The 218,070-nt window shown below is 40.1% G+C and overlaps 4 protein-coding genes across 8 annotated transcripts; all 4 read right to left on the bottom strand.

The window, feature by feature from the left end:
- Window positions 1-3,085: 3,085 nt before the first annotated feature.
- Window positions 3,086-10,225, bottom strand: GPHB5 (glycoprotein hormone subunit beta 5). The gene is made up of 3 exons (XM_039319445.1): window positions 10,194-10,225; window positions 6,854-7,060; window positions 3,086-3,274 (listed from the first exon to the last, which is right to left on the bottom strand). Exons 2-3 carry the CDS (start codon window positions 7,055-7,057, stop codon window positions 3,086-3,088), a joined length of 393 nt encoding a protein of 130 aa, XP_039175379.1. The 5' UTR covers window positions 7,058-7,060; window positions 10,194-10,225.
- A 16,989-nt stretch (window positions 10,226-27,214) lies between these two features.
- On the bottom strand, window positions 27,215-128,158 carry PPP2R5E (protein phosphatase 2 regulatory subunit B'epsilon). Of its 3 annotated transcripts, none has more exons than XM_039319448.1 (15): window positions 127,425-128,158; window positions 123,816-123,976; window positions 49,899-50,095; window positions 44,149-44,250; window positions 42,884-42,976; window positions 42,268-42,398; window positions 42,106-42,165; window positions 40,826-40,934; window positions 34,984-35,037; window positions 34,836-34,886; window positions 34,058-34,177; window positions 32,700-32,827; window positions 31,422-31,523; window positions 30,541-30,684; window positions 27,215-29,463 (listed from the first exon to the last, which is right to left on the bottom strand). In XM_039319448.1, the coding sequence occupies exons 2-15, from the start codon at window positions 123,970-123,972 to the stop codon at window positions 29,364-29,366; spliced, it is 1,548 nt and encodes a 515-aa protein (XP_039175382.1). In that variant the 5' UTR covers window positions 123,973-123,976; window positions 127,425-128,158; the 3' UTR covers window positions 27,215-29,363. The 3 variants fall into 3 exon arrangements, with proteins under 3 accessions (XP_039175382.1, XP_039175381.1, XP_039175383.1); XM_039319447.1 differs by having other exon boundaries at window positions 123,816-123,979; window positions 127,425-128,157; XM_039319449.1 differs by lacking the exon at window positions 30,541-30,684 and having other exon boundaries at window positions 123,816-123,979; window positions 127,425-128,155.
- Window positions 128,159-144,362: 16,204 nt separating this feature from the next.
- Window positions 144,363-157,228, bottom strand: WDR89 (WD repeat domain 89). Of its 3 annotated transcripts, none has more exons than XM_039319533.1 (2): window positions 153,529-153,550; window positions 144,363-147,670 (listed from the first exon to the last, which is right to left on the bottom strand). In XM_039319533.1, the coding sequence occupies exon 2, from the start codon at window positions 147,640-147,642 to the stop codon at window positions 146,479-146,481; it is 1,164 nt and encodes a 387-aa protein (XP_039175467.1). In that variant the 5' UTR covers window positions 147,643-147,670; window positions 153,529-153,550; the 3' UTR covers window positions 144,363-146,478. The 3 variants fall into 3 exon arrangements, with proteins under 3 accessions (XP_039175467.1, XP_039175466.1, XP_039175465.1); XM_039319532.1 differs by lacking the exon at window positions 153,529-153,550 and adding an exon at window positions 149,219-149,648; XM_039319531.1 differs by lacking the exon at window positions 153,529-153,550 and adding an exon at window positions 157,095-157,228 and having other exon boundaries at window positions 144,364-147,670.
- A 38,880-nt stretch (window positions 157,229-196,108) lies between these two features.
- Window positions 196,109-211,766, bottom strand: SGPP1 (sphingosine-1-phosphate phosphatase 1). Its single transcript, XM_039319519.1, has 3 exons — window positions 210,376-211,766; window positions 202,392-202,481; window positions 196,109-196,910 (listed from the first exon to the last, which is right to left on the bottom strand). The coding sequence occupies exons 1-3, from the start codon at window positions 211,084-211,086 to the stop codon at window positions 196,356-196,358; spliced, it is 1,356 nt and encodes a 451-aa protein (XP_039175453.1). The 5' UTR covers window positions 211,087-211,766; the 3' UTR covers window positions 196,109-196,355.
- Window positions 211,767-218,070: the final 6,304 nt, after the last annotated feature.

Genomic DNA, 218,070 nt, shown 5'->3' with positions numbered 1-218,070 from the left:
AAATTTAACTTAAAAAGCAAAGGCTGAACAGCTGGATGGAATGCACAAGGACTCTACTTGCCAATTTGTGATTACACTCTGACAGCTCACTTTCCTGAGAGAGGATCTTCTGGTAAAAACAACAGGTGTAAAAGGAACAGCAAACTTGTTTCAACAGACATCAGACAAGATGGCTTTTAAGAGATGTAACTCAAAAGATCTCCAGTTTCTCTGCTGACACAACGTCTCAGCACTGTATTCTACAAAATGATGATGGAATTAAATTATGATGATGTCTTTACCAAAGAAATGTTCAAGTTAATCAGATGTAGTATCTGCTCAGTTGAGCGGACTGAAGCCAGTGTGGTTAGAGTCCACGATAGTTCTTGTAAATACTCTACTGATTTTAAATATTGGCTTTGAGCAATCCCCCCATAAATGTAACTAATCAAGGAAAATCACCATTTAGACAGGCAGCTTATGGAGGATGAGAATTCTAATTAATTATACAACATTACCTGAATGTGGTGAAGGAAGAAAAAGAAAATGCTTTACAACCTGTTTAAAAATGAGAAACAGTCTGGTAGCACCTTTTCAGACTAACATATTTTATGAAAAGGAAAACGCTTTCATCAGCTGTATGCCTTTAATAAATTGCCTTTATTATTTTTGTGTCTGTCTAGAAAGGTGCTACCTGACTCCTTCTGGAACTAACACTGCTTTTCTCCTACCAAGGCTTCTCAAACTATAGCAAAATATTTTTTAAAAAAATGGAAAGCAACTTATCCTCATTTCAAGCAAGCCAGTTACTAGAGTTAAGGGTAAAGATATTCCAGCCATCAGAGTAATGGAATATCTAAGCCACTTGGCCTTTGAGTATATGGTTATGTTGTCCCAACAAGTCCTGGGTTGAGAGCTCATGTTTTACCAAGCCAAAACTGTCCCAATTTCTATAGACTTTAGTCACATCCATCCTACTACCTTCTCTTCCACCAACAGGAGTTCTGAGAGAGATTCATTATTACTAGCATTGTTATTGTTGTTACACCAGCAGTGTGCAAGGCACTTTAGAAACTAGCAGTTTAGGCATGCACTATGGACTGCAGTACAGATCATCCTTGATTTACAACCATTCATTTAGCAATCTTTCAAACTTACAAAGGCACTGAAAATGTGACTTTCAATTTACAACCATTGCAGCATCCCCACAGTCATGTGATCATAGTTTGGATGCTTGGCAACCAGCATGCATTTACAATGGTTACAGCATCCCAGGATCATGTGATCACTATTTGTAACTCTTCCCAGCCAGCTTCTGGCAAGCAAAATCAATGAAGTCAAATTTGCTTAATGACTACCTAATAACTTCAGTGTTTGCTTAACAACTATGAAAAAAAGATCATAGAATTGGGCATGACTCACTTAACAACCACCTTGCTTAGGATCTGAAATTCTGGACACAATTGTGATCATAAGTCAAGGACTGCCTTCATTGCATGGTTACTTTGCAGCTAGTCTATGTGCGGAAAGATATCTGAAGATATCAAAAAGGCTCAGCAGATGCAAACTGGTACATGAGTGCAGAAACACAGTAGGGTCATGATAAAAGACCTCCACTAGTTGACAACTACTATCCGTTGCAATTTAATAATTTGATTTTAATCTTTAAATCTATGAACAACTTAGAAACTAAGGGCTGTATGTCTCAGTGTAAACCTGTCTGGGATCAAAGATCAGCAGAAGAAGGCTGCTTAAGGACATCTATATTAACAGAGGTCTGATTGCTGAGAATGCAGGAGAGGTTACCTTCAACATTATTCTCAAGCTGTAGAATTCATTGCCTCCATTACTTCACCCCCATTGCTTCATCCCCATTGCTTCACCCCCAAATCGCCCACTTTCTGCAAACTTAAAAAAAAATGATGATATTAACATAGATTCATATTTTGTTCTTTTTTATCTTTATCTGTATTGAGGTCCTATGGTTTAAGAGGCAAGGAAGAATTACCATGTTGCACGATTGTATGTGCCCAAGGGTTTAACACACTTACAGATTATTATTTTTTAACTCCGTTCTGCATTTCTTTTTAACCTGTTTTAAATCGTATATTATCTTAATTGTTCTTATTGCATTATATTCTCTCTTCCATTACTGAATAAATTCTTCGCAATTAAACCCCTTGAGTTTTTATTTAGTTTTCAGAAGTAAGGTTTTTAGTTGATAAATTATATATATCCAATTACCTTCCCCTTTAATGAATACGTTTCAGAGTCACAATTTTATTAATCCAAGCCTAAATGAACAAAAAGAGCTGCAGTATTTTGATGAGCCTGAATTCTTCCCCCCTCACCCACTTGTTAATTAAGGATAATGACTAATGGTTCAGCATTGTAGAGGATTCAATGTCCTGTGCAGGTGCTTTCAGTGAAAAAACTTTTTTGGGTAGGAAAAAAAGATATTTCATCCTTTGTATTTGATCTATAGTCAGTACATATATATGTGTGTGTGTGTGTGTGTGTGTGTGTGTGTGTGTGTGTGTGTGTGTTTAGCTTATAATTCATATATTGCACAAATCCCCAAAATGAATTACTTCAGCTGTCAAATTAAGAATGTTGGACAAATTTAGCTGTTGATAGGATAAATATATACTGCCCATGCATCAAATGTAGTATGTGAACATCCCTTTGGTATATATTTAAAGCTTTCTAACTGATCCTCTGAAAATGTTAAAGTGCAAATGCAAACTTGGGTCATATTTATACTGCTTTTAGAACATACTGGGGATAATATCAGGAAGCTAATAGAAAATACAGTTTGGGATTTATGCAAGTTCTGATGAAATGATCCCAGATAAATTCTAATCTGTATAAAATTGACAACAATTGAAAAGATGTTGACTGTACAAGTATACTGAAAAGACTATGAAAATTGCAGGTTACTCAGATCTATTCAAAGTTGGCAAACAGAAAAAAAGCTTCAGAACTAGGTAGCTACATCTTCCTGATGTGCATCACTATGATCTACTACACTATTATCATTGCCGTATTGTAGTCTTCACCCGGAGAGGATTTGACCCCAGAAAGTGTTCTTGATAATTTGAAGTATTCAGATGGTCTCACATTCTGTGGTTGTGGTAAGGCACACACTGCAGTCACAGCGGATGGCTTTCGGATATGTGAAGAGAGGATCAACACTGGCAGCACAGTTTGGCAGGTTCACTGTCATCAGTTTGGTCTCATTGTATGTACAGACTCGATGGTGGGCTTCAATATAAGGGGGATCCAGGACTGGTTTCTATTTATAAAGAAGGAAAACAAAAAAAATAGCATTCTGCTGGATTATTTAATCTAAATTAGTAAATCTCCAATGTGTCAGGCAGGAATATTATTACTTGTTACTCAATCATTTAACTGGAGATGACAAAGGCTGAACTTAGGAGCTTCTCCTTGAAAAGCAGGTGTTCATCCATGGTGCTCAGTGTCATACATGATAAGATGCTGGGCTGCCTTAAATAGTTTTTTTAAAACTTTTAAATAACTTAATCTATTGGCTGAAATGTTATGATTTCAAATACCAGGCTTTGAGTTTGTAACACATCTGGCTAACTATATTTAGCCTTTGCTGGAAGCAATTTTTTTTTGTTTGCTTCTTGATTGTTGATCTAGTATTAATCTATACCTGTTGAATGATTACTTGATCCAGCTTTTAAAGGCTGAAAAGCTAAATGTTATGTTTTAATATAATCCAAAATAATCCAACAATCTAGTAAACAATACCCCAAACCACTATCTCAGACAAACAAGCTAACAGCAAATAACAGCCTAATCAAGGAACCTCAAAGACTGGCCCCACCAACATTGACAGGGAAAACCACTAGTACATAAAATGGGAGCAAACCCTACACCCTAGTAACTCTGGGGATGCTGTTTAGTTTGTTAACATCTGCAAGAAAACAATCAAACTCTGAGAGTACCGAGGACTCCCAGTTCAACTCTGAACTACTAATATTCTCTTCTAAAGTTATCAGTATTTTAACCTAAACCAGGAGTAGCTTTTAACATAACATTTGGCTTTTCAGCTTTTAACAGTTGGATCAAATAATTATTCAACAGGATAATTTTCCAGCCTGGAGTTGTAGCAAGATGATCTATATGCTGAATTTGCATGCCTCAAACTGAACTGTCCCCCACCTGTCAGTTATTCTCTGTGGGGTGGGGGTGGGGGTTGGATTACAGTACAATTCCCATCATTGAGATCTAACAAAATCCCTTTTCAAGAAAGTCTCTGTAAATGTTTAGATACCAAGGTTGATTCAATCGCACATATTCTATGCCAGGGGTCCCCAATCTGTGGGTCACGGCCCACTTCTGGGCCATGGCCTATTCGTAACCAGGCCACATGAGTGATGGGCCAGTGCACGCACACAACCCAACTCACACAAGTGGCGGGCACCAGGGCTCGCAACCACACTTGTGCAAGCAGCAGGCGCATGTGCCCCACTACTCACATAAATGAAGCTGGTTTTGTGCATGCATGTGTGGCTGCCCCTCACAGAAAACCATCCCCTTTTTTCCCCACATTCTTCCCCCTCCCTGTTCTGGGCCTCCATATTTGGTGGCTGCTGCTAATGTCTTCTGCAATCAGTAAATGCTCAGACAAATTCAATACATAAATATGGAGCGTGATGACTCAGCAATTAAAGACACTGAGCTTGTCAGGTGGAGAGCTGACAGCCTGGGTTTGGGATCTATACTCTGCACAACAGGGTGAACTTCTGTTACTTGCCCCACCTAGCAGTCCGAAAGCATGCAAATGCAAGAAGATTAATAGGTACCACTTCGGTGGGAAGGTAACAGCATTCTGTGGCATATAGCCATGCTGGCCACATGAGCACACTAGTTCCCTTGGTTCCCTTAGAAACTAAGATGAGCAACGTGCCCTAGAATCGGATATGACCGTACAGGGAAACTTTTACCCTTTTTTTTTTGCTAATGTCTCCTGGATGTTCAGACTGATTCAATCCATAATTGTGTTTTTCCTATTAAGTGGCCAGTCTTGCTTTTAATAAAATCACTGTACTGTCAAAAACAAAGTTTGGGCTTACCTGCCTTTGAAAAAGAAGGCTAAATTTAGTCATTAATTTTTCTCCACTCATGCGTGTGTGTGGACTTCCTTGCCTCTCCTTCATAACTCCCTAACAGTATAATTACAATACTTCTGAGGCAACTTAAAATTAGAAATAGACATATTATTAGGATATGGAATAAAATATATCATTTGTAAATCAGGGGCTCTATTTTAATCTCCAGGGAATTTTCTGTCAATGGCACAATAAAGGACAGTTTCCCGTTAAATTCTTAAGTCAAGAAGCTTTCTGAATTATGTAATTAAAGCATTACATAAACTCTGCAGAAATGCTTTGCCATACAACACTAAAGCTTAAAAAATGAGGTGGGGGTGGGGAAGGAGCCTGCCATATGAAATTCTCAAGCAATTGATTCTCATTTAGGATACCACAACCTCACTTCAGCACTCTAAATATATGTAAGGTCATTGAATTGTGCACCAAAAAAGCCACAAAGAGCACCTGCAGCAGTACTATAAGTCTTGCTTATATGGTGGATCAAGCTCATTTTCTTTCAGCCATAGCTTTGCAGCACCAGTTGAATCATAGAATTTCAATGAGACATGCTGGCTACAGCTATCCATCAGCCCCTGAACACTCAGCAAAAATATTTGGTGTTGATTTGACTTTTCCCTTTTAATTTACAATAGTTGTAATCTTATATGCATTTACCTTGTAAATGGACTTAGTACTAGCAGATACTTACTGTAGGATTGCCAATATCTCATAACTGCAGTAGAAGGCCTATTTGGGAATTATCAAAACAGACTACTGCGGCATGTGAGCTGAGAATCAACCACTCCCATTCCTCATTACTGTATCATATGTATGACACAGACAGTCCTTGAGTCTTCCTCAGAAGGAAAGGGCCATTTTTGTGTAGGGCTGAATAACTATAGACTTCCAAGCAATTTGTAAGTGTGATCAGGATTTTGAATCAGGTTTGTGCTTTATTTCTGCCTTCTGACATTTACTTGTTTATATATTTACAATTTATATGTCTCTCTAATCCACCTAAAGTTCTAAGCAGCACCCATGTATTTATAGAACATTGGGGTGAAGATATCTGTCTCATCTCTTGATTGTAATCCTGTATTTATACTAATATGGACATGATACAATTCGATGGAAGTGCAGAAAGAACCAAAGAGAAAGTGTAATGCTGAATACATAGTCTTTAAAAACCACAAAGGGAAAGTTGCAAGCAGATTTTCAGTATCCTAGCTTTCTCACATAATTAGCAGATAGAACAAATTATGCAAAATAGAAAAATAAGTTTTCCTTAATTTGCATAATGTAGTCATCATCTAGGGTGAAGGGTATTATACATTTACTTATCCTACTATGATATATAAAAGGTATTTGATTATGGGTATGTTAGAAATATACAATAGATTCAATGAAATGAATGAACTCTTTGGACATTTCCCAATATCAGGTCAGGAAAATATTTATTTAAATGTCAAAAAAGATCAAGGAACAGGTAAATACCTGTACCTGAAATGCTGGAGATCTGCTACACATCAGTAGAGGCAGCACAGAATGGATCACCATGCATTTCAAACAGATATCTCCTGGAACTTGCTCCTTGCTCCTTTTACCATAGATATGCTGGACTGGGATCTCCTGCACCGAAAACATCTCCTCTGCCATTAAACTGTACCCTCCCTTCCCTTTAAAGCATGGCCATTAGTAACCTGGACAAGAGAGCAAAATCCATACAATGAGCCATGGGCCACTGGTCTTACCTCCCATGTCTCACAGCGGCCCCAGCAGGCATCGGTGGTGATGCGCAGCCCCTTGCATCCAGGCTTCTTGGCCAGGAAAGTGAACTCTCGCACAGCACAGCCAATGAATGTCTGCAGGTTTGTGTGGGAAGGCTTGAATGCAGTGATGCAGCTGGCCAAGATCAAGAGAGAGAAAATGGTTTGGATCATCCTTTGGCATTTCATGCTCTAAGAGAAGCAGCAAAAGAAAAAAGACCGTATGAAGAACTGGACTCGGATTTGTTCATAGGCATTAAGTCATAGTTTTTGAGTAAACATTGCAGCTACATCCTATTGCTGACGTCGTAGGGAATTTGTTGGTCAGCTGCATGCAATTGCATGGATTTAGCAGTTGTTTGCAGACCGCTGAGAAAGGGAGGAAGGAGGAGTTTGATGAGCATCTAAAGCAGGGGTGTCAAGCTGCCGGCCCACGGGCCAGTTTCATCATACGGAAGCTGCGCCCACCCCATTGCCAGCAAAGGAAAAAAAGTTGTGATATGTCGCAACACGTCACGTGACATGGCGAGTTTGACACCCCTGGTCTAAAGATTTTTATTTCTTAGATTCTTATTTTTCTGGACACGTATCTTTTTGTTCTTTTTATTGTCCTGGCTTTTTTAAGACATAAAACTCCCAGAATTTTTTGGGTCAAGCATTATTAAATCTATATCACTTAATTAGTCACCTTTTATTGCTTTCATTTACCCTTAGTGATAACAAACATAGAACCATCTCAAACTTCCTTAGGGATTATTTAAAGGGTATACAGTACTCAAAATAAACTATGAATCAACTACATGGACCGATCTCATTGATTAGTCAATATAATTGATTTATTAATTATTTTTATTACAAGTACTGCAGCAAGTACTGCACAGCAAGAGCCATGGGGGTGCAGTGATTACAATGCAATGTTGCAGGCTGACTCTGCCCACTGCCAGGAGTTCAATCCTGACTGGCTGAAGGTTGACTCATCCTTCCATCCTTCTGAGGTCAGTAAAATGAGGACCCAGATTGTTGGGAGCAATATGCTGACTTTGTAAACCTCTTAAGAGAGTACTGTAAAGCACTATGAAGTGGCATATAAGTCTAAGTGCTAGTGCTATTGCTAAGATGGATGGAGTTAGTGACAGCAATGTGAAGGCACCCTTGGGAGTCGTGAAAGAACAGGTTAGGAATAGATTATCATGGAGATCTCTGTAGTCAAATTCTATGGATTTTTTTTCTATGGAGTCAAAAGGACTTGATGACACACAATCAATCTTCCTGATTCACCTGTGATTGTAGCAGTCTGGCATCAACCTGTTAATCAACTGAGATGAAACCATCAGTGGGGTTAATTTAGAAAGGTAGAAAAAGCAGCAGCCATGGTAAACATAATAGAAAATTATCACAGGACTAGAATGAAACCTGAATGAGACAGTGTAAAATAGGATTTCAGAAAATAATATTTGCATTATCCACAGGTTTTCTGTTTTCTTGAAATTCTTTCATCTTGAAAATTGGAACAATAAAGTAGTCAATTAATCCTTATTTTTATATCCATTCAGTTTTTACTTATTTCAAAGAGTTTCCAGTGTGACACAATTCAAAACCTATGTTCAACTCTCTTTACCCTTGCTATGAGACTTATACTGTATACCAAAGAGAGAAGCAACCTAGAACTAAGGAGAAATTTTCTGACAGTTGAAACAATTAATCAGCGGAACAACCTGCCTCCAGAAGCTGTGAATGCTCCAACACTGGAAGATTATAAGAAGAGACTGGACAACCATTTGTCTGAAATGGTATAGGGTTTTCTGCCTGAGCAGGGAGTTGGACTAGATGACCTCCAAGGTCCCTTCCAACTTTTTATTATTATTATTATTCCAGATCCTTAACATCTGTAAGCTTCGGTGATGGTGGTGGTGGTGGTGGTGGTGGTGGTGATGGTGTTCTTTAGCATTTTAGCTATTTGGTTGCAGGATCCATTTGTTTTTGCACAGCATTTCCCTAATTCTGAACAGTGAATCAATGGGGAGTCTTGTCACAGAGCCTGACTCTCATTTGTGTTGACTGGTCCAAAGTCACCAGCTAGCTTCTGTGCCTGAGGGAGAGAGATAGCGCATGGATCTCCCTACTCCTAATCCATCACCTCAATCACTATGTCACAAAGCTCTCTGTGAATAGTGTACATATCTTATATCTAGAAACTGAGTCACTGGTTCACAAATATAATTTTTGAATAAAGCAATATATTATTAATATCTTGGGTCTTTAATTGACTTGCTCTTTGTCTTCTCTTTAAAAAGCTGAAGGAGTGACTTGCATCCAGCAAAAGGTAGCAAAATCTCTTACCTAGCTTGATGGTCAGCACTGTTTCCTCCCTCTGTTGTACTTATGCTTGAAGATATTTGTTTGCAAAAGTCAGGAGACCTGAAACTGTAACTTCTTGCAGGGTTTTTCTCTCTGCACCTCTCCTTACCAGCTGCCACCTAGCCTGCTTAATTGCTCACATTTATAGCCAAGAGCCATGTCAGTCAAATCACAATGGAGGCAGATCCTTACATGAACAAGCAGCATCAAAGGCACTGGGCTAGAAAATGAGGTGCTCATTTTCAATGCTTATTAAGTTCAGGAGTATTGTTTGTTCTCTAGCATCAACTGATTGAAACAAAAGGAGCACCTTGGTGGGGCTGCAGAATTCTACTAAGGAAAGAATGAGCAGCCCACTGGATTCCCTCCCCCTTCTTGGCATTTTCAAAGTCTTGCAATTCTGAACTGTGGGAAGTCAGTCTCTCAGTTATCCATTATGTGTGGGGGGGAAGCCAAGTCCGTTAGACAAAAAAAAAAAAAAAATACACAAAGAAAATCCTAGGTTAACTTGAATGCTTTTGATATTTTTTTTACTTTGCATATATGGTTTTTAGATTGCTTTGTTGTTTTGACTTTTGTGCAGTGTTTGTTCAAAGGCATTACCTCTACGTATTTTTGTATATGTGTGCAGCTCTAGAAATGATCACCAATGCATTTATTTGTTCATGCATTATTTAAAAGTTTTGTTTTTTTAACACAGCCCAATCCAAAGATTCTGGGTAGTATAACAACCGAATAAACATGTAAAAACAGCATATAAGATTAATCAACCCACCCAATAGGGATGCTGAGAAACAATCAGAGTTAAAACTTTAAACTCGTGGAATAGAGTTGGTTTAATCAATGTATGGAATGGCATGAGAAAGGAATCAATGTCCCTTAGGGAATGTGTGAAATTCCAGGAGTGTATATGTTTTGATCACTCTTTTTATGTAAAATATGCCAGAAATCTCATTTGAAAGATTACCTATCCATCATCTCACTTGCTGTACTGTCAATGGAGAAGGGAGAAGCACCATCTGAAATATAAGAGAAAGAGGAAGGTAATAGGATGTATTTCTAGAATCCTGATTCAACTATGTCTCCCAATGCTAAGGTGGGAATGAGCAACCAGGAGCCCCAGAGCTGCAAGCTCAACTTCCCTTTTTACAACCCCAAGAATTCCTTCCACCCACAATTATCAAGACTCCTACCTTTTTATGATGAAAATTCATAAAATCAATGTCCTAAAATGGGTTTAAAATACTTTTAATAAGAAAAACATCAGAATTCCCATTGCCCAAAAAACCAGAAGACAAAGAAATCCTTTCCCATGCCATCGTGCCCATGTGCTTTACACAGCAAATCCTGCTTTACAGAATTTCAGCCCCAATCCTGACCAAGAATGTTAAGCACAATTTCCAGCTAGCAAAGGGTGGTCTGTCCCTGCACTAAGGAAATAGCAATAAAAAAAAATGCTTACTATACAGAACTATGGGTCTCCCCAAAATCAAGACTCAAATAAGGCAAGCTCTCTACTGTTCTCTCCCATAGTTGCATATCCCAAACTTCCCATAATATTGGGCAGAATAAGTAATACTGCCAAACGGTTTATCTGGCTTATCATGAAAAGAAATGATTTAATGTATTACACACACACATACTTGCTTGATCCTCCTCCCCCTTTTTAATTCTGTTGTATATAAACGTTGCCCTGGAAACTGCTATGCTAAATGGAAATAGTGATACTTGTGAGAATTAATGTGTCTCATTCAAGAAAAATTTGTTCCCAATTTTCTTATCCTCCTAAGCTTCTGATAATGACCTCCCAAGATAGGAAAGCTACAATTTTCCTAATCATCTTACTCCTTTGCACACATAACATCAGATTAGCCTATTACTGAGATGCATATCCCATTTTTTTATTTGAAAAAAAATCAATACAGCTTACAATTAAAACTGAAAGACAGTAAACAAGCTAAAATCTAAAGGTCGGGATACTTTCTACCACATCCATTAATTTGTGGAACATTACTGTCAACAATTTTCTTCCCAAAAAACAAATAAGAAAATATAAGTTGGTGAAGAATTGAATCAGAGACGTAGCTGCCTTTGGGAACTCAGGATCATCCAATTAAAATAAAAGCAAAGAATCAAAATTAACTATATAATTCATTATTTAGAATATATTGCCATGATATGACATAAGATTAGTAGCTTACATGGTTTTAAAGGGGAAAATATACACATTAATGGAGGAGGAGCTATTGATGGTTATTAGCTATGATGGTTCCATAGACCCTCCAACTTCCAAGACAGAATGCCACTGAATCACAGCCTATCAAACAATGACAGAGGAAAGTGCCATGTTTGAGAGTTTTGTGGCAGCACAGTTGGAAAGTGGACATACACAGAACTCTTTTTTATCTACCGCTTGTTTATGTATTAATGGGTACCTTAATGGAGATCACCTCAGATGGGGACTGAAGCCAAGAAATTAAAAGACGCTTGCTCCTGGGGAGGAAAGCTATGGCAAATCTAGACAGCATACTAAAAAGCAGAGACATCACCCTGCCAAGAAAAGTGCGTATAGTCCAGGCCATGGTTTTCCCAGTTGCAATGTATGGCCGTGAAAGTTGGACCATAAGAAAGGCTGAGCGCCAAAGAATTGAGGCCTTTGAACTATGGTGCTGGAGAAGACTCTTGCGAGTCCCTTGGACTGCAAGGCGTTCAAACCGGTCAGTCCTAGAAGAGATCAACCCTGACTGCTCTTTAGAAGGCCAGATCCTGAAGTTGAAACTCAAATACTTTGGCCACCTAATGAGAAGGAAGGACTCACTGGAGAAAGGCCTAATGCTGGGAAAGATTGAGGGCAATAGAAGAAGGGGACGACAGAGAATGAGATGGCTGGATGGAGTCACTGAAGCAGTAGGTGTGAACTTAAATGGACTCCAGAAAATGGTAGAGGACAGGAAGACCTGGAGGAACATTGTCCATGGGGTCGCGATGGGTCAGACATGACTTTGCAATTAACAACAACAACAACAAAATGGACTTACAATGATAGTACTATAAACAAGAGATAAATCCAACAGATAAACTTAAAACAAGCCATAACCTACATTGTCTGTTTACCATTAACTGGACTGAAGGTAATTCTGTTAATTATGTGATATAAAATAACAAAATGGGAAAAGGAGCCCAGCCCCTAAACTGGTCAAATGCATTTCTAAAAATCCACATTCTGACTGCTTTAACATAGATGTGTTACATGTGTATTGTTCCAGGTTGGCTTCAGAAGTTGTGGGTGCTCCATCACTGGAGGCTTTTAAGAAGAGACTGAAGCATTTGTCTAAAATCGTAGTGGGTTTCCTGTTTGACCAGGGGATTGGACTAGATGACCTCCAAAGTCCCTTCCAACTCTGATGTTCTACATTCTATGTTCCTTTTAATCATAGCTAAAACAGTTTAGTCACACAGTGACTATTTTAAAAAATATCTTACAGGAGTTGGACTACTCCTGTAGTCTTACTACTCCCTTTCCAAACAAGAGGATAAACAAATTCATTTCTGCTGTGCAATTAAATCAAAAGGTACCACATGACAACTTTTTATGTCAGTAAAAATAAGTCAAAAATATTGCTTTGGATAATACCATTACATTTTCTATAAATACACACAAGACTTCTTCAATTCAGAACTGATTAATTGAAAGAGGAAAACAATTTCAATTACACAATGGGTTCATTGTGTATTTTCATTTCCCATTTTGTCTTTTTGTTGGTGAACTTTTTATGTTTGAATTAATTGCAGATCAAGGTCTGATAAGAACAATTTTGGCACATTTCAAGAGTTTTCAGAAAGACAGTAATTTACGCGAGGGGGGGGCAGTAACTGACTACAGGAAGCAGTTCATGCTTTAAAGATTTTTGCAAGATAATTTCATTTGGTTTAAGTTTACGGTAAATTAAATTACAGTACATCAGGTTTAATTTTTGTTCTGAAACCATTCACATCTTTATCCTGACCTTAGCTAGTTTGTAGAAGATAACTCTTGGCTCCCCAAAACTGCACTCCTCTTTGCTTAAGGCAAAACTGAGGCCCATCCATATGAAAATGAATTGTTTTTCTGTTGAACAATGCTTACTTTAGATCAGTGTTTCTCAACCTTGACAATTTTAAGGCATGTGGACTTCAATTCCCAGAATTCCACTGGGCTGTGGAATTCTGGGAGTTGAAGTCCACATGCCTTAAAATTGTCAAGGTTGAGAAACACTGCTTTAGATCCTTCAAAAAGGGGAAAAAATGGATCCAGGAAACTACAGACCTATCAGCCTGACCTCAATACCTGAGAAGATTCTGGAAAAGACAATCAAGCAACAAATCAGCAAACACCTAGAGGCAAACAAAGTCATTACCAAAAGCCAACATGGGTTTGGCAAAAACAGATCATGCCAGACAAATCTTATTGCATTTTTTGACAAAGTGACAAAATTAGTGGAACAGAGGAATGCTGTGGATTCAGTAAGGCATTTGATAAAGTAGATCACAACCTACTGCTTGATAAAATAGAAAAAAACTGAAAAAAGAGAGAAGCAAGTTAGAACTAAGGAGAAATTTCCTGACAGTGGGAACAATTAACTAGTGGAACAATTTGTTTTCAGAAGTTGTGGATGCTCCATCAATGGAGGTTTTTAAGAAGAGGTTGGACAGCCATTTGTCCAGAATGGTACAGGGTCTTCTGCTTCTGCAGGGGTTGGATTAGAAGACCTCCAAGGTCCCTTCCAACTTTGTTGTCTTCTGTTCTGTTCTGTTCTAATAAAAATATACCAATATATTATTTGTCATTGATACTTTGCAGCATGCTAGTTTCATATCTCTCTGTGTGTGTGTGTCATTTATCACCTATCATGCAGTGAATTAGCCTGCAAAACTACATTTTAATCTATCTATCTATCTATCTATCTATCTATCTATCTATCTATCTATCTATCTATCTATCTATCATTTTTCAAAGGCTGATTCCACTAGTCTCAATTCTGGGATGTACTCTCAGCAAAGTTGGCTCTATATTTGCTATAAAACTATTTCAACTCATTTCAGAAACAGTTAAAAAGAATTATCACTTGAAATCATGGGAGGGGCAAGGGTTGACTTTAAAATACAGCTTTTCTTTAAATGAAAATAACCACCTCCCTTCCAGCTCACCCACACCCTGCCTAGGTTTTCCAGGCATGATGCAACTGACATTGGATTTCTTGCCGTAGTAACTAATTCAGTTCCCATCACAAGAGAATCCTTTTAATGGCTTACCTAGGAATTTCTGTTTTCCCTGGCAATTAAGCCAAACACATATATTTTCCTTTCCATTTACAATAGCAATTAGAATAGTGCTCCATCAAGTGCCGAAATGAATACATCTGGTTCATTGCTGATTTTTTTGAATCTATCAGATTTTCCTACCAACTGAAGGTGATCTATCACAAAGATAGTGACATAATTACTCTCCAGCTATCTTGTAAGATAGCCTCATTCTCCACCTGTGAGAGGTTGAGCAAAATGTTCTTATTTAGGAGAAATTTATGTACTTGAATAAGAATGGTTTAAAAAATCGGAGACTAATTTTTAAATAGGACTACAGATGGTCCTTGCTTAACACCATTCAGTGACTTTTCAAATTTACAATTGCACTAAACAAATAGTATTTATGACAGGACCTCATAGCTGTGGCCATTGCAGCATCCTCACAGTCAGTTGATCATGACAACTGGTTTGCAATTACATCACAGCATCCCATGGTCACATGAGCAGTGTGATCATATAACATTGTGTTTAATACTGTGTGGCTAAGTGGTGGAAATTCTGCTCTCAAATGCCACCATTATCAGCTTCAAGCATTTGACAATGAAGTGGGAGTATGTTTTAAAATCCTTTAAACTACCCAAGGATGCCAAAACAAAAGGTAACAGTAAAAGCAAAAAGGGACTCCAAAAGAAAGTTTAAAAGAAGGCATAACTTGGATATACAATCAGGAGGAAATCTTAATGACAACAGGGTGGCAACAACACCCAGACAACCAAAGATAAAGGACTTATTTCAGATAATGGACACTGCAAGTAAGTCTCCTTTTCTCTTCCCCCCTTGTAACCTCTGTAAATAAGACCTGCTCCTTACTGGACTGGGAGGAGGATGACTGCCTTTCTATAGAAAATGAGACTCCATTAGGAGACAGAGGGGAGAACAAGAGTAATATTAAGAGCAATCTTAAGGGAGACTTGGACTTGGTTGCCAAGAATTGCCTCTTGATAGCACAAACAGTTATTGCTATATTTGATCAGCTCTTGGAAGCAAATAAAAAGATTGAAGAATTAATGTATCTAATGGGAAACTATATCTCTAAATTAGAAGAGAAAGTAAATAGCAAAGCCCATGCTCCAACACTTACTTCTAATTCATGGACAGTTCACCTGGATCAGAGGCCTCAAGATGGAGAAGACATGGAGGAGAGACTGGTTCTACAGACATAGGATTCTACTCCAAGTTGGTGATACTCCTTTGAGCAGGGGCAGGTGGCATAACAGATTAGTATTATAATTAAACTTGTATGCCACCTGATTCTCACTATAATAAAAGAAGTTACTATAAAATCAGTAAAAGATAAAATATAAAGATAAAAGGTGACAAGTACGACAGACCAGATGGAATGAAGTGAGTAGGCTCATTGCTCTAGATGTAGCCTGTACTTTTGTAACCCTATGAAATAACAAGGGAACTTTGGAAGTGACCCAATTAATACATAAAGTTTTATAAAGACCCTGGAAGTTTCCCCAGCAATACATTTATTGTAAACATTATGTCATACAAAGAGCAATTAAAAAGCAGAAATATGGACACAATATTCAATCACCTTCCATTTGCCCCAAAAACTGGGGTAAAGTAGCTCTCCTTTTTCATTGTGCAGAAAATTTGCTTGTGATCTCATCCTGAAGCATTCAAATCCTATTAAGTTGGCTGCTTGGTGAGCTAAGGTGAAGGGCTTAATCCTGATTTCTGAGAATTCCAAATAAATGTCCAAGTTTGTTTGAGCAAGGAAATATGGAACTCAGATGCCCAAATCAATTATTAGTTCACGGATTACCACAGAAATACAAAGAACGTATTATGTATAATAGTCTTGAGAAAAGGGCATATCTGTCCTTAAATAACTGATTTGCACAACTCAGCCATATCTGCACGTTTAACTAAGTAATACATTCATAATATCAATGAACTGACGGCACCTCATGATAAAAGAACATTTTTTCCTGTAATTCTGGCTCTACTTTAATAATGCACAAACTGCATTCAGCTTCATCACATCCGATTTCATTAGATTTCTTCAGCACAGAGACAAAACAATTCAGTAATATACATGCAATTTCCAGCAGCCAAGGGCAGGAAATCAGATATTTGGCAGGTGTTGAACAACACTTTTCTTCAAAGGCTATGCTGAGGACAATGATGTCTTTATGGGGTCATCCCTCCAGCTAACATTATTTGTTTGGATGGTTCTTGAAAATCAAAAGTTATGACTAGATTTCAGTTTTAGGGCTACCACATCTAGGTCACAGAAATTCAGGTATGGAAATGGCAGCAGGGGAATATATAAAATGATGTCATCTGGTAATAGTGCAGATTTTTGCAATTCAGACATGATATCCTGAGCTACATCCAGTAGGAAAGGGGAAATTATTTGTGCATATTGCCCATTTATTAATACTATTTACATAAAGCATGACACCCTTTATATGAGAATGTCCAATATTCTGATCAATAGCAGTATTACAGGATCTTCCACATCATCTGCTGTTTGAGATTAATTTCATTGGGGATGTTCTGCAGGCAAAGCTCCATCCCTAAGCCCTCAATTCTGAGAAAGGTCAATTCTAGTGAAAGATCAACTGTCCTCAGCAAGCAATTGAGAAGAAGTAGGGAAAATATTTAAATATTGGATACTCTTTATTGAATACACAAATTTAATTTCCAATTACAAAATCATTCGAAGTTTATCATACTCCATCATACTTCAATTCAATCTCAACAAGAGTCACCTATTGAGATGGGTGGCTATGTAAATATGATAAATAAATGAAATAAACATGATGAAACCTAGAACCCTCTCTCTTTCCATTCAAACCCTGCTGATATTTTCTCCTGCCTGTGCACTAGAAGCAGTGTTAGATGCCTTGTTTCTATCTTCCTAGATTATTTGCTATTGTTGTTATTGTTGTTAGTTGCAAAGTCATGTCCAATCCATTGCAACCCCATGGTCAACATTCCTCCAGGCCTTCCTGTCCTCTGCCATCTTCTGGAGTCCATTTAAGCTCATGCCTACTGCTTTAGTGACTCCATCCAGCCACTCATTCTCTGTCGTCCCCTTCTTCTATTGCCCTCAATTTTTCCCAGCATTAGGCCCTTCTCCAGTGAATCCTTCCTTCTCCTTAGGTGGCCAAAGTATTTGAGCTTCAACTTCAGGATCTGGCCTTCCAAAGAGCAGTCGGGGTTGATCTCTTCTAGGACCGACCAGTTTGAACACCTTGGGACTTGCAGGAGTCTTCTCCAGCACCACAGTTCAAAGGCTTCAATTTTTGTCACTCAGCCTTTCTTATGGTCCAACTTTCACAGCCATACATTGCAACTGGGAAAATTTGCTATACTCCCGGCTAAATTATTTCCACAGCATTCATAGCATAAACCCAGGGCATCAGGAACTATCGGGGGGGGGGGGGAGAAGGGAAATAGATTTTATAGAATCTTACATTTGGAATGTTGTCAACTATTCTTGTGAGGCTGCTAGGAACCACAGCACTGTAATTAAATCTTCTGTGGCCCCAGATTGATGAACATAGCTAGAAAAACAGTATTATTAACCTCTCCCACTAGAACAGGGAAAACAAAGGCTAGCAATAATAATAAAAAACATCAAACTTAAATAATGGTGGTTCAATTGTGAAAAAGGCCTGAACCCAAAAGGAAATCTGTTTTTAATTACAATGAGTTTGGTTTGCTCTTTTTTAAACTATTAATATACACCTTATGAGCAAATGAGGGCCAGGATTTTTATAGTAATAAGTACAATAAAAGCATTACAATAGAAAATGCAGGAAAAAAACAGGATAAAAAGAAAAATAGAGGAAAAAAACAAAATAAAGAATAAAGAAAAAGAAATTACTTTCCCATTCATCACAAGTATAAATAATTTAGTAAATTGTTTTAGTAAATGATCTCTTCTTCCCATAAATCAGCTCTTATCTATAAATAAATCTTTAAAGTGTTGTCATTCAGACCTGGTCAGCAAAAGTTCATTACCAGGAAAAACAATCTATTTTAACCATGATCAAATAAATCAGAATTATTTTCCTATTACTTTTAACTTGACCTTGAATCCCTTCAAATGTCCTAGAACTTGGGTTTCTTTTCATTTTTTGTCACTTCTTACAAAATTCTTCAAACTTTAACAAGTCTCTCTTGTAAATTCAGTATAAGAAAGTTATTCAGGTCATTCTTTTGGTATGTTATTAATTATTAATATATCAACTGATTTCATTTGTATATCCAGTGTAGTATTCTTTTTCCATATCATTCTTGTATCCTATTATTTTTAAATCCACCTTCAGATCAATCTGTGACTTGTCTGATAAAACTTGTTCCTCGCATAACATTTTTAAACACAATCTATTTTGAGCCACTCTCAAAATTAACTTTTGAGTCCATTGTTTACAAATCAATACAGCCAATGTTAAAGCATTTCATTCCATTTTCTATTAGTAAGTCAATTTTAAGTGTTATTTTCTTAATTGTAGTCTTTAATTTCTTCTAATTTCCTCTAGACTCCAACCTTCAAAATTCCATTTTTTTCTTTTTTTAAAAAAAAATTCAAAACAGCTTTTTCCAATAGGAAGGATTTTTATAATCAATTTCAAAATCTTAGTTCAAATCCATCTGGATCCTTAGACTGCCTGTAATTTTCCAAAATCAATGTTCTAGTTGCACATTCACTGTTTATTCAACTGGATATTTTTTTAAGTCCTTAAAGTTGTGTTTAAAATTACTTTCAATAAAGATTGAAGGAAACTCACCAGGTATTTTCAGATATGTCAGTCCAAAGGTTCCTTGATTTACAGCCACAGATGAGACAAAAATTTATGTTGCTAAGTGAGACAGTAGTTAAGTGAATTCTGCCCCATTTTACGACATTTCTTGCTCCATTTGTTAAGTGAATCACTGCAGTTGTTAAATTAATGGCATGGTTCTTAAGTGAATCTGGCTGCCCCGTTGACTTTGCTTGTCAGGTCATAAAAAGTGATCCCATGATCCCAGGACATTGTAATTATCATAAATATGAACCAGTTGCCAAACATCTGAATTTTGATCATGTGCCCATGGAGCTGCAGCAATGGTCGTAAGTGAAAAACTGTCATAAGTCCCTTTTTCAGTGCCGTTGTAACTTCAAATGGTCACCAAATGAACTATTGTAAGACAAGGATTACATGTAGCTGAAAAGCTGTTAACAATTCATAAAACAATTCATAGAAAATAGAATTATGAAAACCCTTTGTCCATAAAGATGCCAACTGTGGTTTGAGTGAAGATGACATTCCCTGACCTCTTCTGCAGTATCCTCATAAGGTGTAACAGTCGGGAGCAATTGTGGGTGATCGCAAGTCCTTTCCTTTTCTGGATAATTACAAAGAGTTGCTCTACTTAATGGCTCTTCATTCTGCTGCGGTAGTTAGCTCTGCTTTCAGTGGAGCAATCTTCACTATTTCTTCCCCAGAAGTCCAGCAAATGTGGGTTAAGATTGAGAATTTGTGCCATAGCAACATCCAAGGAAGAGACTTAGAACTTAGCTCATAACTAGTAAACATTACCAGTCCCCTTGCAGAAATACTCAAGTTCATATTGATTCCAGGTAACTTTTCTTTTATTTAAATAATGATAATCATTCATTCATTCATTCATTCCTATGCACCAGTTCCACTAGCTTCCAAATATTTTCATGGATTTCTATTTTTAAAAAGTGCAATGGACCTCAACAGTTTTACAGAGTAGAAATTAAGCTTCTGCTGCCCTCTTGTGCTGAAGCCATCAACCACAATACAACTCAAAAATTAATAAGTCACTAAAATCAAAGATCTGATCTAGTGGTTAAGGAATTGGACTCAGAATGGGAATCTTGAATTCTTGCTTTAAGTACCAAAGCTAATCGCCCCAATGACTTTCCCTCAGCACTAGGAAGAAGGCAGCCATGGCAAATCATTTCTGAAAATTGCCTGAAATTGTCTGTGTACCAATACAGAAGCACAGGGTTGAAATGAGGGGTCCTTGGTGCTCTCTGAGCTTGTTTTCTTGCAGATGTTTCATTACCCAAACTAGGCAACATCATCGTTAGCAAATAGTCTCCTTTATTCATATCACATATGGGCATCAAATGCTTCAGAATCAGTAGATGATGTTACCTAGTTTAGGTAATGAAACATCTGCAAGAAAACAAGCAAGCTCAGAGAGCACCAAGGACCCTTTACTTGTCCATGGGATTGCCAGGAATCAAGACTGACTATCAATCTTTATTACGGTCACAGACCAGCATTAATCAAGGTACACATATATCAGCCTTCACTCATCCCCTTTCTCTCAGTTTGCATCTTATACTTTTAAGAATATTATCAACTGTTTCAAGTATTATTTATTATTTAGCATGTAGCATACAATGTCAGGGAAAACTACAAATGCTAGACACACAATGTAGTCCTGACAGCCTAGAGCACGGGTCGGCAACCCGCGGCTCCGGAGCCGAATGCGGCTCTTTGAGCCACCTCCTGCGGCTCCGGAGCCTTCTCCGCCATTTTCATAGAGAGAGAGACAGACAGAGACAGAGAGGCACTTGTGCTTCCCTTCTCTCTATCTCTCTCTCTCACACACATGCAGATTTGCCCCTTGCTCCCGATTGGCCCTGCAGCCGGATGCCCTGCCCCCTGGTGGCCAGGAAGGGCCTTTCCGGGGCTGGCCCAGTCCGAGGTGCATGTGGCCAGAGAGCCGCGCGGGGAAGCCCCAGGATCGATGCTGGGAGCGGCCCAGCAGAGCCTCCGTTGAAAGGGCCAGCCCTCCCGCAAGCTGCGGCCCTAGTGGGCCAAGCAGGAGCAGACCCGGAGATGGAGGGTGAGTGGGGAGGAGGGAGGGGGCTTACCTGCACCAGGCGGAGGGGCAGCCGAGCCGGCCTCGTGTCTCCCCGGGCTGGGCAGCAGGCCTGGCGGGGCCAGCGGCCGGCAGGGGCATTGGTTCCTGCCCTTCCCCGGGCCAGGCGGTAGGCCCAGCGGGGGCAGCAGCCGGCGGGGGCATCGGTTCCTGCCCCTCCCCGGGCCGCTGAGCCAGCCTCGCGTCTTCCCGGGCTGGGCGGCAGTGGCGGCCGGCAGAGGCATTGGTTTTTGGCCGTCCCCGGGCCGCTGAGCTGACCTCGCATCTTCCCGAGCTGGGCGGCAGGGGCATTGGTTTGTAGCCGTCCCCGGGCCGCTGAGCCGGCCTCGTGTCTCCCCGGGCGGCAGATGGCGGGGATATTGGTTTCTGGCCGTCCCCGGGGCGCTGAGCCTGCCTCGCGCCTCCCCGGGCTGGGCGGCAGTGGCGGCCGGCAGGGGCATTGGTTTTTGGCCGTCCCCGGGGCGCTGAGCCAGCCTCGCATCTTCCCGGGCCGTGCGGCAGGCGGCGGGGGCATTGGTTTGTAGCCGTCCCCGGGGCGCTGAGCCGGCCTCGTGTCTCCCCGGGCGGCAGATGGCGGGGATATTGGTTTTTGGCCGTCCCCAGGGCGCTGAGCCAGCCTCGCATCTTCCCCGGCCGTGCGGCAGGCGGCGGGGGCATTGGTTTGTAGCCATCCCCAGGCCGCTGAGCAAGCCTCGCATCTTCCCGGGCTGGGCGGCAGTGGCGGCCGGCAGGGGCATTGGGTTTTGGCCGTCCCCGGGCCACTGAGCCAGCCTTGCATCTTCCCGGGCCGTGCGGCAGGCGGCGGGGGCATTGGTTTGTAGCCGTCCCCGGGCCGCTGAGCCAGCCTTGTTTTTTCCCGGGCCAGGCAGCAAGTGGCGGGGACATTTGTTTGTAGCCGTCCCCGGGGCGCTGAGCCTGCCTCGCGTCTCCCCGGGCTGGGCGGCAGTGGCGGCCGGCAGGGGCATTGGGTTTTGGCCGTCCCCGGGCCACTGAGCCAGCCTTGCATCTTCCCGGGCCGTGCGGCAGGCGGCAGGGGCATTGGTTTGTAGCCGTCCCCGGGCTGCTGAGCCAGCCTTGTTTTTTCCCGGGCCAGGCAGCAAGTGGCGGGGACATTTGTTTGTAGCCGTCCCCGGGGCGCTGAGCCTGCCTCGCGTCTCCCCGGGCTGGGCGGCAGTGGCGGCTGGCAGGGGCATTGGATTTTGGCCGTCCCCGGGGCGCTGAGCCTGCCTCGCGTCTCCCCGGGCTGAGCGGCAGTGCGGCCGACAGGGGCATTGGGTTTTGGCCGTCCCCAGGGCGCTGAGCCTGCCTTGTGTTTCCCCAGGCCAGGCAGCAAGCCCGGCGGGCAGTGGGGGCATCGGTTCCTGCTCGTCCCCGGGCCGCTGAGCCGGTCAAATCAACGGACGTGGAGGTACTGCAGCTGGCTTTTTGATTCGCCGCAGACCTCCATTGACTTCCATGGGGATTCTTGGCAATGAATGGGGCTGATTGAAATCGCTTCAAGAAGCAAGCTGCAGAGACACAGAGAGCTGCAAATGATCTCCACAGGAGATGCAGCAAGGGCAGGAGACGAGAAAGAGTCCGCTATGTCTGTGCACAAGCCCCGAAAGCTTTCTTCCTCTCCCTGCCTTTCTTGCTGGCCCTCTGATGTAAGCATCTGCTGGGTTTCCTCAATCTCCCCCCCCCCGTTTTATTTTAATCCCACCATTGCCTCCCTCTTTCGCAAAGTTGACATTCCTAGGACTCGTAGCTCGCTTCGCTCCTGGAGTCACTTGGCAAAGTTTGAAGGAGAGGCTGCCTGCTCCCACCTCCCACGGAGCAGAACTGCTGCTTCCTCACCTCCCAGCGAAAGAACCCCAGAGAGCTGGAAGGCGTCCTTTCTCCCACTTTCCGCTTCCCATCCTCCCTTTTCCAAGCACCCCTCCCAGAGCAAACCAGAAGCCTCAACTCCAGCCTCCTGCAGCAGGCTGAGATAGGCGAGCCCGAGCGACCGTCTTCTGCTGCCTCAGAACATTCACTGCAGCAGCTCTTTCTCCCCGTCGGCTTCCTCCTCCGCTCCCTGGGAACCTTCGTGCCAAAAGGCAGCAAGAAGAAAGTCCCAGAGAGGGAGAGCGCGGGGTGAGGGGAGAGCAGTCTTTTCCGAAGGGAAGAGAAGCCAGGACTGCAGAGCCGTTCATACCAGAGCTGGATGGGGGGCAGGGCAGGCGCACGTTTCGCCTTAAGCTCCTCTCTTCAATCAAGCCCTGTGTTCTGTGCGCATGCGCGTGCACGCGCGTGTGCGCGCGCACATTTTGCGGCTCCCAGGATTTTTTTTTTGTGAGGGAAATGGATCCAAGTGGCTCTTTCACTGTTGCAGGTTGCTGACCCCTGGCCTAGAGTGATAGTTGATTCTGTTTAGCGTTTACATGCCTAACCTTGGAGGGGGGCGAATTAGCTTTACACCAGACTATTTCATGTACTTACTAAAAAAAAAGTATATAATGCGAATAAACATGTAAGAGAAATTTTCCATAATTTTCAGCCATCACAGAATAAACAAAGCTGAATACATCTATGTATTCAAGTTAGAGAAATATATGGCTCCAAAAAATCTTTAAACACGAAGATTTAGTGATTAAATACAGGCATGTTGCAAGCTTTTGAAATGAGGAATGATTTGGAGACAAAGAGAAGAGGTATATTTTTAACCTTCTCAGGATGCTAGAATTTTGAAGTCATCTAACAATATTTGCTGTGGAGATCTTTATTTACTCAATTTGGACTGATTGAATAAATTATCTATAAATATAATAAATAAATAGATCTAGAGGAGGGAGGCATTAGTAACTGAGGCTAAATCAGTATTTACTTTAAGCCCAACCAAAAACATGTATCCAAATGTGTGTTTGTGGCATTGAGATCAAAACCTGCAAGATGTTAGGCACAGCATCACAACTGAAGTCCCTCACCTGTGCAACATTGCTATGTGTATAAAAAGGATGGAGTTTGGCTGCAATACTTCATCCAATATCTTGCAGATTTTAATACATCTACCCCTGCAGATACCCACGTTAGGATGGATGATTTTAAATTAATTTATTGCACCTTTCCTGTTATCTATGCAGTCCTTTTTGTCACAAATTGCAAAGGAACTGTTTCATTAAAAACACATATGCGTTTTTTCTGTGACTATGGCTGCTCTCAGCAGTGTGTGTAAGAACTTTATGTTTTCTTAGATTTCCTTTTAGGCATAACAAAATACAACAATTAAGATTTTTGAAACATCATTCTAAATCAGAAAATCCTTGGACTGGAGTGAAAAGTTGTATTTGCTTCACTGTTAAGAATCCAGCGACATGCTTTTAGATTGAGGCTTTGTGCACCATGAATGAAATTTGGGAGGTTTTTTTTGAAAACAAACAAGAGTTTAGGGCAATTGTCTTTTTGCACCTGTGGCCACAATATTGATTTTATTGGATTGAATAAACAGCAGGATTAGAGGAAGAAATGGAGAAATGATGAAGAGTTTGGAAAAAGATATTATCTGATAGTGGGAAATAATGGTGAATTTATACTGGCATCTGATAGAAATCTACCTCAGTTGGAATTACTTCTTTAGGTTTCATCTTGTGTAAATTAAAAATATTTAAAAATGGGCAGGATTGTGATGGATCCCAAGAACGATGTCTATGGCCATATTGGTCCAAGACTCCCACATTAGGGATTTCAGGTCTAAAGCATTTAATTAAGTTTAAAATATAAATAACAATATATGCAATGAAATGTTTACAAAGGTGTTAAAGTCAAAATAGACTATCTTGATTCCTGAATATTTTAAAAAAGATTGAGGTCAATTAATTTGGTTTTAATCTAGATTTTATTTATTTATTAAATTTATTGGCAGCCAAACTTACCACAGGTTAACTCTGGGCAGCTTACAAGTATTATTTTGAAATTTCATATCTCAAAGCATTATGCTTAAATGCTATTTCTTTATCTTCAGCTTGGGTTAATTTAGATAATTTAACAACTGGAGAAAAACTTTTTCCATTGAAAAAGGGAATAATTTTGTCCTTGAAAAATTCAGAATTTGTGGCTTATAGAGTTCTGCTTCAACTATCTATCAATCATCTATCTATCTATCTATCTATCTATCTATCTATCTATCTATCTATCTATCTATCTATTGGGCAAGTGTTAACCTGGGCATTTTATGGCCTATGGGTCACATTCGACCCATAAGCAGTCCCAGTCCTGCCTGTGTCCGTGGTGTCACATGGGAAGGGGGAAGGGGGGGCAGCATCAGGGGGCTGGGGTGGCAAAAAGTCAGGGTGGTAGTCTTCCACAACAGTCCCAGTTTCTCATGTGGTCCCTTGGGAAAATTAAGTGCCCACCCCTGGGCAGGTGGGTTGCCTTTGAATGAAAACACAGTTTTAGTAGTGGACTCTATCACTACAACTCTCTCCAGAGCAATCTGTGCCCCTGGCATCTTTTTTACTGCACTTCAACAAAAGCAAATTCTTTTCAAATAAGTCCTTTAAAAAAATAAAAGAATTTTAAATATTAAGTGCCCTGAGCACCTGGTCCGATATTTGAATAGACAAATGGTCCTCATTTTAAACTGTTCTTGGCTATAATCTGAAGCTGTTCCATGAACATGTTGGTAGTGTCCTTGATCCATCTATTCGTCTGACTCATGGTCTGTTTTTCTTCCTTTCCTCAAACTTGCTGAAGATAGCCATTTTTTCTGGTTTATCATCTACTCATTTCACATGATCAAAGTATGTGAATTACTGCTTGCCTATCATCACCTCAACATAAATGTTGTCCAAGACTGTCTGATTCTTCAAGAAGTCCTTATTACTTTCAGTAAGTAGCTCCAAATTCATTATTTGAAGATGTCTTTATTTCTCTTTTTCAGTGTACAGACTTTACAATGCATTATAACTGTTTTGGTCTATTTCCTCTATAGAAATCGTCTTTTCCTTCATTATCTTGTTTAGATTTGGCACTGCCTTCCTCATCAATATCTGCTCTTTACTTCTATATTTATCTTTTTTTGAGCCTAAAAAGATGTTGCATTTAGCATTTTTTCCAAATTGCTATAAAATTGTTACATGTGTCCCACCATTATGAATGTAATAGAGGCTTAGACTTGTACAACAAGTTAATTAGATTTGTGTAAATTTGTTATAATATTGTCATCAGGCGGGGGGGGGGCAGTTTAACAACCTAGCACTTACATAATAATAACCTTGTCTGTCATGTCTTGCTAGCATTCATTTAATATTTTATTCATTTTACCAATGTGAAAATATGTGGTTGGGATGAACTCATTTTTTATGGATAACCTTTTTTACTCTAATTTCCACCAATATGGCATCTGGAAATCTTTCCAAGTTCCCCTCTCCAAGGGAGATGGGTGGTTAAGAAATATGAAAAAGAAACAAACCTAATGTCTGGGAAGGAAATGCAATAGAATCAGGTTTGAGTAATCAGAGCCATCTTTGTTCTTTACTCAGAAGAAAGCCACTTAATAGAAGGCATCTCATATTAAATATTTATATCTCTTCATATAGAAACCTGCCTGTAGAATAATATATTTTTTCTCCCTAAAGAAAAAATGATCTGAAAACTGTCCCTAAGGTAATACTGCTGAAAACAACTGGGAGTCAATGCACTAATTCTAAAACATGGATTTTTTTTTAAAAAAAAAATGCTACTCTAAAATATTTTAGTTAGAGAGAAACAGATTAAACCCAAAACCTACAATAAAAAGGACCATCAAAATCAAGAAGGTCTAAGGGATATGATTTGTTATAAATTTATTTCATCTTCAGAATTTCAGGTTGCACCTTTGCTCCAGCACTTTTTAAAATAGAACATTTCGCTTATGGCAACATCTGCCAAGTTTACATTGAGTCCCAGTCAATGTTCTTAAAAGAGGCTTAGATTAATACCATTAAACCATGTTGTGTTCAGTGTTATATATGACTAGTTTAATTCCGAATCCCCCAACCCACCCTGATTTAGCAGTGTCAAATTTTTACAAAGCTCTTCAATTCACAACATCAGTATGAAAGACCCATATGTACAAACTGTGACCTGATAATCCCAAAATAGTCAGATAGGATTGGTTTTTTTTTTCTCTCCCAGTTGTCTTGGGGGCTGAAGCTGGGGCTAGGGATGAAAACAATAAATCCATGAAGTCTACCAAATATTTATATGGCAGGAAGAAAAATATATAAGCTTATAATACCACATTTTTGTCAATGCCAACAAGTTGTAAATTCATGTTTGCAAATTTCACAAAAGAATCATGAACAACAACTCAGTTTTATACTGTAAGTAATGCTGGATCAATGGTTTAGGATTATCAATCACTGTTGTCATATGCTGTCTGTAACAGTTCAAAAGCATCCTGGAGAAAAATCCTGAAAAACACATACCTTACGGTATATAATAATGCACCTGCATTAACTAAATATATACTGTACACAAGTCTTATCAGCATTTTATCTACCAAAGATGTGAGATTCCACTTTTAAATACAAAGCAGATAGCCAGTAATGTATACTTATAATACAGCCCTCTTTTTTTAAAACCTTGAACAATTTGGTCACAATGCACCTTTCATATAAAATCATTTTAAATTTTATTATTAATATTCAGGACATTAGGGTTGTCAGAACTGGGCTATTCTTCTTTCAATAGCATCTTGAGAACCACTTTTGATAACAAATAAAACTGGGAATGGCATCCAACTTTAGGATGCTGAAACATTTTATCCATAATCCATTCCAGCTCAAAGCAAAAAAAGATGTTACTGTGATGAGAAATACCATTAGGGTACAAATTCAAAACTAAATCTTTCCTCCCCAAAGATTACATCTTTTCTTTTTTCTTTTTGGCTGGAATGTTTAATAAATATATATCTAGAGAGAGAAGGCAACAACTTCAAATAATTCAAACTCTTTACTCAACTCATCCCTCACCTGTTAACACATATTCGATCCATCATGACAGTCATAGACCCATTTCATTGGTATATTTTTAAAAATTATTTTCAAATGGCCTAAAGAAAAATATAACAATACAATAATTTAGCCTCAGTATTACTAACACAAATCTGGTCTCATATGATCAACGGTGTACATTTAATACTGATCATATATTGAAGTCTGTGTTGTTGCCACTGCACACTTAGTTAAGGATTGGTGAGATGAGCTTTGATTCACTGTCAAGTGATACATTGACAAATTCAGAGCATACTTCCCAATCCTGATTATAACCACCTCATACTTATTTATAATGTTCACACTGAAGGAGCACCAAAGCAAATCTGGTACTCAAAAGTTGCTTACACCAGGAAAAAAAAAACTTCTTAGCATTAAGGACCTCTATTTTCATGGCCCTATTCTGTATAAACATTCAACTCAAGAAGATGTGCAAAAAGGAGAAAAAAAATAAAGTCAAATTACATCATAGTTATCCGAGGAGAAAGATGTTACACAAACTCATAAGAAAATGACAATCTTTTTTCTCTTTTACTATAAATACATTTAACAGTTTAGCAGAAACACAAGCTAAATTTAAGATTGTTCACATTTGAAATTGTATCACTCTCTGCTAATGATAAATAAGGAACAGGTCCTGACAATGGAATTTGGACATAGCAATTTTCATCAACAGATCTTTTGAAGACTGCTTTAAAGGGTTAAAACAATGATTTTTTTTAAAGTTCTGAAAAGTCCATCTGTTGTCCAAACTTTGGATTGAAGTCCTTATTTTTTTTTACTTAGAGACAGATATATACAGTGCTGTTGTAATAATGAAACAAATGTGAAATCTACTGTAAAGTTGCACAATACAGAAAACTGTTGCTCCATCTTCTACTACATACATGTGTGACTCCACAGGTTAATTAATGCTGCTTTGTTTCTTTTTGTTAAGTTGGAATTATTCCATCACGTCTAAGACCTCTTTTCAGTTCCAAATCTTCCAGTTTCTTCCATAGTTCTTCACGTTCTTTCTCTTTTTTCTTCTCACTAGCAAAATTAAAAAAATAACGGCAATATTTTAACACCTACAAAGCCACTACAAAAACAAAACAGTATTAGAGTAAATTATGCACCAAGTATCCAATGTTCTCTGAAGAATTCTAAAACTGAATATAAAAAAGAGAAACATCATAGTAACATCATGGATTTAAATAACAATACAAGCAAATGGTGCCTTGTAATATCCAATTATTTCAAATCCAAAAGTTGCATCATTGGCAACTTTACTCTCATAATGTATCTGAATTTCTTCACTATTGAATGATCCAATTAATCTGCCATTTAAATGTATATATTTTTATAATGCCCTAGAATGAAAATTAATACAAACACATATCAAAACTATAGTATTGTACATTCATCTGAAATCTCAGAACTTTATTTTAATAAAAACCAAAGCAAAAAAAAGTTTGCATCTTATAGCTCATCAATGTTCTGTATTTATAATTACCACATAGCTGTTAAAACCTGGTTCAAAAAAATATTGTGGTTGGATTTGTAATAATTGAAATGTTGACTTTATTTAAAAAAATAATAATAAAATAACAAACCAACCAAACAAGCGAAAAATCATTCTTAAATTATAAAATAATTTCTTTGATTCTTATGTAAAAAGGATATATAGTTTTAAAATATATTTGATGGAAAATCAGTGAAAATTAATTTTAACAATCTGAGTTTATCTAATATAAGATTCCAGCAAAGATGCCAAAAACATGCTTGACATCCAAGGTTATACAATTTCTCTATAAATATAAATCAAGTTTACAAAATGATTAATATTACATTAATAGCATCTTTTTTATGAGTTTTCCTAGAATTTTCTGCACATTAAATATTCTGTCTAGTTGAAAGAAAAAGTTAATAAGCAAGCATAATACGGAATAAATTGGTCTAAAGTATAAAGGTATAAGGTATAAAGCGCACATAATATTAACAGCATCTATTACCCCACTAATTACATTTCATATTTCTAAATTTTAAAAAAGCAGTGAGCTATGAGAGCCTGGTAATCGAATTAAACAACATTGTGGCCTCCAAAAATATGTGAGAGGCTATACTAACCTAACAAGGCTTGATGACATACAGTACCCTTCGCTTTGCTTGTGGGAACCCCGAGTCTCACAAAAGAAACGACTTTCACCAAGTCGCAAACTGCCCAGAGTTCCCGAAGTTTCCTCATTAGTTTCACCTGCTGCTTTGGATAAGCTGAAATTTCAGACAAAAGATGAACTATAATTGGAGAAGGATTATTAAGGAAAAGACAGAGAAACATTTTATCTAAGGTGCAACTAATGATTGTATGAATGGCACTTCTTCTAGATCCTGCAGTGTCAAAGCCTTGGATGTATCAAGATAACAGAAGCCGAAAAGCAGGACTGAAAATGTGTCACTTTGCTCAGAGATTTCAGTAAATGATCAGGTAGAAATCACAAGAGTTAGTGTCAAATATTTTCTCCCCTTACCAAAAAGTCTACTATATTCTGAACACTATCTTCAAGCAAAGTGATGATTAAATTGTTGAGGGATATATATATTTTTTGGTAACTGTATGATTTTTATTAGGCCTAAATTCTTGATACATGTAAGTCTTTAATAACATAGAGCCAAAAGAAGTTCTGTGAGGAATGCAAGTTCACAAGCTACGCAATGGGTACTGTATCTCATAAAGGGAGAAAAAAAATAACCATTTATGTCTTGCAAGGGCCAGGCTAATGAGCATGCAGGGAGAAAAAATGAGGCATTGCAATCAATTGTGTGTGAAAATTATGCAATTACTGCAGGGAGGGAAGGAGGGAGGGAGGGAGGGAGGAAGGAAGGAAGGAAGGAAGGAAGGAAGGAAGGAAGGAAGGAAGGAAGGAAGGAAGGAAGGAAGGAAGGAAGGAAGGAAGGAAGGAAAAACTGCAGGTTTTATGCAAAGCTGACAAAAAGCTTTAAAAAGTTACCGCTGGCGATCTGACTTGTAAGTTGCTGTGAGCTCATCAAACATGGCACTATTCATTTCCATAAATGCCTTTAGCACATTGTATACTAATGCCACAATAGCCCTGTAAAATATGAAAGAAACTCATCAAACCGCTCAAAAAGGTTAGAAAACATTTTGTAGTAATTTGTTCTGTGTTCATGTTTGCAATATTCAAATTCCTTTCATTTCACTCGGAAAAGGTAAAGTATTCTAATCTAATCTCAAAGAGTTTACTATTATAGAACCTTTGAGACACCATTATTTCTCATTTGAATGACTCATGTCAGCTCCCATACCTACAATGTTTTGTGCAGGGCTTTTTTTGTCATAGAACACCTTTTTGGGATGGAACCTTGTAGGATAGGCAAGGCGGGTTGTATTACGTGTATGAGTTCCGGCACCTTTTTTAAAAAACAAAACAAAAAAACAAAAAAAGCACTGGTTTTGTGCATCTACATGTTCATTATTAAAAATGATTAAACAAATTTTCCAGATGTACTGGCCATAAAAGACAATAATTTTCTTTTGAAATGACTTTTCACTTCCTTAAATCTATCAGGATTCTATGCTAATTTTCTGCAATCATGGCCCAATACTGGAAAAGGAAATTTATTTTATTTTATTTTAATAAAATAAATACCTGTCAATATTTTAATAATACTGACAGGTACAAATTAGAAAAACAGAAAGAAGATAAAACAATTATTTGAAGACAAAAAAGAAAAAAGTCTTACATATAAAATTGTATTTCCCACACTATATTCTTTTATAATGTGATGCCTCAGGAGAAAAAAACTTTATTATAAAAATAAAAATACTGATCGCACCTAAATGTAGTTGGGCACTATTCTGAAACTTTAGTTTCACATTCTTCTTCACAAGTTTTCTTTCACAGACATTTCTTATTCAGTTCCTCAAAGTCATTTTTTACTGCAGAGCACACTGACTAAAACAACACCTTATGAAAAGCATTGTGAAGATTTTTGTAAAAATAAACCCAATCAGGTTCCATCCCAAAAAAATACGCATTTTCAAGTAGCAAAGGGGCACTTTATTCTTTGTCAGATGATTAAAATAATATTATGATCTACATATTCCCTAGTTGGTGCTGGTCTGCAAACTACTGAATAAGTATAGTAAACTACTGATAACATTACCACCATTCATATGTAGTTCTCCATGTTACAATACAAAAGAAAGCACTGAATTCAAAAGAATAAACAAATGTACTGAAAAATCAACAGCAACCACAACTTACGGATTCCAGTGTTCTTTGGAAATCCTGTATAGACTGGAAAACATGATAGGAAGTATTACATTGGAATTCTCCTCTATCAAACTCATTATGTATTCATTATTCCAATAGTAAAGTGCTCTTTCAGCCACCTTGAAATAAAAACATAGTATTATTTTCAAAACTGTTTATGTTTAATTGCAAACAAAAGCAAGTAAAAAACCTGCCCAAGAAAAAAAATTATAAAGGTAACACCAACTGATAAAAGCAGGAATTTGCTTATGTATAGAGTAGTTTTCTTAGTTCTCTCCCCCAGAAATCTGATAAAGAAGTTTTCTCAACCCGGGCAGAAATTTTTGGTGTGCAAGCATGCATGCTGTGAGTGTATACTGGGCCATAATTGTCTGGCCCTTCAGCTTGCATTACAATACTGCATCCGCCATCTTGCCAGTGTTGACCCCACTCCCCTATGTTGGCAGGGAGAGAGAAGAAAGAAAATTAAGTAAGGCAATTTCCAGTCAAAATTATTAGCTCAAACTTAGAAGGGGGTAAGAGGCAAGGACCAAATTCTTTAGAACCACAACTGAAACATCATAAATTATTTCCTATTCCAGATTATTGACTTCCAGGAAACTATCAAACTACCCCTCCCTCAGAATGGTTGGACTGGAATATACCAGAAGAAAAATGGAATGTTCCACAGAAATCAAAACATTACATCCTGCTAATTTTGTACATTTCTAATTAAATGCTCTTAATTATTTCTCTCTTTGGGGACCTGAAATATTAAATTATATCTGATGGAGTCTACTGACATAGAGAGACGAAGAGTTTACTGTACTTGGCAAATGACGCATTTTTCACAAACTTATATGAATTTTGCATCTATCACTCTTCCCTATCCTATTAATTTTCCATGCTAACTGAGCAATCAAAAACAAACATTTTTACATCTATCTCCGTTTATTTTTCAGTAATCTGTAAGGATGTTATTAGAACCGATCCAATACTGTTTCTTTCATAACAATTTCCTACTAGAAAGATATGAGTGAGAGATGAATATGTAGAAAATTAACATTATTGTCCTTGAAAAAATAATAGCAGCTATTATACTAGTAATATCAGCAACTATTAGTATAATAATTGTATCACACAAAGCCATTTATATCTATCTGACTGAAATCTGTCCTGTCCATCTCCTCATATTTAATTTGTAGTAAGAGAAATGATAGAAATGGGCTTCTGAAGAAGAATTAGATCTAATGAGGATATCAATTCCAATTAAACTTCACATTAAACTGAAGCAATTTAAACCATTCCCCAAGCTCAAATCTGACATAACAGATTTATAATAATTAGTCTCATCTAGTTGCAATACTGACCTGAAAATGAGGGCTGGAGACACACTTAGCTAATTGTTTAAACAAGGGCTCCTGAATTTTGACAAACTGTGAAGGTTCAATCACATCCAATATTTCTTCCAGCTCTCCAAGGAACATGACCTAAAATAAAATGTTAAAAAAATATTAAATATGAAGATTTTTTTCCTTACAACCTATCTATTAAGTTTCCAAAGAAGCATCAATTCAACTGAACTTTTTTGAACAAAAGGAATACTCATTTGCTAAGCTAGCTGTAATTATTGGGCTGTTTCTTAAGAAATAAGTGCATTTTAATTGACAATATCATGTAAAGCATGTTTCAATTTGTTTTATTGTTTTGTATTTCAGATTGGCAACTAATATTAAAAATAAGAGTTTAAAAACCTTTTTTAAGAACATATTTTTACATTTCCAGATGGCATTAAGAAGGTATTATTTTATTCCTACCCCAAATGGGGCCTAATCGTATTGTTTATGTCAAAATCTACACTGGAGTGAGGATGGAAATAAATGAGAAAACATTTGTCATGACATTACAATACAAAATATATTCCTTTGGCATTAGTGGTCAGGAAATTGCATGCAAGTAAATAAGGGGCAATGCAGATTTTGTTACTTCGATAAAAGATCCATTTGTTATGGACAACCATGTCTTTATGTTCCTTTTAGGAATTATATTCTTTGTTGTATTATGAAATACAATTTATTTCTGTCCCAAGATTCCTTTTCTTAGTAATCTATTTTAAATAGGAAAACAGTCTAAGCTCATCAAATATACCTCTTTTTGACTGCAAGTTTTCGGCCAGAATTTCATTAAACCTCTAATGACCTAAATTAAAGCAGAAAAAGTAAACAGACCAATTAGAAATCTGCAAAATCTTTATTCAATATTTTAAAATGTTTATCTATGTATTTCTTATATTTACAGGTTCTGTGAGTGAAGGGTCTTTCTCTAGAAACTGCACAATGCAATACGCCAACTGCAGAAACAAAAGAAAACATGAACATTAAAATCTTTAATTGAAAAAACAAACAAATATAGTTGTAAGTGATTAAACTTGATGCATAGTTTGAATAATAACTAGTGAGGGCAGAAGTATTTCTTGGTTCTTTCATTCTACTTTTTGCCACAGTGTCTTCCACCTTTCATTAACTGCAAATATAGTCTGGGGGATTCCTTTAAAACAGAACAAGGAGCAATGCACAGAGCTGTAATACCAAAGGACAGATTAGGGATTCCTAAGATTCTACACTTAGGCAAGAAAAACCAAATGTACAGATATAGTATAGGGGGTACCTTGCTCAATAGTAGTAACTGTGAGAGGGACCTCGGAGTCCTAGTGGACAATCATTTAAATATGAGCCAGCAGTGTGCTGCAGCTGCCAAAAAAGCCAACACAGTGCTAGGCTGCATTAACAGAGGGATAGAATCAAGATCACGTGAAGTATTAATATCACTCTTCAATGCCTTGGTAAGGCCACACTTGGAATACTGCATCCAGTTTGGTCACCACGATGTAAAAAAGATGTTGAGACTCTAGAAAGAGTACAGAGAAGAGCAACAAAGATGATTAGGGGACTGGAGGCTAAAACATATAAGGAACGGTTGCTAGAATTGGGTATGTCTAGTTTAACGAAGAGAAGGACAAGGGGGGACATGATAGCAGTGTTCCAATATCTCAGGGGCTGCCATAAAGAAGAGGGAATAAAGCTATTCTCCAAAGCACCTGAAGGCAGGACAAGAAGCAACGGGTGGAAACTAATCAAGGAGAGAAGCAACCTAGAACTAAGGAGAAACTTCCTGACAGTTAGAACAATTAACTAGTGGAACAACCTGCCTCCAGAAGTGGTGAATGCTCCAACACTGGAAGTTTTTAAGAAGAGACTGGACAGCCATTTGTCTGAAATGGTATAGGGTTTCCTGCCTGAGCAGGGGGTTGGACTAGATGACCTCCAAGGTCCCTTCCAACTTTATTACTACTACTACTACTACTACTACTACTACTACTACTACTACTACTATTATTATTATTATTATTATTATTATTATTATTATTATTATCTTCCTGCATTGCCTTGTCTGTCTATAAGTGGGCTGTTTAGGATATAGGTCCTATTTCACTACAAGTCATACTCTGCTGCTAGAAGCAAGACTACTACACATTTGGTCTAGATCACATTCCACAGTTCAGGTAGTTCAGATAAATACCAATCACGATGACTGATGTACCATTTAAACCAGAGGTGGGGAACGATGGCCCTTTTATGACTTGTGGACTTCAACTCCCAGAATTCCTGAGCCAGCCGCAAGTCATAAAGGGGCCATCATTCCCCACCTCTGACTTAGACAATAACAAAAAGACATTTCTAAGTATATGCAAGTAGATTTTGACTTACAACCATTCATTTAGTAACCGCCCAAAGTTACAATGGCACTGAAAAAAGTGACTCATATCCATGGCAACGTGATCAAACTTCAAATGCTTGGCAAGGGGCATATTTTTATAAAGGTTGCAGTGTCCAGGGGTCATATGATCATTTTTTGCAACCTTCTGACAATGGAGAAGCCAGATTCACTTAACAACTGTGTGGATAATTTAGTAACTGCAGGATCACTTGGCAAGAAAGGTAGTAAAATGGAGCAAAATTCACTTAACAATTGTCTTGCTTAGCAATGGAAATTTTGGGCTCAATTGTGATCATACATCGAGGAGTACCTGTGTACCAGAGCAACTATGTAAATGTGAATTTAATAACATTTATAATTCATCACTAAATAATTTGCCTTTAAGGTATTTTTCCTTTACATTTTTGGCAGCATTAAGCACATTCTGAGATCTATTAGTGGCTTTGTAGAAAACAGATATATGAAAAGCTAGCAAAGCTACATCTGCAGGAATATTAGAAGAAAAGTTTACCAAACAATGCTTTCAATGACTGAGGAAAAATTAGGCATTTAATAATAACAATTATTATCAGCTTAAGAAAAGAATATTATATAACCTAAAGCAGGGCTTTTCAACCAGTGGTACGGGTACCACCTGTGGTACATTGGCACCTGACAGGTGGTACGCGAGCATCCTAGAAAAGTGATAGTGGGGGAGGGGAATAAGCTGAACTGATGGCAGCACCGCACAAACCTGAACGAGAGATGGCTGGAGCTGCAGGGCTGTCAGGGCTCAGAGGAAGCGCCAGGATCAGTGCTTCTTCGGGGCTGTCAGGGCTCAGAGGAAGCGCCAGGATCAGCGCTTCTTCGGGGCTGTCAGGGCTCCGTGGAAGCGCCAGGATCAGCGTCAGGCTCCAGCTGGAGCTCAGCACTGATCCTGGTGCTTCTGCTGAGCCCAGAAGAAGCGCCGATCAGCTGGAATGTTGCAACATCTCCAGGGTCTTGTGATTTACATTCAGATGCTTGGCAACTGATTCATATTTATGACGGTCTCAGTGTCTCCAGGGTCATGTGAAGTGACCAAAACCTGCTGCATCCATCCAGCAGACAGGGGGAATAAAAACCAAACACCACCCCACACCACCCCCACTGCCAATCCTCAACAGAAATGCTCACAACAATGGAAACCTCGGACAGGAGGAAGAGCGCCGCTGGGTTGGCAGGCAGGTGTCTTGCTCGGCTGTGGCTTGGGGGGCACTTTTTTCAGTGCCACTGTAATTTCAAACAGTCACTAAGCGAACTGTTGTAAATCGAGGACTACCTGTACTTTATCACTTTTTTTGTCATCAAATTTTTGACACCTTGCTAGGCGACTGGTGGTACTCGGATATTGCCATATCCTAAAAGTGGTAAAATGGGTGAAAAGGTTGAAAAGCCCTGACCTAAAGTACAAGAACCAATCAGAATTCATGCTGGATATTTCACCCTCCAGGGTCACATCTGACACAAGTACTTAATTTTATAACATCAGAAACAAGTTTATTTTTAGTTCTATCCATTCTCCTTACTGGATAGAAGGAGTTGTTTTTAAAACATAAAGTACTCCTCTTATTTTCTATAGTTCCTCCCATTTCAGATACAACTTTCAACTGACATAGAATTCACCAAGAAATAAATGAAGAAAGAGGAAAAAAAATATAAGTAGAGTATTATGACCCTAATCAAATATTCAACCGCACTCAGCGTGTGGTCCTCAATGGAACTGCATCTACATGGAGGAAAGTAAGTAGTGGGGTGCCCCAAGGCTCTGTTCTGCGTCCAGTGCTCTTCAACATCTTCATCAATGATTTGGATGAGGGGTTAGATGGGGAACTCATCAAATTTGCAGATGACACCAAGCCGGCAGGAATAGCCAACACTCCAGAAGATAGGCTTAAGATATAGGAGGATCTTGACAGACTTGAGCATTAGGCGCTATCTAACAAAATGATTCAGTGGTGAAAAAAGTAAGGTTCTACATTTAGTCAAGAAAAACCAAATGGACAGGTATAGTATAGGTGGTACTACACTCAATAATAGTAACTGTGAGAGGGATCTTGGTATCCTAGTGGACAATCACTTAAATATGAGCCAGCAGTATGCTGCAGTTGCCAAAAAGCCAACAAGTTCTAGGCTGCATTAACAGAGGGATAGAATCAAATTCACATGAAGTGTTAATAACACTTTACAATGCCCTGGTAAGGCCACACTTGGAATACTGCATCCAGTATGTAAAAAAAATGTTGAGACTCTAGAAAGAGTGCAGAGAAGAGCAACAAAGATGATTAGGGGACTGCAAGCTAAAACATATAAAGAACAGTTGTATGTCTAGTTTAATGAAGAGAAGGATGAGAGGGGACATGATAGCAGTGTTCTAATATCTCAGGGGCTGCCACAAAGAAGAGGAAGTCAAGCTATTCTCCAAAGCGCCTGAAGGCAGGACAAGAAGCAACGGATGGAAACTAATCAAGGAGAGAAGCAACCTAGAACTAAGGAGAAACTTCCTGACAGTTAGAACAATTAACCAGTGGAACAACCTGCCTCCAGAAGCAGTGAATGTTCCAACACTGGAAGTTTTTAAGAAGAGACTGGACAGCCATTTGTCCGAAATGGTATAGGGTTTCCTGCCTGAGCAGGGGGTTGGACTAGAAGACCTCCAATGTCTCTTCCAACTCTGTTATGGGGACATATAAACTCTGAATTTCCTACTTTGAAAGGAAATAGCTACAAACAAATAAACAAACAAGTAAATTGCTGTGCTTGATCTATTCTATTTTTGATGACAGAACCCATTCCATTTTTGTTCTTATTCAAATGTGCTAATTTGTAGGGGCAAGAGAGGGCTTGTGACTCCCCAAGCTATATAAAGATTCAAAGTCTTTCTTTTGTAACCTCAGAGCATCTTTCAAACAAGAATGTTACCTATATGATTGCTGTAAATCAGTGACAGTTTTCTATGACTTTAAATAACGCATCAGAAGCATAAAATAGTTTAACTCTTAAAAAATTATGGGAACCTTCTCATCTCTGAATCATACTGATATGGCTTAAATCTATGCAATATCATTCATTGTAGCACAGCTATCAAAACATCATCAATCTTTCTGCTAGGTATATATTTCAGTGCAACATTAAACAACGTTTAAAAAAAAATTAGTACGATCTAGTCAGACCACAATCTTTTTCTACCATGTTCTTAGCACTTATCAATGCAGGTGCAAACTCTGGCACAATTTATTCACTTTAGTTGGCTCTAAACCACATCAGTTTGTTTTCTACGAAATGGATACTGAGCACGCAATACTAGGTAAAAAGATGAGCTTTAAAAGTTGAAGTAACCTGACTTTTAGCTTTGTAAAAATTTTACTTTGAGTTTAAATGCTACCAATTTGCTCTGCGCTTTATACCTTTGCAAGACTTTCAAAGACTTGGAGGTGAAAAAAGATTCAGTTTTAAGAAAAAAAAATACCTTCAAAATAAAGTTGACTCCTACTGGCTGCACGGACCTATCTATGCTGTTTTCTTGGCAATAGTACTTAAGCAGCTTACCACTGGCTTTGCCCAGGATGTCTTTTGACTTCCCAGTCTAGCCTGTAAGTTCGGTGTTTCATCAGGGCTTCTCATCCAAGAAGTAACCAGACTCAATCAAGACCTGACAATGTATGACAGGTGGTTGCTACTGATATTCTGTATTAGGGGATTTAAACTATTTTTATTGTAAAATGTATTATTAAAATTTGTTGTTTCAATTATTCTTTTTTTTCTTCCATTTTAAAGAAAAGGTTACAAGTATTAAAAATAACATTTAAAAATGCTTGGTATGATCTTGAAAGTTTAAGAATCACAACTCTAGGACACATAGGGGGCATTTTTAAATATCAGGATATGTTACCTTTTGAAGATTGAAGGCTTCATTTATCCTTTAAGTAATGTAATGGGAGGCTCACTCCAAACAAGTTGAGAACTGAGGACTAAAGAATGGATGACTAGAAATTTAGTTCCATTAATAATTCACATCTTAGATCAGTTTCACCCTCTGATTTATTATATAACTAGATTCCCAGAAGCAGTGATTTCTTTGATTTGGGCTTAGCAAATTTTGAAAATCCAGTTACTGTGACATGTTTTATGGCTTAAAGTACTGTAAGAATTGAGCCAAATGTCGCCTATTCAATAAACCTAGTTTACAACATTGAACATTTTAAAACAATTTGTGGACCCAGTCTGTTATGTATGATAGTAAGTTTATTTTAACTTAGTGATTTTGTACATTGTGTATAAAACAGAATGTGACACTGTTCTTACAAAAATGTAATACATTTCATTGTACTTAAGTTTCTTACCTGTGCATGAAACAGCGATAGACTTCTAACGGTATGTAGAGGGATCAGTACTTTCACCAAAAACTGTTTATGTTCTGCTTTAAGAGGTAAAGCAAAGCCATTGATAATACTAGAAATAAGAAAAGAAGAAACATTTTATTTATTTCTTTGTTATATCACATATAACTTGCTTTTCCTCCAAACTTATTGAACTCCATCTTCATTTTATTCCCACCACCAAAACCCAGTGAGGTAGGTTGGGTGCGACTGGTCCAAACCCAGTCAGTGTCCATGGTGAAGAGTGGACTTGAACCTAGACCTCCCTAGAGGTATCATAGCAAGATATAAACTGTTCCAAGCAAAGCTGCCTTTTGCAATTGTTCAATGTTGATTTTGTCAATGCTGATCTTGGTCCAGTTGTTTGGGGATTGCACCCAAGGCACCTAATACTATTGATACTGATATTGCTTTCTTTTGCCATGGTCATTCTATTTCTATTTGCAGATCTTTGTATTTTGTGACTTTCTTCCATTCTTTCTCTTCTATTGCTGTCTCCTGGGGCTACCATGTCCAGTATTCAACATTTTTGTCATTCTTATTGACGATTGTTTAGTCTGGATACTGGACTGGTAGTTCCAGTAGTTATGTAACAGATGATGATGATGATGATTATCATCATCATCATCATCACTGATTATTCATATTTATATTCCACTTTTTCTTTGTGAACTCAAAAAGACTATACATGGAAGTTATAAGTAAAACTAATTTTATTAGCTTTTTAAAAGGCCCTGAAAACATCTTTTGATGATACTTCCTAGTTTGGTAATAAAACATCTGCAAGAAAACAACCAAACTCAGAGAGCACCAAGGACTCCATATATTTTTGTAAAGGCTTTGATTGATTTTAATTATTTTACTTCGTTTGTTTTAATTGCCATTTTAACTGTTATTAATGCATCGATGTTGTTTTGCATTTCTTGTAAAATACTAAGGGACTTTGGTACTAGGCAGTATACCAAGTTAAGTAAATCAAATTAGGTTAAACAAGCTTTGGTCATTTGTTTTCTTGTCTTTTGAATAAATGAATAAACGAGGATCGGGATATAATATAAATGTAATTGTGTGATCTGGCATCTAAATTTAGTTTTTATATTACTTTTAATGAAGCAAGCTTTTGCATATGTGTGTGTGTGTGTGCACGTGCGCACACTTTAAAATATAAACTCGGATGAAAAAGCAGCATATTTACATAATATTACTATATTTACATCTTACTTATAAGAAAGGGACTTCATTACCTTCCTAATATTTCCAGCAGTTCAGCCACACCATTAAAATGTTCAGTTTCATAAACAAACCTACAAAGCAAATTGCATTCATTAAATGTTCATATTTATTCAGTGATAAAATCATGTAACACCAAAAGAAGTCTCTTGTGCCCCTCTTCTCTTAAAACTTACCGTAAAAAAATATTATTAATCTGTTTTCTGATAAATGCTCTAAGACCAAGGAACTTGCCATAAATTCTGTGTAAGACTGTTTTTAAATAATCCCGTTCCCGAGGATCTTCACTGTCAAATAGCTCCAAAAGCTAATAAAATAAAGCAAAACACAACAGGTCACAGATGTTACTTGACTTTCAGCTTTTAATATTTCTGAAATACTTTATTCTATCCAAAACCTGCAGTTTTTTTTGTTTACTACGTTCCAAAAATCACATTGCATATCATTAGTTTTTATCTTTCTGCCTAATTCTTGCCATCTGTTTCTTTAGTAACAAGTGATAACAGAGGAGATCAATTCAGATTTCCTGCACGACTTAGGGTATATTCATATGAGGCAAGAAATGTTTCAATTAGTGGATTCTGGCAAACACTTGTATAAAATTCTTAGTCATGGCATTTACTATTTCTTGAAGCTTATATCCAGTAAACTTAATTATAATTCTCCAATATTCGTACAAAATATCCCCTGAACTGAATGAGCACAAGTAACTAACCATTACTATTCATCTTGATTAACAAAGGCTGGTATATTTATTAATAACATAAGATTAAATAAAATAGAACTCTGTACCTGTAATACAAATTTTTGATCTATATACTTTTTGGCAATGCTGGGCTGAAATTCTTGGCTTTCCAAAAACCGTATGAAAAATTCATATACAAGCTGCAAAAAATAATAACATAGGTTAGTCCTGACTAAATGCATGCTGTAATTCTACTACACATATATTATTGTTTTGTAATTTTTGCTAAGAGAAGGTAATTGTTCCCCACATAGTTTCTGTTGATGTCACTACTGTTCATTTAAAAATAAAAAATAAAGATAAATCCAGACAAAGAATGTCTTATTTCCATGTGTTCACATGAATCTTTGTGACTCAAATCTAGTGCTCATTAATTCTTCTTATTTAATTATCATCAGAAGAACTCATACTGAGAGCAGACACTTTCCACCTCTATACTTGTTCACTGAATTGTCACATTTCTCTGGAGTAATCAACAGCATATACTTTTTGCCCTCCAGACTTTTGAGATCACATAAAATAAAGTAATTACAACATGTAAGAGAGTTAATTAAACTGTTTAGATTCATGTAATAGTAATCAGAAAATGTTCAAGAGTATTCTACACTACAGCAAGAGAGATGTCTGATTAATCAGATTTAATCAGAAGTCTCTAGCATACTACAAAAACTTGGCTTCTTTCCACCTGAAGATCATTCATATCTATATTCTCTTTCTTTAAAGCCTGAAGAATAAAAAAATGAGACCAGACTATTTGAGGGTCCTGCCCTACCTGTTTAATTAGACCATTCCATTAGATCTGCCAGAGAAGGCATGCTCTGGGTGCCATCAGCTAAGGGCCAACATCTGATGGGTCCCAGGAAATGTGCATTCTCTGACCTGATGCCTATCTCATGGAACATTCCCCCCCCCCCAAAAAAAATTAGATGTTCTTTTGGTATTCTGGAAGGCTCTCAAGACCTGGTTATGTTATCAGGCCTGGCATTCCCAGGGACCCGGAGACATGTTTAGATGGCTCCAATGCTGACTATTTTTACTCTCTCTTTACTTAAGGTTTGTATCTCTGTTCTTATAATATTTACTGTAAATGTGGGGGTTTTTTGTATCTGTGATTTTTATATATGATTTTACTCATTTGTTGTGCACCATCCACTGTTGCCTTGGGCTTGTTTCAAACTTCCCACTGATACTCCCTCACCTTTGCAATAGCCTAAGCCTCCCTATTATAGTTTTGAGAGCTATGAAAGCATGACTCTTTGGGGTTATTTGAAGACTGTGCTTTCCAAATGACATAATGTAATAGTAAAATCACCTGTAAATGTGGCCATGATGCTTCAAGAGTGGGTTCATCTTCTTCTGGATCAAACTCATTGCTATCACTTGGAGGAAGTGTTCGGAATATATTGCAAGAAACCTTGAAATGGTAAAGAAGGAACATTCAAATTCCTACTACAAAAATCAGCCAATTATAAGAGATGAGCTGCAGCGATTAAAATAGAATACTTTTTGGATAATTTACAGATTATAAGAATTCTTCTACAAAAGATTCTGGAAAATTATTCTTAGATAATAACAATTTATATAGCACCATATGATTAAGAAGTGCATTAATGATTCTTGTCAGATTTTTTTACTCTTGTAATAAAAGCTGGTAACAGCTTCTGACAGCACTAAAGAGGCTACATTTTTATTACTACTCTAAAGTGATTAGCACTTTTAATATCAGCCTGAAGGAGCTACACTATTGAACAGAACAGGAGAATATTATCCTTGAATACTGTATCTTCCTAAAATCATGGAATGAATTCCATAGGAAAGGAGGAATCTATACCATATATTCTTAATCCAATAAAGGAGAATATTTGTAGCTCAGGGTTGAAATGAAAGGACCCCTAATTTTTAATCCAAGTCAAGTAAGAGTACAGATTCTTGCCAATTTATGTCCACAATTGAGACCAGAATTTCCATTGTTAATTAAGCAAGGCAGATGTTAAGTGACTCACACCTGATTTTACTACCTTTTAATCACAGATGTTCAGTGAATCAAAGCACTTGTTAAGGGAATCCCAAGGTCATTAAGCAAATCTGGCTTCCCCCATTGACTTTGCAGATCAGAAGCTGGTTGGGAAGGTTGTAAATAGCGATCACATGACCTGGGACACTCCAACTGTCATAAATACATGCTGATTGCCAAGTGCCCTATTTTGATCACTTGACCATGAGGATGCTGCAGACATTGTAAGCGTCTCTGTCTCTCTCTTTCTCTCTCTCTCCCCTCCCCTCCCCTCCTCCTATAACTAATGCTATGAGTTTGAAAACAACATATATTCATTTACATTTTAATATATTAAAGCTGAAGGCTGGATTTCCCCTTTCCTAGCTTTGGCTCTCTTGTTTCTAGCTTTTAATTGTATTATAAAAAGTACATATAGAGGTTTCAAATTTTAATGCCATTTTATTCTACGTGTATTTTATTTTGTTCTTCATTTTAGTGATATTTATTTTTCCCATGGTTTTACTGTGACTTAAATCAAGCATTCATTATATAGCGGGACAATTTTATGCACCCCCTCTAATAACAGCATAAAAGTAAATGTGCCCTCAATTTGCACTTGACTCTCGACTACAATCTTGCAATTTTGTTGTTACGTATCTGGTCTGTCACTGCCTTTTTCTAGGATATTTTTTCCAATTTACCAGTATTGCCAATGACATTGGAATTCCCTGTCTAGCTTATAGTATTAGCCACTTATTGAAGTACAGCATTAATATAGAATATTTAAAAGTTTATTATTAATTTAAAGTAACAAATAATATACACTTTTGTATATGTAAATAAAAGAAATATAGCTGCAGGATTTGATAGGCATTTCAGATTTTATCAAATACAATAAACAGCAACCATTTCCAATTAAAACATAGGTACCGAGAAACAGTGACTAAGAATAAATTGTTCTACATCTTCTCACCACAAGAGGGTGCATTCTAATATACTGCTAGTAAAAACAAGACTCTCACACAGCATGTTATTTGCAGAAGAAGCCTTATTTATTAGTTAATAAATACCATAATATATTTAATCTTTCTTTGGGACATATCTGTTAACAGAATCTAGGTTCTGTTTTCTATAAATTAAGACCCATCTCATAGGATCTATGTAGGCTATTCATATTATTTGACCAGGCATGCATAACAGAGCCAATCAAATTAGGCACACTGAAAGAAATGAAGGATTTCCTACAAAGACTGTTTCCAACAGTTTTATATACAAATATAACTTAATGCTGGCCCTTATCATAATAATCAAGACAACTCTAATTTGTAAAAACATAATTAAAAAATTAAGAAAACTATTGAAGCTGAGAAAAACGACCGTTATAAACCACTTGAAACAAACCAGAATATATTATCCTTTGTGTTATAGAAAGAATTCCACTTTCTACAGAAGAAGTCATATATCCAATCTGAATTGTATGTCCTTAAATTTCCCTCTCCACCTCCAAATAAAGAATGAACAATGGCATGCTTCTGAGCAGCAGAGATAACCTCTATTTTAAACTAACAGAAAGCAACTTTAGATATATAATGCAAGAAAAAAGGAAAAATAAATGGCTGGGGAAAATACTTTCTACTTTTCTACTTAATATTGCCAATCTCTGACAAAAAAGATAACAATTAAGATTTCTAAATATAATTTCAAATAAAGGGAGAAATATCTTAATTACGTGTTGCATGACCAATAATCAAAGCTTTTTGCTTATGAAAATAACATTTTAAACATTCTGTAAAAATTACATTCTTTAAACTGATATAGACCCTTATTCAAAATGAAATATTTATGGAGTTTTTTAGAGTAAATACATATCACTGGATGGTTTTCTTGCAATTCTTGAACTAGACTGTTATTTCCCTCATAGGAACGTTTGTCAATTGACACACCAGAAATCAAATGACAAGTATACTGTTTATAGGATTAATATTTATAAGATGCTAACATTAAAACTAACTGTCAAGCTTCAAAGAAACTTTATTCTGCTTCAGCCATGGTTGTTTCTTAGCTTGCCAACAGACCCGGAGTGGTGGGGGAGAGGGGATGATTGGAATGCTCTTCGCAGGTGTGAATGGTCCATCGTGGGAACCAAGATTATCGGAGAACCACTGGTTGGGAGCTGAAGATTTTTCTCATAACAAATGTCTGACAATTAAGGAATGTAACCGGCACTATCAGTGGGGAAGGAAGGGTCTATACTTTTAATTTATTGTTCTCGCACCAATTTAACTAGAGCTAGTTTCTTATTCATCAGTGCCAATGTGCTGTATTCAATAAAGTTTTGCATTAGAGATTTGAATGTCTCAACTATGTTCACTTCGTTGGGATCATCAGTCGGAACCTTGACACTACATTTTGACACGCAGATTGAATGGTTGATGGTTCAGATTTATGACGGTGATGGAAAAAGTTATTAGTTACTATAAAGCAAAATGGAGTCTGTGGTTGCAAGCATGCAAGTAGCCACCAAAAGTTTTCAACCTGAGCCCCAAGCCCACAAAAGGTCTTACCAAATCAGAATCCTTAAAAGAAGAGAAATTATTAACTGGGAAGAAACTATATTAATTGAATTGTTTTAACTAAACTGTTAACGAGTTTAGATTCAATTTATCCTGGTCCGACTTGCCATTTTTTAAAATATAGATATTCCTTGACTTACAACCATTTGTTTAACAGTTCAGAGTTACAACAGTGCTGGAAAAAGTAACTTATGACCTATTCTCGAAATTACGACTGTTACACCATCCCCCATAGTCATGCAATCGTAATTTGAGTGCTTGGCAACCAGCTTGTATTTACCATAGCTGCAGAGTTCTGCAGACATGTAATTACAATTTTTGACTTTCCCAACCAGCTTCTGAAAAGCGAAGTTTATGAGGGAAGCCAGATTTACTACCATGGTAATTCACTTAACAATCATAGTAAAAATGGTTGTAAAATTAGGCCAAGTCTCAATTGTGGTTGTAAGTGGAGAACTATCTGTACAGTGTTCAAAGACCAAATATACCCCATTGGTATAAAAATATGCTGACCCTCTACCAGAAAATTCCATAAAAGTCAAAGCATTCTTTATGTACAGACATTACATACAAAGTATAATCACTAAATTAAAATTTCAAGTATAATGCCTCCTGCATTATATGCAATCTCAAAGATTTCATACTGCTGAAACTGTAAGATAATAGCCAATTTTCATTAGTGTAATTTTCAGTCAATCTTGAAGTTCTGGTTTTAGGTTTTAAGGGTACTAATGTGTACACAAGTTTTACATTAAGCAAAAATCCCTGCATTCCCATCTGAAAATTAAAACCTAAAACCAGTAAAAGAGTTAACATTTGGAGCACCTTTCCAGTGACAATACACATTAACAAAAGATCTTGTGGGCCATGGGCAGATATTGTGGTTTCTGACCACAAAACTGCTACTCTGGTCTATATAATAAGCATTTAGCTATATAAATGGAACAGATGTATATAGATACAAGTATATTCTTGTTGAAACAAGTATTTATTGGGTGTGACGTCTTTTACTATTTGCTTATCCTTTAGATCTTTTTCCCTATTCAGATAAATCATATTAACAAGAAGAGAAGTCTAATGCTGTAACAAGAAAACATTTATTTATTTATTAGCAATTATGTGATAAAAATCAGGTAAGAAGAATATTTCTTTATTTCAACAAGTCGAACATAATATCACCAAAACAGTATCAAAATATGGCCAAAGAAACTAAGCTAATATCTTGATTGTCCACATTCTTGTAGATAATACCTGTACCTGCCAGATTCACTTTCCCATCATTTTAATGTACTTTATATTTTTATTTAAAAAAAAATAAAGATATTCAACTTCATCTTATTTCAAGTATTTCTGGATTAGACATATTTTTTTTATAGAATTCTATTTTAAAATTCTTCCTTTCTATGAAAAACACAAAGATCTTATAGTATATGCTCAAAATATATACAGAGTACTTGTTAAAAATCTGCTACATGGAACATAACTTTTTTGGGGGGGAATCATGTAACGGAGATGGGACTCTGAGTTACGCAGACACTTTTGTTCTTCTAATGTAAGTTTTCTGAAGAACATCTGCAGTTATAGAGGTGACTTAGCAGTTTCCAATAACAGCACTATATTGCTACTGGCCAGGCACCAAAACAACTATTCATCATTATAATCAGGAAAGATATAACAACTAATATGTGCCAGTCCATATAGAAAATAACCTGTGCTGTTATTTTTCCAGGTAATCCTTTTCTTGTAGAGAACAGGTGGATTGCATTCCACAAAATAATTCTCCAGATATGTTTTAAAGTTAATCCCACATACAGTTCACTAAAGACAAACTCCACAAATTACTATTATATGCATATTTCTGGGCTAGAGATGTCATTTTTCAGAAAAATGAATGGCTTTTGCACCAGCTAAAACTGGTGTAAGGCACTTGTTAGTAGGCTTTTAAGTATCCAGAAATGATTTCAGACCTCAAACTGTTACCTACAGTACTGTACAGCAATCAAGATTATTTTTGGTTACCCTGGGAACAGTCTAATGGAATCCCACTATTTTGCAAATTAAAATAATAATACAAGATGCAATTCAAACAACACTTTAAAAACACTGATTTATAATTATAACTGCTGGCACAAAAAATTTCTTTACCTCTCAGACGAACATTATTTTTTTCTAAAATATCAAAATACTATGCAGTGTTTAAATAAAGCATAACATTTTTCTGAACTATAGCAAATTAACATAAAAGTCTTGGATATAAATAAGCTAAGAATAAAAGATGCCTTTATATTCCCCCACTTCTTCTACTAGGCATATTATTTACCTGAAATTAAGAATAACTGCAATTTAAATACTAAAGTGAAAAATGCCTTTCCTATGTTGCATTTGAAAAGACTAATGTGGAATACTAACACAGAGATGTAATATCTTTATTAAACCTGCTTAGCAAATAATAGTATCAATAAAGCATTTATGATTTTCTAAAAAAAAACTTACCATTCTAACTACTTCAGGGTAGGTCTGCTCAGTCAAACACCCTCTGCTTATTGTAATGTAATCCACAAGTTCATTAAGAGTTGAACGTTTGTATTCTTTCATTTTAAGATCTGAAAGTGTGTCCATGAAGTCAAAAATTACACAGCACTGCTGAAGTTTCTTTAGAAACAATTCAGGTTGATCTGAAGATGGAACGTCTGCAGGATGAAAAAAAAGAATTTTAAAACTATTGCATAAAACAAATTGTGATTTAGAAGACAGTAGCAGAATTAATAACATATTTTTGGCAAAATAAGGACAATTGGTGATTTTTGATACTTAACTTTTTGGGCTGAGAAGTATTTATTTAGCCATTAATTTGTAATACTTGTATTATTTCAGTAATATAGCTATGGCGGCTTAAATAGCCTAAGTCCTGGAAAAGACAATAACATTCTAAATTCCCACCTAACAGAAGTGGAATATGCTGAACCATCCATATACTTAAAAGAGAAAACAACTGAAGAACAGTTTTATAATATTACTAAAGATATAATAGCAAAAGAAAGGGAAAGTATTACATAAACTTTCACATCCCTCGGTTTTGCTACTTGTAATAATTTTAAGACAGAATATAAAAGATTTTATGCATATAATTGTGGCATGTAATAACTTCTTCTATAACATTTAGTAGTTTTTACATTACTTGTGAAAAAAGTAAAGAAAAAAGAGAAACACGTTATATTAATTTTTTATTTATTGCTTTAATAGAACAAAACAAAAATCCCCAAATGTAACATATGAGAAAAAGAACTCACGAAAAATGTAAGTTCACACATTTTGCCAAGCGAGCTTTTGGTATCTGGTACACTGGCGTATTTCCAAACTTTTTAAAAACCAAAGAGCAATAGATTTGGTGAATAGCAGCAATTCTCCATTCCAAACTTCTTGTTAATTATTAAATATGTTCTTTAATAAAATTATTTAACTGTTAACAAAACTGATTTGCTAGCTTAGTTTTAAGAAAACTTTATATATCATAGGAATGTCTGAAGATGCAATACATCTGCTACAAAATGAGAACACAGCAAGGATTTATTTGAATATGTTGATGAAGATTCTTAGTCATCCAGGTAGTTTTCTGGATATACTGGCATTCAATGGGTTTAGGCAGGCTATATTCTTCTTGTGACTCTCAAAGTTTTTGAAGTATCATTAAAAATGAAACAAATTTGTGTGAAATTCCAAATTCCTTTCTCAATTTCATCCAAATATATCTAACAGCCTTCAGCCCTGGAAATACAATAGATTTTTGCCTATAATTTGTTAGAGAGTAACCATCCCAGTTGGGAGGAGGGCTCCAGCAGGGAATTAGCCCGGACTTATTATGGCAACACAAGAGGGTAAGTTCTGACACTCCCCCCCCCCCATGCCTCTGAGCCTTATCTTGTCTTTCCCTGGAGAAAGCTGCCAGTCTGAGGAGATTCCTGTAAATTAGGCATAAAACAATAAAGTAGCTAGATTGAATTCAACAGTACAGGTGTAGGTTTGGTTGTTCATGCCTAACAAATTTAGAAACAAAAGGTTGTAAGATTCCAAAAGGGTAAAAATAATTCATAATTGGAAAATATCATTTATATTCCAATGAAAAACAAAAGTCAATAAATACAGGTGGTCCTCGACTTACAAGCATAATTGGGACTGGAATTTTGGTTGCTAAGTGATGCACCAATTAAAAGTCACCACGTAATTGGACCTGATTTTATGACCATTTTTATCACAGTCATTGAGCAAATCATTAGTTAAGTGAATCATAAGGTCATTAAGACAAGTGGGCTTCCCCAATTGACTTTGCTTTCCAGAAGTGGGCCAGAAAGCTCACAAATCACAATCACATGACCTGAAGATGCTATAACCATCACAAATACATCCCAGTTGCCAAGCACTCAATTTGTAATCACGCGACCATGTAGTTGGTGCAATAATCATAAACTTCAAGAACAAGTTGCAAGTCACTTTTTCTAGGCTGTTGTACTTTTCAGCCATCTTTAAATGAATGGCCGTAAGTTGAGGACTATCTATATGCCCAACATATAACTAAAAATCAAGAAAATTAAAAACTCAGGCAACTTCAGTTTTGAGAAAAACAAAACCTTGGGTGCCAAGTATTCCATATAAAAGTAATAATTAGTCATTTGTCTAAAATATATGCAAAATTACCATAAATATCCCTCTTTAAATATGTACCAATCAAGAGATTATATTCAGTAGCGCCTGCATTTCCCGCGTCGCATGAGAAAAGCACATCTTCCTTCCCCTGTCCTGACCACTTTCTACAGGGGGACGATCAAAAGCATCCTGTCATACAGTATCACAATCTGGTTTGGAAGCATCACTGCTTCAGACAGGAAGGCGGTGCAGAGAGTGGTGAGAATGGCCAAAAAGATCATTGGCAGTTCCCTCCCTCCCATCCAGGACATAGCACAGAAGCATTGCTTGAGCAGGGTCCATAAGATTATCTGGGACACTACACATCCTCTTCACGACCTGTTTTCCTTGTTACCTTCTGGGAGGAGGCTTTGTGTTATCCGTAGCAGAATATCCAGATTCAGCCATAGTTTCATTCCATTCAGCATTAACCTTGTGAACTCTCAAGCTTCCTCCTTCTGTTATATATTCAAGATAGACAGTATTTAATATTTATTTGCTACGTATATGTAGGGGTGTGGGTCTATACATATGTTGTTCATAGTATGTTTAGGTGTGTGTCATGTATGTGTTTCACTTTGAGAGCGGGCAACTAAATTTCATTTTTAATGTGTGCCATTGTGCCCACAGTAAAAAAAATGACAATAAAGGTTATTTTATCTTATGTTAACAGCTTTTTTTCTCATAACCTCCAGGCTATCCTTTGTTTTAGGTTCTTTTATTAAGCATTACAGTTATACAGATAAAAACTAATACAAATTACAGAAGATAAAGGAATAAAAAGAAAAAATAGTGTGCAGAAAAAATAAAAATAGCAAAGAAAAAGAAAAGTATACTTTGTCTCAACATGTATAGACAATTTTAATAACTTTTAAAATTGTTTAACAACAATTTTATCACCTTCTCTTAAAATAAAGCAGTTTCTTCATCCCATATCTCATCACTTATCTATAAACAAATCTTTAAAACTCTGTCATTCAGTCCTGGTCAGCAAAAGTCCAGGAAAGGTTATCAGAAATAACAACATCTACTTTCACCTTGATCAAACAAGCCAACTTCACATTCTTCTCCTTTACTTTTCAAAACCTCAGTCTTTAATCCCTTCAAATAATGCCCTAGAACTTGATTCTATTTTTTTTTTGTCTCTTCTCACCAGTTTTCAAAACTTCAACAGGTCTCCTTTGTAAATCCAATCAAGTCACTCTTCTTGTTTGTTATCTGTATGTCCCTTTTAATTATTAAGACGTCAGCTAGTTTCATTTGTATATCCAGTACATCATCTTTTTTCAGATCATTCTTGTAGCCTTTCATTTTAAAATCCACATTAAAATCCACATTAAAATCAGCCTTGTCCAGTAGAACTCGTTCCTCATCCATATTATTTACACACAGTCTATTTTGGCAAAGATTATAAAAATTAATTTCTGAGTCCATTGTTCACAAATATTCAATACATCCAATATTAAACTATTTTACTCCAATCTGTGTTAACTAGTCAAATTTAAATCTTCCTCTTTAATTGCCTTAATAGATTTTAAAATGGCACGCAAAATTTGGTTGTAAATGCATGCATTGGTCAGAAAATGATCTATTTAAAAAATTACCATCATATTTGTGAACAGTCACTAAACGATTGGCTGTAATTGTTTACACTGAATACTGCTAGATTGCCTAATATGACAAATAAAATGTCTAAAGTAAGATAGCAAACATCACTGACAGATTCCATGTTACATACTGGTTGGACGGAAAGGAATAATTCCAGCTGTAATAACTTAAGAAGAAAAGACAAACAACTCTGGTTGCTGCGACTAAATGCCAAGTCACACTGTGGCGAAGCCTCCCTTATCCATTTGATCATAACATGTATTGCCCAGACAGAAAGGGGAGGATGCCTTTTCTGAAATTTGCCTAGCCAAGTTTCAAGTGTGTCAGCTGAGATTATAGGACAGGGATGGGGAATCTGACGATTTTTATCAGAGAATCTCTTACAAATTTCAGATTTCCAATTGTGAGATGCTGTTCATCAAGCTGGATTTTAGGGATCAATTGGGATTGCTGTTCTACTAACTTCCCTGCTGCATAGCAATATCCCTGCCTGAACTCATTGAGTTCATTTTTGCATTGGTGATAAGAGTTCCTAAGACTTATGGTTCTGGAAGACTTTAATCTGCTTTTCCTAAGAATGGGGTCTGAGGCAGCTCTGGAGTTCATGGCTCCCATGTGAGCCATAAGCCTATGCCAAGTCATTCACAGCCTGACTCAGGACAAAGGTTACACTCCAGATTTGGTCTTCCTGTTGGACCAGCAGCAATGTGATTTGTCAGTATGGGCTGAAGTATCATTAGCATGATGATGACTCAGTTCTGTATCTCTACTCCAGGCCAACCAGGTGATGCTGACAAGATCTTTTCCCAGTATTAGAAAATTGGGGATGCATGATGGAGAAGAACAGGCTTCAACTCAATCGTAGTGAAACCTAGTGGCTATAGGCTTGAGGGCCTCTGAATTATGAGCTCAGAAGTGTTATATAATTTGAGTCCTCCTAGTTTCCCAGTTCCTGCTGGAGGAGGTGAGAGCTATGGCCATTCCATTTTGGATAGTACCTGTTCCTGAATTAGAAGGACCTGCCAATAGTCACTCACACTTTGGTCTCCTATTTGGACAACTGCAACTTACTCTACATGAGGCTGCTCCAGAAAGCCATTCAGAAACTGCAATTGGTCCAGAAATCAGCAACTTGGATAATTAGAGACACATCACACTACACCCATGTAGTACTGTCCTGGGTCCCAACAGGCTTCGGAGTGCAGTTCAAGATATTATCATTTGCAAAGTCTTACAATACACAATTTGATTATGTTATTTGTGGGACCATCTGCCTCTGGTTATTTCTGCCTCTCACAAGATCAGCATGCTCCAGTGCCCTCCCTGAGCAAAAGTCAACTAATGGGAATTAGGAATCATGTTTTAATGTTGCAGCATTTGCTTTTTGCAATGATTCCCATCAATTTCCCCCCACACACACACACACAAACACAAACAAAAAAATTTGGGGGTCCCAGATCACAATAGACTTTAGTAATATTTTTTAAAAAATTGGCTTTGAGACTGAATCATAGATGAGCCCATCTATGTTGTTCGCAGGTGCCTAAGCAAACAATTCAGGCAGAATGGGCACCCACAAGTATTTGTTACACGATGTCTACACAACAGAGCAGGGAGAGAAAGGAAGAAACAAGGTACAAGACCAACCACATGACCCATCCTGCCATACATACATCAAAAACATTTCAGAAGCAGTAGAATGCAGCTTCCGAGATCTGCAAGTGAGCACTGCACACCACCCAGAGGCTACTATACAAGGAAAAATTATGCATTGTAAAGATTGCTTGGAGGTGGGAGATGCTTCCAATGTAATCTACCGGATTACCCCTGTGAGTATGTAGGATAGATGGGGAGTAAGCTAATCGCCAGATTGCAAGAACACTATCAAGCCTTCAGACAAGGAGATGCAAACTCATTGTAGCCTCACGCTGCAACAAACGAAGACATATATTCAGTTATGCAGCTACTAAGGTTGTTGGATGAGCAGATACAAAAACAGCAAGGGAAATGATGGAAGCCTGGGAAATAGACCCCCATCAGTCAACAAGAGTACTGATTTACTACCAGCTTATCAAGTAGTTAGGAGGCAGGGGCTTGACAGCACAAGGAAACAACAGTGAACAACTTAATAGCTGGTCATCAATACCCCAATCTACAACTAAAAAGCCACACACAATCAGGCACCATATAAATAACACAGAGAGAATAGTCCAAAGCACTCTCTCTGCTACAGAGAAATTCCCTGAGGATGGGCTCCAGAATGAGTCTGAATGTCAGAGGTCCTTGCCATACCCCTGACTCCAACAAGAAACAAGCTGTTGGGTTCACAGGTGGTTGGTTTATTTACGGAATGCTCTGGCATGCAGTAGTCGAACAAACAGCAAATAAGTCAGCGCTAGGAGCAACCGCCTCCCAGCGCTCTAAATAGGTGCCTCCCGGCCGGCCCCACCTAGCCAGCATCCAGCAAGGAAGCAAGACAGGATTTCATCCCCGCCATTGCCCCCCACCAATCAGTTGCTCGATGGGACGGCCTCACAGCTGCATTCCGCAAGGTCCCCCTTCCAGCATACAGGTACGAGGAGGGAAGGGGCGTTGTCTTACCTGAATGCCTTTTCTCAGCATGAAGATGGAGAATCCACTAATGGGTTGACTCTGTCTTCCTGCCCAATTAGACTAAGTCAGTCAAACTTGCACGCCCGTCCTGGACAAGGACATTCCCCGGTCTCAACGAGGGCGAAGCTATTGACGACAGTCCAACATGTTGGCTCCCAGACCCTGACACTGAACCTGTTGGACCCTAAGGGGTGGGTGTGGGTTCTCTATCTTCATGCTGAGAAAAGGCGTTCAGGTAAGACAACACCCCTTCTCCAGCATGAGAGATGGAGAATCCACGAATGGGACATACCAAAGCCACACGGTCCCTATGGGAGAGAATCAGTCTGGGCCAGTGTCCCGCCCTTTGGCACTACTTGCTGTAGCACTCTCCGGCAAAAGGTGGTGTCTTCAGTGGCAAACTTGTCCAGTTTATAATGCCTCACAAAGGGGGAAGGCGACGACCATGTCGCCGCCCTACAAATATCCTCGATGGACGCCTGTGTTACCCATGCTGCTGAGGTCGCAGCACTGCAAGTGGAATGAGCAGTAACATGACTTGGAACTGATAGGGAATGCGACTGATATGCCCCTGCAATGCAAGCCCTGATCCACCTGCCTATGGTAGAGGCAGAAACCTTTTGCCCGATAGAAGAAGGGCAAAGAGGGCTTCTGACTTGCGAAAGGCTGCCGTCCGCTTGATGTAACAGCATAATGCCCTGCGGACGTCCAGTGCGTGCCATTGACGTTCCAAGTCATGATACGGATTAGGGCAAAATTCTGGCAGTACAATTTCCTGCGTCCTGTGAAACAAGGTATTGACCTTGGGAATAAAGGCAGGATCCAAGCGAAGGACGACTCAGTCCTGATGAAAGATGCATAGGTCATCTCTGATAGAGAGAGCTGCCAGTTCAGAAATCCGCCTAGCTGACGTAACAGCTATCAGGAAGGCGACCTTGAGAGACAAGGATCGCAGGGTACAGGTTCTGATAGGCTTGAATGGCAGTGTAGTGAGGGCTTGTAAGACCGGCAGCAACTCACAAGAGGGATACCTATGAACCACGGGCAGTTTTGTTTTGGTGGTCCCTTGATAAAGGTGCATACCATGGAATGCTGAGCCAATGGCTCCGAATTATCACAGATAAGCACTGTGGATACAGCCGCCACCTGTCTGTGGATGGTATTGGGTGCCAAGCCCTTGTTGAGGCCTTCCAATAAATAATCCAAGATAATTGGAATAGTCACATTCGAGATAGCCAGGTGGAATTTTTCACACCAATGGCAGAAATTCCTCCATGTGGAGTCATAAATGCGATTCGTCGCTGGCCTTCGGGAGGCCTGAATCATAGAAATTACTCCCGACGAGTAGGATATCCTGTGTCAGGATCCGGCGTTCAAGTGCCAGGCGGTTAACTGAAGCCACTGGGGTTCTGGATGCTGCAGAGCTCCCTGGCTGAGTGCGATGCAACCTGCAGGGATCCTGGAAAGGTTCATGAGGTTGGCAAACCACAGCCGTCTTGGCCAGTGTGGAGCAATGAATATCACTTCCACCTGCTCCTGCAGTATCTTTCGGATAGCTGCCAGAATCAGAGGGAGAGGAACGCATAAAGCAGGGCCCCTGGCCATGGACTGCAGAGGGCATCCACTCTCTCCACCCCCGAAGAGGGAAACCGGGAGAAAAATCTCGGGAGGTGGGAGTTCGCCGGAGAAGTGAACAAATCCAGAACCAGTTGACCGAACCTCTCCGATATCTGTGTGAAGAGATCTGGGTGCAGGCGCCATTCGGAATAATCCAGTGTCGACCTGCTCAAGAAGTCCGCCTGTCGATTTGCCTCTCCCAAGATGTGCTCGGCTCTGAGGGAGGAGAGGTTGGTCTCTGCCCAGGATCCCAGCAACTGGGCCTCGGCCATAAGGGACCTGGAAAGGGTACCCCCTTGCCAGTTCACGTGGGTGTTCGCCACCATATATCCGTAAGGACCAGCACGTGTTGCCTCACAATCCTGTTGCAGAAGTGGCGGAGAGCCAGGTGTATGGCTCTGAGCTTCAACCAGTTGATGTTGTGCGTCAGGTCTAACCGGGACCACCGGCCCTGAGCCAACTGTGACTGAAGGTGCGCTCCCTAGCCGAACAGACTGGTGGCAGTAGTCAGAGTGAGCCGAACGGGTTCCTTGAATAATGACCCTCTGGCTACAGCTGGGGAGGACCACCACTGAAGGGATTTTAGGGTCTGAGGAGGAACCCTTACCCTTTTGGTTGGAGGAGCTGGTGCCCAATCTCTGAAATGGGAGCAAGAACCATTGAAGGTTTCTGGAGTGTAGTCTGGCCCAAGGCACTATTGCTATGCATGAAATCATCTTTCCCAACAATTGGGAGAGCATAGCCAGTGTCACTACACACTCCCTGCGGACCCTGAGGATCAGAGCTCGGATGCTGTCCTGACGTTCCCGAGACAGACCTGGCAACGGTCGGTGTCTATCACTGCGCCCAGGTGCAGTAGGCGGGTGGAGAGAAGCGTCTGGCTCTTTTGAAAGTTCATCGAGAACCCGTGGTCTTGAAGGGTCTTGATCGACAAGGCCAGGTCCAACTGGGCGGCCAGAATAGAGGGCGACTGGATGAGAATGTCATCCAGATAGCACTGAACACATACCGGCACCAGCCTTAAATGCGTGGCAAGCACCGCATTGACTTTGGTAAACACTCTTGGAGCCGACGAAAGGCTGAACGGCAGGGCTCTGTATTGGTAATGATGGTTCATGTTACAGAACCTGAGGAACTGCCGATGATCGGGAAGGATGGGGATATGGAGGTATGCTTCCGTGAGGTCTATGGACGTCAGGAAGTCTCCCTTTCTTACGCTGGCCAGGATGGACTGGAGCATTTGCATTTTGAATTTTTTGTATGCAATATGGGACTTCAGACCTTTCAGGTCGAGTATCACCCTCCATCCACCCGAGGCCTTGGGAGCCACAAAGAGAATGGAATAGAATCCTCGTCCCAGTTGACCAGCCGGAACTGGTTCTATGGCTCTTATCTCCAAGAGATGTCGAATGGCCTCATGCATGAGGTCCTTCTTGACCAGATTTTTTAACAGCGGGCAAGAAATGAAGAGCCCTGGCGGGTTGGACACATATTTCAGGGACAGACCGTACCTGATTTATTTATTTATAAAATTTATATGCCGCCCAATCCTTAGGGACTCAGGGCGGCGTACAAAATTAAAACAATAAATATAACAATAAAAATAAATACATTCATACAACATGTCCCAATCGTGTCCCAGCCCCCCCCCCGGGGACATCAACCCCAGGCCTGCCGGAACAGGAAAGTTTTAATGGCTTTCTTGAAGGCCGGCAAGGTGGGAGTAGTTCGAATCTCGAGGGCACGTCGGAGCCACCACAGAAAAGGCCCTTCCCCGAGGGCCCGCCAGCCGACATTGTCTGGCTGATGGGACCTGAAGGAGGCCCAATCTGTGGGACCTCACCGGTCTCTGGGAACTATACGGCAGTATGCAGTCCTGTAAGTAACCTGGTCCTAAGCCATGAAGGGCTTTAAAGGTGATAACCAACACCTTGAATTGCGTCCAGAGACCCACAGGAAGCCAGTGCAGCTCACGGAGGATAGGTGACACATGGGTGTACCTTGGTGCACCCACAATCGCTCTCACGGCTGCATTCTGAACCAACTGCAGCCTCCGAACGCTCTTCAAGGGTAGCCCCTTGTAGAGCGCATTACAGTAATCCAGTCTTGAGGTGACAAGGGCATGAGTAACCGTGAGTAGAGCCTCCCGGTCCAAATAAGGCCGCAACTGGTGCACCAGGCGAACCTGGGCAAAGGTCCCCCTGGCCACAGCCGATAGATGTTGTTCCAAATTTAGCTGTGAGTCCAGGAGGACACCCAAGTTGCGTGCCTGCACTGAGGGCCCCCCCAGGACCAATGATGGACCATCAGGATGACCCTTGGGGGGCAAGACCCAGAGCCACTAGGTCTTGTCAGGGTTGAGTCTAAGCCTGTTCACCCCCATCCAGACCCTCACATCTTCCAGCCACCGGCACATCACGTCGACTACTTCACTGAAAGGACACGGGGTGGAGATATACAATTGGGTATCATCCGCATACTGATGATACCTCACTGATGGTGTTGAGGACCCAGGAATCTGTGGTGGTGGCTTCCTACTGGTGGGCAAAAAGAGCCAGTCTGCCACCTGTCAAAACTGCTAACATCGGATGTTCTTGCTTGCCATATATGAAGAAGCAAACCTGTTTTATTTAGCCTGTGTAGCGCTTCTAGAGTTAAAGCAGATAATACTAGCCTAGTGAATGGGAAAATATGCTAGCTAACCATAACAATATCTGAGCACAGTATTACCAAGGTCAGCTGTAATGGGAGGGGCAGTTCACACTTCACATTAATTGGAGAATGTGATTGATGACTGTAAAATGAAGGAATGAGTTATGCTTTGTCACAGGTGATTGGGGGAGGGAGGATTCAGTTTTTGGCTTACCTTTGTATGTGCCGATGCTATGCAGAAATAAAAGGATTCTTTAAGGTAAATAAGCCTCAAAGTTCTTTGAAACGCTGCTTCTTTTCAGAACCATGACACCACCTATGGGAGGAGCCTCCCAGGAGTCACTTGGATCTTCTGATGGGGCGACCTCCTGTGCCCCGAAAGGGCCGTTTGCCCTGGTACTGCTGCCTGGGCCTGTCCCAGGTGCCCAATCTCTCAGATGGGCAGTTCTGCCTGGCAGTGAAAGAATGGGAGGGCTGCGCAGGACCTGAGCCTGTGGGCATACGGATTGGAACATCTGCCCACCCTTCTGCTGAAGTAAGCCATTACCTTCCTCTTATCCTTATTGTCAACCAAATAAGGTGCCAGGGCCTCGCCAAACAGCTGGCCACTGCCAAACGCCACTTAGATTTGGCGTCAGCTTGCCAAAGTTTGAGCCACAATAGCCGTTGTGTGGTGACGTTGGAGGGTAGGGCTCTATGGCAGTGTGTAATGACGAATCAGCCATATACTCCAAGGCTGCAACCAATATACTCGGGTCTTAGTGCGTGCGTACCTCCTCCGGAGGAACTCTAGCCTGGAGCTGGCGAAACCAGAGGAGAGAGATTCTGGCGAAGAAGGATGTGCAAGTAGCTGCTCTTACCGCCCATGCCGCCACTTGGTGTGTCCTGCGAAACATCAATTCCGACCTCCTGTCCTCAGCCTTCAAAATTTCGGCCATATTCGCTGACACCGTAGATGAGGAAAACAGAGGGGTCAAGGATTCATCCACCACTGGCACCTCAAGAGCGTCAACCAAAGCTGGTGCTGCGCTAAACAGCTTTCTGTCCGTTCCCCCCAGGGAGGGAAAGATGCCAGGCATAGCCCATTGCCTCCGAACAGTGTTCAAGAATAAAGGGGGACAGGGAACATGGTGCTGAGTCACAACAGGCTCAGAAAATACCACATTTGGATCCAAGCTGGTTGAAGGACTTGTTTGAGGAATTTGGTCAGGACCTATGTTGGCCGCACAGCGCAAGTTGATGCTTGGGCGACCCCCACTTGTTCAAGGCCTGTAATTACTGACAATCAGGAGAGGTGTCTGTTGGCCTTAAGGCTGGCAATCCAGCTAGTGAGGAGATAGACTGATTGTCAGTCTGTTATCCTGCCGACTGAAACTGTGGGCGGCCCGAATTTGTTCCAATTGTCCTAAGATAGGGCAGATTCAGCTGTCTGGCCGCTGGTGTTTCTCCCCTGTCCTCCCTCCATCTGGAGGGATCTGCCCCTAACTGCTGAAGCAGTTCAAAATGGCGGCCGCGGTTGTCGCTGCCTCCGCAAGGCCAAATGCAGGGGAAAACTGGACAGATCGACCTGTGTTTCAGCTGAAATGGTTGTCCGCCGATTGCCAGCTGATGCAGATGAACTAAAAAACCAAATACAAGGTGAAATAGTCAGGCGACAGCCACGAAGCGGTTCGCCACGCAGCGTCCAAAATGGCGGCCGTGACGATCGGCTGAACTAATTATGAGGCGAAGACTTCCGCAATGAATGAAATGCCTTGGGGAAGTCCTAAGCCTCCAACAATGCAATCTAGGACAGTGCTGATCCCAGCACTGTCAAGATGGCAGCAGAGATCAAAAATCCACAAATGGGAATAAACTTCAATACAACCTGCTGCTAATAAGCTGGGAACCAAATTTGTCACGTCCGTCTGGGCTGCAGACTAAGTCGAGACTGGGGAATGTCCTTGTCCAGGACAGGCATGGCAAGTTTGACTGACTTAGTCCAATTGGGCAGGAAGATAGAGTTAACCCATTCGTGGATTCTCCATCTCTTATGCTGGAGAAAGGGCTGTTACTGCCATCTCTGTTGCTGGTCCCATCCGCTGCCTCCGGATGCCTCCTACCGATGTTCCCCCCTCTCCCCTCCTATTAGTGGCAAGCCCACAGGGAAGCTTGGAAAACAAAACCTCTGGTCCCGGGACTGACCCAGATTGTATTCTGCAAGTAAAGACAATTGGAAAGAATGGTCTTAATACTAACCATATCAACACTGACTGAAACCAATCCCAGAGCAGAACGTTAACTATTGCAGCTCTGTGCCTCAACTCCCAACTCCTGGAATCAGTCCAGGATACCATGACAGATGGTATCAAATATCACTGAGGGGTCAAAAGAACAACAAGGATGGACACACTACTACTATCCCACTGTTGCTAGAAGTTACTAACATGCAATCAATGTTGTTTGGGTTCCACCTCTGAGCCTGAAGCCAATAGAAAGAGGGTTAAGATATACATACCCTGGAGTCACACTTTAGTGAATTGGGCAGCAGTATAAATCTTTTAAGTAAATCAAATAAATGTTGTTGCTCCACCTTGGAAAGATTAAAGAAAAACTGCAGAATAAGGAAATAAATCTTTGCTGTCTAACTCCTGTTTTCTTGTTGTCATAGTTCAATTATTTATACTTTTTAGCAAGCTCTGAAGCCAAATTGAGAAGGATGCCTATTTTCTTTCAACTTCTAAAACATTTCTTCATAAGAACAACTAGAAGCTGCTCATCCCCCATTTACTGAAACTGTTAACACTCTATACCTCTTGTCCTTGAATTGTACCACTTTCTCCTTCTTCCTTTCCAACCGCTATGTCTTTCATTTCAGTGCTTCACTTCTTGTGCATTCAAACATTTTCTGAAGCTTTTTAATTTTTTTATGCATAGAATCAATCACCCATTCTTTCTAGGGTAACAACTTTATTCAGATTTTGACATCCTTCTAGTTATAGATATCATAATTAATGACTACCGGCTCAATTTCAGATGGCAGCTCTTAAGTTAATACTGCTTGATACACATCTCCATTCTGTTATTCAAAAATGTTATCAGCCAAAACAATTGCCTCTTCTGTTGGAGCCAAGCTCTTATATACAGGAATAATTGGATCAGCAGCTGGTAGGGATTGTTCTATTTCCATCCAAGACAATACTATCCCAATGGGTGAAATGGAAGCAGGAAGAGTCTGTTTCATGTGTTTACAAGACATTCAATCTTCCCCAATTCAAAACTTAGTAGAAAATAGTTTAATTAATATGTCTGCTTACCAATTATTTTTAACAAGCAGTCCAGATACAGTTTTCAAGCAGCTCACAGGGGGAAAGAAGAACAAACTGCAGTTCAACATGACTCCAGTTTGGCCAGGAGTCAATTTTTTTTTTTTTTTTTTTGTTCTTCATCTTGTTTTTATCTAACAACTGAGATCCACGGAGCATCAGTAAGCTACACACTGACATCCTTAACCATCAGCAGCCAGAAATATATAATGAAATAAGAGAAGCTGAAATAAAGTAGAAAATTAAAACACAAATGAACCATGAGAACCTCTCTAGTTGTGCCTCTAGATTACTACAATTACAGCCTTCTAAATAATCAAAGCTAAAGCCTTGGACACTCAGAACTTTTAATAATTTGTATCTACAATATAAACCAATATATTGTTATCTATATTCCACTAACTTAAAAGTGTACACAATGTACTTACATATACAATATTTAAGATCACTTACATATATTAAGGCATCTTAAAAGCAGAGGGCAAGAAAGATCAATCGGACTAAAATATTATCTGAGGCAAATTATCTGAGGCAACTCAGAATAATGTTTCCCATCTTCAGATTAAGTGTCAACTGCTCTTGAGCAGCCTAATTGTATGCACTGGAGTCTCAGTTACCTAGCCCAAATTCATGTGTGTCATGGAGATAATTAATTGCTAAGACTTCCCATAACCACTCCCAAATTATAGAAATTGAAATCCCCAAATACCAATAGGATAATCTCACATGAGTTCCTATAGTTCCGGAAGCAATTAGTCAGGTCACAGGATGGTAAATGAACAAGTTCCCCAACCTGTCATTATAGTTTAAATTGCACACTCTATTACCTCAAGATTTGGTGTTTACCAACATCAGATGCTGTCAGTGATAGTGACTCCTGAACTGAGGAATGAGTCTGTAGGGCGAAATCTTGGATCAGCGTTAAATCAATGGTCTTCCTTGCTCTATGGTAGGGTTCTCCCCGTCATTCACTACATTATCTCCATCCCATCACTATCAAAATTTGCTTTCTTTTTTTATCCCCCTCATCTTTATGCCACCCTAAAACCTTCTGACATGTAGCTACTGCCAAAGCACCTAAGAAACTACACTCATCCTGAGCCATCTCAATCATAACACATACCATCAATCACATCCAGATATACTTTAGCAAACAAATAGCATGAAGACCATTCTGACTTACCCAACCAGCTTATAACCAAATGTACTGCAACAGCTACCCCTCAATAAGAGCTCCATCAACAGAGATGTCACCTTCCCAACCTCTTAACAGTGGGGTGAGCCCTCTCACCTCACACCTTGTTTCTTATTCAAGGAGAATGCGAGTGCAAGTACTTGACCCAGTTGTAATTATAGCAAAAGGGAGATTGTCAAAGATGCCAGATCCTAAATAGAGAGCAATCCCTCCACATTACCACAACCCCCGCCATGGTCTTTGAAAGCTGTGTCAGCATATTACCAGCAAATCCCTAACTAAGCAATAAGCGATGTACCTCTTTGCACCTAATCTGATTCACCATCACTGGTGTAGTGCATCTGCTGTAATTACACCAGCAAGGGAACCAATGTCATGCTCCATCCTCACATCACCCTTTTTGTCTATTACTTTAGAGAATCATATGTTAGCCTTGGCTTTTGTCTTCCATTCTCTGCCAGATAATTCCTTTCCAGTTCCAAATTCAAAAGGTCCACATGGCCATCATATTTCATTACTAGACCATCAAATGCATTCAACCTTCTAAAACTTATCTAAATTCACATATAACTTCTCATTTTGCCTGGAAAAACACAATATTGTCTTTGAAGATGACTTGAAAACCTCAAGTAGTAAGAATGTTGCCTAAGGATTATACCTGGTAATAGTTCAATACTGGGAGTTATATTTACTATTCTAAGCGCTGGTCCTTGAAGTTGCTTTGGACCTAAACATTTGGAAAAGAATGACTGCACCCTAATAAAGTAATTATTTTCTTGGTTTTGTTTTAAAGTAATTTACTATGAGAAAATTAGAAGAGGACCTTGTCTTTGTTGGCATCCAATTTTAAGAAAATATATCAACAAGCTCATGACATTTGATTTATTGTCTGTAATCTTATAGGATTCTTGGTTATTTTTACTGCAATATATTGACAAGTCTACTTCCTTAGAATTTATTTATAATAACTACATAATTATATTCCTGTCCCTAACCTCTCTTCTCACCATTTCACCTTTTCCCTCTCTCCCTGCTAAGCAAGTGTGTATTTATAAAATATTTTCTCTCAGTTCTAAAAATCTGATGCATCTATTGAAATTAATTATGTTTTTTAAAAATAATATTGGTTAATCTTTAAGGTAACATATAAGACCTATTGCTTTTATACAAAAATATGAAAGCTTTTTTATAGAAATCTTGGATTTATCTCTTAAGCAGCACTCTAGAATTTCAAGTAGTTTTACTAGCCCTACTAGGAATGGTAAGCATGTGTTCTATGATGATGATGATGATGATGATGATGATGATGATGATGATGATGACGACAATGATGATGATGATGATGATAATGTTGGAAGGGACCTTGGAGGTCATCTAGTCCAACCCCCTGCTCAGCCAGGAAACCCTATACCATTTCGGACAAATGGCTGTCCAGTCTCCTCTTAAAAACTTCCAGTGTTGGAGCATTCACTGCTTCTGGAGGCAGGTTGTTCCACTGGTTAATTGTTCTAACTGTTAGGAAGTTTCTCCTTAGTTCTAGGTTGCTTTGATATATTCTACCCATTCAAATTTACGTCCTATTAATGCTACTATCATTTTAATATCCAATTTAAAATTATATGCAGCCTGTGTGTGTGTATGTTTTAAGGTTTTATTTATTATACTCATTTAATTTATTATTTTATATATTTAATATATTATCCTATTCACTATCCTGACATCCTAGGAAAAAGGTAGACAGCCTGTTTGGTCTAGTTGTTAAGGGTAGAAACCAGGAGACTATGAGTTCTAGTCCCACCTTAGGCACGAAAGCTGGCAGAGTGACTTTGAGCCAGTCACTATCTCTCAGTCTGCAATGGCAGGCTCAGTGACAAAATCCTAGGAAGAAGGCATGATTTTAAAAAAACCATTTCTATTCTGAACATTAATAACAACAGCTTTCTCAAATGCCAGAGAAGCTCTAACTCTCCTTATCCATTTTGCAAAAGACAGCTGTGTTTATCTGTTGATATTCATCCTATATAATTTTTAAAACAACTCATTGAAATCAATTGTAAAACAGTGTTTTATTTATTTATTTAGTCACTATGTATGATTGGTGGCTATATAAATGTGATAAATAATTTATTTTATTTTATTTGTATAGTTACCCATCTCACTAGTGTGACTCTGGGCGATTACAATTAAAACAATAGAAACGATAAAATATAAATGCAATAGCATTTATCCTAAAACTACAAAAATTTAATACAATATAATCATAATCAAATGTAAATAATACATCCCTTAATATAGCTATTGCCAAGGCTCACCACTATTGCCAGACCCCCAGGCATAAGGCAAGGGAACTAACCTCTTTAGAGAAAAAACAAGAGGATAATCTATAGGCCATGTACAACTCCCAAATAATCTGCAGTCCTAGTTTCCTCAAGGTTATGATGCTAAAATTTATAAACTATGAAAAGGGTTGCCACACTTTTCTTGAACAGTTTTTGTTCCATCCCATATTGAAAGCCAGCTGGGTGACTTTGAGCACCTCTTTCTCAGCCCAACCCACCTCACAACCTTGTTGTTGTGAAGAAAATAGTAGGAGGAAGGTGTGTTGGGTATGTTCGTCACCTTGAATTATTTGTAAAAATAATAAAGGTGGGAAAGAAAGAAAGAAAGAAAGAAAGAAAGAAAGAAAGAAAGAAAGAAAGATAGATAGATAGATAGATAGATAGATAGATAGATAGATAGATAGATAGATAGATAGATTTGGAAAAAGAAATATATTTATTCTACATAAATTAGAGAGATGTACAGAAAAGCACTTTAAAGCCAGGGCATACATGTTATTTTGCTGCATTAGTTTATGCTACTAATAAATGGTTAAAGATATCACTGTTTAATATTTGGGGTTCTTTTTTCAGAAGAAATAAATACATTGTTGTTCTTATAAGATATGATAATTTCTTTGTTGAGCAAGCATTTTTAAAAGGCAGTTTCTATCAAAGGTGCAAAACGCAGTTTCTATCAAAGGTGAAATGCCTTTTTATTTCATCAGTTAGATTGATGACTTCCTTCTCTCCTAAATGTATAAATACACACCCTTGAAATAGCTATGTCTGGAATGTAGATTTTCCATCAAGCTACAACTTACTTCCTCCATAGCTAAACAGAATGCCAACTACTCCTCAAGCAGTTCAAGCAGAGGTTTGCTATCTTGAAGAAATAGTACTGGAATAACTAGATTTAGAATTAACTCAGTTGCAAAATAGAGACCTTTTGTACCTAGACTTCTTTTCTGAAGCAACCAACACAAACATGAGAGCTTAACAAAACACTAGATTTGAGGGTATTTTATGATTGTGTGTGTTTCTACAAACATGTATTTTGTAGAAATTATATCTTTTTCAGCCCTTGACCTTAGATCAAGGATGGCAAACTGCTGACCCGCGGGCCGGATGCATTATGCCGATATCACACCCACCCCATTGCCGGCAATGGAGAAAAAGTTGCAATATGTCGCGACACGTCACATAACATTGCGAGTTTGACACCCCTGCCTTAGATGATATTGAACTTGATTCTAAAATTTACATTATGCAAAAATTGTAACTTTTTTCCTCAAAGATATTAGTAGGGGCATTGTCTTACCTGAACGCCTTTTCTCAGCACGGAGATGGAGAATCCACCAATGGGTTTGCTCTGTCTTCCTGCTCTTGCGACCAAATCAGCCAAACTTGCCACACCCCCTGTTGCTAGGAGAACCCAGTCTTGACAAGGGCGAAAGCGGCTGACGACAGTCCGAAGTGTTGGCTCTCAGACCCTAACCCTGGCCTAAGTGACCATAAGGGGTGGAGTGGATACTCCATCTCCATGCTGAGAAAAAGTGTTCAGGTAAGACAACGCCCCTTCTTCAGCACAGGAGATGGAGAGTCCACCAATGGAACATACCAAAGTCTCACTGTCCCAATGGGGGGGAAATAGACAAGGCCAGATCCGCATCCCCAGACACCACCTGCTGAAGGACCCTCCGACTGAAGGAGGCGTCCATGGAAGCAAAGCGGTCAATTTTGTAATGACGAACAAATGAGGAAGGCGGAGACCATGTCTCAGCCCTACAAATCTCCTTGATGGACACCTGAGTGGTCCATGCTGCAGATGCCGCAATGCTGCGAGTGGAATCAGCCTTGATACGACTTGGAGCTGGCAGGGAAAAGGACTGGTACGCCTCCGCAATACAAGCCCTGATCCACCTGCGTATAGTGGAGGCAGAGAGGTAGGGCGGAAGGAAACAAAGAGGGCCTCGGATTTCCAAAAGGACACCGTTCACTTGATGTAATGGCGTAATGCCCTAGGGACGTCCAGTGTGTGCCACTGCCGCTCCAAGTCATGGGAAGGATTAGGACAAAAATCCAGCAAATCTATCTCCTGGACCCTATGAAAAAATGAGTTGACCTTGGGCACGAATGTGGGGTCCAAGCAAAGGACCACCCAGTCCCGGTGGAAGATTACAGAGATCGTCCCTGACCAACACCACTGCAAGCTCAGAAATGCGTCTGGCTGACGTGATAGCGATCAGGAAGGCGACCTTGTGGGACAAGGATCGTAGAGCACAAGTTGTGAGAGATTCAAACGGCGGTCTGGCGAGTGCCTGGAGGACCCGAGGTAATTCCCAAGAGGGGTACCTATGTACCACGGGCGGTTTTGTGTTGGTGGCGCCCTTGAGAAAGGTGCGTATCCTGGGATGCTGGGCCAAGGGGACCAAATTGGTACAGGTAAGTAAGGTAGATAGTGCCGCAACTTGCCTATGGGTGGTATTAGGTGCTAAACCCTTATCAAGGCCCTCAAGCAAGTATTCTAGAACCTGTGGGATTGTCAAGTCCAAGAAGTCCAGTTGCCGCCTTCCGCACCAATGGCAAAAATTCCTCCACATGGAGTCATAGATGCGATTGGTCGCCGGCCTTCGAGAGGCCTGGATCATGGAAATCGCTCTTGCCGAGAACGACTCCTGGGTCATGATTCGGCGCTCAAATGCCAGGCGGCTAACTGTAGCCACTGGGGTTCTGGGTGTCGCAGAACACCCTCGTGGAGAGACACGATCTGGTGGAATTTTCCATGGGGGAGAGTGGGAGAGGTTTACAAGGTCGGCGAACCAGGGTCTGTAAGGCCAGTACGGGGCCACAAAGATTACCCCTGCTCATTCCTGTAGCAGTTTGCAGATGGCTGCCAGGATCAGTGGGAGAGGGGAAAATGCGTAGAGTAGGCCATGGGGTTCGAAGGGCATCAATTCCCTCCGCCCCTGGAGAAGGAAACCAGGAAAAGAATTTCGGGAGCTGTGAGTTCGTTAGAGAAGCAAACAAATCTACGACAGGCTGTCCGAACCGTTGCGCTATCACTGCAAAGAGGCCCGGTTGCAAGCGCCATTGATCTACGGTCAACCTGCTTAGGAAGTCCACTTGCCGGTTCGCCTCCCCTGAAATGTGTTCGGCCCTGAGGAAGGAAAGATTGGACTCTGCCCAGGAGCCCAGGAACAGGGCCTCGGCCATGAGGGACCTGGATGGGGTACCCCCTTGCTGGTTCACGTGGGCTTTTGCCGCCACGTTGTCCGTAAGGACCAGCACGTGTCGTCTCACAACTTTGTTGTGGAAGTGGCAGAGAGCCAGGTGTATGGCTCTGAGCTCCAACCAATTGATGTTGTATCGCAGGTCTGCTTTGGACCATCGGCCCTGAGAGAACTGAGACCGAAGGTGCGCTCCTCAACTGAACAGACTGGCGTCTGTCGTAAGTGTGAGACAGACGGGTTCCTTGAAGGGTGACCCTCTGGCTACCGCTGATAAGAACCACCAACGGAGGGATCTCAGGGTTTGGGCAGGAAACCTTATCTGTTGGTTAGATGAACTGGTTCCAACCTCTGGAAGGGGAGCAGAAACCATTGGAGACTCCTGGAATGGAGTCTGGCCCAAGGGACTATGGCGATGCAAGAGACCATCTTTCCTAGGAGTTGGGAAAGAAGGGCCAGCGACACTACACGTTCCCTGCATACCTTGAGTGCTAGTTCCTGGATACTGTCCTGATACTCTTATAAAAGATAGACCAGGCAACCGACTGTGTCTATGACGGCGCCCAGGTGCAGGATTCGGGTTGAGGGAAACGTGTGACTCTTTTAGAACTTCACCGAGAATCCGTGCTGCTGGAGGACCTGGACTGACAACTCCAGGTCCGACTGGGCCGCCTGAAGAGAGGACAATTGGATGAGAATGTCATCCAGGTAGCACTGAATGCAAACTGGCACCAGTCTTAGGTATGCTGCGAGCACTGCCAGGATCTTGGTGAACATTCTGGGAGCCGAGGAGAGTCTGAAGGGCAGGGCCCTGTACTGGTAGTGGTGGCTCATATAACAGAACCTGAGGAACCGGCGGTGATCAGGGAGGATGGGGATGTGGAGATACGCTTCCGTGAGGTCTATGGACGTCAGGAAGTCTCCTTTTCTGACACTGCCTAGGATGGACTGGAGCGGTATACAATGTGGGAATTCAGACACTTGAGGTCTAGAATCGCCCTCCATCCTCCAGAGGCCTTGGGAACCACGAAGAGGATGGAATAGAATCCCTCTCCTTTCTGACCAGCCGGTACCAGTTCTATGGCTCTTATGTCAAGAAGATGACGAATGGCCTCTTCCATAAGGCCCCGTTTGATTGAGTTCCGTGACTGGGGGCAAGAGATGAAGTGTCTTGATGGGCTGGACACAAATTCCAGGGACAGACCGAATTGGACGGTTTGGAGGACTGAGGAGTCTGTGGTGGTGAGCTCTCACTGGTGGAAAAAGAGGGAGAGCCTGCCACCTATTGGGGAGAGCCCGGGAGTCACCTCCTGAAGGGGTGACCTCCCCCACGAATGGGCCGCTTGCCCTGATATTGTTGCCTGGGTCTGAAACTGGTTCTGTCGGATGGACGGTCCTGTGTGGCCATGAAGGGGCGGGGAGGCTGTGAGGTTCCCAAGCCTGTTCCAGGCCGAAAGGACTGCCTGTGAGAGTACGGATTAGTGCGCCTATCAGTCCGCCTATTGAGATGTATCATGACCTTCTGCTTATCATTTTCTATCAAATAAGGATTTAGACCTCTCCAAACAAATGCCCTCCTTGATAAGCAGCAGCCGTCAGACGCCACTTGGATTTGGCGTCAGCTTGCCAATGCTTAAGCCATAACATCCGACGTGCTGAGACAATGGATGCAATGGACTTGGAGGAAAATCTGGCCACCTGCAAAGTAGCATCAGAGGCATACTCTGTCGCTACGACCAGCTTACTCAGATCCTGGTGAGTGTGTATCTCCTCTGGAGGGATCCTAGCCTGGAGTTGACGAACCAAGAGGAGAGAGGTTCTGGTAAAGAAAGAAGCACAAGTGGCTGTTTTTACCGCCCATGCCGCTGCCTTGTGGGTCCTTCGGAAGGCTAATTCCCATCTCCAGTCCTCCGTCTTCAGTGCCTCAGCCAATCTCCTGACACTATGGACGAGGACACAAGAGGGACCAAAGGGTCATCCACCTTTGCCACCTCTAGGGCGTCAGTCAAATCTGGCGCCGAGCCAAACAGTTTTTTTGTCTTTTCCTCCCAGAGGGGGAAAGGTGCCTGGTGAGACCCATTGCTTCCAAATAGCACTCAGGAAAAGGGATGGACAAGGGACATGGTGTTGAGTCGTAACCGTCTCAAAGAACATCAGATTTGAGTTCGAAATGGGCAGAGGGTCCGGTTGAGGGCAACCTATGTTGGCCGTTGTGCTGGTCTTGCGCAGCAGTGGCAGAAAGAGGGCGGGATTGAAGAGACCTCCAGGTGGAGGAGGTTCTGGAGGGCCCTCCGACCATGGGATGTCTGGCTGGTCTGCTGGATAACAGGCCCCGCTATACGAAGAACGGGAAGGTGAGGGGGGACCATAGTACACAGAGGCCCTGACTAGGGAAAATAAGATGGAGTTCCAGATGCCATTGACTCCGTCCCGGGTAAGTGGTAGGACCCTGAGGCAAGTGCCCAGTCCACCACCCGAGAGATCATAGCTTCAAGGTAATCATCAGGAGGGGTGCCTGTGGGATTAACCCCCCTAAGCCTGGCCGCCGTAGGGGTAAAGGTGGCCTCTGGTCGCTGACCCATCCCGTGGGAAGGGGTGTGTGTAATGGGATGGTCTTGCAAGGGCCATATCTCCTGAGTAGAGGTCGAAGGCCCCAGCGGAAGGTCAAAATCCAGAGCCCCTGTCTGTTCCACTTCTGCCCTGGCCTACCTCTGCGCTCTGGAGAATTCCTTTACCAGGACCTGGTGCCTCCTGCTCGCCTGTTTCTCCACCAATTTTGAGGGTTTTCTGGAAATGGTCTTTGCCTTTGCCTTGATCCTACCTGCCGCCTCCTGTTTGGAGGATTTGTGCCTGTCCTGGCCGAAGGATGGGGAAGCGATGGTCATAAGTTCTGGCATCGTGGAGTCCTCCATCCTGAAGGGAGCTATCTCAGGAGGTACTGAGAGGGAGCTCTGGCAGGGGATCAAATGGCGGATTGGCTAGAGCAGCTGGAGCAGGGAACGTGCGCTGCTCCCTGGGCCACCTGACCGGTAACCAACTTGGAGGCGACGAGGAGGATGTCAGTACGCTCGCCGGTCGGGTCAATCTGCGGCAACTGGAACGCAGCTCTCTGAAATTCTTTGGTGGCCAGGTGAAGGAAATTATTTGCACCAGAGAGGCCTGAGTTGTTTCAGCGCAGGATGGCCCACTGCCCGAAATGTTAAAGTCACCACTGGGTAGGACACCTTCGTTTAAGCAGCTCGCCATGTTCAAAATGGTGGCCGCACGGTCTGTGGACGACCGCTAAAATGGCGGCCGTGAGGTTATGCTTATGTGACTCCCGAGCGGCCTGCCTGGAATGTCAAAGTTTCAGGAGGAAGAAGCCAGTCAGGCTGAGCTAGTGGTGATTAATTGCGGCCACGACTGAGGGGTGGGCTCTCGAATCGCCGAAAAACAACAGGCCTGAAATTCCCCTCAGGCGAGGAGAGCGGGCACGCCAAAATGAAGTCCGCCCAGGCTGGAATGCTATCTTCGCAATTGATCATAATTGCAGTAAGGGGGAAAGAGCTGTTGCCCTCCAATGTGAGAGTTATTCCCTGTGTTGTCTGGTAAAAAACGCCTGATAAGGAACCTCCGACCCCCTCAGATCTAGCGATGTAGCGGCCGTTCACAGAAGCCAAACTGGCGGCCGTGCCGAGTAAGGCGAGGAAAAATGAACTGGAGGCCAAGGGCCTTGTGTATCTTTCCTGCTGTAGTACTGAGCCTAGTCCTGAATTCACTCAAAGAAGGAGGTTGAGAAAACAAATTGAATCCTCAGCAGTAGTAGCAGCAGCGCTGATCTGTAGCACTGACAAGAGAAAGTGCAGAGGACGGAGGCTGAAGCCTCAGCGACAATCCCAGAGGCGAGGAGAGGGAGAAAGGAAAACCACCACCCCCTTCAGATATTCAACACTGAATCCTCAGTAATAGTAGCTGCAGCGCTGATCCCAGCGCTGAAGCACTGACTGGAGAAGGTGGAAAGAACAGAGGCTGAAGCCTCAGCAACAGTCCCCAGAGCCCTGAGGTGAAGAGAGGTGGGAAAGGAAAACCACCACCCCCCTCAGATTTTTAACAAACGATCTAAAGCAGTGCTGTTCGCAGCGCTGCTGAGATAGTTTGGGAGACGATGAAATGAAGAACCCACTAATGGGATAGACTCACTGCCTGTAAGACTTTTGAGAGCCAAACCTGACATGTCTTGTAGAGCTGGAGACCAAGTCAAGACTGGGTTCTCCTAGCAACAGGGGGCGTGGCAAGTTTGGCTGACTTGATCTCAAGAGCAGGAAGACAGAGCAAACCCATTGGTGGATTCTCCATCTCCTGTGCTGGAGAATAATGAGTTCTAAAGAATAGACTTGCAGTGGTTCTCAACCTTTCTAATGCCGCGACCCCATAATACAGTTCCCCATGTTGTGGTGACCCCCAACCACTTATACATCAACAGGTGCCAGGGGCATGGCCAAAGAAAAGGGGGAAAAAATGGCGGACAGCCTTGCTTGGCGACCCCCGTGAAATGGTCATTCGACCCCAAATGGGGTCCCGACCCACAGGTTGAGAACCACTGGAATAGAGCAAAAGTCATGCATAATTTTGGGATTGTGAATGCTGAACAATTGATCTTTTATATTTATGCAATTATTTGTTTGTTGAATAAATCAAACATTTAATAAATAACAGAAGCTGTCTTATACCAAATAGATCCAATAATTCATCTAATTCTGTACTATATGCACTTTGTGGCAGTGACTCTTGAGGATTATTATTTATTATTTATTAAATGTATTGGCCACCCATCTTACCATAGGGTAACACTGGGCGGCTTACAATAATAAAAAAGATAAAATTATACAAAGCCTATATATAATACAAATTATATACTATAAAAAATACAAATTATTAACCTTAACTAAAAGATGAAAGGGGGGGAGGGAGTAGGATGAGTATGGAGGGGAAGATGGGATCTGTTATTAATTTATCAACCACCAGATCTGTAAGCTCTTGTGGAAGGTCAGGAGGGTTGGAGCAGACTTCATTCTGGAGGACAAGATGTTCCAAAGGGCAGGAGCAACAGCAGAGAAAGCTCTTCTCCTGGATTCTGGCAGCCAGAGTACACTGGCCAATGGGGCCCACAGCAGGCCTCCTCCATCAGCACAGGTAGAGTGGGTTAATCTCATAGGGATGAGATGGGCGCTCAAGTAACTAAATGAAATCATCAAATAGCACTCCTGCTAGAAAAGCTGTGCCCCATCCTGATGAGCAAGTGCCAAGCTTTGATGTCACCTCTGTCCAAAAAACACTGCAGACACTTAACATTCGGAAAGCAGCAGGCCCAGTTAACATCCCTGGACGTGTCCTCAGGGAATGCGCAGAGGAGCTGGCTTGTGTTCTCACAGATATTTTCAACCTCTCATTGCAGCAGGCAGTGGTCCCATCGTGTTTTAAGATGGCCATCATCTTGCCAGTGCCAAAAAAGTCCACAATTACAGGCCTCAATGATTACCGTCCGGTTGCACTGACATCCACCATCATGAAATGCTTTGTAGCTTCCGGTACGGGGCGACGGCGATGGCGGCTAATTCTTAGCCGTCCAGCTGGGAAGGTGTCAGAATCGCGGAGCCCAGCGCGTATCAGCTGGCCAGCGGTTCGCAATTCCCTTCCCGGGCAAAGGGAAGGGATAGAGAACGCAGGAGTAGAGGTAGAACCCCTGAACCCCCTCTGGATTTATTCCTAGAGGGGGTGAAAGGAGTATTCCCTCGGAGCTCCTGCTGATCTCCGCCTCCCAGCTGTTTTTGCTTCCTTTGAAGCAAAAGAAACCGCCGCCTCTATCTCCGTGAATATAGCGTCTTGGTGAGTAACTTTTAAAACGGACAGAGCGGATTAAAGGATTTTCTTTTTACAGTTTAGGGTTTTATTTCTTTTTTTTTTAGTTAGTTTTGGCTAGTTTTGGTTATTTCTCCTTTGTTCTTTTTTTTTGGTACGGAGAGAGGAATTAAGATGGCGTTTTGAAAGTGTCGGAGTTTTTTTTTCCCTCTTTAGTTTTTCTTTATTTTTAAAGGACTGGATTTTAATGATTTTGCTTTTGATATTTTTGCTCTTGGTACTGGATTTTTCCTTTGGCTTTTTTCTCTTTTGCTTTTTTGGATTTTTTAAGGACTATGTTGGTGCTGTTTTTTTGAAAAAAAAAATCTTTTCCTCCTCCCCCCTCCTTGGGGAGAAGGGAAGTGAGAACGGTGTCATATAAAATGGCTTCAAAGAGACAGCTGCCTTCGACAACACCTAAGGTGGTTTCTTACAACTCTTACTGCACAACCACAACAACAACTTAAACATGTACCACCGGCTCAGCCACCACCCTCCCCTCCTCTGCCAGGCCTGTCAGCACAAGAGGTTAAAGGTATAATGGGGGATGCTATGTCTCAAATGAGAGATGAAATGAAGCAATTTGTTATACAGATTAAATCTGATATTAAATCTGACATTAAAGAAGAGATAAGTGGGATAAAGGGCTTATTAGAAGCTAATAATACCATCTTGCGACAAGATATAGTTGCAGCAGTATCAGGTTTGGCTACGGTGGTGGTGAAGCTGGATGCAAGACTGGAGGAAGTGGAAGATAAAGTTGACTCTTTTGATGATAAAATTCAAGATGTGGAAAGGAAGGTGGAGACTTCACAAGAAGATATTCTTATGTTTCAATACAGACAGATGGAGTATGCCTTGAGGATTAGAGGCCTTAAGGAAGATATGAATCAAGATTTTATGGAGATGGTGCTTACTGACTTAGCTGTTGCTCTGAATATGGATAAAGGAGAATTACGCAGAGAAGTGGAAAAAATTTATAGAGTCAATTCTTGGATTGCGAAGCAGAAGAATTTGCCCAGAGATGTGGTGATTTATTTTACAAAGAAGTCTCTGCGTAATGAAATTGTACAAATCTTCTATAATAAGAGATTCCAGATTGCTTCTCAAGATATTATTATTTTAAAGGAAATCCCATCAAAGTTTTTAAGAAACAGGAAAGATTTTTCTTTTCTAGCCAATGAGCTTAAAGCTAGATTGATGCCATTCAGATGGGAAATCCCGATGGGTATTGTTCTGAGCCATGCGGGGACACGTTACAGATTGAATACGGTTGACAAAGCCAGAGAGTTTTACAGCACGGTCCTGGGTGCAGACTCAGCTCCACCTGTTCAGAAATCTTTGAGTGGCAAAGAGTCGGAGCAGCAATCTGAGGCATTAGGTTTGGTCTCCGCTGGGATGCTGCAAGCTGAATGGCAACGTCAAACGGATGTTAAAGAGCAGAGAATGACCCGTGCAGCTCACAGACGTAAAGAGAAGGAGCAACGCAAGAAAGAGGCTAAAGAAGCTTCTTCTGAAAGTGCATCATTGCCGGTGGGAGGAGCAAGACCCAAGAGTTATGCAACACATGCAGCAATGGCAGATCTTGCAAGTGTCTTCTCCGGGCTCCTGGCCAAGGGTGATGGCAAAGTTTGTGACCTGGAATGTTAACGGATTGAATTCTCCTCAGAAAAGGAAAAAAATTTTTTACTATTTGAAGCAACATAACAATGTTATTTGTTTACAGGAAACTCACATTTTACATAAGGATCAGAAATATTTAGTTAATGCTCGTCTGGGATCCCATTTTGTATCTTCTGCTCCTGGGAAAAAGGGGGGAGTTGTTATCTATGTGAAGCAAAATTTACCAGCTTGTCTGGTAGAATCAGATCCCCAAGGAAGATATGTGATGATTGAACTTGGCTTATATGGTAAGAAAGTACTCATAGTGGGACTCTATGCACCAAATCAGCAACAGGAACAATTTTATAGGTTGTTACATCAAAAAATAACTTTGCTGGACTATAGATCCGTGGTACTAATGGGTGATTGGAACGGTGTCTTAGATATACAAAGGGATAAGAAAGGTTCTTCTCCTCTTTGTAAACAAGCAAAATTACCTAAAGCTTTTTTTGACATGAAAGAGGACTGGGAACTAAGGGATCATTGGCGGGAATGTAATCAAGAGGAGAGAGATTTCACCTATTTTTCAGATAGACACCAATCCTTCTCAAGAATTGACTTCTTTTTGATTACAACGGACTTATATAATAGAGTAAAGAATGTAAAGATTTTTCCTAGGTCACTGACGGATCATAGTCCAGTTTGGATGGAGCTGACTCAAGAAAAAGAGGAGAGAAGATCCTGGAGAGTGAATGAAAATCTATTCAGACAAGAAAAGAATGTTCAAAAGTTAAAGGAGTGTTTAAAGGATTATTTTGCTTTAAATATGTATAAGGGGACTTCAATGTCAATGGTATGGGATGCAGGCAAAGCATTTATGCGTGGCATCTTGATAAAAATGAATAATTGTCATAAGCGAAAGCAGACTCAGAAACGTAAAGAATTGGAAGATGAAATTAAATTAAAAGAAAAGTCTTTGATTTTAAATCCTTCTGATCAAAGTATTAAAGAATCTGTAAAGTTATTAAGGACACAATTTAATATGTTGTTAGCGGATCAAGCTGCAACCAACCTATTGTTTATGAAACAAAATACATTTTGTAACGCTAATAAGCCAGGGAGATGATTGGCTTACCAGTTAAGAAAGAAACAGAGACAGAGAATAATAGATAAAATAAATTATCAGGGTAAATTAGTTTCTCAGAAGGAATTGATTAAGAAATCTTTTTTGGACTATTATCAAAAATTATATAAATCTACCAATGTCCAAATTTTAGATATAAATAAATACTTAAATGAGGCTAGTTTTCCCAAATTGACAGAGGATCAGAAACAGGAAATTAATGGTTTAATCACTAAGGAGGAAATTGCGTTAGCAACTCAACAATTGAAACCAGGGAAAGCACCGGGTACGGATGGGTTAACAGCTGTTTATTATAAAGCTTTAATGGAGGAGATGATTCAGCCATTAGGTGATCTTTTTAATGATATTTTACAGGGTCTAGAGATTCCTCCTTCATGGCGTAGTGCTTTTATATCATTGATTCCAAAGGAGGATCAAGATCCTACTTTACCAAAGAATTATAGGCCTATATCTCTTTTAAATGTGGATTATAAGATATTTGTAAAAATTTTAGTAAATAGGCTTATGAGGGTTGTGCATCATCTTGTGCATAAAGATCAATCTGGGTTTATAACTGGAAGGTATATGAAAAATAATGTTAGACAAATTATCAATTTATTAGAATATTTAGATAAGAACAACCAAGTTCCTGCAGGGCTGATATTTTTAGATGCTGAAAAAGCTTTTGATCAACTGAATTGGCATTTTATGTTAAGAGTAATGGAAGAGATGAATTTTGGTGAAAAGATAGTACAAGCCCTTACGGTAATATATCAAAAACAAACGGCACAACTTATTGTTAATGGAGGTTTGTCAGAGGTTTTTACAATAGAGAAAGGTACTAGGCAGGGATGTCCATTATCACCGTTATTGTTTGTTTTAACATTGGAAATATTGTTGATCAAAATTCGAGAGTCGCAGGAAATTAAAGGAATAGAAGTTAATAAAAAAGAATACAAATTAAGAGCTTTTGCGGATGACTTGGTGGTTACTTTGTCGCAACCTACTCACTCTGTAGAAAAGTTATTACAACTGATTCATTATTATGGTGTGGTTTCGGGTTTTAAGATTAATGTTAATAAGACTAAAATTTTATCTAAAAATATGACTAGTCAGGAGAAGCAGACTTTGGTTAATTTGACGGGTTTTGAAATTGTTAATAAGGTAAAATATTTGGGGGTGATGCTATCTGTTTCTAATGCAAAACTATTTAAAAATAATTATGAAAGGTTGTGGGTTAGGGTACAGAAAGACTTGAAGAATTGGGAGAAGTTGCAATTATCCCTCATGGGAAGAATTGCAGTGATAAAAATGAATATTCTACCCAAGTTTCTCTTTTTGTTTCAAATGTTACCGATTTTGAAGAATGAGATTAACTTAAGTGAATGGCAGAAAGGCCTTAATAAATTCATTTGGGCAGGGAAAAAGCCAAGGGTTAAGTTTAAAATTATGCAAGACTTCCGTGAGAGGGGTGGACTCAAGGTACCGAATTTGAAATTATACTATGATGCGGTGGTTCTAACACTAATTAGTGATTGGGTAAATTTGACAAATTCTGAGATATTACATTTAGAGGGATGGGATTTACTTTTTGGGTGGCATGCCTATTTAATTTTTAATAAAAAAATGGATTGGGTCTTTAAAGCTCATATTCTAAGAATTTCTTTACTTAGAACCTGGAGAAAATATTATAAAAGTGATTTTAAAGTACCATTATGGGCTATACCTTGGCATGCGATAGAAGGAATAAAAAGAGGTGCTAAAATGGATATGGTATCTTATAGACAGTTACTTAGATGGGATGGACAAAACTGGCAGTTAAAATCACGGGAAGAGTTAGCACAAGAAAATATTATTTATTCTTGGTTCCAATATAGGCAACTAGTAGATAGATGGAAGGTGGATTGTAAGGTGGGTCTTCTTAGAGAAGATGAAAATCTTATTAAGCAAGTGAAGGATCAAAGACAAACCCACATTAAGAGGATTTATGGGGTTTTAGTTGAATTGGATTCAGAAACGGAACTAATTAAAGATTGTATGATCAGATGGGCGCAGAATTTTGGTGAGCCAGTTCCATTGGACACTTGGGAAACCATTTGGGTGAGAAATGTCAAATTTACACAAGCACAGAACTTAAGGGAGAATTTTTATAAAATGTTTTATAGATGGCACCTTGATCCACAAAAAATGTCTCTTATGTACCCTGACTTACAACCTAAATGTTGGAGATGTGGTTGTATGGATGCTACCTATTATCATATTTGGTGGTCGTGTAGAGAGATAAAAGCATTTTGGATTAAGATATGGTGGAATATCCAGAGAATTTTTAGAAGGAGGGTAAAATTTACTCCGCAATTATTTTTGTTGGGTATAGTTACTGATTGTGATACAAAGGAGGTTATATTGATGTTAAATTTGATTACAGCCGCGAGGCTGTTAGTAGGACAATATTGGAAGAAGGAATCTTTGCCTACATTGCAGGAATGGTTTCTTAAAGTGTCTTATTTGGCGGAAATGGCAAAGATTTCGGCTTTTTTAAAGGAACAAACGCAAGAGAAATTTCTTGCTGTTTGGGATAAATGGATAAAATTTATACAATTTAAATTGGATATAAAAAAATATCATATAGCTTTTTTATAATTTTTATTCTTATATATATACATATATATGTTAATGTTATATTTTTTTTTCTTTTTCTTTCTTTCTTTCTATAAATATAATTTTTAACTGTTTTTTAATTAAGCCTATATCCTGCTCTGGGAAGCTCAGGGGGGGAAGGGGGGGTGTTTGGGTGGGGGTGGGGGGAGGGGGGTTTTGTAGTGTAATGTTTAGTTTTTTTTTCTCTTTGTATATGTGGTTTTTTGTTATTGTATTGTTTTGCTCTTTTTGTAAAATTTATAAAACTTTTTAATAAAAAAAAAAAAAGAAATGCTTTGAGAAGCTGGTAAAGGACACTATTGTATCTAGTCTCCCGCCAGCATTTGACCCGCTTCAGTTTGCCTACCGACCAAATTGCTCTACAGAGGATGCTATTTCTTTCGTTCTCCATCTGAGCCTGAAGCACTTAGAGGAAAGAAATACTCATGTGTTTGCTGTTTGTCGACTTCAGTTCGGCGTTTAACACAATCACTCCCCAGCATCTAGTAGACAAACTGGGCCTTTTAGACTTAAACACTCCTTTGTGCAACTGGATTCTTGATTTTCTTACCAACAGGCCCCAATATGTGCGAGTTGGAACAAATACCTCTAATACCATTTTCTTGAGCACAGGTTCTCCTCAGGGCTGCATCTTAACCCCGCTGCTGTTCACCCTGTTGGCCTATGACTGTTGTGCCAGGTTTGCCACCAACCATATTGTGAAGTTCGCAAATGATACAACAGTAGTGGGCCTTATTCAGGATGACAAGGTGGAAGCTTACCGCAAGGAGGTTCAGGGGTGGTGAACTGGTGTAAGGAAAACAGCCTAGTTTTAAATACCGGAAAAACCAAAGAGATCATTGTTGATTTCAGAAAAGGCAGGCACAGCCACACTTCTCTGTGCATAAATGATTCACCTGTGGAGATGGTTACCAGCATCAAATCCTTGGGTGTGCAGCTGACTTGGTCGCTCAACAGTGAGACACTGCTGAAGCGGGCACAGCAGCGCCTGCATTTTCTGCATCGCTTGACAAAAGCACATCTTCCTTCCCCTGTCCTGACCACTTTCTACAGGGGGGCAATCGAGAGCATCCTGTCATATATCATCACAGAGTGGTTTGGAGACATCATTGCTTCAGACAGGAAGGTGGTGCAGAGAGTGATGAGAATGGCCAAAAAGATCATTGGCAGTTCCCTCCCTCCCATCCAGGACATAGCACAGAAGCGTTGTTTGAGCAGGATCCGTAAGATTGTCTGGGACACTACACATCCTCTTCACAACCTGTTTTCTCTTCATGACCTGTTTTCCTTGCTCTGGGAGGTGGCTTCGTGGTATCCGTAGCAGAACATCCAGATTCAGCCATAGTTTCATTCCATACAGCATTAATCTTGTGAACTCTCAACTCTTCTTCCGTTATATATTCAAGATGGACAGTATTTAATATTTTTTGCTACATATATGTAGGGATGTGGGTCTATACATATGTTGTTCATAGTATGTCTAGGTGTGTGTCATATATGTGTTTCACTTTGAGAGTGGGCGACTAAATTTCATTTTTGATGTGTGCCGTTGTGTCCATAGTAAAAAAATGACAATAAAGGTTATCTTATCTTATCTGAAGAGCTTTAAAGGTGATTACCAACACCCTGAATTGTACCCAGAAGCAAACTGGCTGCCAGTGCAGCTTGCAGAGCAGTGATATTACATGGCCACTCTTGAAGCCCCAAAAACTACCCCGCCACCACACTCTGCACCAGCTGTAGCTTCTGAATGCTATTCAAGGGTGGCCCTATGAACAGCATGTTACAATAATCCAAAGGTGAGATGAGTAGGGTGTGATAAGGAAAGACTGCAACTGGCACACAACCCAATGTTGTGCAAGGGCTCTCTTAGTTGCAACTGCCACCTGCTCTTCAAGCAGGAGTTGCGAATCCAAGAGAATCCCCAAGTTGTAGAGTCACCCCATCCAGAACTAAAGATGTCAAAGTCCCGAATCTTGAGGCCCCAGGCCCCCAAAGCCATTTGGTCTTGCCAGGTTTCAGTCGAAGCCTATTGTCCCCCATGCAGGCCCTTACAGTTTCCAGGCAATGCAAAAAGGCAGCAACAGCATCACTTGGGTCACCAGGATTACACAAAGAAGAAGCAAAACATTTTTTTTTTCAATTACAACTCTATATCTATAGTAAGTATATTTTTTTAAAAAAAGTTCCTTGCAAAAACTGAGTTAAGTGTCATCAAGTCAGTATCAACTCTTTAAAGTCACAAAGATGATGATCTGTCTTCAACTTGGCCTTTTAGGTTACCTTAGCAAGCTTTGTCCACCTTGCTGCTGGTTGAAAAATATTTTATAAATTACTGATTTAAATATTTTGTTTAACAGACATGTTTTATCTTTTTAAAATTATTTGAAAGAAAATACTGTGTATATGCAAAAGCACGAAGATGCTTTTTACTACAGAAAAAGAGGTAGAAATTGGTTTTTCACACACTTTCTGTGCAGCTCAAAAACCTTTTTCCATTTGTTTCAAAAGAGTCTCTTACCTCTATTGAAATTTTTCAGAGAAAGGAAAAGGGAAGTTGAAATCACTTCTATCCTTCTCCAGTAGGATGTTTCCCATTAGCAAAGAATGAGTGGATAGCTCATAACTCTAATACAGATTATTAAATCCTTATGAATATAAGTATGCTTTAATTCACCTAAAACAATGTAAATTATTACTACTGTGTTTTTAGGAATTGACCACATTCTCATGTTCTCTTCCCCACATCTGAAATATGAGATGCACTTATAATAACTGATCTGAACACAGTCCTAAAAAAGTGAGGAGAATAAAAGCAGAAACAAACTAGACATTCATACAGGTAGGACTGGATAAAGATTTTTTTTTTCTTCCCAGCTTTTTCCCACAAGTGCAAGGTCTGCCTTTTTTCCTCTGGATCAACCAAGTTGATCCGTTGCTTACAACAGGAATTGACCAACCAGCTTATCACCTGAGACTGATTTTGTGGGCTGAGAAAGAGCAACTGGCCCAAAATCATCCTGCCTTATTGATAAGAGCCAACTGTGTGATTTTGGGTCACGCATTGTCTCTCAACCCATGATGTCAGACTCAGGCGACAAGCTGGCCAGTCAATTCTTGCTGCAACCAATGTACCAACATTCAGTTGATCCTTCCTCCCCAAAAAACTGGTCCCTGCACTTGCTGGAAAATGCTAGGAGAAAAGAAATCTCTATGCCAGTCCTTGTATGAACGTTTATTTTGTTTCTGCTTTTATTCTCCCTTTTAAAATGAATGCTATTTTTATATTATTTTAATGTATTTTCATATTATTGTATTTTAACTGTTCAAATTTAAACAGATTGAGCTTTCTAATTACTAAACAAAGGATAACGCTCCCTTTTCACTAAATGGACATGACTATATTGCTGTGGTAGAACCACCAGCTGAAGGGAAAGGGGCCTCTCTAGAGGGACTAAAGAGACATTCCAATTTAGAGTCTGTTCAGGAGAGGAAACATCTGAGGTCAAACCCTCAGATCTATATCTGCTGTTTCCTAAGGGAAGGCAGACAACTTAGCCAGATTCTTATAATATAGAGATCAACAATAAAATATCTACTTGTGCCTATCCAGTAATGGTTCTAGTTCAGTGGTTCTCAACCTGTGGGTCGGGACCCCATTTGGGGTCGAATGACCATTTCACGGGGGTCACCAAACCATGCTGTCCGCCATTTTTTCCCTTTTCCCTCGCTGTCCTACTCCCTCTTATTGGTGGCCACACCCACTTGGGGGTCACCACAACATGGGGAACTGTATTATGGGGTCACGGCATTAGAAAGGTTGAGAATCACTGTTCTAGTTGCTTGCACCTGATAGTTCTTTTCTTCACAACATGAAGAAAGTTCAATGCCTTCTTGAATTTTTTTCAACTTTCCAGTCTCATGCAACAGGATTTCCTAGTGGCCTGACACGCCTTAGCTTTTTTGAGATAACAAAGGCTGGCTAGATGCTGTCATTTGCAATAATACAATAAAGTAACAAAAATCCAACTTGAATGAAAATTGTATATGACTTAATCAATCAATGCAAGTATTGTAGCACATTTCCACCAGACATTCCTACTGTCTCTTACACCTCCAAAAGAGCTGTTTTGGAAAAATCAAGGACTGAACAGAACAAGCTCTGTGCATCATTAAATACAGCCAGAAAAGAGTGCAGGTAAACCTCGACTTACAACAGTCACATAATGACTGTTCAAAGGTATACCAGACTCAAAGCAAGTTATTTATAACCTGTCCTCAAAGTTGCGACTGCCACACTACCCCTGTAATCATGTAGTTACATTTTGGGTGTTTGGCAACTGGACCAATTACAATCAGTTGCAGTCCCAGTTAATTGCATTTGGGACATTTTTTTGCCACTTTCTGGCAAGAAGTGTCAAAAAACTCCATTTGATAGACTGGATTAGGACTTACGAGCACATGATAAGAGAACATCTATCTGACCTTGACAAATATAAATCACCAGGACCTGACAAATTACATCCCAGAGTTCTGAAATAGCTGGCAGGTGTTATCTCAGAACCATTGCACCATATCTTTCAAAAATCCTGGAGCACCAGGGAAGTACCTGAGGATTGGAAAAGGGCTGATGTGGTTCCCATCTTCAAGAAAGGAAAAAAAAAAACGGACCCAGGAAACTACAGACCAATCAGTTTAACATCAATACCCGGGAAGATCCTAGAAAAGATAATCAAAAAACAGATTTGCGAACAACTAGAAGCAAACAAAGTTATAACTGGTAGTCAGCACGGATTTGTTAAAAACAGATCATGCCAAACCAATCTTATTTCATTCTTTGATAAAGTAACCAAATTAGTAGACCAGTGAAACGCTGTGGTCATAGTATACTTAGATTTCAGTAAGGCATTCAACGGGACGCGGAGCGGCACGATGCCATGGAAGGTGGCAGGACGGGGCGGAGGGGTTACTTGCATCTTGCTAGCCAAACTCTGGAAGCCTGCCTGAATGAAGAATTTTAGAGGGAGTTGAAAGCGAGACAGACTTAGGGCTGTATTAAGATGATAGATGGCTGCATAAGGAGAATGGAAGGGAGGCGAATTCGGGGTGGAGGAGAAAACACGGGGGAAGGCATTAGGAAATAAGCACCAAGGTACATGGTGCCTTGCAAGGGATTCCCGAGTGTTCCGCAATTGTTTTTCCTCTCTGCGCAAGAAAAACTTTTGCGGCGTAAATCTGAAAACAGTTGTTCCTGTGAGGTGGCGCAGGTGGTCCTTGGGAGAGGCGAGGACAAGCTTGGCATTTCTTCTCTCCCAATCCCCTTCCCCTTCTTCACCCCCTTTCCCGGCCTCCCTGCGATCTGAGCTCGCGGATCCGTGGCTTTTCTTTGCCTAGCCTAGCCAAGCGGGCTCGACATGAACGGGCTGGGGGAGTGGTCGAGGAAGACGTGCGGGGTGGCAAAGGAGACCAGTGGCCGGCGGAGTTCTACCGGGCAGCGTGGGTGCCAAGTAAAACTATTACAGAACAGTCCCTACATCAATCTCAGTTAACTCAGCAGAATCAAGTACTCCATTTGCCTAACTTATTGGCAATTAATAGAATAATGGCATACTGGAATGTCCTATTTGGAAACAAGCCAGGAAAGTTTCAACCTGGTTAGTTGTCTGTCCATCGATTTCAATGAAGACCTTGACATCTTGTGGATTATGGGCCATCAACGATGTGTTCGTAGGTGGCTGATAAGACCGATGTTAGCACGGAATGTTCTACCACAAAGAACAAACAAATGTAGACACTGTTACTTCAGCATTTACAGCTCTGGCTTTGCGGAGTGCTCGCTTCTCTTGTGCCAAGATTGTCCTTCTGTGTTCATATGTCTGGCAACCCTGGTACACCAAGGTGAGCCATGTCGGTCGATCATGCGCCAGAAGTTCCCAAGAGATGGTGTTAATATCCAGGGACTTGAGAGAGGCTTTCAGCGTGTCTTTGTATCACTTCTTTTGTCCCCTGTGCGATTGTTTTCCTTGAGACAGCTCACCATAGAAGAGCTGTTTAGGGATGTGATGATCTGGCATCCTTACAACATGGCCTGCCCAGCGCATCTGGGCTTTCATCAACAGAGTGTAAACTGATGATAGGCCTGCTCTGGAGAAGACATCTGTGTCTGGTATCTTATTCTGCCAATGGATCCTCAGAATTCTACGAAGGCAAGTCATGTGGAAGTAGCTCAGTTGCCTAATGTGCCTCCTGTACACTGTCCAGGTCTCAGTAGCATACATCAGGGTAGTTAGCACTACTGCCTGGTAAACTTTAAGTTTAGTAGCAAGGCTTATTCCACGGCAGTCCCACACGTTAGTCCGCAATCTGCCAAATGCAGAACTTGCCTTGGCAATTCTACAGTTGACCTCCTTGTCAATTGTCACTGCACAGGAGAGGGTATTACCAAGATACATAAATTGGTCCACTGCTTGCAGCTTTTGTCCCTTTACTGTGATGGTAGGCTCTTGATATTGGGCTTTTGGAACTGGCTGGTACATCACTTCAGTTTTCTTCGTGTTGATGAGGCCAAAGTTGTCACAACCTGCAAATTTGTCCATGCTAGCTTGCATTTCTTACTCCAATCCTGCATTAAGGGCGCAATCATCAGCAAAAAGGAGATCTCGTAGCATAGTCTCCTTTACCTTGGTGACAGCCTGAAGTCTTCGCAGGTTGAACAATTTCCCATTGGTTCTGTACCTCAGATTAACTCCCACTGAGCTGTTCTGAAAGGCATCTGACAGCATGGCTGAAAACATCATGCTGAACAAGTCGGAATTAGGGAAAGTCAAGGTGTCAAGACTTGCATGTGGATTGGATTTAAGTGAGGGAGAGGTGCGTATAGTCAGCCTCACTCTCTCTTCCCAGATTCCATCTTATTCCAATGGCAGGACAAAAGTCGAGACAGTTGGAGATGGGCTGGGTGCAGTGGTTGACCAGGACATCTTTTGTGTCTTGCCGTGCTCTCAGCGTACCATGTCGCTTGCAGAAACTGCCTTCATGACCGTAGGTTCTATTTTAATAGATCTCATCCGCTCAATCCACGAGAGTCTGTCTTCACATGCTCGGGATATTCAACCTGGTAGGTCAGTGATGGCGAACCTAAGAACATGTGAAATATGACATGTCACATTTCGGTGACACGCCAACATTCACAAAAATCCAGCTATTCTCAAAAGTATGCTCCATTCTGGTGCAGAGTTTAGAGACTGTGAAAGACTGGGATGTGCTCTTGCAAGGCCTCCAAAAATTGCACAAGAAAGCCATACTCTTATGTGGCCTTTGGAGCATCTAAAAATTATGTGAGAATCTCGTATGATTTCATATGGTATTTGGAGGCTGTGGAAGCCATGGAAAAACATTCTCCAAAGCTGCTTCAAGAACGAAGGCTTTGTATGACCCAGAGCAGCCTCAGGTAGGCCACAGGGGCCTGTCAATGGAAAGAGAACACTGCTTGAAGGTAAAAAATGTGTGCAGCTGATCCTGGGAATGCTGGGTTGTGGGGATCAATTGCGCCATTCCCCAATGGGGGAAGAAGACTTTTTAAGTGACAGCAGTGGTGCTACAACTGAAGTCAAGACCTCCGGCCCAGTCACAGTGCTGCCACTGAGAGCCATTATTCAGAGTGGCCTAGATGGGGGCAGGGGGAAGTAGAGAATTGTTTCTCTTTTATCACAGGGTGTGTGTGTATGTGTGCAACATGCCAGCAAGGTGAAGTTAGGCATTTTCTGAATTTTTGACACACTGAACCCGAAAGTTTAACCATCACTATAATAAGTAATGACTGAAAAATAATTAAAGGATTTTTGGTCTAATTCTCGATTATAACCTAAATCACAGAAAGGGCAAATAGGACAGGGTTGGATGACTGATGTAAGCAAACAATGATAGAGGCAGAAAGACTTGAACATCCAGAATTTTCTAAGCAAACACCCAATGCTACACCCTTCTACATCCCATAAACTATACCAAGCTTTTTCTAAGACTCCACCAAACCTCTACCTCCTTCAGAAGCAAAAAGAAAAAAAAAATAGAAAACTCTAAAACAGTCATACAATAAAATATTGAAATAACCTGCTCCCCAAACATGAAGTTTTTAAGAAGAGACTGGACAGCCATTTGTCCGAAATGGTGTAGGGTTTCCTGCCCGAGCAAGGGGTTGGACTAGATGACCTCCAAGGTCCCTTCCAACTTTACTACTATTATTATTATTAAGATGAGATTGAGTCCTATATATTCTCAAAACTATACTTTATCATTTTTCCTGCAACTCATCCCTACTGCCATATTTTTCCCATGAGGAGAAAAATTACCATAACTGAACACACATTTTCTAGACTTCTAAATCTCTAAAACAGAAGTCCCCAACATTCTGGGCACCAGGGACCGGTTCCATGGAGAGGTTTTTCCGCGGACCGCAGGGTGTGTGGTTTTATATGCTGCCTGCATCCTGTGGATGGGGCTTTGCTTGTTTGTACAGACCAGTTGCTGGCATGCCGCAGCCCAGTACTGGTCCACGGACCGGGGGTTGGTGACCCCTGCTCTAAAACATTAGCAAATTTTAGTCTCTCAGAGGAATCTTGCTTTAATTCAGGTTGCTAGTGAATCTGTTCCAATTGGCCTATTAGTACAGGATTTTACCAAATCCAATGTACAAATAATCAAGTTTATAAAATACTACAGCTGCAATTCTATATAATTACATTTAAATATCCTTCCTCCTTATGCCATTATCTCATCCATGTTAAGTCGTCTCTGTTTCATCTATTGGTGCTAGCCATCCACAAAAACATTTCAGAGAAAACTATCTTGGTAGATCTGATTTTCAAACAGTGGCGTCCACAGGAGGAGGAGGAATCCAAATGGAAAAGATGGCAGACAGAGGATTGCAATGCAAGCTGTTCCTCTTTTGAAACTGCAGTGAAATGTTAAAACATGTACAAAAGAGGCAGAGCTTGCTCCACCCATCATTTTACTGATTTTGACATACACAAACCCCGTGGATGCCACTGTTTTCAAAAATCCCAAACAGCTACTAAATTTGTTTCTTTGGAAATCATGATTATAGATCTTCATGTCACCAATAACAGCATACCCTTTAATACCAAAAATATCTAAGCAAAATCTAGAGCCTGTGTGTATATGATATTCACAGCCTTCATTACATGGATACAAACCATTATGTGGTTACAAGTAATTATTTCCTGTAATTAGAAACTGGGATTCCCTATGGTTTTCTGGAAACATATTTTGTTGTTTCTAGCTGTGTGAAAAAGACTTTGATCAAATGCCTCAACAGAATTATGACAACTAAAGATTGATGAACCCACAGCCTCCAAATATAACCATACTTCACTGTAATTGGCCATATATATTATATACCGTATCTATAAGCAACACTGGTAAGCAATTCATTAGCAAGTTGTGAATAATAAGGAAATATGATTATCCTTTGTTGAAATTGCATAAAATTTATACACACATACACACATTCAATGTATGAACATACATACACATACATTTTTTTATTTTTACATTGCTTCCCCTCCCCTTTGCTGTTGCTGTTTTATTCTATCCTTCTCTTTTCAGTTTTATAAAATAAGAGTAAAAAATATTCTCCTTTAATGTAGATCTCAACAGGGCATAGAAGCAGCTATTTTAATTTTGTATTCCCACAAATACTAACCAAGGCCCAGTTCTCAAAGGGATTCTGAAGTTTTTGAAATGAGGCAAATATTCTATATGTTAGAAAAATGAAATGGCATAAATAACAAAATTCTGTCAACTGAAAAGCACCAATACAAATACTTGCTTATTCATCCCTACATTTTTCAATATTCATTTAAATTATGGAGTCCCTACCATCAGAAGACATTTAATTGGTAAAAGAAGGTACTTATTACATACAACATTCTGTAAAAATTAATAAACTTTTATAATATACACAACCATTTAAAATGTATTTCCACTCAAAATAACAATTAAATTGTTAAAACTTAGCATATTTAAAAGCAAGCATATTATACAACATTTCATTATCTTAACACTAAGAAGATATTGTATGTTTGCTGAACACACAAAATGTTTGATTTGAAATACTCACTTCATAAAATAGGGTTTTAAGGCAGCAAAACATCACCACAAGTGTTATCTGTCCCTCTCTAGTGGCTACTGCTAATCACTGCAGCTGACAGTAGAACATCAAAAATGATAAAGCTTATGAGAAACTTCTTTTTGAGTAATGAGCAAGAAAACTGGTGAAAGGTATTGATGGATAGTAAACAAAATAAAATGGAAGAGAGCTATCACTTGAAAGTAATATAGTCAAGTACTACCTTCCTACTGTTGACTGAATAGTTTGCCAGGCCGTAACAATTATTCAGCACACTAAAACAAAGAAACAGGAAACAAAAGGAGCGTTGCTTTACCTGAACGCTTTTTCTCAGCATGATGGAGACTCCATGAATGGGTTAAATGTGCTCTCCTGCCCAATTAGACCAAATCAGCCAAGTTGCCACACCCAGTTTCGAAAAGGGCGAAGCAAATGACTGCATGACATGTTAGCTCCCAGATCCCTGACACTGGACCTACTGCGGATAAGGGATGGGGGTGGATTCTCCATTTATCATGCTGAGAAAAGGCGTTCAGGTAAGACAACACCCTTTCACCAGCATGAAGAATGGAGAATCCACGAATGGGACTTACCAAAGCCCTCTAGTCCCTATGGGTGGGAAGCAGACTGGGCCTGTGTCGTTGCCATCGGCACTACCTGCTGTAACACCCTCCGGCCAAAAGAGGCCTCTGCAGAAGCAAACTTATCGAGCTTGTAATGCCGCACAAAAGGGGAAGGCAAGGACCACGTCGCCGCCCTGCAAATATCCTGTATGGACGCTTGTGTAGCCCATGCAGCAGATATAGCGGCACTACAGGTGGAGTGTGCTGTCAGATGACTTGGAACTGGCAAGGAACGTGTCTGATACATCTCTGCTATACAGGCCTTGATTCACCTGCTGATGGTGGCAGAATAAACCTTCTGACCCTTAGAGGCGGGTTGGAATGAAACAAAAAGGGCTTCCGACCTGCGAAAGATAGCTGTCCATTTGACGTAATAACGCGATGCCCTGCGGACGTCCAGAGTATGCCATTGCCGTTCCAAGTCATGAGACGGGTTAGGACAAAAATCTCGTAACACGATTTCCTGTGACCTGTGAAACATGGTATTAATTTTAGGAATGAAAGATGGGTCCAATCACAGGACCACTCTGTCTTGGTGAAAGACGCATAAGTCGTTCCTGACAGAAAGGAATGCCAGCTCCGAGATGCACCTAGCCGAGGTCACCACAACCAAAAAAGCCACCTTGAGAGACAAGGAGTGTAGGTTGCAGGTTCTGATGGGTTCGAAGGGTGACCCGGTAACAGCCTGTAGGATTCGTATGACTCCCAAGTGGGATACCGATGGACTACGGGCGGTTTGCTGTTCGTCACCCCTTTAATAAAGGAGCGGACCCTGGGATGCTGGGCCAATGGCATCGAGCTGTCACAAGTGAAGACCATGGAGAGAGCCGCCTCCTGTCTGCGGATAGTGTTGGGTGCTAGGCCCTTGTCCACGCCCTCCAACAGATATTCTAGGAGCCGTGGAATAGTCACCTCCGAGATGGTTAAGTGTTGACGTTCACACCAGTGGCAAAAAATTTTCCATGTGGCATCATAAATGCGATTCATCGCCGGCCTCTGGCACCCTGAATCATTGAAATCACCCTTTGTTGAGTATGATCCCAGTGTTAAGAACCAGCGTTCAGACGCCAGACAGCTAACTGGAGCCACTATGGATCTGGATGTTGTATGACTCCCTGTAGTAGTGCTATCTGACTCAGAGGGATCCTCCACAGAGGAGCTACGGCGAGGCTCACAAGATCTGCGAACCATGGGTGCCTTGGCCAGTGTGGGGCCACAAATGTCACCTCCGTTTGCTCTTGTAGCACTTTCCTGATGACTGCCGGAATCAGCGGGAGAGGGGGAAACGCATACAGTAGTCCCCCCTGGCCATGGGCTGCAAAGGGCATCCGTCCTCTCTACCCGCGGAGAGGGGAACCAAGAAAAAAACCGTGGAAGCTGTGAGTTTGTCGGAGAGGCGAACAGGTCTAGAATTGGTTGACCAAACCTCTGCGCGATCTCCCTGAAGAGATCCGGATGCAGATGCCATTCGGAATGGTCTGTCAATCAGCTCAAGTAGTCCACCTGCCAATTCGCCTCGCCCGAAATGTGCTCGGCTCTCAAGGAGAGGAGGTTCTGTTCCGCCCAGGATCCCAACAATTGGGCCTCAGCCATGAGAGACTGAGATCGATGCAATCTCCTGGAGAGCCAAACGGAAGCTTCTCCAGTACAGGAGATGGATAATCCACGGATGGGTTTTCTCTGTCTGCCTGCTCTTGAGACCAAGTAGCCAAAGCTTGACACGCCCCCACTTCCTGTGGAGTCCATTCTTAACTTGGTCTCTGCTCGGAGAAGACTCGTTTTGGCGTGGCTCTCAGCTTATCAGGTTAGACAAGAAATCCATTGATTGATTATCCCTTGATAATTGGCTTCCCCTTCCCAAAAAATTTCCACCTATAGGAATTTAACCACAAAATTTTCTGGGGATCAGTCCTGATCTCAAACCTAAAATTAAAAAGGGGATTGGTGGGGAGGGAAATTTCCCCACAGATATCAGCCAGCCCCAGGGCTCTGGGGGGTGAAAAGGGGGGGAAGAAGGCATCAGCAGAGACTACTTGCTGAACCTTTTCCCCAACCACTAAGTTTTCCTTGGGATCATCCCTGATCCTATATTAAAATTGAAAAAGGGGGTGTGGGGGGGGAAAACTCCCCACGGATCCCAGTCAGCCCCAGGGCTCTGGAGGTGAAAAAGGGGGGGAACAAAGGCATCAGCAGAGACCACTTGCTGAGCTTTTCTCCCCAACCTTCCAAGGGATTTTTTCCTCAAATTGGGGGAAAAAATAACAATCTCCAGGTCCGGATTCAAACTTGAATTCGGATCATCGGAGATTCCCTAGCAGCCCAGGGCAACCACGGGCGCCATTTTAGTTGCCGTTTTCAGACAACAAAGGCAATCCCTGCCTGGGATTCCCTTAAAACGTCACAGCGCGCCAAATTTAAATCCCCGGGCACAAGCAGCTTCTGGGAGGCTGCGGAGCTTATCTTCAGAGGGAAACGAAGCACAGGAAGGGAGTAAGCCCCAACCAAGAAACGGAGGCTAGAGAACCCTCCTGGGATCTGCAAAGCCCTTTTTCAGGGAGAAACGAGCTGTGGCTGCCATCTCTTGCCAGAGAAAGGCAAACCGAGCTTAAGGAAGCTCTACATCATATCTGGAATCACTGATAGAGGCGGAATAGGAGCACACAACCAGCGCTCCACCCCCGATACACACATATAATAATAGGACAAAATATAATAATAATAAAAATAGATACATAAATTTTAAAAATAATAATAATAATAATTTAAAAAAAAATTTTTTTTTAAAGCTAAAAATTAAGCGACTGCAGGGCCAACAGGCCTAAAGACAGAACACACAATATTATCATCATCACCATTATTGTTGTTGTTGTTATTATTATTATTATTTTATTATTATTGTTGTTCCTATTATTAGTATAATAGTAATAGTATTAATAAGAATAAATTCCGCTCTAGGTGACCGCCATTTGATACCTGCTGTGTATTAAGTTAGGCCTACAGACCCTTTTGAGGTCGCCACTGATATTTTTTGCCTCCCTTTTCCTTTTTCTACTGGTGCACGTTGCCTGGTCACCTAAGGCCTCCGGGCGGAACCCAAAGAGTGGTTCCAAACGTGCCTTCGGTACCTCCCTCAGCTACCGTGACCTTAGCCCAGAGAGAATATTTTTGTTGTGGTCGGGTGATCAGGGGAACAGTCCTGGTACTTGTTCCAATTTCGCTCCCGCCAATACTTGCCTGCCTGAGCGTCTTCTCAGTTTTTCTGGGACTGCTCAAGCGGAATGGAGGGACCCTCGTTGCCTCAATCCATGAGCACGACCCCTCCACCTCCCAATTACGGCTGCAACACACCTTCTGACCAGAAGGCGGCAGGCAAGTGCAAAGCGAAGACAAAACACTCGCTCAAGAGGCCCTCCAAGTTGGCGGAAAAGCAAGCCAGCCGTAGGCACCAGGCCCTGGAGAAGGAGTTCTCCAGAGCGCAGAGGCAGGCCCAATTGGAATTGGTTCAAATAGCGGCCACCGAGATGGAATTACCATTGGGTCCATCCACATCAACCCAGAGCGCGTGGTCCATTCCAGGAACACCGCAACCACTGGATCCGCCATCTACATCAGCCCAACAAACAACCACGGCGGCAGGCACAACCACTGAGTCCAACTCTCCACCTGCGGTCACCACACCCAAAGGTAATGACATAGGGGACATCTGGGCAGATGGACGGCTAGAGGCCCTATTAACCAAAGTGGTGGACCGAGCCCTAGCACAGCGCTCCGCCCACCACGACCAGGGGCCCTCCATCTCAGCCATGCCACACTCGGAACTCCCCTCAGAGTCCTCAGGCATTCAGGAACCCGTCTCCCCGGCCCAGTCCTCCATGAGTGGTTATTCTTCACCACAAGAGGAGGATCAACCTGGGATCTCTATGTCAGAGGATGAGGAACTTCCCCCTGAGCCCCCCTCAGGGGGATTATTTAATCCCAACCGCTTCCTCACGATACTACGCAAGGCCACAGCCATTGCGGACATGGGGACGGATCAGTTTTCTCAGCCGCAAGCGACACCGGCCACCACATCCAGACCCGTATTCGTAGAAAAGGTGACAACGCAACACCATATACCTTGCCCCGCCATTTTCCTGAAAGGGATCAAGAAGCCATGGGACTCTCCCGCTTCCTTCCCATCAGTGAGTGGTACGGACAAAAAATTATACAGCACTGCCACAGACCTCAATGAGGCCTTAGAAATTCCTAAAGTAGATGAAGCCTGGACCCCCTTGGTCTCCCAGACAGCCATGGCTGGGGACCTAGTGGAGGCCCTTAAGGCAGATGACAAAAAGTGGGAACAAGCCTTTCGCAAAACCCACCAGACAGCGGCATGGGCCATCAAAGCAGCCACCTCGGCCTCCTTTTTTGTCCGGGCCACCCTCATCTGGTTGCAACAACTACAAACCATAGTTCCTATGGAGGACATACGAACACACCAGGACCTGGCTAAGATGGTAGCAGCCACGGAATACGCTGCAGACGCAACGTTCCAATCGGCCATTTTTTCATCCAGATCCATAGCATCCAACATAATTGCCAGGAGAATGCTATGGCTAAAACACTGGCAAGCTGACACCAAGGCTAAGTGGCGGCTAGCGACCGCCCCTTACTCAAGCAACGGTCTGTTTGGGGAGGCCTTGGACCCCTATCTTGTAGAGAACAAAGACAAGCGGAAGGTCATGGCACACTTGAACAAAAGGTCAGACAAACGTACCACACCTTACTTTCGTAGGCAGTCCTTTCGCCAACCGACAACCACGCCTATCAGTCAGGCACCCAAGCCATTCACTCCCAGGCAGAACAAACCGTACGGCCGCCCCTACGACAGACCGGGGTTCCAGCCCAGACAACAAAACCAGTCGAGACGACCCTTTCGTGGAACGGGTCGTCCGTACCGGAAGACAAAATGACTCCTACATAGACCTACCCATTGGAGGAAGACTAGCTCACTTCTTCCACCAGTGGGAGCAGACCTCCACGGACAACTGGGTACTACAAACCATCCAGTCCGGGCTGTCCCTGGAGTTCCTGGTCACACCCCCAGACCGACTCATCAACTGCTCGGTCTCCAGGAACCCCACCAAACGCAAACTCATGCAGGAGGCCATCCAACACCTGTTGGACATTCAAGCAATAGAACCGGTCCCAGCGGAATACAGAGGCAGAGGATTTTACTCCATCCTCTTCGTGGTTCCAAAGACTTCAGGAGGATGGAGGGCAATCCTGGACCTAAAAAACCTCAACCGCTACATCACATACAAAAAATTCAAGATGCAATCCCTTCAGTCCATCCTGGGAAGCATCAGAGAAGGAGACTTCCTGGCATCGATAGACCTCACGGAAGCCTACCTTCACATCCCCATCCACCCAAACCACCGCCGGTTCCTACGTTTCTGTTACGGGGGAAAACACTTCCAATACAGAGCTCTCCCCTTCGGTCTATCTTCGGCACCCAGGGTATTTACCAAGATACTAGCAGCGGTAGCCGCCAAACTGAGAAAAATCCCAATACGCGTCCAATGTTACCTAGACGACATACTAATCCAAGCAACATCCCTACAGACAGCTCAGGCGGACGTAAGGACCGTCATTCGCGTCCTCCAATTACACGGATTCTCAGTAAACTTTCAGAAGAGCCAGACAGTTCCCTCGTCCAGGCTGCTGCATCTGGGGGCCATGATAGACACAACCAACTGTATGGTCTATCTCTCCCAAGACCGGGTGGCCGGCATCAGGGAACTGGCTCGCTGGGTTCACAGGCAACGTTCAGTTCCGATACTAACACTTTCCCAATTATTGGGCAAGATGGTATCGGCCATAGCCATTGTACCCTGGGCCAGGCTCCACCTACGGGAACTACAGTGGTTTCTGCTCCCGTACCAACGGCAGAACACCAGCGCATCCAACCACCTAGTCAGGGTCACGGCACAAATCCGCAGGGCGCTACGCTGGTGGTGCTCTCGGGCCGTGACCAAGGGGTCACCCTTCAAGGAACCAGTCAGAGTTACCATCACTACAGACGCCAGTCTGTATGGTTGGGGAGCCCATCTGGACTCCCAGTTTGTACAGGGACGTTGGTCCGCCACGGATCTGAGAAACAACATCAACTGGCTAGAACTCAGGGCTATCCACCTAGCCTTGCAACAATTCAAAGACAGAATCAGAGGCCACCACGTTCTAGTCCTAACAGACAACGTAGCAGCCAAGGCGCACATCAATCGGCAGGGGGGGACCAGATCAAAAACCCTGATGACAGAGTCACGACTCCTATTCAGCTGGGTAGAGCCCAATCTGAAGTCACTAAAAGCGGAACACATATCGGGGGTCAACAACCAGCAAGCGGACTTCCTAAGCCGCACCACAGTGGACCCTTCGGAGTGGGGGCTACACCCGAACTTGTTCCTAGACATCTCCCGCAAGTTCGGGTACCCGATCCTCGATCTGTTCGCATCATCAGACAATGCCCAGCTCCCCAGATTTTACTCTCGTTACTTCAACCCGCGAGCAGAGGGGACGGACGCTCTGAGAACTCAGTGGCCTCAGGGTCTGCTTTATGCCTTTCCCCCACTACCACTCATACCGGCGGTCATCCGAAAGCTGATTCAGGAGCGGGCAGAAGTGATCCTAGTAGCACCATATTGGCCACAGAGACCGTGGTTCGCCGACCTGATGAACCTGTCTCAGTCGCCCCCATGGAACATTCCCCCTCATCAAGTGTCCCTACACCAGAGAAACATCAGTCACCCGGAACCCCAATGGTTACAACTGACCACCTGGCACTTGAGCGCCAGATAATGGCACAGGAACTATTCTCTCCCGGGGCCATTACCATAATTCAAGCTTCACGCCGTCCGGCAACAAACCGCATTTATGACTCCACTTGGAAAAATTTTTGCCTTTGGTGCAGGGAACGGCAGTTTGACTTACACAAACTCTACATCCCTCAGATAGTAGATTACCTCTTGGAGGGACTAGACAGAGGCCTCGCCCCCGCGACCATCCGCAGGCAAGTGGCGGCCTTGTCCACCCTCCTCACCTGCACGGATTCGGTTCCCTTAGCTCACCACCCCAGGATCCGCGCCTTTATCAAGGGCGCCTATAACACCAGACCTCCAGTAATTCACAGGTACCCGTCCTGGGAACTACCGCGAGTCCTTCACGCACTCACTCGGTCACCATTTGAACCATTGGCGACCGTTTCCTTGCGACACCTGTCGCTAAAGGTGGCGTTCCTGATTGCCATCACATCGGCCAGACGAATTTCGGAACTGGCCGCACTGTCAGTCAGAAACGACCTATGCATTTTCCACAAGGACAGGGTGGTCCTTAGGTTAGATCCTGCCTTCATACCGAAGGTGAATTCACTCTTTCACAGGACACAGGAAGTAATTCTCCCAAACTTCTGTCCAAATCCAACACATGACCGGGAGCGGCAGTGGCATACATTGGACGTCCGCAGAGCCTTGCGGCGTTATATAAAGCGTACAGAACCCTTCCGCAAATCGGAGGCCCTATTTGTGTCCTTCCAAGCGGGCACCTTGGGGCGGAAAGTTTCCGCGGGCACCATTGGAAGGTGGATCCGAAGCTGTATCGCAGAAGCTTACAATGTATCATCCCTGCCGCCCCCAAGTCATCTCACAGCCCATTCCACCCGAAGCGCTGCAACTTCGGCGGCATGGGCTACCCAGGCGTCAATCGAGGAAGTTTGCAGGGCCGCGACATGGTCCTCGCCTTCCCCGTTTATACGACACTACAAGATAGACCGCTTTGCATCGGCGGACGCCTCCTTTGGTAGGAGGGTCCTCCAGCAAGTTGTCTCAGAGATCAATCTACCGGCCTTATCTGTTTCCCACCCCTTGGGACAGTGAGGCTTTGGTACGTCCCATCCGTGGATTATCCATCTCCTGTACTGGAGAAGGGGCGTTGGTCTTACCTGAACGCCTTTTCTCAGTACGGAGATGGATAATCCACACCCACCCCAAGGCCAGCAGGCCGCTAGTAGGGAGCTGAGAGCCAATACCTCGTCAATCATCAGCCAATTCGCCCTCGTTAAGAATGGACTCCACAGGAAGTGGGGGCGTGTCAAGCTTTGGCTACTTGGTCTCAAGAGCAGGCAGACAGAGAAAACCCATCCGTGGATTATCCATCTCCGTACTGAGAAAAGGCGTTCAGGTAAGACCAACGCCCCTTCCCAGACTAGCAGCTGTCAGACAGCCATTGCGAGCTGTCACAAGCTGGGCATTTGCTTCCAAGAATCAGAAAGAAAATTGGAGAATCGCCTGGGTGAGCTGATCAAGAGATTGTTAAAAGGAGGAAAACTTTCTCTCTTAAATGCTAGGAATGCTGAGGGGTGGAATAAGAAAAATTTGAAGCCGTGGAAAAAAAGGGGGGGAAGCGGACCCTTAAGCTGCTCCTGTTCCTCCTCTGGAATTTCAGCGGCGAAAAAAGCGGAAGGCAATAAATCAATGTAAAGACTATGAAATTTAAAAAGCCTATTGAAAACAATTGGACTAATAGAACTGATCTGAGAGTAAATAACTGCAAAAGTAAATTGTTTGCTTTTTCCTTTAAGTGGGTTGCTTCTTTTTCTTCAGCTTCCTTCTTCTAAAGCAGAAGACTAAGTGATCTTGAACAACATCTGCTGGGCTCACTGATAAGAAATGAGACATTAATTGCATTTAACACAGAAACTATTTCTTGTTTTGGAGAATGGTGGATTGCCTTATGGAGGTTTTGTTTTCGATCTCCTTTTTTTCGGATTAAGGCACGAAGAGCCTGAAATAAAGAAGTGTAAATTGTACTTTTTCCTGCCCTTGGACTTTTGAGGTGGGATTTTTCTCCTATTTTTGGGAGAATCCCAATATGTTCTTCTTGGAACATATTGGGATTATAATAGCACACTGACATTTGGATTATAAATCATTGGATAAAATGAAGAAGATCACAACATATCTAACAACAGCTCCCTCAACACTACAGAGTCCGGTGGTGCAGAAAACACTGGACTCTACAATACAACAAGATAAATTTAATATGGAACTGAAAAATATGATACAGGCATTACATACAGACTTCAAGGAAGGGTTAGGTAAATTAGAAGAGGAATTAAAAGAGGTCAAAGAATTGATGGGGAAAAGTGAACAAAGACTGCAACAAGTGGAAGGGAAAATTGAATTAATGGATAAGAGAGTAGAGGAGATGGACAATCAACTGACATTAACAGATAGAAATCAGGAAAAAACGATTATCTCTCTAGAGATAGATAGAGCCACAGGTGAGGACTGTGGAAAGAGTAGCAACCTGTCTGTGCAGCGTGTTTGTGGCCAGGCCCTTCTCTAGGCCCTGTAACAGATAGTCCAGAATACGCGGAACCATCAGTTCCGAGAGTAATAAGTGACAGCCGGAGCACCATGATTGGAAATTCTTCCACGTGGCCTCGTATATCCGGTTTGTGGAAGGACGACGGGAGGCCTGGATGACAGTAATGACCCCTGGCGAGCAGAGCTCCTGCGTTAAGAGCGAACACTCAAGTGCCAGACAGCTAACTGGAGCCATTGGGGGTCCAGATGAAGGATGGTCCCTTGACTGAGAGGGAGGCCAGATTGTGTTCTGCCCAAGAACCCAGTAAGAGCGACTCGGTCAGTTCACATGAGCCTTGGCGGCCACGTTGTCCACGAGGACCAGTACACGATGCCCTTTCACCAGACTGTGGAAGTGACGCAGGGCTAGATGTATAGCTCTTAGTTCTAGCCAATTTATGTTGTGGCGCAGGTCTGAGCAAGACCAGCGGCCCTGAGCCCACTGCGAATGCAGGTGTGCTCCCCAGCCGAATAGACTGGCATCTGTAGTTATCACTATCCAATCTGGTTCCCTGAAACATAACCCTTTGAGAATAGCGGTTGATCGCCACCACCTGAGAGAACGCACCACCTGTGGTGGGAGATTTGTCCGTCGTTGGGAGGAACTGAGGTTCTGTCTCTGAAATGGGAGCATGAACCACTGTAGTTCCCTGGAGTGAAGCCTAGACCAGGGGACGATTGCTATGGCCGAGATCATTTTGCCTAACAGTTGGGAAAGACTTACCAATGTTACTGACCGCCCCCCATATAATTTCAGGATGGAGTCTCTTCTGCTGTTCTGGCGTTTCTGAGACAAGTACATCCGACACTCCACTGTGTCTATAATGGCCCTCAGATGCAACCGTCTGTTTGTGGGGACCATGTGACTTTTTGGAAAATTTATGGAGAACCTATGGTCTTGGAGTAGTGTTACCACCAGTTTGAGGTCCACCTTTGCGGACTGGATGGACGATGACTGGATTAATATGTCGTCCAAGTATCATTGGACTCTGACTAGTATCATTCGTAAATGAGCTGCTAGTACCACCAGGATTTTGGTAAAGACTCTGGGAGCCAAAGAGAGGCCAAATGGGAGCGCCCTGTATTGGAAATGGCACCCCTTGTATGCCAACTTTAGAAACCGGCTGTGGGTGAGAGAGATGGGGACATGACGATAGGCTTCCATAAGGTCAATAGATGTGAGGAAGTCCCCTTTTCTCACGCTTCCCAAGATGGAGCTGAGTGTTTGCATTTTGAATTTGCAGTAAGCCAGATTAAAATTCAGACCTTTGAGATCTAAAATGGCTCTTCATCCCCCTGACGCCTTTGGAACGACAAAGAGGATAGAATAAAATCCCCGACCTCTCTGGTCCACCAGTACCAGTTCTATGGCCCGTATGTTTAACAGATGTTGAACGGCCTACCTCATTAGTTTCTTTTTTTGTTCGGTTTCGCTGGTAGGGGCTAGAGAGAAAACAAGCTGGAGGGTTGGAAATGAATTCTAGCAACAGACCGTGACGTACGGTGTTTAGTACCCACGTCCTCCTCTGTGTCTGTGGTGATGGCCTCCCACTGGTGGGCGAAGAGGGAGAATCTGCCCCCTATGGGAGGACTCGCCAGAGAGTCACCTGGATCAGTGGAAAAGTCGGCTGTTCCCGCGAAAGGGCCGCTTGCCCTGAGATTGCTGTCTAGGCCTGGTTGTCTGTCTGTCAGGTTGTCTCTCCTGTCTGTCCTGTCTGGGTGGAAAGGAATGCATAGGTTGGGAGTAACTATACCTAGCTCCTGCACGAAATGACTGTCGCCTTTGGTAATAATTTTGCTGCTTGTCTGGTCTCTTAATGAGGTGATTAAGGACCTTGCGCTTATCCTTGTTCTCAGTTAAGTAAGGATTTAACCCATCCCCAAACAACTTACCCCCTTAATATGGAGCAGCCGAGAGGTGCCATTTAGACTTGGCATCTGCCTGTCAGTGCTTCAGCCACAGCATCCGGCAACCAGTCATGTTAGATGCCATAGCTCTGGACGAAAACCTGGCAGCCTGGAGGGTGGCATCTGACGCGTACTCTGTGGCAGCCACCAGTTTGCTGAGATCCTGATGTGTATGGATATCCTCCGCTGGTACGCGGGCCTGAAGTTGCCTGAGTCAGCGGAGAGCAGATCTATTGAAAAAAGATGCTGAGGTGGCCGCCCTAACAGCCCATGCAGCAGCCTGATGCGTTCTACGATAAGTGAGTTCGCATTTACGGTCCTCCACTTTGAGGGCTTCAGAGACATCCCCGAGAATTGCAGTGGGAGATACAAGGGGCCCGAATGGATAGTCCACCACAGGCACTTCCAGTGCCTCCTCCAATTCCTTAGCCACATTATATAACTTTTTATCAGTATTTCCTGGAAGAGGGAAGGAGGCGGGAGATGTCCACTGTTTCTTTATTGCAGTCAAGAACATGGAGGGACAAGGGATACAGTACTGAGCAGCCACCAGTTCGATGAAATTTGGATCCGCCTCCAATTCTGGGGAAACTGTGGTAGTAGATGTGGAAGGCTCAGGGCTTAGGTGGGCTGTGGATGTGACCTTGCGGAGCAAGGTGACAAAGAAGGAAGGATTGAAGAGATCACTGAACGAAGGGGCTTCTGAGCAGGATCCTCCTCCTCAGACATTGGAATCCCCTGTTTGGTGTCGTGTGCTTGAAGGGAAGACATCTCAGAGCAGGTGGACCCAGACGGGGAAGATGGGGCATAATAGGTCTGAGGGAACGAGTGGTGTGTAGTAGGAGGAGGGACAGTCCCTGAACCAGAAGCTTGCGCCCTGGTCTACCGCTTGTGCTATCAATACGGCGAGACGGTCCTCTGTAGGGAGGAGAACGGGCTCGTTTGGTCGGAGACCAGCCGCAGTAGGAGTGAATGTCGCCTCTGGGATTCTGTGAGGAGCCCATGAAGCCGTGGTTTGGGAAACCGGCAGAATTCTTCCACTTCCACTCTGCGCTGGGGAATGGAATGAATCCCCCGTTGACCATATGCCCAGGGGGGAAGTTGGGGGACCTAAAGGTAGGTCCAAGGCTAACTCCTTGACTTGGCAGGCCTGTGTCCTGGCCCTCTTCTGTACCTTGGAAAACTTTTTCCAGAGCTTGGTGTCTCCGGCTAGCCTGCTTTTCTGAGCTCTTTGAAGCCTTGGTGGTAGTTTTGTCCTTGCTTTTAACCGCAGGCTTATCAGCGCTCACCAGGCCAGTAGGATTAGGATTCAAAGGAGTCACTGAGGATGGTAGAGTGCCCTTTGTGGTTGACATAGACTCCTCCATTCTCTGATTCTGCAGGGACATGATAGGGGGCCCCTGAGATGCAGAGAGAATTAAACACTGGATAAGGACAGGCGCACTAATGGGGATGCCTGGAATCCAGGTAAGTCAGCAGCGTGGATAAGAACAGGCGCACGATAGGGGACGCCTGGAACCCAGCTATATCTGTGCACGGATAAGAACAGATGTACGATGGGGGATGCCTGGAATCCAGGAAGGGCTGTTATGGGTAAGAACAGACGCATGATGGGGTACGCCTGGAACCCAAGGAAAACTTGTTAGTGAATTAGAGATTTCAAATCCAATGGGTCAGTGCTAACAGAACAGAGCCAGGAGACACCAAGTATGCAAAAAGCTAATAGAGGTAATGAACCAAGGAATGACTCTGGGTTGCTGTGGATTCTCTATAACAACAACCTATTAGATCTTAATATCAAACAATTGTAGTTGAAACCAATTAGAGCTCAACAACGAGCAGCAAGAATTGTCAGGACTTAATGTAAAGGGAAACTGACTGCATAAACAAGATGGTGGCCGTTCCCCTAAATGACTGCCTGCGTAGTGACGGTGGATCTGCAGTATGTCCTAGAAGACTGCCCACCCAATTTCGCCTGTCCTGAGATAGTTCCCTTCTTGAGAAATGGACAACATGTTGAGGAGGAAGGAGCCCCTTCCTCCAAACACAATAAATGGAACTTTTCAAAATCCGGGACCATGTGGTCCAAGATGGCAGCCGCCACGAAAATAATGGCTGCATCTGCCTTGTTTCAGGGGGCTCCGAGAGAGAAGACTGCTGAGAGAGCTCCCTTTTGCTTTAAATCTGTCTCCCGAACTAGAAAAAAAAACTCAGCCAATTGTTTTAAACTTCCCCCCTCCTATGCCACCTATCAGCTGATCGGCGGTAGCGATTTAGCACACAAGCGCGCCTACCACCTGGGAACCGGTGGAGCAAGCCCGAACTACAGGGGCAACAGAGGTAAAAAAACGGCAGAAGGAATCTTCGGAGTTGCAACCGCAACCTCCAAATATTTGTAAAGGTTCCCAACCGCGTCGGAAGAAACAAGAAGTCTCCCCCCACCTACTGCTTGACGAATCACCGGAGCTGCAGCCGCAAGCTCCGAAACAGAGGAATACCGAGCTGAGACCGGTTGGGAAAATAGCAGCCGCTATTTTACCTGTGTCTCAATTAATCTAGGGACTCTGGTAAGGGAAACTGAACAGGGTTGGAAGCAGAGGGGAAAGAAAATATGGAGATCCCTCCTATACTTTCAGTTTCTCTCCCCCCCCCTTTAAGTAATTTGTTGAAAATTTGGAATTTTATGATGATCCTGAATGGATTAGTTTATAATAGGGAAGCCAAATTCTATTACTGATCAAAGCACAGTTCAGCAACTGAGAAAAAAATCCACCAATGGAGACTGTACCTGCCTAAGAGCCAAACTTGCACGTCTGTCCTAGGCGAGATCAAGTCAAAGACTGGGATCTCTATGGTCCAGGACGGGCATGGCAACTTTGGCTGGCTTGATCTGATTGGGCAGGAATACAGTCTAAACCCATTGGTGGATTCTCCATCTCCAGTGCTGGAGAAACGATCCGTTCATCACGAGGCGCTCAAAATGGCGGCTGCAACGAACAGCTGAGCTTTCCTTATGAGTTAGCCTTACCTGAAGTAAAGGGAATGAAAGAAAGAGCCACCTGAGGCAGCATTGATCCCAGCGCTGACCGGATGGCTGCAGAAGAAGAAAAATCCACGAATGGAAGAAATATGTCTACAACCTGCCTGTTTTCAAATTTGCAGGGAGCCAAGTTAACACATCCGTCATGGGCTGAGACCAAATTGAAACTGGGGCATGACCCAGCCAGCTGAGCATGGCAACGTGGCTGATTTGGTCTAACTGGGCAGGAGAGCACATTTAACCCATTCGTGGATTCTCCATTCTTCATGCTGGAGAAGGGGCGTTGTCTTACCTGAACGCCTTTTCTCAGCAGGATGATGTAGAGTCCAATGGATGGGTTCTATGACAGCCTTCCTGCCCGGCAGACTGGGTAAAAACTTTGGCCACACCCCTTCCTTTGGGCGTGACCCCAGTTTTGACTTAGGCGAGAAACATTTTTGGAATTAATACTGTAGCTCCTTATCTTATACCTGCCTAGACCTAATACCTGGGTGGGCTTGGACTCTACATCATCCTGCTGAGAAAAGGCGTTCAGGTAAGACAACGCCCCTTCTCCAGCAGCATGGCTGTAGAGTCCAATGGATGGGACATACCAAAGCCCTCATGTCCCCCTGGGAGGGAATGTCTAGGCCACCGAATCCTGAGCCGATACGACTTGCTGTAGCACTCTTCTACCAAAGGCAGCATCTGCTGCAGCAAAGGAGTCTAAACGGTAATGCCGAATGAAGACGGAAGGCGAGGACCAAGTTGCGGCCTTGCAGATCTTCTCCACCGACGCTTGTGTCGACCACGCCGCAGATGTAGCTACGCTTCGTGTTGAATGGGCCGTCACGTGTGTGGGTACTGGAAGTTCCTGCGAGACGTAGGCTTGGGCTATGCATGCTCTGATCCACCTTCCTATGGTAGAAGATGACACCTTCTTTCCCATAGCTGATGGTTGAAAGGAAACAAATAATGCTTCCGTCTTGCGGAAGGACGAAGTGCATTTCACGTAGAAACACAGCGCTCTACGCACGTCCAGTTTATGCCATCTATGCTCTAGCCTATGCTTGGGTTTTGGGCAGAAATCAGGAAGAGTCAGTTCCTGAGATCTGTGGAAGATGCTGTTTACCTTCGGAATGAAGGCCGGGTCCGGTCTAAGAACGACCTTATCCTTAAAGAAGGTGCAAAGATCCTTCCTTACCGACAGTGCCGCTAGTTCTGAAATTCTCCTTGCTGAGGTTATTGCTACAAGAAAGGCTACCTTCAGCGATAAGTGATGAAGAGAACATGATTCAAGAGGCTCAAAGGGTGTTGATGTCAAGGCTAGAAGAACTTTAGGCAAGCTCCAAGACGGGTACCTGTGTATAACAGGAGGTTTAGTGTTGGCCGCCCCTCTTAAAAAAGCGCTAATCGCTGGATGTTGCGCTAGGGAGGTTAAGTTGTCACAGGAAAGGACGGTTGAGAGGGCCGATACCTGTCTGCGAATAGTGTTGACTGATAGGCCTTTATTAAGACCAAGAGATAATCCAAGATGTTGGGAATGGATACTGCGACTGGATCTAGGTGAAGATGGACGCACCACCTGCAAAAACCTTTCCATGTAGCGTCGTAAATCCTGTTTGTGGAAGATCGTCTTGATGCTTGTATGAGCGATATCACCCCTGCGGAGTAGGATTGCTTGACTAGACTTTGCCGCTCAAATGCCAAACGGCTAGTTGTAGCCACTGGGGATCTGGGTGCAAAAACTTGCCCTGGCTGAGACTTACTCTGTCCGGTGGAATCTTCCATGGGGGTGATATTGAAAGATCCACGAGGTCGGCAAACCACGGGCGCCGTGGCCAATGTGGGGCAATGAAGATTACCTCTGCACCTTCGCGGATCAACTTGCATATGGTTGCCGGTATTAAGGGCAGTGGTGGGAAGGCATACAGGAGTTGCGCCGGCCACCGACACCTGAAAGCATCTGTTCCCTCCGACCCCGGAGACGGGAATCTGGAGAAGAACCTGGGGAGTTGTGTGTTCCTTTGAGTGGCAAATAGGTCCAGATGCGTCCGTCCGAACCTCTGACAGATCTCCTCAAACAGAGCCGTGTCCAGTCGCCATTCCGATTGGTCCACCTTGGCTCTGCTCAGGAAGTCTGCCTGGAGATTCGTCTCCCCTGAGATGTGTTCCGCCCTGATGGAACTCACGTTGTTTTCTGCCCACCGAACCAGAGCTAATGCCTCCTTCATTAGCTCCGCTGATCGCGTTCCCCCCTCCTTGTTGACATGTGCCTTGGCTGCTACATTGTCTGTTAATACGAGAATGTGTCTTCTTGTTACTAGGTGGGAGAAATGCCATAGAGCCAGGTGGATGGCCCGAAGCTCTAGCCAGTTGATGCTGTGTGAAAGGTCCTTCTGGTCCCACTGGCCCTGTGCTATCTGGGTTCCCAGATGGGCTCCCCATCCGAATAGGCTCGCGTCTGTCGTGAGCGTAACCCTGTTCGGCTCCCTGAATATGCTCCCCTTGAGTATCATGGGAGATATCCACCATTTCAGTGATCTCGTCACCTGTACTGGAACCAAGACCTTCCTGTTGGAGGTACTGAGGTTCCTCCTCTGGTAGGGTAGGAGGAACCACTGTAACTCCCTCGAGTGGAGCCTTGCCCATGGGACAATGCCCATGCAAGATATCATCTTTCCCAGGAGTTTCGAGAGCTGTATCAAGGGCACTCTCCTGATTCTCTGAATTTGGTGGACTAGTTTGGAAATGCTGGTCTGCCGCTCCTGGGAAAGATATACCCTGCACTGCGATGAGTCTATCACTGCGCCTAGGTGCTGCAGTCTCCTTGAGGGAGTGAGATGGCTCTTGCCTATGTTGACCGAGAATCCATGCCCTGTAGGGTTCGGATTGTGGTCTGGAGGTCTGCCTTTGCTTGCTCCTGCGAGCTGGACTGAGTCAAGATGTCGTCCAGATAAAACTGTACACATACCGGCATCAGCCTGAGATGGGCCGCTATTACCGCTAGGATTTTGGTAAATACCCTTGGGGCTGAGGATAGCCCGAAGGGTAGGGCCCTGTATTGGTAATGCCGGCCCGCGTAGGTAAATCTGAGGAATTTCCGGTAACTGGGATGAATGGGGATGTGCAAGTACGCCTCTGTGAGGTCTATTGAGGATAGGAGGTCGCCTTTCCTGACGCTGGCTAGGATGGATTTCAAGGACTGCATCTTGAACCTCCTGTATTTTACGTAATAATTCAGGCCCTTCAGGTCCAATATTGCTCTCCACCCTCCGGATGTCTTTGGGATCACGAAGAGGATGGAATAAAATCCTCTTCCTTCCTCTCCCTTTGGTACTTTCTCTATGGCCTGAATTGCCAGAAGGTGAGCTATGGCCGAAGTTACCAACCTTGCCTTGTGTGCCTTTCTGGAGATGGGACATCTGATGAACCGGTTTGGTGGGGGAGAGCAGAAGTCTAAGGTCAGGCCATGTCTGATCGTCTCCAGGACCCAGGCGTCGGTAGTGGTCTGCTCCCAGACCTCGATGAAATTTCCTAACCGACCTCCGATGGGAGTGTCCTGTCTGGCGTCACTTGGTGCGTTTAAAGGATCTACCTCCCGATCCCCTATAGGGGCGTCTGGACTGGAACTGGCCTCTGGCTCCCGTGCTTTGGCGATCCTGGGGCCGATCCTGCCTCGGGTAGAAGGATCGTGAGCCTCTGGGCCAGTCCCAGGATTGCCCTGATCAAAAGGGCTGCCTCCAGTCCCAGGGGCTTCCTGGACGGAAACCCTGCCTCCGAAACTCCTGATTTCCTCTCCTGTCTAACTTCTTTGATGGGTGTACTAGGATCTTTCTCTTATCTCTACCCTCGCTGACATGTGGATCCAGTATGGATCCAAATAGTAATGCTCCAGTGTATTTGGACGTCGAAAGACGCCATTTGGACCTCAGGTCTGTCTTCCAATTTTTGAGCCATAGTAGCCTACGCGAGGCCACTGTGGCCGCGATGGATCTTGCCGCATACTTTGTTGCGTACAACGAAGCGTCAGCCATAAATTGAGAGGCCGCAAGGATCTTGGCCAAAGTTTGGTGTACTCTGACCTGATCTGGAGGCACAGTGTTTTGCAGCTCCCTCAGCCACATGATACAGGCCCTCGCGAAGAATGACGATGAAGTTGCTGCTTTGGCCGCCCAGGCAGCAGCCATGTGGGAACGGCGGAGGGAGTGCTCAAATTTCTTTTCCTCAGGTTTCAAGGCCTCCGCCATGTCTCCTGGAATCGCAGAAGTAGAAAACAATGTGATCAGGGGGTTATCTATCGTGGGCACCTCTAACATATCCGAGAAGGAAGGAGAGACATTGAACAGCTTCCTTTCCACGCTATTAGGTGCCGATGGGCTTGCAAGGGAAGACCATTGTTCCTCTACCGTAGTCAGGAAGACCTCCGGACAGGGAATGTATTTGTCCTGTGGAACTTTTTTGGCAAATAGAGGGTTGGCCTCCTTGCTTGTAGAAGGATTCTCCTCCTGTACTGATGTCAAGTTGACCGTAGAGACTGCCTTTATCAAAAGTGATTTGAGTAGCACTGGATCAAAGAGGCCAGAGCTCGTCGTCTGCTCAGGTGCGGTGCCTTCGTCCTCCGAAAGGAGCATGTCTGACATGTCAAGGTCTAATGAGTCTCCCTCTCCTATCTGAGAGGAAGTTTCGGAAATGTTAGTAGGGGGTGGTCTAATCCGTCCCTTTTTGGGTGTGTGGAAGGCCACCTGTCCCCTAGAAGCCATGAACTGGGAAAAGGCATCCTGCATGAATGCCTGAAATTGTGCCGACCATATGTCCTCCTGCACTCTGTCACTGGACATGGTTGCAGTGGGAGTATGGTCAGATGCTGGTGAGGAGGGATTGGAGGAATCCAACTGTTCAGTTTCCCCAGGAGGAGACCAAGTTTTGAGAACTTCCTGGGCAGAAGGTTCTACCGTGGGTGCCGCCAATGGGACAGGGGAAACCATACTTGTCACATTGGAGTTGGACCTCTGTGCCCTGGCAAATTGTCGTTCTAGAGCCAAATGTCTCCTCGAGGCCTCTCACTCAGCCGTTTTAGATTGTCCCTTTTGAGTAAGGTGTTTTGTTTTAGCCTTCTTTTTTCCCCCCACCTCCGGCTCAGAGGATCTGCGTTTTTGTTGTTGTTGTGGAGGGGATAATTGAGGGACCTGCATAGCTGAATACGAGACATTGTCTGCCATTGTGCCAGGTACCCCGAGTAGGCAATACCTGGAGTGGGGGAATAAGGTACGCAGATCAGTTGCAGATAATTGGGACTAAAGTCCTCTTCTGCATATACAAACAATGGCCGGACAGACAGGATTCTTTGGACAGGAGATCCTGCAAGGCAGTGACTAAAGGTCACTATAGGAACAGTTAGAGAGAAATTATTCCTCCTCACCTCCTCACCTAAGCTGAGGACGGTCCAGTCCTGATATAAACCCGATATAACTGGTGACTTTATCTCCCCCAATCTGTGACTGTGAAAACAGACCACACTCAAATTGATGGCAGCTCGTCTATTTCCCCCTCTTCCCTCTTTGAGATCTCCGTCAGGCAATTACTACGATCTTTTTCTCTTCGTATTAAGGGAAAACTCCTCCGGATGGTAACCCCACCCCCAAGGGAACGGCGGGTTAATCCGCTCGTTTAAAATGGCGAATTAGGGGAAGCCACGCCCCCCAGCTGCAGCCGATGGAAGCCACGAGGCTCAAAATGGCGAATCTTAGCTGCTGGCTCTGTGATCTTTCCTGTCCTCCCTGTAGCGCCGGTAGGAGGAAAGAGGAAAAAAATTTTTCCGATTAAACGCCCTTCCGGGCTTTAAACAGGGCAGAGACTCTCCTCCGAAGCGGCGAACGGCGCCGTGGCTCCCTCGGCCGATCCGGCCGCAAATTGCTCGCGCCGATCAGCTGCTGTAACTTTTTTGCGCCGATCAGCTGTTTGGCACCGAGCCTTGCCCCAGCTCTATCGCTGATTGGGCTGTGATCCCCGCGCCGCTCAGCTGGTTAGCGTGGTGGAGAACGGTGAGCGATCCGGTGAGCAACCCGAACCCCTTGGCTAGCCGCCCTAGACCCTGGGGATACGCTCACCGCTCCGACGATCCTCCGGTGGGTGGAGATCCGGCAATGGCTCGTACCCGAGCCAGCTGCTAAGGAGATTTTCTATCTGCCAATTTGTTCCAGGAATTTAGTCTAGGAAGAGGGAGAGTTTTTTTTTTTATTGGAATCTTTTAAGAGCTGATTCTCGCACTGCTACGGGGCTTTGAAACTGAGTCAAAACTGGGGTCACGCCCAAAGGAAGGGGTGTGCCAAAGATTTTACCCAGTCTGCCGGGCAGGAAGGCTGTCATAGAACCCATCCATTGGACTCTACAGCCATCCTGCTGGAGAATACCAGTTTCTTGTCAGTACATCAGGTAGCAGATACACCAGTCAATTGTCTTATTCACTCGACCCTAAGGGGAAACCAGATTCTGTTTCTGCTTGTTTTTCATGTACAACTATAAAAAGAAGTATAGCCTTCTCATATGTGGCTTTATGACATGTCTACAATTTGTGAGATGGCTACTTAAAAGAAGCCTGAGAGTCATACTGGCAATGTTTAATGCTGAACTAAGCCATTCTTTTTCTTCAACTATTTTCTTCAAATAATTTTTATGAGCTTTTATTTTAGGTGACCATACTATACTGAGATATATGCTTTTATATAATTGTACTATATTCTTCCATTGGTACTTATTAGTATATTGCATTATTTCTAATATTTTAAGAAACTTACATTTGCCTTTGTCGGCAAATTAGAAATGAAACACAGTAAAATAATCAAGTTATTTATAGCTTTATACACAGAGGTCTGAAAGCTAACCTGGGTGTCTCTAAAAATGAATAGACTTTTGGCTAGCTAAGAACCTTTAGGTGTTTATAAAAACATAGTGATATCCTCTTCCAAAGAGGAATAGGAAGTGGGAGAGAAAGTGAGAAAGCAAACAGTTTCTTTATTCCTGAGCATTACTCCTGGGAGATTGAACCATTAAGAAATAGATTTTATTTAATTGGGCTTAGGAATTTGTGCTCAGTGCCTCAAACTGCAATGAGAGAACTGGAACCAGTATAGTTGGCAGGGAATATACTGATAGGCCCATGAGGAACCTTCACTGTGAAGTTGGTAATACAGACCTCACTGTTAATTATTAATTGACAGTATAAAATAATGATCTTGAAAAAACAAAGCATGGAAGTTTTATTTATTTTGAAAGGGCTGTTATCCTCCTTTTAAAGTTTACATTTGCAACCATATTTTTAAAAGTGGATGACAAAGATTTTAACCCAAGGGTGTCAAATTTGCAACGTCACGTGATGTGTCGCGATATATCATGACTTTTTTTCCATTGCCAGCAATGGGGTGGACACGGTTTCACCATGACGCATCTGGTCCGCGGGCCGGCAGTTTAACACCTCTGTTTTAACAGGGCATTTGGCAACAAAGAATTTGTTAGGCACAGAGGCAATAGAGTAGACTATTAAAGGATCACACCCTGCTGGTTCTTTACAGTGAAATATCAAAAGTGATTGGTGAATTAAAAAAAAATAACCAGGTGAATCTAGGAAAGCTATCCTGTCAAGTGCTTGTCCTTTTTAAATAGTTGATCATTTAACATTACAGCACAGCATCTTCAGACATCAAGAAACAGCACATCTTCAGACTTCCCTATCAACGTATTAAAATTGGATTTTAGAATATATTACATTATATATTTAGATTTTCAAATGGATTTTCATAAAACTCCTTAACAAAAGCCTCTAAACTATTAACATTCATAGAGGACAATAGGCTTACGTACCAATTAAAAAACAAAAAGCAAGTTTGGGAGTTTTAATGATAATATGGAAGGTGAAAGATTTAATGACCAAATTTTTTTTCCATACTTTGAAGAGAGCCTTCTGTGTTTGACATTAAGAGTCTTGTACAATACTGAAGGTATTCCTTTGATATAAAATGATGTTGAAGCATATAATTAATAGGTCAAGTAAGATCACATGAACCTAAAAATATATGATTATGTGTATCATATTTGAAATCAGCCTGTAATTTGTAACTAATTCGTCTGAAAGATAAGTTCAGAGACATAGGTTTCCCATTAATATTTAAGTCTGATTCTATACAGATAGTCCTCATTTACCAATCACTAAGTCATTAACTGCAATGTCATGTGACCACGCCAACTTATGGCATTGATTCTGGCTGTATTCATGAAGCTAATCACTGTGGGTTGTTAAGCACAATTTCACAGACTATGATTTGCAGCTTCCCCTTTGACTTTGCTTGTCAGAAGCCAGTTGTGAAGATCACAAATGATCATGTGACTGCAGAATGCTGCAACTGTTCTAAACATACGCCAGAACACCTGAATCACAATCATGTGACTACAGGGAGGCTGCAACAGCTGCAATTTTGAGATCAGACATAAATCTCATTTTTCAATTCCATTATAATTTGAATGGTCACTAAACAAGGACTACCTGTAAAGACATTTTTCCCATTCATTGTTCATATTAAATCACATGTTTAAAACTTGGGTAATCAAGAAGTGGGAACCAAAGGGAAGATTCAAGGCTCATAATTGTTTTCATTTCTTCCTAAAGTTTTAAATTTGAATTTATGATAATAGTTATTGATGTCTTAATACTAGAGAAGAATTATAGCCATTTATTTTTTTAAAATTTCTGAGTAGCATAAATTACTTTAACTGAAAAGCAACGACTTGGTACATTAAACTTATATCATGTTTTTGCTTATTGTATGTGTGCTCCTTTTTAAAAATTATACATAAATGAAGTTTTCACAATAAACAAAATTAAGTTACAAGCAAGTTTCTGAAATCAGGAATAGAATTTTAAGAAAAAAATTATTAAGTTTGTTTATTTTTGATGAAGCACTACTTAAGCTCTACATGGGTTACATATAAAGGCTACGGAACAGCATAACTCCAGTTTGCAAAAGATGTTTTAGTGTATCACTATCTGCAAGAACATAATCCAGCTGTTTTTTTCTTTGAATTATATATGGGTTCTATATTTGTTCTCCTGTGCACTCTGAAGCAGCTTTCAGAAACTGAAGCCAAAGCCCTGCGCAGTTCTAGTGATATCTGTATCTGAGGCAATTCACTAATCACCAACTAGATATTATGACCAACATGGTCCCACTTTCTTCGTGTCTTATTAGTTTTAGATAGATCTTTGGCTGGCCACTGCAAGAAAATGCAAGACTAGGCAGACCTTTAATCTGGTCTGGTTCAACTATTCTTATACTGGCAAATCATTATTGCTTTTATAGCTGAAGTTCAGGTTAGTTTCTTCAGGTCAGATTAAAGTGTCCCTCTCTTAAATAATAAAAATGTATTCCTCATGGATTAAATTAAGCTAAGAGATACAAAGGGCAAACATTCAATGGATTTCTGAATATGAACAAGCGTATTTCAGTAAATAAAACATATCCAATACAAATAATCAATCAGATATTCTATTTCAACATAAAGGAATAACATCATGCCCTGAATTTCAACTCCTTCAATGATAACCAATATAATTAACAGCAAGCATTAATTTATTAATTTGCAATGTTTATGACCTGCCTCAATCCTGGAGGACAATAAAACAAATATAGCATCACCAAATCCAGAAATTAAATACAGAGGATGAATACTCCCTCTCAGGACTAGTAAGAACTAAATGTTTGCTAAATCAAGTTACAATTCAGCCATGTATTGCTTACAAAATATTAACAAGGTTAGGATTACTTGCACCTCTAAGTAGAAGGAGTTTCATTTATTTATCTGTCTATCTGATTTATGTGGCAGTCCAACTCAGGTTTTCAGCTTTGGAAGTTAATCTCAATCTATTTGCATGTGAACAATTTTTACATTCTTTTATGGACGTCAAAATGGGTTTTTCTCCCCTTCCCTCTCCCCTTACAATTCCTGTTACTGGAGTTGGTTTGTAGAACTCTGTACAACGGGGCTGCTGCACACAGTGGGCTTGGTTTGTTTGCAAGCTTGCTTGGGTTTGAAGATTCTGGTCAGACTCTTTTACTCCCCTGTGTCTCAGCAATGCCTCTCAGTCAGTTTTTCAGTTCCATTGATGGAAGTTTTCTTTTGCTGTCTGAAGACTACTGCTGAGGAGCTTGCCTTTGGGATGGAGGTTTCTCTTTCCTGTGTCTCTGCTACCTTCCTGGCTTAACTCCTTTCATGGCACACCTATGCACATGCTTGCTTTCAGTTCCCTTTTTATAAAACAAACCCTCCAATTAAGGAGAGGGTGAGGCTGTTTTAATCCTGCTTCCCACGTAGCACCAACATCCTGAATCGCAAGAGGGAAAAATGCCTTCTCAAGTTCACAAACATACTATAAAACCACAGGTGGGAAAAATGGAGGAATGAACCTGATGTTGAATTCATAATGTCTGCATGACCACAGCCTTAGCATGATGAAACTAGGCTCTGCTTGTGTTTTGACAGTTTCATGTGACAACCAGGAAACTGCTCTTGGACTGCTGGAAAAAGAAATAATGATGGATTCCTAATTTTCAAAATTACAAATAAGTTAACTTACAAATTTATCAAAGTGTACTCCCTTAAGATGCAATCAAATATTGATTTGAACCATGCTGCAACAGACTCCTTACCAAAGTAACAGAATGTCGGCCTAACCAGGTAGATCAGAGAGGAAACACAGCTTAAGTTAATTCTACTTTAATGTAAAACCACATTATCAGAATCTTGCAAGTCTGAAAGTACAATTCTCCTCCCATCATGTTTATAACCCAGTAACTTAAAGAGGGTCGTTTCTTGCACCTCTTGCTTGGCCTACTATACAGCTGTGAACTATGCTTCCTCTTATCTGACCATTCCCTAAGCAGCATTTCTTCCTCAGGACAGTCCCATACACCATTACATAGAATAATTTTGCAAAAGAGAAAAGACGACTTTCTTCACCACTCTCAGTTCAACAAACTGAGAACTGACCACAATGGCAACCATAGCAATAGATACATCCCATAAAGCCCTTTCAGGTAGGTGATACGATCTATTCACGCCTAGACAATAAATCAAACTTTTAGGATTTCAATCCTAGTAAAGGGAAAAATGCTGGAAGATGAAACCTCAACAGAAAATAACCAATCCATGGAAACAGTTAAATCATGATATTGAAGGTTCTCAATTACCTTGACATCTAATGAAAGTTAGAAGTCAAACAAATTCCTGTTCTCTCTTCCTATCAACTTCATTTATCAGGGGATAGAAAGAACTAGGTCTGTTATCCTGGACATGTACCTTACCAACAGGGAAGAACTGATTGAAGAACTGAATGACTGAAATTTAGAAGAAAGCACAGGCAGTCCTCACTTACTGACAGTAATTGGGACCAGCAACTCCATTGCTAAGTAACAAAGTCGTAAGATATAACATCATATAAATGTGCTTATGACAGCAGTTCCAACAATCCCAGTTGTTATTAGGTAAATCCCATACGGTCATAGTATCCCATGGGCACATGGGCATAATTTGTGACCTCCTGCCAGTTTCCCATTTATGATGCTTGTCGGCTGCTGGCAATGAAGCCTGCACATGGTGATCACCTGACCACAGGATGCTACAACATAATTGTGATCGAGTTGTCAAGCACTCAGATGATAAATCACATGACATGCTGTGTCTGCCACAATTATGAGGACTGGAGTAAGTACCCCTTGTTCAACACCCTAGTAACTTTGAACAGTTACTGAGCAAGAGGATGTTAAGAAGGGCTGTCTGTAACCATGCTTTCACTGAGTTCATTATATTAAGAGATGTACTAGAGAAAAGTAAAAATGTGTACATTTGACTATACTGAGTTTGATGAATTCAGATAATAAATAGGCTGTACCCAATGGCCCAAAGAATAGAAGGCAATTATCTTACATGTTTAATAATTATATCAAAAAGGTTAAAGTGCTAAATGAGATAAGGCTTGCAAAAAATGTCCAGAACAAAAAAAAAAACCTGGCTTTTTCAACTATGTCAAACCTTCCAAAAAGCAAAGAGGCCACAGATCTGTTGAGATGAGAAAGAGCTGCATTAGTAACAGTTGATAGTAAGAAAGCAGGATATCTTAACTCAAGTTTTATATCCTCTCAGAAGAAAAATGAAGCCCTAGTTGGTCATCACTGCACCATTAGTAGAAGGAAAGAACTGTAACTCATGACTGAAAAAGAGAGGGTAAAAAAGTACTAGGCTAATTTAAATGAATTCAAGTATCCAGAACCAGATGAATTACATCCTCAGGTGCTGAAGAAAATGACTGAAGTGACTGCATGTCAGCTCTCTGCGGCAGGCCAAGTCAAGAAACCACATGAAATAGTAGGACCGTTATAGACCTAAACAGAATTGAAGGCCTGGCAGCATTTTCCCTCCATCCCGCTTATGCCGAAAAAAATAAGGTCAGAGTCATTCTCTAATATGTTTGTGTTTTCCCAGGTTTAAATCATATTTTGCTAACTTGTAAAGTCCTGCATCTGGGGAGAAAAACAAAAGTCATAATTAGAGATAGTCCTTGATGTATGACCGGTTCTTTACTTGTAAAGCACTTCTAGCTGTTGTAAAATGTCACACATATCCCGTGATCACATGTCATAATTTGCAATGTTTTTTTCCAGTTTCCAGCAAAAAACACCCATTCAGGAGAATATATTAGGACTTAAAACTTATTATGATTATGATTCACTTAATGACCACTGTAAAAATTATTGTAAAAAGGAGTTGGTCATGTGGGTACCTCGACATACAACTTATGACCAAACATCCAGTCCTATTGTGGTCATAAGTTGAAGGCTACCTTATAAGGATAAGAGGAATTTGCCTGGGCAGTAGTGGTAACAATCTTGAAAAGTATCAGAAACTGAACTTCACCCAATAGTATGATGCTAAAAAGCCAAATTTTGTTTTGAATACATCAACAGGAACTTGAACCATTCAATTTTATTTCTGTTAGGCCACATTTAGGATACTGTGTCCAGTTCTCCTCTGGCTTTCTCATACCATTCTTACCAGGCGGAAATATTCAACATTAACATCAAAACAATCTATAAATGAAATGTGGCTTCTTTAGAAAATCTTTCTTTCCAACTCTCATATGGAATAAACCTTTTCTACAATGTGCATAATATATTCCTACCATTTCAATCTGTAATCGTTTCAATTAAAAAACCAAACATCATAATACGTCCTTATACAAGTTTATTCTGTATCATATATTTGCTTGAGACTCACAATAAAGATAGCATAAAACGGGCTTATATCAGTATTATGATACTGATATCTACAATTACTCTATTCCTAATATAGAATTTGCCTTTTTCACAGTAGCCAGATACTGGATAAACATATTCAAGCCATCCTGCAGAAATCCAATATCCTTCCCTTAGACAATCAATCTTAGATCAAATCCCATCAACATCTATGTTAAGTTACTTTGCTAGAATAAATTCACTTAAGACAATTTGTAAAACCTAAATCCCTTTAGTACTTCTTTCAACAGCACCAACTAAAGATGTGGAGAGTCACAAAAGGTTCTGAAAAAAAATGAGGAAAATGTGAATAATATACATTCATATGCTTCCACTCCCCAAGTCCAGATATGTTGATTTATTTTAATAACTTTCTATCAAAATGTTCTGATAGAAAGTGTTAAAATCAGCATAATTAGATATTCTGAGTTTACCTGAAAGATTTCATCACCCAATAAAATTCTGATAAGACCAGTAATTCAATCAAACTACTTATTCTTTCTGCCCATTTTCTATCATGGGTCTTTCATTTGAGCAATTAATACTACTCTGATATCATAAAAGAAATATTTCATGATAATGAGAAATGAATGTAATATAAGTTCAAGAATATCAAACATAATTTCTATGAGAGGGAATCCTGAAGTAAACTTATTTTTACAATACAGAGTTAATATACGATTCAACAGTCTGCATAAGTTCAATAGTCTTCATTTGATAGATGAATTCTTAACTGACATACCTGCTGCTAACACAATTATTAGCTCTTTAAATATATAACGTTCTACCTAAATCAATGAAGTTCTGGCAGGTAGTCAATAATTCAGATTAACATTCTAGAATTAAAAGGTAACATGCTCTATCAAACCTACATATCTGAACAAGTTACTCACTGAGTAAATCATAGTCATAGTGTAAACAGTCTTCAAGTACTTTTGATATGTACTTGGTTTATTAGTAAATGAATTTTTTTACATATTTGTGCCAAAGAACTGAACATTTTTGATGCCCTAAATCTGCAAATCTCAATTAGTAAATGATTTCGCAGACATTAAAAAAATAAACCAAATTAATGTAGTAATACGTAGACTGAATTATAAATGAGTATATGATTTCATTTTTAATCAAGAATACAGAGTCCCCATCATATGAAGTAATATAGAACTACACTATCTCAGCAACTGTTACCAACTGTTAGGTAGGTTGTATGTTTTGAACACTGAAGAAATGATCACCAGTATTACTAAATATTTATTCACCCTTGTGCAATGTAATGGTGGTATTGAGAAATAAGGAACATTCTCTTTTCTCAACAATTTAATAATGAGATTTGAGAAATTATAAGAAGTATGTAACGCAGAACATATATTATCTATCTATAACGTACAATTATATATTAAGTATGCAATTAGCACTATTTCACAAATTTAGTTTTAAGGCTAGCACTCAAGGTTTTTCAAGCTCATTTTTGTCCATGATCAAATATCCCATTTAATTATAAAATACAGTTTTGTATTTTAATTTGTTAGAAAGGAATCTAAGGTACTCAAACATCTTATAGAATTGGAGAGGAAAACAAGCCCTTGTAAATAAATAAATATTCTATGAAGTAAAGAATACTTCATGAAAAATGTGGCATGCTTTTCTAACAATTACAAAACAAATCAATGTTCCACCCAATTGCACAAGGACTGGACACATGATAATCATAAGAAATTTCCTGATCACTGCTACTTCCACATTAAAAACGATTCTGTTTATGGGATGGTTAGTTTGTTTTAGTTCAAATTTAAATTAATAATTTTAATTAATATTTTTAGAATTAATAAAAATAACCCACTTTCTCAAAAACTTGAAAATGTACTCAGTTAAAAAATATCTTGCATACAGAAGGTTCCATATTAAATTCCTGATATCTGTAACAATCCATAAATTATTTCTAATAATTAGTTTATAATATTGCTTAGCCATTATAAATCTGTGAAGCAAAACTTTTCTAATTACTACCACCCTCTCTTCTCTTATATAATTTCTCTAGTCTCAATCACCATTTGATCAGTCAAATTGCAATTTTTTGACCCAACATAAGGAAAGTCAGCTCCATTACTTTCTAAGCATTTTAGTTTTGATATTTATGTAAAATTCAACTGTCACGTGAATTTTATACGGAAAACTTAAACAATACTTAATGTTCAAATACAATATTCATCTAAAACAAAGCATAAAAACCTATCAAAACTGATGGAAATCAGATATTTTAAAGCAAGAATGTTGACTGCAATGTTTTAGTACAGCTATGCATAGTACACTTCACAAATGATTCTGTGCAAGCGAAGCACCGTCCTCAAAATTAATGAGTTGGTCCTAACGGAAGCGTTTTCTGAATATACGTGTGCACATAGAGAAAACTGGAGAAAGCCTAAAAAGCCTAACTGCAATAGGATTTTCAGGGGGTCTGGCTACTCTGTCTTAGAACATACTGCTGTGTTTTCCCGAAAATAAGACCCGGGTCCTTTATATTAATTTTTCCTCCAAAAGACGCATTAGGGCTAATTTTCTGGTTAGGTCTTATTTTCGGGGAAATGTGGTACTAAATGCATCCACCTGGCTGACGATCTTAACTGGGGCTTATTCTGGGGGCAGGGAAACACGGTATACAGAACTAGGAAAGGACAATATATCCTTTTTATCCCTCTTCTCTGATATCTGAAGTTTGTTTAAAAGTAGACAAGTTGATTAAATTTGAGCTTGAGTAAAGATCCATTCTCTCTCTATCAACAAAATATGTTCATAAATCCAACACAAACCAATTCTATCATACAAAGTCACGATTATCAGGCTACTTGCACTACTTTGGGATACATATAAACTTTTTCTGTTTAACTCTAGCAAAATGATGATGCATCATCCTTGTTCAATTACAGTCTATACCTTGCTCTTGATAAATGAACTAAATAACCAGATGGAAGAGACAATGTGAGCAGCTGTTGAACAAAACGAAGACAGGTTCAAATAACTGAAACAGAATGTTCTAATATCTATTTGCCATATTTACAAAATATAACATGTAGTGAGAACTATACTTTTCCATAGGCTGAAATGGTTGACAGTAAAATCGTGCCCAGAATAGAAAATAAACAAACATTTTCCATAGTTTTATATTTTTCACACATTTTCCTCTCTCTTCAAGTTACAAATTTATTAAAGATTAAATGTTTCAAAAATAGTTGTATATTATGATCAAGCAGTAATTTACAAACCTGCACTTATTGATAAAATAGCAGCTATTTTACAAGCAGAGGTGAGCCTGCAATATTCCAACAATATAATTATATGCCTGTCAGGCTTAAAGAACAGCATATCTGTATATAGGATGTTGAACTTTTTTTCAGTGAACAAATATTCAAATTTATTAACACAAATCAAAATTTGTATACAAATAAACTTTGTATAACCATTGTTACTCAATATTTAAAAGGGCTACAAAGCCTTACCTTTTAGCAGAGGCAGTGGAGTTAACTCAATAGGCTTGCCCTGAGACCGAAATTGGGAGGAGCTCTGCGACCTCTTCTGCCTAGCTTTTCTGACGGACTTCCGAGAAAATCCGTCTACTTTATCCACTGATGGAGGAGTGGTTGGTGCTGAGGACATATCCCTACTGAAAAGAACAGACATTATTTCCAAGTAAATATGAAGGGGAAAAAAGTCCTAATCCATGTTTTACTCTCTCATTCAGATAAAGTACCAAGTGATAATCAACTATTGTGTATAGTTTAGTTTATCCTTCCTCAAACTGCATACCTTCCAGTTGTGTGGACCTTTATCAAGAATTCTTCAGCCAATTTGACCAATGCTGACAGTTCAAAATGGTGACCTCAATATACCGTATATGCCGGCATATAAGGCGACTTCCGCAAGCGTTAAAATCGGCGCCGAAGTCAGGGGTCGTCTTATACGCCAAGTCGTCTTATACGCCGAAAATACTGGTAGTTTCCGGCGTATAAGACAACGTTCTAGGAAGGCAACTCGGCGCCAAAGACGGGGGTCGTCTTATACGCCGGGTCGCCTTATACGCCGGCATATACGGTAGTTGAGGAAGAGTGTCTTTAATACATGGGCATATGCAGTAACCCTTTTTAAAGCCCCATTATCCTAATCCAGTTCTGATTACACTATCTTGAAAGCAACTAGTCAGATCTATCGATCTACAGTAGGGACTACCTGAACTTTTCCAGTTTCCTGTGCCATGAATTTATTTTATTAAAACTGTGTTCTCCTTCTTCTGAGATATACTTCAAAATTTTCCTGCATGTATTACATTCATCTACCATTAACAGTGCAGAGAAAACAAGTCTGTAATATCTTAACAGCAATAGCATTTAAGACTTATAAATATACATCACACACATATACCCACACATGTACTTGTGTGTGTAATATATTTTTTTCTATAATTATTATACTTTGGCAAGAGTATAATGTGCCTTCCAGTCACAATTGAAAAATTTCACATTCAAGTACACCTACCCAATAGCAAAAGTTAGACAGTTAATATATCTATTATTATGCTACTTTTATCTATTGCTTCATAGAAAATGGGGGAAACAGTAGATGATACATAACATAATTGTTTATTTAAACTTAAAATTAAAGTTTTTCCATCATTATGTAGTCTTCCCATCAGATAGTGATTTTTCAATCAGATGTATGCTGTTGGAACATAGAAGCTGTTTAAGTTAGTTCTAGGTCAAGTCCCTAAACCCACTGCACCCATTACTTGTGCTCCCTTCGTATCACACGGACTGTCCCTCTCATAGCTAATTCAGATCTGGGAGGAGCTGGTGGACCCTTTTGCTTTTTACATCTTATTTCTATGAGCATTATCAGTCAACTAGCTGCTTCCTTTCTAAACCTAGTATGTGGCATCTGGTCACCTTTCTCAGTGAGTCAAAGATACCACTCTGCATTGGTTAAGCAAAATATAGAGAATAGCCTGGGAAAGACTGGAAAGATAAATGCAGTAGTAGCATCCTGTTAAGCACAAGATTATTTTTTTTCAAATTCATAACTTCGTAGCATTTCTATGCTATGATCTTTTTCTCACCTGGCATGTTTTAGGGGCTTTCTCCTCTACTAGTTTCAGTCCATTCAAACCAAAGCATCTATTTATATAGCAAATACATGGAGCCTGAGAAGATTCTTAGAGTATCTTGGCATTCAGACAAGTTTAGATCAACTTTGCTTATGTTGTAAGAAAAAGTCTTTATGTGCTACCACCTTATCATGATGACAATAATGCTAAAGATGGAAAAGTAAATATAGTAACAGAATAAAATAAACATGTTTTATTATCTTTAAAAATATATAAATGTCCTCCTAGAAAGAAGTGTTTTTTTGTTTTTTTGTTTTTGTTTTTGTTTTGATGGAGATGTAGGTCTGAGACAATATATTAAATATATAATATCAAGCTTTTGGAACGTTGTCGATGGGGTCGCGATGGGTCCGACACGACTTTGCAATTAACAACAACAAACAATCAAGCTTTTAAAACAAGGCTTGTTCCCAAAGCAGATTTTCAAGTGCTACTAAGCACAATAGTAAAATTACATATTATAGAAAACTCACTAAAGTCACTACAAGATTCATTTATTTTTAGTAAATTTAATCAGGTCAATAAGACCACACAAGAAGACATCTACACAATATTTTTTAAAACAAAGGATATTATTGCCATGATGAAATACTTCTGAATGCTGATTTGAATTTATCTCATCAAATTGGAAATTTGATATCTGGGTATTATAAACTTTTAGCATGATAATATAGCTATCAAAATTTAAGTTGGACAAACCACAATTGTGTGCATAAGAGATATTCTACAAAGATCACATCAACTGATGTTCAGTGGGAAGAGCAGATTTATCAAAATCAACTGCTACTTTATAAAGTAATTATTCTCATGGTCACCATGCATTGTTATATAGCCTAGTTTGAAAGTACAGTGATACTTGATTAGTATAATAGTTGTAAATTTTAATATAACATAAATAATTTCTATGTAAGACTGTCTGCAAGACTAACATTGCTATCAGTATTTTAGTTGCATGAAACCAGCACCTTATGCATACTGAAAAATGTTCTTCAAAGAATAACAAAAGTTATTACTTTAATTCCGCCTCCCAAATACTGTAACACTGACAGCACAATTCCAGCCACTAAATCCAAAGGCTCTACAAACCTTCGCCCCCAACTTTACTTAGACTAGAATCTTAGGTTCTGAATATATTAAGAATGGATTATATTTGCACTGCCCATAACCCTTAGAATACATTATCTCCATCCCTCCAGAAATATTTCCACAGTCTCAAAACAGAACCACTCACTACATTAACTGACAAGTCCTACAGCAGATCAGTTCAGTTGCAGGATTATTATATCAATAAGAAGCAACACTTCTCAGCTATAAATTTAGTAACAGTTCTTCTCTCCTGCTTTATAAATTATTAAACCTCATTCTAACTTAGCCATCCTCGGCAACAAGGATAAACAAGATCATGGAAGGCTTTCCCCCTTCATATCTTCTAAAATAGGCCTTATTCTTTAAAAATAATAACAAATTATTCTTGAAATAACTGCCATTTCTTAAGGCGAACCGCAGCATTTGTCCCCCACCCCCACCCACCCCCCATCACCACCGAGGTAGTGCAGAGATGAGAAAGATTATTTTTTATAGGAAGTGATGTAAATATGATTACTATAAAGCAACTGATTTATCACAGACGTCAGAGATTGGAAGAAGGGAAAATTAGGAAACGATATTGAAAAAATGAATACCAAGGACATTAAAAGGAAAAATACCCTTTGCTAGCAGAGGAGACACTAATCCCAATGTGGGATCGGCTGCTCGCTATTGCCTATGCCAAATGACCCCCAAGAAGGAAGAGACCAAATCGTAAAAGATCTCGCGTGCTGGGTTTGTACAAAAAAGCCTAAGCCGCTCTCCCTCCACCGGCTCCCTTTTCTCCGCCCCCTCTCTAATGTTCCCCCATTTCTCCCAATCGGCAGGCGGGTCGTCGGCTTCCCTGGCCTGGTATGCAAGTTACCTTGATCCCTCCTGGTAGAGAATCCGGAGACAAGAAGGAGAAAAAAGGACGATGTCGGTCCCTGGCTGAAGCGAAGGCGGCAAGCCTAGTCGGCGCGTGTATTTCCCTCCCTCTCTCTTTCTGCGGTGCGCTCCCTGCCGCAGAAGCAGCAGCCGCAGCCTGGTAGGCCTCGTCGGCCTCCCCAGCGCAAAACTGCGTTAGCGGCGGAGTCAGGATCGGCGGCGGCGGCGGCTTCCACTTGGTCCCATGCAACGCTCCGGGCTGGGGCCTCTCCCGCCTTTCTTCTGCTAACGAGCCGGCCGCCGCTTGCCAGGCCTCCTCCTCCTCCTTCTTCTCCGCGGCTGCTTCTCTCACATTCCCGGCGAGTCGGCCTGGGGAAAGGAGGGGCGCCAAGCGAGCGCGGCCCGAGCTGCCTGCGGGGTGCGAGGAGGAGGAGGAGGAGGAGGAGAGGAAGAAGGCTCGGCGAAAGCTAATGAGAGGCGTTCTGTTGGCGGCTGCGGCCTTCCTCTTCTGTTCCTGGGACTGCGGGCGTTTCTGCAGCTCTCGCTGGTTTCTATTGTCTGTCAGTCAGTCAGTCACTGAGCTCCGGCCATGGCCCGCTCACTCGCGCCCTCTCCCGCTCTCTCGTTCTCTCTGTGGAGCGCGCTCCTTCGCTCGCTCACGCCGTCACCCAAACCAGCCGTTCACTCACAGCCGAACATGCTACCCTCACCGCTCCGCCTCGCGCACACGCCCACGGGCCAGAGAAGGAGGAGGAGGCGGAGCCGTTAGGCTGCGCGCGACGCTTCTGTCAGTGAACCGCGACGCGCGGCCTCATTGGGCAAGAAAATCACTCAATCAAGCCTTCTTCCCACCTCTCCCGCAGTTGTTGGATAGGCCCGCATGGGTAGTGGTACTGACGGCGAGGATCACGCTGAGAGGAGGAAGGGGTCCCTGTGGCAAAGGGTATGAGGCGATGAAAGAACCCTCACTTTTCTTCTTAAAAAAATTTGAACGACTTTACTGCTGACGGGCTTGCTGGGAAAGATCCGATTTTCCCTGGAATTGCTGTGGGAATTTCTTTACCCGGATGCGGACAATACTTTGAGGCAAAGAAGAGCTTCGAGAACAGAGTTCTTCCGCGCGCCGCCCGCCTCAATGAATGGTCAGTTTCCACAGGTCTTCAAATTAAACGGCTGTCTTGTCAGAAAAAATAATAATTTTTACAAATGAAATTACTTTTCTTTCTGGATCTGGAGCAAAAAGGTGTGCTGTTTGGATTCCCCCCCCCTAAATGTTGTAGGAAAATTAACTGAAGCGTACTGGGCACTTCATGCGGGTTACGCGTTTCCTAAAATAAAAGGTTTGCTTTGTAGAGTACCACATAACTTCTCTGCGCTAAGAACCTGCTTCGTTTCTGTATGGTTCTTTTCAAACGGGAAATGTGTTGCTCCCTGTCGTCTATTATCTGTTGAAAGTTGAAGATTTAAAACAAGTAATGTTACCTTGAAATTCAGAAACCCTGAATTTAGCAGGGAGTTGATAAGAACTTGATCCCTGAATTTGCGTAGGGGCTTCTTCACCCAACCAAAAATTCGAATTGCCAAATAATTCAGGCAAATCAAAAAGCACTTATTAAAGGGAATTAAAGTTTTTTACTGGGTACATATAGAAACAAATGTATGTGATACCTCAGAAAGCAAGTGATCAAACTGATTACTTGTGAGAATTGAACAATAGAAAACATTGATTCCAGATAAACATTCCACTAGTGCTAAATTGTTGAGTTACGTTATTTTCTTCCCAGCTGTATGTGTATCTTCCTTAAAACGTGCAAATAAGTAGTCCTTCAACTTAGGACTGTTTTCTTAATGATGGTTCGAATTAACAAAAAGGGTGCTTTATGGCCTGTAAGTTGCAAAACAGCACACCACCCCTTGGGCTTGGCATCCTATTCACACTTACAAAATCCAAGCAGGGACACAGCTGAAATCCTTTAGTAGGAAGCATTTTCAGCCAGTCTCCAGAGATGAATGAGACAGAAATCCAAGCAAATTTTTCAATTCCCGAGCAGAGAAGCAGTACAATAAGGTAAGAAGTGCAGGGTGCATTGGGGGTGGAAGACTTGAGCATGGCCTGTGCCAAGCCTCCTAAGGTCTTTTCCACCTCCCTCAGGCACTCAGTATGCCTTACCTAATACTCCATATGCTTAATAACCTGCAAGAACCCTTAATGACCATAACCAGGAGCACCTGGATTGCAGTCATTGAATGAAGCAGTCACATGACATCTTGTATGAATGACCACTTCACTCAATGATGAAGATTCCAAATCCAATTGTGGTCATAAGTTGAGGGCTATCTATATTGTTTAGTTGCTGAAAAGATAAACTCTCACATAGCAAAAGACGGTCTTGGCGAAAAAGAAAAACTTGTTTTTCTGGAATTAGAAAAGGGACCTAGACTGTAAGGCTAAAATGTTAATATAACCTTTAATGAAAGCTAATAACGAAGCCTAAAATTCCAGGCAACAGTAGTATATTGCTTTTATTTACCCAGCTAGCAATTTTTAATTGATGGAACATTTTCAGTTTGAAGGTTTTATGTATGGTTTATGAAGCAGCATTGAATTTTAGCTATGTGTACATTAACAAAATGCCTTTGTCACATTAACCTTGATAATACAAAGCATGATGAAACCAATTGAAAAGGTGAGAAAATTAAGAACCAGTTGTAATTAGGCTGGTTCTATACAGTTCGTTATGTTACTCTTTTTTTGGTTCTCTTTCATTTGAATAATCCATGAAACAGGTAACATGGATTGGAAGATTCATATATTGGCTGTTTAGAATTTTTTTATATGGTAGTGATTCCAGTCTGCTGCTTAGAAATTGAACTGGGCAAGCTGTGTTTAAAGATATATAGTTAATCTGGGGGCACAAATGCTGCATATTAGAATGGTAAGATGCTAGATGTTAAGAAAGATAGACCAATAAAACTTAATTCACTGAGTAAAAATATAAAACCTCACTTTCCTGCAACACATTCTAGCATTAATCATTACAATACATCATTTTGGCCTCTCATTAACATAGATATCTTCTCTTGTTTTTTTTTTTGCCAGCCAAAACATTTTTCTGTACCAGTCATTTCACTCACCCATCAGGCCCTGACCTTACTGGTCTTCCAGAAGGGACCTGAAGGCATAATTTTGCTATAACGTGGCTGGAGTATTAGTGAGATTGATTGCACTGTCCCACAGATTATATTTTTGGGGGATTGTAATAGTTTTGATTGTTTTAATGGATTTTTGTTATTATGATTTTGATTATATTTTTCTCTGTAAGTCAACCAGAGTTACATATAGAAGATGCGCAACTATATAAATCAAATAAATATATAAATTACATCTGCTCATTTGAGCTGTTTTGTGCTTTTTTTTTCTTTCCAAAGGGTAGGTTATCAATCAGTGGTTGATAGTTAACCTCTGCAAATTTATGTACACTGCCATAGTATATCACACCAATTAGTCATCTCTATAGTGGGCAAAAACCTTTGGACATGAGAATTTATCATGCAAAAAAGGAACAATGTTTCTTTCTTAAGACAAATTGGTAATTTATGTTTTAATTCATTAATATTAGAACTGGGTTGGAAAAAGAAAAAATGTTTATATAACTAACTTTTTTAAAATGTTTATATAACATACAAAGCTTATAATTTATAAAATATTTAGGGCTACCATTTGATACTATTGAAGCTGAACCTTGTATAAAGTAGCAAAGAAAATGAAAAACAGACTTCAACCCTGTTTGGAAAATAGAGGGGTAAAGGCAGTGACTATTCCTACAGTATGTAAAGATATTGTTCAAACAGAGCCAGTATTAAGCTTGATCTCAAGCCTGATGTAGTTACCCTGTTGACTTTGACAATCATTGTCAATGGCAGAAGCCAAAGATATGAAGTAGTATCTCACTGAGACTGCTATGCATTAATTTTTTTATTATCTATCTATATTTTGTATCCATTCAGTAAAAAATAAATAAATTCTGAAGTCTGACATGTATTAAAACTTTTCTTAGAGACCATATTTATAAATATCTACTTTGAACCTAAAGAAGAGCGAGCTTTGCTATATATCTTTGTTAAATCAACTTTAGTATAGGTGTGGTTATCAGTAAACATGATTTTGGATCATAGAATACTCATTTGAAAATGCTCATTCTACACACGTAAGCAAATCTTATTCACACTGAGATAGTAATCTTATATTTGTGTTCAGTTCTGATTACATGTATTGTTTATGTGATGTAAATTAGTTATATTAGCAGAACTTGTTTTACATAAATGATTTTGTTCTTGTTTTCATTAACCAGGGGTAAATGAAATTACTACTTACAACAGGTAGCCATCGACTTACAACCACTATTGAGCCAAAATTTTCTGTTGCTAAGCAAAACAATTAAGTTTTTGCCGCATTTTACAACCTTTCTTATCACCGTTGTTAAGTGAATCTCTGCAGTTTTTAAGTTAGTAACATGGTTTTTAAGTGAATCTGGCTTCCCCATTGACTTTGCTTGTCAGAAGATTGCAAAAAGGTGCCACATGACTCCAGGATACTGCATCCATCATAAATACTTTCCAGTTGCCAAGCATCCAGATTTTAATCACATGAAGTCGGGTGCTGCAACAGTCATAAATGTGAAAAACAGTCATAAGTCACTTTTTTCAGGGCCATTGTAACTTCAAACAGTCACTAAATGAATAGTTGTAAGCCAAGGACTACATTACAGTACAGCAATTTTACCCAGAATGGTACAGAACTGTTCTTTCATTTGAAAGGATTGGGCCTCAAAACGGAGAATCAATTAAATCATTTGGGGGAAGCAATCATGTTTCTTTGATCACAAAGTTATCCTGTATAAAAAATGGAGGAAGCAGTTCAGGTTTTACAAGACTTGATACGCAAAAATGTAACTTTATTCCTTTATTATAATCTATCTATTATTTCATGCAGTTTTCTCACCTGCCTTGGTCATCTGCAGTACTGAAATTAAATTGGTTTGTGAAGTGAAAGAACAGTGGAACATGACAAAGTTTTCTTTGTCATTCATAAAAACTAACAATAAATTTATACTTGAGGACAACAGATATAATAAGTCTATATGCCTTTGCATTATATCTTGCTCTGCTTTCTATCTCTGAAAGCAACATAGTTTTAATAGGTCTGGCAAGGTACTATAATCCATCATATAACATGTAGATATCTGTCTTTGATTTAAATGAACAAAAAATGCCTGGTAAGCAAAAAGTATTGGTTATATCATTATATTTATAAGGCTTTTTAAATATTGTGAAATAAGATGTTTTTGAGCACCTTTAATTATAATCATGTTCAAAACAAACTATGGGGGGGAGTCTTAGAAGCAACTTTCTAGAACTTAGCAGTGCACCTCAAATTACTTTTCTAAATTGTACCATTTAATTGTATATATCTCATTTATATACAGCCAGAATCCAAAGATGGTCATGTTTTCTCATTAATTTTAAATTTGTCGTTTTAATAATCCCTAAATATAATGATCCTCAAATCTAAAATTTTAGAACATTGTACAATATTTAAAGTAGAAGTACAACTTAAAGAAGTTAAGCTAATTGAAATGTGACTTGATTATTTGAAATTATTTAATATCTAGGACTTGCAAATAAAAACCTTAGGAATGTGGAATTTCATTTCATAACATTTATTCATATTTTGACACTGCATTTTTTTTCCAAAATAGAAATTTAACATTTAAGTTATAACCCAGTAGATGAAACATGCACCTTTTGCTAGGAAACTGATTAGTCACACTGTATGGATTTCAGTTGACTATGTACACTGAATAAAATTGCAAATGAAATTTTCAGAGAATCAGATAGATTCTAGAAAACTAGACATAGCAGTTATTCTCAACTGTCATAGCCAAAGATTCTGAGATAATTTGCATAAATCCTGCCTGTTGGAGTCATTGGAATGAGTAACCTCTACTTTTAAAAACATTTTATCTATTCTTGATTTGAGAACAGCTCTTAAATCAACTTGCAAGGATCAGAAACATTACCCCAATTCAAATCCTCTAAGGGTACTATTCTCTGATGATGGAAAAATATTAATATTTACTAATGATTTTTATAGAGGTACTGTCATACAAATATACATACATTAATTTTCTAAAGTAGTAAATTTAAGAAAATCTTTGCTTCAGTCATTTTTTCAGAGTTGAGAAAACTTCAAGGATTAAAATCACATCTACATTGGCAAAGTCTGAACAAAGTAAATGTTTTTGTAGCATGGGAATTCAGTTAAAATATTAATTCTGCGCATTGTGCAGTAAGATACATTTAACGTCTTACAATATGTAAAGCATAGCTTAAAAATATGATGCAGTTGCCTGCTCTATATGATTAGACTTGCTCTGAATGAAAGAGGAATCATATAACTGCAGTTTTGAATTCTTTGATGAAATATGAAATATAAATTAATGACTTAAACAATAAAAAGTTGAATTTGAAATAACCAATTCCTTCCTGAACAATCACTGGGTCTGATTTTGGATGCTATTTCTTAAGAAATCATTTTTATGAACTTCATTTGCAGATGCATTTCAGATGCATTTCAGAATGAAATTTCTGTTGTATTTTTAGTTGCTAGTCTGAAACAATCTTTGTTAAAAACAGTTTTGAGGAAATAAGCCACAGCTCATTTATTTTCACCATTTTGGTTCGCTCACTGGTTAACTGGATTCCTATGCCGATGTCAAACCAAGAGGTGAAGATACACATTTCATCCTCTATTTTTCCCTTGCACCTAGTAGTTGGAATCATGCTGCTCCAGCAAGTATGTAATAGAGTAGCAAGACTGATAACGCATGATGAAACATGTCCTCCGTGCAACCACTTTTAAAGCCATACCAATTTGAAACTAATACCACATCATCTTTTAACAAATGCCACAAGATATTATGTGTTGTGAGGAGGGATATTTTTTTTGCCTATTCTAAATCTCTTTAAAATTAGCTTAACTGGATGACCTCTGGTGAGGAACAAATTATGGCTGCTTTCTACGTGCCAGGTGTGACTTTATGCATGTCTATCATGTCCTTCCTCAGCTCACATTTTGCTTATTTTCCACCTCTATTATATCCTTTCTCAAAGGAGTATTTTAATATGTTTATACCAAAACTTTATATAAAAGCATTGGCCATTTTATTTTAAATCCTTTTCTTAATGATCCCTAATTTGGATTTTTTTTTTCATTGCCACTGCATACCAAGTCAATATCATTATCTACTAACAGTCCAAGACCCAGCTTAGATGACATCAGCACTCATGTGAAATTAGGTGTTTTGCCTCAGCATGCATCATTTTATTGTTACTTAAAATAAATCCGTGTTTGCCATTTAAATAAGCATCCATTTTAAAAAGATGGCTTCTGACTTTTTTCTCATTGATTTTGGTTTTTACCACTTGTAATAATTCAGCACCAGCTGCAGTGTTCTCCTACTCATTACTTACTCAAATCAAGATCCTTTGCGAATAAGTCTAAAAGTAGAATTCCCAACAGAAGCGTTTTTTAATTACCATTCATTACCATTTCAACATTTTTTGATATTTTCTACATCTTTTTTTTTAAAAAAATTGTGTCACACTGGCAACTGTGTAAGATATGAGGAACAAATCGCACATATCCTCTAATAAGGTACTCTTATTGCTAGAGAATCCCTCAATATTTATTAAGATCATTGTTAAAATTAGTCTTGACAAAGACCTTTTTAGTGAATTCATTCCTTGGTTTTCCTCAAGGAATTTGATCTAGTGTGAGAAGGATTAGCTGGTAAACAGGGTATGCCCGATTGTGATTTGAAGCATTGATCCACAATCTTCGAGGAGCTCCGTCTGTGTACTCTCCCTTATACTACTTGGAAGACCCTGGTTAGGGTGAGAGTTGGAGTGCCTAAATGTAAAACCAATATGCTGAAGTGGAAGCTCTTGTTATTTGCTAAGAGCCTCCACTTCAGCATATTGGTTTTACTCTTAGGCACTCCACCTCTCAACCTATTCAAGGTTCTCACGCTATTTGAATGGGAGAGACACAGAACCCATCTGCTGGTATGTCAACTACTACTGGAAACATGTATTGATAATGACTTATTTTGGCCAACGACAAAGCCAAGAAGGTGGCTTCATTCTGATAATTTAAAGTTTAAAGACAGCTACTAAATCCCTATAAATACTTTTTTTTAATTAATTGTGCTACTATTCTCAAATTTATACCAGAATGCACATTTGTTTTCTTGTGATCTTCTTTTTTACATAGTTTCTTGTATAAGAAAAACCTAAGCACAGCACTCTACACACTCTACAGCACTCTACACACTCTCTGTAGTCCATTTGTGTGATGGACTACAAAATACTTTATCCACTATGTTGTATTCATAATCGGGTAGCATCAGCCCCACATCACAGGACTGTAGTGGGGAAAATAGGTGGAGGAAGGAATGTGTATTTTTATTGTCCTGAGTTACTTACAAAGTAATAAAGATGGGATAAACATCCAATAAATAAATAATAAATACATGAAAACTAAATATACCTTATATATTATTCAAAATAACAATGAGTCCCGCCTTAGCCATGAAAGCAGCTGGGTGACCTTAAGCCAATCATTCTCAGCCCAACCCATCTCACATCTCCCTATTGTTGGGAAAATAGAAGGTGTGTTGGATATATTCACTGCTTTATTTGTAAAAACGAAAGCAGTCTGCAAATAAATATGCTTTTTGTTTTAATAATACAGTTTATATAATGTGAATCAATTCACCATATTTTAGTAATCATGAACACTGTTCCAGGGTTATTTCAGGTGATGCATGAAACATGTTTTCCACATGATTAATTCAGTTGACATGAGAATGATGTTGACTAGGTGAAACTGTAGGGGTGGGGGAATTGGAATTCTTTTGCTCTAGCTTACAAGATTTTTCATATTGAATGAAAGAGACAGAAAAACAGCCCTCTTTAATGTTACCTGTATCCAAGCAGTTAACTTCAACCCTATAAAAATGTGGAATGACCTTTCGTAAAAGAGAAACTGAGAAAATTCTCTTCTTGTTCAGTAGTTATTTCATATTAAGGATGACAAAACTTGTCCAAAATCAGCCTGTCTTTATTTTCTATCTCTGGGACCATGTTGGATTTTTTTTTTCTCAAGGAAGGCAGCTGCTGCTCTTTCACAGAAGCTGTTATTATGTGAACTTTTAAACAAAAATGACAACCTCTTAGCCTCAGCTAACTGTATCGGTATTACAATCTAGAACAGGCAAATTTGGATGTATATATTACTGTCAATCTCATTAAATATGCATTGTTGGGCTTTTGGAGTTGGAGTACAATATAGTAGGTATACCAGAAATGGCCCTCGTTATGTCTTTTTTTACTTATCAAAGAAAAGACACTAGAATTAAGAGTATATTTTTGTGGTGCTTCCAGTTCTAGAACAGCCACTTGCGAGAATTGCAACATATGTAAGCAGGAGTGAGTAACTCAGTTACAATACGAGATCATAGGCATGCTTGATCAATCAGTGATAAAAATCCGGTATGTTATATTTCTTCCCTCTAAGATATAGATTCTATATTATATTTACAAATCTGAGTCCTATGGAGGCTTTCATATGCAAATGGGAATGTCACTACAAATGGGCATATTCAGTGTCATACTTTAGCAACTTTGGAGTAGCCACTAGATCTGTATCTATTTCAGAGCTAGATGCTATTGGTGATAATTCAGGAGTTACAATTGAGTCCCCAACCATGTCACCCAATACTTCTGCCCTTGCTGGATATCAGAATGTCTCATTTCAGTATGGGATTGCTCAACTTGTTTCAGCTGCTTGTCTTGAACATTTTTCAAATTAGAGAAGCTCTCACCATGATTATAAGGTACCACCTTAAAATATCACTGATGTTTTGCATTTTGTGCCCTACACTGAACTATGCAAATAGAAAACTTGCAAGCTTTTGCTTCAGGTTGATATTTTCTGCAGTACTTGCTCATAAAACACTTGAAACTCTGCCGATCAGCTTGTGTATAGTTGATACAGGGTTGATATCTTTATGTCTGAGTCCAGGGGGGGGGGGAGTGATGTCTGAAACTGTTTATTTACAAATTGTGGCCCATTATCATTTCCTACGTATTCTGGAACACCTATTTTATGCCATAGTAAGGTAGGCCATGCCCATGAATAAAGTATTATTATTTAGGCATCTTTTGGGAGTTGTTTCAATTTATATGATGACCCAACTCACAAATTGCAACTCTGAGCAGCTAACAAATTCAAAAACCAAACAAAATAAAACTTAAAACGTAATTGAGGCTGGCCCACCTTAATTGATTACCTACCCACTTTCCAAAAGCTTGTCTATGTACCCTCCTGGCAGCCAGCAAGAAGCTATTCCAGAGGGCAGGCATCCCAGCAAAGGAGATGCACCTCCGACTGCCACCAGATGATACCGTTATACAAAGGGAACCTAGAGCATCTGTCAGATATGGACCTATCAGATATCATGAGATGGGCACATTCAAAGGGTTAGAGAATCCTACAAGTATTTAGTCCTGTGTCATGAAGGGCTACATAGGTGTCAAACCAGCATCTTGAATTGCATCTGAATCCTACTAGGAACTAATACGGATCACAGATTATGATTTTATATGGGCATACCAAGGTATGCATATAACTTCTAACGCACGCATTATGAATATCAGCTTCTTTAGGTAGACCAGATCAGAACAGCACATACAAAGGAACAAAGTTACCCCAAAAAATCTTACAGAAGATAGAAAGCTACCAGAGGGCATGATGGAATGTGATACAAAGGACCAAAACCTGTTAAAAAGAGTTTTTATTCTCTTGAGCTTCAGAATTTTCTAGACTCTTGTTGATCATGTTTCTGGACTCCTGGGTGAAGAACAACAGCTACAGCTCTCAAAAACAAAGGAAGTGGAGTCTCCAGGCTCTGTAAAAGAAAAAATTTCCTGAAGAGAAAGAAGCAACAGATTGTGATGAATAGATATCCTCTACTGGAAAGAATCAAATCATCAATCTATTGGCTTGACAGTCTACCAGTAGATGCATTTCATTTAGAGAATGTAACAAATACTACCAAATCTTTAATCCCAGTGAGAAATCTCTTTCAATCAAGAGGAGCCTTTGATGATAGGAGCCCTGATGTCACATCAGTTACAGTGCAGTATTGCAGGCTAACAGCCCACAGCCTGGAGTTCAGTCCTGATGGGGCTTGAGGTTGGCTCAGCCTTCCATCCTTCTAAAGTTAGTAAAATGAGGAACCAGATTGTTTTGGGGACAATATGCTGACATTATAAACCACCCAGAGAGTGATGTAAAGCACTATGGAGTGATATATACGTCTAAGTGCTGTAGCCATCAGTGCATATGGGAACAAATATATAAGCAAATTTATTTTAAACACTGCAAGACATTATGAAGGACTGAGCAAAAAAGTGAAGCAACTTTAGGAACTTGCAAAACTGGTGTGGAAGGTTTTCAACCCCTATGGAAAAGAGAGCCAAGGAACAATGCAATGACAAGGGCTAAACCGAAAAAAATGGTGATTGTAAATATCTTCTGTTTTCTGTATCTGTCTCTTTGAATTCTTACCTCATTTAATAGCTCTCTGAGCCAAGAGTGTAACACACTTGCAAAAAAAGAAAAGCAATCTCCAATAAGTTCTTGTATAATATCAGAAAAAAAGAAGTTACTAACTCTTGCTATACTTCACTGGTCACATCACATCTTGAGCAGTGTATACAGTTCTAGGTACTGCATTTTAGGAAGGACATTGACAGTATAGTCACAAGAGAATAACCAAGATAGTAAGGAAGAAGCTTGGGAAAAAAAACTTATAAGGAGCAGTTAGAGGCACTGAGTAAGTTTAGCATGGAGAAAAGAGTCATGGTGCTAATAAAGTTTATCATATAGAAGACAGTGAAAATTGCTCAGTGTTGTTCTAGAAGACAGGACAAAGATCAATGATTTTAAACTACAAAGGAGTAGATTTTTGGTTGCCCATTAGGAAAAAATTCTTAACAATTGAACATTCTTATTTTTTAATTAACATGTAGATGCAGCCTTGCTTTGAAAGATAATGTACTCTTCTTTTCTGGATGCTAACTTCTTGAACCTGAATGGCTATCTGTCAGGGATGTTGTAATAGTAGATTCCTACACTGGGTAGAAAGTTGGACTAGGTAACTTCCAAAATCCTTTTAAATACTTAGATTCTATTATTTCTATATTTTGTTGTAGTCTACTGGACTTACAAAACCTGATATGTTTACAAAAGGAAAGATGACATTTTCATTCTATTCTCCAACTTCCTTTCCCTCTTCTTTTCCCTTCCTCTTTATTTCAGCAAAGCATACAATGCTTCCCAGGCACTCCTAATAGAGAAATGCCAAAACATGAAATGGATACCAAGCTGAGTGAATACCCAATGAACATATATCAGTGATTCCACATCAAGCTGAAAGGAATTGAATTTTTTTTCCTCAGATATATGCCCAGGCTTGTTTCTTGAAAACCCAGCCTTCTAATGCTTGAACTGCTCAATTCCCACATTAAATGCAGACTCCTAGCCTTGAGAAAGTGCAGAATATTATTTTTATCATCATTCAGAAACCAGAAAGCTGAAGGAGAGTGGAGACAGCTACCCACTAGGAGGTCTTTCAGGACTTAAGATAATCTGCATTAGGACGTATTTTCTCATATGATTTTCTGTTGGGAAATAGTTTTGATACAAATACTAACATCCACAGGTTACTTGTTTTTATTAATGGTGACATTTCTGAAATAGCAATGGAGTCTGGTTGATTGGTTAACTTTATTTATTTATTCAATTTGTATGGCCACCAATCTCAACATGTGATTCTGAGCAGCAAACAATCATAAAGTAAATTAAAAATAAATTAATACATAATTTAAAATACATAGTCCCCACTGACTTTACTTGTCAGAAGCTGGCTGTGAAGTTGCAAATATGATCATGACCCCAGGATACCGTGACTGTCATAAATGCACACTGGTTGCCAAGTGTCCAAATTGTGGTCTCATGACTGCGGATATGGTACAATAGACTGCAAATTCAACAACCGGTTGTAAAGCTCTTTCTTAGTGCTGTTGTGACTTCAAGTGGTCATTGAACAAGTGATCAGTAAATGAAGACTCTGATGAAAAATGTGAAATATAAATATTACAAATCAATTAACTTTATGTCTAGCGTAGTCAGATTTTCTAGTGTATTGATTTTTAATTTGAATTGAATAATCCTTATGGTAGGTACAATAAGCTAAATGGATCAAGCTCCTTTTCTTGGAGTGGCATTTTTACCTTTCAATCCAATATAAGTAATTGAACAAGAATCTCAGCATACTGAGACAGTATCTTCATGACTAGCCAATCCATTCTTCTGTGAATGGATGAAAAATTAAATGAACAACTTGAAATATTTTTCATTTTCTATTTGTATTGGGCACTGCTTGTAAAGATTTGATTGGACTTATTGTGAATGACTTATTGCTAAACAAGCTCCGGAAAAGAAATATCTGCAGATACAGCCTCATAATATTATAGGTAGCTCCCTTCCAGCTATATTCTATTGGTGGTTCTGCAACAGTAAGATAGTTTTACAACTACATAAGAGTTTTCAGAATCAGTTTCCTATAGCTGCTTGTAGCTGAACTTTTTATATTAGAAACTTCTATATAATAAGGCTTATATTAGAAACTTCTATATAATAAGGCTTTTTGTGATGAGGGAAGTTAGCCCAGAAAAGGAAATATTAAAAAGGGCAGAAAAATATATTTTTCCTCAAAAGGATTTTTTTAAAAACCAAACCTGGCCCCAAATCTATCTCTCTGCCCCAAGCAAGAGCTAGCCCCATACAAATGCAGATGTAAACCCATCAGAAAGCTGAAGCCAGAGCAATCAAGAAGACAAAGAGAAAATCTGCATGCCCCACCCAAACTCTAGGAGTCATTAGCCCCATCACCTGGGAAGCAGGATATGATAATAGGATTAAACCACAGATATCAAGGCCTAGACAAACGCTCAGAAATAGCCTCAAGGTTCATGCCACAGGAACAGGAAACTATTCCAAACAAGACTAGAGGGTATAAAAACCTACTGCCCATGTGCTCAATTCCTCTTTCCTCTCCTCTGCTCTTTCTTGCAAGGACCATCTTCCTGCTTCTTCAATAAACTGTAACCTTCTTCCCAAAGCAGTCGCCATGTTGCTTATTTATCCCCGGCTTGGATGAACCAGGATGAAGACTTACTTCAAACAGTGGCTACAGCTATCACCCTTCATGAACAATAGACAACTGCCATTTAGAATTATTATTCTTTTTGTGCCATATCCGTTATCGGACATTGGCGATCATGTTGGTGATCCTGTTTTTATCAGCAGCCGCACAAAAAAGTGCTGCTGAGTTTTGTCCAAACCAGTCCCTTAGATTTTGAAGCCACGATGTTCTTCTGCCTGGACCTTGTTTGCCTTCAATCTTTCTCTGGAGGATTAAATGGAATATTCCATATTTTTCTGGGTGTCGCATCACATGTCCGAAATATTCTAATTTTTGTTTTTTAATTGTTTTGATGATTTCCCTTGGCTTTCCCAGGTGGCTTATCACCTCCTCATTTCTGATCTTGTCAACCCAGCTTATACATAACAACCGCCTGTAAATCCACATTTCAAATGCTTCTAGTTTCTTCAGGTGGCCTTCTGTCAGAGACCAACTCTATACTCCATAGAGCAGGATAGAAAAAATATAGCATCTGACAGGCCTGATTTTCAGTCTTAGGCTTATGTCGTGACTACAGAAGACCTTTTTCATTTTGAAGAATGCTGTTTGAGCTTTCTCTATCCTAGTCTTTACTTCAGTGGTCATGTCCCAGCTTTCATGTAAATTAGAACCGAGATGCATGATCCTTTCAACTTTTTCTAATGGCATTCCTTCTGAATTTATTGGTGGTAAATTAAAGGGTTGTTTGCTGACGACCATGATCTTGGTTTTTGAGGTGTTAAGCTTCAAGCCATGTTTTTCAGATATTTCTGTGACTCTGTTGATGAGGAGCTGAAGGTCTTCATGCTTACTGGCAAGCAGAACTGTATCGTTAGCATATCTTAAATTGTTGATCCAAACACTGTTTACTTTGATGCCAGCATTGATGTTCTCCAGTGCCTCGTTGAAGATTGACTCAGAGTAGATATTGAACAACAGTGGAGACAGAATACATCCCTGTCTGACCCCTCTTCTTATTTCTGCATCAGCTGAGTATTTTTGGCCTAGTCTCACATTTGCTACCTGATGCCAATACAGATTCTTTACGATTTGGATGTCTTTGTCATCTAGTCTCCCTTGTTTCAGGATTTCTAATAATTTGCTGTGTCTTATTTTATCAAATGCTTTTTCAAAATCAATGAAGCACATGTAAAAACACTGTGATTGACATCTCTGCAACGCTGTACAAGAACTTGAATGCTGAATAGTGTATCTCGTGTACCAAGATTGTTTCTGAAACCAAATTGTGTGTTACCTAGACACTCTTCAATTTTGTGGTATATTCTTGTGTGAATTATTCTCAGGAATATTTTCAGGGCATGACTCATTTAGAATAGGAGCACTGAAAATTATGGGTGGACTCAGAGTGATAGTTACAATAACCACTAAATGTAGAAAGAAAGAGTTGTCTGAAATAAAGCGCAGCGAGGCAGGAGAGGACTTCCTCTGCAAAAGGAAACATTTCTTAACTGTCAGCAACATTTAAGAAACTTGCTTCAGTGCAATGTTCTCTTATCAGCTTTGATCTAACCATGGCTCTTGTATTACCAAGCATAGACAGCATTTTCTCAAATCTATTTTCACCATAGAAATGAGGTAATATTTACATATGATTTTAAAATTACTTTGTGATTATAACATGTGCATGCTGTCCAGTATTTCATTTTTTTATCCCTTTCCAATTTGAGAGAATATTTTCCACATTCAATTGCAAAAGAAAGTGAACAATCAGCTACACATTTATTTATTTAGACATTAAATCAGATATTTTCTTGTTGAAAAAGTAGACACGGATATCTCCTTGTTTTTGACAAGCATTTGCAAAGTACATCAGGCAGTAGTACATCAGGCATTCCATATGCCCAGTTCTATGAAGGTATACACCATAATCTTAAGGAAATAAATCCTTATCAACTGATTCCCCTCACAATTATGCTGAAGCACATTCCTTGAAATAGATAACAAATAATTTCAAATCCTTTAAAACTCCTTTACAATCAGGACAACTAGCCATAAGGTTAAACTCTTTTATTCTTTCTGTCCTCAAGTAGGGAAATAATTCTTTTATTCTTTCTGTCCTCAAGTAAGGCAGTTTCAAAGGAGACCAAAGTTAAATTCAAACCTAAACTAGAGGAATGCCAATACATGGTCACCAGGGGACAGTAGTCAGTACTGGATCATATCTAGTTCAAGATGTTTGACTACTAGACTACTTGATTTTGGCTGCTCAAGAGTAAGTTATTCAAACTGATGCAATCAAGACCAGGAATGAAAAATCATGAAATGATTCAAAGTGCAGATTGTGTAAAGAAGCAGAAGAAACAGTAAATCATATACTCAGCTTGATTATAAATAACGACATAACACAGTTGCCAAAATGATTCACTGGAACATCTGTAAAAATTATCACATACCAATAATGAAAAATTGGTAGGAACATATACTTAAAAAGTAGTCAAACATGAGTAGATTAAAATCCCACAAAGATTTCAAACTACATACGAATAAATTCTTGACCCTTTACACACTAAATATATGTGGTTGAAAAAAAAGAAGATATGAATAATTGTGGCAATACCAGGGGATATTACAGAATATCAAGATCTGAAAATCGAAATGGAAAGATTATGGCATAAAATGGCCATAGTGATCCCTGTGTTTATCAGCTCACCAATTACCATTCCAAAAAATCTTGGATGGCACTTAGAAAAACTGCATATTGACAAAATTTTCACCTATCAGTTACAAATATGAATCCGCACATATACTACACCAATACATTTTGATATGCAAGGATCTTGGAAAGAACTTGAACACCAGCTAAAGAACTGGCAGCTGTGATTTCACATCTTTTTATATATAGTAATAATTTGTGAATCTTGTATGTTCCCTCCAAGTCTCAATAATTCTGTTTATAACAAACAAAATAATTAATATGAAATGTAAAGTCAACATTCTGGTAAATTAGGGCTTTCCCTCCTCCCTCTACCAAAAACTATTCTTCCTCTCAAAATAAACATTTTCTAGATTGTTCCTGACATCTCAGGTTAAAGCGAAGAGTTCCAAATAAGTGAATCCTAATGTAATGTTAGTGCCTTTCAAAAGATATACAAAACAGAATAGCCTCCCCAAAATATTTGTGGTTCAGTATAAATTAAGGTTCAATAACCTTATCAGATAGCAAGCAGGTTTTCAATCTTAAAAACTCAACTTTGGAAATAGAAAAAAAATGAACAAAATTTCATAAGAGTTGACATAACAACACTGAATAAATAGTCTTGCAAAACTTGGCTATCTCTTGAGATTTAAAAAAATATAGAATAGTGGGTGCCATCTAGTGGTGATATGGGCCCTGGTGCTGTGGGCACCAATTTGCCAACCTCCACCATATAGATGACTGCATAACAAAGAAAAACACTCTTAATACTAAATAGATAACTCTAAATTCTTTTTCAGAAAGAGACATGAAATTCTTTACCATCTTGAATCAAAATTTATTTCAAATCAGAATAAAGGTAAAATTTTATAGAACCTGGGAATGGACATTGTAATATAAACTAATTCCATGTCTCATTTTCGGTGTCCTCAGGTACCATGGTTGTTCTCTAATTTGATCTCTTTTGATAGGTAATGTGGGTAGTTTGCTTTTTCAGGTTATTTAAGCAGATTTTTCCTTCTCTTTCTCCTCAGTATTGACATCCATTTTTTAAGAATATTGAATATAATTTTTAAGTTCATTTTCCCAAATATGGCCTGCAGACTCTGCTGCAATTTCTTCACAATCACAGATCAAGACTGCTTAAGTCCCACCTCCCTGCATGTATCAATATACTAATGATTTGCAAAAATACAGTTCAATGAAACATACAAGTGAAACTACAAGTAGCAATATTTATTTATTTACGTATCAAACTTCTTAACCATGTCCCCCACAGAGGGGCTCTGTACAATTTAATCAGTGTAATAAAATATTAAAAACCATGAAATTTAAGATTAAAATATTTAACAATGTAAAATATTATAAAATTACAAAAGATGGAGAGTTCCAAGATGGGGAGATTAAAAGTTGTTAATATAGGCAGGGCGGTTCTCGTAGAGCCGACTAGCCCCATAGCTCTGTGGGCCTGTGTCCCTCACAAGACTACACAGCCAGGTTTTGACTCTTTGTGAAAGGGCAAGAGATTGAGGGCAAGATATTCCACAAAGCGGGGCAGCAGCAAAACAGGCCCTCTTCCTTGACTGACGGGGTCTGTGGCATGCCTTCCCTGCCTGAATGAGTGGGAATGATGTGATGAGTTGAAGCCGGTTTCATAGGTAGCCAGGCCCTATGCCATATATGAATAATAAATAATAAAGTAAAAGATTTTTGTATACATTTCTTATACTGGAAGATCATGTTCAGGATGAAAGTATAAACTGTGTCCAAATTTTGAAAACTCATCCTTTTAAAACTACTACAACTTTTTTGAAAATTCAACTCATACAAGCAGGAATATTATTGTTGCACCATAGAAACAAATTTATTTCAGCATATAATTTTTGTGTACAATGAAGTAGATTCTAGTCTACGCAACAGTTATCACATTCAATTGCCTAAAAGATTTCATTTTTTTTGTTTCTGCTGCAACACCAGACACACAGCCATCTCTTAGAAGTATTAAAAATGGAAGTCCCTCTTCATTTCTTTACTTTTTTCTTGTTTTTCAAAGAACGTTGATGAGCTTTTGTTCGCTGATAGACAGAGGATGCCACTTTCATAGAAGTCTTCTTATTCAAAGCGCTTTCCATGGCTCCCGGTTTCCATAGCAACAACTCTGCATCCTCTCCTCCCGTAAATAGAGAATCATCAACCATATCCCAGCAGAAGGAACGAACAGTAGCAGAGTGTCCACCTTGAAGTATTCCCCTGGAATTCAGCTCATGAGCACAACACTCTATGAGACAAATGCTTCCTGTTGACATCCCTCCAACCACAAACAATTTGTCCACTTTTTCATGATAAACACCACCAATTAAGTAATCCAGTTTGATATTTTCTACTTCTCTGACATCTGGAATATGCAATAATGTAGTTGACTTTTCAGAATCCAGCTGAGTAAGATCCCAATAACAAAATCCTTCATCATGTGTCATGCAGTAAATCTGCCAATAATCTTTTCCAGCCCATCCAATAAAACTTACAGAAGAATCAGAGTTACAAGTAGAAATCAGAGCATTTTCTTCATTGTCTTTGTTAATATCAAACACATTTACCAATCCATCAATTGAGCCTGAAGCAAGCAAATGTGGTTTGTTGGGATGAAAACATACTTTAGTAACATCATCGTTGTGAGATTCTGAATAGACACCTAGTGGCTGTTTGCTGGAAGGGACACTATTTGTACAGCCTCTTGCATCCCAGAATGTTATGAATGCATCTTCTTCCACTTTTTCTGTGCCAGCACATACTATGAGGTCATTGCAGTTTATATCACAGCTAATGAAAACATTTGAAGGATAGCCACAAAACAGCTGTACAGGCTTCACAACAGATGAACGAGTATCCCAACACTTCAATGATCCATCACTGCAAGCTGAAAATAATATATTTTCATTTGTATGTGCAAATCTGACACCACTTAGCAATGCAGGATGGCTATTATATTCTTGTAGCAAGGACAGTGTCTCCCTGTTGTAAACTTTGATTGATTTATTGGAGCAGGAAACAGCCACTAAATGGCTCCCTTCTCCTCTTGAAATATCTATGTCCAATAAATAAGATGGGTCTTCTGTTAGTGAACACCGTTTTGATATTTGAAGCCTAGAAAACTGTTCCTTGATCTTCTCCATGGCAACTGGCATTTATAGCTGCATCCAGGAAAGTAAAGGTCTGCAATAAATAAATATACTAAAATAAATCAACTTTATATTGTTAATCATTTCTATAATATTTTTCAGCACAGAGAAAAGACTTGCACCTCTAACCTCATTTATCCTTCCTTTAATATTTTATACATGAATAGACAATTTCTCTAAATCTGAGAGCCGTTCATTACTGAATGCATAAGGAATCAGAGAACTATCAGTGTTCCATAAAAGTTTGGCATTATAAAGCAAAGCATGGCATGGTCTTCCATAGCCCAGCACCAGTTAGATATGCTACCCATCTCATTCAGATAGCACCGGGTTATAAATGACTATTATAACAAACAGATAGACAGATATTGATATATATGCACATTCACACAAGGGGAGAGAGGGGAAATTCAGATTGTAGTCCTCCCTGAGACAAAAAATCTGCTTTTATGATTTTGACCAAATACTCTATCAGCCCTAGACTGGGAAGTTGAAAAATAAATTCTATCTTCCAGCCCAGACCAGTGTGGTAGATTCTGATCCAAACCTATAAATCAACTTGTGGCTGATATTGGAATAGTCAAGTTTGTAATGCTTCCCGTCCATTCAATGAATGAAATCTTTATCACCTGAATTAAAGTGGGTGGAACTTTTAGAAACCAAATAAAATATCTTCAAAATCAGATATGGCCCATGGACCTTAAATTGCCAAGCCATAGGTTATTTAAGATATTTATAGCACAACTTTTGCAAAGCAATTTAACCCAAATAATGAACAAGTATATTTAAAATTGTAAAACTGAACTGAATACAATCAATATTAGCTGTGGTATGACATATTGTCCATGTTTTCTAGACCAATATTTACACTTTGAGGGCACTGCCTTTTATATGAAAAACTAACATCCCAAACAATGGGGGAATAGCCAGTAATGCTGCATTTTTATCAGCCATTAACATTTCACTAAATCTTGTTTTGGACATGTGGAAAAATGTCAATTGGTGAAATCAGAATTCTGTGTCTCTTTAGGAATGAAATCTTAAGGTTAAACAAGCAATCTAGTTAAAAATAAATCTCTGGTGTAGCCAGGAACTCTTGCTCTTGTTAAAAGGAAGTTGCTGCTACACTATGATAGGAGAATCTAAAAAGAGACCTAACATTTGTGGGAAACATGGGAAATCATGGTTCTTTGTGCATAGTAGGACATTATGAGTTAGGACACTTTCTACTAGCAGAAATTAGCAATGCAGATTTGAAGCCTCTATAAACTTGGGATATTTTATTTCATAAAATCATGATCTTAGAATATCAGTCTCAAGGAAAAAATGCAAACTTTTTGGTTTAGCACAAAAGGTCAATGTAACATAGAGTAATTGTATTTATATGCCTTCTCCTCCAGTGACGTAAATAATACGTAATAAAGCAAACTACAGCTTAATAAGATTCATATAGTTTTTTTTCCTCTTTGCCGGGTTATATTATTTGGAAACATTTCTAGATTCCAGATTAATTCAGCTCTTCATCTAACCTCAAGCTACATAATTTCTGCAGAGGGACAGAGGCAAAGAGAGGCTTATTTACCTTCTATTCTGAGTTGCAGCTCCAAGGACTTAGCAAGCTCTCTGTCTTCTTCCATTCTTAGCTCATTCATTCATACTGGCCAACTAGATGCCTCTGGGGTATTCATCACAGGAGGAGTGGCTGGTCCCCTGCAACTAGAATTTGGAGCTATACCTCTTCCCACAGATAACTGTTGTGTCCTGAAAATTGAAAGCCCTGACAGGCCTGTCTTCCATTAAATTCTCCTAACCCCTTTTAAAGCCAACCTCATGGCTATCTCCATATTTTGTGGCTCTAGGTAACCAAACAGAACTTTCATCACAGAAACTTTCATAAATTCATAGTGGTTTAGGAACTGCTACAAATATACATAAATAAATATGGATTGGGAGTACTCACATGCAATGTGGCTAAAAAATGAAAGAATGCTATAGAACAGTGGTTCTCAACCTTTTTAATGCCGCGACCCCCAACCGGTCGTAAGTCGAGGACAACTCAACTGGTCGTAAGTCGAGGACTACTCAACTGGTGCAGCACCGTTTGCAGAATGGGACTTTTGGCAGGCTCAGCAGGGCAGAGACAGCCTGGACAATTCCTATTGGCTTTTGAAAGCCAAGAGAATTAGACTCTATTAAAGAGAGTCTATTCTATTGGCTTTCAAAAGCCAATAGAATAAAAGGGAGTAGCACAGCTAAGGAAAAGGGGAAAAAATGGCAGACTGCGTTGTTTGACGACTCCCGTGAAATGGTCGTTCGACCCCAAATGGGGTCCCGACCCACAGGTTGAGAACCACTGCTATAGAAAGATTTCCAATGCACAAAAGATGACATCTGGCTTTTAGCTGGTTCTCAAAAGTTATACAAAGTGACAAGAATGATCCATAATGAATTCCAATATTTAATTGTCATTTGAAAAACAGATGAAAAAGACTGTTGTATAAGAGCAAATTAAAAGTACTAAAAGACTGAGAAACCATCTCCCAAGAGGTCTGAAAAACTTGTCCAAGTGAGCTTTAATGATAGTGGAATATCAAACATCATAATGTTCAGTTTTTGACAAACTGGATATAAGCACCATTTCTTAAACTAAAAAGAGACCTATGAGTCATTTAATCCTACAAGGTTTTCAAAAATAGACTAGTGATTCATAAATTACATTCTTCCTCCTCCACTTAAAGAGAATACTGTGGCAATGATGAGATTTTACAATAGTTTGCACATCCCTGACAGCAATGCCAGTGGTCCATGTAACCACACAAGAGCAACCCCCACAAAACAGAGATTTTATTTATACCAAGATTTATTAATATCTGCTAAGAACAGGCATAAGATCACACAATACATTTGATTATTATTGATTCTTTCAGTTACTAACGTCTTCCCTTTTCACTTCATTCTGAATGTTTGCTATAGATTCTCTAATGCTACGATCACACATTGCTCCTAGAAGCAAGAAGCTGAAAACACCAGCCTGAAGATGACGAATGGGACTTCGTCGAAACATCGCCAAGACACTTCCAATTTGATGCGGGAGAAAACCCGAATAACCAAAGACCTACATACAAACACCCGTGAAAACCTCAGAAAACATACATACATACATATGTAGGTCTTTGGTTATTCGGGTTTTCTCCCGCGTAAAATTGGAAGTGTCTTGGCGACGTTTCGACGAAGTCCCATTTGTCATCTTCAGGCTGGTGTTTTCAGCCTGAAGATTTCACTTCCTGTCAAATTAAAAGAAAAAAAATTAACCATGATAAATTACATTTTTCCTCCTTGTGGGACAGGAAAGTTCTGACCCAAATGGTTTAACAATTTAATGCCTAGCTCTATTATCTCATATATTGTATTTTGTGATAGGCCAAAATTCAGACCAAGATAAATCGCTTCTGAATTTTTTTCCATCTTTAATATATGCAATCATGTTAGTGTAGTTTTATTATTTTCCCCTAAAAGATTTCACTTTGGTTTTTTTTTCAATTGAATTGTACAGCTTGTATGTTATATTAAAGGTGGAAAAAAATCAGAAATGATTTACCTTGGTCTGGTTTATTTACATCTGAGAAATTAGAGAAAATTTTAAGAGGGGTGTGTAGACTTTTTATATCCACTATATATAGCAGTTTATTTCAAAATCCACCCATATGCATTACTATATCATAAATATTAGTAAGCCCACATTTTACTGTGGGGTGGATAAACTGGGGCTGAATTTAAGGTCACCATTATAAGAAGATCAAAATCAGGAACTTTTCAAGTAAATGTTTTGTTTTTCAAACATTTCACCAGTGATTCTTCACATGCAATTTCCCTCTCACAAAAATCTAAACACAAGAACTTAGTTAAAGAGAAGAATGAAATCATAATAAAATGTGCCCATTTTCCTCTTTATGTTTTAGAGCAGACATGTCAAACACAAGGCCGGGGGCCAGATGCGGCCCGCGAAGTGGTTTCATGTGGCCCATGAAGCCATCCTGGAAACAGTGACGGAATGGCCCCCGCTGCTTTGGCCCTGGCCCAGGCCAGCCGGGAGCCAATGTACAATTTTGTGGTGGCCATCTATGGTGAAATGCATTCAGTCTTAGCACCACAAGGCCGTCTAGAAACAGCGAGGAACCAGCCCCTGCCGCATCGGCCCCGCCCCCTGGGTGCATGCTGGGGAGGTGTCACCCTTTGTGAGGAATGAAGAAATGGACCATGCCTTGGCGCTTGCCCCGGTCCCAACCCCTTCTGCCAGAGACCCTCGGATCCGTCCCACTCATGCCCAGGCTCCCACAGGCACCCTTGACGCAAATGATGTAGAGCTGGCCATGCCCACTCAGTAGGCCACACCCACTCCATCCACGCCCACTCAGTAGGCCTCACCCACCCTGGCCACACCCACCCGGCCCGAGGGCAACCACAATACTGATGCGGTCCTCAATGAAATTGAGTTTGACATCCCTGTTTTAGAGTGTGATTGTTGTGACTGTTTCAATAAATGTAATTATCTTGAGCACCATTGAAATAATGATAGAATCACAAAGTTGGAAGAGGTCTCCTAATCCAACTACCAGATCTCCCCCATCATTTAATTCTTTCTTCTTTCCAGATGCAGAATGTTACATTTCTCTTTGTTAACTTCTTCCTGTTTGTTTAAGCCCACTGTTTAGGCCTGTCCAGAACTTTTTGAATTTTGCCTTTTTCTTCTAAAATGATGTCCATTTCTCTAAATTCCTCTGTTCTAAAGTGATATCCATTCCTAATTTTGTGTCATCTGCAGATCTGATGATTGTCCCTACAACCCCTTCATTTAGGTCATTAATATAAATGTACCACATCAAGCTCTGGATTATGCTCTGTGGCAATCTACTACTCTCCAATGTGATATGGAGCATTTATGACTATTCTTGCCAAAATAGTCATTCAGCCAGTTAATGAATCCATCTTATAGCTCTATCAGCTGACTCGTAGTACTATTTTCCCATTTTCTACTTGCTAATTATATTAATATAAATATTTTACAACTACATTCAGTCCCTAATTACCGTGACTAAATTTTAGTGAAGTCTATGGAATACATAAGCATAAAGACTGGTGCTATACATATGGTGTATTTTCCCCTTGCAATAAAAAGTAGGCAGATGTGATTACAGGAATATTTTTGTGCTCACCTTTTTAAAAGCACACATTTATTTTGCCCTCTTAGCATTATTTTTACACAGAATCTACAGAAATGTCACCTGAAGGAACACTTTTAACACAGGAGCCAATGTACCCTAGCGAATAAGAGATTGAACTACAAACACCTGATCACATTAGCTCAAACAAGCCATTTAAACATTCATAAAGTTCAACGGTGCAATCCTGAGGGGGATCCATTACTGCATTTAATCCCTGCACTAAAAATGTTTCCTCCTGTTTAAACCTAAACTCATCCGAGGACTATAGGGTGGAAGGCTGTGAGTCCCAACTACGTTCTCCCAGGAACTGTCTAGATCAGTGGATCTCAACTTTTTAATGCCGCGACCCCCAACCGGTCGTAAGTCGAGGACTACCCAACCAGTCGTAAGTCGAGGACTACCCAACCGGTCGTAAGTCAAGGACTACCCAACTGGTCATAAGTCGAGGACTTTCCCTGCCTGGGAGCGCCGTGCATGCGTGGTGCCACCCCCTGCGCCGACCGAGGCGTAGCTGACAACGCGGCAGAGACAGCGCAGGCTGACCACCGGCTGGGCCACCAGCTGGCCCAGCCCAAGGGAGGTAAGGCACCCGCAGGGCCCCACACGCGCCAGCAACTCTTCCTGCACCCGCCGGCCTCCCACCTCCCACCCCTGGCCCTCTTTTACTTACATTTTTAGTAGTTGCTCAGCAGGGAGGGGTGGAAGCTTCCAGACAGCTCGCCTTCGCTGCAGACAACTTGCAGCACCGTTTTCAGAATGGGACTTTTGGCGGGCTCAGCAGGGCAGAGACAGCCTGGACAATTCCTATTGGCTTTTGAAAGTCAATAGAATTAGACTCTATTCAAGAGTCTATTCTATTGGCTTTCAAAAGCCAATAGAATAAAAGGGAGTAGCACAGCTAAGGAAAAGGGGGGAAAATGGCGGACTGCGTTGTTTGGCGACCCCCGTGAAATGGTCGTTCAACCCCAAATGGGGTCCCGACCCACAGGTTGAGAACCACTGGTCTAGATCTTCCCATCCTGATCCTGCGTCTTACTTTACCATAGTACTTGGTAGTTCTTGCTACTACCTACCTTCCAAAAAGTGTCTCCCCTGGCATTCACACCCTAGTGCCAGTATGAGGAGAGTTTAGGTTCCCATCTTTCTTCTGTATAACTCATGATATATAATGTTGTCTCCTCCTAGTCTCCCAACACAACAACTCTGTGAGGTTGGTTAAGATGAGAGAGAATATTGGCCCAAAGTGACTGGCCAGTGAACTGCCAAGACTGAAGATGACTTTGAATCTGATTCTCCCTGATTCCAGGCCAATATCTTAATCATTATCTCAGACTGATTTTCTCACACCTTGTGAGATATATGAAGACTGAAATTAAATACCCAATTCTTAACTGCTATAGTGATAAAGAAAATGAGACTCAGCATAATACTAAGCACAGAAATCAAAAACATAGTAGACAACTATGTGTTTACCAAACATAATTTACAGGAAGAAAAAAAAACTTTTTGAAGCAAAGAGTGCTCTGCTTTAATTTTTTAAATTTCAGTTTGGAGAATTCTCAAGACTAATCAGAGGTTGCTGGGGACAAGGGAAAACATAGAGGGAGTCATGCAGTAGAAGGTGAGGATAAGATAATTTGATTGAATCCATATAGAAAATGATCAATCTTTCACTTGTGGAGATAAGGACTGTAAATCTGTGTCTGCAGTCTGGCAGGCAGATCACATTGATAGCAAACTGGCCTCCCTTAGAAGATGTGCAAGTATTGTTCCAATATTATATGCAAGGTGCTGCATGCATTTATACGAATTCTAGAAAACGTAGCTCTAAATCATATTCCAGAATGATAGTCAATACTATCCCAGCTGCTTCCTGAGTTTAAGAAAAGGGGATGGGGGATGAAAGAGAGAGCATAGGAAGAAGCATTAAGTTCTTTTTTATTATTATTCCACAGGTCTATTGTGGCTTGCTTTTAAAAGAACAGCTTTTGGTACATTACTACATTTTCTTACTAAGTACCTCAAAAACTTCACCCAGAATCGGGGTAATGATTTCATTAAACAAAATGTCTAAATGCTGCAATTTTTTTTTTACTGGTGGCATTATTGGGTGCTTCACAAAGCCCTTGACTGAAAGAGCGAAGCAAGATTGAACCGTATTAACACTTGAATGCCAGATCATCAAGAACTCACCGCTGTAGATTAGGCTGTGAAGTCAAAAGAACTTCATGGAAGAAGGCAACAGCAAATAACTGCCAATCTTACAGAAAAAATTACCTCTGTAGGCGCTGTCCCCAGTTATTGCCCTCAATGGGAATGATGTCATTCCTTAGTTAGCCCACTTGATGGCACTAAGCACTACAGCCAAAACTTCAGCACCTGGAAAATTTATCACTCTGGGTCCAGCTACCCAATTTGGACCAAGTACATTTTCTTTTGTTCAAAAATAGGATGGATAATGTTTGATGCTACAGATGTTATATGCACTGCAGTGCTCAACATCTTCAGCACCATTGCCTAAGCTGGTTAAGCAAAAAAAAAAAAAATAAATTGGAGCTGAGCAACATCTTGAAGGTTACACATAACCCATACCTGCCATACAAAAAAAAAGAACCAAGTTCTCTTTGCTATTTTAAAGTAAAGGAGGTAAAATTATCAGAAAAAAATGCTCAGTCATTATCAGCTCAAGGTTTTTTTCTGTTTCCACTGGAGAAGAGCCTAAAGCTGGGAAAGATTGAGGGCAATAGAAGAAGGGGACGACAGAAAATGAGGTGGCTGGATGGAGTCACTGAAGCAGTAGGCATGAGCTTAAATGGACTCCAGAAGATGGTAGAGGACAGGAAGGCCTGGAGGAACGTTGTCCATGGGGTCACGATGGGTCAGACACGACTTTGCAACTAACAACAATATCTCACTTTATTGATAGCATATTAATAAAATATGCTGTATTTAAAAAATTACCCATTTAGATTGCTAGAACTTTCATCCTGTTTTATGTAAAACAATACAAAATTTAGCAAAATTTTCAACTTTACCATCCATCTACTAGTTTTTCTTTCTAATCCAATATAAAAAAGAAATAACAATTTTGTTGAAAAGTCATTGCCATAGCAACCATTAATGTTTTATCGAATTATGATATTTTTTATTTTTTTAACCTCAAAAATTATCTATTTTAATAACTGTCACATATGGATTACAAAGATTTGTACCATAGGTTCCCCTAACCACAGCAGATTTCTGTAGTGTAAGAATGATTCTGACAGTAAGAACAGCCTAAAGCTCTGCAATATTTTTGATCTGAACGGAAAAGATTCCAGGGACATGCATATAATATCTAAAACCAACTCCTTGAAGCAAACACTTTCTTTTGGATCACACTTCAGCTGTAGAAAGGAACTGCATAACTGTAGGAAAAAACGCAGTTGCTTTCAGACAGTGCCAAGAGGCGCTATACAAACTAATTGCCTTGCTTCAAAATGATGAGAAAAAATGGATATTAAAAAATGATGGCTGCAAAAAATGGGTCTGAAAGTTATATTTTATAATGTATATGGAGGGAAAGTGAGTTGTCAACAATGTGGTCAAAGAGCAAGAAAGGGATGTAATTTTAAAAACTACCAGCAATTGTAATAATTTTGTTAATCATGTGCTTATACCTAAAAGGAAAAAAAAATCCAGAGTGACCATAACGGAAATAGGATTTTTTTTGGAAGTGAATGAAAAGCTAAGCAAGGATCCCATACAGATCTAACATCTTAACTACTTACACAAACCGTGAATGGGAATGAGAGGAAGAAAATGTTGTTGTTAGGTATCAGTTCATATTTAATTGTACCCTGGCAGACATCTCTCCCAAATATGACCTGATATATCCTTGTCACTAAAAAACTGCTTTTAAACGATGGAAAAGTTGTCTTTGCAGAGTTCTGCACCCAAAACATTCAGCAATCCCGACCTGAATTTTTAGCTGAATTGGGAGAAAGGGAAAGCAGAAAAATGTGCAGCGAAAAGAAAGTACGTCATGGCATTCGATTTACAGGATTCCCCACCCGAGCTGTTTTCCTTTTCTTTTGCTCTACGATTTTTGATCGTTGTTTTACTAAATTGCCATTAAAAAACTTGTTCCCAAACTGGAAGAAAATATTTTGGCTCAAATAAATTAATAGACATACAAGCTATCGCAAGCGATCAAACGCTCACACGTGTTAAAAAAAAAAAAGAAACGCTTATTACCTCGCGGAAGGAGTGAAATGAAAGTTCTGTTCAGCCCCTGCGTGCGTGCGCGCGTACGTGTGTGCGTGCTCAACGTTTTTTTCCTGCTTCAGCGTTCTCTTCCGAAGCAATTCCATTAGCTTGCTCTTCCAGCAGAAAGGCGCAGGCGTCAAAAGCAGCGCTATGTTGCGTTGATAGGTCAAGAAAAGAAAGAGGCGGGGCGCTTCAAGCACGACCCAAAGTCGTAATGCGGTTACCGTAGAGATAAAGGGGGGAAAGAGACGAATACCTGTAACTTCCGGTCTTCATTCGGTGCCTCTCGTGGGGGGGGGGGGATGTCCATTAATTTACTTGAAGGAGTCGTTCTTTCCCACCAAACCCCTAATCTGTTTGAGAGTCAATTGTACGGTATCGCAAATTTGCTTGAAAATCAAAAGTATTTCTGCACTTGCAAAAAACCTTGTGGCAGTCCTCTTGGTCAAAGGCGGCTTAAGGTTAGGAGGAGAACGGTGAAGAGGGAGAACTGTTACTCTTTAATAATTAACATTAGGAAGAGTTGTTAATTACTTGTTCTTTTTTGTTGGTTCCTATTTGTCGTTGAAGTTAACAGCATACATAATTTTAGCCTTGGAGTAATTGTAAATCCTTTCTTCTTGCAGAATTCTGTGAAAGCAGCATTTCTCTGTCTGTCTGTCTATCTATCTATCTATCCCAATCAAACCAGAAGTGATATATGCCCACGCGCACACACTACCATAGGGGGCCTATGCAACTTATTTTCATATTTGGTGGACTTGTAGAAATATAAAAGCTTTTTGGATTAAGATTTGGTGGAACATTCAAAAGATTTTTAAGAGAAAGATAAAGTTTACGCCACAATTATTTTTGTTAGGTGTTATTGTAAATTTTGATGTTAAAGAAATTAATTTGATGTTGAATCTTATAACAGCTGCAAGATTATTGGTGGGGCAATATTGGAAGAAAGATTCTTTGCCTACTATGGAAGAATGGATACATTTAGCAGAAATGGCAAAAATTTCCGCTTATTTGAAGGACTATTCACAAGAAAGATATATCTCGGTTTGGAGAAGTTGGATAGATTATATTCAGAATAAATATGAGACTAAAAAGTACTATCTAGCTCAGGGGTTCTCAATCTTGGCAACTTTAAGATTTGTGGACTTCAACTCCCAGAATTCCTCAGCCAGCTTTGTTGGCTGAGGAATTCTGGGAGTTGAAGTCCACAAGTCTTAAAGTTGCCAAGGTTGAGAACCCCTGCTCTAGCTTATGAGTAAATTTTAGATTATTATTAATAGTTTAATATGGTTGAATTTATATTAGTTTTAGTATTATGGTTTAATTATATTATTATTTTTGTTTTTAATTTGTTAATATTTATTTTGAAAAAGAGTTAAAGTATGTTATGGATTTGATTGTTTGTATAGTTGGGTAATGTTAGATTATGATTGTTTATTTGTAACCCTGTAATCAGCTCCGGGAAGTAGGGGAGGGGTGGGAGGGATTTGGGATATATATTATATAAAATCTTTAAAACTTTTAATAAAAAAAAATAGGGGGCCTAAAATGCACCCCATTTCACCTTTAGTCTGATTGGAATATCTGGACTAAGACAGTAAGTCACTCAAGTTAAATGTAATAAAAATGACTGTTTTCATGCAGCACTCTGTTAAGTAGCTTATGGTCTATAGACTTAAGGATGGAATTGGGGTTAAGTTTACATTGATAAAAGCAATGTATAAAAAGTGTTGCAGTTCTCATGTGTATTTCTCAAGAATTGCAGGATGGTATGCTGATCCATTGTAATTCTGCCCTCTCTAAATCCCACTAGCTCATCCACCAGGATTTTTTCCCATTTCAGCCAGTCCAATAGCTAGTAAAAAGGCAATAGCTTGCTGGATACACTCAGTAGACTAATCGAATGGTAATATAGGGGATCCCTATTTGTATTATTTATCTGTATGTATTAGGCCACTAGTTTTCAACCTGTGGCATCCGTGATGTTACAGAGGTTCATGAAGGCTTGAAGAAATGTTATGATTTAAATCTAGAGTTAATCTTTGGGGTCCATGGCCATGGTGCATGGCCACAAAAAGGTATTTAAACCCCCCTTTAAATACCTTTTTGTGGCCATGGATCACGGCCATGGTGAATTAAAGGTTGAGAACCACTGTATTAGACTGCTCAATTCCAGTAGACTCTGGGCAGCATACAAAAGTACAAAACCATAACAACTAGATAAAAGCATCAAATGAAAGGGATAGCCCAGGTTGAAATAAACTTATAGAAAACAAAAATCAAACAAAATGTATCTGAGACAAACAATAATATATTAGCCCCAAGCCTGGGACCAAAGCCAAGTTTTCAGAGCTTTCTAAAACTCTAGGACAGTGTTTCCCAAACTTGACAATTTTAAGGCATGTGGACTTCAACTCCCAGAATTCTGGGAGTTGAAGTCCTCATGCCTTAAAATTGTCAAGTTTGGGAAACACTGCTCTAGAGAAAGTGCAGTTCATATCTCTGGGATGTAGGAGCGACAATAGAGAAGACACATTTCCTCAGCCCCATAACGTGACAGTGTTTAATAGGGTGCACCTGGTACACACTGTCTGGGCTACTGGATGGGCAGAAACAATTGGATATAAGTGGTCCCTCAAATATCCACACCTTATGTCAAATAGGTAGTCCTCAAGTTTCAGTATAATTGAGCCTGGCAATTATCATCATAAATCATGACAATCATAAGTATAAAGTGTTCTGTGAAACTCTTCCAGTCCTCTTCTGTGATGAATAGGTAATGAGCCTCAAGAATACAGCAGTGATCTTATTCCTTGTATTTTAAAAAAAGCTGCTCCCAGTTTTCATTATCTTCTTTTCATTTTAATTGGATTTTTGTAATGCCTTTTCTGTTTAATTAGCTGGCTTGGGGAATCACTCAATCTATGAACACTCATTAGTTCTGGTAGAAACTATAATTTCCAAGAGATACCACCAGATTCTTGATGCTATATGGCTGTTGACCAATAGTGGTGCCTGTTTGTTGAGATTATATACTTGACATTCATTCTTGGTGTTCTTCACTAACCGCACCCCCACCATGATGAGGCAGGATAGCAGGTCATATTGGCTCCTAAATATGTCCCACAGTTCAGTAGGGCTTGGTCTGCAATTAGCAGGCATAAGGTGGAATCTCAGAATCAGGCTTTATTATAAATGCAGATGACTAATTTGTTTCTTTTAGGTTACTAAATAATTAGGTCTCATGCATGTAAATGTATTTTATAATGAATATCACTGCAACTTAAATTCACATGCCACAGATTGCAAAATCAATAGATAACATATGTTTCTATTTGCTTTGCCACTTACACTGTAGTATTGGTATGAATATTGTTGCTTTCTTTTCATTCTTTACAGGACAATTATCCCCATCTTTTGCTCAGCTTCCTGAGCCAGTGACCTCTCCTCAGAGGTCCAATCATTTGATAAAAGGGACATAGCTACTCTCTGAGGATCTGCCTATGCAAATTAAAATTTTGTTTTGTAAGAAAGGAATAAATCCCATTCTCTTCCACTTAAGAAAAAAAAAAGCGCTACAGGTTTGCTTCCCATTAGTTTCTCAAATAGCAAGTTACTACAGGCTAATCAGAATAGACTTTCTCAACATCCTCCTAACTGTTAATACGTTGCAAGTTAGCAATATGCTAAAAACTGAAGCAAAGGCTCAGCATGTAGGTGGTAGAGAGGCTTGTGAAATGAAAGCAATTCCCAACATGCCTTAAAAAAATCCTGTCTCTGACTATGCTTGCCAGCTGCAAGCTAAGTATAAAAAGAGTATGAAACTAATTTTGAACATCTGATCCTGCCATGCCATGCAATCTAATTTCATTTTTATACGGTTTCCAGGGACCTTTTATGTCATGCCACAATAGCACTTTCTGTCTTTTGAAGAGAACAGTGGCAAGATCACAGATTTTTGAAAAGAGCTTACAGATAGTCAGTGTGAGTGATCTTGAGGAGTGCATAAGGTCAATGTTTCCCCTGTCCAGTCATGTGTGACTCTAGGGGGCAGTGCTCATCTCTGTTTCTTAGCAGAGGGAGCCAGTGTTGTCCAAAGATGCTTTCATGGTCATGGTGCACACAATGCTGTTACCTTCCCACCAAATGGGTACCTATTTATCTCCTAGCATTTACATGCTTTTGAACTGCTAGGTGGGCAGGAGCTGGGGCAAGTAATGGGAGCTCACTTCATCATGCAGCACTCAGGTCTCAAATCCCAGCTGTCAACATTCCCACTAACAAATGCAGCGTCTTTATCTGCTGAGCCATCGTGTCCCCTGACGAGCGTATATCGCTATCCTAAAGCATTTGACCCTTTACCAGAAATCCTTTTGACACCATGAGATGTCCTTATGTAGCTAATCACTCCCCAAGCTGGTGCTCCTCTATCATCATTTACTACCCCATAATGGAAAGTGAAGTATATATCGCTGGACTGGCCCCTTTCGTTCACTCCAAATAAGCAAAAGTCTTGTATCTAGTAAACAAAATGCATGACTAAATTGTGTGCCCTTGAATTTAGCTGTCCTCACTATTTTCATGGGCAGAAAATCCTAAGAGCTGTGAGGCATGAGAAGCAGATTTGTAAATTCATCAACAAAGTATAAAGAATAGGGGAGACATCATAGTAGTCTTTAGAGATCTGATGAATTGCTATGCATCTGTTCTGTGCCTTTAAGAGTTGGGTCTTGTGTTACAGGTGCTGCACTAAACAAGATGCTAGACTAAATCTTTTATGATTGTACTTTTTAGTTAGAAGATGAAACAAATGGGACCTGGTTTATTCCAGGCAAATTGCAACACTAATCAGGAATTGAGGTTGTGATGGGGAGTAAAGCATTAATCCCCACTGTCCCCTTCCACTGGCTGGAGGTATTTAAAAAGAGACTAGATGGCTGTGTGATGAGATTACTAAAGTAGTGGATTCCTGCATAGGGTAAAGGGTAGGATTACTTGTTTTTCCAAGTGGAGGCCAATCTATCAGGCACATGAAAGAAGAACCTCTCTTGTGTCATTCCCAGCTACAGAATCTAGGAGTGCTCCATATTTTTGATAATTGTAAATGGATACAATTGAGTGTTCATTTCAGTGAAAAAGACAATATATAAATCAAGGAAATTTTAATTGTAACATGCCTGTCTGTATGCACACATAGGCTTACTATATATTTTGCAGCCTTTTAAGGAAGGGATAAATCAACAATCTGTTTGTCATGGTTCCGACTAATGAAACAGTTTCAAAGAACTTCCAGGCATTTTATCCTAAAAAGTCTTTTTATTCATGTGACAAAATGTCGGTAAGGCATGATAAAAGGGATGCTAAGATCTGAAATTTCCACCTTATTTTTGCTAGTATTTCCCCTCCCTTATTTTGCTGTCATGATTTACGTTCTCCAATTAGTTTGAAGGGCAAAGCCCTTTTGTGGGCTTTTCCCTCCTCCCTCATTCTCCTCTGAGTTAACTCTAAAAGTACCAGACAGTTCTGCATATTTTACCAAAGCAAGAATATTCAATATTAGCAGCGTTCCTCCAAGTTGGCATCTTTTTTCAAAATAGGTATCATTTGGAACAAAAAAAGAAACTTTGGAAAAACATTCATTTTAACCGCTGAGATTCTCCCCAGCAAAGATAACTGTAGTTTTTTCCAATCATTTAAAGGGTATTAATAAGTTTATTTGGGCAGGGAAAAAAACCAAGAGTTAAGTTTAAGATTATACAAGATGCACGGGAAAGAGGAGGACTTAAGGCGCCTAATTTAAAATTGTATTATGATACGGTGGCTTTAACTCTGATTAGTGATTGGCTTAACTTAACAAATAAAAATATACTTCTTGAGGGATGGGATTTATTATACGGATGGCATGCATATTTAATTTATAATAAAAAAGTAGATCAGGTTTTTAAATCTCATATTTTAAGAAACGCTTTATTACGTGTCTGGAAGAAGTATTATTGTAGGTTAAATTATAAAATTCCAATTTGGGGGATTCCTGGACACGTGATAGAGGGGGTATCTAGGGGAGTGAATTTGGATAGGATTTCTTATAAGGAATTACTTAATTTGGTAGGGAAGGATTGGCAATTAAAATCTTTAGCTGAGTTGAAGCAAGAAAATATTGTACACTCTTGATTTCAGTATAATCAATTGTTAGTTAGGTGGAGTTTAGATCAAAAGGTTGGTATTACTTTAGAGGATGTGAATTTGGTAAAACAGATTAAAAATCAAACTCGAGCCCATATAAATAGAATTTATAATGTTTTAATAGAATTGGATTCTGAAACGGAGTTAGTTAAAGATTGTATGGTAAAATGGGCTCAAAATATTCAGGAGCCGATTCTATTGGATACATGGGAGACAATTTGGGTTAGAAATGTAAAATTTATTCAAGCTCAAAATTTAAGAGAAAACTTTTATAAAATGTTTTATAGGTGGCATTTGGATCCTCAAAAGCTGTCTTATATGTATCCTGATTTACAGCCCAAATGTTGGAGATGTGGAAGCTTAGATGCAACTTATTTTCATATTTGGTGGACTTGTAGAAATATAAAAGCTTTTTGGATTAAGATCTAGTGGAATATTCAAAAGATTTTTAAGAGAAAGATAAAGTTTACGACACAATTATTTTTATTAGGTGTTATTGTAGACTTTGATGTTAAAGAAATTAATTTGATGTTGAATCTTATAACAGCTGCAAGATTACTGGTGGGGCAATATTGGAAGAAAGATTCAGTGCCTACTATGGAAGAATGGATACTCAAGGTGTCTAATTTAGCAGAAATGGCAAAAATTTCCGCTTATTTGAAGGATTATTCACAAGAAAGATATATTTTGGTTTGGAGAAGATGGATAGATTATATCCAGAACAAATATGAGACTAAAAAGTATTATTTAGCTTATAAGTAAATTTTAGATTATTTTTAATAGTTTAATATGATTGAATTTATATTATTTTTAGTATTATTGTTTAATTATATTATTATTTTTGGTTTTTAATTTGTTAATATTTATTTTGAAAAGGAGTTAAAGTATGTTATGGATTTGATTGTTAATAGAGTTGAGTAATGTTAGTTAGATTATGATTGCTTATTTGTAACCCTGTAATCAGCTCTGGGAAGTGGGGGAGGGGTGGGAGGGATTTGGGTTATATACTGTAAAAAATGTTTAAAACTTTTAATAAAAAAAATATTAGCAGCATTGACATCTGCCCCCCCCCCTTACAAAAAGGACAGATCCTGTAATGTATATAAAAGCATATGTTAGTTTTCGGTTTGTTGGGGTATTTCGCATGAAACCTTTTGACGAGCCTGTCAGTTTTCACCTCACTGGATTTCACCCAGGTGGCTTCAGACAACGGGTATCCCTTCCATTGTACTAGGTACTGCAATTTCCCTTTAAAAATTCTAGAGTCAAGAATACATTTCACTTCGTAGTGAGTCTGTCCCGCAACTACGAGAGGCCCAGGTGCCTTCTTCGGGGGAGGTCTTAAAGTGGAGCCCCGATAAGGTTTCAACAAGCTGCAATGGAAGACTGGGTGAATTCTCCCTAAAAGTCTAGGGAGTTTTAGTTCTATGGTGACCGGATTGATGATCCTTACTATGGGGAAAGGCCCCAGGAATTTTGGTCCCAATTTCTTGCTGGGCAATTTGAAGCGTAAATATTTAGTTGACAAATAAACCTTTTCCCCAACTTGGAATGTTCTTTGGGGAGCCCTCTTTCTATTAGCCTGCTTTTTTATAGGTTTCAAAAGTTTTTATGTTTCTCCAAACTTCTTCCCACCCCCTCACCCATTGGTCAAGTGTCTGGGAAGCAGAGGGCACTTGAGGGTATTCAGGTATTGGGCTGAACTCTTTTCCTGTGGCCACTCTGAAAGGCGTGTAGCCGGTGCTGTTATGCACAGAATTATTGTATGCCACCTCTGCAAAAGGGAGGAGGTCAGTCCAGTTCGTCTGTTGGTAAGAAACATAGCATCTAAGATTGCTCCACCATTTTGTTAACGGATTCTGCAGCCCCATTGGTGGCTGGATGAAAAGCAGATGATAGACCTTGAGAAGATCCAATTAATTTAAGAAAACTCTTCCAAAACTTCACTATGAACTGCACCCCCCCCATCTGAAATTATTCACTTAGGGGCGCCATGGAGCTGGTAGATATGTTTCGGGAACAATTTGGTCAGTCGTTGGGCAGATGGGAGTCCTTTGCAGGCGATGAAATGAGCCTGCTTCGAGAACAGGTCTATTACAGTCCAGATGACAGTATTTCCTCTACTTTCAGGTAGGTCTACTATAAAGTTCATAGCTATTTCTTCCCATGGCTGAGAAGGGTCTGCCATGGGTTGCAGTAACCCAGGGGTTTTTCCTGGGATTCTTTTCATTGTGGCACATACAGTACAACTTTTTAAATAGTTTTCCACATCCCTTTTCAGCCCCAGCCACCAAAATTGCCAGTGGGTGAGGTGTAGGGTTTCAAATATCCAAAGTGTCCAGCCTGTTTTACATCATGGCTATGTTTGAGAGCATTAAGATGAAGGGCTTCTGGCAAATATAGTTTGCCCCCTTTGTAAGCCAAGCCATCCCTGCACGTTAGGGAGGTTTGATTATCTTTGAACCATTGATCGGTGAGAAGCTCTCGTTTTATTTTCTTTACCCCAGGGTCATCAGGATTGGGGATCTTGCGAAACGTAAGTTGAGCAGTAATTTGTGGATTGGGGATAATTGCCTCATTAACCTCCTCCCGTTCGCATTTGTATTGGGGTAACCGGGATAGCGCATCAGCTAGGAAGTTTTTCACTCCCGGAATGTATTTTAGAGTGAAATTAAAACAATTAAAATATTGTGCCCAGTGCACCTGTTTCGGAGACAATTTGTGGGGAGTTTTCAGTGCTTCTAGATTTTTGTGATCTATCCATACTTGCTCCCTTCTAGATAGTGTCTCTAGTTTAATAGAGCCCATCTGATTGTGAAAGCCTCCTTTTCCCAGATTGCCTACCTCCTTTCTCCCTCAGTAAATTTTTTTCGAGGTGTAGGCGCAGGGTTGCAAGGTTCCATTTGGTTCTTTTGCAGCAGTACAGCTCCGACGGCCACATTGCTGGCATCAGCTTGAATTACAAAGGGCTCCCCTGGGCATGGGTGCTTTAGGACCAGTTCAACAGCAGATAGTCTTTTTAGATAAGATAAGACAAGACAAGATAAGATAACATTTATTGTCATTTTCACAGGCTTAGACTCAACCCTGACAAGACCGAGTGGCTCTGGGTCTTGCCCCCCAACGGTCATCCTGATGGTCCATCATTAGTCCTGGGGGAGGGGGTAAATTTACCTCCCTCAGTGCAGGCACGCAACTTGGGTGTCCTCCTGGACTCACAGCTAAATTTGGAACAACATCTATCGGCTGTGGCCAGGGGGACCTTTGCCCAGGTTCGCCTGGTGCACCAGTTGCGGCCTTATTTGGACCGGGAGGCTCTACTCACGGTCACTCATGCCCTTGTCACCTCCAGACTGGATTACTGTAATGCGCTCTACATGGGGCTACCCTTGAAGAGCGTTCGGAGGCTGCAGTTGGTTCAGAATGCAGCCGCAAGAGTGATTGTGGGTGCACCAAGGTACACCCACATGTCACCTATCTTCCGCGAGCTGCACTGGCTTCCTGTGGGTCTCCGGACGCAATTCAAGGTGTTGGTTATCACCTTTAAAGCCCTTCATGGCTTAGGACCAGGTTACTTACAGGACTGCATACTGCAGCATAGTTCCCAGAGACCGGTGAGGTCCCACAGATTGGGCCTCCTTCAGGTCCCGTCGGCCAGACAATGTCGGCTGGCGGGCCCTCAGGGAAGGGCCTTTTCTGTGGTGGCTCCGACCTGGTGGAATCAACTTCCCCCCGAGATTCAAACTGCTCCCACCTTGCCGGCCTTTAAGAAAGCCATTAAAACTCTCCTGTTCCGTCAGGCCTGGGGTTGATGTCCCCGGGGGGGGCGGGATATGATTGGGACATGCTTATGAATGCACTTATTTTACTGTTTTATTGTTATATTTATTGTTTTAATTTTGTATGCCGCCCAGAGTCCCTAGGGATTGGGCGGCATATAAATTTTAAAAATAAATAAATAAATAAATAAATATACTGTGGGCACAATGGCACACATCAAAAATGAAATTTAGTTGCTCGCTCACAAAGTGAAACATACATGACACATACCTAAACATACTATGAACAACATATGTGTAGACCCATATCTCTACATACATGTAGCAAATAAGTATTAAATATTGTCCATCTTGAATATATAACGGAAGGAGGAAGCTTGAAAGTTCGCAAGGTTAATGTTGTATGGAATGAAACTGGCTGAATCTGGATGTTCTGCTTCGGATACCACGAAACCTCCTCCCAGAAGGTAACAAGGAAACCAGGTTGTGAAGAAGATGTGTAGTGTCCCAGATAATCTTACAGACCCTGCTCAAGCAGTGCTTTTGTGCTATGTCCTGGATGGGAGGGAGGGAACTGCCAGTGATCTTTTCGGCCATTCTCACCACTCTCTGCACCACCTTCCTGTCTGAAGCAGTGATGCCTCCAAACCAGACTGTGATGCTGTATGACAGGATGCTCTCGATTGTCCATGCTAGTGGTTGGCCCGGTCACGGTTTCCCTCCTCCTCTGCCTGTTTTGAGTAGTTGTCTAAGGGATAGGGCAATCTCAGCAAAGGAGGGGATGAATTGACAGTAGAAGTTGGCAAAACTTAGGAAACTCTGGAGCAGGCTTTGAGGGCTGCCTTCAATTACAGCTTTCACTTTGGCAGGGTCCATTTCAATGCCCTTGTTGGAAATTCTATAGCCAAGATAATCTAATCGGGTCTGGTGAAATTCACATTTTGACAGTTTGACATAAAGCTCGGCATTCAATAGTTTCTTTAAAATTTCTCTCACCAGCTTTATATGATCAGTCATATTTGTGCTGTATATCAGGATGTCATCAAGATACACCAGGAGTACTTCCGGTACGGAGCGACAGCGATGGCGGCTATCTTTTAGCCGTCCAGCTGGGAAAGTGTCAGAGCCGCGGAGCACAGCGCACATCAGCTGGTCCGCGGCTCGGAACTCCCTTCCCGGGCAAAGGGAAGGGACAGAGAGTGCAAGAGTAGAGGTAGAACCCCTGAACCCTCTCTGGATTTAATCCTAGAGGGGGTGAAAGGAGTGTTCCCTCGGAGCTCTTGCTGTCTCTGCCTCCCAGCTGTTTTTGCTTCCTAGGAAGCAAAAGAAACTGCCGCTTCTATCTCCGTGCTTATAGAGAGTTGGTGAGTAATTCCTAAAAAACGGACAGAGCAGTTTAAAGGATTTTTTCTTATATAATTTAGGTGTTTATTTTTTTTTATTTAGTTCTGACTATTTCTCCTTTTTTTTTATTACTGTGGAGAAGGAATTAAGATGGCGTTTTGAAAGTGACGGAGTTTTTTTTCCTTGTCTTTTGTTTCACTTTCTCCTGTTTCACTTTCTCCTGTTAAGGACTGGACTTTACTTTTGCTTTTGGTATTGAATCCTCTTTTTTGATTTTCTTTTTCTTTTTGGTTTTTTTTCTCTGGATTTTCAAGGATTATAGTGTTTTTGCTGCCTCTTTTAAAAGTAAAATTTTTTTCTCTTTCCCCCTCATCTCCTTTTTTTGGGGGGGGAAAGGGAAGTGAGAACTGTGTTATTTAAAATGGCTTCAAAGAGACAGCCGCCTTCTACAACATCTAAGGTGATTTCCTCTCCTATAGCTTCTACTGCACAACCACAACAACAACTTAAACATGCACCACCGGCACAGCCACCACCCTCCCCTCCTTTGCCTGGACTTTCAGCACAAGAGGCTAGAGGTATAATGGGAGAGGCTGTAGCTCAACTGAGAGAGGAAATGAAGCAACTTTCTACACAGCTTAAATCAGAAATTAAATCTGACTTCAAAGAAGAGATAAGTGGGATGAAGGATCAATTGGAAAAGAAAAATAATATTTTGCGACAAGATATACTTGCAGCAGTCTCAGGTTTGGCTACAGTGGTGGTTAAGCTGAATGCAAGACTCGAGGAAGTTGAAGATAAAGTTGATTCCTTTGATGATAAAATTCAAGATGTGGAAAGGAAGGTGGAGACTTCACAAGAAGATATTCTGATGTTTCAGTACAGGCAGATGGAATATGCTTTGAGGATTAGAGGCCTCAAGGAAGATATGAATCAAGATCTGATGGAGGTGGTCCTTACTGATTTGGCTGTGGTTTTGGACATGGACAAAGAAGAATTACACAGAGAAGTTGAAAAAGTGTACAGGCTTAACTCTTGGATTGCTAAGCAGAAGAATTTGCCTAGAGATGTGGTGATTTATTTTACGAAGAAGTCTCTGCGTAATGAGATCATACAAGCCTTTTATAATAAAAGATTTCAGATAGCTGCCCAAGATGTCATTATACTAAAGGAAATCCCATCAAAAATTTTAAGAAGCAGGAAAGATTTTGCTTTCTTAGCTAATGAGCTTAAAGCTAGATCGATGCCATTTAGATGGGAAATCCCGATGGGTATTGTTCTGAGCCATGCGGGGACACGTTATAGATTGAATACGGTTGATAAAGCTAGAGAATTCTATACTTCAGTCCTAGGTGCAGGCTCAACTTTACCTGTTCAGAAATCCCTGAGTGGCAAAGAGGCGGAGCAGCAGTCTGAGGCATTAAGTTCGGTTTCTGCTGGGATGCTGCAAGCTGAATGGCAACGCCAGACGGAGGTTAAAGAGCAGAGAATGACTCGTGCAGCTTATAAACGTAAAGAGAAGGAGCAACGTAAGAAAGAGGCCAAAGAGATTTCTCCTGGAAATGTATCACCGCCGGTGGGAGGAGCAAGACCCAAGAGTCATGCAACACATGTTGCAATTTCAGATCTCCAAGGTGTCTTCTCCAGGCTGCGGGCCAAGGGAGATGGCAAAGTTTTTGACCTGGAATGTTAATGGATTGAATTCTCCTCAGAAAAGGAAAAAAATCTTTTATTATTTGAAGCAACGTAACAATGATGTTATTTGCTTACAGGAAACTCATATTTTACTTAAGGATCAGAAATATTTAGTTAATGCCCGTCTGGGATCTCACTTCGTATCTTCTGCTCCCGGGAAGAAGGGGGGAGTTGTTATTTATGTCAAGCAAAATCTACCAGTTTGTCTGGTGGAGTCTGACCCCCAAGGGAGATATGTGATGGTTGAATTGGGCTTATATGGTAAGAAAGTACTTATAGTGGGACTATATGCACCAAATCAGCAACAGGAACAATTTTATAGACTCTTACATGAAAAAATAAATCTGCTGGACTACAGATCCGTGGTATTAATGGGGGATTGGAATGGTGTTTTAGACGTACAAAGGGACAAAAAAGGCTCTTCTCTTCTTAAGCAGGCAAAATTACCTAAAGCCTTTTTTGATATGAAAGAGGACTGGGAATTACGGGACTATTGGCGGGAATGTAATCAAGAGGAGAAAGACTTTACCTTTTTTTCAGATAGACACCAATCCTTCTCAAGAATTGACTTCTTCTTGATTACAACGGACTTATATAATAGAGTAAAGAATGTCAAGATTTTCCCTAGGTCTTTGACGGATCATAGTCCAGTTTGGATGGAGTTGACTCAAGAAAAAGAGGAGAGAAGATCCTGGAGGGTGAATGAGAATTTATTTAGACAAGAAAAAAATGTTCAGAAACTAAAGGAGTGTTTAAAGGATTACTTTGTTTTGAATATGTATAAGGGGACTTCAATGTCAATGGTATGGGATGCAGGGAAAGCATTTATGCGTGGGATTTTGATAAAAATGAATAACTGTCATAAGCAAAAACAGATTCAGAAACGTAAAGAATTGGAAGATGAAATTAAATTAAAAGAAAAGTCTTTGATTTTAAATCCTTCTGATGAAAGTATTAAAGAATCTTTAAAGTTGTTAAGAACACAATTTAATATGTTGTTAGCAGATCAAGCTGCAACCAATTTATTGTTTATGAAACAAAACACATTTTGTAATGCTAACAAGCCAGGGAGATGGTTGGCTTATCAGTTGAGAAAGAAACAGAGACAGAGAACAATAGATAAAATAAATTACAAGGGTAAATTAGTTTCTCAGAAGGAATTGATTAAGAAATCTTTTTTGGATTATTATCAAAAATTATATAAATCTACTAATGTGCAAATTTTAGAGATAAATAAATATTTAAGTGAGGTTAGTTTCCCTAAATTGACAGAGGATCAGAAACATGAAGTTAATGGTTTAATTACTAAGGAGGAAATTTCGCTAGCAATTCAACAATTGAAACCAGGGAAAGCACCGGGTACGGATGGGTTAACAGCTGTTTATTATAAAGCCTTATTGGAGGAGATGACTCAACCATTAGGTGATCTTTTTAATGGCATTTTACAGGGTCAAGAGATTCCTCCCTCATGGCGTACTGCTTTTATATCATTGATTCCAAAGGAAGATCAAGATCTTACTTTACCTAAGAATTATAGGCCTATATCTCTTTTAAATGTGGATTACAAGATATTTGTAAAAATCTTAGTAAATAGGCTTATGAGGGTTGTGCACCACCTTGTGCATAAAGATCAATCTGGGTTCATAACTGGAAGGTACATGAAAAATAATGTCAGACAAATTATTAATTTATTAGAATATTTAGATAAAAACAACCAAGTTCCTGCAGGGCTGATATTTTTAGATGCTGAAAAAGCTTTTGATCAATTGAATTGGCATTTTATGTTAAGAGTAATGGAAGAGATGAATTTTGGTGAAAAGATATTGCAAGCTCTTATGGTAATATATCAAAAACAAACGGCACAACTTATCGTTAATGGAGGTTTGTCAGAGGTTTTTACAATAGAGAAAGGTACTAGACAGGGTTGCCCATTATCACCGTTGCTGTTTGTCTTAACACTGGAAATACTGTTGATCAAAATTCGAGAGTCGCAGGAAATTAAAGGAATAGAAGTTAATAAAAAAGAGTATAAGTTAAGAGCTTTTGCGGATGACTTGGTTATCACTTTGTCGCAACCTACTTATTCTGTAGTAAAATTATTACAGCTGATTCATAATTATGGTTTGGTTTCGGGTTTTAAGATTAATGTTAATAAGACAAAAATTTTACCTAAAAATATGACTAGTCGGGAGAAGCAGACTTTGGTTAACTTGACGGGTTTTGAAATTGTTAATAAGGTAAAATATTTGGGGGTGATGCTATCTGTTTCTAATGCAAAATTATTTAAAAATAATTATGAAAGGTTGTGGGTTAGGGTACAGAGAGACTTGAAGAATTGGGAAAAGTTGCAATTATCCCTCATGGGAAGAATTGCAGTGATAAAAATGAATATTCTACCCAAGTTTCTCTTTTTGTTCCAAATGATACCGATTTTGAAGAATGAGATCAATTTAACTGAGTGGCAGAAAGGCCTTAATAAATTTATTTGGGCAGGGAAAAAGCCAAGGGTTAAATTTAAAATTATGCAAGATTTCCGTGAGAGGGGAGGACTCAAGGTGCCGAATTTGAAATTATATTATGATGCGGTGGTTTTAACATTAGTTAGTGACTGGGTAAATTTGACAAATTCTGATATACTTCACTTAGAGGGATGGAATTTACTTTTTGGGTGGCATGCCTATTTAATATTTAATAAAAAAATGGATTGGGCTTTTAAATCTCATATCTTAAGAATTTCTTTACTTAGGGTTTGGAGAAAATATTACAAAAGTGATTTTAAAGTACCATTATGGGCCGTACCTTGGCATGCAATAGAAGGAATAAAAAGAGGGGTTAAAATGGATATGGTGTCCTATAGACAGTTACTTAAATGGGATGGACAAAACTGGCAGTTAAAATTACGGGAAGAGTTAGCACAAGAAAATATTATTTATTCTTGGTTCAAATATAGGCAATTATTAGATAGATGGAAGATGGACTGTAAGGTGGGTTTTCACAGAGAAGATGAAAATCTTATTAAGCAAGTGAAGGATCAAAGACAAACCCACATTAAGAGGATCTATGGGGTTTTAGTTGAATTGGATTCAGAAACGGAACTAATTAAAGATTGTATGATTAGATGGGCGCAGAATTTTGGTGAGCCAGTTCCATTGGACACCTGGGAAATTATTTGGGTGAGAAATGTCAAATTTACACAAGCACAGAACTTAAGGGAGAATTTTTATAAAATGTTTTATAGATGGCACCTTGATCCACAAAAAATGTCTTTTATGTACCCTGACTTACAACCTAAATGTTGGAGATGTGGTTGTATGGATGCTACTTATTATCATATTTGGTGGTCGTGCAGAGAGATAAAAGCATTCTGGATTAAGATATGGTGGAATATCCAGAGAATTTTTAAAAGGAGGGTAAAATTTACTCCACAATTATTTTTGTTAGGTATAGTTACTGATTGTGACACAAAGGAGGTTATATTGATGTTAAACTTGATAACAGCTGCGAGGCTGTTAGTAGGACAATATTGGAAGAAGGAATCTTTGCCTACATTGCAGGAATGGTTTCTTAAAGTGTCTCATTTGGCGGAAATGGCAAAGATTTCGGCTTTCTTAAAGGGACAAACGCAAGAGAAATTTCTTGCTGTTTGGGATAAATGGATAAAATTCATACAATTTAAATTTGATATAAAAAATATTATATAGTTTTTTCATAATTTTTAACTTTATATATATATATATTTTCTATTTTATATTCTTTTTTTATAATTTTTTTTAACTTTTTCTTTAATTAAGCCTATATTCTGCTCTGGGAGGTCTTGGGGGGGGGAAGGGGGGGTTTGGGTAGGGGTGGGGGAAGGGGGGTTTTGTTGGGTAATGTTTGTTTTTTATTTGTATATGTTGTTTTTTGTTTTTGTATTGTTTCTTATTTTTTGTAAAATTTATAAAACTTTTTAATAAAAAAAAAAAAAAGATACACCAGAACCTCTTTGTATAAATGATCATGTAGGACCTCATTAATCAACTGCATGAATAGGGCTGGGGCCCCCTGTAGTTCAAATGGCATGACTTTGAACTGATAGCTCCCCATGGGGCAGTTGAAGGCAGTTTTCCACTTGTCTCCCTCCTTTATTCTCACCCGGTAATATGCCTCTCTCAGGTCTAATTTAATGAAGACACTCCCCTTAGCCAGGTGGGTTAGTAAGTCCTTCAGGAAGGGAGGGGGTATTTATTTTCCACACTCACAGCGTTGAAACCCTTATAGTCTACATAGAAACAAAGAGACCCATCTTTTTTTTCTTTAAACACGGGCTCCCACAGCAGACTTGGGCCATTCAATGAACCCCCTCTCTAGGTTTTTGTCCATGTATCACTGCATCTCCTCCATTTCGAGGGGGGGCATGGTGTATATTCTCGGTTGTGGGAGTTTGGCTCTCAGCAACAGTTCAATGGAACAATCATTGGATCAGTGGGGAGGCAGGGTGTCACATTCCTTCTCACTAAATGCCTCCGCCAGGTCCCGGTACTCGCTAGGGATGAGTGGCTCACCTGGTAGCGGTGAGGCAGCCATGTGCACTCAGTCGTTGGGTGGGCTAAAGTTTCCTGTAACATCTGTTGAATCAATAGGGGGCTTGGGCCCTTTAGGTAGGCTTCACAGTTCTCATTCCCTTCTCCTACCAGATAAACGGCTTCCATTTGTCCAACCAGGCTAATCCTATGATCACAGTCTCAGTCATTTTTGGAGCCACCAGGAAACGAATGAACTCCCAGTGCTCCCCTATTTCTAAGAGTTAATTGGGTGACTAAAGTCCCTCCCATCAGGGAGCTATTGGCTTGCTCAAACCTCACAGGTTTGGAGAGCAGCTTTGCTTGTATGCCCATTTTCATGGCAAAGCTAATGACGCACCGGGAGCATCCGGAATCGACTAGCACTTTTAAGTCTGCCTGTGCTCCCAACTTAGGGATTATGAGTTTGGCTAGCAATGAGAAAGATGGGACATGTCGACTCACCATTGGTTGTTCTCTCCGTCGTCACTGTCGAAAGAGGGTAGAGCGGAGGTGGATCCAGCCTTAGTTCCGGCAACCTCCTGCGTGGGGGATGTGACTTCGGCAACCGGTTCCTGTGTGATCCAGTTGGATTTCTCTCTTGTTGGCTACTGGGCAGGTTTTTTTCTCGCTGCTGGTCCTGGTCTACTCTACTGTTGGGGGTAGGGGACTGGACAATTAGCTGCTGGATGTCCCTGCTGTCTGCATCGGAAGCACTTGATTGGTGGGCCTGCAGATGGCCTGGGTCCTTCAACAGTCGCAGCAATTGGAAGTTTATGGAGTGGTGGTTGCTGCTTGGGTTGCTCTGGCTTCGGCTCGGCTTCAGGTGGGGGAAGGTTTCTTATAGCGGGTGAACTGAATGTCTAGTCTTACCGCTGCCTGGTACCATTCTTGCAGCTGATCAGATATTGCTCGATAGATGTATGACTGAGAGAGGTGATCATCCAACCCTTCCCTGAAGTGATGGACTATGGACTGCTCAGGCCACTTCTCTATCCGACCAACTAACTTGAGAAACTCTCATATGTACTCCAGGGCAGGCCTGTCAGCTTGCTTTATTTTATGGATTTGTTCTTCTGCTTTGAGGGCAATGGATGGGTCCTCAAATCTTTCTCTCAGTCCTAGGAGGAAGAGATGGGGGTCCTCCAATTTGGGGGCTTGCTCATTATATAAGTTTTTCAGCCATTCAGATGCCTCTTCCTCTAAGCTGGACGTAGTCACATCGACCATAGCGGCTGGGTCTGGGTAGAGATAGGCCCAGTGGTTCAAATGAAAGCGCATTTGGTTGAGAAAAAAAATCAGCTTCTCTGGGTCCCCATCAAAGGTTGCTCTGAATGGTGGAGCAATCATTGGCTGCTGGGCTCCCCACTGTGGTTGTGGCTCCCCCAGTTGCTGTTGGCCCCAATCTGGCTGCTAATTCAATGGCTGCTGGGGGCCCCACCATGGTTGTTGCACCCCCAACTGCTGATGCATTCCCGGGGTAGCATGTTTGGGGTCTGTTGCCATTCCCCCTGCTGTTGGTCTGCTGATGCATTCCCAGGGGTAGCATGTTTGGGGTCTGTTGCCATTCCCCCTGCTGTTGGTCTGCTGAGAGCTGTGGCATCCTCAACTGCTGTAGGGCCCCCTGCGGCCTCAGAGGGGGTTGTTGTTGGAACTCCGTCATCTGCAGGCCCCTCAGTGGTTGCTGTACATTAGGGGGTGGTGACCATCCCCCTTGCTGTGGCCATCCTCCCACCGGTTGCTGGTCTTCTGGCCTCTGCATCACCCCCAGTTGTTGCAAGGCCTCTATTAGCTGCTGCAGGCTCAGAGATTGCTGATCTCCCACCTGCAGGAGCTGTTCTATTCTCCATTGCTGCAGGGGGTCCAGATTGGGTGATCAATATGTACACCGGTCTGGGGATTGGTTGTCCCGGCAACTGCCCAGGCCCTCACATCATCGGTGGTGGTCGGGGCTTCTGAAGGGGCGGGGACTGGATTGTCTCCCTCTGTGGGGCTGGAGGCCCTGGTAGGGGGCTTCAGGGACAGGAAGGCTTCCTGATCTATGAAGGAGGGGCTGGGCGTTCCTATCAGCAGGAGTTGAAGGCTGCCCCATCAATCATCCTAATCTCTGGCACGTGGGGAATGGGAAGGTTGCTCTCTGCTTCTCATTTCTAGCCCCTCAAAGTTTTCCACCAGCCTCTCCACTGACTGACTACTAGCTGCAGGCAGATATTTCCACTCACCTGAGTCCTCAGTGGCAGACGACCTGGTAGCTCTCCCCAGCTGGGAGGCTTGAAAAAGCTCTTTATGCACTGGCGTGCAAGCAGTTGCTGCTTCCCCCCCCCCCCCGGGGTAGCAGCTGCTGCCGGGGTACTGGCTTCAGGCATTTCCTTTTCGTCCATGATGAAATCTTCCCCAAATCTTTGCCAGTTTATCCCTCCTTTCTAGGGACAGCGGCTGGGTTTCGGGACCCCTAGATAGTTAGGAAAATTGGAGATTTTGGCTTAATGTTATGGTTCCGACATATGAAACTCTTCAAAGAACTTTGAGGCATTGTTTACCTTAAAGAATCTTTATTCAAGCAGCAAAACATCGGCACTTACATAGTTCAAGCCAAAATCTGACTTCCCCTCCCCTCAGCACATAGATCAAAGCACAATTCCCTCCTACAACTAACAGTCATAAATCACATTCTCTAATTAGTTTAAAATGTTGGCTTTCCACCCAGTTCTTCATCCCGCCATGCCTTATCATCTCTTATTACAAACGCCCTGAATTCACATACTATTACAATATTGTATGTCTAACTAACTCCTATTACATTTCTCTCCCTCCCCCAATATCATCTAATTCTAAGAGTAAAGCATAAGAAAGAAAAAGGCTGCATCTCCATATGTTGTCAAAGCAAGAACATTTAATGTTAGCAGTGTTGACATATAATTATTTGCAAATTAATTCAAAATTGGCTAAGCTCATACCAGATATGAAGCCCAAGCTGAGTTACTGAGAGTGAGTTGGGCAGTCATATAAATTTTCTTAAATATTTAAGTCAATCCAACATTGTTATATTTGGGTATAGCACACAATGTGAACTTTCTTTCAAATAACATCTCTTGGGATTGTGAAGCATCCGGAATCATGAGATAATATGGAAAATTTGATTGTTGTGTACCGCCCAGAGTTGCTTTTGGTGAAATGGGCAGCTATATAAATTTGTTTAACAAATAAAATAAAAATATCAGCAAACCAAAATCTCACAGCCCTGTTTTAGACTGCAGCTGTCAGCATCTCCAGTTTAGCTGGGTCAGTAGTAACGACAGAAGCTTTAATACAATATATTGAGGAGTTACCAGCTTGAGAAAGGCTTTGTCACAGTCCCTGCCCTCTGGAATATTCTCCCTTCAGCTATCAGGATGGCCCTTTTGTAAGGCCATGACGATTTGGTGGTGTTAAGGGCCCAATTTCTTGGTTGTATTAATTTCCACAGTAATAGTTTTACTTGGTTACCAAATGTATTTATTTTGTACTATTTTAATTGTTTTTATGTCTTATGATGTATCTGCCCAAATGTCACTCTGAACTCAAAAGAAGGGCAACTGACAGTTATCATAAAATCAATTAAGTGGAATAAATTATGTTAACTATATGGCCTAGATGTGCACAGAATTGTAGATGAAGTTTCCAATCCCAGCAATGAAGCTTACATAGTAGTTTGGGACAAGTTCTTCTTCTTGCAGCTTAATTTATCTTACATATTTATTGAAGAACTAAGCGAAATAAATTATAATCCAGCTGCAGCCCTTAGGTTAGGGCGGAAAATAATATTAGTGATAATTCTGTTTTTTAAATTACATGGCAAAGATCAAAATTAAATCTGAGGAATTACACAATAAACTCCTTAAGGAATAGGGAGGGGAATCGTTCTGGCTTGTCCTTAAAATTAAAAGACATTGAAAAGATTTAATCTGCAAGAATTTCAGGATTTACATGAGTTTAAGTACAATATTCATATCTACCTGTCACAACTAAGTTGGCAGAAATCTATAGTGACAATTAAATATGGTATGGAGACCATCTGATGATACTAAATTGGCAGGAATAATAGGCTCAAGATCCAAATGGATCTTAACAGACTTAACACTGGATCCTATCTAACAAAATGAAATTCAATGTGGAGAAACGTAAAGTCTTACACTTAGGCAAGAAAAACCAAAAGTACACATATAGATTGGGTGAAACCAGGCTTAATAGCAGTAACTGTGAGAGGGATCTTGATGGACAATCAATTAAATATGTGCCAATAGTGTGCAGCAGCAGCCAAAAAATCCTAAATTGCATTAACAGAGGGATTCAATCAAGATCACGTGAGGTACTAGTATCACTCTATAAAGCCTTAGTAAAACTAGAATACTGGAATCAATTTTAGTCTCCACACTATAGAAAAGATGTTGAGACTCTAGAAAAAGTGCAGAGAAGAGCAACAAAGATGATTAGGGGACTGGAGGCTAAAACATATGAAGAAAGGTTACAGGAACTGGGAATGGCTAGTCTAGTGAAGACAAAGACCAGGGGAGACATGATAGCAGTGTTCCAATATTTGAGGGGCTGTCACAGAGAGGAAGGGATCAGTCTGTTTTCCAAAGCACCTGAAGGCTAGACAAGGAATAACGGAGGGAAACTGATGAAGGAGAGATTCAACCTAGAAATAAGGAAAAAAATTCTGACAGTGAGAACAATCAATCAATGGAACAGTTTGCCTCCAGATGTAGTGGGAGTTTTATCACTGGAAACTTTCAAGAAGCCACTGGACTGCCATCTGTCAGAAATGATGTAGGAGGGTCTCCTGCTTGGGCGGCGGGGGGGGGGGGTTGGACTAGATGACCTACAAGATCCCTTCCAACTCTGTTATTCTAATTTTAACCAGAGGTATATGTAAGGAAGCATCAGTATTAGCTTACACATTTCAAAGGGAGTCACACCTGACCTACAATGGTCCCAAAATTGTTGTTCCTGTTAACTGTTTGCCTGCTTTTTGAAAAAATAAAGTAATGCCTTCCAACTCGGCCAACTAAAATATTAGACAAATTATAGCAGACAAGGCTATTAGTCACAACAGTTATTTATTGTAGCCATATCAGTACTGATGCACCTCTTGGTGTAGGTTCCTAAAGAAACTGAAACTTTATTGCTCTTATTATTGTCTCTTGAAGGTATTACTTAAGACTAGAAACAACAAGTGCTGATCTACATAATCTTCTGATCTAATCCAGCAGAACCTGTCTTTTTAAGTGATTTTATTCCTGCTCACTCTCTCTTGTTAGCACTTGTTTAAGATCTGGAATGAAAAAGAAACATTCAAACTATGGTTAGCATTATTTTAGAAAAAATACAGATTTGCAGATATACTTTGCAGTGCAGTAATGAGAGCTGGGCATTAAATATTGAAGAAAAATATCTTAAGTCTTCAGCTCCTGCCAATGACCCTAAAAAAATGCTTCCAATACCCTTCTCATATCTAGTTGTCTCAAAGTTTAGAAACAAAACCAATCAATCTGAGAGGACACACCTTAGAGCCAATTCAGATTGCAGTGAAGGCATTTAATAATTTCCTCTCCCATCAACTTAGCATTTTCAACCTTGACAAGTTTAAGATATGTGGGCTTCATGCTCTTGTGCAGGTTCTGGGGGTTTTGCTTGATAAAAAAATACAGGAAACCAGACATTGTCTTTAAGCTTTACGTTTTTATTCAGCTGAACAAAGATGGGCTCCTCTAAAAGAGAGAAGCCCGGAATGACAAGAAATCCTTGTATTTATTCTTTCTGACTACATAAGCAATCCACCCAGCAAAGCTGACACATTTAAGATAGATTTCACCCAGTAAGTCTGGCACACTTTAGATAAGAAGGGAGAAAGCAGAAGTAGCTAAAAATGTTCCCTTTTGGGTGTTTCCCTAAAGACATCGTATGTTCCCAGGTGGGTTAGGATATTAGGTTTTTCCTTGCTGTCCTTTCATGACCCTGCATCCATGACTCTGCAAGTGCCCAAAATCAGCAGGGCCATCTGCACATATTCACAATTGATACTTCCTATGCTGTCTCCTAATTCCGGGTCAACAATGCTGGCTGGTGAATTCTGGGAACTGAAGTCTACACATCTTAAACTTGACAAATTTGAAAAACACTGCATCAGATAAACCATTCTCCTTAGAGACAGAAAACATATATACTAGTTATGCTTCTACTTAACCTTTTTTTTTTTTTGAGGGACACTTCATGATGTTATTGTATGTTTTTTTAGCTACACTAAAAGGGATCTACATGAACTACATGGGTCTACATGAACACACCATATAATTTTCTTAGCAATAACAAAATTTTACACTGCTGTCTTCTGGGAAGTTTCTTAGCAATAAGAAATGGATTTTACACTGCTGTCTTCTGGGAAGTTTTCCAATTTACAGTAGTTTACAGGCCTACTATTTTATGATTTTTCTCAGTCAAGTATTAAATAGACATTTGTTCTTGGCTTCCAGAAATAAACAAGGCCACCTGGTACTGCTATCTGTAATCTCCCATGCCTGCGTGAATAACAGAATAACACAGTTGGAAGGGATCTTGGAGGTCTTCTAGTCCAGGCCCCTGCTCAAGCAGGAGATCCTATACCATTTCAGACAAGTGGCTGTCAAGTCTCTTCTTAAAAACCTCCAGTTTTTCTGGAGACAATCCATTCCACTGATTAATTGTACTAACTATTAGAAAATTTCTCCTTAGTTCTGGGTTGGTTTTCGTCTTGATTAGTTTCCATCCATTGATTCTTGTTCTGCCTTTAGTTGCTTTAGAAAATAGGTTGACCCTTTTCATTGTGCAAGCCCCTTGAATATTGGAACAGTGCTATTATGTCACCTCTAGTCTCTCTTTTCACTAGACTAGACATACCCAATTCCTGCAACTGTTCTTTGTATGTTTAAGCCTCCAGTACCCTAATCATCTTTGTTGCTTTTCTTTGCACTTTGAGTCTCTACATCTTTTTTATATTGTGGTGACCAAAATTGGATAGTTTTCCCCATGGAATGGAGTTCCAGAAAAATATTACAGCTGAACCTTATGGTTGAATAAAATAACTGACATCTTTACCAAGGAACTTACAGTTTTTTGGCATTTTGTACTTCTGTATCATCTCCTACAGACAGAAGAGCTTCCAACAACTGCTTGGTTTTTTACTCAGTAAGCAAAAAGTTTTCAAATTGCCATAAAAAGAAAATCCTCTTGTCAAATGCATTAGAGATTCATTTCTAGAGGGAAATATTTCAAATTGATTCACTGCAAGGATATTTTTACATTCCCTTTGTGCATCATAACTTGCTCTGAAGGATAGGAATAGAATGGCTGGATTTGTAAGGAAACAATTCGGCAAAATAGAACTGTCCTAAAACAACAACAATAGAGCAGACTTTCCTTCACAATGGAGGTATTATATTAGAGAAAATCTAAACTCCCCCAGTGAAAAGAGAGGTACACTAGATGACTTCTGAAATAATTCTGTGTGTAAGAACCTGTCGGTGTTGTCTTGCTCAAATAGTGATAGATAGTCTTTGGGGTTTTTTTCAATTAACTTTTCTGACCCTTGATCTAGAGGAAAAGTTCAGTAGTTTAAACACCATAGCTGACCTTGCAAAGAAAGTGGGACATTCCCATTTCTGAGCTATTAATACAGAGATTAACCAATATGGGAGAAGCCCAGAGACAGCATCATGGAATACAAACACAACTCTCAGAAATTAATCCATATGATGTAAAATGAATAAATACAATCTAACAAATTTTCAGGAATGAAGAGATTCTTTTCAATTTGGATTTTCTGCACTCAGAGGTTATTTCATGAAATATTTTTAAACAAGTAAAACCAATAAAAGTAATAGCTTTGGTCTCACACTGATAGGAGTGGGGAGATAAAAATAATACAAGGCAGGTATAGAAAACAGTGCTATATTTTGTTTTTTAGCCATGTTAATCATTCATCTAGCCCAGTGGTGGCAAACCTTTTAGAGACTGAGTGCCCAAACTGCAACCCAAAACCCACTTATGTATACTGCATGCTGGGTGGGCGTGGCTACAGTGGTCATGGCAGACTGGGTGGGTGTGGTCAGAGTGGGCATGGCCAGCTCAATGTTGCTCTTGGGGAGGAATGCCTGTGAGGGCAGGCAGGATTGGGGGAGATCCAGGAGGTCTCTGGCAGGTGGGGCAATGGGCAGGCAGGCGTCTTGCTTAGCTAATGGCTTGGGGAGCGAAGGGGGTAGCTACACCCCCTCCCAAACACTGCCATCTCACAAAAACAGGATGAAAACTCCAAAAAGCAACAAGGGAAAAAAGATTAAAACAGAAGAGTGTCTCACAATGATTTTCTTCCCTAGGTGGGGATGGGGGGTATGGGGGGAGGTTCCTGAGCCCGCAGCTCTTCTGGGGGGGGGATGAGAGTGGGGAGGGGCTGTGCTGGGATCGGGGCTCTTTGTGCCTTCTGCTGCCTGCCTGCGCTCTTCTGCCACAGATACCATGGCTCCATTTGCCTGGCAGGGCGGGGGCACACTTGCGCTTGGGGAGGCATGTGGGGCTGCTGCTTCGCTTGCTGGGACTGGACTGGCTGGGCGCAGAGCCTCCTTGCCGCTTCTTTCCCCATGGACATCGGGAGCACCCACCCCACTTACCGCTCATCCCAGGGCAGCTGCTGCCATCCGGCGCTCTCCAGCCCGTTGCTGGGCGCATTGGGATGCCTCCCTTCTGGCTCCCTCAGCCTCTCCTTCCCCCTCCAGGCTGGGGCTGGTCAGATTCCCTCATGGGCAGCGCTATGCCCGTCCCCGGCCAGCCCTCCTCCATCCTCCTCCTGTGGGCGGACCGCAGCTTAGCGAGCCGGGTGACGCCTCTCCCCCTCATGCGTCCTCAGGCAGAGGAGCCAGGCAGCCATGGCTCTCGCTCCCCTCTGGCCTCCATCTGCCCAAACCCTGAGCTCGGCACACCCAGCTGGCTGGCAACAGGCTGGAGAGCGCCATATAGCAGCAGCTGCCCTGGGACGAGCGGTAGGTGGGGTGGGTGTTCCCAATGTCCATGGGGGAAGAAGCAGTGAGGCTCCACACCCAGCCAGTCCAGCCCAGTGCAGCTCAGATACATGGCCACGGAATGATTTTGTGCCCCTCCCAGCGGCCCGATTCAGGCTCTGGAGGCCTTTTCCAAGCCTCCGGAGGTCGGATGCATGGCCGTGGAGCAATTTTGTGATCCCCAGTGGCCCAATCCGGGCTCCAGAAACCTTTTCCAAGCCTCCAGAGCTTGGATGCATGGCCATGGAGCAATTTTGCAGCCCCCCAGCAGCCCGGTCCGGACTCCAGAGGCCTTTTCCAAGCCTCTGGAGCTTGGATGCATGGCCGTGGAGCGATTTTGCGGCGCCCCAGCAGCCCGATCTGAGCTCTGGAGCTCAGATGCATGGCCGCGGAGCGATTTTGCATCTCCCCCCGTGGCCTGATCTAGAGTGTTGGAAAAGGCCTCCAGAGCCCGGATCGGCCATGGGGGGTGCAAAATTGCTCTGCAGCCATAGATCCGGGTGGCAGAGGCCTTTTCCAGACCTCTGGAGCCCGGATCGGGCTGCTGGGGGGGGCGCAAAATCGCTCTGCAGGCATACCTGGACTCACGCTGGCAGCTTCCATTCAAAAAAAGGTACCTGCATTGTATGCCTCTACCATCCAGCTGCTCCCTGACTTCCAGTGCAGGGAGAGAGCGAGAGCGCTGGCACACGTGGAGATGGCGCGCATGCGCACAGGGATGGCTCTGTGTGCCACCTGTGGCACACGTGCCATAGGTTCAGTACCACAGATCTAGCCTGTCTTAAATGTGCTGGTCTCTTTCCTACTCTGCATGTCTTAAATTCCCAGAAATTCCCTACATTGACTGGCAATGCATCTCCATGATTTTAGGCAATTATTTTTTTCCTAGTGCTACACAGATATGCCAGGGTTGAATGTGGAACTTTTTACTTGCAAGGTGCATGCTATCATGCTGAGCCATGGATCAGTCCTTGTAGCTGTACACATGACTTGTCTGGTACTTTTGTCAACATCATTAATGAAACGGACAACAACATTTTTCATTTCCTAGACTTTTTAAAATCTATAATAAGTTACACAAACATTTTTGCAGCTGTTCTTGGCTATATTTTATTTTATATTTTGTATTGTACTTTTTATAGTTTCATTAGCTACGGTGGAAACTCTTGTAGCTGATTTTTTTAAACCAATTCATGCTGTTTGAATGTGTTAGTGAAAAAACGTTCTTCTTGTGATCCCCCAACTAAAGCTGTGTTTCATTCTGCATTGTATCCTCAGAGTAGTTTACATAAAACTTACTGCTGATAAAGCACACTGTTACCACCACTTTATACATATAATTGTTAATACATATGCATTGCTTTTCATTTCTGTATAATTCAGGTCCATGAATCGATTTAATATATGTCCTTATTGTTTGATGACAGCTTTCAGTTCCAAGTTAAGCAAAATAACACAAAATAAATGTAAAATGTCAATGTGGGATTTAATTTCACCTAAAGATAGCATAAAAAAATAATATACAGAATAATAGTAGAATATATTACAGTGCATGTTTTAAAACTTTGGAGACAATGATTTGTTCATTAAAATATATACCCAATGAAATGAACTCTTTCAGCAATGTTTTTAATATTAATTATAATAGTGCTAAACAACCTGAATAATAAATCCCACCCAAAACTGCAAGTTACTTGCAACAGTCATTCAGATCTAGCTATTTTTAATATTTTTTTGTTTTTAAAAAGCATGACAATAAATGAGATTGTAACAAAAATGTATTTAATTTTTGTGCTTTCATTAAGATTAATTGCATTTTTAGGAATGTAAAAGAAAAGTCTGTTTACCCACTTTCTTCTTAAACTTCTTTTTCTTCTGGTACACATTGAACAAAAAGCTATATAGTACTAGTTGGGGGAGTTAATATGTATCTAATCAAAGTAATTTCTAGTGTCTGGATAGAATTGCAGAAGAAAATGTACCAGTACTGAGTGAGTACATTACTTTTTAATCTTGATAATGAAAAATAATTATTCACTGATTATAATTCAGATGCCTGCTTATGTTCAGGTAAATAGCTTTTTTTTAGTTTTAGAAGTCTTAATTAGTAAGTCCTGATCAATATTAAACTCTCTTTAGATCTCACGTCAGTTTTCAAAATAGCCACAGGCATCTCATCAAAACCTGTAAGATGGTAGACATGACCATCTTGCAAATTCTGATACCCGCCCACCCGCTTTCCTTTGCCTCCTCCCCTCTGATGCCCCTGAGCCTTACCATGATGGTAGCAATAATTATGATCAAGTGGGGGGGGGGGGAGAAATCCATCTTCCCAGTGTCATGAAACTAGTTTAAATTCTCTGTGTCCAAGCTGAATATTCTGGCCTACATTTGTAACCAGATATTATCACAGTGCAAATGCCATCTGCCAAATTCTTAAATTCCATATAAGAGCATAACTGCTATTTTTGTGACTAAACATAAACACTGCAGAAAGGCAGAGCATAAAAAAGGCTGCAGTGACTTCCGGTGGCGTTTGCTGCGCCGATGGCGGCTTTCTTCTAGCCGCCCACCCTGGGCTCGCGTAAAAGTCTGCGGAGACAGCGAAAATCAGCTGTTCCGTGGCTTAAAACCTCTTTCCTTGGGAGAAGAGAAAGAGGAGAGCTTCTTGGGTAAAGGTAGAGCTCCCCTGGACCCCCATAACTTCAGGGAGGTCGGAGGGTAAGAGCTCCCTTGGAGCCCGAGTTTAACTCCGCATTCCAGGTTGTCTTCCGAAATTTAGGAACAAAGCTAGACGCCGCTTCCACATCTGCTTCTTAAAGTGAGCTTGTGAGTATTTAAAAGCAGACGGAGCTGACCAGGAGAAACTAGATTTGTGATTATCTGGGACTTTAACTCCTGAAAAGTATCTTCTCCAATCTTTTTTTCTTTCTGTTTGAAGAAGAGAAAGGGAAAGTGACAGAAGTTAAAGATGGTGCTTGGCTTTCTTGTTTGAAGGTTTCGCAACAAAGTTAATAGACTGTTCTATATACAAGGCAAGAACTTTCTTTTTTGTCTTTGGGAAATTGTTTTTTCTTTTTTGACTTTATAATATAAGACTGTGAATTTATAAAAATGGCTTCAAAACGATTTGTTTCCTCGGTCCCTAAAGCTTCTATTTCGTCTCCGATAACACAGATTGTCTCTCAGCCTAAGCCAAAGACACCCCCTCCTTCTCCTCCACCTGCATTTTCACTTAAAGACTTACAAGAAGCTTTAAAAAAACTGCTTTAGATATTAAAGAGGAGGTAGCTGATCTTTTGGATAATAAAATGACTTCAGAGAGGGCTGTAATGGCAGAATTATTGGAGAAAAAAAACAAAGAAATGAGAGAGGATATAATGTTTGCATTTCACGGACTTGCGATGCATATTGAGAGACTTGATGATAGATTGGATGAAGTGACGGAAAATGCAGCGAAATTGGAAAGCAGAGTTGATGAGGTTGAGAATAAGATAGACACGACACAGGATGAATTAATTATTTCACAGTATAGGGATATGGAATTTGCACTGCGTATTAGAGGTTTGAAAGAAAATCCGTAAGAAGACTTAAAAGAGTTAGTGGTTAAAGATATTGCTCTTAATTTGGGATGGAGACCGGAGGAAATTTGGAATGAGATTGAAAAAATTTTCAGGGTTAATTCATGGATTGCCAGACAAAGAAATCTACCTAGAGATGTGGTCATTTATTTCTCCAGAAGATTAATTCGTAATGAAATTGTACAAGCTTTCTACAAACAGAGGTTTCAAATTGCAGCTCAAGATGTCATAATTTTAAAAGAAATACCTCCAAAAATTTTAAGAAAATTAAAAGATTTTATTTTTATCTGAGGAGCTTAAACGTCGTCAAATTCAGTTCAGATGGGAGATTCCAGCTGGGATAGTGGTGAATTACCTAGGAACGCGTCATAGATTAAATACAGTTTTAAAGGCAAAAGATTTTTATTCTTCCGTTCTAAAGGCAGGTTCGCCCTTATCTCTGCAAGCTAGTAAAACTGAAGAAGAGCAAATAACTGGAAGTGCGACTTCATTGATTGCTAAAGAATCACAAGCGGAACCTGCTGCACAGATTCTGGAGATAAAAGAACACAGGATGACTCGTGCTGCGCACAAATGTAGAAAGAAAGATCAGAAGCAGAAGGCTAGTGAAATAATAGAAGGAACCATCGCTATAGAGCCTGTGGGAGGAGCAAGTCCAAAAAGATCTTCAACAGCTGATCTTCAAGTTATGCTTCAGAGGCTTCAGGCCGCCAGAAATGGCAAAGTTTCTGACCTGGAATGTTAATTGCCTGAACTCACCACAGAAAAGAAAAAAAGTATTTCACTATCTGAAACAACACAATAATGATGTAGTACGTCTGCAAGAGACTCACATAACTTTGAAGAACTCCAAATATTTGATAAATTCTCGTTTGGGATCACATTTTACAGCTTCAGCTCCAGGGGAAAAAGGTGGAGTTGTAATTTATGTGAAAAAAAAACTTATCGGCTAAACTAATTGATTCTGACTCTCAAGGAAGATATGTTATTATTGAGTTAGTATTACAAGGCAAGAAATTCCTTATTGTTGGATTATATGCTCCTAATCAGCAACAGAAACAATTTTATAAGTTTTTGAATGGAAAAATAACTCAGTTGGATTATAAATCAGTTATTTTGATGGGAGATTGGAATGGAGTTCTGGACTCAAGGAAGAATAAAAAGGGTTCTTTTAAAACTTTTAATCAAACTAGATTATCTAAAGCTTTTTTGATATGAAAGATGATTTGGAACTTATTGACACTTGGCGAGAAAGGAATTTAAATGACAGAGACTTTACTTTCTATTTGGATAGACACCAATCATTTTCTAGGATTGATTTCTTTTTAATTACTACTGATCTTTTTTTCCAGGGTTAAGAAAGTCAAGATTTTTCCTAGGACATTGTCTGATCATAGTCCTGTGTGGTTGGAGTTATTTGTGGAAGACGGGAATAGAAGATCTTGGAGACTGAATGAAAACTTATTTACACGAGAGGAGCTTGTACAGAAATGTAGAGAACATTTGAAGTAATTTTTTGTCTTAAATATGAATAAGGGTACTTCAATGTCTATGGTGTGGGATGCTATATGAGGGGAATTTTGATTCACATGAATAATGCTCTTAGGTCTAAATTGACACAAAAACGTAAAGAAATAGAAGAAGAGATTAAATTAAAAGGTTTTTATCTTGAATCCAACGGATAATAAGTTAAAGGCTTCTATAAATATGCTTAGGGCGCAATTCAATATGTTAATGGCAGACCAGGTTGCGACTAATTTGCGCTATATGAGACATAATACCTTTTGTAATGCAAATAAGCCTGGGAGGTGGTTGGCTTATCAATTAAGTAAGAAACAGAAGGCAAGAATTATAGAGAAAGTAAAATATAAAGGTAGTGAGGTCTATCAACAGAATTTGATCAAAAAGAGTTTTTTAGATTTTTATACAAAATTATATGATAGCGACAATATACATGCTTTAGATGTAGAGAAGTATCTACAATCAGTACATTTTCCTAAACTTTCTAATGAACAACAAAATGTGATGAATTGTTTAATTACTTCAGAGGAAATTGGTTTTGCTATTAAGCAGTTAAAGGTGGAAAAGGCCCCAGGTACAGATGGATTAACGGCAAAGTATTATAAAATGTTATCTGAAGAGATGATAGAGCCATTAAAAGAACTTTTTAATAGTATTTTGCTGGGAGCTCTGGTTCCCCCTTCCTGGAGAAGGGCTTTTATATGATTGATCCCGAAGGAGGATCAAGATCTTACCGAACCTAAAAATTATAGACCTATATCTCTTTTAAATGTAGATTATAAGATTTTTTTCTAAAATTTTGGCAAATAGATTCATGCAGGTTATGAAGGATTTAATTCACAGTGATCAGTCTGGATTTATAATAGGAAGATATATGAAATACAATGTGAGACAAATTATTAATTTAATTGAGTATTTGGATAAGAATAATCAGATTCCTGTGGCTTTTATATTTTTGGATGCTGAGAAAGCTTTTGATCAATTAGATTGGCAATTTTTATTTTTACGTATAGAGAAAATGAATTTTGGAGATAAGTTTTTATATGCTCTCAAGGCTATATATCAACAACAGTCTGCTCAAATTATTATTAATGGGGGATTGACAGAGACTTTTAATACTGAAAAGGGTATAAGACAAGGATGTCCATTATCCCCATTGTTATTTGTTTTAGCAATGGAGATTTTGTTAATTCAGATTCGAGAGTCAACTGTACTTAAGGGAATAAAAATAAATGAGTATAGATTGAGAGCTTTTGCAGATGATTTGGTTTTAACTTTACAACAACCGACTCAATCGGTTAGTCATTTGTTGGAACTTATAACTCAATATGGGAAAGTTTTTGGTTTTAAAGTAAATAATAACAAGACTAAGGTATTATCTAAGAATATGACTGAGAGGGAAAATGAAACTTTAGTTAAACTTACAGGTTTTCAGATAGTGGAAAAGGTTAAATATTTGGGAGTATATATAACTGCTCCTAATGGAAAATTATATAAGAATAATTATTGAAGTATTATGGACAAAAGTACAAAAGGATTTAAATGATTGGAAAAAATTGCAACTGTCGTTGTTGGGGGGAATTTCAGCTGTAAAAATGAATGTTCTGCCAAAGTTTCTTTTTTTGTTTCAAATGATACCCATTTTAAAAAAAGATGCTAATTTGGATGAGTGGCAGAAGGGTATCAATAAATTTATTTGGGCTGGGAAGAAACCAAGGGTGCAGCTTAAGATTTTGCAAGATGCTCAAGAAAGAGGAGGGCTTAAAGCACCTAATTTAAAATTATATTATGATGCAGCCACATTAACTTTGATAAGTGATTGGCTTAATTTAACAAACAAAAATATTCTTTCTCTGGAAGGGTGGGATTTATTATATGGTTGGCATGCATATTTAATTTTTAATAAGAAAGTAGATCGGGCTTTTAAATTGCATATTTTAAGAAGTGCTTTACTTCGAGTCTGAAGAAGTATTATTATAGGTTAAATTACAAAATACCTATTTGGGGGATTCCTGGACATGCAATTGAAGGGATTTCTAAGGGGATGAATTTTGAAAAAATTTCGTATAAAGAATTACTTATTTGGTCAGGTACTGACTGGCAATTAAAATCTTTAGATGTATTAAGGCAAGAAAATATTTTACAGTCATGGTTTCAGTATTTACAAATAGTGGATAGGTGGACTTTAGATAAGAAAGTTGGAATAACATTAGGAGATGAAAATTTGGTAATTCAGATTAAAGATCAGAATCAGGCCCATATAAAAAGAATTTATAATGCGTTAATAAAATTGGACTCGGAAATGGACTTGGTAAAAGATTGTATGGTTAAATTTCTGCTTATTTAAAGGATCATACACAAGAAAGATATATTATGGTATGGAGAAGATGGATAGATTATATTCAGACTAAATATGGAACTAAAAAGTTCCATTTATTTTATGATTAAATTTTAAATAATTATTATTATAGTATTTTATAATGAGAATTATTTAGTTCATTTATTGTTATTATGGTATTTTATAATAATTGTTTTAAAATGGATTTGTTTATAATATTATGACATTAAGGTTTAAAGGGAGTTAGGGGTTATTTATGAATTTGGTTATTGTATAATTTGTTAAATTTATAATAATAATAATAGTAGTAAAGTTGGAAGGGACCTTGGAGGTCATCTAGTCCAACCCCCTGCTCGGGCAGGAAACCCTACACCATTTCGGACAAATGGCTGTCCAGTCTCTTCTTAAAAACTTCCAGTGTTGGAGCATTTACTGCTTCTGGAGGCAAGCTGTTCCAATGATTAATTGTTCTCACTGTCAGGAAGTTTCTCCTTAGTTCTAGGTTGCTTCTCTCCTTGATTAGTTTCCACCCGTTGCTTCTTGTCCTGCCTTCAGGTGCTTTGGAAAATAGCTTAATTCCCTCTTCTTTACGGCAGCCCCTGAGATATTGGAATACTGCTATCATGTCCCCCCTTGTCCTTCTCTTCGTTAAACTAGACATACCCAATTCTAGCAACCGCTCCTTATATGTTTTAGCCTCCAGTCCCCTAATCATCTTTGTTGCTCTTCTCTGTACTCGTTCTAGAGTCTCAACATCTTTTGTACATCGTGGTGACCAAAACTGGATGCAGTATTCCAAGTGTGGCCTTACCAAGGCATTGAAGAGTGGTATTAATACTTCACGTGATCTTGATTCTATCCCTCTGTTAATGCAGCCTAGCACTGTGTTGGCCTTTTTGGCAGCTGCAGCACACTGCTGGCTCATATTTAAATGATTGTCTACTAGGACTCCGAGGTCCCTCTCACAGTTACTACTACTAATTAGATTTTGTTTAATATGTTTGTAATAACCCTGTACTCGGCTCTGGGAAGTGGGGGGGGTAGGGGGTGGGGGTGGATGGGTTTGGGGAAAATAATTTTGTTAATTGTTAATAAAACTTTTTTAATAAAAAAAATATTATTTTGATAAAAAAAGGCTGCAGTGACACAAAGGATCCCGTGTTCTGGTCTCATCTACAGAAGAATGAGGCCAGAGAAAATGGAACATTTCCCCCCTTCCCCCCCCAAAAAATGAATTTAGCAACATTTCAAAAATAAGACAAAATATCAATGCCTTATTTGAATTATAGCAGGAAAACAAAACCAAGCAACTACAACTAGATGTGTATATTTCTACCGTAAACACTGGAGTACAATTATATTATTATTATTGTTGTTGTTGTTGTTATTCTAAGCAGCATCCAACAAGTGTAATTTAATTATACTTTCAAAATGTCTCATGCTCCTGGGCTCTTTTTTATTATAAATTATAGGCTCCTGGATAACAGCAACTCATGTGTACTCCTTCCACAACTCAACATAGAAATATTAATTCCTAAACATTCAACTTGTTTAAGAATTATAGAGATTTCCATTGTTTGAATGTTCTGGTGTACTGTACTATCAAAATAGAAGTTCCTGATTCATTTCCACCCTTTTACATGAGGCCCAATAACAAATGACTGGTAATCAAGTTTCGTTGGTTAATATCTGAAGGCATATTTTTAACTTGGCAGGAGAAAAAATACAAGATAGATACACTTGAGAAAGCACAGGACTTTTATGAGAGTTACTTTTCACAAGGAGAAGAACAAGAAAGTAGGGAAGAACTGGAGAGTAAAAGTTATGATGAAGATCTATTAGAGGAAGTAGAGAAATACAAAAGTTACAAGAAAGAGAAAGGTTAGAAAGAGAAGCAAAAGGAAGACTTATAGAGACAAGGAGTACAAAACAAAATAAAAACAAAAAAATAGGTCAAGTTAAAAATGGGAGACATAATTAAGCTCTTTTCTATAATATCAAGAAAAAGAGTTTAGACGTTTAACAATTTAAGGAAATTAGATGTAGATGTGATGTATTTTTAGGAAGTTTACATAAAATAGGATTATAGGAAATTACTAGAGAAAGTAAAATTTAGAAACATACACAATATTAGCATAAAACAAGAAAGGAGGAATTATTATATATGTCAAAGAAAAATAAAATTAAATAAATACACTTGGATGAAAAGGGGTGAATTTTAATGTTGGAAATAGTATTAGAGTAGAAACAGTATATGTATTAAATAATATGAGAATATTTGTATGATCATCATGCTTAGATGGAATTCCGGTCGAGTCTTATAAAAAATATGAGTGTTACTACAATGAATAATTTTGGATTCCTAGTAAGTAGTTGAATATGAAAGAAGGAAAATGTAAATAAGAAACAATGGGGCAATAAGGACAAATATTTCAAAAAAGAAAGAGAAGGGAAATGTAAAGAATAGAAGAGTACTGTTACAAACTGCTGTTAACAAAAAAGGATATATTACATGTGTATGTGTGCAATGTTTGATGTGTTTTGTTTTGTTTTGTTGGTCTAAAATAATAAAAATTAAAAAAACAACAACAACAACAAAAAACAAATGACTGGTAACTATTCTATGAAAAAGGAAACACTAGACCTACAATAGACCGCATACCATATACAGGTAGTCCTCAGCTTACAACAGCTCGTTTAGTGGCCATTCAAAATTACAACAGCACTGAAATTTATGTAATTTATGACCGTTTTTCACACTTATCACCATTGCAGCATCCCCATGGTCACATGATCAAAATTCAGACATTTGGCAACTGACTCATATTTATGACGGTTGCAGTGTCCCGTGGTCATGTGATCACTTTTTGCAATCTTCCATCAAAGTGAATGGGAAAGCCAGATTAATTTAACAACTGTGTTACTAACTCAACTGCAGTGATTCACTGGCAAGAAAGGTCATAAAATGAAGCAAAATTCATTTAACAAATATCTCACTCAATAACAGAAATTTTGGACTTAATTGTGGTTGTAAGTCGAGGCCTACCTGTTTAATTTTGCAAATCATAAGGCTCAAATGAAATTAAAATGGTTCAATTTTCTGAGTTCTTATAATTGCAAAATTTTATGTTGCGAAGAGGTCCCAGAGAAACAAAACAGACTTGTATGATAACCAATACCGCCCTGTTCAAAGGCTTAATCACCATAATTTACACAATTGGATGTACCGTGAACATATTCCTGTAAGAACATATTCTTACAGGTAAGAATATGATAGCAGCAGTGGGGTTTTTTGCCTTTACCACACATGATCATTTGCCCATCTATATTCTCCATTTATACAATATACACAGTAGGTACTTTTTGGACAGTTGGGAATAGAGATGAGGTCTGTGCAGCCTTGCAGATTCAAAAAGCAAAATGGGATTTGGAGTACCTATTCAGAACAGTTCAAGACACCATGTCTCACTGGACTCACCCAAAGTGCCTTTCACAGATGCCATATAATCCCAGGAAAAGGTGCACTTGATTTAATGGGTTTCCATCATGTGCTCCATGCATATCCCACATGTAACAAATCATATTTTGCCCTCTGAATCTGGATTACTGTGTAGCCCTAGTAGAAGCATCCATAAATGCAGTTTACAAGTGCATAAGAAATATGTAAACAACACATATACTGGAGGACACCTGGCCCATCCCACTAATGCAGGGGTGTCAAACTGCCGGCTCATGGGCCAGATGTATCACGCAGAAGCTGCACCCACCCCAGCTCCGGCAAGGGGAAAAAAGTCATGATACGTTGCAACACGTCACATGACGAATTTAACACCCCTGTACATTACAGAACCATGAAGAGTGTTTTAATTTTGCTGGAATAATACAAAGGGAGACATATGAGAGAATACACTCTTATTACTGATCTTCCTCCTGTTTACCTTTCTTCTATATACCCTGATCTCCAAAGATCTATAGGACAACAAAGATCATGTCAGATGTCATTATGTCATAAGAATAATAAAGGTTTTCCCTCACTAGTTTTTCTTTAGACAATATGTCACAAATCAGAAATAATAGGCTATATGGCCTTAGATGTAATTGGTACCATAATACATTTGATTATTTTGTGGAGGATAAAAAAGGACAACAGAACCTTTTTCACAATTTGATGATAACTGATCTAATAGCATGGGAAATACAATGCAATAGTACAAGTCTGTTATATGTTTCTTATTAAAACCACCATTGTTAAGAATATGACTTCATTTGAAATCAAGAAAATGTATGTTAAAAAATATAATTTAACACTACATTAATTTCAGATATAATTAATGCCTAATTAAAAAATAAGAGAATCAGAAAAAATGTATTCTTGCCAATAACATACAGTATATTGCACTTAAAATATTCATTAAAACATTATTAGAATATAGATTACAGTGAGTGAACCCTAATATAAGTTTTAGTTTACATAATAAAAATTGTTTTTATTAATGATGTTGCAGCTTACATTTTAAAATATCTCCTTAATTTAGAATACGTTTATACTACTTTATAGTAGTTGTGTGTGTGTGTGTATATCTCACAGTATATGGTGCATTCCAACAGAAAGGCACAATTATCAAACAAATAATACAGTACATGGAAATAAGTGGTCTGTGTTCACACATTAAAATATGGAGTACAAAAAAGGCTCTAAAGCTATCAGGTGCTGTAAGCCAAATTTCATTAAATTTTAGGTTTATTAGCATAGCTTCCTTTCTGTGTGTAAAAAAAAAATAGGTGGAAAAAATAGGTGGAAAAAAGGGGGAAAAGCTTTTTCGTTACAATATAACCATTTGTGGTTGAGGGATATGACATGACTTTAATTGACCATAGACAGAGCTTCTGGATCAGCTGTAAACATAATTGCTTTAACATATTTAAGTAAAGAGAAAATGGTTCATTTATAGTCTGAAGCGTATTTATGCATACACACAAACCAATTAGTTATTTATAATGTTGTTACAATGATAAGATTAGAAATGGCCTTTCACAAGGATCTGAATCTATAAGATTTTTAACCAGTATCAAAGATTTTAGCTCACTGCCTGCAGCATATAATTTTTGCAGAGGCAATACCATAGCACTTCTCAAAAGGTATACCATCTCTCGCATAGATCAACTGTCCATCATTGTTTCCGTATGAAGAAAACACTAACATGAAGACAGTCCAATTAGGCAAAATAAGAAAGGAACAAAGAAAGCCACTGAGAATCCCATTGTTCCATAAGTAATATAGCGATAAGGCAATTCAACTCCCATGTGTTGTCGGGCTTCTCGAACATCTGCACTAGAAACACCAAAGACTTTACAGGCCAATGGAATGGTGACCTTCTTCATGATCATTCTCACCAGCAACAGAAAAACTAATCCAATCAATAATCGCAGAGCAGCCTTTCCAAAGAGATTTACTGTGAGGGAGGGAACTAACGGAAGCATTTCTTGTGGAGGATCTGGCATTAGATTCAGCCTATAGCTAACATAGGAGCCACAGGCAATTCCAGCACCACTGCCCAAGATCTGAGCTGTATCTCCTCGGGATGTGCTCCACGTATCTAGAGTGAAGGAAAACACCCCCAAAGCCAGATGAAAACTGACAATGATTAGTGGTGCATATGTGAAAGTTAAGTTGAAATTATCAACTAGATCCACAGTTGGAAGGAAGACGACCAAGATGAGAAGAGCATAAAGAAAACCAGCAATAACATCCTGTTGCAAGAGAGAGAGAGAAATAATTAATAACATATATGAATTGTGAGTTTTAATTAATATAAATTAGATATTTTCAAAATATATTTCCTAGAAAGCTATTCAGAAATGATACTGAAATTACACATTAAAAACAAAGGAAAGAGGAATAGATTACAGTGTGCACTCATGTTCATTATAGAAAAATGTGTTTTTCCCAACATAGAACAATTACAGTAAGTATCCTTTTGGAGGAGGATTTTAATATACAGTACCTGACAGTTACTGGGTTAGAACAGTAATGCTATTTATTCAGATAAATGAAGCATTTGTGGAACAAGGTCACAATAGAGCTTCCACATCCCTGAAGATAACTTTCCTGCATAAAATTTAAATAATCTCAACCATGCCATGTCTCTAGTTACTATGAGAAATCTCAAAATGTGTGCATCTAGGCCAGGGGTAGGCAACCTTGGCTCTTTTAGCTGGCTCAGGAATTCTGGGAGTTGAAGTCCACGAGTCATAAAAGAGCCAAGGTTGACTACCCCTGATCTAGGCAGAAGTTTATTTCCCCAACAACATTACTCAAAATCCAGAGTGTAGGGTGCAGTCCCTGTGTGCATAGCTAGCTGTTCATGACAGAAAGGAGCTTATATTTATTTGAGGAAGGAACAGCAAGAGCCTCAGGATATCAAATGAGAACAAAGAAGTAGTAAGAAGAAACTCTTCCTCCAAAATTTCAGAGAGTTGCTGCAAAAGAATTAATAGATTAATACAAATACAAAAATGAGTTGGACAAACTTTATAGATAAAATGAGTGACAGAACTTTATGTACAAAAATGAGATCAAGATAAATCAATTTCTTTTAAAAAAAATGACATATAATTCTGTTGGCATTTTATATTTTCTCTACTACAGGTAGTCCTCGACTTACAATGAAGTTATGATGGACCCCTCCCCCCAAAAGCTACTCACGACTTGGTTTCAGAGTTAAAGCCGCTGCAGTGTCCCTGCGGTCACGTGAACAAATTGTGTGCTTGGCAAGCTGCCTACCCTTACAAGTGATCTCAGGGACATTGTATCACACCTCTGGCTATCTCCCTCCGTCCTGCCCCTTTAGGTCCCCATAGGCCTTGGGCATGGTTCCTATCCTGCTGGGTCCCACACTCTTCTCCCCACCTCCTCTGTCACCAATCAGTCACTTACCGTTACTGCAGATTTCCTACTAAAAGCAGTTGCTACTCTGCACTATACAGTGCTACTCCTATACAGTGGAGGTCACATGGCTGTCCTGGAAGCAGGCACCATTTCAGAGCAGCCTCGATGAATCCAGGGACACCAAGGGGAAAGGAGGCCTGCTCTTCATCCCCAATTCAGTCTCTGTAGCTCCAGAGACAGTAGGATGGGAAGCAGACCCAAGGCCTGTAGGGTCACTAAGAGCTGGAAAGTGGGGTATGGGGTGCCTCAGGGGGTAGGGGAAGCACTGGGAGGCCCGGGGCAGGGCTGTACTAGGCTTCCAGGTCTGTCCCTGTCCCTGAGGCACCCCTTGCTCACTCAGTGACTGCACTGGGAAGAACAGGGAGGGGGTTGTTAAGCGACAAAATCACGTGGGTGCCTTTGTTTAAGGACCGTCACAATTTGCAATGGCACGCTCCATAATAGATGTAAGTAATACAAGTAAGACTACCCATATTCATATACAAACTGAATAAAGAAAGAAGAGCCTGATTCCAGGAATTCTTTCCAACCTCTTTAGAGGTAATGGCCAGAAGAAGTCCCATATTTTCTTCTGTGTAACAAAGAAGTGTGTGGCATCTATGTCTATGTGCATATTTCTGCTTTCCTCTAACTTTGCACTTGTGGATGTGTTTGCACTGGGAAGTAAAGAGCTACCAGTCTCTTCAAGATAATGCAGATCAGGAAATAGATTCTACAGGATGACCAAAGCTATACAGGTAGTCCTCAACTTACAACAGTTCATTTAGTGACCGTTCAAAGTTACATCACTGAAAAAAGTGACTTATGGCCGTTTCAAACACTTATGACCATTGCAGCATCCACATGGTCATATGATTAAAATTCAGATACTTGGCAACTTATTCATATTTATGACTTTTGCAGTGTCCTGGGATCACGTGATCACCTTTTACGACCCTCTGACAAGCAAAGTTAATGGGGAAGCCAAATTCACTTAAATGTGCTACTAATTTAACTGCAGTGATTCACTTAACTGTGGCAAGAAAGTTCATAAAATGGGGCAAAAATCACTTAACAAATGTCTCACTTAGCAACATAAATTTTGGGTTCAATTGTGGTCATAAGTCAAGGACTACCTGTATTTGATTGAAACAGTTATGACAGAAATGGGCAATTCTCCCTAGGGAGCGGAGGGGGAGGGAGGCAGTTTGAATCTGCTTCCAATAAATTTGTGCCTCTGGATTTAACACACGTCTTCTGCACCTGATATTTCCCTAATGGCCCCCAGACTCCTCCTTCAAGATCAACTCCCTGACTCCCTATAAGGGCAGGCTGCAGATGCTCCCGAGTCACATGAATGGAATGGAATGGAGCCATCAACAATGTTCTGAACTGCTACCTACCGGTTCTTTCTTAGGGATACACTGCAGGAATCTTTGCTGGATTATTTTTTCTCTGCAACTCCAGCCAAATCTAGTCCATTTTTTAGTATCATCCTTCATTTAACAACTTGTCCTTCTTTGAACAGGAAGAATATCATCATTAGTCTACCTTCTTTTAAAAAATGGGGGGGGGGAATATAATACATTGGGGGAAAGGCTGCATTTACAAAGGATAATCCAATGCAATGCACACATTTCCGTCCAAAATGACAGAAAGGATTACATAACCTGTTAACAAATAAATTATCCCTGTGAAAAAGAGATGGAATGAACTTGACTACTAAGATAGTTTAGATCTGCATCTCAAAAGGATCTAGAAAAGGAAACAAACTCCAGATTAAAAATTATTACACAAATTATGTTTGAGTTCATGTGTACACTGTGTGCATAATTATTAGGTAAGTGAGTATTTTGACCATATCATCATTTTCATGCATATTTTCCACCTCCAAGCTGTATAAACTTGAACGCTTATTGGATATAAGCATATCAGGTGATGTGTATTTGTGTAATGAGGGAGGGTGTGGCCTAAGGAGATCAACACCCTATATCAAGGTGTACATAATTATTAGGCAGCTTCTTTTCCTCAGGCAAAATGGGCCAAAAAAAGAGATTTAACTCACTCTGAAAAGTCAAAAATTCTAAAAACTCTTTCGGGGGATGCAGCACTCTTGAAAGGGTGGAGTGAAAGTGAAAGTTCTGGAGTGCCCAGAACTACAAGGGGTTCGGTGCTCAGAGACATGGCCAGGGTAAGGAAGGCTGAAGCCTGACCACCAATGAACAAGACATATAAGTTAAAACGGCAAGACTGGGCCAAGAAATATTTGAAGACAGATTTTTCGAAAGTTTTATGGACTGATGAGAGTGACCTTTGATGGACCAGACAGATGGGCCCGTGGCTGGATCAGTAACGGGCACAAAGCTTCACTTTGATTCAGACACCAGCAAGGTGGAGGTGGGGTACTGGTATGGGCTGGTATTATTAAAGATCGGCTAGTTGGACCTTTTTGGGTTGAAGATGGACTCAAAATGAACTCCCAACCTACTGTCAGCCTTCCTTACCTTAGTCATGTCTCTGAGCACTGAACACCTTGTAGTTCTGGGCACTCCAGGTAGGTTGCAGTTCTGGAATATTACAACACTGAAGGATAAAGGGTTTTTTGTAGCTTTACGTTTGATTCTTCTCAAATCTTTGGCAGTTAATGTGCATCTTCTTTTTTTTCAACACATTTCTTGCAATCCTGTTGACTATTTGCAACAAAACATTTGATGTTCTGTGATCACGCCCCAATATCTTAGCAATTTCAAGAGTGCTGAAAGACTTTTTACAATTTTTGACTTTTCACAGTGAGTTAAATCTCTTTTTTGGCCCATTTTGCCTGAGGGAGAAAAAGCTGTTAAATAATTATGCACACCTTGATATAGAGTATTGATCTCCTAAGGCCACACCCTCCCTCATTACACAAATACATATCACCTGATATGCTTATATCCACTAAGTATTCAAGTTTATACAGCTTGGAGGTAGAAAATATGCACAAAAATCACTTGCCTAATAATTGTGCACACAGTGTATGTTATCCATGCACATATATTAGGAAAAATGTTTAAGTCTATATTATATGTGCTTGTAGTCAAGATTTTGGCTGTTTTAAGCTTCTTTAATTCAGGGAATCAAATAAGTTGGATAGACTTCTGAAGTCAATGCAATCTCTTTCATTGATGTGATAAAACAAGGATTTGTTCAAGTTGAGCTCATACAGTCCTCGACTTAAAGCAATTTAATGACCGTTCAAAGTTACAATGTGACTTATGACCGTTTTTCACATTTATGACCATTGCAGCATCCCCACGGTCACGTGATCATAATTCGGATACTTGGCAACTGGCATGTACTTATGATGGTTGCAGTGCCTGGGGTCATGTGATCCCCTTTTGTGATCTTCTGACAAGCAAAGTCAATGGGGAAGCCAGATTCACTTAACAACTGTGTTACTAATTTAATAACTGAGTGATTAACTTTTCAACTGTGGTAAGAAAAGTCATAAAATGGGATAAAATACACTTAACAAATGTATCGCTTAGCAACAGAAATTTTGGGTTCAAAAGTCGAGGACTACCTGTATACTGTTTGTAGAAACAACACAGAAATGGTTTCTCAGTGCCTTTTCTTTTCTTCCTCATTTCTCAATTTTGTCCCAATGCCAGTATACTAACTGAATACTAACCACATCCAACCTGTCTAGCCTTTTCAAGATCAGTTAAGGTAGTTGCTGCAACCTGATACAAAATGAGACATTCTGGCTCTATCAGAGCAATAAAGGGAAACCCCAGCCAGAGAATGAAAAGAAGGCCAAAACAGGAAGGAATATGTGCTTCCGTGCTCCATGCAACATAACTTGTTTGACTGTAAAGAAAATACTCTGCAGGTGTCTCCAGCCTAATCGTAGTCAGCATGATTATTTTCTGCCTGTCCACTCCACCAATGGAGCATCAACCAGCTTCCATCTGTAGTTTTGGATCTTCAGCCTTGAAATGGTGCAAAAGGGGAAATTGCTTCCTCTACAGCAGAAGATGGAGCTAAGACCGAGAAGGAGTGCTTAGCCTCTTAGTTTCAAAGTTTACAACTTGAACTGGCTAGGGAATTCTGAGAATTGAGTCCACACATCTTAAAGTTGCCAAGGTGGATTAAACTAATCTCCAATTACCAAATGATCAAGTATATGTTGCTGTAAGAGATATCATCATCATTGTCTTTGACCGCAGAGCATAAGCTGACATACTTTTTCAGAAAAGTATGTATTATAATACAACCATTATTTAATATTAAAATAGTTTTTAGAATTTATGACTTTTTCTTACCAGAACTGAATGCATTCCCATATATACTCGACTGAAACAAACCAGAGAAGACCAGCAAATTGTGAGAATTAGCCCGTACATGAAAGGATACTAAGGAAAGAAAAACAAGAGTTATTTGCAACTGAACTTTTACAATACATGGACACCATCATTCAAAATAGTAACTTACAATACAAACATAAAATACAGTCATCATACGCTTTTTTCATTTGTTCGTCCTCAATTTCAAATTTCAGCACATTCAATACACATGTTGACAATTACATCTTCATCATTTGTACATATTCTGTGCTCAATTCCAAACCTCCAGCTATCAACTTTGAATTTTTCTCTAAACTGTGTGTATAAAAACTGCTGAAAACTCAATCCCTCTGTAACCAATTGTTCTCTTGGTTTCATTTTACAATATAATCTCAATCTCTGCTACTTTGATGTAGGTAGACAACAATCCGACTGTTGCAAGTGAAAAACGATAAAGACTGCTTTTTTGGAATAGGCGAAGCTTTCTGCAGAGAAGTGTTTCTCAGTTAAAGGTAAATTTCTAACTGAAATCCAAATTTATTTGACCACTTTGTCTGATTTATTTTTACTTATGATCATTAATTATGTGCCATCAAGTCATTTTTGAGTCCTAATGGCCACATAGGTAATTCTCTCCATGATGATTTATCCCTAACCTGGCCTTCCAAGTCTCCCAATAGTGTACTCATTGCCACTGCTATTGAATCTGTCCGTCTTGCTGTTGGTCATCCTTTTTCACCCTCTTTCATTGTCTTAAAAGTCCTCTTTTATTATCATAGAAGTCATCAAATTCAACCTTGGTTCGAATGGAATAAGACTCCTGCTTTGAGCAGAGGGTTGGATTACAAGACCTCCAAGGTCTCTTCCAGCCCTCTCATTCAGAAAATAGGCAACAAGAGCCATACAATTTGGCATAATTCTGAATGCATTCCCATATATATTCGACTGAAACAAACCAGAGAAGACCAGCAAATTGTGAGAATTAACCCGTACATGAAATAGAGAATGATTACAAACATACATTGCATCATTTACAAAGTCCATCCTGCTTGTCTGCATCTGAAATCATTTTAGGACTTGTTAGAACACTCCACCACTTCTTTAGTATTATGTTGCTTCACAATCTGCTCTAATATTAACAGACTGTCCTGCTTTCAAAATCTTGGATTTGTAACACATCTCTCCATAAAGAATAAGTAACTATGACTTATGAGAAACCCAAGTACTAGAGCTAGTTAATACAGAACGTGACATGACCTCTGAAGGACTATTGCATGAAGAAGGCATATGATAGTTTCCTTCACATACCATATAATTAAAAAATAGTTATCGTAAGATAACTAAAAAGATCTAATTCATGGAGGATAAGATTATCTGACTAATGACTGCTCTCAATGCTACTCTTGGAAAGCAAAAAATGTTATTATATTCTTATTCTGCTTATGAGCATCTGATAAATATCTGATTTATCACTGAGTGTTGGACTAAAAAGACCTTTGGTCTGAGACAACAATAATGTTCTTATTACTGTTTGTGACCTTCCAAGGACAGACAGAAATGCCAGCTCAGTTAGAAAGCAATTATATGTTGAGGATTTTCAGACGTAGTATAGAAAATAGTATGTACTGGTAATAGTTCCTTTGGAAACTTCTACTGATCTGTCTCAGCTGCTGGTCCCTAATTTCCACCTTTTAGATTAAAATGTAATTCTGTGATAGCATATATATTGGCAATTTGTAGCTTTTCCTATATAAACTACCAAACCACCTAGCTAGTATTTGCTTCTATATCCCCTCATACTAATTTCTTCAGAGTTTAACATGGATTGGCATGGATTGCTTTCATTTCTTCTTTGAAGAAGTCATATATAAGTGTGTCAGGACACAGGCAATTGTAAAAGAAAAAATTAAGATAAGGGATAATGTGCACAAGATCAACAAGGCCGGATTGTACCCAGTTTAAAAAATTAAAACCTTGATCATATAATCACAGAGAAGAATTGAGAGAAGACATCTAGACCAGGGCTTTTCAATGGGTGGTACGCATACCACTTGTGGTACTTTAATGAGTGGCAGGTGGTACGCAGCACTGCCTAGCCAAGTGTAGTGGGGGAGGGAAAGAGCCAGCACAGGCAAGGACTTACTGTTAGAGAGTCCTCTGGAGCTGCAGAGTGGCTGGGGTGAGGCAAAGGCCCCAGGCTCACTTCTGGCTCACCCTCCCCCATGAGAAAGAAGGAGAAGGGGGATGGAGAGGCAGTTTGGGCAGGAGGCAGTTTGGGCAGGAGAGGGAGAGAGAGAGAAAGCAGCAGTCTTGGGAGGAGGCAGAGTCAGCTCTAGTTGCACGGAGGAAAAGGAGGATGAGGGGAGAGGAGAGGAAAGGAGAGGAGAGGAGATCAAGCAGATGAACCAATCTACAGCTGCTGTGGCAGGCACCTGTGCTGGCAGCAACAAACAGACAAGAAATGCAGTGGGGGCGGGGTCGCCCTCCAAGAGGAATGAAAAAAGGCAGCAATGGCTAGAGGTGAGGCAAGGAAGAGGGAAGGAGATGGAGAGTGGAAGGATTCTTACGTGCTTTTGTGACCTTGAAGTTCTGGGATTTGTGCAATGTGGGCTTTGTGTTCTTAAGGAGTATTTGGCAATTTCTATTTGGCTGATGGCTGATGTCTCCTGTTAGCTTCTATTGCTCTGCTGTTGTTAGCTGTAAGTTTTGCTGCAAGGGATTTTGAAGTATTTTTCGCCTGAATGGATTTTGCCTGTAGCATTCCTTTACTTGTGAATGGAGCCATTTGGGGAGGCTGCCTTAGCTGGCAGCCAGTACGCTGTGCTCCTTAACTTTCCTTTCTAGCCAGTAGCTAATTCTTAAAGGGGAATGTGCTTTTTTAAGCTAGTTCACTCAGCAGCTTGTCTTTTCTGTCTCTGGAGGGTTTTCCTTGTTTGATGAATATACGGAAGAGGGAAAATATGGGGGGGGGATGTTTCAAATTCTTCCTTCAGAAGGAGGTGGGCATGAGAAAGAGGGAGACAGGGAAGGAGGGCGGGAAGTCCCGCCTTAGCACTTGGCCACCAGCAGCCCTGCCATTGATTTTGCTTGTCAAAAGGTTGCAAAAGGAGATCACATGACCCTGGGACACTGTGACCATCATAAATATGAATCAGTTGCTAAGCATCCAAATATAAATCACATGACCCTGGGCATGCTGCAATGGTCATAAGTGTGAAAAATAGTTATACGTCATTTCAGTGCAATTGCAACTTTGAACAGTTTTTTTTTTTTTTTTTGGTCATCAAGTTTTTGACACCTTGCTGGATGATACTCGAATATTGCCATATCCTAAAAGTGGTACAATCGGTGAAAAGGTTGAAAAGCCCTGATCTAGACCATTGGAAACTACCGCATTATTTGTCAAGCGAAAATAATTGGTTTGGAAGTTTAGTACTTTAATTCTATTATGATTCTGAGCAGCATAAAGTATCAATTTAAAGTAAGAATGTATAAGCAATACCAAAAATGTCCAGGAAATAACACAGAACTCTGGCAAAACAATCAGCACAATATGTTCATTTAAATATAAATTCATTTTTAGAAGACTCTGAAACTTGTATTTCCATAAAGAAACAGAGGGCCCAGATAGATAAAAATATATGCTATTTCAGCAAAAAACAAAACAAAACAATAATCTTAAATCTTGGTTCATTTCCTACATCAAGGTTAACTAAAATTCATTGAAGAACACACAACTGACTGGATTTACACAAGCCTCAAATCATGGTTTAGAAACAAGTAAACATTAAGCCAAAACTAAACAAGCCACATTGTGGCTTATTTATTTATTTATGAGATTTATATACCGCTTTAAGTGCAAGCACTCTCTAAGCGGTGTACACCAGTAAGCAATGTATATATATATATATTTATATTGCCCCCAACAATCTGGGTCCTCATTTTACCTACCCCGGAAGGATGGAAGGCTGAGTCAACCTTGAGCCGGTGAGATTTGAACACAGTCAGCTAAAGTGGCCTGCAGTACTGCACTCTAACTGCTGCGCCACCTCGGCTCATATATTATCAATGTATTGTATGATACATATTGTTCACATCACATATAATACATACAACTGTTTGAACACAGTTTGTGCTACATATAAATTCATATTATTTGACAAAAATCCATCCCAAGACCACATATCACTCATTATCCTTATACCAGTTATTTTCTTAAATTATAATTTATAATAATTTTCTTTTTCATTTTTAGTAATCATTCTGACAATATGCACCCTATCAAACACAACTATCTTAGTTTTTAATGTAATTTTCTGATCCAGACTCCTCATTTTATCTGTGGTGATAAAAAATACACCCCGCCACATATACACATATATAAGCTGAGGTGCTCCCCACACATATGAACTGCTTAAAGTGCCCTTAAGAAAATTCACAGCCAATTACCCTGTGCGATAACAAGGAGAAAACTCAGTTAGGAGCCTGTGGCCCAGTAAACCATATCTCAAAGATAGCACAGCTAGCATGCTGACCTAGTAGGAAGGCATAAATGGATTTATCTACAATATTCCTGCCTCACATTGTAATTTTTCCACTGTGTCTGCCTTTTCCTTTGTCCTGCCTTTGCAATGTCATGGATCAAAGGTATATACTGTTAAGTCCTGGTTCTGCTTTTGCACATAGCCACTCAGCAAAGTATCAAAGCTGTTCTAGGAGTCCAGTATATAATGTATTATTGCTTGTATGCCAGCAAATAAAATTACATTGTATCTTCAAAGAGATTTGGTTGCTTTAGATGTACCAAGTTTTGGGCACAACACATCATACATTCTGTTGATTATTTGCCACAAATTATTTAGGTTCTCATTTAAAACTTATTTCACTAAGAAATAAGAAGGAAGCTACATCCGGTGTTGTAAAACATGATGTTCTGAAGGTTCCTTATATCTGAAAAGCAGCTAATAAGCAATTTCCAAAAGTAATTAAGAAAGGAAATATATTAACATGTGTCCATAAAAGTACTGACCATAGTTTGGGCAAAGATGATACTCCCAATCTCTTAGAGCTCTAACACAAGGAACAATTGTTTGGAGTATATTTGGGCAATACCAAGTCCTCTCCTTGTCCAAAGAGGAATCCCAAAGAGCCAGTCCATTTGCCTATTCTTTATTCCTCCATAATTTTCAGGTCTGCTCTTAGTGAACATATCTTCAGTTAACCATTTCTTCCCCAGAAGTCCCTCTTGTCAAGGCTGATTCACCCTTTCACCTATATTTTTCTCTTTTGCTCATATTTTGACAATGGAGGAGGGATGATGTCTAGACAATCGAGAACCAAAGTCACTAACGCAGGTGCTCGATGGAGAAGTGGACTATTTCCATAACAAGAAGAAATATTACTATTTAACAATGTGAACACCCAGAGGGTGAGGGAATCTATTGTATAACTAAGCAAGCCTTCAAGTGGGAAAACCAGAGCTGGTTTGGCTTCTCCTGTGCCAATATAAATTTTCAGTAAAGTATTATACTCTTGTAAAATCATGTTTGAGGAGTTTCTTTTTCTGGAAATGCCAACAAGACAGTTGACACCTCTTCCCAAACATCTCTAAACATTCATTTAGAGGAAAAAGTGAATATAATAATTCTGAATTTACTAAAAAATAAATCCACAGTTTAAAATTAATACTACCGGTATCTATTCATTCACCAGCCACTTCAATGGATCCATCATGTTAAGGGTGGCAAATATATTTAAAGATTAAGAATGATTTCTTACTCATCTATTTCCCCCACCCACAAACTCTTTTTTCCCCTTAAAAAATAACCTATGTATATTCTTGACAAACTATAGACTATTGAATATTCAAATGTATTGGCATATATGGCTGTCACAGGAACATTACATAAAATTCATGTAGAGCCAATGTTTGTCACTTTTTCTCTCTATATATAAATCTATTGTTATATACAAGCTTGGAATTCTATAATGAAGGAATAATTTTGTTGTATTCCTCATGCATGTATGGAGAAGGCTAATGAAAAAATATAAATTAGAGGACAAGTAAAAAAAAGAGGTTTATTTCACTATCTGTATCTCTCACAACTAAATTCCATTATATTCAATGAGACTTATTCCTGGGAATTTGTGCAGAATTATAGTCTTAATTATGTGAAATGCTATTGGTTTTCTTTTTAATGTAATTATGACTGCAACCAGCAGCAAAGCTTGCTGAAACAAAAATACTTTAACAGACGTTGTTGCTTGGCAGCGTTTAGAAACAAGTAAACTGTATAAGGGGAAAAGATTCCAATTAGGATTTTGTCATTGGCCAGACAGAGACCTGGCAACCTTTACATTTCTACAAATATTGGCTATTGGACTTTTAAAACTTTCACTATTTGAGAAAATCCACTTCTGTGGGGTTTTTTAACTAATTTTATCCTGAGAATATCCTGGAGAAAAGCTTGGCCAAAAATTCTTCTAGATTAAGCGAGTGCCAATAGCTTTTAGAAAAAGAGTTGAAGTCCATGATTCATAAAAGAGCCGAGGTTGCATACCTCTGGATTAGTCCAATAGCCTATCTAGTTCAATATTTTGCATCTAACAGCAACCAAACAAAAACAGTTTCCTAGAAGTAAATTCTTCTTGGTACATGTTCCCAGACAGAGAATTATTTGTATTTACTAAAAAACTCCAAATTAACTAAAAGTTCTATATGCCATCCAGTCACTTTATTTGAGTTGGCCAGCCCTATAAATCTATGAGATAAATAAATACTGACATTTTTTCTTGATAGTAAACATATTTAATCCTGTAATTATTTAAACTGCCATTTCTGCACTTTTTCATCTGTCAATTATCCATTTTAAGGAGAGGAGACCTGAATTACACACAGTATTCCAAATATTCACAGATTTATAAAAAGTCAATATTTGGGCTATTTTTATTAGGAGTATTGATAATGAGTGCAATCTCACTGAAAAAATGGCTTCTTGGATGCCATTAAAAGCCATAACTAAATCTCTTGATAAAGCAGTTAAGAATTACATAAAAGCAATTTTCTTTAACCTTTGCCAACCTATCTGGTATAGCTACTGATGGCACCGCAGATATACTTGGTAAAAAAAAGGGATTTATAAGACTAATGAGGCATGGTGGCGCAGGCTAATTCTGCTGACTGCCGGCTGCCAGCAGTTCAGCAGTTTGAATCTCACCGACTCAAGGTTGACTCAGCCTTCCATCCTTCTGAGGTCAGTAAAATGAGGACCCAGATTGATGGGGACAATATGCTGACTCTGTAAACTGCTTAGAGAGGATTGTAAAGCACTGTGAAGCACTATGTAAGTCTAAGTGCTATTGATAATAGAAGATGGTGCAATTGCCACCAGCAACTCACATTTGATAAACCACTGCATCATATATCAAGAACATTTATGTACAGAAGTTTTAAAAATGGAGGTCATGCAAATTGTCATCAAAGCTGTAAACTCAATCATTGCCAATTCCAGGAAGACTTTAAAAGTATGGGTGCTGATTATGGGGATATCATTTACTTTTGTGGAGTAAGGTAGCTAAGTCAGGTAAAATATTGAAAAGATCTTAGGATTTGCAAAAATGATTTCCTTTGTAAATTGTGACAAACATCTAAGCCAGTTCAGTAATGTAGAAAATATTTCAAAATTCCAACTAAGAGAAAAGATAATAATCCACCGTATTTTTTTATTTTCAAATTCAGGTGTGGCCTATATCATCCGGCTTCAAGACTAATTCTCATGCAGCAAAGGCTAGAATTAATATGCTCCAAAATTCCTACTTGTCTAAGCATTTACCTGGGAACAGATACTTTCCATTTTAAAATGGATTAGAAAAATAAAAACATTGTTTTATATATTCAGGAAATTGTTTCACCAGCCGCAAGCAAACATGAAGTATCTTAATATAAACTAAACTGAGTTCTTACCTGCCACCGTCCATAACTGAGTAGGAACAATGACACAGGAATGGCAGTGCCTGCCATCGCATGAGTTGAGGGCATGCTGTATTCAGAATTGTAGAAAACCTCCAGCTTCACTACTGGGGGAGAAGCAGGCCTTGGCCAGCGGATAAGATCCTTGGTGCACTGGCCCAAATACATGATCCAAACCCAAATGATGATGAGTCTCCTGCCCAGCCAAGCATCCACATTCCAGAAGGAGGTGGAGAAAAACATCATATAGAAAAGTTCATTGCCAAGTTCTGTGCCAAAGCTGAAGAGGTAATAAAGGAAAAAATTATGGATTCTGAACTTCTGCGATATGGACTCTCCAGTCAGAGAGTTGCGGCGAGGATGGCTTTTTGAGACCCACTTCTTCTGCTTTTCTAGAGATGCTTGCTGCCATTCCACTCCACAGGTGTCCTCAGAAACCATCACATTCTTCATACCATTTGAGTGGCTCTCCTCACGTTTCTCCTCCATGTTAAAAGAACCTGGGGACACGCATCGTCTGCCACTTTCACCCTGGGTCTTGGCAATGGTGCAGTTCCCGTTAGCCAAGGGGTGATCTGAGTCCACCATCTGAGCCGAAGAGACAGACCTCCAGTCCGGGAGTGCTTCTACACCGCATAGTTTTTGGAAACGGGCAACTTTCTCGGCATCCTGCAGGTAACAAATCAAGCGATGCAGCAGAGACATACTAGTTCTGTCACAGGGCAACTCAAGTAGGTAAATCCGAAATCCAGGATGGAAAAAAATACCAAAGCAGGGACAGAGATCTGGAAATACTTCAGGATAATTTTCAGCAGAGACCACAAGCAGCGGAGTTTTTTCAAAGTGAGGAACGGCTTGCAAAATAGGGGGAGCCGCTTCAGCAGATGACACAGGCGTAGGACCTGTGGGCGCAGGGAAGGAACTAGGGCAGGTATGACTTCATAAGGCACGCTGGGAAGGGCACTAAACCTTGCTGGCTGGAGAAGGGGAGAAGCAACGAGAGTAGTAAATAGGGCAGAAGAGGAGGAGCTTCGGGATAGGGAGGAGAAAGCGAAAAGAAACGGGGAAAAAAAAGAAGTGAAGCTAAAATGCAGTCCAAAAAAACCAGGAGAGGAGGACGGCTGGTTAACCCGTCGGGGCGCGAGGCGGCTGAGAACGGGTTCACCTCCAGAAAAAAGGGAAGCCAGCTGACGAGCGAGCAAAGAATAGCTCCGGATGGGAAATCACGATCCTCCGAAAAAGACGGCGTCAATCGGGCATTCAGTCAGTTGATCCAGCGGCCGTTCCGCCTAACATCCCCACGCAGCCTCTCCCGTCTCTCGCTGCTCCGCGCAGCACCAAGTCCGTACAAGTCCCGCCTGCGCCTGTGGGCTGCTCTTACTTAGCTGGGGCGCGCGCACGCGCGATTAATCCCCGTCCGAAGAATCCGCTGCGCGGGAACGCGCACGCCAAATATGAACCGCAGGGCGTGCGCGAGATGGCGGAAGGAAAGAAGAGGCGGGGGAGGGGTGGCGCCCAGGTGTTCCCTCCCGTAACCTGATTATTAATCGAATTTGTATCCCGCCTTTCGGCCGCGGATGACGCTTTTCTAAGGCGTCTAATAAAAGCCCACCAAAATTGATAATCACAATATTAAAGTAAATACAAATCCCATAAATCACACTGTGCAGTTTTATAATTCCAGCCTATACCTGGAGCTGACAACTGTATCAGCTGGGGTGGGGGATGTCTTTGGACCGTAGTATAAATTTAGCAATAGCACTTATATGCTGCTCCATAGTGCTTTACAGCACTCTGGATGGTTTACAACAGTGGTTCTTAACCTTTTTGAACGAATCGCCCCCTTGAGCCAATGAGGAAATTGTCATCGCCCCCAACATAACCTCTCAATCACAAGATAGGAAATAATTCTTCAATTTATGCAAACACTTTTTTTGTTTTTTTTTAAATTGTCATCAGGACATATGATGCAAATAATTTATTTCCAGTCTTTTTCCCATATCAAAACTGTGTGAAGAATTTCAAGACGAAAACTGAAACTAAATTAAGATTCAAGGAAAGTATATATAGTCACACACACTGTAAGAAGGATTAAAAAGACACAAAGAAAATATAATATCGAACTGGAGTGCACACTAAAAAAGTACAATACAAAGAGACATGCGATGTTTCAAAAGAAGCGCTCCCCCCTCCATCACTGTCCATTCTGGCCAATGGCACGCCACTGTATGGGTAGAGCAGGGGTAAGCAACCCAAAACACTCAAAGAGCCACTTGGACCTGTTTCCCACCGAAAACAAAACACTGGGAGCCGCAAAACCCTTCTGACATCTAAAATGAAGATAACACTGCATATATCCGTTTTTATCTTTATTATATATATATATCTTCAGTGTTATCTTCATTTTAGATGTCAAAAGGGTCTCTCTCCCTCCCTCCCTCCCTCCCTCCCTCTGTCCTTCTTTCTGCCCTTGGTCTGCCAGTCCTCTTCCCCCACTCAGTGTGTGTGTGTGTGTATGTGAGAGAGAGAGAGAGAGAGAGGGAGGGAGAGAGAGGACCTTGCGCTTCCTCTCTCTCTCTCCTCTCTCTTTCTCTCTTTTTTTTCTTTCCCCTCTTCCTCTCTCTTTCCTCTCCCTCCCTCCCCCCTTCTTCAGGTGAGGAGAGAGAGAGAGAGAACGAAAGGCAGAGGGCGCCGAATGGGTGGGGAGGGGGGCAGGAGGCAGAAGACCCCCTGTCGCCGCTGGAGGAACCCAGCTCCACGATCACATTGGCAGACCATCCCATGTGCCGCTGGCATCCCTGGGCTCATGTCGGGGCCAAGGGGCATCTACGGAATGCCCTGCCCATTGGCAGCATCACCAAGTCTCCCCTCGCACTGCCGGCGTCCCTGGGCTTAAGTCGCGGGGCATCTGCGGAACGCCCCCATCAGCTGCATCGCCAAACCTCCCGCGCCGCCGGCATCCTCAGTCGGAACTGGGGCAATGATCTGCCTCCCGCCAGGACCAACGCTGGAGCCTCTGGTAGGTCCGTCATGCTGGAGGAGCTGGGGCTGCTCCACACCGCGCAGCGCTCCCAGCAATCTGCGACCCACCAGAGTCACCCAGGGAGTGATGCCCCCGCTGGCCACCGTTCCAGCCGGGACTGCCGCCTGGGGAACAGCAGGAGAAAGAAGGGGAGGAGGAGGAGGATGGCAAGGAAGCCGACGCCGGGCCCCAGGAGGAGGCACTCCCACGGGTCCGGCTGGGGCTCTTCTGCTGCTGGTTGGAAAATGCCTCCCCCCTCCCTTTCTCTCCCCCCCCATCTTCTGCTCACCTCATATTCTTTGCCGACAAAACAGCCGGGACTCCGGCACACCTTCCCAGCCAGCTGGGCCAATCGTCCGGCGGCTGGGGGATTGCAGGGGCTGCTCTCCCTCAGGGCCGCGTCTTGTGGGATGGCTGGCCTGCTCAGCTGAGGCTCTGGTGGGCTGCTCCCAGCGGGGATCTCAGGGCTTCCCCACGCGGTTCCCCGGCCACATGCACCTTGGACGGTTCCAGCCAGGGAAAGGGACTTCCTGGCCGCGCTTCTCCCAGGGGACAGGGCACCCGGGCGCAGGGCCAATCAGGAGCCGCATGAGAGAGAGAGAGGGAGAGAGAGAGAGAGAGAAGCACAAGTGCCTCTCTCTGTCTGTCTCTCTCTGCAAATGGCGAAGAAGGCTCGGAGCCACAGGGGAAGGCTCAAAAATGTCCCCAAAACATCTCACTCCATCGCCCCCATATTGCCCCCTTTTTGTTCCTTTGCCCCGCGTCGCCCCTTTTCGTTCCATCGCCCCCCTGAAAAACGAAATCGCCTCCTGGGGGGGGCAATATCACCCAGGTTAAGAACCACTGGTTTACAATATCAGCATATTCTCAGCAGTCTGGATTCTCACTTTACTGACTGGGAAGGATGGAAGGCTGAATCAACTTGACCTGGTCATGACTGAACTCCAGACTGGGCAGAGTTTTCCTCTATGCTGCACTTTAACCACTGTGCCACCAGGGCTCATTTTAGTAACTTATCACCTCTTAAAGTACAACAAATGATCTCTTTTCTTCCATTTCTCTTTTCTATAAACAACATCTTTAAAGTTCAATCCTGGTCATTACGGGCTACCAGAGACAATAACATACCTATTTTAACCTTGATCAAATAAACCAACTTTATATTCCTTTTACTTTTGATAATCTTGATTTTATATTCCTTCCTTTCCCTTTTAAAAATCTTGTTCTTTAATCCCCTCAAACAACGTCTTAACACTTGATTTCTTCTCATTTTTTCTTTGTCCATTCTCACAAAATTCTTCAAAATTTTAATAAGTCTCTTATAACTCCAGTATGAAAAAGTTATCCAGGTCACTCTTTTTCTTTGTTAAGACATCAGCCAACTTCACTTGTAGATGCAGTGTAACATCTTGTTCTGGATGATTCCCATAGTCTGTAATTTTTAAATCCATTTTAAAATCAGTCTCAGACCTATCTGAAAAAAATTGCTCCTCTTCAATAATCAGTTTTTCTATAATGGCAAATGCTTATAAAAGTATACTGCTCAAAAAAATAAAGGGAACACATCCTATAGGATTTCTTATAGGATGTGTTCCCTTTATTTTTTTGAGCAGCATATATTGTGATTCATGATTATCCTTCAATACATCCAGTATTATTTTGCCTTATTCTGTATTAAGACTACTTTAAGTCTTCTTCACCTTAATTATAATCTTTAGTTCCTTTTGGTTCCCTCTAGTATCAAAGCTTCAAAATACTATTTTACATATTTTAAGTATTCAAAACAGCAGCACGATCCAACAGGAAGGATTCTTATAATTAGTTTCAAAATCTTATTTAAAAAAATAAATACATTTCAAATCCATTTTAGTCCATTTGTAACTTTCCAAAATCAGTGTTTAAGTCACTATTTTGCTGTTTATTCTCCCAAAATATTATCAGTATATTGCCCCCAATAATCTAGATCCTCATTTTACCAATCTCAGAAGGATTAAGCCAGTCAGGCTCGAATTCCTGGAGTGAGCAGTGCATTCTAACCACTGCACCACTACAGCTCTTGATGATCCTACTTTGGATACATTATACAAAGACCCAAATCTTTGGAGGAGGTTCTGATGTGGGGACAGTTGGAAGGAAAGAGAAGAGGACCGGCATAACAAGGTGGATGGACTCAGTTGCACTAGTTATGGTGCTGGGAGACGTGAAAGACCAAATTATGGCCAGCTATTCATAGAGAGAATCTACCCATATATCTTTAAGAGTCAACCTCAACTTGAGGATGTATAATCAAACAATCAATTGCAATATATTTGAAATATTGATTTAATTATGAAGCTTTGTGTACTTCTGGGAGTTAATTTTCCATCTACTAAGCTTATCTAAACACAGCCTGATGAATTTGTAGCTCCAACTCATAAGAACAGTTCTCCTGAAGCAGCAATTCAAGATGAGGTAGTGATTAAATTATGTTATTTATTCCTTCTCAATGGAAAGGGCAGACATTATGGTAAAAGTGGAGCTAATCCCTAAACCTTTGGCAGGGAACTCTATAATGTGGAAACTGCTATCAGTTTGTGGGGAATTGCCTTCCAATCTCTTTATTTGAGGAATATTGATTACTATATGAGATGATGAAATACCTTGGACTATAAAATCTGTTGTATGACATGTGTGAGTTCCGGCACCTTTTTTTTTTTTTTTTTTTTTTAGAAAAAAAGCACTGCATATTACTAATTAGAGGGTCAAAGGGAGAAGTTGAGATAATGGTAATTAAATTTAAAATATTTGAAAATTAGTCAAAAATAAGGATGCTATTTGTTTAATACTTAAAAATTAGACCCCCAAAGGAAAAAGAATTATGAATATGTTTGATTTACTGATTAACTCAAACAATATATATAATGGGCTTTGATTTACTACAGAGACACTGTATTATTAATTAGATGATATAAGATGGGTGGAAATAGATAACTTTTAGGAAATAGAACAAGATTATACCCAAATAGATAAGATGTCTATTTTGAATATTAGATTCTGTTATGAATTAAAGGAAACTTTAGTTACCTAAAACCTGGAAATTATAAATATCAAATGTTAAATTTGAATATTGATGGGAAACTAAAAATTGGGAAAAACCAACAACAGGACATTGATTGAATGTAAAGATTGAATGTAAAAGTAATTAAGATATGTATAAGCTAAAAAATTATCGATAAATGTAATAATGATATTTTTATTTAGTTGATATAATAAGAACTGTATTAGCTTAAATATGAGATAGTAGATATTAAGGGAAAAAAAGAGGAAATATTTGAGGTTGTAGTTTGAGATTTGTACTAAAAAATTTTGTATGTTACTGAACTATTGATTAACCCAGCCACCACGTTGCTTTTTAAATATCTAAATTCGAAAATTAATTAAAAAGTTATTTAAAAAAAAAAGACTCTCTCTTGCGGTCTACCAAGATAGGAAAAAAAGATCCTTCTCATTAATTCTAAAACCTTAGCAGTTTTAACTTAACTAACAAATTAGGGATAATTAGGGATAATCCATGGAAAATTATTTCGCCGCAAGTTTCTTTGCTTCTGATTTCGTGATTCTTTTAATTGCTTACATAGTAAACAGAGCTGCAAAAAAGGGTAAGATATATTAATGTCCAAAAAAAAAGCAAAGTTATGGTGAAAGGCCAAAGCCACATTTATGATCTTGTGGATTTGAATGTGCTCCCTTTCTGATTAGTCCCACACTCTATCTGGCTCTAACTAAGCTACATGCCCTACCTAGCAGCTTCTAAACATCATCCCGCTACATTTCTGGATTTAGGAATCTCAAATAAACAAATTGTACTCTTCCCAATCAACTGTGCATAGACATAAATCAATAAGGTTCAATTCCCTTTTGTCTTTCTTTCTGAAAATGTTTCCTTTCTAGTTTTCTTAAGAAAGCTTTAAGAGCTGAGATTGGAAAGTTTTCAAGTAACAATGAGTAAGAAGAAAAAAGATGAAAAATGTTCCCAAACCCCACCAGTCCAGTTGCACAATCAGTGACTCTTTCATTGTTTTAATGAAAGATTTGGGACAGAGGCTTGGGAGAAAAGCTAAGGCATAAAAGCACTGCAATCAGGAAATAGTGTAAAGTACTGGATATGGTTTCACATAGAAAATTAAACTTCATTTTGCTGGGATGAATCATAGCTCTGTTATTAATGCAACATGGAGCCATATACTGTATATATTTTAAATATATAAAAGTAATCAGCAGAGTGGTTGTGTATGAATTACTGGGCAATTTCTGCCTCTGGAGAGAAGCACCTATTATCCACTGTTTCCTATATGCTACCATATTCCTTATAATATAGACATTTCAGGATATTTTTAATTGAAAACTGCTTCAAAAACTTTGCTGAAGATCAAATTACAATTAGCAGCATATATGGAATGTTTTTGAATATTCACCAAAGTATTTTATTAACTACGAAAAATACTGAAAATCTTTCAGCCTTTGAGATTCTTTGAAAAGGAAAAAACCCTAAGAAGCCCCAAATCTCTCTAGACGAGTGATCACTGAGAGAGAGAGAGAGAGAGAAGATTTGAGAATCACCAGGAGCCTTATCAGAAGCTAGTTTCTAAATGGAGAATGCTTTCATTCCCAATTCCTAATGCATGTGA

Source organism: Crotalus tigris, unplaced genomic scaffold (genome assembly GCF_016545835.1).
Source record: "Crotalus tigris isolate CLP2741 ecotype Arizona unplaced genomic scaffold, ASM1654583v1 scf7180000023598.3388751, whole genome shotgun sequence".
NCBI lineage: Eukaryota > Metazoa > Chordata > Lepidosauria > Squamata > Viperidae > Crotalus > Crotalus tigris.
The sequence above is the reverse complement of the archived record's forward strand: the minus strand, read 5'-3'. Positions and strand labels throughout refer to the sequence as shown.

Coding starts and splice junctions, on each gene's coding strand:
- GPHB5 (XM_039319445.1), bottom strand. CDS start 7,057: ATGAAATGCCAAAGGATGATCCAAACCATTTTCTCTCTCTTGATCTTG. Junction 3,275..6,853: donor GCCGCTGTGAGACATGGGAG/GTAAGACCAGTG, acceptor CTTTATAAATAG/AAACCAGTCCTGGATCCCCC.
- PPP2R5E (XM_039319448.1), bottom strand. CDS start 123,972: ATGTCCTCAGCACCAACCACTCCTCCATCAGTGGATAAAGTAGACGGA. Junction 42,399..42,883: donor ATCAAAAATTTGTATTACAG/GTACAGAGTTCT, acceptor TTATTTTATTAG/CTTTTGGAGCTATTTGACAG. Junction 34,887..34,983: donor ACCCTTCACTCACAGAACCT/GTAAATATAAGA, acceptor GCTTTAATTTAG/GTCATTAGAGGTTTAATGAA.
- WDR89 (XM_039319531.1), bottom strand. CDS start 147,642: ATGCCAGTTGCCATGGAGAAGATCAAGGAACAGTTTTCTAGGCTTCAA.
- SGPP1 (XM_039319519.1), bottom strand. CDS start 211,086: ATGTCTCTGCTGCATCGCTTGATTTGTTACCTGCAGGATGCCGAGAAA. Junction 202,482..210,375: donor TCAGTTATGGACGGTGGCAG/GTAAGAACTCAG, acceptor TTCTTTCCTTAG/TATCCTTTCATGTACGGGCT. Junction 196,911..202,391: donor TGGGAATGCATTCAGTTCTG/GTAAGAAAAAGT, acceptor CTCTTGCAACAG/GATGTTATTGCTGGTTTTCT.